At 42.5% G+C, this 288,358-nt stretch overlaps 1 protein-coding gene across 1 annotated transcript; it reads right to left on the bottom strand.

Annotated features, from left to right (window-relative positions):
* Positions 1-41,001: 41,001 nt before the first annotated feature.
* On the bottom strand, positions 41,002-215,094 carry LOC126092427 (uncharacterized). The gene is made up of 4 exons (XM_049908022.1): positions 214,973-215,094; positions 124,828-124,905; positions 55,608-55,798; positions 41,002-44,528 (listed from the first exon to the last, which is right to left on the bottom strand). The coding sequence occupies exons 2-4, from the start codon at positions 124,898-124,900 to the stop codon at positions 42,510-42,512; spliced, it is 2,283 nt and encodes a 760-aa protein (XP_049763979.1). The 5' UTR covers positions 124,901-124,905; positions 214,973-215,094; the 3' UTR covers positions 41,002-42,509.
* Positions 215,095-288,358: the final 73,264 nt, after the last annotated feature.

A 288,358-nucleotide genomic window follows, 5' to 3' on the forward strand; every position in this document is an offset into this window, starting at 1 on the left:
ATGCCTCGTGTAAGGAGGAGAAACGCGTACCATCACGTCTCCGACTTTGATAAAGGTCGGATTGTAGCCTATCGCGATTGCGGTTTATCGTATCGCGACATTGCTGCTCGCGTTGGTCGAGATCCAAAGACTGTTAGCAGAATATGGAATCGGTAGGTTCAGGAGGATAATATGGAACGCCGTGCTGGATCCCAACGGCCTCGTATCACTAGCAGTCGAGATGACAGGCATCTTATCCGCATGACTGTAACGGATCGTGCAGCCACGTCTCTTTCCCTGATTCAACAGATGGGGACGTTTGCAAGACAACAAACATCTGCACGCACAGTTCGACGACGTTTGCAGCAGCATGGACTATCAGTTCGGAGACTATGGCTGCGGTTACCCTTGATGCTGCATGACAGACAGGAGCGCCTGCGATGGTGTACTCAACGACGAACCTGGGTGCACGAATGGCAAAATGTCATTTTTTCGGATGCATCTAGGTTCTGTTTACAGCATCATGATGGTCGCATCCGTGTTTGGCGATATCGCGGTGAACGCACATTGGAAGCGTGTATTCGTCATCGTCATACTGGCGAATCACCTGGCGTGATACGAGGGCAGTTCAATAAGTAATGCAACACATTTTTTTTCTGAAACAGGGGTTGTTTTATTCAGCATTGAAATACACCAGGTTATTCCCCAATCTTTTAGCTACACAACACTATTTTTCAACGTAATCTCCATTCAATGCTACGGCCTTACGCCACCTTGAAATGAGGGCCTGTATGCCTGCACGGTACCATTCCACTGGTCGATGTCGGAGCCAACGTCGTACTGCATCAATAACTTCTTCATCATCCGCGTAGTGCCTCCCACGGATTGCGTCCTTCATTGGGCCAAACATATGGAAATCCGACGGTGCGAGATCGGGGCTGTAGGGTGCATGAGGAAGAACAGTCCAATGAAGTTTTGTGAGCTCTTCTCGGGTGCGAAGACTTGTGTGAGGTCTTGCGTTGTCATGAAGAAGGAGAAGTTCGTTCAGATTTTTGTGCCTACGAATACGCTGAAGTCGTTTCTTCAATTTCTGAAGAGTAGCACAATACACTTCAGAGTTGATCGTTTGACCATGGGGAAGGACATCGAACAGAATAACCCCTTCAGCGTCCCAGAAGACTGTAACCATGACTTTACCGGCTGAGGGTATGGCTTTAAACTTTTTCTTGGTAGGGGAGTGGGTGGGGCGCCACTCCATTGATTGCCGTTTTGTTTCAGGTTCGAAGTGATGAACCGATGTTTTATGGCCTGTAACAATCTTTGACAAGAAATTGTCACCCTCAGCCACATGACGAGCAAGAAATTCCGCACAGATGGTTCTCCTTTGCTCTTTATGGTGTTCGGTTAGACAACGAGGGACCCAGCGGGAACAAACCTTTGAATATCCCAACTGGCGAACAATTGTGACAGCACTACCAACAGAGATGTCAAGTTGAGCATTGAGTTGTTTGATGGTGATCCGTCGATCATCTCGAACGAGTGTGTTCGCACGCTCCGCCATTGCAGGAGTCACAGCTGTGCACGGCCGGCCCGCACGCGGAAGATCAGACAGTCTTGCTTGACATTGCGGCGATGATGACACACGCTTTGCCCAACGACTCACCGTGCTTTTGTCCACTGCCAGATCACCGTAGACATTCTGCAAGCGCCTATGAATATCTGAGATGCCCTGGTTTTCCGCCAAAAGAAACTCGATCACTGCCCGTTGTTTGCAACGCACATCCGTTACAGACGCCATTTTAACAGCTCCGTACAGCTCTGCCACATGTCGGAAGTCAATGAAACTATACGAGACGAAGCAGGAATGTTTGAAAATATTCCACAAGAAATTTCCGGTTTTTTCAACCAAAATTGGCCGAGAAAAAAAAAGGTGTTGCATTACTTATTGAACTGCCCTCGTAGTATGGGGTGCCATTGGTTACACGTCTCGGTCACCTCTTGTTCGCATTGACGGCACTTTGAGCAGTGGACGTTACATTTCAGATGTGTTACGACCCGTGGCTCTACCCTTCATTCGATACCTGCGAAACCCTACATTTCAGCAGGATAATGCAGGATCGCATATTGTAGGTCCTGTACGGGCCTTTCTGGATACAGGAAATGTTCGACTGCTGCCCTGGTCAGCACATTCTCCAGATCTCTCACCAACTGTAAACGTCTGGTCAATGGTGACCGAGCAACTGGCCAGTCACTACTCTTGTTGAACTGTGGTATCGTGTTGAAGCTGCGTGGGCAACTTTACCTGTACACGCCATCCAAGTTCTGTTTGATTCAATGCCCAGGCGTAACAAGGACGTTATTACGGCCAGAGGTGGTTTTTCTGAGTACTGATTTCTCAGGATCTATGCACCCTAATTGCGTGAAAATGTAATCACAAGTCAGTTCTAGCATAATATATTTGTCCAATGAATACCCTTTTGTCATCTACATTTCTTCTTGGTGTAGCAATTTTAATGGCCAGTAGTGTATAATCATTTCATGTACTCCATATGCATTGTTGCAACAATAAATCTTGAGTGAAATGGAAACCTCTAAAAGGGTGTACTAACTTTTTTCCGATAATGTAAGGAAGTGAGAGTGCTTTACTTCGATTCCTCTAATTACTATGGGAGTGACGTTTTGCAGTATACGTTTTAAATGTATTATATAGTTCAGAACACAGAATTTTGACTAAAACTCGACACAGGACCTGTTTTGTAATAACTTCATTGTCTGGGCAAGCTTTGCGTACCAGTCAACGATTCCTGTGTGGGAGAGAAATATTTTGTAACATTTACTGAGTATTGTCCGTCGTTCTCGAAGTATCCAAGAACATTTAGCCTCTGGTTATAAGATCGGTAAGATAGCTGCCTAATAGTATTTTGGTCTGTACAATTGATTTCAATGTTGTTTACATGCTGGTTAGCCATTTTACCATACGAATAGACGTTAAACATAACGTCACCATTTTTAAATTTCGCAAACTGCTTTCGGGTTTTTACGAGGATCGTTCAATAAGTAATGCCCACCTTTTTTTCTCAGAAATTATTTATTGTTAAGAATCAGAATTTGGTGACAATGTACATCAACATATCTTGTCCGCGTCCTATTTTTCTATGTAGTCTCGATCACATTCTGTGGCCGTACGCCAACATTGTGGAAGAGCATGTGTTCCCTGCTGATAAAAGTTCTTGTCCTGTGGGTGTAGCCATGTTTTCACTGCATAACTGACAGTCTCGTCATCTTCCATACAAATGGTTGGCACGAATAATGGTTTCTGCACGATTCAGCATGTCTAGAGCAGTGGCTGTGATGTCCGCAGCTCGTGGTCGTGCGGTAGCGTTCTCGCTTCCCACGCCCGGGTTCCCGGGTTCGATTCCCGGCGGGGTCAGGGATTTTCTCTGCCTCGTGATGACTGGGTGTTGTGTGCTGTCCTTAGGTTAGTTAGGTTTAAGTAGTTCTAAGTTCTAGGGGACTGATGACCATAGATGTTAAGTCCCATAGTGCTCAGAGCCATTTGAACCATTTGAAGTGGCTGTGACAGGACGTCCCGAGCGTGGCTGATTGTGGAGCTCTGTTTCTGCATTTCCTGAGGCTGTAACTTTCTTCACCCGTTATCCATCTGCACTCCTACCAACTGCAGCATCTCCATACACTGCACGCAAACGTTTATGGATGTTCAACACGGTTGCTTTTTCTGCACACAGTAAAGAGGATAATAAATATAAGTACGTACATGGAAGATCATCTGCAGCATAAAAAAAACCCTCCGCAGCGACATGATCGTGTGTTTGCGCGTTCCAAGGATGCTCAATACCACTGACGGGATATGCATGACAGTGACATACAACGTTACGCACGTCAACATTGATTACAGTGATTTCAAGGGAATCAGTGGCTGCATAACTTCAGACAGTGCTACAGAATTGAAATACGGAAGATTACGAAGTTTCAAACAAAGCGTCAACTTGACGATGCATATCAAACGGCGGAGTCGGCACGAAAATTTGTAGATGAGATAAAAAAACTCATCCCATCGTTCAATAATGAATATGTTTTCAACTCCAACCAATGGGAGTTTGAACGGGAAATGAATGTGAAAGGAACTCTGGAATTTAGAGGTACCAAGAGAATTTATCAAGACCAGCTAAAATCAGTAACGAAATGCGGTCGTATACGATTATGCCGACTGTTAATCTGAATGGTAAATTGGCTGGAAATTTTTGTTGTTGTGCTGCGAGAAGTTGGGGGTGCTCTGAATCCTACGATTCTTTCAATTGTGCGACATCTTGCAAGGTCATAGGGAGTGTTTACGTCACAGAAAGCTAGAGGGGGAAATGGGCGTAGGAAAGCTACAACTGTATTACGAGCACGAGCTAACAGGGAATGGCGAAGCAAACCAAGTTGTTCTCCAAGAGGTGGGGCACAGTTCATTAAAAGCTTTTTTAAGGGAACTGCCATGTGATACGCCAAGGAGGTTGCAGGCTGGAAACTCCAAAAGACCTTAACGCTGCCAACAAGTTAGCTATGAAATTTGAGGTGACAGGTGTGGTAACAGCAGTACGGGATAACAGAAGTGTCTTCTCTACTGGGGTAAGATGTTATAGATGTGGACGTTAAGGTGACATCCAAAGGCAGTGTCACCGTCATCACTGTGGGAAATATGGTGTGCTTGGGCACCAACAACAGGATTGCCGGTATGTAAAATGAAATGGGCAGAGGTGGATTAATCATGCGTTAAACATCAACTCCAAACCGGCCAGAGGGAGTTCCCATTAAGTTTCAGTGCTGCAAAAAGGTGTGCAGATGTGGAGTTTTTCGTAGTAGGTGTGTAAGATGTCAGGCAAATCCAACACCTTCCATGAAAACCCTGACATGAATAGCAAATCCGGCAGTATGTCACATAGCTCCGAATAAATCCTGACATTAAATTAACCAAAGTAATACGATCAACGAGTGAGCAAATGGAATACCACAGACTAACACAAGAACGCCTAAATGTATGTCATACCTTCCCACCGTGAAACAGACGCAGTTCCGAGGGGAGAAACGAGAACAGAAGCCGAGAGCAAAATCGTGTAGGCTAGGAGGCCCTACGATAAGGGACAGACACCCACGTCGCCAGCTGACCGCCAAACCCACCCCCCAGCCCATGTTGAAAGATAGAGCCCTCCAGAAGAACAGTGTAGATCTTACGATAACACTAAAAGGGCCACACCAGTTGCAAGTTTTAGCGTGAGACTTTTTCGCGTTTCTGTTACATTGCAAACGTTAAAAACATTGCCCCACCACGAAAAGTATAACGTTTCTCATTGGATAGACAGAATTTTTATAGGCGGAGCTTAAGGTTAACATTGAGACCCTGATTGATCAGTTGAAAACACAGCCGATAGCTTTTTTTTAAACCAACTTCGCTAAATTGTAGTAAGGAGAAATAAGAAGGAGAGTTGCTTCCAAGACGGCAAGGTGAGCGGAGCTGCGCCACCCGCCGCTCCCTGATGCTGCCTAACCAACGACAAGGTAATGAATGCACGCGATGCTGCATAAGAGCGCATAAGGCTTCACTCAGAACTGCAGAAATCTCATCTGTTACACCCCCTTTTTGCGTAATACTAGTGTCGATCGTCAATTAAAGCTCATGGTATTCACATTTGCTACGTAAGTTAAAATCTGAAACGCGATGATTTTTCTGTTATATAATTATTGAGAAGCCACATCAGCCAATGTAATTTATGACAAGTTAAATAAGTAATTAAAGATAATTGAGGGTCACTGTAGACCATTTTGATAGTTTTCTCTTTTATGAAACTTAACATAAATCTAGATTATAGATGTGATATGGCATAGGTCATCCTTCGATCCATTATAGAACTTGGAAACCCATTCAGGGAATATTCGTTCACATTTTTGTTGAACACGGTTGGTTTTTATCATCCTGTATTAAAACATTTCCTTTTATCAATAGTGCAATTTATAAACAATGTTTTGTGAGTAGAATAAAATTTCCAATGGTAAACTTAACTGCTTTTTCGACGTTATTTTACCAGCTAACTAAAAATAGGAAAGCCTTGAACACCTTCCACTAAATTTAGTTAGTATTAAGATTCTTTTACAGGGAGTGCAGTGGAGCTGACGCTGAAATCATTAAGCATTTGATTATATCATCGCTAGTCTCACTGAACTCTTCTGAACTCTACATGTCATGTGTGGTCTGGCGTCTCCTTACCAGCAACAGGTCCCAGGTTCAAACTAGTCAATTCCCTAAAAAAAAAAAAACGCTCAGAGCGTCGTTGCGCGAAAGTGGTAGGGAGACACGACTTAGAACAAACAGACACCACGCAGAATGTTCGAGGTGTTGTAATTAGTAAGAAGCGTAAGATTTCGTTGAACACGTTGGCACATGTGGCAGTGAGTCTGGACCTACTGGGTAAAAAGCAGTTGAACCCCCCCCCCCCCACATTATAGATTACATATGGTAGGAGTTAGATATGCGCTTCGCTACGTCCATCATTATTGAGTTTCCAGGTTGGGGCAGAACAGTTCGGGGAGAGTGTGGCAGTTATGTTCCATGTACGGGGAGAATACTGCACAATCCTATGGTTGGATTTTCTGTGTAATCATCATGCTAAAATTGACCTTCAGTGAGTCACAGTAGAATTCAGGGAAACATTGTTCCATTTGGGGGAAACTATCGCAAGGGCTAATTAAACTGCAGGCAAAATCACTAATGTTCGTCACAAGAAAAAGTGCCACAAGATACTGGCAAATTACATTGAATAAGCGTAGGGCAGAACAACCTGTTGACATGATGAGCGTAACAGAACCATTAGAGGGAAACTATTTCTTGGATGCATCCTTACGTTTCATCAGCAGACAGTGAGATAGTGGATCTAGTCAATGTGGATAATTTTGACGATGAAGTAAATTTTTATAAGGTGGTGTTAGTCGCCAATGTAGACATGCTAGGCAAAGATGATCAAGACAGGTCAAGTATGGACTGCAACCAGAATATAGCCACAAGTACAGCTGTATTATATGCAAAAGTGGAACATTTGAAGGGATCTGAGACAGTAGCTATAGACAAGTTGTTGTAGTTGGAATTCGATGAGGTGTTTAACCCTCTTGGTCCGTAGACCGCAAACGCAGAAGTGCCGCAACACAACGTGGCATGGACTCGACTAATGTCTGAAGTAATGCTGGAGGCAACTGACACCATGAGTCCCGCAGGGCTGTCCATAAATCCGTAAGAATACGATGGGGTGGAGATCTCTTCTGAACAGCACACTGCAAGGTATCCCAGATTAATCTGGAGAGTTTGGTGGCCAGCGGAAGTGTTTAAACCCAGAAAAGTGTTCCTGGAGCCACTTTGTAGCAATTCTGGACGTGTGGGGTGTCGCATTGTCCTGCTGGAATTTCCCAAGTCCGTCGGAATGCACAATGGACATGAATGGATGCAGGTGATCTGACAGGATGCTTACGCACGTGTCACCTGTCAGAGTTGTATCTAGACGTATCAGGGGCCCATATTACTCCAACTGCACACGTCCCTCACCATTACAGAGCCTCCACCAGTTTGAACAGTCCCCTGCTGACATGCAGGGTCCATGGATTCATGAGGTTGTCTCTATATCCGTACACGCCCATCCACTTGATAAAATTTGAAACGAAACATGTCCGACCAGGCAACATGTTTCCGGTCATCAACAGTCCAATGTCGGTCGTGGTGGTGGTAAGGTCCTATGGGACCAAACTGCTGAAGTCATAAGTCCCTAGGCTAACACACTACTTAATGTAGCTTAAACTAACTTATGCTAAGGACTACACACACACATGGCCGAGGGAGGACTCGAACCTTCGACGGGAGGAGCCGCGCGAAACGTGGTAAGGAGCCTCAGAACATTTGGCTACCCCGCGCGGCCCAATGTCGGTGTTGGCGGGCCCAGGTTAGGCGTAAACTTTCTGTCGTGCAGTCATCAAGGGTACACGAGTTGGCCTTCGGCTCCGAAAGCCGATATCGATGATGTATCGCATGCTGACACTTGTTGATGGCCCAGCATTGAAATCTGCAGCAATTTGCGGAAGGGTTGCACTTCTGTCACGTTGGACGATTCTCTTCAGTCGTCGTTGCTCCCGTTCTTGCAGGATATTTTTCCGGCTGCAGCGATGTCGGAGATTTGATGTTTTACCGATTCCTGATATTCATGGTACATTCGAGAAACAGTTGTACGGGAAATTCCCCAGTTCGTTGCTACCTCGGAGATGCTGTGTCCCATTGCTCATGCACCGACTACAAAACCACGTTCAAACTCACTTAAATCTTGATAAGCTGCCAATAACCGATCTAATGCCTGCGCCAGACACCTGTTGTCTTATATGGGCGTTGCTGACAGCAGCGCCGTATTCTGCATGCCTATAGCAGTTTCTTTGGCGCTTCAGTGCAGAACAGTGCAACTACTTTTCCACAACGGATTTAAAGCGCGATTCCCATCAATTATAAGTACTGCCAGCGGACCTAAATATGGTGTGCTTTGGCCAGTGGACATATCCCATATTTATGTCCGCTAGTAGGTGTCCAGATAATTTTCAACCTATAATGTATGCACAGTGTAGATCACATAGCGTGCACGCGCGGTGCTCAAGTCGAACGATGAATATGGTACTCCCAGCTGTAAACCAACATCAACGCATTAAAATAACGTGATGCAATTACTCTCTAGCACATTATTGCTCACAGATGTGGCGCTGTGTAATATTTAGAAGTATTTGGCCGGAGATACATTGTCTTTCTGATGTTGAATGCCATTTACTTCCTCAGAAACACAAGCAGGCTGCTTGTCACAATACCCTGCGTGATTATAAATTTTTGATCTGTTCCCTAGTGTTAGCATTATGGAACTTGAACAAAATGTTCAAATATGTGTGAATTCCTAAGGGACCAAACTGCTGAGGTCATCGGTCCCTAGACTTACACACTACTTAAACTAACTTAAACTAAGAACAACACACAAATCCATGCCCGAGGGAGGACTCAAGCCAGCGACATGAGAGGGGACTTAAACGAGGGGAAGCTTAACGCTCCCTCAGAGTTCCCTGTCTTTGGCACTTGTATGGGAGACACTATCAAGCGTGCATGAACTTTTCTAATTTCCTGCATATTTTGCTTCCTAATTATCATTATACCATGTCCCCATAGTAACTGCACAGTAAGTTTGTCACACCAGTTGTTTAAGTAACAGTATACAGTGTCGTCTGGGAAAGCTGTAGAGAGCTTCCAATCTTATAATATGCACTTTGTTTGTTCCTAAAAGCTGCAAAGCGCACTGGAGTCCAAATAAAGGAACGAACGGAAATTTTGCAAGTCTGCGTTTATTTTGCCACAGAACAGTATAAACAGGTGTTAGCAAAGTAGAAACAATATAAAGAACACAGAATAATCAGCTGCAACATGCATAACGGTAAACAAAAACGTTCTTCGTTTTTTTCCAACTTTACAGATTTGCACACACATTCTGACAATTTGTTAACGTGCTCAGTATGGGGTGTGACCACCTCTGGCATCAATACAGGCCTGACAACGACGGCACATGCTGTGAATGATTACATCAGTCTCATGTTGAGGCAATAACGCCCCGTCCTCCTGCAGAGCTGCTCACAATTCTTGAAGAGTGGTTGGTGGATGCTGACATTGTACAACCTGTCTTCCTAGTGCATCCCAGACGTGTTCTACGAGATTTAAATCGCGAGTACGAGCAGGCCACATTATGCGTGCAGTATCTTCAGTTTCCAAGAAAACACCAACCACTCATGCTCTATGAGGTCGAGCATTATCGTCCATCAATACGAAGTCAGGGCCCACAGCACTTCGCAACAACTTCATATGAGATCCAGAGACCTCGTCACGGTACCTGACAGCAGTTAAATCTTGCTGATTCATCCGTACAATTTCATAAAATGGTGTTCGAGTGGTCAACATAATCCCTGCCCACACCATTATGGATCTTCCTCGATATCAGTCTCTTTCCACAATGTTTGCGTCCCGAAATCGTGTTCCACGTGCCTTCCAGATGCAAATCCGTCCAGAATCATTCTACAGGCCAAATCGGGATTCATTTGTGAAAAGAACATTGGCCCACCGTTCGACCGTCCAGGTGGCATGTTGATGGCTCCACTCTAGACGTTCCCTTCCGTGAAGGCACGCCAGACGTAAAGAGACGGCATGACTCCAACAATAAAGACCACTCTGCTGAAGCTTTCTATACACAGGTTGCCTAGATACAACACGTCCAGTGGATGCTACGAAGTCAGATGCCAGTTGCAGTCTAGTAGTAAGGCTGTATGGTCGTGCCATTACCGCCAAATAACAGTCCTCTCTTTCTGGTATCTGAGATACAGTTTCGGTTTCTATAAATATCGTCTCATCCTAGAAACACATTCAGCCATCGGGCCACACCAGTTTGCGACTCTCCTGCTTCCACTCTTCCTACGGCTATGGTCCTACAGAGTGAGAATCTATAGGCGTCTTCTCTGTACCATACTGCACCGTCTGTGACTGTGTACACAGCAATTGTGGCTGTGGGACTACCTTGCAAACACCGCCCCGCTTCATAGACGCACTGACGTCGTTGCTGGCGTGGTTGTTCATTGATACGGAATGCCATCTTCCGTGCAGAGCTCGATGGTAATGACATCTGTTGACAGTTTGTTTGATTATATCGTGAATTAGACATATTATGGAGAAATAGCAGTTCGTGTCTTTAATTTTGGACACCAGTGTATACACTACTGTCCATTAAAATTGTCACACCACGAAGATGACGTGCTACAGACGCGAAACTTAACCGACAGGAAGAAGATGCTGTGATATGAAATGATTAGCTTTTCAGAGCATTCACACAAGGTTGGCGCCGGTGGCGACACCTACAACGTGATGACATGAGGAAAATCTCCAACCGGTTTCTCATACAAAAACAGCAGTTGACCGGCGTTGCTTGGTGAAACGTTGTTGTGATGCCTCGTGTAAGGAGGAGAAATGCGTACCATCACGTTTCCGACATTAATAAAGGTCGGTTTGTAGCCTATCGTGATTGCGGTTTTTCGTATCGCGAAATTGCTGATCGCGTTGGTCGAGATCCAATAACTGTTAGCAGAATATGGAATCGGTGGGTTCAGGAGGGTAATACGGTTCGCCATGCTGGATCCCAACGACCTCGTATCACTAGCAGTCGAGATGTTAGGCATCTTATCCGCATGGCTGTAACGGATCGTGCAGTCACGCCTCGATCCCTGAGTCAACTGATGGGAACGTTTGCAAGACAACAACCATCTGCACGGACAGTTCGACGACGTTTGCAGCAGCATGGACTATGAGCTCGGAGACCATGGCTGCGGTTACCCTTGATGCTGCATCACAGACAGGAGCGCCTGCAATGGTGTACTCAACGACGAATCTGGGTGCACGAATGGCAAAACGTCATTTTTTCGGATGAATCCAGGTTCTGTTTACAGCACCATGATGGTAGCACCCGTGTTTGGCTACATCGTGGTGAACGCACATTGGAAGCGTGTATTCGTCATCGCCATACTGGCGAATCACCCGGCGTTATGGTATGGGGTGCCATTGGTTACACGTCTCGGTCATCTCTTGTTCGCATTGACGGCACTTTGAACAGTGGACGTTACATTTCAGATGTGTTACGACCCGTGGCTCTACCCTTCATTCGATTTCTCCAGATCTCTCACCAATTGAAAACGTCTGGTCAATGGTGGCCGAGCAACTGGCTCGTCACCTAATGCTAGTCACTAATCTTGATTAACTGTGGTATCGTGTTGAAGCTGGATGGGCAGCTGTACTTGTACACGCCATCCAAGCTCTGTTTGACTCAATGCCCAGGCGTATCAAGGCCGTTATTACAGCCAGAGGTGGTTTTTCTGGGTACTGATTTCTCAGGATCTATGCACCCAAATTGCTTGAAAATGTAAACACATGTCAGTTCTAGTATAATATATTTGTCCAATGAATACCGATTTATCATCTGCATTTCTTCTTGGTGTAGCAATTTTAATGGCCAGTAGTGTATATTATACTAAATCTGGCGTGGCTTTGAAGTACACGTAAGTTGTATACGTAATTCTTTTACATATAGGTTTTTGAGGTGTAGCAGCTGCATAATGTATATGTTTCGTAATTATATCTATTACGCGTTATATATCATTCTCTAGGTATCGTTAGTTTAGCCAGAGCTTGATTTCCACGAAATGGTTCCCTCCTCAAGCTGATGACGACTCCAGAGTATAAAAGAATTTACGTTGAATCAACGAAGGAAATCCCGGTGCTTCGAACACTATACAGGCTGTTTCGGTAAGAGCGTTGAAAAATGTAACAGGACATACAGAAAGCTCCACTGAACCATTTGAGATAGGGAACCTGGGGTTGGAGAAGCCCCAGCTTCGCATTGTCCGACATTACTGGTTCCCAGATTATTTACAAGTAATATGCGTACATGTTTACGGGTAGTGTGCTCTTTATTTACATGTAGAATCTTTATTTCCTGCAAGGAAACAGGGAGGACGAGCCTGATTACCAGCATACCGATGCCTCTTCTTTTAGTCGTCTTCTTGTTTGTCCCGGCTTCTTGAGATCTCTTGATGAAGAGACACGATATAATAAGTTCTGCAGTGATACAATGAAGTTACGCATCAGTTGGTGATTTAACTTTTGAAACTGCCTGTTTATTGGCATTTATGGAAAGAAAAACACTCTCATACCCTCATGCGGTCACGTGCAACATTTTGTCTGTGTAATGGGACTTACTGCGTCGCAAATCGTTGTGATACATTAATTGAGCTGCATTAGAGTGTTGCTAGGCAAAGTAATCAACACGGTGATACGTGTCTCAATTAAAACCGAACCTCGATATTTTAAATAAACTTCGGGTTCATTTTTGTCAAAATCAGTACTTGGCCCAAAATTAACTTCCAACTTAGTGCATTAAGTTCTAGAGAATTGGCAAGTATTGTATGTAATTTACAGGACAGCTCGATTATGCACTGGCACGTAACGTATTTTAAATCGAGAGCGCAGGTTTCAGTTTTCCCTAATGGGGTAAACGACTCTTCTGTAATAACGTGATCTCACGTAAAGTCTAACTGGAACTGGATATGTGCCCATCCGAGTCAAAATCATAAAAAAATTCACCGCACAGGTCAACGAACTGTACTCCCACTTCTGCACTCTAAGTGATAACTCGTCTCAGAGTAAAAGCCGTACATAAATTCACACTTTTTTGTGCATGCAAAAATCAAAATACCTCTTATTAAACAGATAAATCATGGCATGCAATTACTAATTAAACATTGCCTACTCTGAATAAACTTAAAGAACTTGTATTTCATAATCAATAAAATTTATTGCCTGAGAGAAACTATTAGTCTGCTAAAACTGATACAGATTACAGTCTGCTCGTGTCTGGACGATGACGTCACGAATCGACACTTTCTTGGATTGAACGAAATACCTGTACTGAAAAATACTGTCTGTTGAGTGATTTACTGACTTTTATAACAAATTTGGGTACCCCTTGTATCGCTACACTGCACCCCAATCTGTAATGTTATGATAAGATCGAAAACGTTACAGGATTCACTGGAGCGTGCGTACTGTGCGTACTGGCGTACTGTGCCGTTATACCTTAGTTCAGGCATTCCGAGATTCATACCACAAGTTGTAACATACACTTTATATCAAATTTTACATGAGTAATTGTAAATGGGGCCTAACAGCAATTGCCCGTTTAAATGAGTCTCCAAAGGGCAATGAATTTGTTTGCATTTCACTTTCTGACATGATGCACTGCACACTCACTACACAACTCACACACAACACTTCACTATTTGGTGAGAAACCCTTTCAACTTGCTGCAAAAGGCAGGGATTGCAGCCAATTCCCATAGAAAATGGATAGAACTGCGACCTCCACCGATCCGTATACGCAGCTATAGTCGGCTCGGTCATCTTCTTCTTTCATGTTTTTCAGACGAGCCGCATAGTGTTGGGTTGAATGACATATCAGCTGGTAACATCATCTCTGCATCTCCACCGTGTGTCTTGCGATTCTCTCTGGAGCAAGTGTTGTGACTTCGCCTGATATGGTTTTGTCAGCAGAAAAACGAAGTGAATGCACAATTCTTCCAGTTCTTCGGCGAATGTGTTTCATAATTTGTTCAATAAAGATTATTTCCTTGAAATTTGGTTTACAGCATTTGTTTTCTGTTTCATGGCTTGGGAATGGCTTACTGCAGGTTGGCAATATTCTATTCGATGTGTGCATCTTGATGTACTTCTGTGCTTAAAAGGTTTCATTCGTCAACCGTCAAGTTCCGGTTTATTGTTACAAAAAACGTGCTACAGATTTGCTTGTGCGTTTTTCCCTCATTGTGCAGATGTGCGTCTTCATCATAAGTACTGTGAGTATGGTTCATCAGTATTTGTTTTGGTGCATTTTTTCTGTCGTATACATTGTCATCCAATATTGAAGTTTGTTCCGTCATATAATTGTCCTCAGTTTATATCAGACAATAGTCCTTCCATCTTCCTACTACCGTACCTTCATGAGATTTGTATTCATTTTCCTTACCATAATGGTTATAGGTTCATCGTAAAATTCAAATAATTATTTCAAATGGTTCAGATGGCTCTGAGCACTATGGGACTTAACATCTGTGGTCATCAGTCCCCTAGAACTTAGAACTACTTAAATCTAACTAACCTAAGGACATCACACACATTCATGCCCGAGGCAGGATTCGAACCTGCGACCGTAGCGGTCACGCGGTTCCAGACTGAAGCGCCTAGAACCGCACGGCCACAGCGGCCGGCAATAATTATTTCCGTATGTTTTTTATCATACTTTCATTGTCTTCAACACATGTTTTTTTAAATTATGTTTTCCAGATTATAACGTCAATTAGACAGATACATCAGCTCATTTTTCATTCCTTTCTCATATTTCCTCTAGCTCTGATCGTGCCCATTACACACACATGAAATATAGTTTCTACCATTAATACATATTAAATTCCTTCAACAATTCATAAACATAAAATACTTATGCCTGTAGAGTAGTATTCTTTTAAACTTAACCAATTGACTTGAAGTCATGTAATCTTGCTTTATCTTGTACTTCAATCTACTCGTTTTAACTGCTTTTTTCCAGAAATTATCTTTTCTGTGAATATTTCATTTTAATCTTCTTAAATTATATTATTGTGGTGTGTTAGTCATAACACATCCATTATACTTAATAATAAATGAATAAAATGATCCTCTTAACGATGTATAAAGTAATGAACAAAATAATACATCCTGTAGCGCATCCTGTAACTAAAGTGTAATATCGGTGTCCTGTTAGTAAATACTCTTCTCATTCTCTTTTCCTTCATTTTCTCTTCATAAATGGTACATATTTTCTCATTGATAATATTTCTTTATCTCTGTGTGGCGGAATAAACCTTTTATCACATCAGAATCACAGTCAGCAAGTATATAACTTTCTTCGTGGGGAATTTGTATTAATCTGTATGGCCCAGTATACAAATACTGCCATTTCGTATTTAACTTTTTCTTTATCGAGGCCGTTGGATGGTTTTTCAATAATATTTCTTCTCCAACAGCATAGGTTATTACCTTCTTCACATTTTTATCGAATTTTGCTTTCCGTAATTGAGCTTGATGTTGTGGATTTAAGTAAAGTTTCTTCAAGATGTCCTCCTTGGTATACTTTCGAGATTCAATAAGGTTTTTCGTTTGCCAGTACGAACTTCTCATATCAAGGGATGTTATTAAACAGGCACCATAGAATTTCTGAATTAACTCATCCGAATTCTCAGGTCTTGTCTGTACCATGATGATTAACTTGTTTATCTCTCTGGCATCGAGAAATAATCTGACGTCACCATTCGCTTTGAGGACCGCTAAAAGAGGGCTACAATATTCAGAATGAGAGGGCTCTATAATTCCCCTCTCTAACATTTTGTTAATTTCTTTCTTGACTTCCTCTCTCTTTGACCAAGGAACAGAGTAGGAAGTGTCACAAAAAGATTCGTGTGGATACGTCTTAATGTGGTACTCAAAAACTTTGATTACTCCTGGACATTTGCTAAATACGGGCAGATAATTACTTAACAAGCAACACAAATCTTCTCGTTGACTTGCAGATAGGTATTCGGATTCGGAGATTTTCTGCTTAAGTGTAACTTGACTTATTTGTCCTCCAATATATTCAGTATAGAAAATATTATCAACTAAATTACAGTCAATACCAATGTAGCTAACCATTAACTTGACGCAATGCTGATCCGGGACTACTTTGCCCTTTTTCATAGAGACTGTCAAAACGTCGCCTTCGGAGTCCAAGGTACATGTTCCTTCTTTTAAATTGACGACTGCTCCAGTATCACAAAAAAATCTAGACCCCAAACGCATGGTACCGTCCTTCTTGAAACAATTAAGAAGGCACTTTCTATTGAAGCCCCCCGCATCATAATGTTGACTCATGCCTGCTTTGAGACCTTTTGCGCTTTCGTACTAAATGCTCCAGATATAGTACATCCAGCCGGCCGCGGTGGCCGTGCGGTTCTAGGCGCTCCAGTCCGGAGCCGCACTGTTGCTACGGTCGCAGGTTCGAATCCTGCCTCGGGAGTGGGTGTCTGTGATGTCCTTAGGTTAGTTAGGTTTAAGTAGTTCCAAGTTCTAGGGGACTGATGACCACAGCAGTTGAGTCCCATAGTGCTCAGAGCCATTTGAACCATTTTTGAACAGTACATCCAGTAACAGGAAATTTAAGCACTTATGCTCCTCGACTAATCTCTATAAAACAATCTTGGGTCATTACGCTAAAGGTTGCTCCAGTATCAATCAAAATTTCAACATCAATACCATTTATTACTGCTTGAACTACTGCCTGCAAAATTCGTCCACACTTATTCGATATGTAAGGTGTTTCTTCAATCAGTTCCTCCCTTAGGTCCTAATCGTCATTATACCTCAGTACATTCACTTTAAAATTATGCCTGTCTTCCTCGTCCTCTCAAGTCATGCCAGGAAGGCTTTCGGTGACTGTTTCTAATTTAATCTTTCAGTAGATGTCACATTCGGTGGTTCATGTACTTCAACAATACGTACAGTATGCTCGGAATTTGGTGGTTGTTCCTTTCGCGACTTTATTGCTCCGTTACCGAGAGGTATAGGTACTTGCGGTTGTTGCGCTTGTTGAGTTACGGTTGCATCTACCCATCCAACTCCAGGTGTCGAAAGGTCTTTCCAAGGTTGTATACTATCAGGATTGTCTTCTGGGTATATATCGCGTCTGCGTGAATTACCATACTGATTATTCGAATCATTCTGTCCGCGTTTGCGATTTGGTTTTCCTGTACTAATCTGATTCACCTCATTATTGTTCTTTCCATACGCTTCTTTAGTATAATAGGTGTTACGTTTATACTGATTATTATTATTGGCTTTACTATAGCCATAAGATGTCGCTTGTCCTCCATGTAGTATAGTTTCAGGATTTCTATCTCGCTTGCCTTTATTGTTATTACTATTATTATTATTATTATTATTATTACGTTGTGAGGTAGACATTTGATTATTAATCCATACTCGGGCATCTTCGAGTATCATATCGATCGAATCGACTACAGACAGGAAATGTTCCACTTCATAGTCAGGGCCATTTATAAGTTTCTCAGGTATATGGATAGATGATCTTCCTTTAAAAATACGTATCACTTCCCCACGGGAAATAGGATCACTTCAGTACCTCGTTTTATTATTGTATTTCACGAAATACTGTCTTAATGAACCACGTTTACTATTATAAAATTCCGTTTGATACACCTCCTTTCGTAACCTCTCTTGTTTGCTACTCGCCCAGTATTTCGCTGGCAAAAGGTGTTCAAATTCCACTCACATATTACAGTTCACACTCGCTTCTGCTGCCCACAGCGCTGCTTCACCTGTGATCTTGGACACAATAAGGTGAAGTCTATTATGTTCAGACCAACTGCGAGGAAAATACAGTTAAAATTTTTGATGAAAACTTTTGGATGGACGTTATCTTTTTCGGTCGAAAAGGTAGGAAACTGTCTGCTTTTGAATACGCTTGTCTCAACCTTTAAAGACGACAAGTATCTTCTTAGGACAAAAGTGTCATTTTCATTTCCGTAACAGTCACAAAATTTATCAGGTGTATTCCCCCAACAGTTACATTTTACTTCACTACAAGATTTATTATTCCTAAGCCTGTCTTTAGTCAATACATTTCGTGAAGATTTTTGTTCTAATTCTGACAATTTACAATTTGTTTCACTTTGCCACTTAGGTAATTCTTCAGTTACTTTATCTTTGATAGCCTGACACTCACTAGTAAATAACCTGATAATTTCTTCATATTCAATTTGTTTTTCCTTAACTACCTCAGCTTGTTTCGACTTGAGAGTTGTGTTGACTTTCTCTTAGATTTCCTTATTTTTAACTCCTATCCACTCAGAAAGATCATTATCTAATTTTTTAGTATTTATCTATGCCGTTGGAAGTATTTATTTCAAATTCTGACATCTTTTTAGACAGATCCTCTATTTGTACATTTGTGTTCAAGTAACTACTTTCACATTTACAGATTTTATCTGACAAATCACTATGCCCCTTTGAAATAGTTTCACATTTATTCTCCATCTCATTAATTTTACCCATAAATTCAGTGGGTAGGTTAGTCATATCCATGGAAATTTTTATGTCTAATTCACTAAATTTAGTATTTAATCGTTCTTTCCACTCTACTTTTAAGATATCGAATTTCTGATTGAACTCTCTATTGCACAAGAATAGCAAAACTAAGAATTTTCCAGTAACAACTTTGGAATTACACTTCATAATGCCCATGAATGAAAAATAGATGATGATAAACTTTATAGTATATATATTTTGGAAAATATCACTCTGTATGTTCAAATATACATTGCACAAATACGGATGTAATGAGTACGTACATATTAGTTCGTATAAGGTACTACATTTTTGGAGAACAGAGTTCAAAATTTATGGTACATCAACAAATTAAGACCTTAAAGAAATTTTATTTATCTAAAAAATGAAAATAAAAAACATTATAAAAGTTAGGTATACATCAGTTAGCAAAATGTCACTACTTTGCAATTACATATTTCCAGAATTTATACATTGTGAAAATTGTAGAAACAATTTCTATCTGGTACAAAACACAAATAGGTGTCACATTTGGTACACATTACTTTTGTTATTTTTTGACATTTATTATATTTACATCTGGCAGATTTTTCACAGTAGTTAGGCCAGTGATCGATTCTGTCCTTCCTGATGTCAGCATTTGCTGTATTTGGCTGCCTTCTCTTTTTGGTGCCACTGCCTGGTGAGCTATCCAGCGATTGTCTCTTGGATGGTTTTGTTGACCAGCATAAGGATGCAGCAATATCAAGCTTGAAATCAAGCAAAGCCATCTGGGTTTTCTCTTCAATACTATTTTCATGACAGGTTCTCTTGTAAAGCAGCCAACCAACAACACAACTCATGTCCAGTAAATGGAAGAAGAGTCTCATGTAATATTTCTTTGACCTGATTTTCATTCTGTACAGAGCTAATAAGGAGTCAATAGTGTCAACACCTCCCATAAACTTGCAGTACTCCTTCACAATCTTTGGGCGTTGTATTTGGATATGTTGCTTTTTTTGTCATATCTTGTAACCTGGCTTTCTGGGTATGTACCTGAAAAGGTGCCCAGAAGGCTGACACACCTGTTGTCTTGCCATTTCACAAGAATCAGGTCACATCCAGAAACTGATGCAGTGGATTCAACAGATGTGCCTCTTCCTTGCTTTTTCATTTCAGCATCAGATGACATCTTATTATTTCTCACTCTATTCAACTGTACTGTTCCCAGACTGTGAATACCACATTTTACCAGCTCAGCTTGAAGCTCTGGACTGCAGAAGCAGTTATCATAGAACAGTTTATGATAAGAGTTATAAAACTCTTATCTAAACTGTTATCATTAGAGCAGTAAATGTTGCCACTGTAGCGGAAATCCAATCAACTTCTCATACTGATGTAACTGTTTATGTGATTTTTTTATGAAAATTGCTAGTGAATTTCTAACTCACCTGTAAGCCATTCAGGAATGTATGTTTTATCCAGATCACTGTCATCACTGTCAAAACAGTCCTAGTCACTGCTCTCTGGAGGAATATAGCTTCTCCCTTGTCTTTTTCCGTAAAATAAACGGGTATCCATGTTTCCTTCACGTATTGTCCACTGTTACCTTTACTGCACACTGTTCATTCAAATACACACGCTCAAAAGTTTTAATAAAAAGCAAAGAAACAATTATTTCGAAAGAAACAATACATTTATAGCTCTTGTAGATTCTTCCAATAGAAACACAGCGAAAGAAAAGCTCAAAAGACACGTCACTCATGAATAAATAAATTCCAACAATCGCACGCCCAGAGACCCACTGCCTTCTAGACATACCAACAGTTCTGCGAACTTTTACTCAACTGCTGTAAGCAGATACTGCCATCTGACGTGATACACGGAATAAACGGGCATCCATGTTTCCTTCACGTATTGTCCACTTTTACCTTTACTGCACAGTGTTCATTCAAATACACATGCTCAAAAGTTTTAATAAAAAGCAAAGAAACAATTATTTCGAAAGAAACAATACGTTTATAGCTCTTGTAGATTCTTCCAATAGAAACACAGCGAAAGAAAAGCTCAAAAGACACGTCACTCATGAATAAATAAATTCCAACAATCGCACGCCCAGAGACCCACTGCCTTCTAGACATACCAACAGTTCTGCGAACTTTTACTCAACTGCTGTAAGCAGATGCTGCCATCTGATGTGATACACGGAAAACACAGATGTATATCTGCGTATACACTGCACATTAGTGGCACAGTTACATTACATGAGCCAATACGGAGTTCTGAAAATATGTACATTTAAATATACACAGTGCAATAGAGGGTTAATTGTCTGTTATCATCTTTAAGTGACTCGAACTTCTTGTCAAATTTTTCATTGGGTACACCCATTTCGGTGTCGAATTTTTCAGTTTGGGATTCAAATTTAGCATTAATATTCTCATCTAAACGTCGCAAATTCCCAGTTAACTGACACTGCATACTCGCCATGAATTTAATGATCATATCATCTTCAAGCTCTGTAACATTTGATGCAAGATTCACACTTTCCTGTGTAACTTTGGTATTTATAGACTCGTGTACATTACTATTTCTACTTGTACTCGTTTCTGTTTCTCCACACCAATGATATTACTATCACTTAAAATATCTGATTTCTGTCCTACATTTATTACATTTGGGACTACATCATCAGGATTTTCCTCACTCACTAGGCACTTGGTACAGGGAGTGGCAACTGACCCTTAACATAGACAAATGTAATGTATTGTGAATACATAGAAGAAAGGATCCTTTATTTTATGATTACATGATAGCGGAACGAACACAGGTAGCAGTTACTTCTGTACAATATCTAGGAGTATGCGTGCGGAACGATTTGAAGTGGAATGATCATATAAAATTAATTGTTGGCAAGGCCGGTGCCAGGTTGAGATTCATTGGGAGAGTACTTAGAAAATGTAGTCCATCAACAAAGGAGGTGGCTTACAAAACACTCGTTCGACCTGTACTTGAGTATTGCTCATCAGTGTGGGATCCGTACCAGGTCAGGTTGACAGAGGAGATAGAGAAGATCCAAAGAAGAGCGGCGCGTTTCATCACAGGGTTATTTGGTAAACGTGATAGCGTTACGGGGATGTTTAGAAAACTCAAGTGGCAGACTCTGCAAGAGAGACGCTCTGCATCGCGGTGTAGCTTGCTGTCTAGGTTTCGAGGGGGTGCGTTTCTGGATGAGGTATCGCACATATTGCTTCCCCCTACTTATACCTCCCGAGGAGATCACGAATGTAAAATCAGAGACATTCGAGCACGCACGGAGGCTTTCCGGCAGTCGTTCTTCCCGCGAACCATAAGCGACTGGAACAGGAATGGGAGGTAATGACAGTGGGACGTAAGGTGCCCTCCGCCACACACCGTTGGGTGGCTTGCGGAGTATAAACGTAGATGTAGATGTAGACTCAAATCATGATTGCTCGTCCATAATTGGTTCCTTAGTTACCTCCTCATGAGGATTATATCCACTTTCACTCGCCTCACGTGTCACCTCCAAACTCTAGATTACATTATTTCGCGATCTCCTTGTTTGGGTGTACATTTTCCCTAATATTTTTATACACAGTTACAACACATCTATCCTACTCATACCTGCGAGTATCTCACTTTAGCTGTGAGTACTTATCCTTTCCAACGCGTCTAAGATCCTGCCTTGGGCCTAAAGTTATTAGTATATCCCTTTCAGGTCCCACGTTGCGGCACCAAATACATACCGATGCCTCTTCTTTTAGTCGTATTCATGTTTGTACCGGCTTCTTGAGATCTCTTAATGAAGAGACACGATATAGTAAGTTCTGTAGCGATGCAATGAAGTTACGCAACAGTTGGGGATTTACCTTTTGAAACTGCTTGTTTATTGGCATTTATGGAAAGAAAAACACTCTCAGACTCTCATGCGGTCGCGTGCAACATTTTGTCTGTGTAATGGGACTTACTGCGTCGCAAATCGTTGTGATACATTAATTGAGCTGCATTGGAGTGTTGCTAGGCAAAGTAATCAACACGGTGATACGTTTCTCAATTAAAACCGAACCTCGATATTTTAAATAAACTTGCGGTTCATTTTTGTCAAAATCAGTACTTGTCCCAAAATTAACTTCCAACTTAGTGCATTAAGTTCTAGAGGATTGGCAAATATTGTATGTAATTTACAAGACAGCTCGATTACGCACTGGCATGTAACGTATTTTAAATCGAGAGCGCAAGTTTCAGTTTTCCCTAATGTGGTAAACGACTCTTTTGTAATAACGTGATCTCACGTAAAGTCTAACTGGAACTGGATATGTGGCCATCCGAGTCAAAATCATAAAAAAAATTCACCGCACAGCTCAACGAACTGCACTCCCACTTTTGCACTCTAAGTGATAACTCGTCTCAGAGTAAAAGCCGCACATAAATTCACACTTTCTTATGCATACAAAAATCAAAACACCTTTTGTTAAACAGATAAATTATGGCATGCAATTACTAAATAAACATTGCCTACTCTGAATAAACTTAAAGAACTTGTATTTCATGATCAATAAAATTTATTGCCTGAGAGAAACTATTAGTCTGCTAAAACTGATTCAGATTACAGTCTGCTCGTGTCTGGGCGATGACGTCACGAATCGACACTTTGTAAGTAGGCTGTTTAGGTTTTCTTATTGGTAACGCCACGTAGCGCTCTATATGAAAATCACTGGCTGTGCTGTGTGCAGTCTGTGGCTAGTTTGCATTGTTGTCTGCCATTGTAGTGTTGGGCAGCTGGATGTGAACAGCGCGTAGCGTTGCGCACTTGGAGGTGAGCCGCCAGCAGGGGTGGATGTGAGGAGAGAGATGGCAGAATTTTGAAATTTGTAATACTGGATATCATGAACTGCTATATACATTATGACTTTTGAACACTATTGAGTAGTGGCGCTCGCTGTATTGCAGTAGTTCGAGTAACGAAGATTTTTGTGAGGTAAGTGATTTGTGAAAGGTATAGGTTAATGTTAGTCAGGGCCATTCTTTTGTAGGAATTATGGAAAGTCAGATTGCGTTGCGCTAAAAAATATTGTATGTCAGTTTAAGCTCAGTCATGTACAATTTTTCAAGGGGACGTTTCATAGGCTTATATACTCAGAACATATACTGCTAATGAGATTTTAATGCAACATTTTGGTTTACTTGAAAATACATTCTGGATTTAAAGTACTTTCTGTGAGATACCAGATGACACAGTGGTTAGTTTATGTGACAGCTACACGATTTTATCACGACACTACTAATGAGTGACAATTTACAATGTTGCTTTTGCGGTGTTTCTGTTTTATATCTGCACAGTTTTTCTGAATTATTCTGGAAAGTAAAACATGTTTTAGTAGTAACTTTTGTGATATAGCTACAATGAGACAGCCTCTTTCGTAGCACGACAATACGTTTCAGCACAGTACTTTCTTCATCCCAACAATAAGCGTAATAACTAAGATATCTATACGCAAAGCATTTCACTTTTGTTTATCATGAGGTAAGTACATTGACTTCTGCAGAACTTAGCTTTCAGAGGACAATAACTACGACACTTCCACAGAGATTATCTTACAGCAAGACGCACATTTAGCGCTACAGGACACGTATTTGAGTGATTAATTTTCATTTATTTTTAAAGATATTTGAAGTACAATGATACAAAGGTTTTCCGTAATACATTTCATTGCATTGTTGTAATCTGTAACACCTGAGGGTATAATTACAGTAATCCTCAGGGGGGTACACGCTTACTTTGTGTATCATGTGTTTGGCAAGCACAAGGAGCCCTAGCTAATATGGTATTTGCTTACACAACTTTACACATCGGTACCATATTTCTCTAACACATAAATTACACAGCTATCTGATCACTTAACAGAGAAACAAACATTTCTTTACTACGTCGATGACACGTGTTTACGCAATTACACACTTATGAAATTGTATTTTGTCTGTACTGTGTGAACTCTTCATATTTTTTCGGAACCATTGTGATACTATAGGAGCTTTGAATGATGTATTTGGTAAGGGAGCATGATTTTAAAGTACGTTTGAGGTAGATGACACTCTTGAAATGAGCAGAGAATTTTTTTTTAGGTTTTGAAATTATTAGAGGAAGCTACGACGATTTTGGGAGTTGACTGAGGTGTTATGATATTATTACGATGACTATGTGTATTATGCTGTTGCGGTATGTTTATGATCAATAAGCTGATGCTATATGAGTTATTTGAGTATGCTACGTATCTGTTATGCTGAAATATTAAAGAAATGTCGACGAATTAGGTAAGGAATAATGAGTAGTGGTTAGGGACTCTGGTTTGTGAAAAAGGTTGTTGGAAACCAAGAATCGTACTTTAAGAGTTATGAAATGTATGTAAATGTGTGAATGTATCACAATGTCGATGAAAATTTTTTGGACACTTTTATATCAATAGGATTTTGTTTCTACAGGTTTGTAACGCAAATTCTTGACCTGTGAAATATTTTTATATGAGTCTGTCACTGTAGCAGAAACTGCTGTCGTAAGTATTTCGGTAAGAAAGTTAAGTGACCACCTGCACGTAATGCGTCGTGGGCACCCAGCTGTGTCAGACGCCTGGAGAAAAAGCCATTAGTGTGTGCCTTTTCAGAGGCACAGGTAGAAAAAAAAGGGAGGCCATTATACTTGCTATTGACATTCCTTTGTAGAAAGCATCGCAAATATGACACACTCAAACTTGAAAACATATGATAACACTGTGGAGCTCTTAATTTATTATATTTACTGAAATGTCTAATGAAATGACGAGAAATATTTTATGTCTATACAACTGATTATGACTACTGTCTTTGTAGTTGAGAGATTTTTTTTTACTACAATATGAAATGCCATATGGCTAATGAATGATGTTTCATGCCTTCCTTTTTACATATTTGCTCATTTCATTTAATATCTAGTTTCTAGCTGCACTGCAGCATTGGTTAAAATAAAAATTAATAGATGTACTAATATAGTTATTTTATGCCTACAGATCCAGTCAATTATAAGTTTATGATCTATTCAAAAAAATGAAGGAGCATAAAAAGACATTTCCCTTCACAGGAAATTGCATACAGAATTTTCTTTTCAACTTCTTGGTAATTTTTTTGGTAGAATAACTTCTTTTGGTGCACCACTTTAATTACATAGACATTAAGATGTGAATATACATTTCCCTTGTTTGCATTATTGTCTTTAGTGTAATATTTTTTCTGCTTGAGCTATGACATGTTTAGATATAAGTTATTTCATTTGCTGCTGCTGTTTGCCAGGCATAGTGCTACTGAATTTGACTTTGTGTTACTGTGCTAAGCCAGTTTACTACTGATTTATTTTTCTTGTTTGCTGCTCATTGCCTTATATTAGTTGTAATATTGTTGCTTACTTTGCCAATTTGTATTTTTTTGTCCTTGCTGTTTGTGTTAATTTGTTATGTGCTACTGCATTGCCTCATTCCTTAGTTTAGCATCTGAGCTCAGTAGATTTAAGTTAGCTTAAGATGGGATAGGCTGTATAAGAGAACGAGTTGTGATGAATTGGAAGAAATGCATTGAGAAGCTATAAGAAAATGGTGTGGCCAAAAAAGTATTTTGAAAGAGGATATGAGCAAAAATGTAGGGTTTAGGGACAACAGGTTTAGGTAGGATTTTCTTGGAAATAAATGATGAGGTAAAATAATGGAAAATAAATAATGAGGTAAGAAATATGTGAACATATAAATACAGAAAGCATGCTTGGATAGGATTTTTTTGGTGGAAACAAATGTTGAAATAAGACGAAAGATCTATAGAATGAAGTTTTAGGTTGGACTGCAGTACCAAATGTTGCACTGAAAACAAACCCTGTCCTTTCCTTTTGTGTTATCCCACTATGCGTTTGTGTACCCTTGGGTATTTATGTTCTTCCTGTCTTTATATGTTTATCTGATAAGACTTATGTTGTAGCATTTTTCTAATACTCAGCTACATGAACTATGATGAGGAATACTGTTATCCTCAAATATAATTAGCATTAATAATATGTTATTTACTTTGTAAAGATGTTAGACATTATTAATTCTGTTCTGTTTTAATGCTCATGTGTGAAGTTGATGTTTCAATAATTATTCTGATCTTTTATGTATTTACTTATGTCATAATTCCTGTAACACTGATGTATGTGTCTATTTCTATTCTTTTGTAAAGCCTGTATTACTACAAATGTTATCTGTATTGTTATGTTTTAATGATATATTTTGTACCTTTTTAGTTGTATTCTTATGTTATAAAATTGTAATTGACACCAGTTCATCATATTATTAACATGTAAGTTCCATTTCACTGCACACGTTTCTGTTGGTCATAGTATATGGACAATATGTGAGAAGTAGGGACTGTTAGTGTTTGCACGTGTGTTAATAATTCAGCAAGGGACTGGATAACAGCATTGCTGGTTCTAAGGGGACGTTTCCACGAATTGTCACTTTCTTGGATTGAACGAAATACCTGTACTGAAAAATACTGTCTGTTGAGTGATTTACTGACTTTTATAACAAATTTGGGTAATTTTGTATCGCTACACCAGTAAGTGAAGATGCAGGTTCTGTTTGCTTTACTTGTCCATAGGATGGCTCTGTTGTGTCGTTTTTACATTGTCCCATGACAGAACGTGCTATGAATCAATGGCGGACCCATTCATTACTCAGTGCTATTCAGCGACTTACAGTGCAATACGGTGGAGCAGTACCGGTCCAGTATTTCCTGGTCACTGGATTGGAGGGGGAGGTCCTATACCATGGCCTGCGACGTCACCTGACCTGAGCCCTCTTGATCATTTCCTACTGAAATATCTGAAGTCACTTGTGTATGAGACCATACTGGATACGGAGATGGAATTAGTTGCCAGAATGGCAGCCTCCTGTGAAGTGATTCGGAGCAGGCATGGAGTAGTTGTCAGGATGCGTCAGAATCTTGTTCGCCGATGTGATACTGACACTGAGCTTGATGGCAGTCGGTTTCAGCACATTTTGTAAGATACAGTACAAATGGTGCGTTTATTGTGTCAATGATGGTATATTCAGTTAAGTAATATAATAAAAAAGCACACTGTAATGTGACTTTAGCCTTATTATCTCGTTAAGCTGGCTTTTCTGATGCCAGGTTCCCTGCCTCACATTATTCAGTGGGGCATCCTCTGTGTCCTGTTAAATTTTTGTACACTGTTAGTGAAACACCCTTTATAGTTCATCAGTGAGTGAAAGCCCAGCGCTTTTATCGGAGAACTTGGCGGTGGTATGTGGTCGTTGCAGCCTCTATGCAGTTAATAGGATAAAAAAAATTCACTGAAGTTGAGAGTAATTTCTTATTGCTGTTTACTAGAGCGGACAAGGCGTGGCTTTTGGGCCAGGACATTTGGCAGGGAACATGTGATGTGCTCAGTGCCCTGCTCAAGCAGTGCTATTGCGAAAGTGTCAATAGTTTATCGATAAACGTGATAACTGCATTTTTGGCGATGTAAGCTGACGTTTGAATTAAGGTGTGATTGTACTGTGAGTCTGCTATGAGTTTACTGATGCTCACCGCTGTTTGTCACGGTCTGTCTCTTAATGAGTTTTAGTTGTGTTTCGGAGACCAGGTGCTGAATGCAATACTGGTCAGTTCTTTGCAATGTCTCAGCGGTATCGTGCAAGGAACAGAAAGGCACCTTTGTAAAACACCAAAGTAAGAGACAGGACTTGCTCTAACAGTTTTCGAAGGAGTCTGGTGCTACTGACATGGTTATGGGTGCTTGCGTATTATTTGTTAAGGTGATGAAATGTTGTTGTTTCAAGTGTGTAACATACGCCTGTTTCAGGTTAATGAAGACAGTTTCTAAGTCCTAAGTCTATGAGGCCACAGTCCGTGCCAATGAACACCACGTAATGTGGCTTCATAATAGGAAAACACTCCATATAAAAGTTCTTTGCTGTTGAATTACTCGACACGATAGGAGCAGCGATTGAAGGGTGCTGCAACAGAAGGGAAGCATTATTTTGTAGTAGTTACAAATTTCTGTATGTCTGTAAATTACGCTGCAAAAGAAAAAACCCAATAGGTTATTGGGTTCTCACCTGGGTCGAAAAACCTGTGGGTTTCATGATTAGGGTTAGGGAATAAATCAAGACGATTATATTATGGCTTTATAAAAGTAATAATTATGGATTTGTTGCTTTTAAAAATTCTTCTCTTCATAACATCCTGCTGAGATTCTGTTAGCTGATAAGATTTTGCTGCAGCTTTATCCGGTTAGTCATTCTTACATTAACTTGCAGTCATTATAATGTACTAGTTATGCTGTTTATTTTTGAGGTTACTACTGTGTAATCTGCTCAATAAATTGTCCGTCTAGACCAGAAACAACAATAAACTAAATACAACCGCATTTTGCCTCAATATGTTGGCTGACAATTGTTATAGTGGCCATAGCAGTGGTAGTTTATTGATGTTATGGTATAATGATGGATGTAACAAGTGTGAAGAACTTGTGCAGGATCTGCATCCATGTAAATTCAAATACATGCCCATCAGTCTCAATGCTTGTGGCAAGGCCCATTCCCACATTATTTTGAGCACATATGTGCATCCCCACAGAAATGATCGCTGGCTTGTGATCCCCGTAATTATATGTGTACAGTGTCTATTCTATGGACATATTCGAAAGAACAGACACACTTTCATAGTGTGTGGAGTAAGTTGAGAATGCAAGACAATTGGGGGGGGGGGCGTGCATGGGACAAGTCTGCACACCTGCACTTATTCCTGTGTCCTTGTGACTTATGGGTTAGAATGCCTGCCTAGTGAGCAGGAGACCTGCTTTCGAATCCCAGTCAGGCACACATTTTCAACTCTCCCCATTGATTCTACCAATATCCTATACACAGCTGATGTTGTCTAATTCATTGAAATTTCATTCTTCATGGCTGTCACGATCCATCATAGTGTCTGTTCTTTCGGACATGTGGTGTTAAGTACCTAACAGAGTAGCTCGTTGATGCTCCTACTGGCAGGTACCCCTAGACATTGAATCTTTCATATTTACTTCCTCATATATTCTGAAAGAAGCTATCAGTTTTCTGTTTTACCAGTGAGATTGAATGTGCGGTCTGTAGTGTTCATATCAACTTTGGATACTGTATTAGGTCCAGAAATGTGTGAACAAGTTACTTTATTTGTTGATGACTTCTTAATTGCATCACAAACCTGGGAAGAACGTGTCACGATTTTTCATAGAGGTTTGGAGAAGCTCTATCAATCTGGCGTTACTGCCAATCTTAATAAGTCTAAGTTTGGCTTGCCACAAATAAAATTTTTATGTTACCTAATCTGTTTTGCCAGAATACTACATGATTATAAAAAATTAATGCAATTCAGAATGCACCTGTGCTGAAGAACCATAAACAACTTAAAGGATTCTTAGGACTTTCCTCATTTTATCATCATTTTCTCTCAGATCGAGTTAAGAACATGGAACCTCTGTTGAGTTTGCTCAGAAAGAATGTCACATGGCAGTGGACTACTGAGTGTCAATAGGCATCTGAGGGGTTCAGAACAGCTCTAATCGACTCACCATTATTGCACCATCTGGACATGAATATCGACTGTGGACTACTGACAGATGCTTCGTCCTATAGGTTATGTTCCTGTCTATTTCAAGTTCAAAACGTAAATGGCATGCCAACCTACTGGGCAATTGCCTTTCACGATCACATTTTAACTGATTGTCAACAGATTTATTCTGCTACTGACTTAGAGGCCCTAGCAGTTTTATGGTGGTTTAGAAAGTTCCATTACCATCTCACTGGTATTCCTACAATTGTCTATTATGATCACCAGGCATTAAACATTTTACAAACATGTAAATTAATCCATCTTCACCGAGCTAGATGGATGACAGTTCTTCAAGGATATGAAGTTGAAATTGTTTGTGTGAAAGGTCATGACAATGTAACTGCTGATGCACTTTCTCTTTTATCAGAAGGATTAAGTGAGAACAAACAGGTAAATGAGCACACAGCTGAGTTTTGAATTCTTCTAATGGAAGATTCAACCTACAGGAAGTACCACTTAGAAATGTGTGGCAATATGTCTGCACTACTGAAAGAAGATGCACATTGGATCTGAGTAATGGAACAGCTGGAATCAGAGCACAACCCCAGGATTAATTCCTTATACAAGATCTGTATTGGAGTTTTATTTGATACAAGACACAACAAACCTGAAAACTGGTGTGCATGTGTGTGTTTCTGCAATGTATGAAGACAAATCAGTTTTGTGCAGGGTACTTTTTTCCACTGTGTACAGACTCTAGGGATTGATAGGTGAGAGGATATGGAACAAAAGAGATGTAATGAATGTAAGTCCATAAATGCAAAGTTTCTGTGCTAGAGGCCATTTATTTAAACATACTTTGTTACAGTGACTGCAGGCTGATACACACTGTACCATGCAGCCATAATTACAGTATGCACAGTTTCCTCCTAGAGTGTGGTACTGTTCCTCATATGTCATGCCCTAGTGAACTCTCCTACCATAATAACTGGTAGTGTTGTGTCCAGTTCACTTCTCTTGCTGACTCATTTTGTAGTGGATGTGATACAGCATTGTACATGATGGTTTTGTGTTCGAATCGAGGGCTTGCCAACATGTTTACTTACAGAAAGACAAATGAAACGGGCAGCAGACAGCAAGGTTGTATCAGGAGACCTATCCCTACCAAACAAAAACCACAGCATTCAATGTTTGCAACAGTGTTTCGCCGTTTGAGAAGTGAAGAAGAATTACAGGATCAGTCGAATGGAATGACCGGTCTAGTGAGTGAAGAACGTGGCTGTATGTAACTAAAAAATGACGAACGTAATGAGCAGTAGCAGAAGTGAGAACAGCGAGAAACTAGAATTGGTGTTCAAGAAGTAGAAGAAGTTAAGGAATTATTTTACGTAGGCAGCAAAATAATTCATGACGGACGGAGCAAGGAGGTCATCAACAGCAGACTAACACTGGCAAAAAAGGCATTCCCGGCCAAGAGAAGTCTACTGGTATCAAACATATCCTTTAATTTTGGAAGAAGTTTCTAAGAACGTTCGTGTGGAGTACTGCACTGTATGGTACTGAAACAAGGGCTGCAGAAAAACGGAAACAGAAGAGAATCGAAGTGGTGCTACAGCCGAATGTTGAAAATTAGGGGGACTGATAAGGGATGATGAGGTTCTGTGCGTAATTGGAGAGGAAAGAGATACACGGAAAAGAAAGGAATATATGGAAAACACGACAAGACGAAGGGACAGGATGATGAGACATCTGTTAACACATCAGGGAATGGTACTTGAAGGAGCTATAACGTGCAAAAACTGTAGAGAAAGAAAGAGACTGGAATACGTTCAGCAGATAACTGAGGACGTAGGTTGCAAGTGCTACTCTAAGATGAAAAATTTGGCGTAGGAGGAGCATTCGTAGCCGGCCGCATCAAATCGGTCACAAGATTAATGACTCAAAAGAAAAATTTATAAAATGACGCTTACACTGATCAAAAATTACAAGAGATGTACTTGAGAAGGCATGTAAATGCAGGAAAATTCCACCTGGATTACATGATAGCTAGAGATTGCGATGAAAGATATTCCATTGTAACGTCTACAGAACAGCTTATACAGAATCAGATCTGTAATAACGATGACTTATAGGCTGAGAATCGTTCAGAAGAATCAGTGTAGATGGAAGTGGGATATTGAACTGTTGAGGAATGATGAGTTGTTTTTGAAGTTATCTCTAAAGCTGTAAATAGTACGATAATGAATGCCACAGTAAGTAGTTCAGCTGAAGAGGACAATGATAGAAGCAGGACAGATAAACCTAGGTGCAAGGAAGAAAACTGTGAACAAATCTTGTGAGACAAAGTAAATACTTCAGTTGACAAACGAGAGAAGAAAGTTCAGAAACGTCCAGGGAAAGACAAAAATAGAGGGATATAAGTCACTTACGACTGAAATAAATAGGAATTGGAGGGAAGCAAAGACGATATGGCTGTAGGAAAAATGTGAGGAAATCGAAAAATGAAATGCTCGTTGGAAGAACTGAAACAGAAAACAGAAAAGACAAAACAAATTTTAGTGAAATTAAAAGCGAAGCCGACGACATTAAGAGTGAAATGGAAATTCCACTGTCAAACGCGAAAGAGACAGCGTTTGGGTGGAAAGAATACATTCAAGGCCTCTAAGAGAGTCAACACCTGCTTCTTCATGTGGTAGAGGAAGAAATCTGAGTCAATTTGGAAGACATTAGGGATTATGTATTAGAGTCAGTGCTTAACAGAGCTTTGGAGTTTTAAAATCAAATAAGACAGAAGGAATAGGCAATCCTTCAGAATTTGTAAAATCATTGAGCAAGTGCCAGCCAAAAGATTATTTAAGTTTGAGTGTAGAATCTATGAGACTGGAGATATGCCATGAGACTTCCGCGAAATCATCATCCCACACCTCGAAGACGGCAGGGGCAGATAAGTGCGAGAATTATCGCCCAATCAGCTTGAGAGTTCATGTACATAAGTTGCTGACAAGAGTTATGCGCAGAAGAATGGAGACGAAAACTGACAATCTGTTAGAAGACTATCAGTTTGGTTTTCGGCAAGGCAAAGGCACAGGAGAGGCATTTTTGATATTGCACTTGATAATGGAAGCAGGACGTAAGAAATATCAAGACACATTCATAGAATTTGTCGACCTACAGAAATCTTTCGACGATGTAAAATAGTGCAGGATGTTAGAATTCCTCAGAAAACTTATTGTAAACGATAGGGAAAAACGAGTAATGTGCAATATATATAACAACCAAGAAGGAACAATGAGAACAGAAAACCAAGAATGAAGTTCTCAGATTAAATAGGGTGTACAATATGGATGCAATCTTTCTGGCATTTACACTTGTGATGAAAGGATGTCAGTGATAAGGTTCACCGATGACACTGCTACCCTCAGGGGGAACAATACATGTACTCGTATATAACGTTGTGATTCAAACAGCATCTCTAATTAATTTATCTTTAACATATCTACACAAACTACCCATTTCTTGAAAGATAATCACTCTACTGACCAATACCTTGTGAGAAAAAGAATTACTCCAATTGTTGCAATAGAATAAAATAATATATTCTTCTTCACGACCTCATATTTCCTAAGCACAGTTATTTTCTGGCGTTACAACAAATTAAATTTGCTCAATGCAGTTAAAAACTACAATCTTTGAAACTGATCCATGTAGTAATTTCTTTTGTTAAAGCATTGAGCGTCTTAATTCAATAAAACACTAAATTATTTCCTTGTTTAAATAATGTGATATTAATTGTTAATTGTAGAGACTTATTGTCAGTATTTCCATTAACATAATTAAGCTGGACACTGCCATTTCTTTAGTAAGATTAACTGTTCAGGCTTTCCCGGCGAGATCTTGACATGTGGAATAATCGGGTCTACTGCCGGATGGCCGGCCAGTGTGGCCGTGCGGTTAAAGGCGCTTCAGTCTGGAACTGCGTGACTGCTACGGTCGCAGGTTCGAATCCTGCCTCGGGCATGGATGTGTGTGATGTCCTTAGGTTAGTTAGGTTTAATTAGTTCTAAGTTCTAGGTGACTGATGACCTCAGAAGTTGAGTCGCATAGTGCTCAGAGCCATTTGAACTGCCGGATGTTTGTGTCGTTCTGGCACAATATTTCGGCCACGTAACTCGTTGCCTTCTTCAGGTGCTACCTGAGACTACCGTGTTGGAGGATCTTGTCCAGTATTTATGCCCAGAGGGCGCTGGGTGCTCTCTTTGCCGTCCGCGCCCCCCTGGCGCTGCTTGTAATGTGTTGTCTCTTCCCCGGTGTTCCCTCGGACGTCCGCGCCCGACTTGGGCGCCATCTGTGGCAGCTCTCTGGGGCCTGTCCTGTGTCAGGCGTTCTGTTCGCAGTCCGCGCCCACCAGGTGCCAGAGTGCCCGACACAGGACAGGCCCCAGAGAACTGCCACAGATGGCGCCCAAGTCGGGCGCGGACATCCGAGGGAACACCGGGAAGAAACAACACATTACAAGCAGCGCCAGGCGGGCGCGGACGGCAAAGAGAGCAACCAGCGCCCTCTGGGCATAAATACTCGACAAGATCCTCCAACACGGCATTCCGAGTTAGTCAGCGGTGGCGAGCGGGTCTGTGTCGTCGGGCGCTCCGCAACTGCCGCGTGAAGAGTAGGAGAGGGCGGTTCCGTGGTGAGTGCGCGCGTCTCGGCAATATTGTCGTGTTGCTCCAAAGCAAATTGTCGTGAAGAGACGCCGCACTCGCGGCGGGAAGCGCAAGTCACCCGCAAAGATGCTAACTCGCGCAGACTTTCTCCGGTCGGACGGCAGGGAGCGCAGTGTCTCTTCAGACCGACGCAGCTGCTCCGTCGCACCGTCTACCCACGCAGAAGAAGAGGTGGTAGCACCATCATCCCGTCGACCCTCCACCCAAGTTCTCCCTGTATGCATACACTACACGGGTCGAGACTGGGTGGAGACATACGACGAGGTGGCAATGAATTTGTGCTACCACCCAAAAGTGAAGATGATGGACAATGACGCCACGCTGTCCATCCAGCCACGTTCGCAGGAGGATCGAAAGATTCTCTGCGATAGGCTGAAAGCGTACCTCACAGAGCCACCCACTACTTACAGTGGACCAAAGAAGAAAAAACCGCCGCTTAAGGTCCTACTAAGGGGGCTACCTTGGGTCATGACGACCGACGCGGTGCGCAAAGCCCTGTTGCACCATAACTATGATGCCATAGTTAAGCTGCACAACAGGACGAACAAGAAGAGGCCGCCACTGTTCATCCTGGCTGTCGAGTCGCCTCAAGAAGGCAGCAATGACGTCGGAATCTGCGGGCTAACAACCCTGGCAGGTTTCGACGTGACGATCGAGCCGGTCTGCCTGACCTCAACACGAAACCTCAGTGTTTCAAGTGTCACAGGGAAGGTGACGTGGTAAAGCACTGCCGCTTCGAAGCAAAGTGTGCCAAATGCGGAGGCGGTCACGACACCCACGAGTGCACTTTGTGTAGAGATGAGAAACCAACATGTGCTCGCTGTGGCGGCGACCATGTTGCCAGCTGGTAAGGCTGCCGGGCATTTTCCGCCCACATAGAAGACTGCCGCAACGAGAAGCCGACGGCAACGAAGAAAAGGAGAAGGAGGAGGAGGCGCAAGCGCGCCAGCGCTGAAGCCCCAGAGCTGACGAACAAAGCAGCAGCGCCCCGCCACAACGCACGGCCGGCCCCTCCACCCACCAGTGGCAGTGGTGGTGGGGGGGGCCCTTTGCGCGAGCAGGAGGGACGCCACTCAGCACGTAGCAGCGGAGAGTGCAACATCGACGCGATGGTGGAGGAAGCTGAGTCACGTTTCCGGATGGCCGTCCACGCGGAGATGGAGGCTGCCTGCCTCCTGCTAAGGGAAGCATGGGCTCTCCACCTGCAACGTGATGTGCCGACGGCACTTAGCAGTGCGTCCGTGGCCACACAAACAGAAGATAACACCAAGAAGCCGACGGCACATAGCAGCGCGTCAGCTGCCACACAAACTGAAGATAACACCAAGAAGAAGAAGAGGATGGTGATCAACCGCGCCAGCCGGACCACAGATGGTGCACCAACCATCCCCACGGAAACCTGCGTGCGTGTCGAAGAGGGCACCCAGACGTCGTCCAAATGGTACAAGCGCCACTGTGGCTCCCAAACCGAAACGGCGGATACGGAGTCCATCAGCACGCAAACCGAAATGGCAGCCATGGGGCCCACTAGGTCTCCATGGAAGCTACAAAAGATCACAACAATGAGCAGCAAACCTCTCATTCCGAGATCTCCCTCGGAATAAGACGAATACTAGGCGACGCCCAAGAAAGTGGCCCCAGCACAACTCCGGCCGTGCCACAGAGACGACACCTGTACTCTAGGGAGTACGAATATATAAAACATTGGAAACCGAGATAGGTCCTGTCAAACCAAGTCAGAAGGTTGCAAACAACCAGCAGCTCAAGCCGGGTTTTGCAGGTTCTCCTTAGGCTGTAAGGTGAATACCGGAGCTGTCCCCAAAAGTTCCTGCAAATAAATTCCCAACTGGGAGATACAAACTCCCCCCCCCCCTAAACCGCAAACCAAAAATAAACAGAGCCAAAACAGCATTCCATTAAACTAAGGCCAAATAGGGCAAGAAGCTCTTCAGTGGCCCGCCCACTACCACTCAGGTGTGGGAATGAAAAGGTTAAAAAAAAAAACTCCAACACGGCAGTCTCCGATAGCACCTGAAGAAGGCAACAATTTACGTGGCCGAAATACTGTGCCAGAGCGACACAAACATCTAGCAGTAGATCTGATTATTCCACCTGTCAAGATCTTGCTGGGAAAGCCTGAAGAGTTACATCAGAAGACTCTACAGGGAGGAGATGTACCTTAATATCAAGAAGCTGGATAAGCTTCAACAGAGGAAGGGAAGGATGCTGAGTTCTCTCAGTTTCCTTCTGAGATGCCGAGAGGGGGATGTAGTTCCTGTCTTCGCCAGGTTCAAGCATCACGTTAACACCAGAATGGCGAACAGAATCAAACATCGAGCCAGCCTCGCGCTGGTAAGAGAAAGAGTGCGTGACATGCGCCACCGCCTAGATGTCACGTCCAGGGATTTGCTGTATCTCCACCTTTCCATAGCAGCCACCCTGACCTGTGAGGACTGGGACCAGGTTTATGGTGCCTCCTGGTCCTTGGCGGAATGCACCATGAGGAAATCAACAGCATGTCAACAGGCCAAGTTTGAGTGCCTTAACAAGAAGGTACAACAGGATGGGGACACAAGGACAGTGGTCAACCTGAGCGACAAGCAGCTCGATGAGGCCACCTCAAAAGCAATCAGCAAGGGCCTCAACTTTGCAGTGACTTCCAGAAGCGTACGTATTGCAGCCTTCATCAGTTCGGTTGAGCAAGTCGTCAACACGCTACCTTCCAACGTGTCTGAAGAGATCCGCAGGGAGACCTGCAGGGCACTCACCAGGACGAAGCCCCCCAAATCCAACATCTTGAGCCAGGAGAGGGTGGCACTCAGGCAGCTACGGGAGAATGACAGCATTGTAGTTCTGCCAGCTGATAAGGGTAATTCCACTGTCATCTTAAACAAGTTGGAGTATGATAGGAAGGTGCAACAACTTCTGGAAGACACTGCTTACAAACCACTAGATGGTGACCCCACTGACAAGGTGGACAAGAAGACCTGGAAGTTGCTGAAGGAGACAGGTCTACCTGAACAGGTCACCAAGAAGCTTTATCCCAAAGCACTTGTACCACCCAGACTCTATGGACTCCCCAAGGTCCATAAGGAGGGGGTCCCTCTTCGACCTATTGTCAGTAACATTGGCGCAGCGACATACCTCACTGCACAATACCTGAAGAAGATATTGGCACCATATGTGGGCAAATGTGCACACCACATTCGGAACTCAGAGGACTTACTACAACAGCTAAGGCAGATACACATCGTGGACTCTGACATCATGGTCAGTTTCGATGTGGTGTTGCTCTTCACACGAATGCCACTCACCGATTCTCTCAATATCATTGGAGAGAAGTTCGATGGTACCCTGCTCGACCTGTTCAAGTGTGTACTGACCTCAACATACAGTATTTTCTTTATGGGGGTCAATTTTATGAGTAAACGGAAGGAGTGGCAATGGGCAGCCTGTTATCACCAGTGGTAGCCAACCTTTTCATGGAAAGGTACGAAGAGGAGGCACTTGCATCAGCCACTTACCAACCCAAGTGCTTTCTTAGGTATGTTGATGACACTTTTGTCATTTGGCACCATGGTAGGGAGAAGCTAGATGACTTTTTGGAACATCTAAATTCACGCCCCCCCCCCCCCCAAGTATAAAATTTACTATGGAGCTAGAGAAGGATGGACAACTCCCATTCCTGGATATCCTGGTCAAGAGGAAGGCAGATGGCACTTTGGGGCACAGTGTGTATCGTAAGCCCACCCACACTGACTTATACCTTCAAGCCAGTAGCTGCCACCACCCGGCACAGAAGAATGGAGTCTTGAAAACATTAGTTCACAGGGCTCGAGCTCTGTCAGATACGGAAAGTCTGGCCATAGAACATCTACAGCTGGTGTTCAGCAGAAATGGATACTCCTCCACAGACATCCAAGGGCACTTTGTACTACCAGTCAACCACAGGGTACACAAGAGGAGGCGAAGAAGGTGGCATACCTGCCGAATGCTGGACCTATTTCTGCAAAAATCAGCAGAATTCTTTCAAAATACGATATAAAGAGTATCTTCTGTCCACCCTCCAAAATTGGGACCATGCTAGGGGGTGTGAAGGACGACCTGGGGCTACGTAAACCAGGCATTTACAACATCCCGTGCCAGTGTGGAAAGTCATACATTGGCCAGACAACCAGCACGGTGGACGTCAGGTGCAAAGAACACGAGGCACACAAGACTCGGACAGGCAAAAAAATCTGCCATAACGGAGCACTGTCTGGAGCTCACCCACTCAATGGACTATAACAACACCAAAATTGTGACACAGACGCCAAGATTTTGGAACAGTGTCATAAAGGAGGCCATCGAGATCAAGGTCACAGACAACCTAATAAACCGAGACAGCGGTTACCAGCTCAGCTCGGCATGGAGTCCGGCTCTGGAGCTTATCAGAGCTCAACGAAATGAACCAACAAACTCATCAAGAAGTAGTAACATTACAGGAGTAGCGCCAGGCGGGTGCGGACCGCGAACGCAACTCCCGACGCAGGACGGGCCTCTGGCAGCCGCCACGACCGCAGATGATGGACGAGCCGAGCACGGACGACCGTCGGAGCACCAGGGAAGTGCCAACACCGCAGGATCAGCGCCAGGCGGGCGCGGACCGCGAATGGAGCGCCCAACCAAGGACAGGCCTCAGAGAGCTGCCACAGATGGAGACCAAGTCGGGCGCGGACGTCCGAGGGAGCACAGGAGAAGAAACAACACCTTACAAGCAGCGCCAGGCGGGCGCGGACCGCGAACAGAGCCTCCGACGCGAGACGGGCCTCAGACAGCTGCCACAACTGCAGATGGTGGACTAGGCGGGCGCGGACGTCCGTCGGAGCACCAGGGAAGTGCCAACACCTCGGGAGCAGTGCCAAGCGGGCGCGGACCACGAACGGAACGCCTCATGCAGGTCCGGCCCCAGACAACTGCCACGACCACAGATGGTGGACGAGCCAGGCGCGGACGTCCGTGGGAGCACCAGGGAAGAGAGAATACATTACAAGCAGCGCCAGGTGGGCGCGGACGGCAAAGAGAGCACCCAGCGCCCTCTGGGCATAAATACTGGACAAGATCCTCCAACACGGCAGTCTCAGGTAGCACCTGAAGAAGGCAACGAGTTACGTGGCCGAAATATTGTGCCAGAGTGACAGAAACATCCGGCAGTAGACCCAATTATTCCACATGTCATCTGAAAGATTGATCTCAACTATGAGAGATTATAAATACTTGTTGTAGTTGTGTTGCTATACGTTGTGTGATTTACATTTTTGGCAATAATGTCAGGACCACAAAACTTTTTTTATTATGAGAACTAAGATAACATAGAATGTTGATTCATTATTAAATGAACTTGCAGTGCAATTTGTTTTCATGTAAGATTAAACTGAGGTTACAGATACAATAATAGAATCAATGTTATGTGAATTACTCAGAATAATCCTTATATAGTCGATGCACTACATGATCCATATTACTGCCACATGATTGAAAATACGAAATTTAGTATGTATCTGGAATCATCCTATATGTGAGACTTCAATATATACAGAGATATAGTTCTGTTTGTGTATCTACTTTGTGAGTTACCTATCTGCTACTGTTATATTCCTGTGATTGATAGAAGAAATCATCAATAATCAATCATTTATGAAAATTATGACACTAGCATTTTAGCTGGTTGCTGTTGTGTCTAAATTTTCACCCATAAATCGATGGTTATTTACAGCTCTAGACTTTGTACTATTACAGTATGTATAAAGACAGAATAAAACTTTGACCATATAAAAGCTATTAATTGAACTAAAATTCACGTTTTGTCATAAAGGAATATTAAAGAGTTGAAAGCAACATTGAAACATTTTTCGCACAGATGCAAAGTCAATTATAGCTGAAGATTTTATCTGTAACCACTAATTTATTGAAACATTTACAAAAACATTCACAAAATAATTTGCAATTCTCAATAATCACACAAAACGTCCTGTATTGCTGTGTTTTGTGTTGTACTCAATGATATATTCTTCTATTGTTTCTTCTGAAGAGGAGAACTTTGTTTCAAAAGATATCTGCGTTGTTTGAAGTATCAGGTACTTTAATCAATAAAAATGAAACAACTTGTAAATTTACTATTTCAATAAATATTAAAATCACGTTCATATTGCAACAAACTACATAAAACAGTTTTAAATAATTTAAATAAATAAAATTCATACTTAACATAACAAGCATAACAAAAATTTTAATGGGAGAGGTATGGCTAGATACACTCCAATGATAATGTGCTGTGACAAGCAGTGAATGTTCCTTGTGATTTGTTGAAGTATGGAATGATCACTAGATGAGACAAGACATGTATGAGACACCACATGTACTAATAATGTCTTTTGATGGTGTAAGTGTGAATGGGAGTTGAGGTAGCTCCAAAAGGATCCATGACAAAGTATTATTTTAAACTTCCTATCGAAAACAAAAACAAGATGAAGAAAATTGTGATATAGCATCGAAACTGCCACTAAACTGTCAATATTTATGTTATTTCATAATATTCTCTCCTGTAGTTCATATTTGTAATCTGATTCTTGTTTATTAGCAATAATAGTGCTGGTTACTAGCAAGCAGTGAACAAAACTGTAACTGCTGTATTCAATGTTGTTTCTGAAAATTGTGTGATATCTCACTCACCAAGCTTGGGATATTGTGAACATTTATGGACTAGTTAGATGCCGAAGATAAAATTCAATTTTTGCCTTGGAGACAAATAACAAACCAATAAATGGCAACTTCGTAAGTATTTTGTACCATAGGTCTTAAATGACCTGTTTTATTTATAACATCAGTTTTGTTCCCTTGCCTTACACAATTTCACACATACGCGAACTACTTGCCCAATAAAAGGTCCGAACATGACAACTAAAGGGGCGGGTGTAGCTTTTCAGAGTGTGTGTGTGTGTGTGTGTGTGTGTGTGTGTGTGTGAGGCGGCACTTCAGCACTGAAGGAGCAGAGAAATGGGGCTGCAATGACGTGACAGTGTACTCGTTGATTTGCATACAGTAACAGAAAAATGCGGTGGGAATGTAGTTTCGTATTTCTCGCTTAGTTTATTATTTAGTATAAAAAAATAAGGAAAAATGCATCAGAAACACTTCTTGAGTGTTGACGAATTCAGTCTCACATTTGTTTCGTCTTAAAAAGGCGAGTAACTCTCTGGTAAAAACACCGTTAAGCGAAACAAATAGGTCACAGTCTCAATGAATGTATTTTGATACCAGGCGTGTATTGTCCCGAGACGATACGTATGTATCCAGCATTGAGAGGCGTTAGGGAAGCGTGTTGGCCTGATATATTTTTAATGAAGATACATGTCTTCAAGTACGGCTTTCCACATCGAGAATTTTCGCTAGCGAAGAAGCAATGACAGCACCAGCTCCAGACCCTTGGCCTTGCTGGACTAAGAGACCCTGGAGCAGCTCTTCCGCTGTGTCTTCATCTAGTGGAATTAGCTCCCCTAGTTCCTCTAATACCTGCCTCCCCTTGGAAGACTCAACTTCTTTGTCGTCGTTGGTTACAGTTCTCGTAGGAGAAATAACAGTCTCTGGCGTCGTCCACTGTTCCTGTTGCATAGTCAGCTGACTGTCAGGACCAATGGACGCTGGTTCAATTTCAGTTGTAACTTCACTTTCTGGTTTGGCACTGTTATACCGAAGGAGCTGTTCATCGTGTCCGTCGGAATCGTCGTAAGTGGTAGCATTCTCTGTCGCAGCAGACGCATCATCAGTAGTGACACGAGGGTGTTCTTCAGAAACTTCTAGAAGCTGACGTTTATTTCTATGCGAATGGATTGTTTCTGTCTGGGGGTTCTCTTTCGATGATATGGTCCCAGAACGACGTAATGGAATTTCTATGAGGGATGTTGTTCCTGACTGTGTTGCATATCCAGGTAATGTACCGAACTGTCGTGACATCTCACGATTTTCTCGCAGTATGGCCTCAATTTCTTTGACAGTCGCCTCTGCCATCACATTTTCAGGAGCAGCGGCTGCTTTTATTCCAGATGAACGCCATTGGTAACCTGGTAAATTTTGGAGCTGCTTCGACATTTGACGATTTTGTTTCAAGATTGCTTCGATTTCGCGAGTGGTAGCCTCTACAGCGCTGTGCACGCGCCTAAATGTCTTCATGCCTTTCAGTCTCCGCTTCCGGTAGATATCAGCTCTAGGTGTTATGCTGGTGACTTTCTTGGGATTTGCTTTACCACTTCGCTGCAGAACTTTGGGCTGTGTTGCGACTCGAGGCACATCATCTTGGCCAGAGGTGGTTTCGGCTGGAGGCTTAAGTTCGTCGCTGATATCATCAGCAGCTCGCTTCTTGCGACGAGCTCTCGCTGGCTTAGATGGCCCAGTGTCATCGAAGACGTCGTTGACGTATTCCGTGGACGAACGCGGCGTTCTTCTGAGTGTATCATCCTGCCCTGTACCGATGGTGTTTGATTCGTAAGAAGATGCCACACTGTAGACCTCGTCATCGACTGCACGGCCAGATCTGTCAGTCTCCACGTCCTGCTCCTGCTGGATGTCGTTGGAGTTCTGGATTGGAATTCCGTGGTAGCTGTGCTGGTGCTTATTGGCGGCGCCGTACGTCTTCACTTTGGAATGGCCCTGGATTATGAGGTACATGGGCCCCCGGAGTGGTTCCGCCGGTTGCTTGTAATGGGAAAACAGAGGGTCAGTGGTCAACGAGGCCACGGTCGTAGCAATGGGGGTAGCACACGTGGTGACAGTCGTGGTGGGAGTGGCGGGTGGCGTCGTTACGGTGAAGGCGTCGGACTGGGGAGCGACGGCGGTGACCGGCGTCGCCTCGTCGCGCAGCAGGCTCTGCAGCAGCGAGGAGAGATCCACGGCGTCGTGGGCGGCGGGGGGCCGCGTGGGGGCGGCGGCGGTGGGCGGCGCCGCTGCGACCGTGGCCAGCTGCGTCTTGCCCTCCTTCCAGTCGAGCGCCTGCTGCAGCGGCTGAGTCGTCGACGCGTGGTACACGAGGTTGGCGTGCTGCAGCGACACCGACGTCTGGCCCTGCGTCGGCCGCGCCAGCGCCGAGGCCGTCGGGGGCGGCGGGGGCGGCGGCATCAGCATGGTGTACGGCGGCCGCATCGGCGGCGCCGACGGCTTGTGGTAGAAGGGCGACGGGTAGTACGAGGCCGGCAGCGAAGAGTAGTGGTGGTTCGAGCCGAACTTGGACGCGTCTACGATCTTGAGGAACTGGTCAAAGACGTCGCGCCGCGATTCCAGCTGAGCCTGTGACGACTGAGGGGCGGTCGGTGGAGCCGCATCGGCAGTGGTGGCGACGGGCGGAGGAAGCGGCGTGGGCTGGCGAGGTCGCAGCACCGGCACCTGCAGCAGGAAGTCATCGATATGTCAGTGGGGAGAGAAGAAGAATTACATGATCTGTTGAACGAACTGAACAGTGTAATAAATACTGAAAGTCGTTAGAGGATAAAACGCGGAACTAATTAAGAGTTGTACAAATCAGATTAGCGACAGACTAACATCAAAATTGGTAACAACGATGTAGGTTAAGTTAAGGAATTCTGCTACCTTGGATGCAAAATAACACATGGCGAAGGCAAGGAGGACATAAAAAGCAGACTAGCGCTGGCAAAGAGGACATTCCATTCCACAAGAATTATGACTGTGTCAAAATGGTTCACATGGCTCTGAGCACTATGGGACTTAACTGCTGAGGTCTTCAGTCCCCTAGAACATAGAACTACTTAAATCTAACTAACCTAAGGACATCACACACATCCATGCCCGAGGCAGGATTCGAACCTGCGACAGTAGCAGTCGCGCGGTTCCAGACTGTAGCGCCTAGAACCGCTCGGCCACCCCGGCTGCCTGACTGTGTCAAGCCCAGGTTTTTATTTAAGGAGGGTAGGACGTCAAACGGGCCGACTCGGAGCAGGAGAGTCACCACAGGACATTTTAATTTCTACTGTCTATACTTTTACAAATAAATTCATAAAACTTTGTCACCATGACCAGAAAGGATTGAGGATTGACACTCATCACAGTGGAAGTTCAAAAACGTAGCAAAATACCTTTTTTTACATGTGAAATTTCATCATTTTTTCACTTATTACTGGCTGCATTTGTTGCTATAGGTACACTTTTCTTCCTAAGTAAGAGAGATTGTTCGATGAATTTTTCATAGCATACAAACAGTAGTTACATGTGTATGAAATTCTAGAATTTTTCAAATCTATTAAAAAACTGAGGAAGAAATTGAGATAATTAACTATAAAACTTGATTTTTTTCTAAACATGATGTTTAAAATGTAACAGTTCATTCATTTTTTCATAAATTAAATAACTTATAGAGTTTCATACACCTGTAACTATGGTTTGTATGCTGTGCAAAAGTCATCGAAGAATCTCTCTTACTTAGGAAGAAAAGTGTATCTATAGCAACAAATGCAGTAAGCGAAAAAATCATGAAATTTCACATGTAAAAGAAATGTGTTTTGTTACGTTTTTGAGCTTCCACTGCTATGAATATGAATCGTGAATTCTTCCTGGTCATGCTGTTGAAGCTTTATGAATTTATTTGTAAAAGTATAGACAGTGGAAATTAAAATGTCCTGTGGTGCCTCTCCTGCTCCAAGTCGGCCCGTTTGACTCATGGACAGTGGGAAAACCGCAACAGAAGAGAATCGTATCATTTGAAAGATGAAGCATGCTGAAAATTAGGTGGGCTGATAATCAATGAGGTGGCTTTTCGATTAATCGGTGAAGACAGGAACATGCGGAAAGCTACGGTAAAATTGAAATGAGCGTTTGGTGTCAATGACTGGGAGGCCCCTTACGGGGAAGGTCCGGCCGCCTTGGAGCACGTCTTATTATATTAGACCCCACACTGGCGACCTGCGCGTAGGATGGGGATGAAATGATGAGGAAGACAGCACAACATCCAGTCCCTGAGCGGAGAAAATCCCCGACCCATCCGGGAATCGAACACGGGCCCATAGGACGGCAATCTGTCACGCTGACCACTTTTTTTTTATGATCGTTGTGTTTGGTCGTTGCCGGCGTCACATGACATCCGTTAAGGTTCGTTTGTTGATCGTTACACTCAGTTTTTTTTTATTACAGAGGCCAACCAGCTCTCTGACCGAACACTCAGCTATCGGGGCGGATGGATAGCAAAGGTAAGAAGAAGGGAGAGCATATATCTTAAGACATTAGGGAACAACTTCTGTGGTGTATGAGGGAGCAGCAGAGGGTAAAAACTGTCGGGGAAGACAAAGGCCGGAATCTATCCAACACATAACTGAGGCATCAAACCAGTCAGAAGGAAGATGACTCAAAATAGAGTCCCTACCTTGAGGCTTACACCTCGACGTAGAGTTATTTACGTAACTCATTTGTTTACTTAACCTGATATTTATTCCTTTCATCTGACAAAATTATGGTTATCAGTCCCTGTCTTGCATCTGTCCTGGTATTGCACATATTTTGCATTTTATTTATTACGATAAACGTGTAATAAGTTACACCTAAAAACACACAACGTTCTAAGTCTAAAACATGATTGCTTGACACTTCACTTCATACAATGACCGCTTTTTAGTTTCTTTTTACAGGTGCAGTAAGAGAAAACAGTAGAGTTCACATTCGTTCATGAAAAGTACAATAATAACGACAGGTTACAAGAACGTAGTTTTAGTGCTGTGACTGATTGTGAAATGATTGAATTGACATTAGGAGACGGGAGCATTAGTGCCTGACAGAAGGAAACTGTCAGTATACGTTGATTTTTGGGTGAAAGTTTGCAGGTGACAGAAGGGAGTGCTTTAGTTTCTTCTTAAAAGCAACAGGGCACAGCATTGTCCGGATAAGTGAAGGTTAATTTGTTCCAGAGGCGGATAGTGCCACATCGATGAAGTTTGTGAATTTGTTTGTTTTGTGGATGAGCCCAGTAGGATATTAGATAAGTGAGACTACGTGTTTCTGTTATGATGAGATGACTAGTATTTAACCTCTGTTGTGAGGTACTGGGGTGCATGGGTCCTGAGAAAACGATGAAGAAGTCGTAGCATATGGCAGCCACGTAATTTGTCTGGGCGCAAACAATTTTAACAGAGCCAATGAAGAACTGATATTGTAAAACAGACGAGTGTTGCAGATATAATGCATACACGCATTCTTGGTTACTTACGGCCTTCAAATATTTTCTCTATTAAGTGTTGTGTTGCGTTACATCGCAATAGTGGAGTTTCGATGCAATGTCTAACTTCACAAATTCACGTTTCGCATCTGTGGAAATACACTGAAGGACAAAAAATCGCATCACGAAAAAAATAAACAAAAATTCGGAGTAGGTATTAAAATCCATGGAGAAGAAATAAAAACTTTGAGGTTCGCCGATGACATTGTGATACTGTCAGAGACAGCAAAGGACCTGGAAGAGCAGCTGAACGGAATGGACAGTGTCTAGAAAGGAGGATATAAGATGAACATCAACAAAAGCAAAACGAGGATAATGGAAGGTAGTCCAATTAAGTCGGGTGATGCTGAGGGAATTAGATTAGGAAATCAGACACTTAAAGTAGTAAAGGAGTTTTGCTATTTGGGGAGCAAAATAACTGATGATGGTCGAAGTAGAGAGGATATAAAATGTAGACTGGCAATGGGAAGAAAAGCATTTCTGAAGAAGAGAAATTTGGTAACATCGAGTATAGATTTAAGTGTCAGGAAGTCGTTTCTGAAAGTATTTGTATGGAGTGTAGCCATGTATGGAAGTGAAACATGGACGATAAATAGTTTAGAGGATAAGAGAATAGAAGCTTTCGAAATGTGGTGCTACAGAAGAATGCTTAAGATTACATGGGTAGATCACATAACTAATGAGGAGGTATTGAATAGAATTGGTGAGAAGAGGAGTTTGTGGCACAACTTGACATGAAGAAGGGACCGGTTGGTAGGACATGTTCTGAGGCTTCGAGGGATCACAAATTTAGCATTGGAGGGCAGTGTGGAGGATAAAATCGTAGAGGGAAACCAAGAGATGAATACACTAAGCAGATTCAGAAGGATGTAGGTTGCAGTAAGTACTGGGAGATGAAGAAGCTTGCACAGGACAGGGTAGCATGGAGAGCTGCATCAAACCAGTCTCAGGCCTGAAGAGCACAACAAAAATTAAATTTAGAAAAAACATTTTTGTAGGTTACATATTTAAGTGATTAACATTGCAAGATTACAGTTTGATGTTAGCGCGAGATACCCATTGCAAATGTGATATGCAAGTACATTAATAACCGATGTAGCCACCAAAATGTTGAATGCAAGCATGCAAACGTGCTTCATTGTGTTACACAAGTGCGGGACATCTGTTTGTGGGATGGCTTTCTATGCCTGTTGCACTTGGGACATCGATACACGGGCGGTTAATGCTGTTTGTGGATGACGCTGGAGATGTCGTCCGATGATGTCCCATACGTGGTCGATTGGGGACAGATCTGGTGATCGAGTAAACCAACACTCTGTAGGCCTTGTTGGGTTACAACATCGGTATGTAGGCCAGGCTTTTGCTATCGGAAAACAATCCCTGGAATGCCGTTCATGGTCGAATCACCAGACTGATGTATAAGTTTGTAGTCAGATTGCGTGGGATAACCACCAGAGTGCTCCTGCTGTCATATGAAATTGCACTGCAGACTATAACTCCAGGTGTGGGTCCAGTGTGTCTAACACGCAGACAGGTTGGTTCCAGGCTCTTACCTGGCCTCCTAACTAACACACGTCACCGAAGCAGAGCCAGCTTTCATCAGAATACCCTGCCCTCCAATTAGTTCTAGCTTGACACTACTAAAGTCGCAAATGGCTGTGGTTTGGGGTGAGTGAAATTCACGCCACAGGTCATCTGGCTCGGAGCTGTCCTTGAAGTAACCGATTTACAACAGTTTGTTCTGTCACTATGGTGCCAACTGCTGCTTAAATTGCTGCTGCTTATGCAGTACAATGTGCCAAAGCAATACGCCAAACTCGATGGTCTTCATTCTCTACAGTGCTACGTGGCCGTCCCGAGCTCGGTCTTTTTGCCACTGTACATTCTCGTGACCATGGCTGCCAGCAGTCATCTACAGTGACTACATTCCTGTCAAATCTTCCTGCAATATCGTAGAAGGAACATCCAGCTTCTCGTAGCCCTATTATACAGCCCCGTGGAAATTCAGTGAGGTTTTGACAATGGCGTCTTTGTCGCCTTAAAAGCATTCTAGACTAAAATCAACTCACCACGTCCAATGTCGAAGGTGATCAACGACCACTGCCATTACAGCGTGTATTTAAAGCAAACCTGATTTACATCTTCGCAGTGGCGCTACTGGCGCCTCTCTTATGCAAATGTTGAGAACGTTGAGCCGGCCGAAGTGGCCGTGCGGTTAAAGGCGCTGCAGTCTGGAACCGCAAGACCGCTACGGTCGCAGGTTCGAATCCTGCCTCGGGCATGGATGTTTGTGATGTCCTTAGGTTAGTTAGGTTTAAATAGTTCTGAGTTCTAGGGGACTAATGACCTCAGCCGTTGAGTCCCATAGTGCTCAGAGCCATTTTGAGAACGTTGAATAGACATCATCTTTCAGATGTAGAAATGCGACTACCAACTTTCATTTATGTCGCTCAACTCGTTCTTTGTGTAGCGATTTTTTCCGTCACTGTATGCATAGAGTCAGGCGAAAGTCTTCCTGTTGTGGCGACAGTATTTTCTCCACAGTTGGGATACTCGGCCAAAGTTACATACAAGTTCTTTGCGGTTTTTTAATAATGTATTGGAATATCGTCGAGTGCAATAGGAGGCCATTGTCTGCGGGGTTCAGAACTTATTAATTTCTGATACTAAAATACTTGGGACATCTTTGCACTTTAAGTTCCAGGTCTAGCGCCCACCTTACCACTGGAGACAGAACGTCATTCCTCTGAACGATCGTACTATTGACGTCTTCAAGTCTATCACTAAACTAAAGCACGTAGAAGTTAACTGTGCAGGTGGACGGACCCGAGGAGATGCCACTGATATCACATTAATTTGTATTTCCCTTAATGATGACCGAGCGAGGTGGCGCAGTGGTTAGACACTGGACTCGCATTCGGGAGGACGACGGTTCAATCCCGGGTCCGGCCATCCTGATTTAGGTTTTCCGTGATTTTCCTAAATCACTCCAGGCAAATGCCGGGATGGTTCCTCTGAAAGGGCACGGCCGACTTCCTTCCCCATCCTTCCCTAATCCGATGAGACCGATGACCACGCTGTCTGGTCTCCTTCCCCAAACAACCAACCAACCAACCTTAATGATGCATTACACAAAATGTTTGTAGTGTTGTAATACTTCGTAAGGAGATGTTACATGACTTAGGTGTAATTACTTTTCTTTCGTGTAATGCTGCTACTCACGGCATTCTCATTTATTATTTACACCTTTTTTCGGTCTATATTAATCTTACATTGACTCTGAGAGGCTGCTATTTTTCTCGTTCCTCATAATTTTGTTCAAATGATTTGTAATTTTACTGTACAAATTTTTTTATGTCTAGAGTCAATACTTTATGTAACATGTTATAATAACTTTTAACCTGCCGGCCGCGGTGGTCTCGCGGTTCTTGGCGCTCAGTCCGGAACCGCGCGACTGCTACGGTCGCAGGTTCGAATCCTGCCTCGGGCATGGATGTGTGTGATGTCCTTAGGTTAGTTAGGTTTAAGTAGTTCTAAGTTCTACGGGACTGATGACCACAGATGTTAAGTCCCATAGTGCTCAGAGCCATTTGAACCATTTTTAACTTTTAACCTGAATGAATGAAGAAGTTTTAGCTATATCTTACAAGGAGTCTTTGAGCGCGAGGTCGCAAGTTCAATCTTTAGTAAGGCTCACTTGAAAGTTTTGTGTTAACAGTTATGGCAGGAAAAACATTAGCTGCTAATGGCTCACTCTGTGCATCAGGAGGACGATAGAAAATAAGTGTCCGGGAGTCGCAGAGATCATACTTCTGTGGGATGTATGTATTATACTTCATAGAATGAACATCGTCGATATTCATGAAAACATCCTACGTATCGAACCAGTCAGAACACTGTGGAAAAAAAGAAAAATGGCCATTTCTCACAGCGCCACATGCAGCTGCTCCAGTTCCGTGAGCCAAGCAACACATGAAGTGGACAACTGCTCTCTGGAGGCGTTTGGTGTGGTCCGACGAGTCTCCATTTTGCCTCTTTTGAAATAATGCACGCCGTCAGTGGATCGACGGTGCAACGAGGTGTTTTACCTGCAGTGTGTGGAAGGTGTAGTTGAGATCCGGCTGGTTCTGTGATATTTTGGAGCTAAATTTCGTACCATAACTTGAACCCACTCATTCACATTACTGTGAACTTTGAACCAGGATGTTAATGTTCACATTTATGGTAGCAAAGAGTTGCCCTTCCTCTGACACCTCCGTTAAGAGTATGCTATGGACACTCGCGTATTGCAGTAGCCCAACAGCTTCGTTCACAGGGATGCATGTATACGTTAACTGCTTGAGGAACATTCAAGCACCCTATCATACTTCGACTTGACGGCTAAATCATCCGATCTTAACGCTACAGAAAATATCTGGGAGTCTCTGCAACAGTTAGAGAAGCGTAGCACCCAACGTCCCAGCAAATTGGTACCTGTACTGGACGTAACTTCAATGAATGCCTTCATCTGGTAGTGGCGTACCTGAAGAAACGACTGTTCAAGGCTGTAGGCGGTGTTATATGGTATTGGCGTGAGGTCTCTTGGACGTGAGTAACTATTTGTCCGGATGGTTTTGTAGCATTACCACGCCGGGTAATCAGCTAGATAAGATTGGTTCCCAGCTTCGCAACGTGAGAATCCTGTTCCCTTCTTAGCAATAACTTGTAATTTTCGCACCCTCTCTTCTTGAAAGGATAGAACTCCTGTGTGTAAAACATCTTCAGACATCTGATTACTTTACAAATGAGTTAATGTGTTAAATATTTGGCATTAAGCATGTTAAAACTTCATGCCTGAAGACGGAAAATTAAAGTTATGTTGGTTGTATTAGTTTCGGATTACTCATGAATAGACCCATGAAAAAGTTAAAAACTCAATTAGAAATTTAGCAAGCGATGAACTCTGTTCGTTTCTCTTTTTTTGTGAGGCTGTAAGCAAGAAAATGATTATAAAATGTTGGAAGTTATGTTTTAACTTTGTTGTACAGGGGATAGTCAAAATAATGTGAACAGTTGTAGTAATGGTGTGGTTGTGTTTGATGGTCAACAACGCAAGGAAGACAGGTGTCGCGCTTGACTGTGCGTGTTCAGTACGGACTAGGCGTCAGTGCAGGTTGTTTACGACTAGTGCACACTGCGTATTTGCTTCAGAGGCCTAGGTCGACGTGCAATGAAAACCTAACAGAGTTCCAAAGAGGGCAGATTGTGGGGGCCCGATTAGTTGGAGCATCAGTAACCAAGACAGCCAACTTATTGAATGTTTCGAGAACAATTGTTTCAACAGTCAACAGCCTACACAAAAAACGTAAAGACGTCATCGTGTAAACGTAATAGTGGCGTAAATCAAAACTAAATGACAGAGATCATCGTACGCTAACACGAATTGCGTCAAAACAACACAAACCTACGGCGGCTACAGTGACTGGAGAGCTCAATAGCCATTTTCGAGACCATGTATCTATCGACACTGTCCGCCGAGACCTCCTTAAAGCGAATATTCATGGTGGAGCTGCTATACCGAAACGATTAGTGACGAAGACCAATGCAAAGAAGCGTAAAACGTGGTGTCAGGAGCATAAATCCTGGACTGCAAACACGTCATATGGTCCGAGTCAACGTTTTCGTTATTTTCAACATCGGGCCAGGTTTAAGGCTGGAGAACGCCAAAAGAAGTCTACAGTCCTGATTGCTTGATTCCAACGGTTATGCATGGAGGTGGAAGTGTGATGATCTGGGCAGCCATATCACGGTTTTCTGCTGATCCCATTATAACTCTCAAAGACCGTGTTACAGCCAACGATTACGTGAACATTTTAGGTGATCAGGTGCACCCCATGATTCAAATGTTGTTCCCCAACAATGAGGCCATATTTTAGGATGATAATGCACCCATTCACAAAGCCAGGACAGGAGGATGCAACTGAACTCCACAGTCTTTCCTGGCCAGCACAGTCCCCGGACTTGAACGTTATTGAATCCTTGGGGGCAGTATTGGAGCGCAGACTCCTGGGCAGATTTCCGTCTCCCTCGTCGCTTCAGAAGTTAGAAGAGGGCCTGATCAAAGAGTGGCATAACATACCACTGGAGACTATGCAATCATTATGTGCCAGTACTCCAAGAACAATCTCAGCTTTATTACTGGCAAATGGGGGTTGACCCCTCATTAATAAACCATTCCCAAGTAAGTACAGGTGTCCACATTATTTTGACTCTTCCCTGTAAGTCGCTAAGTGCTATCACTGCTGGATACCGGATGAGTATAGTTTGGATAATATGGGCACCGCTTTAACAAAAGCTAGTTTTCAAGCATGTCAATGTTTATGACGTAATATCTCCTGTACTATGTGTCGTACGATGATACAATGTTGCACGTACGTTCAGTGGTATCTACATCTACATCTACATTTACACTCCGCAAGCTACCCAACGGTGTATGGCGGAGGGCACTTTACGTGCCAGTGTCATTACCTCCCTTTCCTGTTCCAGTCGCGTATGGTTCGCGGGAAGAATGACTGCCGGAAAGCCTCCATGCGCGCTCGAATCTCTCTAATTTTACGTTCGTGTTCTCCTCGGGAGGTATACGTTGGAGGAAGCAATATATTCGATACCTCATCCAAAAACGCACCCTGTCGAAACCTGGACAGCAAGCTACACCGCGATGCAGAACGCCTCTCTAGCAGAGTCTGCCACTTGAGTTTGCTAAACATCTCCGCAACGCTATCACGCTTACCAAATAACCCTGTGACTAAATGCGTCGCTCTTCTTTGGATCTTCTCTATCCCCTCTTGTCAACTCGACCTGGTACGGATCCCACACTGACGAACAATACTCAAGTATAGGTCGAACGAGTGTTTTGTAAGCCACCTCCTTTGTTGCTGGACTACATTTTCTAAGGACTCTCCCAATGAATCTCAACCTAGCATCCGCCTTGCCAACAATTAATTTTATATGATCATACCACTTCAAATCGTTCCGTACTCATACTCCCAGATATTTTCAGAAGTAACTGCTACCGGTGTTTGTTCCGCTATCATATAATCATACAATAAAGGATCGTTCTTTCTGTGTATTCGCAATACATTACATTTGTCTATGTTAAGGGTCAGTTGCCACTCCCTGCACCAAGTGGCTATCCGCTGCAGATCTTCCTGCATTTCGCTGCAATTTTCTAATGCTGAAACTTCTCTGTATACTACAGCATCATCCGCGAAAAGCCGCACGGAACTTCCGACACTATCTACTAGGTCTTATATATATATATTGTATATATGTAGATGATATCTTTAAAATAGGTTTCGAATAAAGTTACTAGTAAAGGAATAATAAACTAAGACATTACGGCTAGTGCTGCATTTTTGCTGCACTAACAGTGAAGAATGTAGTAAGCAATAAAAAATTTTCGTTTCAGTATGTTGTGGGTGTTGTGAACGAGGAAAAGTTTCGGAAAGGTTTGAAAGTAAGTGTAAAGTTTGTTGGAAGAAAGAGCTCACATTCCCAAACACTGTGTTTATGTGGATGTATTTGCGCGCCATGAGTAATGCTGCCTAAAGATGGATACACAGTTCCTAATCTTGATACTTGACTTACTGTGGTAAGATTAAACCTCTTAATGAGCAGATTATGGCAGGGTTTTAAAGTTTTAATTTCTGTTGATAATTACGTGAAATATCGAAAATAAATTCTCTTTTACTCCTGGAAGCTGTTAGACGGGCAATCTTTAAATTGACCTCGCTGACCGTTCCAGCCGTTTAGTGATATGGATGCCAGACTGCAGGTGAAACAGTACCCGCCAAGTTAGCCGAGAGCGCTAATGCGCTGCTTCCTGGACTCGGGTAGGCGCGCCGGCCCAGGGGATTAACGACGTGGGACGGTGTGTCGGCCAGCCTGGATGTGGGTTTTAGGCGGTTTTCCACATCCCGCTAGGTGAATACCGGGCGTGTCCCCACATCCCGCCTCAGTTACACGACATGCAGACATTTATAACACTTCCGCACTATTTCATGGTTTACACTAGACGCAGTCACCTGGGGTACACTGACTCCGTCCTGGGGGGGTATGGGGTAGCGGCAGGAGGGGCATCCGGCCACCCCTTTCAATTAACCTTGCCAATTCCGTTGTAACCACGCCGACCCTGCGACCATTGCGGGACAAAGGCGCAAGTGAAAGAAGAAGACTGTAGCTGGAACAGTGGCCAGTGGCGCCCGTACCTCTGGCTGCGGCGTGGTGGCGAGCGGCGGGTCCGGCGTCCTGGAGGCGGGCTCCAGCCAGTAGTGCACCCTGTCCAGCACGGGCGGCACGTAGTCGTACGTCGGGTCGTTCTTGAGGGGGTCCCCGCGGCCTAGCGGCGTCCACTCGTCGTAGTCGACGCGCGGCGAGAACACCCCGCGCCCGTAGCTGCCTGCAACGACACACACACGAGCGTCAAGGTAGCACTCTACAGTTCCTCACTGGTTCACAAAGGACAACCGACACAAACTGTTATACAGAATGGTGCACATGAAAACGGCGCGGATGAGTGGATACGATTGGACGTGAATGCATGCGTACAACCACACCCCGGTGACGGCCACACCACGTGTACGCCCGCCACGTGACCCACATCTCAGAGCGTAGTGCCAGCTGTGTCAGTGTGAGTGGAGCAGTGCAAATGTTGAAAGGTATATGCTAAGGTGTGATCAGGGTAGCTCCAGAAAATAGTCGGTAGTTGCCGAGCAACTTGCAACTTATTGTATGGGGGCTGGGGGTTGGAGGGGGGGGGGAGTGTTGTTTGGGGAATGAGACCAGACAGCGAGGTCATCAGTCTCATTGGATTGGGGAAGGATGGGGAAGGAAGTCGGCCGTGCCCTTTCAAAGGAACCATCCCGGCATTTGCCTGGAGCGATTTAGGGAAATCACGGAAAACCTAAATCAGGATGGCCGGACGCGGGATTGAACCGTGTCCTCCCGATTGCGAGTCCAGTGTCTAACCACTGCGCCACCTCGCTCGGGCGGTAGTTGCCAACCGCAAGGTGGAACGAGTATAATATCTTCGAGTAGGAGGACCTTTGATGATGGCGCGCACAGTAAAAAAAACGGGGCGTCGCAGGTAGGTGCCTGGAGGAAGCAGATGTGTGCAGACAGCTTTAAGGGTGAAGTCGCAGCTAGGTGCGCGGAGGAAGCACACGTGTGGTGATAGCGTTAAGGTAGGTCGCTGCCCCTGACCAAGCTTTAGCACGTAAATGAGAGAAGATATATAATCATTTCAAATTGGTTTTTGTTAGATAATGTTCAGAGTTAGGATTTGTATGTCCAAGGTTTGACGCAGTAAACGTTTTGTAAGATTTTTTGTAAGAGTGATTCGTGCTACGAAAATGTTTGAAATGGTAGGTTTTGTGTATGACTTAAAATTTTAACAATATATATATTGAGATCAACATTGTGTTTAAATCAAACAGCCTGAATCATAATCCACATCCTTTGCTTGTAACGAATATGAAAATGAGTAGTAAACTAAAGTTACCCACCAATGAAAGAACCAAGTAAACATCAGGGCCAAAAGTTAATTTTCCAGTACCATCTTAATGCCACTGCACAAACGGCATTATTCTCTTAAACTTGATTGCTGAGTCAAATACATGTTGCATTTCTGGCAAAATGGAGGAGTGCAAGAAACAAGTTCACAGACGCTGTCATATGCAGGTTTGCTGAATAATGAATTTAGAACAATCTTATCATTGACACTTTAACAGGATAAAAGGATACAATTTTGGTAAGATACTTTCAATGTGACGAACGTGCTCACACATGAGCAGTTTTGGAAAGTTACGTGACAACAAAGACAAGGAAACGGTGAGGTCAGTTGTTTGCTCAGAAGTTTCAACGTGACTAAGTGCCAGCAAAGAGTGATGTGCAACGATTAGTCTGAAAATGGCATCAGGCATGACTAGTTTTGATCAAATCAAAAAACATTCCGAAACCTGACCGCACGCCAAAAAATGTAGCTGCGGTTCACTAGAAAATCAGCTGCAATTTGCACGAAACAGGTGTGAAACGAAGCAGTCATTTGGATGCACTTTAATAACTTTTCTCATATCTTGACCACACTTTTATTATTTCGAACAATATCTTACGCGTTTCGTCGTTCCTTCATCTTCAAAGGCAGTGTTATGTCAAAATATAAAATCGTTCATTAGATACATTGTATCACGTCAACATAGTCAATAACGAGACAGTTCACATTTGTCTCGTCCTACACAATGTTGACGTGATACAATGTACAAGGTGACAATTATTGAACTATATGAAAGAAAACATAAGTTAGTTACAAACCGCGGCTTGCACACACTTTATTCAACATGTAAACATCACTACAGATATTCGGATTTAGGTTATGACATGTTCGATATGCCTGCCATCATTGGCGATGATGTGGCGCAGACGAACAGCGAAATTCTGCACAACCCGCCGAAGTGTCGGAACATCGATGCTGTCGTTGACCTCCTGAATGGTTGTTTTCAGCTCAGCAATGGTTTTGGCGTTATTGCTGTACACCTTGTCTTAAATATTGCCCCACAAAAAGGACTCACATTTGTTCACATCCGGAGAATATGGCGGCCAATCGAGGCCCATGCCAGTAGCCTCTGAGTACCCCAGAGCCAAAGTGCGGCCCCTAAACTACTCCTCCAGCACATCAAATAGGCACCCGTTGAGGGTGAAGAGACTTACATATCGTGAAATGCGGATTCTCAGTCCCCAAAATGTGCCAATTTCGCTTATTGACGAACCCATCCAAATGAAAGTGAGCTTCGTCGCCAAACCAAACCCTGCTAAGTCTCATCATGTCCCGCGGCCAACCGAGCAGTTTGAGCGTCCTAACGCAAACCGTTCAGAAGTTATGACGATTTTATTTCACATAGCACAATAATTGTCACCCTTTATCTAATGAACAGTTGTATGTGGTTGACATAAAACTGCCTTTGAAAATGACGGAATGTCGAAAAGCGAAAAGTGTCATTGTAAATAATAAATGTGTGGACAAGAAACTATTGAAAGTTATTGAAGTGTCACCATAAAATGCTTCAGAGCCCTACCGAATCAACCAGACGTCTGTCTCAAGAGACCAGCACATCGCGTCGACCATGCGGACGTGTACTCCACCAGGTCCTGCACATGACCCCTACCGAGTCCAAGGTATAGTGCATAAGGAGTACTTGAACATTTGCAATACATACGACAAGAATCTGAAGACACCGAGTCCGAAACTAAACCACAATTCTGACTTTTTTATGGCATACAGAAAAGCAATCAAATTTTACAGCTGAGTGGCGAACAACACACACAAAAAATTGTATCAAATGGAAAAGAAACTGAATGCTCTGTAAAGGAAGCTACACAACCACACACTAAAGCAGATCATAACTGCAACTAAAAGTGCTTCTTTGAAATGAAATTAGGTAAGAAAATTTTAGATCTACGAATAGATTAAAGAACACAAAGAGCTTAAAATTCGCAAATAAAAAACTGGAAACCAATGAGTCTGTAGACATGAAGGCATACAAACGTATTACACAATATATGACGAAAGAAAGAGAGAATACCGACGAAACACGTGAATTGAAACGGAAAGCAGTGTGACAAAGATATGTATCAGAAGACACCACTTTTAAAGGCACACACAAAAATATACAATGAAGGAAATCGAATCAGAGTAGAAGCCAACTTTATAAACAGTAAAGCATACAAATAGTCCCAGAACCTAAGAAAAAGTAAAGAAAAGATACACATATGGTACAACACATTCTATAAAAACAGCATTGCTTTAGGAGAACTAAATGCCACAAAAAAATCCTCAAAATGCTTAGTTTGTATCATTGTCCACTATGAGTCTACTCATTCATACCTACACGAGAAGCTGTAGCAGTATTCCAGAAGAACTTATGACACAGAGATGGTAGAACTAATCGAGCTCCACCAGGTATTCGTCTTCATGTCACATTTAAACCAGATGACGTAACAGTGGATTTGTGTTTATCTGGTACCGTAGCTGACATATACATACTCAAAAACAGTTAGCGGGTAGCTCACGGCTATTGAATTTCTCAATATGATTGCATCTGATGACCGAAACCTGTTTCAATAAAAATGCAACCTTGGTTTAGGGGAAGCGTGTTTGGTTAACAATAAAACATCCTGCGTTCCGGGTTCGATCCTCGCTGTTGCTTAAACTTTGAATTAAAATCATCGGCCATGACGGCCGAAGACTTCCGGCATAAGAGGTCACCCTCGTTCTGTTAACGGCATTCTTAAAGAGGGCGAGGAGTGGACAGAGGTTCAGGGCTCTTTCTTGCCATTGGGTGGGAAACTGCCTCTAAAACTTGGAAGAACGAGCAATGATTATCGGCATGAAGATGCAATGGGAACCACTGTATTAAAGACACATACTGCGTATCCACAGGACATGTGGCAAAAAATTCCGGACTAGCCCCCATTCATATCTCCAGGAGGGGAACTGCCAAACGGGAGGTGAGCATGAGAAAAAGAATAAATAGCCAACGAAAGGATAACGTTCTACAAACTGGGACTGGAATGTCCGAAGTTTGCACGTGGCAGCGAAACTAGAAAATCTGAAAAGCGAAATGCTAAGGCCCAATCTAGATATAATGGGTTCACTGAAGCGAAATGGAAGGAAAACAAGGATTTCTGGTCAGACGAATCGAGAGGAATGTAAGCAGCAGCAGAAAATGGTAGAACGGGAGTCGGACTTGTTATGACTAGGAAGGTAGGGCACAGAGTTCATTGATGGGCTTGTTCTCATCAAAATCGACAGCAAACCACCACAGACAAGTTGAAATACACATGTTACCGTTGCAAGCAGAAGATGAAGAGATGGAGAAAGTATGTGAGGCTACTGAACGGATAATTCAGTATGTAAAGAGAGATGGAAATCTAAGAGTCATGGGAGATTGCGTTGCAGTTGTAGGGGAAGGAGTAGAAAGAGCTACGACAGAATATGGGCTTGGTAGCAGGAATGAGAGAGAACGCCGGGAGATACGGGAAGATTTCAAACAGATCTCATTATGGCCAGACAGAGATTTCGAAATAACATATTTGATTGTAAGGCGTACCCAGGAGCAGATATGGGCTCGAATCACAATTCAGTAGTAATGAAGAGTAGTCTGAGCTGAAGACTAATCCGGAAGAATTGATGTGCAAAGACGTGGGATACGGAAATACTGAAAGGTCTCTGTTGGATTCCTTTCATGTTTAATTTCTTAAATCTATTGTCATTTACGGCATAAATTCCTCTTCTAAATTTACTGTGGCGTTTCTGACTATCTGGGAGGAGACTGAGTAGTGGAACGTGTTACTTTTACACATAAACAAGAACGATCTGTCACACTACTACACTTTAAAACACAGTTTATATGTAATTCATGTCACACAGTCTCATACGGAACCTACATCCGCTTTCTTTTATACACTGTGTATGATAAGATACTGTCATCCCCCTTCCATTCTGTGTGAGAGGATGAATGAGCAAATGCATTTGTAGTTGCATGCTTGAGGGTAGCAGACAAGCCTGTCTGCTAGAGAACAGTAGGACCAACGTCGGAACAGGTAGCTACGCTTTCTAAAAGCAAAGAGGTTTCTATCCTTAGTATGGTCCTGTCCGTCCGTTGTCATGTTGGTATAGGAAGCTGCCCCTCTGGTCACTTCCGTTTGTATTGGGGAAGCACGCTCGGTAGGAGCGCAGGTCAGTCGGTCTGGGGCGAGCGTCTGAAGTGGTAAGATCTCCGGCTAAGCGCGTGTCTGCTAAGTCCGCAGGACAATGGATTTCTTAAGTTCAGCCTCACTGAAAATTTAATCACCTTTATTTCAGGTTTAGCTCTAAAATATCTAATGTTATCTTAAATTGCAGCGCAGTGTAATTCTCGTGTGAAGTTCAGATTATTTTCCAGTAGTTGCTTTGTCACTACTTTGTGAGTAAAGTGGAACCACGTGTTGATCAGTAACTCTAACTAAGATCAATCTTAAATGCGAATGCTTGTGTGATCATAATGTCTCGTCTTGACAATATTTTTCAATATAGCAACTTTTCTTTATGTTCAACCCACGTGGGATGTACTTTGCGAGACCAGTACCACGTGCTTATATAACTGTTTGACCCGTCAGGTTAACAGTAAGACGTTAGTAACCAGTCCGAGGTTTTTCTTTTGTAAATTGCTTTTCGATCTAATTTATTTTAATTATCAAAATTATTGTGGAGTTACACTCTTTGTGTAAACCAAGTTGACCACGTGAAGCATGTGGTGTAATCATCAAAGTAGCCCTCAGCTATTCTTTTCGCGAAGATTTCACAAAGAGTTAATATGAATTTAGTATCCAGTGTGTGGTAATTACATGACGGACAGGATTGTGCTACGAACGTAATTTCTTTGGGTGAAAATTTCAATCTGTTGGTAGTGGTCAACTTTCTCTTGCATACGTTTCAACGTTCTTTGTGTGTTGTTTTATGAATGCAGTGTTGTATGCAGTCTCCCAATCTTGCCTCCATAATTGATGTGTTCCGTAAGATTGCAATCTCACATTTTCACATTTTCACAATCCTAAATAAGGCACCAGTTTAGTTAGGAATCGATTTTAACATGCTGAAATTTCAATGATCAATCTTAAAATAAATTTCCAAATATAAACTGATTTATTTCTTTTTATTTGAATTCTCTCTTTTATATATATATATATCACCGGTTGTCGTATGACTATTAAAAGATTATAATTAATGTTTGTCTGGTTGGGAATTTGGTAAGCTAGACAGGATACCTGGTGAAACAATTGCTTAGTAATGCAAGGTTAACTTCCCCAGACAGCTCACAGCTTTGAACCCACTTTTATGGTCTTGAATAGCAGCACCGCTTTCGTAGAAAATTAAAGCAACAACGTTACAATACTAACGAATGAAGTGATACGCTTCATGTTTTCTGCGGCTATAGATACACAGGAAGTGCAGGGAAGCTAATGCGAAATGGATGCATGAAAAATGTAAAGACATCGAAAAGGTCATTATTGTCGGAAGGAATAACTCATCACAAAGAAAAATCGAAACAACCTTTGATGAAGTCCATAAAAGCCTTCTATGTATATGACCGCGTTGTTAATATGTAAAATTCTCCGAAGTTTCGGCCGCTGTTGCAGATGACCTTCTTCAGTGTGTCTTTGCTAACAGCAGTGTTACCACCCCTGACAATACGGCCGCAATTCAAGTGGTAGCGATTAAGACGATTCTGAAATTCTGTAACAAGAGGAATACACATTTGAAGGAAGTTTTCTGTAATGATTGATTGATTAATGAAATGATTAGAGTGAAAAATAGTTCTGAATAATTTTGCGTGACATATATACTCTTTAATGATGTGAAAAAAAAGTTCACAGACAGGATTTTAACCAATTCGATACACTTGCTTGTTCGGAACATGATGAACAACACGGGTATAGAAGATACACATGGAACATTTTCTCGCATGAAAAACTGCAACCAGGTACTTACGACAAGTCCCTCTACAACACACCTAAGATTCGTCAAAATCCGTGTTTAACAGGTCTGATGCTCCCTTGTGAGCTTTAATGACAGCATCGGTATCTCATTCCATACTGCTTCAACTCTATACCAGAGCATATCAACAGTAATGGCTTGGGAATGGCGGCGTGCTGGTCTCTCCGCAACCCAGGACTACAGAAATGGAGAACATTTTTACGAGGACAAAAGAGGAACATTCTCTGTATCAATGTAGGCTATGACAACACAGGCAAGATGCTATCTTATTTGAAAGATGACACAGAGACCTCGAAAATAGGGCACGGATTACACACAAACGAAATGCAACGGCTCCTGTCAAATTATTAGTTATGCGAACCAGAGGTAATCGTGTTGTGTACCTAAGGGACCCATTACATCACGCCTTGTGCTGGGCCCGTATGTCGGTGACAAATGCACTCTGGCAGCTTTCGTCCTCTTCGGAGCCTCCACAAATGGATACGTCTGTGGCGGTACCGTACACGGAACAATGACTTACATCTCAGTATTGTCGTTGGATGACACTCTTACGAGAACCGTTAAGATCCCGCGTTACGTTGAATACGGACCTACTGTATGCATCGATTCCATATTCGCCTGACAGTAGTAGAATCTAGACCTGCACGAACACTGATATCGCGGAAAGATAGACCGCAGTCTACAGAGATACTGTGGTCGCATTGCGACGTGTGCCGCTTCTCCTTTCTACACAGAGCTTAACACGATTTTCGCGCAAAAAATAACATATATATGTTTTCTGTAGGAAAAGCACCTTGCGTAATGTTTCCTTACATATAAGATTTAGACTGCAATAGTTCTATCTATTTCATGTGGTTGTGTCGAAATGCCATTCATTCGCGTGTAGTACGCTTCATGCCACCTTCATGTTGCAATTTAAGAGCCCAACAATGCATCTGAGGGTCACCTTTCGTTCATTCAAGTTATCAATATTAACAAAACTCATTCATGCTGAATAAAAACAGTGCTTTGTCGTATAAACATCAATCAAAATTTGAAAGGACACACTAAACATCATGCGAAATATTACACTTACGAAAGAAAGATTTGGAAATTATACTATGTCTCCTTCAAACATGTTCGGCATCTATATACCTTATTTTCGGTTTTATTGTTGTAAGATTTTCCGCATGCTACATATTTTTAAAAAAGTTTTTGAGTTTCAGAGCTCCTCTGAATTAATGTATTCGAGAACGGTCAATGTCACAAGTTTTGTGATTAAGCATTTGCCTTGTCGGTCAAATCTTTCGGCGCCATGTTCAGATCATCCACAGGCGAGCCAAATCAGAATCACCGCTTCCCAACACGAGATTAAATGCCGCCAGGTGGCTTTGCAGGCGAGTGGCACAGCAAGAAAAGTACATATGCGGAGCAAAGACGAGTGGGCAGTCGTTCTAAGGACGATACTGACCGCAAGTGGAGAAATCCACTGACAAGGGCCAGCTTGTTGCACTCGGAGCCTGGGGACGAAAGTCTCGGAACGGAAAAGTTCGTCGGCAGTGCGCGTTCTTCTGTCGTGATCATCTATGGAAAGTGGTTAAACTACGGTAAAAGCACAAGCGAGCGACAATCACACCGCACCACACAAGGTAGAGTTAGGAGGCTTTCCCACTCTGTAAATAAAGGTACCGATCTGTGGCAAATCTGACGACAGAGTCCGATGCTGGTGCAGACACAAGTGTTTCGGAGTACATCGCTTAAGGTACATTGTTGAGCATCAATCCCGGCAACAGACGACACATTACATGTCGACCAATAACATCGACAGTTACTATTACACTAGTCACGGGATCACCGAGATTGGTCCGTGGATCGATGGAAACCTGTCGCCTGTCTTGTTAGACCAGGTTGATGATAGTGTCTAGATGTACAGGGGAACGGTTGGTCAAACCATGCACTGCAGTTCGGTGGGGAGGGGGGGGGGGGAGAGGAGTATTATGCTAAAGGGAGGTTTCAATCTGCTTTCCATGTGACCTGGCTTCTCTACATAGTCGTGGATAGGAAAGAAATCAGCTGTAGCAGAGCATGCTCTTCAGTCAGGACACCACGAAGTGAAGTTTTCTGAAACAGAAATTTTAACTACAACGACAAAATATAATCCACGACTATGTAGAGAAGCAATTGAAATTTGTAAGCATCACGATAATTTTAATAGAAAAGAGGAGGCAATGAAACTGAGCGACATATGGACAGTAGCTCTGCAGAATCGCTAGACAATTTTGTCTTTGACAAGACGACAATCGATAGTTAAGTTCTATCTTTGACAAGAATTATCTCTACTCATCACGTGTTATTTCGACCACGCCCCCTTTCTACAATATATATGTCACTCTCGGACGTCCGACCAGTCACTCGGCAAGACTCAGCGGAAGAGTGCCTCTGAAGATATCCAGCGCACTTCTGGACGAAACATCAGGAACAGAAGAGTTTCTTGGACCACGACCTCACATCCCGAAAGGTTTACCAGCAGCTACGCCCCATGTTGTCTCCATTTCCAGTGAACACCTCAGCTCATGTGCATCGTACTGCATTTGTCAGCTAAATAGTGTCCATATCGTTCTTATTATCAAACGAAGATGTAAATTCGTCGATAAGGATGTACAGAGGCATTGGCGAATTAGACCCCCGCCAAGGGTGTGGGCAAAGAGGAGGCACCAAAAAAGACCGGAAGAAAGAAATAAAGAAAGAAAGAAAATTTAAAGAATTAACAGGGAGAGGAGTACGTGAGTTCTTATAAGTTCGTATTCCCGTATTCTGCTTACGAGCCGATGCCTTTCTCTCCGCTCACGATTCTAACCGTACACTGTTGCACATTGTCGTTCCTACATCATGTTGTCCACGCGGGACCATAAATAAACTCCTACTATTTGACCAGAGGTGCGCAACGCTCACACGGCTGCCGCCTACACAGCTCGCTCATGTTCAACAAAGGAAGGAACGGGGATTGGGTTTAATATCCCGTCGATATCCAAGTCATTAGAGACGGAGCACAAATGCGGATTGTGTCAAGGATGGGGAAGGAAATCGGCCGTGCCCTTTCAGAGGAACCATCCCGGCGTTTTCCTCCAGCGATTTAGGGAAATCGCGGACGCTGATTTGAACCACCGTACTCCAGAACGTGAGTCCAGTGTGCTAACCACTGCGTCACCTCGCTCGGTTTCAGCTAAGGAGATCTTGAGAGCTGGTACTAAAACAAACATACTGTTTGAGTGAAAGCTTCCGGTTTCTGCTGAATTATGCTGCATGAGGACCACCGCTAGAGGGTTTGTGGTAGTCTAATTCAAAGCATTTGATACGTGAAATGGAAAACGATTTAATTTGGTTTTCATATCCCGCCAGGAAACATCTTAAGTGAAAACTCTTATCTTGAAAAATATGCAGCTGATTTCCGAGTCAAATATGGCAGAGCTATTGATACACTAGAGCTAGTTAACGCAATGATCAGTTTCAAGTTTCAGGTGACTGAGCTGACGGAGACCATTTAATCGGCTTTTCGTACGGATATTTTGGAGGTTTCTTTTTTCGAAGGCTGGATTAGGAGACGCGTATCCAATAGCTTTTGGGATATTTATTAATATGCCCGTGGCAGCAGCATCTTGTGAACTCAGTTTGAGGAAATTAAATACGATAAGAAACCACTTAAGCTATCTAGTTGATACAATATGACACAGCCGGCCGATGTGGCCGAGCGGTTCTAGGTGCTTCAGTCTGGAACCGCGCGACCGCTACGGTCGCAGGTTCGAATCCTGCCTCAGACATGGATGTGTGTGATGTCGTTAGGTTTAAGTAGTTCTAAGTTCTAGGGGACTTATACCCTCAGATGTTGAGTCTCATAGTGCTCAGAGCCATTTGAACCAATATGACACAGTTGATAAAGTTTACTTCAATGATACAATCGGTGAGCATTTTTCGCTCAAAGCAAGGAAATGCAATATAAAATAGTAATAAAAGCACAATTCCTAGAAATAGATGTTTCCCCTATTCTCTAATTATAGTCCTCTTTCTTTTATTTCTGGTTGATAGTTCGTGCACTAATAATTTACAAAGAGCAAATAGAAACAAGTTCTTTTTTGTATATCATACCACAAGGATTTTACACAAAGCAAGGTGGCTTGGTTTTTAAATCTGCAAGGTAACGCCAGCAAGTGTCACAGTAATACTAGTGTCCTCCAAAATAATGATTGGGTTAAGTTATGACTACTAAATGAGATGCAAATTAAAATTACCCTGATTTATTCCCATGAATGAGTGAAAAAACAAATGACAAAGAGTGGGAAAGTTAATATAATAATGCCTCGACATATCTTACATAAGTGTAGTGGGAAAGATGCTAATAATCGCATAAGTGAATTAATTGTAATCGCAAAGTCCCCAGTGACTGTTGCGATGTTAGTTGAAAACAGTAGTACTGCAAAAGGGAATACATCACGCCTGTGACTGGAATTGAAAGAAGATTGTTCATTGGCGTTAAAATCCCAGTGTTCAGAGTGAAGCTTGAAATAACGGAATTACGAGTATAATGAAATGACTTTAATAGCCCTACACAGTACCTCGCGATTGCATTTCGATATCACCATAGTATTGCAGGTGGAGGCAGAAGTGGCTCTCCAGAGGCTAAGTGCAGATCAGCCGTAAGTTTTTTTGAGTCCTCAATACATCAGTTCAGACGGTATGGCAGGCCAGCTGAGACAGCGGCTCTCATCGTAGAAGTCTGGCGACGGACGCTCCCAAAGATCGCGTGGTTTCTGATCGAATGTTACCTACAGGGAAAACCTCACGTTGCTGTATTTTGTGTTCTTACTAAATTCATATTGGCTGGGCTCCGGCTCTTCCAAGTACGGACCGATAAAAAGGCTCCTTAGAAAAACACTAGCTCCCTTCCTCTAGCTGGTTAACCAATAACGTTCGTCCTACCATCTTCCACAGAAGAAAGGTCGCTTCACTCTCTCTCCATCTTCTCTCTGACTGATGAAGTGACCTTCGTCATCACAGTTCTGTTTCTCTCTCTAACCTGTAGTTTATTTGCGTTAGGCAATGCTGGCGTTTCTTACATTGTGTCAATATTTGTTGTTTGCAGAATCAATACGTTCTGTTGTGTCTCGCGTTTTCAAAGGCCCTAAACTGTGGGACCACAATCCATTTTCGAGATCTCTGTAATCGAGCGCTTTCTAAAGAAACAGTCAATGGTGTCTTTTGCTACAAACCGGGCCTTCTCTCTCCACTCAAAGGCTATGAACTGCTTTTGCCAGAAGTTTGCGCCACAGGAGATCCTATCTGCATTCTTTTAGAACAAAGCTGGACATCCCGGTGTGGCACTGGCGGATGGCCAGTGGGCTGTTGACCGTGGCCTCTCCATCGGCAGGCCTTCTACGAATTGGTTCTAAGGGCTGTGCCCCACTCCGCTGTCCCTGGCGATATGTGTGTTTTTCCCAACCGCTCGTAATGCTTTCAATGTTCTCTGACTTTTACAAGGCATGAATATTCGTTGTTGTTGTTGTTGTTGTGGTCTTCAGTCCAAAGACTGGTCTGATGCAGCTCTCCACGCTAGTCTATGCTGTGCAAGCTCCTTCATATCCTAGTACCTACTGCAACCTACATCCTTCTGATTCTGTTTAGTGTATTCATCTCTTGGTCTCCCTCTACGATTTTTATCCTCCACGCTACCCTCCAATACTAAATTGGTGATCCCTTGATGTTTCAGAATATGCCTTACCAACTGGTCCCTTCTTCTAGTCAAGTTGTGCCACAGATTTCTCTTCTCTCCAATTCTATTCAATACCTCCTCATTAGTTATGTAATCTACCCATCTAATCTTCAGCATTCTTCTGTAGCACCACATTTCGAAAGCTTCTACCCTCTTCTTGTCTAAACTATGTATAGTCCACGTTTCACTTCCATACATGGCTACACTCCATACATATACTTTCAGAAACGACTTCCTCACACTTAAATCTATACTCGATGTTAACAAATTTCTCTTCTTCAGAAATGCTTTCCTTGCCATTGCCAGTCTACATTTTATACCCTCTCTACTTCGACTACCATCAGTTATTTTGCTCCCCAAATAGCAAAACTCATTTACTACTTTAAGCGTCTCATTTCCTAATCTAATTCCCGCAGCATCACCCAATTTAATTCGATTACATTCCATTATCCTAGTTTTGCTTCTGTTGATGTTCATCTTATATCCTCCTTTCAAGACACTGTCCATTCCGTTCAACTGCTCTTCCAAGTCCTTTGCTGTCTCTGACAGAATTACAATGTCATCGGCGAACCTCAAAGTTGTTATTTCTTCTCCATGAATTTTAATACCTACTCCGAATTTTTCTTTTGTTTCCTTTACTGCTTACTCAATATACAGATTGAATAACATCGCGGAGAGGCTACAACCCTGTCTCACTCCCTTCCCAACCACTGCTTCCCTCTCATGTCCCCCGACTCTTATAACTGCCATCTGGTTTGTGTACAAATTGTAAATAGCCTTTCGCTCCCTGTATTTTATCCCTGCCACCTTCAGAATTTGAAAGAGAGTATTACTGTTAACATTGTCAAAAGCTTTCTCTAAGTCTACTACTGCTAGAAACGTAGGTTTGCCTTTTCTTAATCTTTCTTCTAAGATAAGTCGTAAGGTTAGTAATGCATCACGTGTTCCATCATTTCTACGGAATCCAAACTGATCTTCCCCGAGGTCGGCTTCTACCAGTTTTTCCATTCGTCTGTAAAGAGTTCGTGTTAGTATTTTGCAGCAGTGGCTTATTAAACTGAGAATTAGCTAATTTTCACATCTGTGAACACCTGCTTTCTTTGGGATTGGAATTATTCTTCTTGAAGTCTAATGGTACTTCGCCTGTCTCATACATCTTGCTCACCAGATGGTAGAGTTTTGTTATTCCTGGCTCTCCCAAGGCTGTCAGTTGTTCTAATGGAATGTTCTCTACGCCCGGGGCCTTGTTTCGACTTAGGTCTTTCCGTGCTTTCTCAAACTCTTCACGCAGTATTATATCTCCTATTTCATCTTCGTCTACATTCTCTTCCATTTCTATAATATTGTCCTCAAGAACATCGCCCTTGTATAGATCCTCTATATACTCCTTCCACCTTTCTGCTTTCCCTTCTTTGCTTAGAACTGGGTTTCCATCTGAGCTCTTGATATTGATGCAAGTGGTTCTCTTTTATCCAAAGGACTCTTTAATTTTTCTGTAGGCAGTATCGATCTTACCCCTAGTGATATGTGCTCCTAAAATTCGTATCAAGAGTAAAAAGACAAATGAGGTTAGATCCGACAATCATTAGTATTACTGTTTATCATATCCCTCAGCGTCAGTTAAACATTCTGATCAAATGGGTCTTTCAATATGAATTTGCATAAATTATGTCCACCTCCGCAGTGCAGCGGTAACGTTACCGCCTACCCGCAAGGGGGCCCGGGTTCTATTCCCGGCAGGGAATGGGTGTTGTGTGTCCATCATTTTCATCATCACTGACACGCAAGTCCCCGAAGTGGCGTCAAATTTAAAGACTTGCAATACAACGGCCGAACCCCGAAGGGCATATCCCGGCCAATAACTGCCATACGATCGTTTCATGCATACATTATGAGACTGTTTCTAGAAAAATTGGCCGCACGACGAGCTGCCATGTATGCTGTACATGCGCACTAAGCTGACACTTCGCGCGGTGGCCAGTGCCTTTATAGTTACTCCCAGTGGCCTCTGCGCCGAGTATCAACTTAGTTTGTTCATTCAGCGGTATGATATAGGTTCTATTTTACTTTTGACTTTTTCAGAAAGTTTATGAATATGTAGTTCATTTACTACAACGGTACATTTAATTTGTTCTGGACAAAGTTTTTCATCAGTGTAATTCATTTAAGTAATATTTCTCAGTAACGCTACATTTTCATTAAGCCTATGGTCCTAAGAAATTTACAGAATTTGCCAAATCACTGTGCAGTATGAGATCCTTACAGATAGGATTGACAGAGGACATCAGAAATGTTCAGTTATCATGAAATAGAGAAGAAAGTGTTACCGATACATTAAGGGAGTTGAGAGCGATAACCATTAAAACAAAATAAAATACATGACACACAAATACTGACTTTATTTATATATCTTTTATTCCGATCAGTTTTGGTCATAAACCATGTTCAGGACCCTGTATGAAATACAAAACAAAAATCATGTGAAAATGCACAAAGGAAATGACCAAAAGGTCACAAGATAATTTGTAATGTAACAGCAGAAAAATTACTTATATCGAAAAATTAATCTGTGGCCAACAGTATATAACAAAACTAAAAGTGCCGTTTCTTTCCAACATAATGTGAATGTATACTCTTTGTTAATTTGGTATGGTATTAGTATATCACTTCCGAAGGATAATGGTCCTGCTTATCTCATGGGATAGACCCCAACGGATCGTACCTGATCACTTCATATAATCGCGACTACGATATTTTCTAATTACCTTTGCTGAAGATGTTTCAGATACTGGCTTCAGTCCAGAACCGCGCTGCTGCTACGATCGCAGGTTCTAATCCTGCCTCGGGCATGGATGTGTGTGATGTCTTAGGTTAGTTAGGTTTAAGTAGTTCTAAGTCTAGCGGACTGATGACCTCAGATATTAAGTCACATAGTGCTTAGAGCGATTTGGACCATTTTTCAGATATTGATTTTAGTGGGTAGTGCCTACTGGACGGTACTTGTCTCCTAAAAAATCTGTAAATTGAGTTCATACCTATTAAGTATGTATGTTAGCATGAATTGGATATTTTAGTACGGCATTGACTCCATTCTGATATCGTTTTTGTGTGTTATTGTAAAGATGTCACTCTTTAGTCTTTATAACAACGAAGGCTTTTATTGTGATAGAGTAATTAAGTATGTATAATAAAAAAGTAAATAAATAAAGGAAACCATTTGTAATGTAATTTAAATGTTTATTGCTGTATCTTTTGAAAATGTTTGGTTGGAAATCCATTTTATTACGAGATGTATGATTAGTGTTATCTTCATGCAGGCTATGAATATAATATCTTCATAGCCCTTGATCTCTTAATTGTTTACTTTGAGTTCCAGTCTTATAATGCTAATGTATGTCTCGAATGAGACATACGTTGTTCGGATATGTATTGTTGGCTGCAGATTACTTTTTCGACGTAAGTAATTTTGCTCCTGTCACATTCGAAATAATCGTCTGACATTGGATGTCATTTCGTTTCTGAATTCTGAGATGATTTTTGTTTTGTATTTCATACAGGACCGAGAACATGGTTTATGAACGAAACCCGTCGAAATAAAAATAATGTAAATAAAGTCTGCATTTGTGCGTCATCCATTTTATAAAGTATTTACAAGCTGATAACTGCCTTCAGAAGATCAGTAAAACAAAGGCATATTTCGTTCCTGCTATATTTTTTCACGAATTTTCAATCATAAATGATCTCTTTTGCAGTGAACAGATAGTGCGTAGTGGGGCGATCACTCTGTTGTAGAAATAATTCAAAAGCCAAGATCTCTTAATACTGTTTACTTGATAACCGGTTTCAACACACTGAAGGTGCCATCATGGGATCTGAATGTAGAGTAACATTTATAAATGTTGTGTTGAAACCCGCTGTCAAGTAAACAGTATTTAAGCGGTCTTGGCTTTTGAACTATTTCTGTGAATGATCTCCAAAAGCCAAAATATTTTGTCGACTAACACCTGCAAAGAGATAATGACAACCGTTATAAAATAGGAGTTCGCGCAGAAAAAATTTGGTGTTCATTTTCGCCATGTGGTATCGGAGAGTGGAACAATCGAGAAACAGACTGAAAGTGAATACTAAACACTTGAATGTGAATTGCAGATTAGTCATGCAAATGGAGATGTAGGTCTGTGTACGTTGTCCTCGATGGTGAGTGTTCATCGGAGGTGAGGGTATTATCTGGAGTGCCCCAGCGAAGTGTGGTAGGTCTGCTGTTGTTTTCTATCTATAGAAATGATCTTTTGGATAGGGTGGATAGCAATGCACGGCTGTTTGCTGATGATGCTGTGGTGGACGGCAAGGTGTCGTCGTTGAGTGACTGTAGGAGGATACAAGATGACTTGGACAGGATTTGTGATTGGTGTAAAGAATGGCAGCTAACTCTAAATGTAGATAAATGTAAATTAATGCAGATAAATAGGAAAAAGTATCCTGTAATGTTTGAATACTCCCTTAGTAGTGTAGTACTTGACACAGTCACGTCCATTGAATATTTGGGCGTAACATTGCAGAGCGATATGAAGGGGGCAAGCATGTAATGGCAGTTGTGGGGAAGGTGGATAGTCGTCTTCGGTTCATTGGTAGAAATTTGGCAAGGTGTGGGTCATGTGTAAAGGAGACCGCTTATAAAACAGTAATACGACCTATTCTTGAGTACTGCTCGAGCGTTTGGGATCCCTATCAGGTCGGATTGAGGGAGGACAGAGAATCAATTCAGAGGCGGGCTGCTAGATTTTTTACTGGTAGGTTTGATCATCACGCGAGTGTTACGGAAATGCTTCAAGAACTCGGGTGGGAGTCTCTAGAGGAAAGGATGCGTTCTTTTCGTGAATCGCTACTGAGGAAATTTAGAGAACCAGCATTTGAGGCTGACTGCAGTATAATTTTACTGCCGCCAACTTAAATTTCGCGGAAAGACCACAAAGATAAGATAAGAGAGATTAGGGCTCGTTCGGTTTGGGAGTGGAACAGGGAGAGAAGATGCTAGTTGTGGTACGAGGTACCCTCCGCCACGCACCGTATGGTGGATTGCGGAGTATGTATGTAGATGTAGCTGTAGATGTGTAACCAAAAAATTACAGGAAGGTAGTGGCCGGGGAAGAGGGAGCGGGAGAGAGGAGGCGGTGGTTACTTCGAAACGGCTCTGGCGTCGATTGGTCCCTCATCGTAATCTGCACTGTATCGATACCGCCCGCGATTGGCAACCGGTGTCATCCACTCCGACTGCGCGCCTCGGTCGATACTATCTGCGCGACCTCTTGCTAGCTCCGGATGCGGTGGCCACCCCTTCTCCCGTATTCGCGATCTCACGCTTGTTCTTTTCGGCACACGCGGCCGGCTGATTGGGTGAGGAGACTCAGCGCAGGCCGCCGCCGGCCACCTGCCGCTTGATTAATGGCGCCCGTTTACGCCGTGGAGAATGCGCTGCACACACACCTGGCCAGGTGGCTCTGCCGCTCGCCTCTCCATCTTCATCACTGCGTAATGCGCCGCACAAAGGCGCCTGCGTCCGGCACCGCCAGATCTCATTACTCGTACATTAGCCGTTGTGCTTCGGCGCCAGGTGTCGGCTTCCGTAGCACTCGTCTGCCGCCCCTGTCCTCGTCTCTTTCACGATAATTACGCCGTAATCGACCTTCTTTCTTCAACTGTTAGGTATTTGTGTGTTACCTTCTCTTGTCCAGAGCCTTTATTGTCTGCGGTTAGTTTCTGTTTGATCTCTCGACCTCTTTCTTGGTCTCCCTTTTGATCTTCTCCCTCTTGGTCTTTCTTATGTTATTTTCATGTTTCTTTTGACATAGCTTCTCTATTTATTTCTATACTTCTTGATGACTTTCTCGATTTATTAGTGTTCCATACCTCAATTGGTAAAAACAGAACCTTTGCAGGATCGCTTCGTGTCCGTTTGTCTGTCTCTCTCTGTCAGTCCGACTGTTCCGTTTTACTTAGGAACGGATAGAAGTATCAAGTTGAAATTTATGTCACACATTAAGGTTGTAAGAGGTCCATGACTAAGGAATTTATTGCTACCTTACTCGAGCAGATGTAAGCTTTGTCAAAGATATTTGATGGTGTAATAGGGAAATTTGTCAAATGTCGTCCAGTATTTGATCAAATCTAGAGCCTCGCTGTAGATTTGATCAAAGAAGTCGCTTGTCTTCTGTTCACTGCAATGTGACATGTTACCACATGGAGCGCTAGAATCGCTGCAGCGTTCTGTCGTCTGTAGTGTTTTTATAAACATTGCCAGTAAATACAATTGGTGTATAATTATAAAATTAATAGAGATGTATGAAGCAGATGAGGCGCTTTACAATGCGAGGTACCCTGAATACAAAAATAGATCAAGAAGATTGGAGACCTGACCTGACCTAACCTAACCTGACCTAACCTAACCTAACCTAACCCTCTCCTGTAGCAAGGAATCGGAGGGTTACAGTGAGCCTGTCTTCTGCAGATGTAGCAGTTCTTAAGTGAATATTGTGTTTTGTGATATGAGGATGCACTTCACTGAGCACATACAGAAATGTATGCTCATCCATTCTTAAGTAATTGATTTACGACCTGACGTCCTCCACTATTAGCTCTCGTAACAAGTTTTGTTGAATTCTTTTATCGTGTCGTCTTAAAACCCACGGCTTCACCCAGGTATGTTTCCTTTTTTTCCCCCGCTTCTCTTCCGCATGTGCACACAGTGCAATTGTGGTACATGCAACTGCTACGGTTAATAACAAGTTATTGTTGTCAGAATGTCAGCCATCTTGAACTTTGACGAAAAATATGATGACAGTGTAATACCCCTTCTAGCGCTACGTCAAAGATCTTTGTCAAATATATTTGACAGAATATTTGATCACATCTTTGATCAAAACTTTGACAAAGAAATTTGATAGTGTAATACCGGCCTAACTTCGATGGATTGCTCACGCGCTGCCTGCGATATGTAAGCTACAATAGAATCGCAGACCAGAGAGCAGTGTCGACAGCAGTAGTAGTAGTAGTAGTAGCTCGCAATCGGGCGGTTGGGTCAGGTCGCTCGTAGAGAGCAGATGTTGAGTTGTATGCGCTTGTCTCCAGGAGTTCGGACAATGCAGTCCAGTATTGGTGTTTTGTAGCTTGAGAAGAGCAGTGGAGTTACGGAGTTACCAAGGCCGGTCATGGAGAACGATGGCGGTGCCTGAGTGATGTAGGATAAGGTAAAAGCCAAATATAATTGTTCCTTATTGCCGCGCGCATATGTTAATTGCTGCAACTGATTTTGGTACTATTGTTATATCAAAGTTCCATGTAAATGTTTTTAAATCTTTCAGTTATAATCTTTCTTCTAAAGATAGCTTTTGATAGTCATTCATCTGAATTTAAAGTTTTTACTAATTTATCCTATCCATAGTCATGCCGATTATCGGAAAGAAAATCAGTTGATTTTCATGCATAACAAAATCTAGTGGCCAGCATTGCACTGGGCTGTGCCAGAAAATTTTCTTACAGGAGCAGATATATATGCGTTATCCGGCGACATCATTGAGGTAAGAATTTTCAGTTTATTCAGAATGATTTTTCAGGGCGATGGCGCAGCGTTTCTGACGTCCAGATTTACCAGTTTAGATTCACAGTCAGTTAATTACTCAAAGGTTACATTACGAAATTTCGCTTTAAAGGTTATATATGAGTGTCATTATTATTGGGAGGTTAGTCACCTTTTTATTGCGAGATTACGGAATTAATCTGTTGGGAGATTACAAGGTCTACAACCCCTTGGCGATGAAGAAAATTGAAGATTCAGTGCCAGTGCAATCAAAAGATACGGCTATACATGTCATACACTTCGATACTCGCAAATTCAGTTATCAAAACATACAGGCTACTTCTTGTTGATCTAGTATCATGAAATTTGGTAAGAAGCAACGTTTCACACTAGAACAAAAAGGAAAAATCCTAAAATTTTTGATTTGTAATTACATCACACCAAAAAAGGTTTTGTCATCTGTTATGTGACTGTCTACCAGACTGTCTGTTGAACACCCTTCCTCTGAGGAATGCGTAGACCTATTATGTTGCAATTTATATCTGAGATCCTTTGGTGGAAGATAAACGTTCGCTTTTAAGTCAGTGCAGTCAAAAGGTACGGCCATTTATGTCACAGCTTTTGATACTCGCAAACTCACTCATTAAAAAAACCGTAGTGTATACATCCCCTTGATGTATAATCATGAAATTTGGCAAGAAGAAAAGTTTTACCGTACAAATATAGTCACCCCTCGTCTTGCCAACGTCCTTGTCAAAGATGGCGCAGCAGCGCACAGAGGATCAAGGCACTCTCTTGTCCAAGGGGTGGGAAACTGCCTCTAAAGACGAAAGAATCAGCAATGATCAACGGCATTAGTATGCAGAAAGTAATGGAAACCACTGCATTAAAGACACGTAACGTGTATCCACAGGGCATGTGGCCGGTAACTGAAGAAGTGTCATGATGATCTCTCCATTGGCAAAAGATGTGTTCTTGTATGCTTTTAAAGCCCTAGTACTTGTATGATTACCGTATTCTTTACCATTCCAGACTGTCTATAGCCAGGTGCTCGAACCTCCGCCGGGACCAGCCGCACAGTCCATGACTGCAGCGCCTTCAGACCGCTCGGCTAATCCCGCGCGGCTGACAATTTTTCCTTGGTTTGGTCCATACTACCTCGCCCCAAAATATGAAAAGCAAAGAGCGTACAGTATAAGAGATTTGTTTCGATCGAGGAAGAAGAGGTGCCCATACTCTTATAATATGCATTCTAGAGCCCATGTTTACTAGACATTTTTCCTTCGAATGATCGTTCCTGTCATATCCCTGCACGTTCACCATTCCTCCTGGGACAATAGTATATTTCCTGTTCTTATTAGTTTGGCCTACGACTAAATGGAATAATTTAGGTCTTATTTCTTTTCTGCTTTCTTTCCTTCAAGCGGTTTCCCTACGTCATTCTCTTTCTTCGTGTGTCTGGATTGCACGTGTCTATTCCTTTGCTTTGTCCTGGAAGCCAAAGAAACTTTTTACTCTTGTTTTGTCCTTTTTCCTATTTCTTCTTCTATCAGTTTCACTTCCCGCGCGTCTACTCTAACTTTGACGATCCATTGTCCTTAATTTTTTTGGGTTTGTGTCAAAAGAGTTAAAAACGCATTTTGTTGTTCTTTTCCCGTCTAACCTATTTATGCGTCCACAGATACAACTTTTCTAATATTCGTTCTAATCTTTCAAAAACTTCTTCATTGCTTCTTATTTCCATCTACCATTCTTATATTTTGGTCCCAAAATTTTCCTGACTACTTTTCTTTCCTTCTTTTCTATTTTGCTCTATTGTTTGGCTGCATTCAGAGAAAGGCATGCTAAAACATGTAGGCGTTCTGGTATAATGACAATGTCGTAGCGCCGAAGTTTCGCATTTATGGATGAAAATACGAATTCTGCGTATGGCGTTACTGGTCGGGAGTCCCCAATCGGGGAATTCGGCCGGCTGGTGCAGCAAGTCTTGTTATTTGACGCCACTTCGGCGACTTGCGCGTCGATGAAGATGAAATGCTGATGAGGGCAAAAGAAACACACACACACACACACACACACACACACACACACACAAACACACACACACACACAGAGCACCGATCGGAGAAAATCCGCGACCCGGCCGAAAATCGAACGAGAGTCAGCAATGCTACCCACAAGACCACGACCTGTGACTGCATTTACGGGTAAAGATTTCTTCTTGTACAAGCTTATTGTTAGCTGAAAAACCACTTTTATTTCCCCTGTCATTTTAATTTTGTAGCATCTTTCATTCTTCCGTAATCAGTTTCCGTGTATTTCGGTGTCTCCATCGCTGCTGTCATACACTCTGTTTTTTCAAAAGGTATACCCAGACCTATTTTTGAAGTTGTCTCTTGTGGCACACTTATCTGTACTGCTGTGTCTACAGATCAAGCTAAGATGGCAAGATCGTTTGCAAAAGCCTCATAACAAGTTCTCAAGTTATCTCCTTTTCTCCCAACTGTGATTTTTAAAATTCCTTCTTCTGCTATTCTTTTCCTTCATTACTTGATTACCTTATCTGGTACACATCTCTACAGCAATTGGGACAACACATCTTCTTGTCTTACAACAATTTTTACCTCAAAAGCTTTGCTCGTTTCACCTAAAAATTTAATTTTGCCTTTTGTATTTCTTAATATGTCTTTTATGACTGCAACTGATCTGTTGTCAGTTCCCAACTCTTTCAACGTTTTGAATAATATTTCTCTGTCAGTCGAATCATCTGCTTTTCTGAAGTCTACAAATGTTGTACAAACGCATTTGATTATAAATTTCAGATTTAAAATTCGATCCAGAAAGGATCGTCTTTTCCTAAATACTCCTTGGAATTCTCCTAATTTCTGATCCAGTTGGCATTTCAATCTGTTTTGTAATGGTTTTGGAAGAATTTTGTAAATCACTGGTAGGAGAGAAACTCCACTAAGGTTGTTGTGGTTAATTTTATTATATAATTTCCTTGATTAAGGTTATCACCCAAGTTATCCTGAATCAATGTGGTCATATTGATGTCTAACTGATCTCTAATTTTTTTCAATATCTCCTTTTCTCAAGAAGTTGAAGTTATTCACTTTATCTATTTTCTGGTGTTTTGTTACAGTTCTGCTTGAGACCGGCTATTGATGTTTAAGAGCTTTCGGGTCGAGATTGTTAAGTTATTTCTTTCACCAGTTATAGTTAAATGAGAGCAAGCATTTGCCTGCAGGGGTACAGCGATCGTCAGAAATTAACATCGTAAACCAGCCACAGGTCGCGTGGAACTTTTTTTTTTATTTTGACATCTTTCACTTGATCAGCGCGACCATCTTCAGAATTGTGGAATGCAATGTGTTTCACCACCATACAGTAAGATAAATTCATGACTGAACTTCCAACGTGATAACTTACATTACGTATATTACGTACATAACTAACATTATTCTCAGTCTTGTACGATGTATTGGATCTTTATCTATACCCAGGAATTGGAAGCATATATGCAAGTAGCGTGAGAAGATATGTTAAAAACTTGCTGCAAATGATGCCTTCACTGTAACTGCCGGTTTCTACTGGACGTTATAGCATCATCTGATTGCAAAAGTAGTTAAACGAGATCACAGTTTAAATTGTGTTATCATTCCCACACGTGATTACCCTGTTCGCCCCACGTATGTTCTTTGCGCTTGCAGTTCACTTGCCAATAGTAAATAAAGCGACTTTTTGTGTTCCATGTCATTTATGTTTACATGCTGACAGTATTTACGTTTCATAACCGTTGTTCCACGCTGAGCCATCATGGGAACTAACTGTTCCAGTATGTATAACCGCCATCACATTATAATCATAATGAATAACATCCGAAAATAACTGAAGAGAATGATTGTTGCGACTTTTCAGTGCCACCACGACAGTTTTTTTGCGCTTGCCACATTAACGCCGGTAAAACGGCAATTGAAGAGTTATTTTAATTTATTTTTTACTATGTCATATTAAAATAGTGGTTAATATTAGACATTTGTTCTCCTGTCTCTCGAAGTGGTTATTCATTACCACATTTGGTACGTTGTCGCTGCCAACAAGAATGGTCTCTTCGCCGTCTTGCTTAAATGCGAAAATGTCATGTACCTTCATTTGCAATTTCTTACGCTTTTTCATCTTAACGAGCTGTAATCTTTAGACGAATCATGTTGCCATGTTCGACTTGTGCAATCATTTACACTTCGTTGTAGACGGTAATTATTGAAATAGAATTTTACAGTTATGATACACAAAAGTCAAACTGTGGGAAAATAGTAATATTAATTTCATTTTTAGGTTAATTTAAAAGGTACAGGGTGTCCAGAAAAGGACTCCCTGATTTCAAAATTAAATATCTCGAAAACAAAGATCGATAGAGGAATGCAGTAAACAGTATGTTTATTGTGAAAGCTGTAAGAAGTTTATACAGCAGTTTGAAATAATAGTTACAAAAGCTGCTAACAGATGGCGCTGTAATCGCCATACGTAATGCCTAGTATAAATAGTGATCCGAAGCCGAGAGCGATCAGTTCCACTATTGAAACGTGAAAGAAGGTTAGCGTACCGAAGGAAGAGATTAAAACCATGTACTCTATTGAACAACGCGTTTTTCTGGTGCTAGAGTGCCATAGGTTAGAAGAGAGTCCTACGGCAACAAGGCGAAGTTTTCAAGCACGATTTAATGTTCCAAAAGGACCCGATGCGAAAACTATTCGTACGCTATTCGCAAAATTTCAACGACCAGTGGGGCATGTTGGCCGCAAGCAAACCGCAGTTACGCCTGAAAATATCGCCACAGTTTCTGGAATTTTTCAGTGAAATCCAATCTCATCCGTCTGTAGAATTGCATCTGAGACTGGTTTGAAGCGTTCCAGCACGCAGAAAATACTGAGAAAGAGCCTACACATGTTTCCATTCAAAATTCAAACGCACCAGGCCATACCCGTACGAGCTGTGCAACAAAGTGTTACCTTTGCTAAACAGATGCTCACAATGATTGATAGTGAAGGATTTGATGTTGGCTGCATCTGGTTTACAGATGAAGCACACTTCCACCTGAATGGATACGTGAATAAGCAGAACTGGCGATTTTGGGGTTCCGAAAAGCCATATTGGTGTGAAGCGAAACCCCTGTATTCTCCTAAAGTTACTGTGTGGGCTGCAGTATGCAGCAGAGGCATTATTGGCCCTTTTTTCATTCGAGAAACGGTCACTGGTGCACGTTACGTTGCAATTTTGGAACAATTTGTCGCCACACGGCAAGCGTTAGAGGATCGACCAGGTACTGAATGGTTTATGCAAGATGAAGCCCGACCACATCGGACCGAACAAGTGTTTTCGCTTTCTTGAGGAATACTTCGGGAATCGAGTCATTGCTTTGGAATATCCCAAATTTACTGGTGCAGGCATGGATTGGCCTCCATATTCGCCGGATTTGACTCCCTGTGACTTTTTTTTTGTGGCGCACAGTGAAACACATGGTCTACCCGAAGCATCCCGCCACGCTGGACGAGCTCGAATCGGCGATCTCTGTGGCATGTGAATCTATTTCGGTTGAGACACTACGAAATGTGATGGCGAATTTCATTGTTCGTTGCGCCACCTCTGTAGTGCCAATGGTGAACATTTTGAAAACATTGTGATGTGATTGTTTGCAAAGATTGTTTTCACACGATTATTTCACTTATGTATGCTGATATGAGCTGTACAGCGTACAGCGCCATCTGTTAGCAGCTATTGTAACTATTATTTCAAACTGTTGTATAAACTTCTTACAGCTTTCACAATAAACATACCGTTTACTGCATTCATCTATCGATCTTTGTTTTCGAGATATTTAATTTTGAAATCAGGGAGCCCTTTTCTGGACACCCTGTATTTATAATCAGTTGTGAATCTTACAAATTTGTTCATACCCGTAAAAGCGGCTACTCTTTACCATTTTTACGACGCCAGCAGTGCCAAAATGAATAGCCTTCCTAATAGCCCTTTGGTTTAAATACGAAAGTCTCACGCAATCTGAAATTTGTTACATTTATGTACCAAATATGTTTACTGTAAGTAAATATGTACATTGTAAATATTTTAATACCAATGAAGAGTAGGCTGAATTTTAAGAGACTAGTCAGGAAGAATCAATGCACAAAGAAGTGAGAAACGAAAATACTAAGGATTGAAGAGACACACTTGAAGTTCACAGAAGCTATTTGCATTCATCAATATCGCGGTAGGCAGGGAGAAACCGTGGGTAACGGAGGAAATACTTCAAATGACCGCCGAAAGAAGGAAGCAAAAAAATTTAATTTTATCCATATTTTGCTTCTACAAACGTGACTGTACTCAATACACTCTAGGTATGTTGGAAACGAAACATGTTATCAAATGATTCAAATGGCTCTAAGCACTGAGGTCATCAGTCCACTAGACTTAGAACTACTGAAACCTAACTAACCTCAGGACATCACACACATCCATGCCCGAGGCAGGATTCGAACCTGCGACCGTAGCAGCAGCACGGCTCCGGACTGAAGTGCCTAGAACCGCTCGGCCACAGCGGCTGGCAAACATGTTATCAACAGTCTAGAAAACAATTTGGTAGTATTACATAATGAAGCGAATGGTAAGACCCTAAATCTGTTAGAACAACTGGAGATATACCTCCACAAAAATCAAAAAACCAGAATCGATGTTAAATGAAAAAACAGATTTCGCAAGCCACAGCTACTTCAGTAATTTTAAAGATCTGTTCTAAAGTTATTTCCTGCGTATGTCAATTGGTTCCTGCATATGTCAATTGTTTAATAAGTATATCTTTAGCTCTATGAAAAATTCGTCTTTGACCACACCATGTACAAAATCATCTGTGAAGTGTCTACAAACATGTGTTAGCGAATGTGCCTCTTGAAGGAAGTGATATGTTTGAAAACGATGGAGAAAAACACGTATGCTGTTGCAAAAACGTTAAAAACGCTCTTCTTGGATTATTTGGTAAGTTTACACTATTTATCTTTTCCACAACTTCGACCTTATTTTCCGCGTTTGACTTGCGAAATTCGTATCCTAACATCAAACCTTTCCGTGACAGGAATATGCATTTCACCTCATTCGAGAGAAAGAAAGTAATGCATGTATTAAGTCGAATTACACCCGAAGATGGATCCACGGGGTTCGAAATGCATCGTGTACTGAATAAAACACGGAAAATTGTGACTGAAGCCATTTTTAAATTCATACCTCGGAAGTACAAAAATATTTAGCCAAATGCAGTAGAATAGAAATACAAGTCACTTAGGAATGAAATGAACAGGAAGCACAGGGAGGCTAAGGCGAAATGGTTACATGAGAAATGTGAAAAAATCGAGAAAGAAATGATCATTGGAAGGACTGACTCAGCAGGTACACTGACAGAAAAAGAAATCGCAGTTTCACGAATGCATTTGTCTAGGTAACACTGAGAGGTGACACGCCATTCTCTCAATTCAACAAAATTGTCACTCAGATTAACATTCATACTTTAGGACACAACCTGAGTGTTCCCCGGTACTACATTTGCTATGTGTGGTTGCTGACTTTCTCTGCATGAAGAAAATGTGGGTAGAATGTTCTTGTAACTGCATGTGTAACCTCTTAGAGAGCTTGCCCCCAAGGCGCCTTAGTGGAGGCAACTGAAAACAGGGAACAAGATGAATCGAGGATCATAAACGCTGAGCGCAGTGACCTGGCCATGTGAGTTATTCTGGACAACAGTGTTCAGTGGTTCTCAACTGCAGAGTGACTTCTGGCTGAAGCTCTCTCCTCCTCCGCCTTAGTTTTGGATAGAAGGGCGCTGGTTCACAAACGTTTCACATGGCTCAGGTACCAGTCCGTTGCAGAAGACAGCGGGCTGGCTGAAAGCGGATCGAGCAAGCCATTTAAGAGGAACTGATGTAGCCTGAGCTTTCGTGCAAATTGTGGGAAGGTCATAAAACTCCAAGCATTCTCATGTTAAAAGCTGGGGCGATACAGAAAGAACAGCTGGCGTACGTGCCTAGTGCAGGTAGAACTGTAGCCCCTCCCTGAAGCCAGGAAGTCGCCAGGTGCGTTTAGTCAGCGGAAAAAAAACACGTATTTCATGGGCACGATTGTCTGGGAAGCTTAACAGCCACCTTTCAGAAATTGGAAATGATCAGCCCAGAAATATTAGATCACTTCGTAATGAGGGACTTTGGTCCCAATTGGACAGATGTTTTTTACCAAAACTTGGGCGCATGCTTACCCTAGTCTAAAATCTACTTTCTTCAAACAAGAGAGATACGGAGTCGCTGATTGGTTCTTCTCAGGATAGGAAAAGTAGAGGTTTGCTCACTCAGCGTGGGAGCCTGTGTCTGGCATGGCTACCAGCCTTGCAACAGTCCTCACTTTAATCATAAATATATGTCTGAGTAAAGCTGCTCATGCACCACCACAATAAAATACAAACAGTGAATAGCAGAGGGCATATGAATGTAAACTCTAGCTTATTTAAGTTTACAAAATAATGACAAGTTTGATTCAAAATTTTGAAAGCATAGCTAGCTGTTAAATCTTACATAGGCAAAGTATACTTTGGGATGGAAGCAATACAAGATCCTACCCTGAATTAATCCCTTTTTCAATGCAATCTGACAGTGTTTACTTGAATCCACAGTGAGACCCAATTCTGTTCAAATAGAATCAACTACGGTTAACTATACCACAAACTATGGTTAACTTGAAAATAGAAAGCTGTAAATATCATTTAACAACTCTTTGCTGGTGCAGCAGCACATACCCATTTACCTGTGGGCGAGAGGCGGTCGCGGCAGCAGCTGCAATGTTCTGACACATCCATGAAAATATGCGACCTACGTAATGTGGCTTTCTGATTGTCAGAGCACGCGAAACTTCCCTATTACAGCCCTGAAATCCCAGCAGATTTCAACGTGAGGTGCACTCCTTCGCTGGTCTGGCCAAACCAATTTGACTCACAGGCACAACGGTGTCTTCTGGAATTGTCAAACATCAGATGGCCGACTAAGAATGAATAAGTTCACGATCATCATACATGATATGTCTGAGATGATATTCAGGTCCACTGTTGGTATAATTGGAAACTGCCACTGGCTCTTAGTCCACCGCAAGATACAGACCACAAGTCTCACCCACTAGGTTCAAATGGCTCTGAGCACTATGGGACATCTGATGTCATCAGTCCCCTAGAACTTAGAACTACTTAAACCTAACTAACCTAAGGACATCGCACACGTCCATGCCCGAGGCAGGATTCGAACCTTCGACCGTAGCAGCAGCGTTGTTCCGGACTGAAGCGCCTAGAACCGCTCGGCCACAACGGTCGGCTCACCCACTAGGGTAGGACCTGAATTTCTCTACCAGGGAAGGACCAGAAGACGAAGGCCTTGATGAATCACCAACACTTTCCGCCATACCTTGGTATGGGAGCTGAATTAGCAAAACGAAATTGCCCCACATTGCACAAACCAATCGAACTATCCTGTACTCATTGAATCTCCCCTCATCTGTTGGCTTGGTTGCAAATCTAGACTCAGCACCTGGGTTCCCGCATTATGGGAACAAGCGTCTACTTTGCATATCCTGAGAGAAGCCAATCAGCGACGCCAAATCTCTCTTGCATGAAGAAAGAAGATTTTAGACTAGGGAGGCATCTTTCTCATGGTAAGCATGCCCATGTTTTGACAAAAAACCTCTACCTAGATGGGACCATAGTCCCTCATTTATGATGTGATCTAAACTTTCTGGGCTGACCATTTCCAATTTCGGAAAGATGGCTGTTAAGCTTCCCATATGTCCGTGAAATTTACGCTTTTGCCACGCACTAAAAGAACCTGGAGACTTCCTGGTATCACGAGGAACTGAAGTCTTACCTCCACTAGACACGTACACCAGCCGCTCTGTCCATATCGTCGACTGCCGGTCCTCCTGTCCGTCACACACAATTTATGTATTACTTGATACAAGGCACAAAAAACCAGAAAACTGATGTGTGTGTGTGTGTGTGTGTGTGTGTGTGTGTGTGTGTGTGTGTATTTCTGCAATGTATGACGATAAATTAGTTTTATACAGGGTGATTTTTCCATCGAGGATAAGGAACAAAAATGATCTATCGCAATTATTTCCAGAAATGCATGGTTTCCATGCTAGAGACCATTTATTAAATCATACTTTGTTACAGAGACTGCGGTCTAATACGCCTGCCGGCTGCAGTGGCCGAGCGGTTCTAGGCGCTTCACTCTGGAACCGCGCTTCCGCTACGGTCGCAGGTTCGAATCCTGCCTCGGGCAAGGGTGAGTGTGATGTCCTGACGTTAGTTAGGTTCTAAGTTCTAGGGGACTGATGACCTCAGATGTCATAGTGCTCAGAGCCATTTCAACCATTTTCTAATACGCCCTGTACCATGCAGCCAGTTACAGTATGCATGGTTTCCTTCTAGACAGTGGACTGTTCCTCATACGTCATGCCCTAGCACCCTCTCCTGCAATAGTAATTGGTAATGTTGTGTCCGATTCACTTCTCTTGCTGACTCACTTTGTAATGGATATACCGTGTGGAACATTCTCCCTGACAATTCTTATTACCCTTTTCACTTACAGCATGTGCAGGGCCTATTAGCAGCATATTTTCTACATCGGAAGCAATTTTGTCACTGGTTTGTTCACCAGGCAACCATGATCCCGGGATTTGTGCCATCCGTCCTATTCACAGATGAGGGCACCATTACGCAGAGTGATATCTTCAACTTCATAACATAGTGTGCAGAACCCCCATAGTATGGTGACAGCGAATCATCAGCATCGATGCAGCGGGAATGTGTGTGCAAGTATAACTGGCGACCGTATTTTGGAACCAGCCTTCTTTCCACGTCGCCTAAAAGGCCGGAACTATCGGCGTTTCTTGCGAGTGACTTTGCCTCCCTTACTGGAAGAAGTGTCACTGATGATTCGAAGGATTATGTGACCGTTACATGATGGTACTCCAGCCCACTTTATCGTTAACTTCGGGACACATTTCAATCGTGTCTTCCCTGGCCGATGGATCGGACAAAGGGGGTCCAGTTGCATGGTCTGCTCGTTCACCAGATCTCAACCCGTCCAATTTCTGTTTTTGCGACATCTCAGAAGTATCGTGTATGCAGAGCCAATTCCAGACGTGGAGACAATGGAGCAGCGTATTCATGATGCCTTCGACACTATTCGGATGCAGCCTAGCCGATGTGAACGTGTGAGACAGAACATGCTATGGCGCGTACACACATGCGTCGAGGCATATGGAAACTGTTTTTAAACGATACTGTAACTGTGGCTGCATGGTTCAGCGCGTATTATACTCCAGTCTCTGTAACAATGTACGACTGAATAAATGGAAACCGTGCATTTCAGAAAATAAGTTCACTTGACCTTTTTTGTTCCTTATCCTCTCATTGAACAATCCATAGAGATTGTACACGGTGAAAAAAATCACACTGTACAGAGAATAAGAGTAATCGTATCACGCTTTCCTGAGGCAGACATGACGATTCCCTTATCTCTGATGAACATAAGCCGTCGACAACAACCCCAATCACATACTCACACACCTAGTTCCTTGAGGTACTAGGTATGTGAATATGTGATTTGTGATAATTCATCCAAATAATGTGAAACTTACAGGGCTATTACAAATGACTGAAGCGATTTCATAAATTTACTGTAGCTCCATTCACTGACATATGGTCACGACACACTACAGATACGTAGAAAAACTCATAAAGTTTTGTTCCGCTGAAGCCCCACTTCAGGTTTCTGCCGCCAGAGCGCTCGAGAGCGCAGTGAGACAAAATGGCGACAGGAGCCGAGAAAGCGTATGTCGTGCTTGAAATGCACTCACATCAGTCAGCCATAACAGTGCAACGACACTTCAGGACGAAGTTCAACAAAGATCCACCAACTGCTAACTCCATTCGGCGATGGTATGCGCAGTTTAAAGCTTCTGGATGCCTCTGTAAGAGGATATCAACGGGTCGGCCTGCAGTGAGCGAAGAAACGGTTGAACGCGTGCAAGCAAGTTTCACGTGTATCTGGACATGCTGGAAAATTGGCTCATGCCACAACTGGAGACCGACAGCGCCGACTTCATCTTTCAACAGGATGGTGCTCCACCGCACTTCCATCATGATGTTCGGCATTTCTTAAACAGGAGATTGGAAAACCGATGGATCAGTCGTGGTGGAGATCATGATCAGCAATTCATGTCATGGCCTCCACGCTCTCCCCACTTAACCCCATGCGATTTCTTTCTGTGGGGTTATGTGAAAGATTCAGTGTTTAAACCTCCTCTACCAAGAAACGTGCCAGAACTGCGAGCTCGCATCAACGTTGCTTTCGAACTCATTGATGGGGACATGCTGCGCCAATTGTGGGAGGAACTTGATTATCGGCTTGATGTCTGCCGAATCACTAAAGGGGCACATATCGAACATTTATGAATGCCTAAAAAAACTTTTTGAGTTTTTGTATGTGTGTGCAAAGCATTGTGAAAATATCTCAAATAATAAAGTTATTGTAGAGCTGTGAAATCGCTTCAATCATTTGTAATAACCCTGTACTCTTATACGTAAAGCGATTGACAATATTAGTACTCGGTGACAGTCCTAGTAAAATGTATGGAAATCGTGCTATACAATTATTAAAGAGTGTTATAAAAAAAGAGGTGAAAATTAATGTTGTTCGTTTTGGATTCTATTACTTAAGAAGTCTTGGAACCGTTAACATACCTGTGAACTTATTCCGTATGCTCATACCGTCATTAACAGTCCGCAGTGGGGCACTGTCTCAAATGATTTCCGGAAATATAGGAATATATAATCTGCCTGTTGCCAGGCCCGACGAGAGGGGGCGAGGGCGGTGCAAAATCCTCGAGGCCCAAGCGTCTCTCGGGTGCCCATGTGTCTCAAGGATTCGAAACCCCCAGGTAAACATCGGTAAATATCAGACTACTCTTGTATGGCATAATTACTATTTACTACTTTGCCAGTTCGTATAATTGTATTTCCTCGAATGTACGCTTCAATAAAATTTTCATTTATAGCTAGATGGAAAACAGTTTGACATCTTTGCAGTGTTCAATGATTATGTAGGAAACAGAAATAAGTCAACTGATGGTGAAGCTTCCGTTGAACTGAATGAGGACCGTGGTGAAGTCCAGTCATTAAAGACGGTACAATAAATCGTATATCGCCCTTTAATATCTAGAGACTACGATTTGGCCGGCCTATGATCAATATTTCTCGGTAAATGTCAGATACCGTCGACGTTGAACTACTGCCAGCGTATTCAAGTTAACAATGGGAGGCACTGTATTGTTACCAGTGTGTTGATCCATTGTACTCACCATCAGAGTGACAATGACTGAAGAGCTATAATGCGCTTTCGCGAAGCATTGTTACTTCCACACGTCATTTCTATAACAGCAGATTATCTGTATGACACGCGAAGTTACCTGTACTGTACGCCGTACTTCATCATGCAGCCCCCGTTGCTGCCAAACAGAATAACTGTAACTTTCTTGAGACGTAGTAAATTTTGCGTATGGAAGAATGGGGTAAGCGGCATTGCCGCCGTAAGGAGTGGAATGTAGTGGTGGGAGATTAGTGGAAATGCTGGTAACATTTTCAGTTCGTGCTACTGTTTGACCACTTGCTGTGATGGAAATGACTCCCGGAAGTAATAAAGTTTCGTGCATGCGCAAAAAAGTGACGTTCGTGTTTACATATTACACTTATTTGCAGCAATGAATATGAAATGAAATGAAATTAAGGCCACAGCTTAAGATCAAACAATAATCAGTTCAGTGTGTAAAGACTGTTGCAGTGCTACGCAATGTTAGATCGTATTGTTTGGCAGCAGTGGTGAAATTGCTACAGCTATTGCATGTAAACAAGAAAATGATCTGAACACAAATGCGAGGCAAAAAAATTTTGTGTCAGATCTCATACTTTGAGGCAGAACCGTACCGAGAAGATAGCGCGCCCCTGGCTGAACTCCCAAAACTGCCCTCCCCCTTCCCTCGTTCCCCCTAGAAAGTAGTTTCTTTTTTTTTTCTAATCGCATTTGAGAAGTTTTAATTTTGTGAGTAGGTTTAGTAAAAATGAAGCACAGGAACCGATTGTTCATTGAGATTTGATACAAGAATTACATGAGTTAAATGTTGAGCAAACTGATTAGCGGAGGATAGTTATCAGAAGCTTCAGCATGTGTCAGAGTTTGGTTCGCACTAGAATAAAACAAAATACCTCATACTACGTAGGGCCTACATACGGTGCCCTTACGACACCAGATGCTTGAGCAATTCAGCTTGAGCAACCACTGGAAACATATACATTTTTTTATACGAGGGTTCAACGTAGCGCAACGACTGACAACTCTCGTCATACTAAGTAATCAGTCACAACTTTTTTTTCTCCCTATCTCGGATGGTATTAACCGAAACATGGGAGTAGTAGAAATATTGGTTGGAAGCGAAAGTAAATTATATATATTATCCATTCCACCTCAGACGGCAGACATCACCAAAAGTAGGGAGCCTTTGGTCAAATAGCATATCGATAGTAGCAATGAGAACCTCGAAACTACATCAATCCGCGAAAACTCGTTATTCCAGTAACCAGTAACACCATAATCAAAGAGAGATTAGGAAGTTCATGGATTTCTCTAATCTCTCAATAACCATGCTACCATTATGCAGTTAGACATGTAGCAACTTGATATGCATTTTCAACTTTTCGCGACTTACTCTGAAGACGGCTGGGCGATATACGGCCGAAATATCAGTGGTAGAAATTTTATTGGTTTAGCTGCATGCCCGAATTTTAATGGACTATGTAGCAAATTTCTTTATCACTTTATAATTTAGGGGTAATGCAGGAGTAGGTTTAATAATGAATACAAAAATAGGAGTGAGGGTAAGCTATTACAAACAGCATAGTGAACGCATTATTGTGGCCAAGATAGACACAAAGCCCATGCCTACTACAGTAGTACAAGTTTATATGCCAACTAGCTCTGCAGATGATGAAGAAATTGATGAAATGTATGATGAGATAAAAGAAATTATTCAGGTAGTGAAGGGAGACGAAAATTTAACAGTCATGGGTGACTGGAATTCGAGAGTAGGAAAAGGGAGTGAAGGAAACATAGTAGGTGAATATGGATTGGGGGGAAGAAATGAAAGAGGAAGCCGTCTGGTAGAATTTTGCACAGAGCATAACTTAATCATAGCTAACACTTGGTTCAAGAATCATAAAAGAAGGTTGTATACATGGAAGAATCCTGGAGATACTAGAAGGTATCAGATAGATTATATAATGGTAAGAGATTTAGGAACCTGGTTTTAAATTCTAAGACATTTCCAGGGGCAGATGTGGACTATGACCACAATCTATTGGTTATGAACTGTAGATTAAAACTGAAGAAACTACAAAAGGTGCTAATTTAAGGAGATGGGACCTGGATAAACTGACTAACCCAGAGGTTGTACAGAGTTTCAGGGAGAGCATAAGGGAACAATTGACAGGAATGGGGGAAAGAAATACAGTAGAAGAAGAATGGGTAGATCTGAGGGATGAAGTAGTGAAGGCAGCAGAGGATCAAGTAGGTAAAAAGACGAGGGCTAATAGAAATCCTTGGGTAACAGAAAAAATATTGAATTTAATTGATGAAAGGAGAAAATATAAGAATGCAGTAAATGAAGCAGGCAAAAAGGAATACAAATGTCTCAAAAATGAGATAGACAGGAGGTGCAAAATGGCTAAGCAGGGATTGCTAGAGGACAAATGTAAGGATGTAGAGGCTTATCTCACTAGGGGTAAGGTAGATACTGTCTACAGGAAAATTAAAGTGACCTTTTTGAGAGAAGAGAACCACTTGTATGAATATCAAGAGATCAGATGGAAACCCAGTTCTAAGCAAAGAAGGGAAAGCAGAAAGGTGGAAGGAGTATATAGAGGTTTTATACAAGGGCGATGTACTTGAGGACAATATTATGGAAACGGAAGAGGATGTAGATGAAGACGAAATGGGAGATAAGCTACTGCGTGAAGAGTTTGACAGAGCACTGAAAGACCTGAGTCGAAACAAGGCCCCAGGAGTAGACAACAACTACTGACGGCCTTGGGAGAGCCAGTCATGACAAAACTCTACCATCTAGTGAGCAAGATGTATGAGGCAAGCGAAATACCCTCAGACTTCAAGTAGAACATAATAATTCCAATCCCAAAGAAAGCAGGTGTTGACAGATGTGAAAATTACCGAACTATCAGTTTAATAAGCCACAGCTGCAATATACTAACACGAATTCTTTACAGACGAATGGAAAAACTGGTAGAAGCAGACCTCGGGGAAGTTCAGTTTGGATTCCGTAGAAATGTTGGAACACGTGAGGCATTACTAACTTTACGACTTATCTTAGAAGAAAGATTAAGAAAAGGCAAACCTACGTTTCTAGCATTTGTAGACTTAGAGAAAGCTTTTGACAATGTTGACTGGAATACTCTCTTTCAAATTCTGAAGGTAGCAGGGGTAAAATAGAGGGAGCGAAAAGGCTATTTGTACTGAAACCAGATGACAGTTATAAGAGTCGAGGGGCATGAAAAGGAAGCAGTGGTTGGGAAGGGAGTGAGACAGGGTTGTAGCCTCTCCGCGATGTTATTTAATCTGTATATTGAGCGAACAGTAAAGGAAACAAAAGAAAAATTCGGAGTAGGTATTAAAATCCATGGAGAAGAAATAAAAACTTTGAGGTTTGCTAATGACATTGTAATTCTGTCAGACACAGCAAAGGACTTGGAAGAGCAGTTGAACGGAATGGACAGTGTCTTGAAAGGAGGATATAAGATGAATGTCAACAAAAGGAAAACGAGGATAATGGAATGTAGTCAAATTAAGTCGGGTGATGCTGAGGGAATTAGATTAGGAAATGAGACACATAAAGTAGTAAGTTAGTTTTGCTATTTGGGGAGCAAAATAACTGATAATGGTCGAAGTAGAGAGGATACAAAATGTAGACTGGCAATGGCAAGGAAAGCGTTTCTGAAGAAGAGGAATTTGTTAACATCGAGCATAGATTTAAGTGTCAGGAAGTCGTTTCTGAAAGTATTTGTATGGAGTGTAGTCATGTATGGAAGTGAAACATGGACGATAAATAGTTTGGACAAGAAGAGAATAGAAGCTTTCGAAATGTGGTGCTACAGAAGAATGCTGAAGATTAGATGGGTAGATCACATAACTAACGAGGAGGTATTGAATAGAATTGGGGAGAAGAGGAGTTTGTGGCACAACTTGACAAAAAGAAGGGACCGGTTGGTAGGACATGTTTTGAGGCATCAAGGGATCACAAATTTAGCATTTCAGGGCAGCGTGGAGGGTAAAAATCGTAGAGGGAGGCCAAGAGACGAATACACTAAGCAGATTCAGAAGGATGTAGGTTGCAGTATGTACTGGGAGAGGAAGAAGCTTGCACAGGATAGAGTAGCATGGAGAGCTGCATCAGATCAGTCTCAGGACTGAAGACCACAACAACAACAACAACAACAACAACAACAACAATTTTTTAACAAACCGTTTTTCCTTCACCTCGAAAGTATAACAAAATGGAGTTACTAGATTTTCACTGCCTAGTTTACTTCAGCACCCGCTAAACCTTATCTGAGGTCCGTCAATACTGAATTGAAGCAGTAGCAACTTCATTGTTGAGCGTGGGATAGCTGTGTAGGTGGAGTTGTGTGAACAGAGCGCACTGTTGCCAAATAAACCCGGACGTCTGCTGGGTAGTAGTTATTTCTTTATGGTGCTACTTGCACGAAATGACTGTAGAAATGAGACTGTGACTACAGCGTGCGTTTGCAGTCGTGGGACGGGGGAAGGGCGTATTCTCAGAAGCAGAGGATAACCACAAGAGATTTAGGAGAATTACGTGCGTATCTTGGTTAATTCTTAAATCATGTTTCTTTCTTGCAATTTTTGAGTCAGTGTTTGCGCTTTGTCTGCGCCTGCGCCCTTCGCAGGGGACTATCTCGCCACGCCTTCCGTACGGCCCCACTCAGAGCTAAAAGCTACTTCATGGGTAGGAATGAGCAGCTAGAAGTTTTTAAGTCAAACTATATTCCCCACTTCAAGTGGGTTCTGATCACGTCAGCTGATTCTGAAGTTCTGAATAATTCCTGTCACTTACCACATCCTCGTTAATATAATGCTTTTTTTGCATGCATATTCTAACGAAGTTTGTAACATTGTTTCCCTGGTTTTGCCAATATAAGCTACAATTTTTTTACTGATTGCTACCAATTATCTGCCAAGTTTTAAGAACGAAAATGTGGTCCAAGCAGGCGTAAACTAATTACTGTCTGTGCTATTGGTTAATTTCGGCCGTTGCTCATTTTCAAGAGCTTATCACAAGCCTCAAACTTCACGTCATAATTGGGATGTGTCTTTAAGGATTTTGATAAGTGCTTGAAAATGACCGACGGTCAGTATTAGCTAATAGCACAGACAGTAAGCAGATTACAGTGTTAAAATATATTGAGGCTGTGAACCCACCCAAAAAAACTTCGGTCTGGTGCGTATTGTCAGTGTTTGTAAACTACAATAGAGCTAATAGCCACACATTACAAATGCAGGAAGTTATCTAATTTCAAGAAAAATCATGGTTGTTTAAATTGGTAGAGTGTGGCTGCAGTGTCTCCATAGTACAAACATATGGCTAATGCTATTGATATGAAGTATATTAACGACCATAAGTATTCCAGGCTAGTGTCAGCAAATTAATTTCATATGGAAAGCTATTTGTACTTAGACTCCATAAATATGTGATGTAATATCAGTTAAAGTGGTCAGTACCACATCTCAGTTTGCTATTGAGAAGTACATTGTCACCTGCATGTCTTTCAAAATCTTGTCATTCCACTGGCACGCCTCTGAGAGCAAGTACGTCAATGGGAGTGTAAGTATAACTCTGAGGAAAACAGTTAGCAAATATTTCATTTCAGTGTGCACTTCACTTGCTGTACAGTTCGTCTTAAATATGCTGATTTACATATTCAAATATTTTGTGCAGATAGTGCTATGTTTACTCACCCCCAACAGTGGTTATGATTCTGTGTATGCAGTTTAATTTTACCAATACATGTGTAACAACGTAGCTTGCTTATTGATACCTATGCCACCTTCCTTCGAAAGTGAACCAAGTTAGTGCATGTATGTAATTTATAGCAGCGGGAATAGCATGTGACACACTATTGTCAGATCTTGTGATCCAGCCCTTGTATGGAAGAAGTAAAAATTATTCATTTTGAAAGTTGCTTTCCATGCCCCAGGATCTGTATGCACAACTAATTTCTACTGAAAAATTCCTTAATGGAATGAAATTACACTAGGATGTACTAAATTTTCACAAGGTTAAGAAACAGTCCTTTAAAAGACTCGCAGTTGTCTTCTTCAGCTAGAAGGCTGCACGACTGAACACAAAAAGCAAGGTTACTAAATGCTTTGGAGACACCAGAAGAAATTCCTGTGAACAGTAAAGGCTAATCATGACCATCCATTAGCCAGCACCCACTGGAACTAGGAAAATACCTGACCGAACGCATTCCCCTGATCATGACCGGTTGCGTTTGTTACTCGAACAAGCCGGCCATTGTGGCCGAGCGGTTCAGTCTAGAACCACGCTGCTTCCATGGTCGCAGGTTAGAATCCTACCTCGGGCATGGATGTGTGTGCTGTCCTTAGGTTAGTTAGGTTTAAGTAGTTCTTAATCTAGGGGACTGATGACCTCAGATGTTAAGTCCCATAGTGCTCAGAGCCATTTGAACCATTTGTTAGTCGAACAAACATAATTCACCTCAGACTAAGGCGAATTAAAAACATTACTGAAGGCCCTTACTGCTTTCATTTTAAGTTTATACTTAAGGATGAAACCCGAAGCAGAAAGCTCTGAGATATTTAGTGAGTCTTGGAACGTATATTGTAAAGACAAATTAGAGGCCATAGGAAGAGGAGTTTTCATTGCAGCTGACAAAAACATTGTCTCTAATGAGATAGAAGTTGAGTGTGACAGTGAAGTTGTCTAGTTGTGTATAACAGGTGTAGGTGAAATTAAGTTAATTCTTCGATGTTTTTACCGGCCACCCGATTTCACTGTGGCTGTCCTAAAGTCATTCGAAGAAAGTCTGTGGTCTATAGTGCGTAAATACTCAGATCATGCAATATTAGTTGGAGGCGACTTTAACCTGCTGAGTATAGACTGGGATGTCTATGGATTCATGCGGCGTGTGCAGACAGTCATGCCAAATACTTTTGGACACTTTTTCTGAAAATTGTCTTGAGCAGCTAGCTCAACAGCCCACACACATTCGAAATATCTTAGACATTTGTAGCTACTGTAGCAGCTCTACCGTTTAGGGTAGGAAAAGTCAGTTTTGGTGCAATATTTCTGAGCATGCTAGTTTCAGCCAGGTGCAGCCTGTTTACAGTGAGTTACGCTCACCAGCAGTTGCAAAGTAAAACAGAGGCCACAGGGGCATAGAACCACTGGTAAAAGTACACACAGCGGTTTGCATGGCGCAAGTCACAGGCAGAAGGGGCCCACTGGCCAACCTAAGTGTTATGAATACATGACACGGAGTGATGCGTTTAGCAAAACACAGGTGCACAGCTGCATATAAAAAGGTGACAGTGCACTAACAAAGCATTGAAGTGTGGCAGCTCTCCTGGTCGGCAAGGTGTGTCACACCACCCATCCAGAGCGAGAGCCACAGTTTCAGCTGCCGGATCTCTGGCACTTGTCGCCGTGACCTAAGCCACACCGGAGGGGATGCACAGCACTTGCCACCTTGCAGTTGTCATCAGGTGGTTCTGAGGCAGTGCAGGACAAAGGCTGCTGTGTCAGCTGCCGGCGCAGCCCTGACGTCGCCGTATCAACGTGGCCATACAAGATGGACACATTAACAGAGCGCTTGATGGGTCATTGAGGTGGCATCCTCAGCATTGAGGGACCCGGTGACACAGACTGAGGGGAATGCGGCACTGTAGTTGGAAACAATAAATCACTTGGAAAGCTCAGACAAGTCTTAATACGGTGCCTTCTACCTCTTCCTGCTACATTTGGTGTTGCTATTACATTACAGATAGGCTGGACCTTACCGACAATGTGAGTATATAGACGGGGACTGGCGATCATGATGGCATTACAGTAACTGTGATTACAAAAATTAATAAATCAGCCAAGACGGCTAGGAGAGAGTTTCTACTAGACAGAGCAGATAAACAGTTATTAACATCTTGCTTAGACAGTGAATTGGTTTCGCTTAGTACCAGTAAGATGATTGCAGAAGAATTATGGCCGAAGTTCAAGCGATTGTAAATCATGACCTGGAGAATTACGCGCCTAGTAATTGGATAAAAGATAGAAAAGACCCACCATGGTTTAATAACAAAATTCGTAAGATGCTGAGGAAGCAGAGGCTGCTGCACTCTAGATTCAAAAAGGGGCCGCACACGCAACGACAAGTGAAGGTTAATAGAGATTCATGCATTTCTGGAAATACCTGTGCGTGAGGCACACACCAACTGCCACGGTCACACCTCAGGAAAAGATATGGCAGAGAACCCGAGAAAATACTGGTCATATGTAAAATCGCTAAGCGAGTCTAAGGCTAAGCAAAACAAAAGCCGAAGTTTTAAATTTCACGTTGAAGAAATATTTCACCCAGGAGAACCGTACAAACATACAGACTACCATACGGACGACATAGAAATAAGCATACCTGGTGTACAGAAGCAACAAATAAACGAATAAATGACCATGTCTGAACGGAATCCCAGGTAAATTTTCGAAGGAGTACTCTACGGTATTGGCTCCTTACCTAGCTTGGATTTATCGCGTATCTCTCGCCCAGCACGAAGTCCCAAGCGACTGGAAAAAGCGCAGATGACTCCAGTATATAAGAAAGGTAAAAGAACGGACCCGCAAAATTACAGGCCAATATCCCTAACTTCTCTTTGCTGCGGAATCCTAGAACACATTCTCAGTTCGAATATAATAAACTTTCTTGAGACTAAGAAACTTATGTCCACGAATCACCACGGTTTTAGAAAGCATCGTTAGTGCAGAACTCAGCTTGCCATTTTCTCACATGATATACCGAGAACCATGGATGAAGGGCAACGGGCAGATTCCATATTTCTAGAGTTCCGTAAAGCTTTACTCCATTGCAGGCTGTTAACGAAGGTAGGAGCATTGGAATGAGTTCACAGATATGTGAGTGGCTCGAAGAAGTCTTGAATAATACAACTCAGTAAGTTGTCCTCAACGGCGAGTGTTCGTCAGAGACGAGCATATCGCCAGGAGTGCCCCAGGGAAGTGTGATAGAACCGCTGTTGCTCTCTACATACATAAATGATATGGCGGACAGGGTGGGCATCAGTCTGTCGTTGTTTGCTGTTGATGCCGTGGTGTACGGTAAGGTGTGGAAGTTGAGTGACGGTAGGAAGGTACAAGACGACTTAGACAAACTTTCCAGTTGGTGTGGTGAATTGCAGCTAGCCCTAAACTTGGAAGAATGTAAGTTAATGCGGATGAGTTGGAAGATCAAACCTGTAATGTTCGGATACAGTATTACTAGTGTCTAGCTTGACTCAGTCAAGTCATTTAAATATCTGGGCGTAACGTTGTAAAGCGATAGGAGATTGAACGACCATGTGAAAACTGTGGTACGGAAGGCAAATGGTCGACTTTGGTTTATTGGGACAATTTTAGGGAAGAGTGGTTCACCTTTAAAGAAGACCGCATTTAAGACGCTGTTTCTACCTATTCTTGAGTATTGCTCGAGTGTTTTGGATCTGTACCAGGTCGGACTGAAGGAAGACACAGAAGTAATTCAGAGGAGGGCTGCTAGATGTTTTACCGGTAGATTCACACAAAACGTGTCACGGAGATCCTTCAGCAACTTAAACGCGAATCCCTGGAGAGAAGGCGGCGTTCTTTACGGGAAACAACGTATTTTTGTGGCAGAACAAGAAATTATCTATGATTAGGAAGGTGAGTGTACCTCTAACCTCAAACAGTAAACAAACTTTTTCGCACCGCCTAATTAACTTATCGAACTTGGTTCTGTCTCCAAACGAACAAAAAGTGCTTGAGAAAGGTTTTAAATATGCTCCTCCCCATCCTCCATCAGAAAAACAACTGGATGTTATGAAAGTTGATATTGAATATGCCCTAACGAAAGACACCACTACAAAATATATAGTTGCCAATGCACTAAAGAACGAAACCTATTTCGTGTGTAACATCCCACTGTCTATTGACTTTCACACCCTGAAGTCCTTAAACCAGAAATTACAACACCAAAGTATCATTGCCACAAAATCTGATAAAGGCAATAGTATTGTACTTTTGAACAAATGTGATTATATGGATAAAGTTAATGATTTCCTGAATACCACAGGCTTACAAGTCCTTCCTAAAGACCCTACTAAATTGTTCAAAGAGGATGTTAAATATGCAATCAATTCATGCAAAAGCATAATCTCTGAATTTGAAGCAAAACTGTTAACTAATATGAACCCAGTGCCTCCTAGAATGTATGGGCTTCCTAAACTGCATAAACAAGATGTTCCTATTCGTCCAGTTGTATCATCATTCACTGCTCCATCTTACAAACTAGCCAGCAAACTGGATGTCCTAATTAAGAGCAAGACTAAATTCAAACCAAAGCATGGTATTTCAAACTCTGTGGACCTAGTAAACAAGTTAAAAGGTATATCTGTCTCACACAGTGATAAATTAGTATCCTTTGATGTCCCAGTTTGTTTTCTAACATACCAGTAGTAGGATGCGTTGATATTCTGACAGAGCTGATGCACAAGTCTAATGTCAGTCCTTTAGAATTGAATGACATGAGACTGGTCACACAGACATGTCTCGCACAGAACTATTTCCAGTTCCAAGGGACTCTTTATAAACAACTAGATGGCTTAGCTATGGGTTCCCCTCTTAGTCCACTATTGGCTGAAATATTTATGGACCATTTTGAACAAAATTTTCTAAAAACAGAACCTTTGGGTGCAAACATCAAATACTGGTTTATATATGCAGATGATGTCCTGTGTATGTGGACTGGTGCCACAAGACAGCTCAACACATTCTTGACAAACCTAAACAGTGAACATAAAAATATACATTTCACTATGGAGATTGGCAACAAATCCATAAACTTCTTAGATCTCACCATTGACAGCAGCACACACACACATTGTTTCAAAACTTACAGAAAAACAACAACTACAGGCACAGTAATACCTTCTTGCTCACAACACCCCATAGCTCACAAACATGCAGTTACCACTCAATGGAACACCATCTCATATCTATCCCCATGTCCAGAGAGGATTTTAAAGCAGAGTTAGATACAATAAAATTTATTGCCACAGCCAATGGCTACAATCCAGTTCTTATTGACCACATCTTGCACAGGAAACAAAAACGGAAAATTATACCCCTCCTCTATGTCCCACCTGCTTCCCCAACCACTGTCAGAAGGAAATGGTGTACACTACCATTTCTAGGTCAGGTATCACAGATTGTAGCCAAAGCACTGAAATACTGCAACTATAGGTTTTCCTACTATGTCAGGAACACGACAGCCCAATGTGTTTTTAATAGCAAAGACAAGATCTAGTTATTAGCCAACAGTGGGGAATACAAAATCACCTGTTCTGATTGTGACAAATTTTACATTGGTCAGTCAGGCAGAGACATATCAACTAGGCTGGCTGAACATGAACGCAGCTGGAGGTTGCAGAATTCAGACTCTGCATTTGCTGAGCATGTACTGAGTGAGAGTCACAACTACCAGCCAGTGTTCCACGTACTTCACTTAGCAAACAAAGGCCATAAACTCAACCTGCTGGAAGCCCTGGAAATTAAACATCTTGCTCACAGTCCAGATCTATCCTAAATGACCAGACACAGCTCAACACTTCCCCTCTTCTAAACTTCATATTATCATCTTTGTTGTTCATTACTTCCCACACTCTCTCTTCCTACATATTCCCGTTTTCCTGTATTCATTAAGTTGTTTTGTTTAGTTGAAGTTGTCTTTGTATTCCACATAGACTGTAGTTTCAATAGTTAACTGGTACTTGTATTACTGTCCATGTTTAACACCTCTTGTAGTTGTCTCATCAAATTCTGTTCATATTTTACTTTGCTCATTTATTTAATGAAAACTGTTACACAGCCACTGCTTTGATTATAATGTTAATGTTAAAATGCAGTACCACCACACTCTCAAACTGTAGGTTCCCTCAAACACCACCATTTTCGTGCATTTATTTATTTCTGTTTATCTTATTGATATTGCTTAAGTTCCTTATGTATTCTGTATTTACATTGATAACTGTCTCGTCTTTTAATTGGTTGTGAATCTCTCTCCATGTTTCATACCTCCTGATGCAGCCTTGTCTAGTACTAATTTTATTTTATTTTATTACTTTTGTTTATTAATAGAAACTTATGTAGGCATGCTATTCCTAATTTGTGCTAAAGGTTTTCCTGTCTCCTCCATTGTTATTTATGTACTGTTCAGTTTTTACTTTTTCATTGCAAAGATGTTATTTACTTTATGTTTCTACTTCAGTCTAGATGTGTTACTTCTCTTCCAATGTTGTTTGCTAACATTTAACTTCTTTGGTGATAATACTCAGTAAATGTCTGAAGATGGCCTTGTAAGCCGAAAACCGGTTACCAATAAAAATAATATTGTAGAACAAAAGCAAGCTGGTGCTTTTCATTTATTACTGTTGAGAAAATTTAGAGAAATGGCATTTGAAGCTGACTGCCGAACGATTCTACTCCCGCCAACATACATCGCGCGTAAAGACCACGAAGATATACGAGAAATTAGGGCTCATATGGAGGCGTATAGACAGTGGAACAGAAGGGAAATGACAAGTGATGGTACAGGATGCTCTCCGCCACGCATCTTACGGTAGCTTGCGGAGTATCTGTGTGGATGTAGATGTATTAATTTGTGAAGTAATTTTTAAAGGTTTATTATAAGATAATTTTTTGGTTTTATAATGTATTTTCTTATGATTTGGGTCATAAATTAAAGTCATTTCTAGTGTTGTATGTACATTTTTAAACTCTTTTACAACACAAACATCCAGGTTCTAGTTATACATATAATGATGATTAAAAGAGAACCATTGCTTGTTTCGTTTTGCAAGAACAGTCAACCAGTGCCTCAAACGGTTTCGGTGTTGGAACTTTAAACACTGTAAACTGTAAAACTAAAGAAATGGAAGAGGTAGTAAAAAATGGTTCACCAAAGTATACAAAACATTTTCTAGCATATGTTAATTCTTGTGCATTTCCTATGTCTCTACTTCAGTGTAAACTTCCGAACAATGAATGTATGCCCCAAGACCGGATACTTTGGAATTTAAGTCAACAAGCATATTTTTTTCCTTGTCGTCTTTTTTTAGTCAGGCTGAGACAGACCATTCATACTTCTCTTCAAATTCTGATTACTCCGTTACTCCCATCAATTAACGTGAAAAAAATTATATAACAGTCTCCCAGAACATCAATCTAGCAAATCTTCATAAATAATGTTATTTGTGATTGAACTTTGAGATTCAGTTAAAGGACTTCGGTACCATATTCCAAACAATCGAGAAACAGGTTCAAAACGAAGCATATGTTTGGGAACAGATACTAAGACGATTACTTGATGTAACACTATTTCTTGGTCAAAGACGCTTGGACTTCAGAGTTTCATCTCACAAAACTGTAGACCCAAGTAATGGAAATTTCCTCGGAATGTTAAAGCTCTTGAGTCACTATTATCCAGTTCTTGCACAGCTCATTAGCAAGATCAGATACAGAAAAGAAGCTGGAAAGTGTTTACAAGTGCATTATCTGTGTAGTAACGAATTTATTTCTAGTTGTGTCCATCATGTTAGGAGTGTCATCTTAGAACAGAGAGAAAATGTGAAGTATTATTCAGTTATTATTGATGCAACTCCTGACTCCTGTCGAACAGATAACATTCATCCTGCGTTATATTTACTTCATTAAGGAAACTGATATATTCGAAATGAATTAACGGTTTTTGGAATTCGTAGATTGTAATCAAGAACAGGATTTGCTATTGCACATTTAATTCTATCAACACTTCTAAAACACTCAACTTCTATCAGTGAATGCCGCTGACAAGTGTATGACTACGGAAGTATTATGAGTAAGAATTATAAAGGAGCTCAGACGCATTTTTTCAATGGAATTACCTGGCAAAGTTTTCTCCGTGTTTTTGCCACATCCTTAGCTTATGTGGAGTACATGCAGCTGAGAGTTGTCATGAAGCTGATACTTTTTTCTCCGAGTGATTCAACAACTTTACAGTCTGTTCAGTTGCAGTCCACAACGTTGGGAAATTCTGAAACAGTGACCTGGAAGTTCTTTATATGCCATGTCTGATACCCATTGGAGTGCTCGGGTTGATGCTGTAAGACCAATTGCAGTTCACTTGAATAAAATTGCAATTGATGCTGAAACACTCAGTGAGCTAAATTAATCTGAAACACGTTCTTTGGTACTGGGTGTATGGATTATGTGAGATCACTCAAGTGTTTAGTCTTTGCAGCAGTTTGGCTAAAGTTGTTGGTACCAATTGACTGGAGAAGCAAATTACTACAACCTCGAAATACCACCATTGATGTTGAGGCAGGAAACATTGAGAGCTTACTAAATGGCATCAAATATCTTCGCGAAAATTGGGTCACCGCTCTCCCTGAATCTAAAATTGTTGCCAGCGAAATTAATATCCGTCCTGAATTTCCGGAGGTGTGCACTAAGAAAAGGAAATCATTTCATGGTAAACCAGTAATGAAGTGACAGATGTGAATTCAGAAGATTTATTAAAGATAAATATTTTTATGTCATTATTGACAATCGAGCGCCTAGCTTGAAAATCCGATATGAAACAGCGAAGATTTTAGATGATTCATTTGGGTTTTTATGGAAATACACGAAGATGACCGACGATCAGGTCGCTGAGGCATGCATATCATTTATCAATGACGGGTTTGTTTATAAATAACTTTCTGTCACCAGTCACGATTTTCTTTTATTTATGTTTCACTCGAAGCGTTTCGGGAAATGATTCCCATTTTCAAGTGGGTTTGGTTGTTTGGGGGAGGAGACCAGACAGCGAGGTCATCGATTTCTTATGATTAGGGAAGGACGGGGCAGGAAGTGGGCCGTGAGCTTTCAAAGGAACCATCCCGACATTTGCCTAGAGCGATTTAGGAAAATCACGGAAAACCTAAATCAGGGTGGCCGGACTCGGGACTGAACCGTCGTCCTCCCGAATGAGAGTCCAGTGTGCTAACCACTGCGACACCTCGTTCGGTTTTTAAGTGTGTATTTTTTATATTATGTCATGTGAATGTATGACATTATGTGACATTCTGCTTTGTTTTGTTGACTTTACTTCAATATATAAGGACCGCGCAAATTTTAGTTAGTCATCGATTTTTAAACGTAGGTAATGGCGAAATTTGGAAGAACTTGTACTTACAGATTTCTTATGCTCCATTTTTTTGCAGAGTCTCACACATGTTAAACATCACTCACAACTTTAATAAGTGTGAGACTCAGCACAAATGGACCATGAGGAAACTGCAACAACAAGTTCTTAAAAATTTCGCCACCAACTACATATAACACTCGATAACTAAAAATTGCGCGTTTTTGATATATTGCAGTAAAGTCAACAAAACGAAGCAGAACGTCACGCACCTAAAATATTACGAAAAAGTGGGTAATATAAAGAAATATACACTTGAAAATGGGAATCATTTTCCAAACGCGTCTTGTAAAACATAAATAAAAGAAAATCGTGACTGATAGTAGAAACTTATTTATAAGCAAACCCATGGTTTTCACAGTCGCAGGCTTTCAAGAAAATCATTTACAATGGACAAAATCAGTTTTATCAATGAATACCACACTGCAGTCACAACAGATTCAGAAGAAGAAATGAAATATTAAGAAGAAATCAAATATTTGAAACCAATTCATACTTCAAACTTCGGAGACAGTTAGATTTCTTGAATAACATGCGCGAGGTTAAAATTTCTAGCTTATATCCGGATGTACGTGTAGCATTGTGCATCTTTTGTATTCTTTCAGTGACTAGCTGAAAGAGAACAGTTATTCTGCACTCTGGCTCTTGTTAAAAATGTCTCAGATCAGCTATGCATCAACAAGGTCTCACAGGTTTGGCGACTCTGGCAATTGAATCTAATTTGGCAAAGCAACGAGTCTTTAATAATTTGATTCAAACATTTGCTGAACGAAATGCTCGCAAAGCGCCAATGACACTGTTATAGACAGTTTATAACTTACTATCTATTATACGACTCATTCTGATTTACATTCAAGTGCGCTGATGTCTGTTTACTGAAATGCATATCCAGAAATGCACTATGTTGAACACATACTAGGATGAAGGAATCAGTATGTTGTAATAAAAGTGGTGGAAGGATCCATCGTAAAAAGAGCGTGATATTTAGAGCACGATCCTAACTGTAGTACATCACCCAAGTGTATTACAAACTGTATCCTTTCTACGAAAGTATTATGATTAAATATAATCAAAGTTGCAAATATATTTATAAATGTTAGTTAAATTTGTAGCTACCGCAATCTCTTCTACTTACGAATGAAACTGTGTATGGAAATAAAAAATGTGAGCCCGGAAAATATGCTCAGAGAAAATTTCTTACTGCAGCCATGAAATTTAACTCTCAGTTTCAGTTATAAATTAGGAAGCTTATCTTTCCGTATTTCCATAGAAAAACACTGTTGTGAATCCTAATAACCGAAACTAAGCGAAAAACTTTCTGAGAATATATTCTGTACCTTACCTGTTTTGAACAAGCTAACTTCAGTCGCTCGTAGTTTCCATGATACGAATAACAGCTGAAACAAAAGACTCTAAAATCTGAGTGATGAGCACTGGCTTTTGCCAGAAAAAGAAGGATTTGCAAGCACTGTTTTTCTTACGAGTAATCCTTACGTTAAAGATATTCCCTGGCAGATTAATCGTGCTGATTTGTAGACAGAATCTTTTCGTCTGAAGGAAGTTTATTATATTCGAAATGAGAATGTACTCAAGAACAATGCAGCAAATCCGTTCTTTTATCCTTCTTGGATACAGGAGTCACCTGTACTTTCTTTCAGTAGCTTGAGACTTTGCGCTGGGCAAGAATTTCACCATAAATGGAAGCTAATTAGAGTTCTCTCTGTAAAGCCGAATTGGGAATCCATCCGGAACTGACGTCTTATTTGTTTTCGACTCCTCCAGTTGCTTCTCGACCCCATGGGTGCTTATTACGATGTCGTCCACACGGGAGTACCAGTGACGGTCAAACGACGATATGTTTGTACGATCCTCCTGCGAGAATGATGTCCTAAACGTAAAATTAAAACTTCGGCTTTCCTTTTGCTGTCTTTTATTGCCACACGAGACTGGCCAACGACTGACTGCATCGAAGCCTTCTACTCGCTTATCGATTCTCGGTAGAAGTAGAATTTCCTCGGGTTCTCGGCAAAATCTGCCAAGGTAACCCTGTGGTTGCTGTACATTTCGCGCATCGATCTTTCTACAGACGCACGAATTTCTTCCACCTCTTACCTATAGTGCGTTCATTTCTGAACCGAGAATTAAACAGTCTCTGCTTCCTCAGCAGTTTTGTTAATAAACCACTCTTTCCAGGAAGAGTCGGACAACGTATTACTTCTCCCAACGTATGTCTCGCGTAATAGCCACGAGGAGAAAATTCGAGAAATTAGGTTTAATACAGAGGCTTACCGACAATCATTCTTCCCACGCGCTATTCGTGAGTGGAACAGGGTTGGAGAGCTCAGTTAGTGGTAGGAAAGGTACCCTCTGCCACACACCATTAGGTGGGTTTCGGAGTATGACGTAGCTGTAGAAAAAACAATAAACTGGTAGCCAAGATCACAGGAATTCTTTTTATTCCATGATTACCGGTTTCGGCGAAACTAAAGTCGCCATCATCGGATCTAGGGAGGGCAGAAAACACTATAAAAGTGGGCTTGGATTCCACTTACATAACATGTATACATACAAATTGAGTTACATACCGTAGCAGACAGTCCGCCGCTCGTGGTCTCGCGGTAGCGTTCTCGCTTCCCGAGCACGGGGTCCCGGGTTCGATTCCCGGCGGGGTCAGGGATTTTCACCTGCCTCGAGATGACTGGGTGTTTGTGTTGTCCCCATCATTTCATCATCATCCAGGAAAAGTGGCGAAATTGGACTGAGCAACGATTGGGTAATTGTACGGGCGCTGATAACCACGCTGTTGAGCGCCCCACAAACCAAACATCATCATCATCATCATCATCGTAGCAGACATACAGGTTACAACATCAAGGCAAACAATGGTGATATTAATAGTTGCCTGTAACACGTAGGCCTTACAAAATTGTCGTAAGTAGCACATAGGCGTCCAGGAGAGATGGCATTATAAGTGTTGAGTGTCTGCACCACACACAAGCGCAAGCTAGGTACTACCCCAAGTCCGGAGAGATGGCGCTAGCAGAAGAGGCGCCAATGATTGTCACAGCTCGCGTCATAACAGGCTCCGCGTGTGTGGTAACACTACGTCATTAGGGCTTGTGCATAATTCTAGCCGGCCAGAGTGGCCGTGCGGTTCTAGGCGCTACAGTCTGGAACCGAGCGACCACTACGGTCGCAGGTTCGAATCCTGCCTCGGGCATGGATGTGTGTGATGTCCTTAGGTTAGTTTGGTTTAATTAGTTCTAAGTTCTAGGCGACGGATGACCTTAGAAGTTAAGTCGCATAGTGCTCAGAGCCAACATAATTCTAGAGATTACTGTATCACGTAAATATATACAAAACTTATGAATACTGCCGACCTACACAACTGCACATTTGCCTGGTCACATATAAGACATATCGAAAAGCAAATGCAAATTTCATGAGGACTGCAGAATTACAAAAATGTACATCTGTCTGTTCCTATGCATTTGCTTTTCGATATGTCTTATATGTGACCAGGCAGATGTGCAATGGTGTAGGTCTGCAGCTTTCATAAGTTTTGTATATGTTTACGTGATACAGTAATCTCTAGAATTATGTACAAGCCCTAATGACGAAGTGTTACCACACTCGCAGAGCCTGTTATGACGCGAGCTGTGACATTCATTGGCGCCTCTTCTGCAAGCGCCATCTCGCGACCCGGCCTGTAGTGTATGAACAGAGCCGGAGTTGCGGTAGTACCTAGCTTGCGCTTGTATGTGATGGAGACACTTAACATTTATGTCATCTCTCTCGGACGCCTATGTGCTGCTTACGACAATTTTGTAAGGCCTGCGTGTTCCAGGCAACTATTAATATCACCATTGTTTGTCTTGATGTTGTAACCTGTATGTGTCCTAAGGTATGTAACTAAATTTACCGGGTGATCAAAAAGTCACTATAAATTTGAAAACTGAATAAATCACGGAATAATGTAGGCAGAGAGGTACAAATTGACACACATGCTTGGAATTACATGGGGTTTTATTAGAACCAAAATAATACAAATGTTCAAAAAATGTCCGACAGATGGCGCTTCATCTGATCAGAATAGCAATAATTAGCATAACAAAGTAAGACAAAGCAAAGATGATGTTCTTTACAGGAAATGCCCAATATGTCCACCATCATTCCTCAACAATAGCTGTAGTCGAGGAATAATATTGTGAACAGCACTGTAAAGCATGTCCGGAGTTACGGTGAGGCATTGGCGTCGGATGTTGTCTTTCAGCATCCCTAGACATGTCGGTCGATCACGATACACTTGCGACTTCAGGTAACCCCAAAGCCAATAATCGCACGGACTGAGGTCTGGGGACCTGGGAGGCCAAACATGACGAAAGTGGCGGCTGAGCACACGATCATCACCAAACGACATGCGCAAGAGATCTTTCACGCGTCTGCATAAACATCGTACGTTCCAGCAGGTGTTTATCAGCCAGGCTGGGGATGATGCGGTTCTGTAACATATCGGCGTACCTCTCACCCGTCACGGTAACAATTATCCAGCGCCATCTTTCGGACATTTTGTGAACTTAGTTTTTTTCTGTTCTAATAAAACCACATGTCATTCCAAGCATGTGTGTAAATTTTTACCTCTCTATCTACATTATTCCGTGGTTTATTTAGTTTTCAAATTTGTACTGACTTTTTGATCACCCGGTATATGTATACATGTTATACAGGTTGTTACAAAAAGGTACGGCCAAACTTTCAGGAAACATTCCTGACACACAAATAAAGAAAAGATGTTATGTGGACATGTGTCCGGAAACGCTTAATTTCCATGTTAGAGCTCATTTTAGTTTCGTCAGTATGTACTGTACTTCCTCGACTCTGATGATCAAATCGTAAATTTTCGCAATCAACATGTGTGGGCTGACGAGAATCCGCACGCAATTGTGCAATCACGCCATCAACACAGATTTTCTGTGAACAATTGGGCAGGCATTGTTGGTGATGTCTTGATTGGGCCCCATGTTCTTCCACCTGCGCTCAATGGAGCACGTTATCATGATTTAATACGGGATAATCTACCTGTGCTGCTAGAACATGTGCCTTTACAAGTACGACACAACATGTGGTTCATGCACGATGGAGCTCCTGCACATTCCAGTCGAAGTGTTCGTACGATTCTCAACAACAGATTCGGTGACCGATGGATTGGTAGAGGCGGACCAATTCCATGTCCTTCACGCTCTCCTGACCTCAATCCTCTTGACTTTCATTTATGGGGGCATTTGAAAGCTCTTGTCTACGCAACCCCGGTACCAAATGTAGAGACTCTTCGTGCTGGTATTGTGGACGGCTGTGATACAATACACCATTCTCCAGGGCTGCATCAGCGCATCAGGGATTCCATGTGACGGAGGGTGGATGCATGTATCCTCGCTAACGGAGGACCTTTTGAACATTTCCTGTAACAAAGTGTTTGAAGTCACGCTGGTACGTTCTGTTGCTGTGTGTTTCCATTACATGATTAATGTGATTTGAAGAGAAGTAATAAAATGAGCACTAACATGGAAAGTGAGCGTTTCCGGACACATGTGCACATAACATATTTTCTTTCTTTGTGTGTGAGGAATGTTTCCTGAAAGTTTGGCCGTACCTTTTCGTAACATCCTGTATAAGTGGAATCCAAGCTCACGTTTATAGTGTTTTTTGTTCAAATGGTTCAAATGGCTCTGAGCACTATGGGACTTAACTTCTGAGGTCAGCAGTCGCCTAGAACTTAGAACTACTGAAACCTAACTAACCTAAGGACATCACACACATCCATGCCCGAGGCAGGATTCGAACCTGCGACCGTTGCGGTCACGCGGTTCCAGACTGAAGCGCCTAGAACCGCACGGCTACAACGGCCGGCAGTGTTTTCTGTCCTCGCTAGATCCGATGATGGCGATTTTAGTTTCGCCGAAACCGGTAATCATGGAATAAAAAGAATACCTGCAATCTTGTCTACCAGTTTATTGTTTTACGAGCACCTAGATCGCTCCCACATGAGCACAATGGGCTCCCTACAAAGTAGCTGTAGATACTTGCAAATCTCCCCCCCCCCCCCCTCATCCTCTCCCCTGGGCAGTAAGGTACATCTCGCAGAGAGCAGGAGGTGGGCAGTGCGAGATGGGAGCAAAGAGCGCCTCCGGGTGGGCAGGGCAAGTGTGCCGTGGCCGGCCGGCGATGGCGCCGCTACAGGACGGACCTGCTCGCCCGTGCTTCTGGTACTGGTACTGGCTGTCATACGCCCGTCACTCAGCGCCGTCTGCGCCGTATACGGAGGGGCCTGCCCCTTATCGGCATCGCTCACACACGCACACACACATACACACACACACACACACACTTACATGCGCACGCACACGCACACACTTTGCGAACGTGCGCCGGAATACCAAGCGGACGGCACACTAACCCGCCCTTCTTGCTGCCGCTCACTTCAATTACCTCCCTCTGTACTCGGAATTGCTCCGGCGCTCCGAGGCATCCTACGGGCCCGTCGCCCATTTGTCCGCGCGGTGGTGACCGAGGCTGCCGTGTTCGCCGTGACAAACAACAAAAGAGTCCCGGACGTAAAGCCGCGTTCACCCGTGACACTAAAATGATACCACTGCTCGTGCCATACTAATATTCTATCATACAGGAGTTGGACAAAAACTTGTGAACACCATAAAAACACCACACTACACGGTGCAGGAAACACGTTGACATTCAAAACAGCTTCCACTCCTCTCCGAATGGATAAATTCAGGTCCTTTGTAAGTAGGCTGATACCATTATTTCTACAAGGACTGCAGTGGGTCTGCACCTCTGGTGGCTCACCAATACCATACTCTCTACCAAGACTATAGTGGGTCTGTTCTGTGAGGACGTACCTACCAATATTCTTCAACTTCGACTGACTCTGCGGTGGGTTCGCGCTCTGTTGTGGCTCATTACCTGTCTGCATGTCAAGAGTCAGCACTGTCTTTCCGTTGGAAGGACAACACTACTTCTTGAAGACTGCATGGAAATCCACTACTTCCGTGTGCATTTTCTTTTACTGCTCAGACTTTGAGAAAAACACTGCAATTATACTGTGATGAACGATCAGGACTGTCTGTATGGACTGTGAGAAAATTTTAGCTTTTGACCAACATTGTATCGATAAGTGTGTGGATTTGATTTCTTTGTTATTGTAATTATGAAAATTTTTTTCAAATCTGTATTGGCCACTGCCCAAAACAATTTGTAAAATTTTTTGTGGGGAGCATGGGGGCTATGTAAGTAGGCTGTTTAGGTTTTTTTATTGTTAAGGCCACGTAGCGCTCTATATGAAAATCACTGACTGTGCTGTGTGCAGTCTGTGGCTGGTTTGCATTGTTGGAATATTCGCCATTGTAGCGTTAGGCAGTTGGCTGTTAACAGTGCGTAGCGTTGCGCAGTTGGAGGTGAGCCGTCAGCAGTGGTGGATGTGGGGAGAGAGATGGCGGAATTTTGAGAGCGGACGATCTGAACGTGTGTCCATCAGAAAGAGTAAATTTGTAATATTGGATATCATGGACTGATATATATATATTATGACTTTTGAACACTATTAAGGTAAATACATTGTTTATTCTCTATCAAAATCTTTCATTTGCTAACTATGCCTATCAGTAGTTAGTGCCTTCAGTAGTTTGAATCTTTTATTTAGCTGGCAGTAGTGGCGCTCGCTGTATTGAGTAGTTCGAGTAACGAAGATTTTTGGGAGGTAAGTGATTTGTGAAACGTATAGGTTAATTTAGTCAGGGCCATTCTCCTGTAGGGATTATTGAAAGTCAGATTGCGTTGCGCTAAAAAATATTGTGTGTCACTTTAAGCACAGTCATTTATAATTTTTCTAAGGGGACGTTTCACCTTTACGGTTCTCAAGAGATTCTTACATCATTCTTACTGCAAAATAGTGGCAAATTCAGGCATCGCTGATGGGGGTGGACAGCGATAACGCACCCTTCTCTCCAAAGTAGACCACAAGCGCCCTACATATTGCGATCTGATGATTGTGGTGGCCAGAGGATGTACGAAAATTCATCCTCATGCTCACGAATCCAGTCCTGGACGATGTGAACTGGTGAAGTGGAGCCATGTCTTCTAGGAACATAGCATCACCGCTGGAGAGCATACGTTACACCACAGGGTGGACCTCATCAGCCAACGCGGTCATGTGATCTTTGGCAGTAATGGGACCTTGCCAAGTGACCATAGGAACAGTGGAATACCACGGTATGGCTGCCTAAGTCATCACCGAACCCCAAGCCATGTTTCACTCCTGGGTGGTTCAAATGGTTCAAATGGCTCTGAGCACCATGGGACTTAACATCCGAGGTCATCAGTCCCCTAGACTTAGAACTACTTAAACCTAACTAACCTAAGGACATCACACACGTCCATGCCCGAGGCAGGACTCGAACCTGCGACCATAGCAGCAGCGCTGTTCCGGTCTGAAGCGCCTAGTACCGCCCGGCCACAGCGGCTGGCTCCTGGGTGGTCGTGGCAAGTTCCTATGGGAAAAAACTGCTGAAGTCATCGGTCCCTAGGTTTACACACTACTTATTATATTGTTATTAATTCCTTCAACTCCTTACGTGGACCATAGGGCTGCAACAAATGATCGCCATCTTGTTCTGTCGCCGGCCAACGTGGCCGAGTGGTTCTAGGCGCTAAGGTCTGGAACCGCGCGACCGCTACGGTCGCAGGTTCGAATCCTGCCTCCGGCATGGATGTGTGTGATGTCCTTGGATTAGTTAGGTTTAAGTTGTTCTAAGTTCTAGGGGACTGATGACCTCAGAAGTTAAGTCCCATTGCCCTCAGAGCAATTTGAACCTTCTTCTGCCTTCTGCTAGTGTCTTCATTTATTCCCATCCTATTCCTTGCTGATGGCCTTCTGCTTCAACTGACCATGTCATTTTGGGCCTGCCTCGTCTCTGTCGTCCTTGCGGGACCCAGCCAAGTGCTTCTCTCGCAATATGTTCATTTGGTCTTCTAAGAGTATGTCCTAACCATCTCCACTTATTGCTTCTGATTTGCAGCTCAGTTGGCTTCTGGTTTGTTCTTCCCCAAAGAGTTTCGTTAGAGATGACATTTGGTCACCCTATCTCCACGATGTTCCTCAGGCATCTGTTGTTGAATGTCTGCGGCTTGTGGATTAACTGTTTTGTCACTTTCCATGTTTCACATCCATAAAGGAGCACATATTTCACATTACTTTCAAATATCCACAGTTTGGTCCTCAGTGATATTTCCTTCGATCTCCAGATGATAAATTTCATACCTAATTCTGCTCTTATGTATTTGTTTTTGATTTGACCCTCTCTACTACAATCTTTTACACATCTGTTCCTCGCAACTTGATCGTCTGCGTAAATAAGGCGTTCGGATATTATTGACTTCCTTATACTAATCGCAAAGGCCTCTCTCCACATCTTATCAAGTCACATATTCATGAACAGAAGTTGAATAGTGACAGAGACATACTGCATCTCTGCATTAAGACGCTGTATCTATTGGATCAAGTGTCTTGGACAACTTGTTGCCTACATTATCTTCCACAACATTTCCTGTTAAATTGGTTTCCCTGTCATGATTATCTATAAAGTCTATGTGTGTTTTTGTATGTTTTCTAATTACCTGTACCCTTGCGAAAATATTGAGAATGGAGGATATCCTTTTACAGAATGGTACACTGAAGAGCCAAAGAAACTGGTACTCCTCTCTAATATCGCATAGGGCCCCCGCGAGCACGTAGAAGTGTCGCAACACGACGTGGCATGATCTTGAATAACGTCTGAAGTAGGAAGAGGGAATTGACGCCATGAATCCTGCAAGGCTGTCCATAAATCGGTAAGAGTGCGAGGGGGTGGAGATCTCTTCTGACCAGCACGTTGCAAGGCGTCTCAGATATGCTCAATAATGTTAACGTCTGGTGAGTTTGAGGTTCAGCGGAAGCATTTAAACTCAGAAGAGTGTTCCTGGAGGCACTCTGTAGCAATTCTGGACGTGTGGGGTGTCGCATTGACCTACCGGAATTGCTCAAGTCCGTGGGAATGCACAATGGACATGAATGGATCCAGGTTATCCGACAGGATGCTTACGTATGTGTCACCTATCACAGTCGTATCTAGACGTATCAGGGGTCCCATATCATTCCAACTAGACACGTCCTACACCATTACAGTAGCTCCACCAGCTTGAATAGTCCTCTGCTGACTTTCAGGGGCCAGCGATTCATGAGGTTTTCTCTCTACCCGTACACGCCTATCCGCTCAAAACAATTTGAAACAAGACTCGTTCGACCAGGTTTCCAGTCATCAACAGTCCAACGTCGGTGTTGACGGGCCCAGGCGAGGCGTAAAGCTTTGTTTCGTGTAGTCATCAACGACACACGAGTGGGCCTTCGGCTCCGAAAGCCCATATCGATGATGTTTCGTTGAATGGTTCGCACGCTGACACTCGTTGATGGCCCAGCATTGAAATCTGCAGCAATTTTCGGAAGGGTTGCACTTCTGTCACGTTGAACGATTCTCTTCTGTCGACGTTGGTCCCGTTCTTGCAGGATCTTTTTCCGGCCGCAGCAATGTCGGAGATTTTACGTTTTACCACATTTCTTATATTCACGGTACACTCGTGAAATCGCTACCTCGGAGATGCTGTGTCTCATCGCTCGTGCGCCGAATATAACACCACGTTCGAGCTTGCTTAAATGTTGATAACCTGCCATTGTAGCAGCAGTAATCGGTCTAACAACTGCGCCAGACACTTGTTGCCTTATATAGGCGTTGCCGACCACAGCGCCGTATTCTGCCTGTTTGCATATTTCTGTATATAAATACGCATACCTATACTAGTTTCTTTTGCGCTTCAGTGTATATATGTCTACAATATTTCAAGACGTTTAGTATCCTAAAAAATAGTTTACACGACAGGGAAAGAAAGATAACATGTGGTATGCCTCAAAATTAAGAGGGAAGAACTGGAACGTCATTGAAGATAAAGGCGCTCGCATTAAAAAAAAATTATGTATGGCTGCCGTTAATGAAAATTATGAGATACCAAAACATGTATATGTATTTACTAAGAGGGTATCTGTTCTTTCGGACATGTCCGAAAGAACAGATACCATCGGTGACCATGCAGTTCGTTAGAATGAAATTACAATGAAACGAACACCCTTAGCTGCTTACAGGCGTTGATATACGTCAACGGGGACAGATGAAAATGTCTGCCCCGACCGGGACTCTAACCTGGGATCTCCTGCTTACATGACAGACGCTCTATCCATTTTTTTAAATCTAATTTTTGTTCACTTTTATTCGTTGTATCTGCTCAGGGCGGACGTCGTAAGACATCCGTTTAAGTTCGTTGTTGATCGATTAACTCAGTTTTTTTGTTACAGAGGGTAGCTAACCCTCTGACCGAACACGCTGAGCTACCATGCCGACGATCCATCTGAGCCACCGAGGACACAGAGGATAGCGCGACTGCAGGGATTTATCTCTGGCACGCCTCCCGCGAAACCCACATTCTCAACGTATTGTCCCGCACTACATTCGTTGTGCCCCCGCCCATTATACTCATTACTCGCGGCGCGTTGCCGATTCCCGTATGAGTTCGGGCACTGTTTGTGCATTCGCATAGAAGAAGAAGATGGTCAAGTGGCCGGTGAGCCTAACTATATATATACTAAGATGGTATCTGTTCTTTCGGACATGTCTGAAAGAACACATACTATCGGTGACCGTGCAGCTCCTTAGAATGAAATTACAATGAAATGTAAGGCGTTGACATACGTCAACGGTGGGGGGGGGGGGGGGACACATGAAAATGTGTGCCCCGACTGGGTTCAAATGGTTCAAATGGCTCTGAGCACTATGGGACTTAACATCTCAGGTCATCAGTCCCCTAGAACTTAGAACTACTTAAACCTAACTAACCTAAGGACATCACACACATCCATTCCCGAGGCAGGATTCGAACCTGCGACCGTAGCGGTCGCGCGGTTCCAGACTGTAGCGCCTAGAACTGCTCGGCCACACCGGCCGGCCCCCGACCGGGACTCGAGTAAGCAGCTAAGGGTGTTCATTTCATTGTCATTACATGTATATGTGGCAGATGCCGCAGCCGAAATAACTTATGTATTTGTCGCCAAGGAACCTCTCTTTAACCTGATGTGTTGTTAAATAGTGACTTGAAGATGGTCACTTGACTGTAACTGTCTATGAATAAAGTATACATTATAAATGTTTTTGGTGCTTCCAGGATGACATTTTTTGGATATACTTTTTTTCATTTATCTGGTGCTTATAGGCCTATCATTGTGAGGTATCACCAGTCAAACTTTAGTGGTAATTTTAACATTATCTAATTTTTCACTATATATATAAATGACCTAGTAGATAGTGTCGGAAGTTCCATGCGGCTTTTCGCGGATGATGCTGTAGTAAACAGAGAAGTTGCAGCATTAGAAAATTGTAGCGAAATGCAGGAAGATCTGCAGCGGATAGGCACTTGGTGCAGGGAGTGGCAACTGACCCTTAACATAGACAAATGTAATGTATTGAGAATACATAGAAAGAAGGATCCTTTGTTGTATGATTATGTGATAGCGGAACAAACACTGGTAGCAGTTACTTCTGTAAAATATCTGAGAGTATGCGTGCGGAACGATTTGAAGTGGAATGATCATATAAAATTAATTGTTGGTAAGGCGGGTACCAGGTTGAGATTCATTGGGAGAGTCCTTAGAAAATGTAGTCCATCAACAAAGGAGGTGGCTTACAAAACACTCGTTCGACCTATACTTGAGTATTGCTCATCAGTGTGGGATCCGTACCAGATCGGGTTGACGGAGGAGATAGAGAAGATCCAAAGAAGAGCGGCGCGTTTCGTCACAGGGTTATTTGGTAACCGTGATAGCGTCACGGAGATGTTTAACAAACTCAAGTGGCAGACTCTGCAAGAGAGGCGCTCTGCATCGCGGTGTAGCTTGCTCGCCAGGTTTCGAGAGGGTGCGTTTCTGGATGAGGTATCGAATATATTGCTTCCCCCTACTTATACCTCCGGAGGAGATCACGAATGTAAAATTAGAGAGATTAGAGCGCGCACAGAGGCTTTCAGACAGTCGTTCTTCCCGCGAACCATACGCGACTGGAACAGGAAAGGGAGGTAATGACAGTGGCACGTAAAGTGCCCTCCGCCACACACCGTTGGGTAGCTTGCGGAGTATAAATGTAGATGTAATTTATCTTGTTTTCTTACACCTTTGCCATTTAGCCTATCAAAATATCAACTCCATAATGATGAGTGTTTATTAAAAAAAAAGAGCGGTATTCCAGATGAAGTTAAACAACATATTCAGTTTCTCAGAATATGTACATTGTAAACAGCCGAAAGCGACGGTTATTCAACAAAACACTTACGCAACAGTGAAAAGTGTTACAGACGCAAAGAAATCAGAAGGAAAGGACATCTCAAATGGACCAAGCCATATATTCAAAAGAAGGTCACATTTTCGTGCAAACGCTTATAGAATTAGTATACGAGGGCTGTTCTTTTTTAAATGTCCGATAAGTCGCGGAATTAAAACTACAGCGAAAATTCGATGAAGCTTTGCGCATTTTCTCTAGTATGCTCATCTATAGCGTCACGTCCAGTTTTTCAGTTCTGAATGGACAGTGAGCACGTATAGCTGCCTAGAACAACAGTCTACTGCCAAGTGGGAAGGGCATGCTGTCACCCACTTTATTCATGCTGAGGGATTCTGACTGATCTCATGCAGCCCACATAACGTAGCTGTCATGCGTGTGAGCCAAATGCGGCAACGCTCCCAGGAAGTTTGAAGCAGGATGTACAGACGTTCATCATGCAAGCGGTCATGAAAGAAGTCGACTGTCTACTGATGATCTTGTTCAGCTAATGGATCAGACGATTCGAGAAAATTATCTACTAAGGGCAATTAGGAATAATCGAAGAAGAATGTTGCCTTCAGACACCGTCTCCTTGATGAAAACGCTTGGCTACACACTGCGGTTACAAAGAAGACACTCCTGCAGCGTTTTCGTCGGAAACTGTGTGATAACCGACCATACAGACAAGCCTTGGTTCCCTCTGATTTTTAGGTCTTTGCCAACGTGAACCACTGGTTGAGGAAAGAGTAGAGAATTAGCGGAAATCACAGGCGGCTGCATTTTACGAAGAGGGTACAGCGCTACGATAAATGTCTAAGTCGGAGTGGCGACTACGTAGACATTAGCTGGCAGGTGGAGCTAAATGTTACAAGGAAAACTTTTTGGTTTCCACTGTGGTTTCCATTTCGCCATCATCGGACCGTGATGAAATAGTAGCTCTTGTAGCAAATTTTGAATGAAACAAAACTATTCGAAACAGCCTTCGAGAGAATGTGAGGTGACACAATAATAACTGTTAAGAGAATCAATTGAAAAAACAAGAAAGTGAAGGAGGCGAAATAGAAAGTTACGTATGCGTGGTATTTCATATGCTAGGATGAGAGATAAGCTTGTATAAACACTCTAGATTTGTTTAAACATATGTATAGGTGATGCGATGGATGAAAATATTTCAGAAGCACTGTCAGAAGACGTGTATTATGCCATTGTGCGTATGAAGAGAGGAAAGGCGCTTGGAGATAATGGTGTTGCCATAACAAAATGACAAAATGGTAGATATCGAAATAGACGACGGAGGGATAGAGAAACAATTAAAATCGCTCAAAAGAGGAAAGGCCTCTGGACCTGATGGGATACCAGTTCAATTTTACACAGAGTACGCGAAGGAACTTGCCCCCCTTCTTGCAGCGGTATACCGTAGGTCTCCAGAAGAGCGTAGCGTTCCAAAGGATTGGAAAAGGGCACAGGTCATCCCCGTTTTCAAGAAGGGACGTCGAACAGATGTGCAAAACTATAGACCTATATCTCTAACGTCGATCAATTGTAGAATTTTGGAACACGTATTGTGTTCGAGTATAATGACTTTTCTGGAGACTAGAAATCTACTCTGTAGGAATCAGCATGGGTTTCGAAAAAGACGGTCATGTGAAACCCAGCTCGCGCTATTCGTCCACGAGACTCAGAGGGCCATAGACACGGGTTCCCAGGTAGATGCCGTGTTTCTTGACTTCCGCAAGGCGTTCGATACAGTTCCCCACAGTCGTTTAATGAACAAAGTAAGAGCATATGGACTATCAGACCAATTGTGTGATTGGATTGAGGAGTTCCTAGATAACAGGACGCAGCATGTCATTCTCAATGGAGAGAAGTCTTCCGAAGTAAGAGTGATTTCAGGTGTGCCGCAGGGGAGTGTCATAGGACCGTTGCTATTCACAATATACATAAATGACCTGGTGGATGACATCGGAAGTTCATTGAGGCTTTTCGCAGATGATGCTGTGGTGTATCGAGAGGTTGTAACAATGGAAAATTGTACTGAAATGCAGGAGGATCTGCAGCGAATTGACGCATGGTGCAGGGAATGGCAATTGAATCTCAATGTAGACAAGTGTAATGTGCTGCGAATACACAGAAAGATAGATCCTTTATCATTTAGCTACAAAATAGCAGGTCAGCAACTGGAAGCAGTTAATACCATAAATTATCTGGGAGTACGCATTAGGAGTGATTTAAAATGGAATGATCATATAATGTTGATCGTCGGTAAAGCACATGCCAGACTGAGATTCATTGGAAGAATCCTAAGGAAATGCAATCCGAAAACAAAGGAAGTAGGTTACAGTACGCTTGTTCGCCCACTGCTTGAATACTGCTCAGCAGTGTGGGATCCGTACCAGATAGGGTTGATAGAAGATATAGAGAAGATCCAACGGAGAGCAGCGCGCTTCGTTACAGGATCATTTAGTAATCGCGAAAGCGTTACGGAGATGATAGATAAACTCCAGTGGAAGACTCTGCAGGAGAGACGCTCAGTAGCTCGGTACAGGCTTTTGTCAAAGTTTCGAGAACATACCTTCACCGAAGAGTCAAGCAGTATATTGCTCCCTCCTACGTATATCTCGCGAAGAGACCATGAGGATAAAATCAGAGAGATTAGAGCCCACACAGAGGCATACCGACAATCCTTCTTTCCACGAACAATACGAGACTGGAATAGAAGGGAGAACCGATAGAGGTACTCAAGGTACCCTCCGCCACACACCGTCAGGTGGCTTGCGGAGTATGGATGTAGATGTAGACGTGATGGAGGCCATATAATTCAAAGAGAGCTGTCAAAATAATATATATAAGGAAGACGGCCCTCCAAAACTGGAATATTGTGATTCTTGTACATCGTAAAGTGCGATCGTTTTTTCTATCATATGGGACAGATTAATGTGTTTATGGAGGAGAAAACGCGCCATACAAAATCCAAGGGAGTCCAGAAGAAAGAAATTTTAAATTATACATCCTGACACTTTTTTCTCAACAAGCACTGTATTTATATTAGTTTGTTTCTGGAGCTATTTGTTGTGTACATAGTTCCACGTAGTCAGCGCGTACACAACTTTCCCACTAGAGCGCGCCCCGCTAAGCACAACAGCACAGGCGAAGCGCTCGTCCGTCTCCGCACTACGAGATGGCGCTGCCATAGAGATGGACCAAATTCTGCTTCCGCCGATCAGTGTATTAATATGTAATGCAGACAATGAGATTGCTGCTAATGTAGAACCTTTTCTCCTCGCAGATCACACTCGCGCAGTGATACATGAACGCGCGAGGTATTATAGCAAGTGTACAGACCTCCAATTAGTGAGTCTGCATTTGTCTGCACCAGTCTGTACCAGTCTACATTTGTCTGTACCAGTCTATAGTCAAGTTTCAGTCTGCGCCTAATAAGATTACCATAATTCTGTACATAGCCATGAAGATAAATGTATATACACTTTTGTCAAGTATCAGAGATATATGTGAGAATAAGATTAACGTACCACTACCAAAGGAACTTCAGATTGTCAATCGTAAATAGCATCCAGTAATTTTTATGCTTGTTATTATTTTAGTAAATGTGTGTGGAAATTAATCAAGTTCTGTTTAAAGTTCTTTTCAAAAGAACGCTCGCAGAATTTGACTCATATGTTTTAGGTATAAGGCGGAGTACCTAAGTCAGGAGGGCTGGACAAAGATCTGAACTTCGTTCCTCGCAAATGTAGGGATCAAGTGTAAGCTGAACATCAGTAAGCACATCTACTTTCGGTTTCAACTACCTGAGTTGAAATCAATATTGTAACCTCCATATACTACTACTCGCAAGTTAATGATACTAAACTTCTTTAGGAACTAAAATCAGCGCTAATGAAAACCTCTACATCTGCATATATAGTCCGCAAGCCACTATATTATGCGTGGTGGAGGGTACCTCTGGTACTTCTGTCGTTTTACTCCTTCTCTGTTCCATTCACGAGTGGTGAGTCGGAGGAACAAGAGTCGGAGGAGCACCTGTCTGTAGACTCTCTAAGTTCACAGATTTTCTGATCGGTGTCATTTCGCGTGGTAATGTGAGAAAAAATAAATACGTTGCCCTTCATACAAAGCACACCCCCGAAATTTCAACATATCCCTGTCCGTGATACACAACGCCTCTCCTGTAGCGTCTGCCACTGATCTTTGCTGAGCATCACCGTAACGCTCTCTCATCGAGTCCCGTGACGTGACTAAACGTGCCGCTCTACGTTGGATCTCTTCTGTGTACCCTACTTGGATACTTCGTGCCTTTGCCAGACTGTTACTCTAGAATCGGTCGAACAGGTGCTGTGCAAACTACATCTTTTCATTTGCTTAAGATTCTTCCAACGAGACTTACTCTGGCAACTGCTTTCCTAGAATCAACTTTGTAGTAACAGATCCGTCTATCCCTTTTTATAGTTGGTGTTTCCCAGATATTACTCTCCTCGCCGATTCTGCGGAAAACTTCCTCATGTGGTCATTCCACTTTAGGTCGCACCGGACGATTACCTTCAGATAGTTTACAGTTATTACTGTTTCCAGTAAGTGTTCACCAACAGCGTAATCTAACAGTAGCGGATCTCTTCGCCTATTTACGCACAATATCTTACATTTATTTACATTCATGTCAACTTCGAATCCCTGGACCAATCATCGGTTCATCGCAGGACTTCCTGGATTTCGTTACAATCTTCTGGAGCTACCATCTTCCTGCAGACAAGAGCATCTTCTGCAAAAAGTCTCGTGGAGCTTTCGATGTTATCTACGCGAACAGTAATGGCCTTTTAACACCTCCTACAGCTGTCGCTTTCGCTGCCACTACGTTGTCAGAACTGCTACACTGCGCAACAAAACTGAAAGATCACGTTTTTGAAACCTCGTAATTGTCTCCCGTTCCGATGAGTAAGTTTGAAATTTGGCTAAAAGATGCCTACAGCCTTCCTCTGTAATGGCGCAATAGCTTGGCGCCCTACGACGCTACCCTCGGCGACTATTCAGGCAGGAAGGTATCGACACACAAAAAGTTAACTTTAAAGTGAGTTCCTGACTTCATGTTGACACCAAATTTCACTACAATTCTATTAAACCCCACCTTGCACGTGTCAGACGTTGGGAAGGTAGTTACAACCCCTCTTACCTACATTTCGCCCTTTTTTTTGACGCCTCAGCGACAGGGTTAGAATCGCGACAACGAGCGTTGAAATTACGCGGTTTTCTTGTGTGGGGCCGAGGAATACATTTCAGTGTCTGAAAAGGCCTTACAGGGTCGCATAAAATGCGTCAATGGAGCCACCCTTTCCCATGCCCCGTCGATTCCCGCACATTTTGCGATCGAAACCGACAGTTCGCAGTGTGATAAGCAACAGGACGACGTTCTTGACAATGTTCGACACTGCTGCCACCTCTGGGCGTTTCAGCCCTACTCTAATGACATCGTGGGGCTTTAACCGCATTGAACAAGATCTGACCCCTTCGGAGAGTAGCGCGACATCAATTCTGCTCTGCTGTACAATTTGGATTCACTAGGGGCTTTTAAAAATCATTCGGCGTAATCTGAACGTGATCTGAAGCAGTGAATGGTTCATGTGCTTTTTAATACCTCCTTTTCCGCGTCCTCCTATGGTATGTTCATTGGGGCTGAATCACTAAGACGTGTCTGGGTAATAATAAAGGGTCACTTAAGCGCCCCCTTCGGTTCAACGACACCCTCGGTACCACCCATGCACGTTAATTGCACACGTAACACACGTACCTGTCAGAACCATCGACACACATACTACGTTGCGTCTGCTCTAGCGCCCGAAGGCAGGAAAACACCACTTGAGGGGAGTCGCAGGAGTTTGGCTAACCCTCAGGCGCTAGATCAGCCATGAGGCTGAATGCTGTGTCGAAGATTCTGTGAGGTACATACGTAACGTGCTCATCTAAGATCCCGGGTCCCAGGTTCGATTCCGGGCCGGGTTGGGGATTTTCTCTGCCCGGCAACTGAGTATTCGTATTGTCCTCATCGTTTCATCATCATTCGTGAAAGTGGCTAGACTGGGCTGTGTAAACATTGGGACTTTGTACGGACGCTAATGACCGCGCATTTGAGCGCCCCATAAACCAAACATCATCATCATCAACTAAGGTGCATGGTTGGCGCCAAGGATGTTCAGATGTATGTTTTTCGTGGTTTCTCTGAATAGCTGAAGGAAAATTTCGTGTTGTTTTCCTTGACGAACACATGACCGACTTTTCTTCATATCCTTTTCCCAGCCAGAGCTCGTCCCCTGCCTCTAATGACCGTGCCGTCGACGGGACGTGAAGCGCTGACTTTTCTTCCTTCTTCTTGTATGATGTGGTGTGACAACTATCGCTAATGTCAGCTGGACTCACCTTTAGTTTGAAGGAGGAAGAAAGCCAGCAGCGTCCACCGACAGCGGTACACGTGGCAGCGGCGTCTCGTCATGATTCCTGCAACACAGAGAGTCAGTACTGTTAGTTCCCCGGAAACATATCATACTAGGCGTGCTCCACAGACACCAACGACTAGAAATCTGCAGTATTCTGATATTACGCGGACTGATGGCTGTGTTAACGGAAAAAACAGCTAGTTTTTCAGTGTAGTGGCATGCTTACGACTAAAAAAATAATGTGTTCATTAATGTTAACACTAACCATGTCTCAAGTGTACGTATAAACGGACTCGTTCCACACACTTTCGTTAAAAGCTGCGTTCAAGTGATCTCCAGAACGTGTAACTAACTAACTAACATAAAAAAATGTTACTCACTGACGAAAAATACTGTATATGTAAAAATGAATTTTCCACATAATGGCAAGAGGTACAAATAAATAAGAACTCTGCTGAACAAACACTTTTATTTCCGGTAAGTGCCATGCCGCAGAAGATAATTCCATAAGATGACAGTTGAGTAAAAATGTACAAGATAAGCCAGCATTCATGTCTTTAGGCCAACACAATAACAGACACTTCTAATGTTGAAACATGCAGAATTGAGCATTTTGATTATTTTATGTGTGTGTTACCTTTATTTTAACTTATTATCCAGTTGGAATTCAAGCAATTTTAAGTGTCTGCCAGTCAATGTACGACTGTAAATGTCTATTTATGGTGACTGCATATCATTTTAGATCGTTAGAAATCGCGTAGTATGAGTCTGTGACACTAATGCTTAAACTGTTAGGTGTGAACCTCTTGAAGGCCTGGCCTGTTACCACCTGAGAAATGTCATGTAGGGTTGAGTTTAGGCAGTTAATTAGCATCGACGATCACAATGGTTTTTGTACCAACCCTCAGAGCCATAAGAAGGTCATTTAGTGTAGGTTAACAATAACAATGGACCAAATATCAATCCTTGTGGGGCACCATTTGTCATATTACCCCATTCTTATGTTACTTTCATGCCTGTGACGGTCTTTCCATAGACCTCTACTTTCTCGTATGAGGGCCAGACTCCATTCATGCAATATGGTTGCCATTAATGCCTCAACACTTTAGCTTGCCAAGAAGAATTTGGTGGTCCCCAGAACCAAAGGCTTTGGCAACAAGGTATTTTTTTTTGTTTTTTTGTTTTTTTGTTTTTTGTTTTTCTTTGTTTAGCTCTGCTAGCACTTCCCGTAAGCAAAACTGAGAAGCATTTAGCAAGCTCCGCTGAGTTAAATGAATCAGTAGTCTATCAAAGATAGCCTTGTCAAACAATCTTTTACAAAGACAGGAAGAAGTGAAACACATCTGTAGTTCGAGGTTGATTCTCTCCAGTTTTATCAAGGGATATTAATACAGCATAGGGAAGTCAGTTAGGAAATGCATTCTACGTCACTACTTGATTAAAATTATAGATTGATGGTAATCATATGAAGCCCACACAGGATTTTAATCTTTTTCTTAAGAACACCAGTACAACAGAACTGCTACTTTTTAATGACCTGACCAATTTTTAATATTCCTGGCAGCTGTATTATTGAAAAAAAATCTGACCTGGCGTTCATGCAATGTCTCCACACGTCAATCCAATCCATCATTATTTGGCTGTTTATTAATGGGCGCAATGTTTCCTGCCACTCCTTTTAATTCAGTTATGTGTTTGTTAGTAGAACCAACTGATGTGTATATGTTACTAATAATATCAAATAATAGGAGTATTGGAACAATTTGGATCTGTACAAATTCAGTGCAGTAATGCGATAATCGTAAATAAGTGCTCTAAAATAAATTTTCTATTTGATGCATGGCTATAAAACCCTGAAAATTATCATGTGTGTCTCATTGTTGGGTGTATTCCAGTCTGGTCTTCGCCTAAAGTTATTACTTTCCATAGCTCCCTCTAGTACCTAATGTAGTAACAAATCCTTCTATCCCTTCTTATGGTTGGTGTTTCCCACGTATTATCTCCTCGACGATTCTGTGGAGAATCTCCTCTTGTCTTACCTGTCCACATAATTTTCAACCTCCCTCTATAGGACCTCAGCTTAAGTGCTTCGATTCTATTCTAGTCAACGAGACACCTCTCTACAAAGCTATGCTCCAGACGAACATCCTCGGAAATTTATTCGTCAAGTGATGGCCGATGTTTGAGAGAGAATGGTTCTTTTTGGCTATGGTAGTCTGCTTCTGATATCTCCCTTGCTTAGCACATCAAACAGTATTTTCTCCGAAGTAACAGAATTCCTTCGTTTCGTGTATGTAGTCCCCAGTTTTAACGTTGAGTTTATGGCTAATATCATTTCTGCTACTCTTCATTACCATCGCCTTTCTTACGGTTTTCGAGTGTTCTCAGTCTATATTTAAACTCGTTAATCCATTCCACTCAACAAGTCCTGTAATCTTCCTCCCTTTCACTAAGAACAGCAATGTCACAAGCGAATCTTAGCATTAATATTCATTCACTCTAAATTTTACACTTACATCTATACTTCACAGGCCACCTTATGGTGCGTGGCGCAGGGCACTTTTTGAACCAATGACACTTCCCCCTTTTCCTATTCCAGGCGTGTACGATTCGCACGAAGGACGATTGGTGCTAAGCCTCCATGTGGGCTTGAACCTGTAATTTTAAACCCATACCTGAATCTTCCTTTTATGTTCGCGATTCCTTCTTTAAAGTACAGATTGAAAAATAGAGGAGAAAGGTTACACCTCTGCCTTAGACCTTTTTTAATCCGAGTACTCTGTTCTCGACCATTCATTATTATTGTTCCTACTTGTTCATTGCACATGTGGTATACGGACCGTCTTTTCCTACAGTTTATACCCATTTTCCTGACAATTTCTAACACGATGCACCATCTGACCTGAAATCGCTGTTTATCAGTCACTCCCTTTCTTAATCTACGAGGTTTTTGTCTATGTAGCATTCGATTATTTTTAGCACGTCCTAGGCTGTTTGCATTTCTCGATTTGGACTACTCTACAGTTTCTACTTTTCAGTTTTTAGAAATACCTGCAATCTACTCTTGTCTTCATTTGTGTCGTGACCAACCGCACGGAACTGATTTCCGTTCCGCTGGTCACACGGGTAACCATCCGTATGACCCGTAGCCGAGTAGGACAGAAAATTTTGGTTTCCTTAGACACAGCGTTCCAAATTTATATGGTCACAATTATACAGATGGTAGATGACTCTGAATACTCTCAGAATGCGAACCAATGGACTGAAAGGAACAGACAACTCACACCTTTTATCAACCACTTAAATTAACAGAAAGTGTTCAAAGTGACGACCGTCATTCACAATACGTTAAGTGCAACACCCTACAATATTTTCTGAGCACTTTCATATAACTCTGTTGGACAGCTAGGACTCGACTAAGCAGTTTCTCTTCAATTTCTACTTGGGTTGCATGCGTCGACAATTTCGCATGGGAACGAATTTGATTTTGTCTGTGTACTGTATTAATCCCTCCTGGTACAGGAAGTAATAGTCAGCAGTCATTAGAACAAAGGGTAATTACCTCCTGGGCGAATTAAATTGCCCGACTGACCTTCCCGTATACAGGTAAAACTCATGCCCCTCCTTCACCCCCCTCCCACGCCATCCCCTAGGCTCTCCCCCCCCCCCTCCCCCGCCGCGACACTACATCTCTCGTAGTTTACAAACATCAAAGAAGCTCTCCTGCATGCCTTGCTACACTAACGCTTCTGGAAGATAGGAAATTCCGGAGAACTGTCGTAGCCAAGTTTCGTTGATTGTTTCCAGAATGAATTTTCACTCTGCAACGCAGTGTGCATCGGCGGTCTAAGGCGCCTTGCCATGGTTGGTGCGTCTGCCCCCGTCGGAGGTTCGAGTCTCCCTCGGGCAAGGGTGTGTGTGTGTGTGTGTGTGTGTGTTGTCCTTAGCGTGTTAGATTAAGTAGTGTGTAAGCCTAGGGACCGATGACCTCAGCAGTTTGGTCCCATAGGAACTTACTACAGATTTCTAATGTCACATTGATACTGTGTGTCGTAGCACTGCGGAGTGAAAGACTGAAGATTTTCTTAAGACTATTCCAAGTAATTTCAGCTTTACTGTTAACTATGTTTTATCTGGCTGAATTGAATTGCGCTGTGTACATCCTAAGGACGTGTAACAAAAAAGTGCCTTTACAAGCCTGTTGACTGTCCAGGGCGAACATTAATAAAACCGACAAACTGCAGGGACTGGTTTCTGACTGAAAATGGAGGAAAAAATGTCTTATGAACATGTGTCGGGAAAAGCATCGTTACCACGGTAGACGGCGCTGACCAATAAAAGTTCCTCTGACTATTCATGTCAGGACCAAGCCGAGATGGTGGTTGCGTGCGGCCGAACAGATGAAAACGATCGAGAGGCAGCACGGTTACACCAAAACAAGTACCCTCACAGACACCAACCACATCACACATCATTTCTAGCCCTTTTTGGGCGTTTGTGTAATCATGGGCCCTTTCAGACAGACGAACGTGTAGGGAGGCAGCGGACTGTGCGTACACTAGATTTGGAGGACCAGGTTCTACATGATGCTGAGGCAAACCATAGTACAAGTAGCCAAAGCACGATTATACTGCACGACAACCGGTACTGTCCCTCACCTACAACGAGCACAAGGAATATCAGCAGCGCCACTGTGAGGATGCAAATCGGGTTTGCATTACGCAAACGCTGCAGTCGTCGTGAGCATTAGTTATCATTGAGACTGGACGTGGTGAGTTGATGTTAGTCAAGAATACCTTTAAAGCGACAAAGATGCCGTTATCAACTCATCACTGATTTTGAATAGGTCATGTAATAGCGCTACGAAAAGTTGGATGATCCTTCTGCGATACTTCAGAAAGAATTGGCAGGAACGTAGCCTCTGTACATGACTGCCGACAGCGGTGGCCACGAGAATGTACGGTCGCAATAACACCGGGTTACGGACGGTCTCCCAGTACACTGGGAGTACACAGCTTAGCATCAGTACTTTGCCTATGAACTAGTTACCACGGTAAACGGCTAGTTCATAGGCGAAGTACTCATGCTAAGCTGTGTTCATATCGACCCTCTGTCCATAATCATGTTGTATAAATGGAGATGATATTTTAACTACTGACGATGTCTTTGGCACAATTGTTTTATTAATTTCCATTGCAGGATGTACTTTTAGGTATTTTACTTCTGATGAAGGTATATTTAGATATACCGAAACCGTGGTCAAGAATTGTAATAAATCTTTATCCTGCAACTGTTTTGGCTGTTATCATTTACCGTGAAGAATTTATTTAATTGCAATCTTTCATTTATAAATGTCTATATTACGTTCAAAATGCGCAATTGCCGAGTGATAGGAACCTTCGACCATTCTACTCATGTGTATATTCGTACTGTATACTACAAACTCAGCAGTATTTGGCTTGTAATACAGCAACTACGTATCCCAGCCCCTAGACAACGAAACCAGCCAAAACTTTCAATATTTCAACTCTGAGTCAGAGGGTACGTAGATGAGGGCCACTCATCACATTTTCTATTTGAAAGCCCGCAGTATGCTACCTAGACAAATGCATTCCCGAAATTCCATTACTCTACATTAATTAGTTTGTAGTAGTCACATAAAACAGCCTCATGAAAATTTAGCTTACTCAAAGACATTTCAAGTTCAAAGAGTGTAACTGCCCTGCTCACTAAAATATGAAAATTTAGTTTACTCGCTGACATTTCAAGTTTAAAGATTGTTGCTGCCCTGATCACTAAAATATGCAATCCCTGACGAACGAAATGGAGCACTCAGAAGACGTGGTCGGTATCAAACAAACTTCCTGCACGTACACAACATCGGCAGATATGAAAATGATTAGGGTAACAATTCTCTGTGCCAGGTAGAACAGTCCCCACAGTCAGTGTTGTTCCTGTTTGACGTTGTTACCAGGTCTGATAGGGAATGTAAGGTGCGTGAACACCGTGACTACTATACGATCAAGAATTATGATGTTCTTGGAGAAGGAAAATCTCCTCTATAAAAATCAACATGAATTCTGAAAAGACAGATAATGCGAAACTTAGCTCACTCTGTACCTCCAGGAGAGCCACAGCGCCATAGACAATGGCGCTCAGGCTGACACCATGTTCCTTGACCTCAGATTGACGCCTTGTTCCTTGACTTCAGGATGGCATTTGACACGGTCCAGCACTGTCGTTTAGTGAAAAAAAAAATACGAGCTTGTCGAGTTTCTGAGCAGATTTGCAGGGAGAACTCAACATGTAGCTCCTAACGGAACAAAATCGACAGATGTAATGGTACTTTCTGAATTACTTCAAATAAGTCTGATAGAACCGCTACTGTTTACAATATACATAAACGATCTAGAAGAAAGAGTCGGATGCTCTCCGAGGCTCTTCGCAGATGATGCGATTGTCTGTAACAAAGTAGCAACACCAGAGGATTTTAACGATATGCAGAATGACCTCCAGAAAATTGATGAATGGTGCAGGCTCTGTTAGTTGACCCTGAATGTAAATAAATGTAACATATTGCGCATGCATAGGAAGAGAAATCCGTTACTGTATAGCTACACTATTGATGGAAACAGTATCTGCCGTAATATATCTAGGAGTAACTATCCAGAGCGATTTTAAGTGGAGTGACCACATAAAATAAATGGTGGGAGAAGTAGATGCCACACTCAGATTCACAGGAAGAATGTTAAGGGTATGTGACTCATTCACGAAGAAAGTGGCTTAAAAGTGGCCCTCAACTACGTACCCTTAGACTCAAGAGTTGAAATATTAAAAGTTTTGGCTGCTTTCGTTGTCTAGGGGCTGGGTTACGTAGTTGCCACATTACAAGCCAAATACTGCTGAGCCCACAGTACTACAGTATATAATATGAATATTCACATGAACCGAATGGTCGAAGGTTCCTGGGGTGCTGGGTGTTACTTGTATATTTTACAGTCAGATACGAAACTTTAAACTAATAAAGCTATTGAAAATCTGATTACACCATCAGAATCGTCGTGCAAATAATGGAAATGTACATGTTTGTTTTTAAGGTATCTTAAGATCTCTGGCTATTATTAATTTCTACATGAACTGTGAAATGTCTGCCATTATGGTTTCACAAAGTTCGCCATCTTTGGCATTTCCGACATACAAATTTCCTTCATCAACACAAAGCACAGTTCTTGACAGAGCATCAACATGGAATTCCCAGCCACGTGGTCGGCCTGGACCACGTGCTGCGGCTACCCCTCTTGCTCCGGCTAATGTTCAGCACCACACGGTTGCTGACGAGCCCCAGCATTACCTCCCAACTGATAGAAGAGATAGAGAAGATCCAACGAAGAGCGGCGTTACAAGAGAGGCGATGTGCATCACGGAGAGGTCTACTATTGAAATTTCGAGAGAGCACTTTCCGGGAAGAGTCGGACGACATGGTGCTTTCCCCCCCCACATACGTCTCGCGTAATGACCACGAGGAGAAAATTCGAGACATTAGAACCAATACAGAGGTTTACCGACAATCATTCTTCCCACACGCTACACGGGAGTGAGCAGGGTTGAGGGCTTAGTTATTTGTACAAAAAGTACCCTCCGCCCCACGTCATTAGATGGCTTGGGAGTATGATACAGATGTAGATGTACAAATACCATGAAGTTGCCGCGGACTCCTGTCTTTGAAATTGGCCTCGTTGTGTGTCTCAATTTGGCCTGCTGGTCGTATAATACAACGTCCCGAATTGTGAGGCATTCGGATGTGACAGTTGCCCGATGCTGAACTATATGGGAACGCGACGGCAGAAACTCATCGCAAGGTTTCGGTCGACGACGTCGTCAGGTCAGCGGAACGGAAGATCAGTGTTTTGTGCACCAAGCATATCGTAACCGCTAACAACTGAGCCTGCCAGCCGAGAATAACTAATGTTCTCCATGCAACATTCTTTGTCTTCCCGCACCACGGATCAGAGACTAGCAACAGCTGCCGTTTGCACCACATCACTAACGACTGAGTACAGAATGGCGTCGCATTGTGTTCAGCTGTAAATCGCAGCTCTACAGTACCCCAGATGGCCACCCCCGGGGGCGTGGCGCCTACCTGGGCAGAGGTCTTAGTCTTCTAATATTTTTTTTTTGGGGGGGGGGGGGGGCGCAACGGTCTTAGTTCTGGCGTCATTGTTTTTGCGGAGCAATCGAATATCACTTCTGGTCACGACTGGTAGTGATTGAGGTACCTTTGATGACACAAAGGTACGTCGGAGACATTCTGCGTCCTTATGTGTTACATCTCACGTGACAGTATCGCGGTGTAGTTTTCCAGCAGGACAATTCTCGTCCACATGTGGTATGTGTCTCTACGAATTGGCTAAGTGACGTAAAGGTAATCCCGTGAGCAGCAAAAGATCTAGATCCGTCCCCAGCAGAACATGCGAGAGACCCTGTCGGACTCCCGTCCCAGCCCCAGCATCCAAGATACAAGGGACTAGTTATAAAAGTCGACGACCAGCAGGTCTCAGCATTGGATTCAATGGCTTTACGGCACCTTTCCCAAACCGGATCAGTGCGTGTGTCCAGGTCGAACAGGGTGCAGCGTCATACTGATGAGAAGGCTCATACTGCCTAGTTCTTTGTAAACTTGACTCGATTTTGTAAGCACCGAAATAACATCGCATACCCTCCCAATCCTTGGCGTTTCATTTCGTTTCCTCCTCCTCTTCTGGGTGCTTCGCTTGATTGATCAGACAATGTGTGCACGATTTGGAATGGTGACCGTCCTGTTACCTTGCAACAGCTAGTAAAAACTTTGGACCTAAAACGGATTTTTCAACCGCATTTCTTCGGACCTACACTCTCAGAAATTTCTGTCTCAAATTAAGGACTGTAGTCGACACTGCCAGAGTTCTTTTGGCCAGTAATAGTCAGCTTTTTATGTCCTCTTCACCATCTATTATTTTACTTCGAAAATAGTAGAATGCCTTAACTTGGTTTAAATCACAGTCACCCATTTTTATGTTAAGCTTATCGATAAACTCATTACTGCTATTCCACACTACTTTCGTCTTTCTCCAATTCACTCTCCATCCATAGCGTTGATTCATTATAATGTTTTTTCCATTCAATATGTCTCGTGGTTGTCCTTCCCATTCACTCAGGATAGCAACGTCGTTGGTTAATATTACTACAGGAAAAAGTCTAATTATAACAAAAATGTAATATTATAAAACGTGAGGAAAAATGGAAATAAATATAGCAAAGAAATCAAATTACACCCAGATATGGCATTATTACAATAATTCGTAGAAGAGATGACAAATACCATGACCGTTTTTAAACGGTTGGAGTAATTTCAATGGCTATGGTACCCTACGTTGAGTTTCCTTGAGCGAGGAACCTCGTGGATCCGAAACGATGTCTATGATTAACGGAAGTATTTCCTGTTTCAAAACAATTGTAGTACATCAGGACGGAAGACTCAGAGTTATGGATAGCTTTGAAATGCTACATCAGTATAACCGCACCAAGTTTCGTCATGAATCCTCCGACTGGTTTACTACAACGCAGTATGATTCCTCTCCTGTGCCAAGCTATTCATCTCAGAGTAGCAGTTGCACTCAGTATCCTCGGTTATTTGTTACATGTATTCCAGCATCTGCCTTCCCCTACAGTTTATATCTCTACAGCTCATTCTAGTAGGATGGAAGGTATCCTCTGATGTCTTACCATATGTCATTCTATCATGTCCCTTCGTGACAGCGTTTTCTACATTTACTTTTCTTCGAAAATTCTAACGAGAACCTTTTCATTTTTTATCTTACCAGTGCACTTAATTTTCACCTCTAATACCATATTCGCAACAATTCGTTTCTTTTTTTTCTTCTCTGGTTATCCCTTAGCTTCCGTGTAACGCTGTGCTACAGAGGTACATCCACCAAAATCCCTCTGACTGAGTACTAATGGACTTTCCTTAGTGTGAAGTGCCACGTTAGTTGTCCTGCTCTGCTTCCGACAGCCCCCTTGTTGCGAAAGTCGTGCGTTACTTTGCTGTTGGGCGTATATTACTAAACGGCTAAGCAGGACCACGGACCTAGCCGCGGGTTGCCTATCTGACGGCTTGCATAGGCAATAAAAATTTGATTTTGAATATCTCGTACATTATTGACCGAATTTAAAACTTGAAAATACTGTCATGAATGTTTAACACAATAATTCAGGTATTACACATGAAAACAGGCAGCTTAACTTAAGGAGCGCCAATTACTCAGAACTTATTCATCCATTGTTTGCGAATGATAGCACTTAGCTGCTTTCAACAAATTTTGCACATAATTTCAAACATTTACAAAATATTTCCCTAAAAAATGATGAACGCAAAGACGTATACCCCTTACTACGTTTTCACTGTTCGCGCAGTAAAACTGCAACATCAGGCATGACGTTTTAATTTATTACTTCTTCACTACTGACTTCATTCGCAACATATTTTGCAGACAATATTCACATATACCACTGAATGTATATGGAACCAAATTTCGTTGGACAACACATACTTCAGGAGATATGACGCTTTATACGTGAGAGCTTGGTTCTTTAAAGAATCGGAGTGGGGCGTTTGTTAATACTTGAAAAGTGGTTCTTACTTTCGATTTTAATTTTATCATTGGTCTGATTTCTGCTACTCCTCATTATCTTCGCCACTATCTTGTTTTTTATCACTTCTTATCCTGTGCAGATCAGATCGCTCTATCCACTTAACGATTCCTGTAATCCTTTCTTTCAAAGAGGACACCATGATATTAGCGAATCTTTTGATTGTTATCCTTTCACTCTGAAACTTAATCACATTCGTTCCTTTTATTCCTGCCATTGCTTCTTTGAAATACTGAACGAACAGTACAGAAAAAGGCTGCATGCTTCCGTTACCTCCTTTCTAGTCTGAGCTGTTGTCTCCTGGACATCCACTTCATTGTTGCTGCTTGGTCACTGTAAACAGTGAACTCCACCGGCCAAATCTCGGAGCTTGATCAGCAATATTTTATGAGTATTTTGGAATAAGGGACATGTGGTATCCGACAGCACATTACAAACTAATTGCAATTCGTTGGATTCTTTTACCCCCTTTATTATTGTACGCTACTGACCATAAAATTGCTACACCAAGAAAAAATGCAGATGATAAACGGGTATTCATTGCACAAATATATTACATATGATTACATTTTCACGCAAAAAAAGGTTCAAATGGCTCTGAGCACTATGGGACTTAACTTCTAAGGTCATCAGTCCCCTAGAACTTAGAACTACTTAAACCTAACTAACCTAAGGACATCACACACATCCATGCCCGAGGCAGGATTCGAACCTACGACCGTAGCGATCACGCGGTTGCAGACTGTAGCGCCTAGATCCGCTCGGCCACCCCGGCCGGCATTTTTCACGCAATTTGGGTGCATAGATCCTGAGAAATCAGTACCCAGAACAACCACCTCTGGCAGTAATAACGGTGCGCCTCGGCAATGAGTCAGAGCTTGGATGTCGTGTACAGGTACAGCTGCCCATGCAGCTTTAACACGATACCTCAGTTCATCAAGAGTAGTGACTGGCGTATTGTGACGAAACAGTTGCTCGGCCACCATTGACCAGACGTTTTCAATTGGTGAGAGATGTGGAGAATGTGCTGGCCAGGGCAGCAGTCGAACATTTTCTGCATCTAGAAAGGCCCGTACAGGACCTGCAACATGCGGTTGTGTATTATCCTGCTGAAATGTAGGGTTTCACAGTGATCGAATTAAGGGTAGAGCCACGGGTAGTAACACATTTGAAATATAACGTCCACTGTTCAATGTGCCGTCAATGCGAACAAGAGGTAACCGAGACGTGTAACCAATAGCTCCCCATACCATCACGCAGGGTGATACGCCAGTATAGCGATGACGAATACACGCTTCCATTGTCCGTTCACCGCGATGTCGCCAAACACGGATGCGACCATCATGATGCTGTAAACAGAACCTGGATTCATCCGAAAAAATGACGTTTTGCCATTCGTGCACCCAGGTTCGTCGTTGAGTACACCATCGCAGGCGCTCCTGTCTGTGATGCAGCATCAAGGGTAACTGCAGCCATGGTCTCCGAACTGATAGTCCATGATGCTGCAAACGTCGTCGAACTGTTCGTGCTGATGGTTGTTGTCTTTCAAACGTCCCATCTGTTGACTCAGGGATCGAGACGTGGCTGCACGATCTGTTACAGCCATGCGGATAAGATGCCTGTCATCTCGACTGCTAGTGATACGAGGCTGTTGGGATCCAGCACGGCGTTCAGTATTACCCTCCTGAACCCACCGTATTCATATTCTGCTAACAGTCATTGGATATCGACCAACGCGAGCAGCAATGTTGCGATACGATAAACCACAATCGCGATAGGCTACAATCCGACCTTTATCCAAGTCGGAAACGTGATGGTACGTATTTCTCCTCCTTACACGAGGCATCACAACAACGTTTCACCGGGCAACGCCGGTCAACTGCTATTTGTGTATGAGAATTCGGTTGGAAACTTTCCTCATGTCAGCACGTTGCAGGTGTCGCCACCGGCGCCAGCGTTGTGTGAGTATGACATTGACCTTCATAATGAAAAGGCATATGAGTATAACACTGAGCTTCATAACCTCTACGTAGACTTCAAGCAGGCCTGTGATAGTCTCGATAGAGCGCAAATGCTAAATGATTTGCTGCTGCTTTGTATGTCATTGAAGTACGTCTCATGTATACAAGCAACATTGGCTGGTTCCAAGGCTGCAAAGCAAGTGGATGGAGAACTGAGCAATTGGTTTGTCATTAGTAAAGGAGTCAGACAAGGGGATACACTCCCTACAATGCTTTTCAATGACTCTTGAAGCAGCCATGCGGAAACTTCAGATACCTGTATACAAAGGCACGAAATCGACTCAGGTGTGCACTTATGCTTATGATGTAGCAATTATAAGAAGAAGAAAGGTATCACTAGAGAGGACAATATGCGAACTGTAAGAAGTCACAGAACCTAGAGGCCTTTCTATAAATGAAACAACGGGTGAGTACATGAATTTCACCAGGAATGAAAATAATACCTTGGTCAGACTATCAGCAGACCGTTTCAATTTTGAGCATGTCCAGAACTTTGACTATTTGGGCTCTAATATTAACAGCACAAATTCCATGTCAATTGAAGTAAAACTGCGCATCATAAGTGATAAATGCTTCCACGCGTTAGAGAAATTGCTGGCCTCTAGGTTATTAAATAGGCAGCTGAAGCTGCAACTATGTAAGGTCATGATCAGGCCAGTTGTAATCGGATGCGAAACATGGACGCCAACGAATGTTGATGATCAGCAGCTCAGGATATTTGAACGTAGAATTCTGCCCAAGCTCTATGGGCCACTTCAGGATAATAACGGTTTCTGGAGGACGAATACTCAGCTGAACCGCCCCATACACGGAGCTGACATCGTAGGAATTATAAAAAGTAGAAGAATAGTAGGAATTATAAAAAGTTGCAGAATAGCCTGGCTTGGACATGTCCTCAGGATGGATACTGGAAGAACAACAAAAAAGATTTTTGAATAGAGGTCAACCGGAAGAAGACAGAGAGGAAAGCCACGAGAACGGTGAATAGATGATGTGGAAAAAGATATAAAATCCTCAGAGTCCGAGAATGGCGGAGAACCGCGCTGGAGAGGGCAGAATGGAGGAAACTTGTTGATGAGGCTAAAACCCACACAAGGTTGTAATGCCGTGAGAAAAGGAGAAGAGTACTAGTTCACAGACACAAAAGATTCAACACACTGAGATAAAAGCGTACGCATTTCGTCTGAAGGTTGTTGTATTAGTCATTGACTTGTGTTGTAGGATGAAATATTACAAGTTCTACCATTAACATATCAAGCAAACTGCCTACACAGTGACGCCGGTTGTTGGGCAGAATGAATACTAGGTTGTATCTAGCTGCTGTGCTTGACCAGTTCAACAGAAAAAAAAACAATGGTTCAATTGGCTCTAAGCACCATGGGACTTAACATGTGAGGTCATCAGTCCCCTAGAACTTAGACTACTTAAACCTAACTAACCTAAGGACATCACACACATCCATGCCCGAGGCAGGATTCGAACCTGCGACCGTAGCGGTCGCGCGGTTCCAGACTGAAGCGGCTAGAACCGCTTGGCCACACCGGCCGGCAGTACAACAGACAGCTGATAATATTGTCGTGGAGGCTTCAAGTTTATTTTGTGCTTTGAATAAGTCAATATTTGTTTGTGGAGCAAGGCATCCGTACACTTACAGATATGTAAAGTCTATTTATAATTTATATTACAAATAACTATACTTATTCAGTGATAATGTGTAGTAAAAAGTGACTTTGAAAAGTATGAGGTCGTCCTATAAATTGGATTACCATTTTTCTTATACAGGGTGTTACAAAAAGGTACGGCCAAACTTTCAGGAAACATTCCTCAAACACAAAGAAAGAAAATATGTTATGTGGACATGTGTCCGGAAACGCTTACTTTCCATGTTAGAGCTCATTTTATTACTTCTCTTCAAATCACATTAATCATGGAATCGAAACACACAGCAACAGAACGTACCAGCGTGACTTCAAACACTTTGTTACAGGAAATGTTCAAAATGTCCTCCGTTAGCGAGGATACATGCATCCACCCTCTGTCGCATGAAATCCCTGATGCGCTGATGCAGCCCTGGAGAATGGCGTATTGTATCACAGCCGTTCACAATACGAGCACGAAGAGTCTCTACATTTGGTACCGGGGTTGAGTAGACAAGAGCTTTGAAATGCCCCCATAAATGAAAGTCAAGAGGGTTGAGGTCAGGAGAGCGTGGAGGCCATGGAATTGGTCCGCCTCTACCAATCCATCGGTCACCGAATCTGTTGTTGAGAAGCGTACGAATACTTCGACTGACATGTGCAGGAGCTCCATCGTGCATGAACCACATGTTGTGTCGTACTTGTAAAGGCACATGTTCTAGCAGCACAGGTAGATTATCCCGTATGAAATCATGATAACGTGCTCCATTGAGCGTAGGTGGACGACGAAACTAAAATGAGCTCTAACATGGAAATTAAGCGTTTCCGGACACATGTCCACATAACATCTTTTCTTTATTTGTGTGTGAGGAATGTTTCCTGAAAGTTTGGCCGTACCTTTTTGTAACACCCTGTATACTGTACCGCTACACTTTAAGACAATGTTTACCTTACGAGATGTAACAACCAAGTTTATATAATTATTAATCCAATAATTGTACTGCTGTATGTGTAATCATACTTTGCATGCCTCCAAACATCATTTATCGCAGGCTAAATAAACTAGACTTTGCTTTATTAGTCCGCTTGCAGCTTATTACAATCAAGCAATTTACAAATGGCTTCACATAAACCCTGGCAGCGGTGTTAGTCAGACAAGGATTACTCAGCGTATGGGAACACTGCGACGGTACAAAATTCATCCAGCCGATTCTCAAAAACTGGTACCTAGCCGTAGGAGCCACATATTTTTCGGGATTCTGACTTCAAGGTGACTAAACCAAATCGATGATCAGTAGCTAAAAATTAAGAAGAAGAAATAAATGAACAGACAAGTCAAGAATGCCAGGGAAATTAATACAAAATAATGGAAATTACGCACTCCTGGATCAGTTAACTCACATAAAGCAAACCTTTAGTAGGAAGAGTGTCAGCAGGCCTACAACACATCTACCCTAATCCCAACTTTGCAAAATAGAGTAAGAAGTGCAATATCATCTACTGTTTCGATCACCGATAGTCCTTTCAGGAGGCTCCTCCTTTCCAACGAACCTGAGAAAAATTAGAACTGACCTAAAAAAAGGTAAAACTGGCAAAACGAAAAGTTGCAATATGTCTACAAGTTAGTTCAGCAGGGTCTGCCATGTTGACCAAGAGGAAGGAATGATTACGTTCCTCAGATGCTTTGTACAGTTCCATACCTGGGGTGCAAAAGTGAGTGTGAACAAAAAAGTATTTTGATGTGACAGCTGCAAAACTGAGTAACTAATGGTGAAACTGTTCTGTGTAAGGCAAAAAGTTGCTTAATATTTTAGATACTAGATATATAGGGTGATTCAGTTGCCCCTACCGTTGGGTTTTATGCTACCTGCAAAGTATCACACACAAGATTTTCATATTCTCTGGACGACCGGGTATCACGAATACTTGGAGAACGTTACCTGACAACATGTGTAGTGCCCATAATGGTATTACGGTATGAAGGTGTGGTTAGAATGCGGCCCCCATCTTACACTTACGAAAACCCTAGATGCGGAAGAGTACGAACACATTTAACAACCCTGTGTACCGTACAGCGAGGAACAGGTCGGAGGCGATCAGCATGACAGTTCAACCTGTCGTAAAGGATAGTCTGTGATACAATTGCCGGTGGATAGTAACATTCCTGAAATAGAGTGGCTTGTCCAGAGTACCGACATATAACCCAAGGGAAAACCTTTTGAATGAGTTAGAGCGTCGAATGTGATCCAAATCCCTAGCGTCCGCCATCTCTGGTTTTGGGTCTTGAGGAAGAAAGGGCTGTCATTTCTCCACAGATAGTCAGAAGCCTCATTGAAAGTGTCCCCACCAGAGTACAGGCCTTCATAAAAGCGAAGATGTGTACCACTTATTAATGTTGAAACGTCCCCTTAGAAAAATTATACATGACTGTGCTTAAACTGACATACAATATTTTCAGCGCAACGCAATCTGGCTTTCAAAAATCCCTACAAAAGAATGGCCCTGACTAACATTAATCTATACGTTTCACAAATCACTTACCTCACAAAAATCTCCGTTACTCGAACTACTCAATACAGCGAGCGCCACTACTGCCAGCTAAATAAAAGATTCAAACTACGGAAGGCACTAACTACTGATAGGGATAGTTAGCAAATGAAAGATATTAATAGAGAACAAACAATGTATTTACCTTAATAGTCATAATATATATATAGCAGTTCATGACAAATTACAAAACTCCGCCATCTCTCTCCCCACATCCACCACTGCTGGCGGCTCACCTCCAACTGCGCAACGCTACGCGCTGTTCACATCCAGCTGCCCAACACTACAATGGCAGACAACAATACAAACTAGCCACAGACTGCACACAGCACAGCCAGTGATTTTCATACAGAGCGCTACGTAACGTTGCCAATAAGAAAACATAAACAGCCTACTTACAATGTCCATCAGTAGGCGTCCGGATACTTTGGACCTGATAACGTATTTGTAGAACCCTTTGTCTTTACTTAAGGATTTCTTAAGTACTTGAAGCGATCAGCTGTCTTGAAAGTGAATCCGTCTACAGACAAAGGTGCGTCACTTTGGATTTCCTTAAGGGGCTCCAGAAAGGTTCAAAATCATGAAAAGTTCAATTTTTACTTTTTTGCGTTTTCTGAATCTGCAGACTATTACCTTTTAATAGATATATAATTTATTCAATTCCGAAGACTACAACTATTTTTAAATTTTTTTTGAAATGTGTTCTACATGGGCGTGACCCACTGTGGCGCTGTTAAACTGCTGTCAAATGGTGTTATTATTAACGTCCGTGTTCATCAGGTACATTTTAGTGATGTGAGATAAAGTATGTGTTGTGGCTAACCTGTGATGGTTCAATATATATCGCTGGTGTGATTGTCGATTGTTTCATGTTTATTTAGTCTGTCGTTATCTCGAAAATATTCGTAATTAATTCTGTGTCTTGAGTCTCTGTTTTGTTGAAGTATAATAATGAGTAAAAGTAAAGTTGCTGTTGCGACTTTCAATGATGGCAACATTGTAAGGTGCAAGGTATTTAGAAATATGGGAATGAAGATAGGTTCTAACATGGTACGAGCGATGCTTGCTATATACAAGGAACGCCTTCGGGCTGCAGACAGGGCTGTAAAGAGTCTAGAAATACAAGCAAGAGTAAACAGGAGGAGGAACAAGAGGAAGCTGGAGGAGGAGTTTGCAGAGGATGAAGATAATCCATCCTATGGACCTGGAATGCACTAAAAAGTTAATCCAATCTTTGTCGCTCGATTCCCAAAACTTTTATTTTCTCATACTAATTACATGTTTTCTAAGGATCTTCCAAACATATTTGTTTCAAACTTTCAGTAAATGTTACACAGTACCTTCTGCATAATTTAACACAGCCTTTTTCCAAAAAACTGTATATTTTTGAATATATAAATAAAAAATTGCAAAAAAATGTTGTGAATGTTCATTACAATTGAAAAAAGTCATCTTTAATAACTGAACTAAAATTTTGTAAAATCCCTGTGTTAAGTTGTAGCCCATATTCCAATAAATAATCTGTAAAAAGTTCAACTTCCTACCTCAAATAATTTGTGAGGAAAGATGTAATTTATAAGCGTTATTTTAACATTGCAAGTATAGGGCGTTCCGGAGCCCCTTAATACGTGTTCTCTTCATTCCGATGTAATCCGGTTTCCTCAGACATTTGTCAGCGGAATTTGGGTTTACCCTCTGACCCACCCGCCTCGTTCTGGCCTACTACAGCGATTCATTAAAACGTGCCACCAGAAGTCGCCGTATGTGGAACGGACATCCTGGCGAGTTCTCGGGAAGAAGGGGTAACTGCGGCGGAGCAAGAGGAACCCGGGAGGGGTGACTGCTTGTGACGGGACAAGGCGGCCGCACTTGACAGATGCCGGTACCGGCTGCAATTGCGACCGCTTTTTGCCGCGAGTACTGTGCGCCGGTGTGTGTCGCCCGATCGGCCTTGATTCCGTCGCGTCGCTAAGGCAACCGGATCACGTGTACCTGCGCCCTCTGCGAGCCGGGCCGCCCTCCATACGCTGCGGAACGCCGCTCTGCACGGCTGACGGCTGCCTTGTTAAGACAGCCGTGCCACTCAGCTTCTAAAATGGTCAAGTTTTTCGGGTGCAATGGAGGAAAAAAAATTGTCAAGACTGTTACCTTAGTTGAAACAGGCCCGACATTTTCTAGAGTACAAGCTAACGACCGTGCGGAGTTGTCCAGCCTCGATAACGTTACCAGTTTCAGATGTAAGGCGTCGCGAAAGTGTTACAGTTTGCCCTCTTCACGATAAGAAGACTCGAGACAGTATGCCGAATCAGGACTCGAACCCGAACCTTCCATTTCACGTACAAAACTCCAATCCAGGCATGGGCAACCTTTGGTGACCCACGGGCCGGATGAAAGTTTTTCCTTCAGCTCGCGGGCGGGCGCGTCGCGTTTTGCGACAGGAATGCTCCTAGCGCATAAAGTGAAAAGTATAGTTCCCGTGCGGTTCATGTTTATGGGATAATGCGCCGATGTGAATGGCACCCCTAGCACCACCAGCTACGCCAACAAATGAAGCGTCAACACACAATTTTTTGGAAACACACTCATTTTGTGTTCACACCATCTTCAGATGTTTACATAAATTTTCGGGTCATGAACATTGTTTCTTTACTTTTAGACTTTACAGTAGCTGTCTTAAAAACTTAAATTACAAAATTCTGCTGCGTCGATGGTTATCGCTACTGATGAACCAGTACATAGTGACTGCCTGATTCATAGAGTGTTCGTCTCCCTTTCGAACGCAGTGCTGCAGCGATTCTGCGTAGCATGGTACTCGACAAGTCCCTGGTAGTTTTCCGGAAGTATCACCAAATATCTACGCACTAATGACGCAATTCCAGAAAATTATTCGCTGGTTGGTTAGGGGAGAAAACACAGCGCCCAATAGTTTGTCAGATGTGTTCTGTCGGGGCTCACATCAAATGGCCTTTTCAAACCAATGTAGTACGATTATGGTCTCGAGGGTAGCGTAATACTTCCTCCACCAGCCTGCCACGGTGTTGCTGTACACGTTTAGAGCAAAGTTCGTTTGAAGGACGGCGTATCCGGATACCTTAAAAAAGGAACGTGTAAAACGGAACTTGATTCGTTCGACAGGTCTCCATTGATCTGCCATAGATTGAAAGGTGGCTACACTGAGCCACAGTGCCAGAGATCGCGCCAGAGAGTTTTGTTCCGCCGCCTCCACGGGCAGTGATTATTGAGAAGTAGCGGCAGGCAGTTCTTGTCGAGAAGCGGTGCTAGGCGGTTCTTATTCAGATGTAGTGGAGAGTTCTTGCGGAGAAGTTGTAGTGGAGAGTGTGGTAGTAGTGAGTGTTTGTTCCATATTTTATGCAGTTGTTTGATGGGAGAGATAGCAGATGTTATTATAATGGAGATATTGTAATGATCAGAGTGCTTTTCGTCAATATATATGAAGGTAACAAATTCCCTGTTTTTTCTTTTTATGAATTCTGTATCTCAAATAATGCATCATTACAGGTTCAGTCAACAAAGCATCTGGCTTGTGTTCTTGTATTAGAGTGTAATTCTGATTTTCTTGCGCAATTATAGTATTTCTAATTTTTTTAATTACTTCAATATAAATGGTACTTGAAATTTCTTGTCTTATTGGAGAAGAACCGTGCCAGATGTGTACGTTGAGTCACACTTCCACACACAGAACAGTTACTCTTGTGCTTTGGTTTCGTAGGTTTTTTAGTTGCTGGGGACTTAATTAATTAATTGTGTTAACAGAAAATTTTCTTTCATTCTTTGTTGTTATTCTATACAGTCAGATTGCGTACAATTACTAGTCAGGGCCAGCCGTTTACGAGACTTGCGTAATCGGACTTACAGCTACTAAAAATATTTGCATTTTATTTAATTAAGCCCCCATGCAAGATACCATCCTCCCGTGCCTACTACAATAGTAATTTGCTTTGTAATTCGGTCAACATGTGGCGTTCGTCTCCAGTAGAGCTGCCTGTTCACCACTGTGCACTAAACGGTATACTCCGAAAGACTTGTGTCTGCACCAGCAATGTACTCTGTCGTCAAACATGCCACGCCTGTCCGGCTATCCTGATTTATTGTGCTTGTAAGTCTTCGAGCTCCACCTTCTGTGACGAGGAATGGACGTCCAATTCATTCTTACCTACTTGTGCTTTCACCGTCCTTCAACCACTTGCAGTAGATTAAAATCACATCACTTCATGACTACCGCAGTGGCTCTAGCGCAGAGCTTTGGAACAGAAAAAACGGTCTTGGTTGCACAAGAAAGGTTTATTTAATCTTCATAAGTGACGCGTTTCGTCTGTGCTAAGCATCATCTGATGATCTGGCTACCAGTTACGAACTGGTATAAATATAAATTGCTATAATAAAAGAATAAATTAAAAATAACAAGAGGAAGACATACACCGATTGAACTATGGAGCCTGAGGCTACATTTGTATTTCAGGGGGTACTAAGAGGTAAACTTCAACTCATTAAATATTGCACATTAACTGTTGTTGTTGTTATTGTTGTTTTGTTGTTGTGTTCTTCAGTCCTGAGACTGGTTTGATGCAGCTCTCCATGCTACTCTATCCTGTGCAAGCTTCTTCATCTCCCAGTACCTACTGCAGCCTACATCCTTCTGAATCTGCTTAGTGTATTCATCTCTTGGTCTCCCTCTATGATTTTTACCCTCCACCCTGCCCCCCCCCCCCCCCAGTACTAAATTGGTGATCCCTTGATGCCTCAGCACATGTCCTACCAACCGATCCCTTCTTCTAGTCAAGGTGTGCCACAAACTCCTCTTCTCCCCAATTCTATTCAATACCTCCTCATTAGTTATGTGATCTACCCATCTGACCCAATCCATTAACTGAGCCACCTTTATTACTTACTAGCCATTAGCTAAGTAAACATTAGTGCGCCACCTTGTGAGCCTTTTCTCACTATTGCTCCACAGAACGTTGACACTTCCCTGGCAGTATAGTTGCCGGCATGACAGCGCGTGCTCACGTTACTGTAAACAGACCATATTTGTGTTCACAGGACGGTTTCTTCATCAGTAAGTAACTATCGTTGTAGTTAGTTTTCCGGTTTAACGATGCTTCTGGCTTTTTTAAAAAAAAATTATTTTTTTATTTGGCCTTTGAGTGTGTACTCAATTTAGCCATCAGCAACACACAGTGACAATGTACACATAATTGAATAAACAAATACAGAAATGCTTATTTACAGGAACAAAAAGCTTAACTGTTATAGGTTTGTACATAATGTTTTAAAAATTGACTTGAATTGAATTGGAAAATAATTAAAAGTGCCTTGGCTTACAATTCACACCAATTCTGAAATATCTTCATCAGAAAGACATATTTATAATTTACGTACACCATTAAAATCTACAGATTTTGACCAGTGCTCTTGATGAAGTTAACTATCACTTTATATAGACGAACGTCTTTAGTACACAAAAGAGAAGAAGCTGATTGAGGAAGATGGTAGCCCATACTCAGCAATGTCTTCAGAAAGACCAACCGTTCACGGTCAAATTTGGGGCACATAAATAAGATGTGGTTGACATCAGCTTCCGACTCAGGATCACACTCACATGCTGGTGAACTGTAAACGTTGATCCGATGTAGATGTGGTGGGAAAGAGGCATGCTTCTGGCTTCTTTGTTTCACATCTTTACTAACAATTTAGCTGTTTCTTTATTGTCATTAGTGCCCAGTCAGGTGCCAAAGGAGTATTAGCCTAGCCATTATATGGGTGTATATTACTCTCGTGTTTTTTTTTTCTGCTCACTGAATACGCCTATTTGTTTTGTAGGCCTCAGTAGTTTTTTTCCCTACTGTCGTTACCATTCTTCGTGTTACTTCTAGGGGATGAAAAGAAGCATTGACAGTGGCTACCTGGCAAGACAATCGGTGAATGTCTTCTACATCTATATCTACATAGACACTTAGACACTCCGCGTGCCACTGTAAAGTGTTTGGCGGTGGGTGTCCTGTATCACTACTTGTCATTTCCCCTCCTGTTCCACTCGCAAGTAGAGCGTCGGAAAAACGACTGTCTGTACGCCTCCGGGTGAACCCAAATTTCTCGCAACTTACCTTCGTGGTCCTTAGGCACGATGTATATGGGCGGGAGCAAAATCGTTCCGCAGACAACTTCAAATGCCGGTTCTCTAAATGTTCTCAATAGTGTTTCCCGAAAAGAACGCCGCCTTCCCTCCAGGGATTGCATTTGAGTTCCCGAAGCACCTCCGTAACACTTAAGTTTTCTTCGAACCTATCGATAATAAATCTAGCAGCCCTCCTCTGAGCTGCTTCGATGTTTTCTTTCAGTCCGACCTCTTACGGATCCCAAACACTCAAGCAGTACTCAAGATTGGTCGCACCAGCGTCTTCTTTACAGGTGAACCACTCTTTCCTAAAATTCTCTCAATAGGCCGAAGTCGACCATTTGCCTTCCCTACCACAGTTTTCACACGCTCTTACCGCCTCATATCGCTTTGCAACGTTGCGCCAAGATGTTAAAACGACTTAACTTTGTCAAGCTGGACACTAGTAATACCGTATCCGAACATTACAGGTTTGTGCTTCTTACTCATTCGCGTTAGCTTACATTTTTCCACGGTTAGGGTTAGCTGTCATTCATCACACCACCTGGAAATTTTGTCAATGTATATAATTCGAAGAAGACACGAATGGAGAATCATTGTAGCGACGCCGATACGGGCCGCAAATAGGAGAATCCACATAAACGAGTTTAACTAATGGCAGTGTGTTACGTCCCGGCTGCTAGGAACGAGCTACTCGGAAACAGCATAACTTGCCGGCTGTTTGGTTACTCCCATCGTGAACATTTACTGATCTATTGCAAGTTTAAAACAGAAAAAACAGTCTTGGTTGCACAAGACAGGTTTATTTAATCTTCATATTTGACGCGTTTCGACTGTTCTAGGCATCATCAGACAATCTATGGAAATTACAAACTAATTTAAGTGTAAATTAGTATATATATATATATATATATATATATATATATATATATATATATATATATATATATATATATATATACAGTGTGAGTCACCTAATATTACCGCTGGATATATTTCGTAAACCACATCAAATACTAACGAACCGATTCCACAGACCGAACGTGAGGAGAGGGGCTAGTGTAATTGTTTAATACAAACCATACAAAAATGCACGGAAGTATGTTTTTTAACACAAACCTAGTTTTTTTAATGGAACCACGTTAGTTTTGTTAGCACATCTGAACATATAAACAAATACGTGATCAGTGTCGTTTGTTGCATTGTAAAATGTTAATTACATCCGGAGATATTGTAACCTAAAGTTGACGCTTGAGCCGGCCGCGGTGGTCTCGCGGTTCTAGGAGCTCAGTCCGGAACCGCGCGACTGCTACGGTCGCAGGTTCGAATCCTGCCTCGGGCATGGATGTGTGTGATTCCTTAGGTTAGTTAGGTTTAAGTAGTTCTAAGTTCTATGGGACTGATGACCACAGATGTTAAGTCCCATAGTGCTCAGAGCCATTTGAACCATTTGTTGACGCTTGAAACCTCCGACGTTCAGTTGCGTGTTGTAACAAACACGAGCCACGGTCGGCGAGCAGCATCTGCAGGGACATGTTTACGATGACGACCGTGTTTACGAGTGTGGCTGTAGTGCACTGTTGTTGTTTGGTCTAGCTGTCGCAGTGTCCGCATGTAGCGCTTGCTGCTATTGTTATTCTGCATTCGTCTCCGCACGCAGACCAACTGTAGTACACCGTGTTACCAGACGACTGTGATAGTGTTGTGTTGTAGGAACTATGACCATGGTGTATTCGAACTCTGAAAAGGCGGAGATGATACTCATCTATGGCGAGTGTCGACGAAATGCAGCTGAAGCCTGGAGTGTGTATACAGAACGGTACCCGGACAGAGAGCATCCAACGTGCGAGTCACGTGTCTGCAACACCACTAGGTGGTCATTATGTTTTAAGCCATCAGTGTATATAATGCTATGGAAACCAAAGAGAACTGCGACCGTTGTTAGAATGTACGACATATAATGTCTGACAAAAAAAGAGAAGCACCCAGAAGAAGAGGAAATGATAGGAAACTTCACAATTTGAGCGCGTAAGTGATGTTACCTGACAAGATGATAAAGCTAACTGAAATGTGTGTGATGGAATCAAAGTGTAGAGTGAAAGTACAGGGGGAGTTATCAGAAACGTTTGAGGTAAAAACAGGAGTGAGACGGGGAGATATTATATCGCCGACCCTGCCCAACTTGGCACTCAACAACACCCAGAGGGGAGTATCGTAGGAATGTACAGGAGTCACCACAGGAAAAAAAGATAAATGTTGTAGCTTTCGCGGTGGATATTGTGGTGATAGGGAAAAGCATGGAAGACCTGGAGAAAACGAAAACTGTACAGATGGAAGAGGCTAAGAAAGTAATAATTTTTTCATAGTGGGAGGCCACAGTCATAATATATTTCTTTAAAGTCAGTACCGCCATTAGACTGTAGTTTATTTACTGTGTTACATTTACACTTACACAATCATGATTTCGGCTTCAAAGTGCCATTATCAAGTGTTTTAAGTGTCATAAATTGCCTAAGATGGCATATTGTTGTATTAAAATACACTATGAGACACATTGTCTAAGAGTCGATATTTCTGGCATAGCCTACTGCTTTGTTTCATTACTGAGTACACCATCTTGACTCAAGAGTCAAGGCTAAGGGTGGGCAAACACCATATTGAATTCCAGCATTACCGATTGAGGGCGCCACGACTTGTAAGTCATTTTCAGCCAGCTGTCCGGATACTTTTGATCACGTAGTGTATATTCCCCGTCCGTCTCTGCTCAGCTTACACGCTTTCCTTGTCGTGTACGTATGTGCCCGCAACGCCACCAGGGCTGACAACGCAAGTAGTATAAGGCCAGGGCGGAAAAGCCCTGGAGGTGACTTGTCGACATAAAATTTAATTAGAAAGTGCATTGATTCAGCACAATTTCTGTGATTTTCGTGCTTATACAACGAATAAAGAAAAGGTTCGTGAATGGGACTAAATTCAGGGTGAGAAGATATCAATGATTAGATTCGCTGATGACGTTGTTGTTTTCAATGAAACTGAAGAAGAATTGCAGAGCCTTTTGAATGGAATGAACGTTCTGATGAGTATACCTGAGAGTAAACTGAAGAGAGAAGGTAGTAATGAGAAGTAGCAGAAATGAGACTAGCGATGAGCTTCACATAAAAACTGGGAAGGGAGAGTTGACGAAGAGAATTAATCCTGATGTATTGGAAGCGAAATACCATATGAAGGACAAAGCAAGGACGACATATAAAGCAGACTAGCACATGGAAAAAGGTCATTCCTACTCAAATAAGCTACATCAACCATCGACCTTAATTTGAAGAAGAAATGTGTGAAAAATGTACATTTGGTACACAGCTTTGTGTGAAAGTGAAACATTCGCAGTGGGAAAAGCAGGAAAGATAAGAACCAAAGCGTTTGAGATGTGACACTATGGAAGGGCGTTGAAAATTAGGTGAAGCAATGAGAATATACTCAGCGGAATCGGAAAGGGAAGAAATATGTGGAAAACATTGACAAGAAGGAACAGAATGATAGGACATCTGATAAGACGTCCGGGATGGACCCTTTGTGCCGAAAGAAGCCGGAGAGGGCAAGAACTTTTGGGAAACTTGGAGATTGGATACGTCTAGCAAATGGATGAAAATGATACTCTGAGACGAAGAGGCTGGCTATGAAGAGTTCGTTCCAGGCCGCATCAAACCAGTCAGAAGATTCATTACACAAAACAAATCGCAAATACCTCTTGTGCTTCCATTTGATGATGTGCGTCTTTTGACCAAAAGCAATACCGCTGGCAAAAGAGAAGAATAAAAGAGAAGAATGAAAACAGAGAAAGGAGGATAAATCTGAAGAAGAGAGGGGGAGTTGAGAGAGGACGAAGAAGAAGTAGTGGAATAGGAGCGGGAGAATTATTTAAATGAGGGAAGGGAAAGGAGGAAGTAGAAGGAGTGGAATGAGTGAAGAGAATGAGAAGGATAGAAGGAAAAGTGGGAGGAAAGAAAGGAGACACTCAATTTGGAGGAAAATCGAGAAACGAGGGCAACGAGAGAGAAGCAGTGGGCGGTGTAAAGACCTGCAGGCATCTCCGCAGCGGTGATCAGTATGCAGTGTTCTACTCACGCACCAGCGATCCGCTGGCAAGTCAATGGGCATACGGCACGCAGCAGTACCGTGGTGCGTAGCAAATAGGTAGATACGGCATATTAACGACGAAATACGACGAGCATTCGCAAGAGTTAGTCCCTATTGACAATAACAGATCACAAGAGCAACAGATCCGAAAACACTTTGGGAAACTGTAGCGTCACGTCACAAGCAACCTGCATAATTTTATGTGATAATTTTCCTTTGTAAAGATAACATTAGATGGATTTTTCCGAAATATTATTTGGAAGATCACGTTAAAGTAACTGTATATGCTATGCTTCTTTATGTTCTGTGGAAGTATGGCATTTATATGGAAATTACATCGCTGGGAGCATGCTAGGGGCAGTATTCTGTAAATGTTAGGAGCAGTATAACTTCAAACTGTTGCTTTAGAGACAACAAGCGAAGTCTGCTCTGAAGAGGACGTCTGTCTTGGCACCTGTCGAGTGTAGTCAATGGAATACTGGCCTTTGCAAGTACATGTAATTCGGCGTATTAGATATGCGATGTGATACTTATCTTGTATCAATCTGTGGTAGTAGTTGGTATGATCATCAGTCAAAATAAATCCCACTCATAATTACGGTGCCGTTGTGACGAATCAGAGCGGCCTAATTAAGGAGAATTTGGTGGAATATTGTTTTGAGATACTCATGTGTTTACAGAGAATGATACAGGCTAAAATCAATTCCTAGTCACTTCAAAGATCGAAACATGAGGAAAATCGAGGAACCAAACAAATGCATAGAAAACCAAAAGTCAAAACTTGAAATATTCAGTTCATCTTCAAGAAAGAAAGCATGAGAAACTTATATCAACAAAGAATCACAAAGGAGTTGCAAATGGGTGAAACTAAAGACAATATGGAGGAAAAATGGGAAAGATTAAAAATAGCAGTGCTGGAAATAGCTAATGAGGTACTAGGGAAACGTAAAGTACCGAACTGGAAAAGGGCAATGAACATAGGGAATACACAAAAATAACTAACAATATCAAAGGAAAACAAAATACTTATAACTTCTATTTACAAATAGGAACAAATGAATCCTAGGAAATATATAAACAGAAAGGAAATAAAACAAAGAATTTAATAAAATGTCATCATTGTGAATCCTAGTAAAGATTCGTAGCTAATATTGAACATGACGTCCACAGAAGACAGAATATAAGGTTTAAAAGTATGAAGCATATGAATAAAATAGAGAAAAATATTGAAAACATTAATAAGGTAACAAAAGAGCCATTACAGAAATTAATGGTATAATGAAGATAGTGAAGAAAGTTATTCTATAAAAATTGATAATGACCCTGCAGATCAAATAGATATAAAAGGATTACAAGCAGTATTAAATTTAGCAAGAAATAGAAAAGCTGCTGGCCTACATGGCATCAGTGCTGTGTTTATCAAATATGGAGGAACCATTTTAGAATTTGGCTTACTCCATTTATATGAGTTGAAAAAATTTGCTTCCTCCATTTTTTAAATATGTGTTGGAATAACTTTTCTGTATCTGAAGGATGAAACGCAGCTAACGTTATTTCTACATTTAAAAAAGCCAGTAGGAAAGACATAAAAAATTATAGAGTTTTACTAAATAGAGTTTTACTAAATAGAGTTTTACTAAATAGAGTTTACTAAATGCAGGATGTAAAATTTACAGGAAAAATTTTAATCAAAGGCTACAAACTATCTGTGATGCAATAATCTCAGAAGGAGAACCAAGCTTCAGAAAGCGACATCCATTAATTATAATATATTTATGATAAAACAAATTATTGAAAAATGTCTAGTATTTGGCTTACAAATGCTTTTAGCATTTATTGATTCTGAGAGAGCTTTTGATGTGGAAATAGAAGGTTTTCCAAAACATCTTATTAATACCATAAATAGTTATAAGTTCAGATTCGATAATACCAGATGTAATTTTAATGAATCAGGTGGTTCGACAAGGGTGCAGTCTATCACCCACTTAATTTGAATATTGATGGCCTAGTTATGAAGTGGAAATATGAAATACATTTAGAGATTAAAACAAGACCTAGGGTACCATTAAATATTTTTCTATAAGCTGATGACCAGGTATTTATACAGGGCCTAGAAGATAATATACAAAGAGCAGTATATAGATTGAGCCAAAATGCAATATATTACAACTTAACTATATCTTCAAATAAGACAGAGATAATAACTACTGAGAAGAAGGTTAATAAATATCAGGCTATCTGCAGAACAACTGGAAGAACTTTGGAACGAAAAACAAGAAAAGAAATACAAATGAAATTCTACAAAGTAATGACTGTACCTACTCTTGTATATGGTTAAGAATCATGGACAGTAACAAAAAAAGAAAACCTACGCACACAAGCATCAGAGATTAAATTTATGAGATATGTAAGACGCTGTAATAAAATGGATAAAATAAGGACTGAAACAATGTCAGATTAAAAAATGTTTTCACTTAATGTCAATATAAAAGAGAATAGAAGGAAATGGAAGGATCATGTTGATAGAATGACAAAAAATAAATTGCCAAAGAAGATAATGAATTATCTGCCGACTCGTAATAGGAAATTGGATAGAACTCGTAAGAGATGGACGGATGGATGATAGGGTCCGGAACAGGTGATTACAGCACCTAACCCTTGGAAGAAGACGATGATAATTGTTCTCTCTTATCACACGACGAGATCTCTACTACTTCGTCATTGTCGCCATCATCGTCTGCCTTAAGAATAACGACTGAGGCAAGAATTAGAGTTTATGGATGCCCTACAGATATTCTTTTTCCTAATTTCAGAACGTGGTTTTCTCTAACTATAGTTTAGTTGTAAACCGTTATGTGTCCTTGTATTTAAAACAAGACGCGTCAGATTAAGTAACTACAAAAAAATCGCCTGTATCGAACAATGTGTTCGAAACATGCCATCCCCTTAAGACAACAGAAGATGCTTTAAAAATCCTGAACTTAAAAAAAGGACGAAAGCACGACTTACTAGAAGAATTAGAATTGCTATTCAAGAAAAATGGTTCAAATGGCTCTGAGCACTATGCGACTCAACATCGGAGGTCATCAGTCACCTAGAACTTAGAACTAATTAAACCTAACTAACCTAAGGACATCACACACATCCATGCCCGAGGCAGGATTCGAACCTGCGACCGTAGCGGTCACGCGGTTCCAGACTGAAGCGCCTTTAACCGCACGGCCACACCGGCCGGCTGCTATTCAAGAGAATAAACATGGCAGTATTCTTAATGCGCAAGTGAAAGACAACTGAAAGATTATTCTTAATCCTTTTTAGAATTATTTTAAAACAGACTCCTAACACTTCTTTGACGAAATAGCTGTTAACCGTCATAGACGATAGCACTTTCTAGTGTTTTTATTTCAAAAACTGGATTGGACAGACTGATGATAAGAACATTTTCTCTCGATACGCGTTGTTGATTGGTGTGTAGGACATGAAACGGTTGAATGCTAGCAGTTATTACTGACAACATATAACGACCGTTGCCTTGCAGTCTGAAAATGGTTAATATTAAAATGCGGACAGCGGTTAGTGGCCGGGTATTGTCGTGGATCAGTCCAATTTATCAGATCTCCACTGGAGTTCCGAATGGCAGTAACAAGCGTCTGAAAAATCTTGTCAGACATTACTGAACCTTCTGGCTTCGTAAAATCACACACAGTAGCCGTGATTTTCGGTGTAGATTTCGTGAATATGTTGGTCTGAAATTATTCACAGGACATTCAGACTCCACAGTGATATAAGAATCCTAAGCTTGCTTACAAAGTTTTAAGGAATGATTATTAAGTGAAGAATATATAGCTCCAATAGTTTAAAGTATCAAACTCCCGTGTATAAAACAGCTTCAAATTTCAAATTATTTTACAGACGAGTTAATGTGTTAAATTCTCATATTTGCGTTTAGCATGAAATCGGTAAAATGTTTAGCAAATGTTTGAAATTATGCTTCAAGTTTGTTGTGAGTCGGGCTCTCATTATGAGACACTGGCTGAATATACGTTGGGTAAATCTTCATGTTTTCGAGTCGTAACGACTGTTCCATAAAATTTCGGGCGCGCAGCCGCATAAATTCAACTTCTTCTTCTTCTAATATTTCGGTTGAATACCGTCCAGCCATCTTCAGAGTGAGCTGAGGTGACTTAACGCTCCAGCTCTTGCTCTGTCCTTTTAAGCCCCAGGACCGAACCACTGCGTATGCGGCCAAAGTTACACAAGCCGCCAGAGACGTTGATAGGCGGCAAAGAGGTGTAACATATGCATGCAAATTGAATCTATTTTTGCGCAGTCGATCCACACGGTGATATCGATGCCACGGAGAGCTGCACCATCGAGACGTCTTTGTGATTTAACTACAGAAATTACCGGATTCCATGATTTGTCCAAGCTGAAGCCGCTATCTGTATTAATTAAATTGGTCACCAAACGAATTTCAAGTGCTTCTTTCACTACTGAGTCACAGCTAATAAATGTGCGATGGCGGGGCACTGTATTGACACTGGGCACTCTATGGTGTATGATAATGTTGAAATTATAGCCTCGACTTCATCCTTTTGGGTCTCAGTAGTGAAAGAAGCAACTGAAATTCGGTTGGCGAGGAATTTAATTAATAGAGATAGCGGCTTCAGCTTGGACAAATCACGGAATCCGGCAGTTTGTGTGATTAAATCACAAAGACGTCGCGACGGCGCAGCTCTCCGTGACACATCGATATCACCGTGTGGATCGACTGCGAAGCCATAGATTTAATTTCCACAGGCGTCTCTGGCGCCTTGTGTACCTTTGGCCGCATACGCAGTGGTTCGGTCTTCGGGTGTAAGAGGACGGAGCAAGTGCTGGAGCGATAACTCACCTTGGCTTACTCTGAAGATAGCTGGACGGTATTTAGACGAATTATTAGAAGTAGAAAAATTGAATTTATGTGGCTGCACGCCCGAAATCTTAGGGATAAGTTGGGTAATTTGCGCTCCATTATAAGCAAAATCTGATCTTTTACGCATTGAAACATCCCATTATGAAAATTTATATTTTACTATGCTGGAAAACCTCTACGTTATTTGATGTTCAAAAAGCTGAGCAAAACTGAACGTACTCAGACATTTCTCTCTTTACTTATTCTGATCATCACTAAACTGACACACTGGCCGTGACTAACAATAACCTATACCTTTCATGAATCACTTACCTCACAAAAATCATCGTTATTCGAACTACTGCAATACAGCGAGCGCCAATACTGCCAGCTAAATAAAGGATTCTAACTACTGAAGGCACTAACTACTGATAGGCATAGTTAGCGAATAATGAAAGATTATGATAGAGAACAAACAATGTATTTACCTTAATAGTGTTATATATATATATATATATATATATATATATATATATATATATATATATATATATATCAGTTCATGGCATCCATTCTTACAAATTTACTGTCTCCCCATATCCACCACTGCTGGCGGCTCACCTCCAACTGCACAATGCTACGTGCTGTTCATATCCAAATGCCCAACGCAACAATAGCAAATATTCCAACAATGCAAACCAGCCACAGACTGCACACAGCACAGTCAGTGATTTTCATACTCAGTGCTATGTGGCGTTACCAACATAAAAACCTAAACAGCCTACTCACAGTATCTTTCTATTTATGACGTCGTAACTCCTGGACTGTTTCGTAGGATCAAATATTTTTGCAAGTTCATTCAAAAGTGTATGTGAGTACTTTCTACAAAATGTATTATGAATGAAGTTAGTAGTAAAGAAGCAATAAATTAAAACCTCATGCCTGATGCTGGAGAGAGACTGTAGGAGCAGCGAAAATATAGTGGGTGATAAAAGTGTTCCCTTTCATCATTTTTTTAGGGTGGGGGGGGGGCTGTTAGCAAGAGGAAGTTACGTAAGAGTTTTAAATTATATGTAAATTTCTCTGGAAGTCGCTAAGTGCTCTGACTCTGAAATACTGGATGGATGAAGTACTTGTATAAGCGCGCAGTAAGTTACGCTTCCTCCAGAGAAACACACAGTATCTGACTCCAATTGTTGCCTTACAGTGTTAAAATTATCTCTCTTAATGACTAAATTATGGTAGCATCTTAAATTTTTAAATTCTGTCAGTGATTACATGGAATACTGAAAATCGAATTTTGTTCCCCCGTGCTGCTAACTGGTGCTGGGTTCTGAGTTTCGGGATAGCGTTTTACATTGTCCAGTCACATTAATGTGGCCACCTGCCAAAAGGCTGAAACTCTTGTAAAAAAAACTCTTGCAGAGCGCATCGCTGCGAGACGTGCAGGAAGAGTGTCCGTGAAGGTACCGACCGCGATGTGGAGACTTGCCGACTCCAGTGCTGTGCCCAGCTGCGCTAGGTTTCTCGGCTGAGGTGCCCAATCCAGATGGTCCCACAGATCCTCGCCATGAATTTTATCCGGAGAGTTTGGTGGCCAAGGGAGTACGGTAAACTCACCCTGGTGCTCTTCGAACTATGCACGTACATTGCGACCTGGGTGACACATTGCATTGTCCTGCTGGAAGATGACATCGTGCCGAAGACAAACAAATTGCATGTAGGGGCAGACATGGTCTCCAAGGATAGATCCATAACTGTGTCCATAATGACCAAACCACCCAGAGAATACCACAGAAACATTCCCCAGATAAATTTAGGATAATAGTACAAACTCCTGTGTATCGGTGCCGTAGGTATGGTGTAGGCATGCTTAGACTAATTCCAGCGCACACACAGCCATGTCAACAATTCAATCCGTGCTCCACATTCCACTGGAAAAGGAAGAAACCTTGACGTGAGATGCAATGAGAATGGTACTTCCTGACATGCACTTCACACTGATTTGCGTAGATCTACACCATCTGATGAAAAGTATCCCTACACCTTGTAACGGAACATATTAAAGGCTTTACTGTACCGAAGTATGCGATACCCTCCAAATTCAACCAGTTTAACGAGTATTTATGATTATAGAAAAGTTATTGTGTATGTTAACAATGATTGCGTAACATGTCTCCATAAACAGTCAACCCATTAAATTATACTGAATAACTAACCCACACAAAAGTTAATAGCACTTGATCACTGATACAGCAAATGTCATCATGTAAAAACACTGAGTTCATCTTAAATAATTAATATGAAGTACGAAAAATAGTGTACAACTTAGGTATGTTGGATCTCCTTAAATAAAAATCACCCAGTGAAACCTATTTGTTCACTAGGAGCGGTTTCACTTAGTATTCACGAAATCAATCCTGTTTTAGACGAAAACCAATGTACTTCTTAATAATTCATGTTAATTACTTATTTATGCAAATTAGAGAAGTCAATTGACAAACTTCGAGAAAACGGACTTTTTGTAACAAAGAATTATTCTGTCAAGTCAACAAATCTGTCTGTCATTTTAATAACATGTTAAATTATGTCACTCGATGCAAATTAATAACTTTTCTGCACAAATTATGATAACAGATGTACATGTGACTTGTAAACTATATCTATTTTTAGTAGTTCTTTGACAATGTTATAAATACGAGCAGCAAGAAGGGGCGAGAGGCAGTCGGAATGTCACTTTGGTACAGTGTGTTAGTGTGTTATTGTTTGAGGTGGATAAACAATGCAAAGAACATGTAAAGGAAGTTGTGTTGTGTCATAGTCTTTGGTGGACAGTGGAATTAAGATGGCCACCAGAGAAATAAATATTTGAAGTTTACATATTTGTTGGTTTCGTTCATCCTTTATCATCAAAAGCACATAAAACAAAACACGGGACCTCATGTTTTTAACCCTAGACAACCAGATTTAGAGCCAGCATCAACATCGAGACACAGCAGCGATCCAGCAAGCAGCAGTGATTACTACAATGCATTGTAATGGCGCCAACCTAACATCAAGTGCTAACAAGCTCCGTAAATGGGAGTGGAATAGTGCGATTATAGCAATTAGCAATATCTACGACCAGGCGACCATTACAAAAGTGGGGGCTCGTCCGGGATCTTTAGGTGCATCGATGATAATAATGCAGCGATAAATTTCGTAAGTGCTTAGCATTCCAAAAAAAAAGTTTATTTGTGCAGTGTGGCAACAGTGAAAATATGTCAAAAATAAATAAATAAATAAAGTGTGTTTGTGCGACTACCAAAAACCATCATCACACCGCTCGGAAGATTAACGTCTGGATTATGTCAACAGAAGTCATCAATCAAGACCTCAGCTTCAATAAAACCGAATAGAAGTGAAGAAACCAACAGGAACACCGATCACAACATCATAGCATAAAGCCAGGTATTTTGTTGTTGTTGTCATTCAAAATAATTAATAGTTACCATGTCTCTACCTGAGAGTGATGAGATCGTAGGAAATGTAAAAATTGAACCAGGCGATGGTGAACAATTAAACTTAACAGAGTGGCTAGCAGGGTTTGCAACTCAAATAAGCTCGCAACTTAAACAATCCAGTGAAGAAATAAGTGTGAAACTGAAAGAAAACACAGATAGACTGGATAAGTTAAGTTTCAATTTTGATGTATTAAGTACTCATCTCAATGAGAAGTGTGAGGAAATTAAAACTACCCTCAGTAAGGACACTAGAGAACAGTTGATGCACTTCAGAAAAGAATTTCAAGTTAAAGTTGAAAGTTTAAATGAAAACATACAAGCTAACACAGACAGCATTGCTGTCATCTACAACAGAGTAGATACTGAAGTTGAAAGATTAGATCAGAGAATAGACAAAACTTCAGAAAACCTTAAACAAGAATACAACCTGTATACCACTAATGTAGATACAAAAGTAGAAAATATGCACACTAAATGTACACAATTGGAGGACGCATTGATGTCCAAACAAACGATTTACAATCAAAATACAATGTATGGGCACATCCAAGTGAAATGCTTTCCTGGTGAAAATCTGCACCCTATTGACTTTATTCACCAATGTAAGGATATGTTTGTGGTAGGAATGTCAGATAACATAAAAATCAAGTTAGTAAAACGGTTTCTAGAAGGGGAGGCCCTATCCTGGGCAAATGAGAATAATGATTCTTGGAATACTTTTGAAGAGTTTGAAGCTAAATTTATTTGCAAATTTTGGTCACAATCCATACAAGCCAGATTAAAGTCAGAATTTCTAAATGGACCAGTGTATAGAGGGAAAGTAGGGGGAATGCAAAAATTTTGCAGAGATCAATTGAAAAAGCTGGCTCACTTGAATAACTCTTTTGATATTATGACACAAATTGATGTTTTAAAAAGAAGGTTACCAGAGAGACTGCAGTGGGAATTGGTCCATGAACCAGACGATTCAATGGAAGAGTTCCTGAAATTTGTAGATAGATTAGATAGGGCCTTGGAAAGAGAAAATAACCAAAGTTTTGGCTCTGGCAACAACCAGTATGGGGGGTGGAACAGGAATGTAAATAGAGATTACTATGGGAGGAGAGACTTTGAAAATTCTGGAAATAATGCTCCAAATAGGGGAGATAGGAGATATGAAAATGATTTCAGAAACAATACACAGGAGGGAGGATGGAGGAGAGATAACAGGAATGATAGAAGTAGGTATTGAGGAAGAGAACAAGATAGAAGGGGGTTTGCTGAAACTAGTGAACAAAACGACAACTACAAATGGACAGACCGAGGGAACCAGCCGGGAAACGGTGGACAGTCCCACTAGATGTCCGTAGTTTTGGGGCTAGACAATATTATGATAGGACAACACATAACCGATACTGGAAAAGGAGAGGATACAATGTAAAGAGTAAGTACCATGAAAACTCTGATGTTGTTAGAATGAATAAATTAGAATTTAATAAAAGGTTTTGGGATACTATGAGTAAAAGTGATACAGTTAATAAAAACAGTGTTCAAGCACAGGTAGTTAGTGAAAGTGCAGAAGTTGAAGGTATTGCAGAGTTCCATAGTTGGGCTGAAAAAGATACTGGTGTTAATATCAAGTCAGACACACCACAAATAGAATCTATTTTGGGGGGTTTATTTGATAAGAAGGGGGATGTCGAAGTGTTTAATCGAGCCAAAGACTCAATTGCTGAGATTCAGATACATAGGGGGGAAACTGAAGATGGGGTTGTTGCGGAGGAGGAGGAAGAAGTAATAGAGGGACATTTAAATAATGATCCTAAATCAAGTGATGTTGTTGATGAGAGTGTGGAGGAAGAAATAAAAGTATTTGTAGAATTGAAAAGTGATGATGAGGTAAAGGTAAGTGGTGTGACAAACATGGGTCATAATGAGGTTAATTTAAGTGAAATGCAGACTAGGGAATGTGTATGTGAGGACAAGCTATTGCCTATTGGGAACTATGAAACACTAATCTATGAGAATGGTAATAATAATAATATTAAAGAAAATATAAAGGGATGGAATGTAAATGTGTGTTTTCAAGAGAAAGGGGAAAAGTTTTTAGAAGTTTTGTGGAACAACTATGGAAACTGTATAAACAAAGATGCCTTTTGGAAAGAATTAGCAAAGGTAAGTGCAACCTTGTATCCTACATGGTGGACAAGAATCCGTAGTGGACTTTATAAAAAAGGGGGTGAAAACAGTAGTTTGTTAAGTGACAACACAGTGTTAAAAGGAACAGATGAAAACAAAGGTTTATGTTTAAATGTCAATGCTTTGCAAACAGAGAGGGATGTGTCTAAGTGTAGGAAAGAGACATTAGACTTAGGAACTAAAGAAATTGAAAATGATCTAGTGTTTGAAAATACTGAAATAGACAAAGATGTTGAGCTAGGTTGTCCATATGTTAAAGTAAACATTGACATTGGTCCATTTGAAATAAAAGAAAGCCCACATCCTAATGCGTATAGACTTATCTTTCCCAGCTCAAGAAGGTTATTTGGATTAAGAAACATCACTGAATTGAAACCATATAAACATGGTTAAGCACATTTCCCTGTTTGAATACAGTTACTTACCCATTTTCCATAAAGCATGTTATCAGCAAAGTTTTTACTGGGTGTGTCTAATAGCAACTACCACTCATCCTACAGACCCTGGAAAAGTTCCAGATCTCTGAAAGAATGTTTTTATATTTATATTGTCACTATTTAATATTAAATTTTGAGACATCTTCTTTACTTGCAACGGGCAAGAAGGTGACAAACATTTATTACTTTCCTTTTGTATTGTTGAATATGGGACATACTTGCACCAAATAAAAGACAATGAAAAAATTGTTGTGCAAGACCCATCATTTTGTGACTATTGTGTTCTTAGGCATAAGATTTGTGTACAATTTTCTACAGTTAATCAGATGTTCACCAAGTTTGATGTTTGTGTTATGTTGTGACCAATTTAAGTGTCCAATTTTAGTATTAATATGTTCTTGTACTGTCTTGACTATGCGTATCAATGGGAGACAAGTTTTTTAAATATTTCCTTTTTTTGCAAGTGCATATTATATTCATACATGTGTCTTCTCTAGTGTTTGTGTTTATATATCATGTCCATCCTTATATTTATGTTCTTTGTTTTCATTTCTTTTATGTGGCTCAAAAAGAGCAGACAGTTGCAATATTTTCCTATGAACATATGACCTGTCCATCTATGTAATATATTTATGTTCCTTCTATTATCCTGATTAATCTGTGACTCAATGAGAACTGACTTTGAAATAATTTACATATATTTTTGATATATCTTAAAATCGCATGTGATATATTTGTGTCTGTTTTTAATCATTTTCCATGTGGCTCACTGGGAGCAAAGATTAACATTTTTTTTTACTTTCATATATTACTAATTATTTTTATTATGCTGTCATACTGAATGACATAACACAAAGTGCATTTGAAACAACACAACTAAAATATTTGCAGGAAAAAGTCATTTTGAAACGGTGTAACAGTCATTGCATACATACACATTATGCATAGTAAAACAAAAAAAACAAAAAAATTATTAAAGTAGTATTTTTCCAAATTTTAACAATTTGACACATTTGTCCTAGTCGGCTAACATCATTAACATTCTGTAAATGATATTACCCGAGGGGGGTATTGTAACGGAACATATTAAAGGCTTTACTGTACCGAAGTATGCGATACCCTCCAAATTCAACCAGTTTAACGAGTATTTATGATTATAGAAAAGTTATTGTGTATGTTAACAATGATTGCGTAACATGTCTCCATAAACAGTCAACCCATTAAATTATACTGAATAACTAACCCACACAAAAGTTAATAGCACTTGATCACTGATACAGCAAATGTCATCATGTAAAAACACTGAGTTCATCTTAAATAATTAATATGAAGTACGAAAAATAGTGTACAACTTAGGTATGTTGGATCTCCTTAAATAAAAATCACCCAGTGAAACCTATTTGTTCACTAGGAGCGGTTTCACTTAGTATTCACGAAATCAATCCTGTTTTAGACGAAAACCAATGTATTTCTTAATAATTCATGTTAATTACTTATTTATGCAAATTAGAGAAGTCAATTGACAAACTTCTAGAAAACGGACTTTTTGTAACAAAGAATTATTCTGTCAAGTCAACAAATCTGTCTGTCATTTTAATAACATGTTAAATTATGTCACTCGATGCAAATTAATAACTTTTCTGCACAAATTATGATAACAGATGTACATGTGACTTGTAAACTATATCTCTTTTTAGTAGTTCTTTGACAATGTTATAAATACGAGCAGCAAGAAGGGGCGAGAGGCAGTCGGAATGTCACTTTGGTACAGTGTGTTAGTGTGTTATTGTTTGAGGTGGATAAACAATGCAAAGAACATGTAAAGGAAGTTGTGTTGTGTCATAGTCTTTGGTGGACAGTGGAATTAAGATGGCCACCAGAGAAATAAATATTTGAAGTTTACATATTTGTTAGTTTCGTTCATCCTTTATCATCAAAAGCACATAAAACAAAACACGGGACCTCATGTTTTTAACCCTAGACAACCAGATTTAGAGCCAGCATCAACATCGAGACACAGCAGCGATCCAGCAAGCAGCAGTGATTACTACAATGCATTGTAATGGCGCCAACCTAACATCAAGTGCTAACAAGCTCCGTAAATGGGAGTGGAATAGTGCGATTATAGCAATTAGCAATATCTACGACCAGGCGACCATTACAACCTATTAATGGACATTAACATACGATGTAGCCACTCTTCCCCTTTATGACAGCTTCAGCTCAGTTGGAACACTTTCAGTGAAGTGTCTGACTGTTTGTGGAGGAGTGGTAGCTCACTGGAGATGGTAGCGAAGATGTACGCTGGAGTCTGGAACAAAGTTGATGGTCTAACTCCTATCAGAAATGTTCCATTGGGTTCAGAACGGGGTCCGGCACACCTCAGAAATGTTATTGTCCGCAAACCGTTGCCTCACAGAAACTGCTTTAGCCATGCTGATAGGATGGTTGTCTTCAAACTGTTTCCCTACTGCACACAGTACACAATGTTTTCTTAAGTGTAATAATGGGATCACGAAACACAGTTTACCTTAAGACCACCTCACCCGTACTTCGCTCTTTCGCTACACATGATTAAAGATAACAATCTCCATGCATTCACCACGTCCAAAATCTTCCTTTGGGTCATTACAAGATATAGCGTGGTTCATCAGTCGCTTCCCGTCATCCACTCTGCAGTGGCGTTGATTTTTACACCATCCCACACTGACTACAGAAATTAGTGGGTTATGGGAAACTCCTCAGCCAATGTAACCCACTCTTTTTAACTCCCTACGCACATTCATCGCCTTTGACAACAAGCATCTTAATACTGCCACAAACGCCACCTAGACCTAGTGGCGAAGACCGTTTAACTTATGACACGTTGCACTGTATGAGCCAGAGAGAAGATACCTTGTATCGATGCCAGAGATATGTTAATCAGCTTCACGGCTCCACTGTAGTATATTTATCCATTTCGTCTCACGCTATAGTGTTACGCTATATATCTGATGATGGTGTAACCCGAAACACGTCATGAGAAGTTAAAAACAAAGAAAAACCGTTTTGACCACCAAGTTAAGTCTACAACTGAACAAATTGCTCAGGCGATAGTCAACAGCAAGTACAAATTTTTAAAAAAAATTCATAACACCGCGCTGTCTGTAATAATGTTATTTTATTTTGCTAATGGGTTCAGTTCTGAACCATTATGAATGGCAATGGGCAATGTGACAATGCCACACGAAAGACTTACGAAAGTTATCACAGATATATCATATGTCACACATTCTTTAGCGTAAGTGACTACAGGAAAACATAATTCCCAAGATACTACAAAATAAAAAATTGTAACAAGAGAAAAATATGATGGCACACTGACACAAGGACAACAACTGATGTACAACAATACAAGTTAAAGAACAAGTTACCATTAAATAATTACGTGATAATCGGATTAAAAAACTGAAGTAAAAATGTAGAACAGTTAATACTTTAATTTTCTGATCTGATTATCACATAATTATTTAATGGAATCCTCTTTGTATTCGGTCAAGACTGTTATATTTGGTTCTTAATTTCTTTGACTTGTATTACTGTACATCCCTTCATGTCCTTGTGTCAATGTACCGTCTTATTTTTATCTCTTTATACTTTTTGATTTTATTATTATCTTGGTAATAATGGTTTCCTGCGGTAACTTACGTTAAGGCATGTTTGAGGTGTGATACGTCTCTGATAATTTTCGTGAGTACTTTGATCGGTAATTTTCACATCTGTCAACACCTGCTTTCTTTGGGATTGGATAGGTTGATAGGACATGTTCTGGGGCATCAAGAGGTCACAAGTTTAGCATTGGAGGGCAGCGTGGAGGGTAAAAATCGTAGAGGCAGACCAAGAGATGAATGCACTAAGCAGATTCAGAAGGATGTAGGTTGCAGTAAGTACTGGGAGATGAAGCAGCTTGCACAGGATAGGGCAGCATGGAGAGCTGCATCAAACCAGTCTCAGGACTGAAGACCACAACAACAACAAACTTTGATCGATTTAAGGTTGTTTCGTTTTTCTTATTTCATTTGGCGTTGACACGTTGTCCACTTTTGTATGTTCTACAGCTGCCGTTGATGATGGTTCAGAACAAACCGGCAGCATAATAAAATAGCGGTATTACAGACAGCACAGTGTTCTACATTTTTTTAAAAAAAGTCTGCAATCGTTAGTAGCAGTATTGTCGCAGATCCCTTCAAAGACTATTCCTCTAAAGCGATGAGAAATATAGGCACTGTCACTGGTTATTTCTTGGTTCAAATGGCTCTGAGCACTATGGGACTTAACATCTGAGGTCATCAGTCCCCTAGAACTTAGAACTACTTAAACCTAAGGACATCACACACATCCATGCCCTAGGCGGGATTCGAACCTGCGACCGTACCAGTCATGTGATTCCGGACTGAAGCGGCTAGAACCGCTCGGCCACTGCGGCCGGCAGTTATTTATTGTTCCTTCTTACATCACTCCTGTGATGTGTTGCCTCCTGGAGTGACTTTAGGAAATATTTATCCACTGGAAGTTGGAGATCCGCCAGTACAGGGGAAATGCTGGCCATTAAATTCATCCACTCAGGAACATTAGGGAAAGACGCCTTCTCCCTGCAGCCGGAAAACGCCTGAGGTAACTACAAAAATGAACAGGGCCAGTACCCTTGGACGGCTAGGAAATGGTACGTTACACAGTTGATACGACACTCTGACGAAGGCCACAGTGACCAGAACGTTGTGCTAGAAAAGAACGCGATGATGCAGTCCCGCACCCGGAAAAGTTTTCTTTAAAAAGACGGCCTGTCGGTCTAAAGCGCGTCTCTCTCCCCCAGCGACAGGTAAGGACAGCGGTTCGCTGCGCTGCTGCGTCCGATATTTTGGCGAGGCGTCCGCGGCAGCCGGTAACCTGGCGCGGGGTATCGGCGCCAGCCGTTCTCTCCGCCTCCTCCCCCCGCCCCCGCCTCCTCCTACGCAGCAGCAGCCGAGACGGAACTGGGCCGGCGCCGTTTCCCACGGCTCGTGTGAACCCCGGCCTCCGGTATCGGCTGCCGATGACGGCACAGAAGGCCCGCACACGGCACGCCGCACGCCGCACACCCGCTCTCTCTCGCGCTCTCCCGGAGCCGCCGCTCGCCATTGTGCGCGCGCCGCCATTGTTCTGCAATTTGCCTACAAACGGTGCCCAGTCCGTCGTGACCGCCGCCCCCGCCTCCGCCCCCACGCCACACCCTGCCGCCGCCCCCGCGGGCGCCTCCCGCACCCTCCTCGCGTCACCGCCACTTCCTCCTCACCTCTTTGCCGGCCTCCGGTGTCCGGCTAAGCATCCTGCAGGTGTTTCCAGTCGGCGGCTGCCCCTCTGTGGGATCCGCTTCGACTGACCGAGCAGAGGTTGCCTCAGGTCTAGCCCGCTGCTCACTGACTGCTTATTTATAACCCACTCGGAATCACGCAGCGTTACACGTCATGTACTGCGTATCCCTAACCTTCGTGTTTTTGTTCTGGTCTTCAGTGCAAATATGCAGTTCTCGGTGCTAGTCTAAACCTCTTCACCTCCGCAAATGGAGGTTGCAACCGAGTGTCGCTAAGAACGAAGTCCAACGTTTCAACTAACTGGAAGTTGTTCCGCAAAGAATTCCCAGTCTACTTTGAAGCAAGGCTATTCAGACGAAACAGGAACTCGAAGTATCTAATGGGTCGCGTTTGTCAAAACGCTCAGGTGTTGTGGTCTTCAGTCCAAAGACTGATCTGATGTAGCTCTCCACGCTATTCCATCATGAGCAAGCCTCTTCATTTCTAACAACTGCAACCTACATCCTGTCTGCCTCTATGATTTTTAGCCGCTACGCTTCGCTCCAGTAATAAATTGGTGGTCCCTTGATGCCTCAGAATGCGTCCGACCAACCGGTCTCTCTTCCAGTCAGGTTATACGACGAATTTCTCTTCTCCCCATTTCTATTCAGTACCTCCAAATAAGTTACGTGATTACCCATCTGATCTTCAGCATTCTTCTGTAGCACCACATTCTAAAAGCTTCTACTGTCTTCTTGCATAAATTGTCGTCCATGTTTCACTTTCATACGTGGCTACAGTCAATACAAATACTTTCTATGCTCGATGTTAACAAATTGCTCGTCTTCAGAAACGCTTTTTTTGCCAATACCAATCTATATTTTATATCCTCCCTACTTCGAACATCATCAGTTATTCTGTTGCCCAAATATCAAAACTCGTCTACTACTTTAAGTGTCTAATTTCCTAATCTAATTTCCTCAGCATCACTACATTCCATTATCCTCGTTTTGTTTTTTGGCGATGTTCATATCAAAATTACCGAACTATCAGTTTAATAAGTCACGGCTGCAAAATACTAACACCAATTCTTTACAAACGAATGGAAAACTAGTAGAAGCAGTTTGGATTGCGTGGAAATGTTGGAACTCATGAAGCAATATTGACCCTACAACTTATCTTAGAAAATATATTAAGGAAAGGCAAACCTACGTTTCTAGCATTTGTAGTCTTAGAGAAAGCTTTTGACAATGTTGACTGGAATACTCTCTTTCAAATTCTGAAGGTGGCAGGGGTAAAATAGAGGGAGCGAAAAGGCTATTTACAATTTGTACTGAAACCAGATGACAGTTATAAGAGTCGAGGGGCATGAAAAGGAAGCAGTGGTTGGGAAGGGAGTGAGACAGGGTTGTAGCCTCTCCCCGATGTTATTCAATCTGTATATTGAGCAAGCGGTAAAGGAAACAAAAGAAAAATTCGGAGTAGGTATTAAAATCCATGGAGAAGAAATAAAAACGTTGAGGTTCGCTGATGACATTGTAATTCTGTCAGAGACAGCAACGGACTTGGAAGAGCAGTTGAACGGAATCGACAGTTCTTGAAAGGAGGGTATAAGATGAACATCAACAAAAGCAAAACTAGGATAAAGGAATGTAGTCGAATTAAGACTTGTGATGCTGAGGGAATTAGATTAGGAAATGAGACACTTAAAGTAGTAAAGGAATTTTTGCTATTTGAGGAGCAAAATAACTAATGATGGGCGAAATAGAGCGGATATTAAACGTAGACTGGCAATGGAAAGGAAAGCGTTTCTGAAGAAGAGAAATTTGTTAACATCGAGTATAGATTTTAATGTCAGGGAGTCGTTTCTGAAAGTATTTGTATGGAGTGTAGCCCTGTATGGAAGTGAAACATGGACGATAAATAGTTTAGACAAGAAGAGAATATAAGCTTTCGAAATGTGGTGCTATAGAAGAATGCTGAAGATTAGTTGGGTAGATCACGTAACTAATGAGGAGGTATTGAATAGAATTGGGGAGAAGAGGAGTTTGTGGCACAACTTGACTAGAAGAAGGGATCGGTTGGTAGGACATGTCCTGAGGCATCAAGGGATCACCAATTTAGTACTGGAGGGCAGCGTGGAGGGTAAAAATCGTAGAGGGAGACCAAGAGATGAATACACTAAGAAGATTCAGAAGGATGTAGGTTGCAGTAGGTACTGGGAGATGAAGAAGGTTGTACAGGATAGAGTAGCATGGAGAGCTCCATCAAACCAGTCTCAGGACTGAAGACCACAACAACAACAACAACAACAACAACAACATCTCATACCCTCCTTTCAAGACACTGTCCATTCCGTTCAACTGCACTTCTAAGTCTTTTGCTGTCTTTTATCGAATTACAATGTCACCGGCAAAGTTTTTATTTCTTCTTCCTGGACTTTAATTCCTACTCCTAATTTTTCTTTTTTTTCTTTTTTCTGCTTGCTCAATATACAGAGAGAATGACATGGGGGATAGGCTACAACCCTGTCTCACTCCCTTCTCAACCACTGCTTCCTTTTTGTGCCCCTCGACTCTTGTAACTGCCATCTGGTTTCTGTACAAATTGTAAATAGTCTTTCGCTCCCTCTATTTTACCCGTGCCTTCTTTAGAATTTGAAAGACAATATTCCAGACAACATTGTCAAAAGCTTCGTCTACAGCCAACATTGTCGCATGCTTTCTCTAAGTCTACAAACGCTATAAACGTAGGTTTGCCTTTCCTTCACCTATTTTCTATGAGAAGTCGTAGGGCCAGTATTGCTTGTCGTGTTCGTACATTTCTCTGGAATCCAAACTGATCTTCCCCGAGGTCGGCTTCTACCAGTTTGTACCATTCTTCTGTAAAGATTCGTGTTAGTATTTTGTACGCTCAGGTATAAAAATCTTTTAAGAACAGCGGCCGAAACCAAAACTTGAAGCTACGTTTCCCAGAAACCCTGTGACACATCATGGGTATCCTCTGCATCGACAGTTCGTACGTCGGCTCTGGGACTGATTTACCCTGTTGTGAAATATTGTTCCCCAGTTTTTGACGAATTCTACTCAGACAAGACATGTTGATACACAGCTCACACATAGCATGCGTCTTATAATTGGTACAATAAGGCATGTACCCGTATTTACCCATGTATCGTGTCCATCCTTGCGGTGCGTAAGTACACTTGTGCGGGACTACAAAGTAACTCATGGCTCTGTTCACGCAGACATTCCAACAATCAGTAAAGGAACGCTCCGCTCTGCTCGCCCACACCTAGAAGCTGCAAGGATGATAGTTGGCAACGGCTTTAATACTAAAAACTCGTGTATACACTCGTGTCAGATTAATTCGACGACGGAACAATTTAAGATGCCATGCCTGTTGACCAAGCTGCCTGGCTGTGAACTGCCAGGCAAGATCTGGTCGGTTCTCAAACCAGGTTCTTAACCAAAATGGTAGCAAATTCGATTTTTATTGCATTTTTTGAAAGGTACATGTGTCTAGAATGTTGGACCGAAAACGTTTTTGATCGGTGCGTTCCAAAAGTTTCTACAGCCGATTGTTCGAAGCAGGGTCAGTTTTACTGACCTTCAAAGTAGTCACCAGCATTGTGTATAACCCATTGCTAGCGATGTGGAAGTCGTAGGATACTCTTTGCAGTGCCAGACGTGTTGACAGTTCGAGTGGCGCGGTCTATTGCCCGACGAATTTGTGGCAGTTCTGAAGCGAATGCTTCAGTTTAGAAATCGAGTTGAGCTCACGAGGACTTAAGTCAGTGGAGTGCAGCAGGTGGTATAGCACTAGCAGTCCCATGAGTCAGACAAATCAGTAACAGCTTGCATTGTATGTGCTTGAGCATTGTCCTGCAAAATGATGGTGAGGTATTTCAGAAACTATCATAACTTCTGTCTCTATGCTGTCCATTTTTGGTACACAACCTACGACCAGCTTAGAGACAGAAGTTATGACACTTTCTGCAGGGCCGCTCGGGGCAGCCGCGCGGTCTGGAGCGTCTGGTCGAGGTCCGGGCGGCTGCCCCGTCGGAGGTTCGAGCCCTCCCTCGGGCTCGTGTGTGTGTGTTGTCCTTAGTTTAAGTTATATTAAGTAGTGCGTAAGCTTAGGGACCGATGACCTTAGCAGTTTGGTCCCAGAAGACCTTACCACAAATTTCCACTTCATTTTCTTCAAGACCTGACCATCATTTTGCAGCACAATGCTCAAGCACGTAGAGTGAAAGCTTTTACTGATTTGCTTGAGTGATGGGGCTGCTAAGTGCTATACCACCTACTGCACTCCCCTGACTTAAGCACTCGTGAGTTCAGCTCGATTTCTAATCTGAAGGTAACACTTCACGGCATTCGCTTCAGAACTGCTACAAATTCGTCGGGCAATAGACCGCGCCGCTCCAACCGTCAACGCAACTGGCACTGCTAAGAGTATCCTACGACTTCCACATCGCTGGCAACGGGTTATACACAATGCTAGTGACTACGCTGAAGGTCAGTAAAGCTTTGAATCACGTATCTTTTTTGTACGAGCTGTAAATAAATTGTTGCCACTATTAAAGTTCCAACCCTAACTTTATTTCGCATAACTCTTTATTAGTTCTACTATAAAAACAATTCAACAAATTGTCACTAATTGTCCCCACAATTTTAATTTTTGAGAGAAAACTGAATGGTCCATCCTTTCCATATTAGTTTCAGTCTGAATTTTTTTCTGCTAGGATAAGAACTATCTTATGCAAATTAAGGCCGATTATAATTAAAGTTCGAGTTTCGAAACACTGTGAAAAAAGAACCACTGTTCAGGATGACGTCACATTTGAATGGAACACTATCGAAGAAGGGAAAACGTTACACAAACAAGAAAATTTACGAAAATTTTACCAGTAGGTGACGCTGTGTCAATATACGCAAAACTGCCTACATGGCTGTTCCTCAGGGTTGCGTCTGAGACACTCCTCAGGACCGTCTCAATGCAGGATCGCGCACTGCTGGTAACGCTGTTTTCCAAGAACGCTGACTGTGTGCCAGTAACCCTGCAGTAGTTCCGGGCGCTTATGGGTACGAAAAACTGCTTTGGTCCGATGTTTGCCAAGGGTCTGGAGAAAATGATTACGAAATTTGAGAAGACGGGATCTTTTGAAGTGCAATATGGCAGCTGAGTAAAACAGTTCACCCGACATCAGTAGAAGTTGTAGCCAGAGCATTGCATAAGGGGTCGAGCGGTGTGTGCAAACATACAGTGCACGGGGAATTACCCAAACTTTGGATGCACTTGTTAGCACAGTGTGTAAACTTCTAGGAAACATCCTACATTGCTATCTGTGCCAGATTATCTACATTTAGCAGTTGCTCTATGCTCACCTACAATAAGACAAACGTTTGCTCTGGAATTTCTTGCTCTCACGGAAGTGGGAAATGAATGGCCATGGAACATTTTGTGGTCAGATGAAGCCCAATTCCATCTCCAAGGACATGTAAGTACAAAGAATTGCAAAATGTGGCAACGTAAAATACCCTCGTATATCAACCAACACCGCTTCCTACCGAAAAAGTAACTGTGTGGAGCGGGTTTATCGTGCGGCCATATTTTTTTGGGGTGACGAATCCTACGGCTTCTTTTACCTGTTTCGTATTGGTAAACGCTACAAGAGCCTTTTGCGCAGTGACGTCATTCCAGCTCTTCAACAGCGTGAATGTGTAGATAGGATCATTTTCATGCGCGAAGGCATTCTTCCGGACGATGGACAGGCCGTGAAGCAGCTGCTGCACAGGAAATTTTGGAAATGCTAGAATTATCAGCGGTCGTTTCCCTACTGCTTAGCCGTCCTGATCACCTGATTTTAATCCGTGCGAGTTCTGGCTGTGGGGTTATCTGAAAGATGCTGTGTTCACTGCTCCAATTACAAACGTAGCTGAACTGAAGGCACACATTGCGCAACCCATTCTGAACGTGACCTCTAAGATACTCGGAACTGTTGTAGAATATGTTTTCTCTCAATTTCAACTGAAGGGTCTCTCTGTGAGCCTCTCCATGGCGTTTTATTTAAAACTTCCTCATCTCGATATCTCTGTTACCTCAACTTACGGTGCAGTCAGTAACTTCACCCTTGTATAGAAAAGAGGGTGCAGCTGAATGTGTTCATATCAGCCATTATTTACATGTTTTTCATATTTGTTTTTCATATTTTGGTGTAAACGTCTGTGCTATTAGTCCGAGTCAGAGGCTCTTGTGCGGTATCCATTAAGTTTTGATAGTTCTTTCAGTCGCACGCTCATGTCTACAAAGTTTCAGTGCCACATTCCATTACACATATCCCTTCCTTTCTCTCCTGGAATAGTAAAACGAATGAATGTGTGCGTGCAGTTACAAATTCTGTATGCATAACCTTGGGAATCGGATCGTCTGCTAGCGTGACAGTGTGGTAGGGAATACTGTCTGTTAGCGTGACAGCATGGTCAACTTTAGTAGATCGGTTGCTCGCAAGAGCTTCTCCTCGTCAGTCTAGTTTGAATAGTGTAAGTTTTCAGTGGAAAGGAAGCCCTAAAGCTTTTCTTCCATAGCTTCGTAGACTATTACTTCGTGTGGCGAATTTTACTTTAATGTCGCGCGTGTTGAATAGTCTGAAATTTAGGTGATTTCGTAGGCTTTTGTTTGATTCAACTCGTCACTTAAGCACGTGGAGGTGTGTCAAATGGGTAACGATTCACTTTAGTCAGCTTCTAATTTTTCTGACCGCGAGTGTGTGTGCATTATATGATACCACTGTGATTTTGCGACTGATTTTTCAATCCTTTTTATTCCCGTCCTTCCATTGGTCGGTACTTGCTTCGTCCGTTACCATACGTGTTAGTGTTCATGTTTAAAAGCCTTCAGCTTTCACATCTCGTTGCTTTTGCGATAAATTCAGCGCAATTCCAATCCTTTTTCCTGAAATTCCTACTTGCTCGGTACTTTCTTCTGTTACCACCAAGTGCTCGTATTCTGATTTAAGAGCCTTTTGTTTTGCAGCTTCCGTAACCTTCTTCTTACACTATGCATTGAAATTAAATTTGTTTCTTAGCTCATGTTTAATCTTTGTTCGGTTATTGCAACGGCAATCTTACACATTAGTTCCGTGTGTTGAAGTCAAGTGAGAAGCAGCTCTTTGCTAGCAACGTGTGGTCATGGTGCAGAGTCTTTGTCTTTTTTTTGTTCTTCTTTTATCCTCTGGGTAATCATCATCAACTACATGTAGGCGTTAAGTGCGTTTATGGCTAACCTATCCTCTGATTATTCCCGCTCCGTAAACTACGAATTTAGTAGCAACCAAGGTTTAATATTTATCAAGTACGGAACTTAATGTACATCAGGCATCAGCAACCGCCACTTTTTATTGTGTTCACAAGTGTTTTTAGTTAAGCTATGAAAGTCAATAAATGCTCATTTTTATCCGTAATTATATTCAGGCTTTCCATAAAGAAATTCACCCCAAGCTCCATCCACCCCTTCTCCAGGTCACATCCCACAGCACTATGTATTATATAAATTAGCCTAAGGTTAGATAAGCTGGATCTTACATTCATAAGTACACGGCCTTAGCTACAAAACCAGAACCAAGACTATTCAGGCAGCAGTCGCAATTTTTAAGTGGACAGATTCTCGCGAAGTAGCGAGCTTTTATAGTTTGTGGCAGGAAACAGTAGACTGCACATTGAACACATCTTGCGCCAGTCTCACGGCAGTTCAAAACCTATTTCACTGTTTTTTCTATGCGGTGTTTGGCCTCAGGACAACTGGAAACCGATCTTTCCCATACGATGTGGAACGATCTTGCCGTGGTGGATAGACTTGCCTACCAGTGCCAAACTTGTGCCGTCATGCAGATTGCACAGTACGGTTGGTTTAATGTGCAACGATCACCTTAGCCGTTGCATTGCAGTTAATCTATGATTTGTAGCCAAACCCATTTACGTTATGACAGATACAACGCCATCTAGTGGGAAAAGTTTCATTAAGTTTTTGTTTCCAAAACATATCTTCCTTTTTCCACTATAGTCCATTGAAACTTGACGTCATTCTAAGCAGTAGTCCTTCTTTTTACATCGTTTTAGAACCGGGACATTAACTACAATCACTCTATACATCGACACCTTCTTCTCCTGCTGTTAAATGACTGACAATTCAAATGAAGTCCGTTGTTTACCTCGAAGCAGCATATAAATTTCCCAGTTACCACCTGGTTTTGGTGCAGAGAACGCGAGAATTGTTAACTGTCGACCGCTCTTGAAGAGTACAAAGTGAAGAGCAGCAGCAGCAGATGTAGGACATAGCTCTCTGGTCGGCCGCTGTGGCTGAGCGGTTCTAGGCGCTTCAGTCCAGAACCGTGCTGCTGCTACGGTCGCAGGTTCGAATCCTGCCTCGGGCATGGATGTGTGTGATATCCTTAGGTTAGTTAGATTTAAGTAGTTCTAAGTCTAGGGGACTGATGACCTCAGATGTGTGTGATGTCCTTAGGTTAGTTAGGCTTAAGTAGTTCTAAGTCTAGGGGACTGATGACCTCAGATATTAAGTCCCATAGTGCTCAGAGCCATTTGAACCATTTAAACATATTTCTCTGCAGGCGTCCGCTGGGGAACGCACGAGGGGGCAATTGTCCCCTCCTGGAACTTCGGAAAACAGAAGGCATGACAATAACTCAGAATATCTATTAACATGACATGTTCTGTAAGAAAACTAAGTGTTGGTAGATGGCATCAATGTTGAATACCCGTTTTTGAAGTTTATATACGGTTTCTCTACTTTAAGAGTGTCATTTCTGCTACTTTTTGTTTAATAAGCAAAACCTTTTTTTTAACTTATCTGGCTTTTTTTATATTTCTGATTTTTAATTTTCAGAGTCAAAGTAACATTACTGGTATGTGAATAAAAATGTCTGTCGTGAATGTTTATAGCTTTATTTTCTAACTGGTTGAATGCGCTGGATTTAACAATATGGGAGATGTAACTTCACATTGTTAATTTTGAAAGGCGGAATCAGTAAACATATTGATAATACAGAAAGTTGTACTTTGGATATATTAATGAAGTATGCTGACCTATCAAAGTAATCTACCTCCAAAAAATATCGAGTTGAAACTATCAATAGACTGACGCAAACAAGTATAGAATATCTTCTGCCAAAGTTCTGAAACTAAATCGGTTATAACAAAAATAGCAATTTCGGGAAGCTGCCATCTTTTGGAAATATTTCTGCGTACCCCCGACCCCCATGCAACTCTCTCTTGTTATCTCAGGACAGACTTGAACGCTGGCGTCCCGTCACCTGCAGCTTGTTTACCACAGTCGTCCACAGGGGAGAGCTTTATTTGCTCCGCCGCTGAGTGTCATAAACCTGTTTACGTGTCGTCCTGTCGCTGGATATCATTGTGAGCTTCCTTCTCATAAGCTTCTCCATCCTGCCTCGGTCTGCTTGCTTCTCACTCACTTCGTTGATTACTTGGCATCCACTGTCACACTGCATCTGCAGACGTGATGGTGAGTGTTGTTTCACCCAATGCCTACTCGATAACAGCCATATAAAGGAAGGAGAAAAACGATGTGACATGGCTCAAGCAGGATAGATAACGCTGAATCGAGAAAAATTACCTGTGTAACCGTAGGTCGGACATACAACGTTGCGGAGCTTCGGCCAGAAAACGACAGTCAATCAGAGACCAGCGGGCAACGAAGTATTCTCTGAAAACAGCTGCACACATATAGAAAACCGCAAATTATTGCAAATATTGGCAATGCCTTAAATGGTCAGGAAGGTAATACTGTTGATTTCACAAAACGCGAGAAACTCATACAAGTACCCTGTTGTAGTATCATGTGAAGATATTAAATAGAATGGCATCACAGGCTCAATCGTGTGTAAAGTAGACGGCAGACGTCCTTTCATTGGTAGGGCACCGCGAAAATGCAGTTCAAAAATGGTTCAAATGGCTCTGAGCACTATGGGACGTAACTTCTGAGGTCATCAGTCCCCTAGAACTTAGAACTACGTAAACCTAACTAACCTAAGGACATCACGCACATCCATGCCCGAGGCATGATTCGACCCTGCGACCGTAGCGGTCGCGTGGTTCCAGACTGTAGCGCCTAGAACCGCTCGGCCACTCCGGCCGGCGCGAAAATGCAGTAAATCTAAAAAATATATAATGTTTACAAAACACTCTTGCAGCCGATCCTAGGATATGATTACTTGAGCAGATAGTTCGCATTAAGTGTGCAGCCGGTATTCATTGTTAAAAGACAGTGTGCACGGTTATTCCGTTATGATTCTGCGATGATGTAACAAAATTTCAGGGATGAATCTGTGCCTTGGTTGGTACGCCACTTGAGATTGGCACTACTTCCTCCTGCGATTCATGGTACGCCGCTAGCGAGAAAGATGTTTATCTAGCGAGCGCGAAGCGGGATTGGATGGTGACAGTTACGGACCGGAGTCGGCGGACATGTTGTGGCTATGGTGTCAGTGTGGGATTCGCGCCCAATCCGACTCGTGGTTTTGGAGCCCGGGCTGGCTCGATTATGCTAAGACGACCACGATATCAACAGGTTTCCTGTTGGATATACTGTGGAAGTGGCTGTACTCCGGTGGTGCTCTGTAGTAAAACTATTTTACAGGTTGTGGAATAAGCGTAAAGTAGAAGTTTTTGCGAATATTGTGCTCTAGAACGCTTTAAAGCTGTGTTTCCCCAAAGTGTCAAAGTCCAGTAAATCTGATGCACTGAGCTCGCCATAATGTGCTGAATTTTAGTCTGTTTCAGCTCAAGTATTTTACTATGGTTATGCCTTGTGGGAACCGATGTAACGTAATGTGGTGACATTTAGCTAAACACACCAATCTATCAGCGGCGCCATTCGAGAAGAGAGTTACTAAAGGTATTGTCTACATAAACATCAGTGAAACCTTCTCGCCGGCCGGAGTGGCAGAGCGGTTAAAGGCGCTACAGTCTGGAACCGCACTGCTGCTACGGTCGCAGGTTCGAATCCTGCCTCGGGCATGGATGTGGGTGATGTCCTTAGGTTAGTTAGGTTTAAGTAGTTCTAAGTTCTAGGGGACCGATGACCATCGCAGTTAAGTCCCATAGTGCTCAGAGCCATTTGAACCATTTGAAACCTTCTCGAACTTCTGCGTTACTAAAGTTGTTGTCTATTTTAACGGTGTTCGCGTTAATATATATTTGGACATCAATCATCTTTAAGAGCTAAAGCTATTGAGCTATTACAAACTTGACTCTTGTGTAAGATCTAATTACTTTAATTGATTACTAAGCTATCCTTTGCTTTCTGCTTTCCACCTCAGAAGGTAAATTTAAGGGATTGTACTAAAGTAAATCTCAGCTGGGGAATAGAAAAAAATGTTTTGGTTCATTTAAGGGATCATTTTCATTAAGTCAGTGAATAGAGGGTGACTGTCAGTTGTGTGCTTGAGTAACTAGCGTTTTCATGAATGTGGCTTGTAACCATCCTGAACACTGTGTACTCATGTAAACCTGTCTGTTGCAGAAATTTGCTTAGGCGATGTGACGTCATAAAACGTGGGGGATTATAGAGAATTGTAACTGCCATCTTTTACGGCTTTCAAACTGTGAGCGTTCACTATATTCTCAGAGTGCATATCCAGTTATGATGTTTTTATTGGTTAAATCCGACAATTTCATATTTATCTGTTTACAATAAACATGTTGTGTTTGAACTGGCATCGAAGCTCCACCCTTTGCTAAGTTCCAGCATCCTACTACAGTCAGAACGGCAAGAGTATCAGTTTGAGGTAAGGGACGCTAGTTTGAAAACTAGCGAGTCGAAAGGTATAAGCGAAAATCTACTTAAGTTCCGTGACAACAGTGTTTCTTCCCACATACTAACGAACATTCAGCCCCTTTCATCAAATAATAAACCAGTCTTTTTGTCGTACCCAATAATTCCCCATATCATGACAGTTCGAGAATCGTTGTTCCCTGTGACTTTTCACGAGGTCGTTAGCTTCGATCTGACTGCCATAAACAGAAGCGAGACTTATCACTGAGCAGCACATAATGACAATCAGTGCTAAACTGACTCTTGACACCGTACTGCAGACAGCAGAGATTTGCATGCTCAAAGGTAAAACAACGTTCAACAACTCCAGATCTCATCCCAATTTCCAGTACTGCTCCCGACAATTCGTGGTGACACTGCAGCCTCTACACATATTTCAGTTGTTGCCATCCGTCTGTTCGTCAGAGCCAATAGACAATCCTACGACTTCTCGTGGTGTAGTCCTTGAGGATGGACCCGTATCTACTATTTTTGCCACGTTGTTGTGCTGTCCATCGCGTGACCACTCTTTCTGTAGTCATTCCATTCCAACCAACTTTCAGCGCGCTCTGTTATAGCCCCTCGTTCCAGAAATAGAACATTTATCAAAGCCATAAATATCGTGATAAACTGCAAGTGCACCTTCGATGGGTGTGCCGTGTTGCGATCTTCACATGAAAACGTAGGAATGGCTTGTGTTGTGCTGAAAATATGATCGTTAGAATGAACTTTTATTGTACCGGGTGGTTATAATTAAATTTCTCCTATGTAACAAGTTATGATAGGAAACTGATTACCACACGAGTACCAAATTTGGCAGCCTTAATGTCCCGAGCATGAGGTGCGTGATTTCCATGCGTCAGAGCGCCACCGTCCAGTTCCAATTATAGCCATCAGATGCCGTGATCAGTCATCGTGATTCAAAGTCTCACACACCTGACCAGTCACAGTGCACTTTTTGACGTGTCAACATGAGCCTGGACAAAAGGAGCAGGGCGTTATTGGTGCAGTTCTATTATAAAAACAACAGTAATGGTGCAGCTGCACTTCGAGAATATCGCCGGCTGAAAGGATTGCGGAAGGGTCCTCTTTCTCCATATGCTGTACGGAGCATGATGAAGAATTACCAATCAACTGGAGAACTGGGCGCCGCTCCGGCAAGAGGCCGACGACTCTTTGCAGCACAAGTGGTTGATTAAATCGCTGTTGCTATGGCAGACAACGCTGCGCGCAATTCCCTATCGTCAGGCATGGCGCGTGCTGTGTCACGACAGTTGAACATCCCGTGTTCCACTGTACGGAAAGGTGCTTCGAACCATTCTCAAATGGTATCCGTATAAGATCCATATCGCACAGCAGCTTGCACTGAAGGACGCACAACGATGTGTTGGCTTCGCTCTCCAATTTCTCGCAAGGATTGAAGTTGACGAGGGGTGGCCCTGGACAGTCCTATGGACAGACGAAGCTCATTTTTCTCTGACGGGTGAAGTGAACACAAAGAATTGCCAAGTGTGGGGATCTTCGTGACTCCAGTCACTGTGCATGAAGGTCCTCTGTATGGTGAACGTGTCTCGGTATTGTGTGGCTTCACGGCTACGTTCATCATTGGCTCATTTTTTTTTGAACTGGTTGGTGCGCAAGGGCTAAAGGCATGCAATGTGACTGGCCCGCGTCACTGTGATACGCTTCGCCAGCAGGTCATATCTGCCCCACAGGAGAGAGACGCATTGAACTGAAGAGTTTTCACGCATTTTGTGGCCCGACTACACATTGCTCCTGAAGTTCACCTGCTTCTCCGGAACACATTTGGAAACGACCAGATTATCAGCCGATCGTTTCCAAATGCTTGGCCGGCACGATCTCCTGATGTCACTCCCTGTGATTTCTCGTTGTGGGGCTACTTAAAGGACAAGGTTTACTAGTAGAACATTCACACATGTGCTGATCTGAAGCGCAGTATATCAAGAGAAGTAGACGGTATACCTATGGACTTACTCCGTTCTGCAGCATAATTTCTCTTCCCCATGTCATTGACATTAAATGCTACCAAGTTTGGTCCTCGTACGGTAATTAGTTTTCTGTGTTATAACGTGTCAAATAGGGAACGTTTAAATATAACCAACCGGTACATGTCCCACAGACGCAGAAATACTGGAGTATCAGTTCTGCAGTGTTATGTCAAGGTGGTCGTGGTGTGACACGTGACACTATCCTATCAAAATATTTTTGTACGGATGATTCTCTACCATAGCAGCAGTTTTGTGGTGATAATTTTTCAAAACTTTGGAGACTTACTATATTTCATCGACTTGTTTAAAGTGGATAACTGCGAGATAATATCTCCATCCACAGACGCTGGCAGACCCAAAGGCAGCCACCGACAACCGTGTCATCCTCTGCCAATGGTGTCACACTAGATGCGGTACGAAGGAGAGCGTGGTCAGCCCACCGCTCTCCCGTCCGCTGTCAGTTTCAGTGACCAGGAGCCGCTACTGCTGGGTCAAATATGTCCTCTGTTGGCCTCATGAGGTTGAGTACACCCTGTTCCAGTACCCCCACCAAGATAAATCCCTGCCAGTATCAGGAATCGAACCTGGACGTTTCACACGGCAGCCATCTACGCTGGCCACTCAGCTACGTAGGCGAACCAAAATAACATCTGTAGTAATGGTAATGAAGCTGATACTACCCGATTACAATTTTTTTTAAATACCTTAGGGTAATACTACCAATACTAAGAAGCGAAAGCAAGTGGGACAAATATGTGATACCGGTAGTAGGAAAGGCAGAACAGAATACTTCGGAGGTTCCTGAGAAGTTGGGAGCAACTGTACAGGAATCTGCCTACAAAACGTTGCTGATTCGAGCAGCAGGAGGGAGAAGTTTTTTTTCGGTCTTCAGTCTTCTGACGCGTTTGATGTGACTCACCAAGAATTCCTCTCCTGTACCAACCTCTTCATTTCAAAGTATCACTTGCAACCCACATCCCCAGTTATTTGCTAGATGTATTGCGATCTCTGTCTTCCTCTACAGTTTCTTCCCTCTACAGCTCCCTCTAGTGCCATGGAAGTTACTCCCCGTCGTCTCAAAAAATTTCCTGTCGTCCTGTCCCTTCTTCTCGTCAGTATTTTCCGTATGTTCCGTTCCTCGGCGAGCCTGCGGAGATTCTCCTCATTAATTGTGCTATCAGTCCATCTAATTTCAACATTCTTCTGTAGTAACACGTCTCAAATGCTTGTATTCTCTTCTTTTCTGATTTTTCTACAGTCTATGTTTCAATGCCATACAAAGCTCTGCTCCAAAAGTAGATTCTCCGAAATTTTTTCCTCAAATTAAGGCCTACGTCTGATTCAAGTAGACTTCTCTTTACTAGGAACGCCTTTTTTGCCAGTGTTAGTCTCGTTTTTATGTCCCCTTCCTCCGTCCGTCATGGTTCATTTTGCTGCATAGGTAGCAGAATTCCTTAACTTCATCTACTTCGTGATCACCAGTCCTGGTTTTAAGTTTTTCGCTGTTCTCACTTCTGCTACTTCTCATTATCTTCGATTTACTCACAATCCATATTCTGTACCCATTACACTGTTAAATCCATTTAGCAGATCTTGTAATTCTTCTTCATTTTCACTGAGGATAGCAATGTCATCAGCGAATACTAACATTGACAACCTTCCATCTTGAATTTTAATCCCGTTATTGAACCTTTCTTTTATTTCCATCACTGCTTGATCGATGTATAGATTGATCAGTAGGGTTGAAAGGCTACATCCCTGTCTTACATCTTTTTTTAATCCGAGCACTTCTTTCTTGTCTTCCACTGTTATTGTTCCCTCTTGGCTGTTGTACATATTGTATATAGCTTACCCCCAATTTTTCAAAGAATTTCGGATCTCTTGCACCGTTTGACATTGTCGAACGCTTAGTCCAAGTCAACAAATCCTATGAAAGTGTCTTGACTTTTCTTCAGTCTTGCTTCCAATATCAGCTGAAACGTCAGAACTGCCTCTCTGGCGCCAAACTGATCGTCGTCTTACACATCCTCAATTTTCTTTTCCATTCTTCCGTGTATTATTCTTGTCAACAGGTTGGATGCATGAGCTGTTAAGCTGATTGTGTCATAATTCTCTCACTTGTCGGCTCTTGCAATATTCAGGAGAGCGGCGGACACCGGCTGCAACTTTCAAAATATTTTGACTTTAGTAATTATATAGGGACGACAAGATCAGAACAGGAAAAAATCGACAGATTCAACGCGTCAAATGACTAACGTCGCAAAAGAAGAAGAAGAAAAAAAACTGTGGCTAAGCGATGTCTCTGCAGTATCCTTTCTTCCACGAGTACTAGTCCTGCAAGTTACGTAGGAGAAATTCCTCGAAGTTTGGAAGTAAGGCTGTGAGGACGGGTCATGAGTTGTTCTTGCGTAGCTCAGTCACCAGAGCACTCATCTGCAACAGGCAAACGTCCCAGTTTAGAGTCCTGCTCCGGCACACACTTTTAATATGCAAGGGAGTTTCATATTAGTGCACCTTCCGATGCGGAGTGAAAGAAGAGAAGCGCAGTTTGCCACGTTCGGTAAACACGGTCGTGCAAGGTACTGACATAAAAACACCCTGCATCCATCCGTTGCGGGACAGGTGGGCCAAGGAAAGGGTGCTACATCGCGCTTCACATTATTACTGCATCCACCGGTGAAGGAGACGATCTGTACACAATCTGACCAGAAGCATATCACCGTACCTGTATAATGCTGAACTGGTCACTAGATGCTGCAAGAGATTGACCTGCCGGTATAAAAGAAAGCGCACAGTGTTGTGTTGTCAGTAGAGACGCAGTAGCAAGAGAATGGATCGAGCTCAGTGAACGTGAACTAGTCATTCCGTGGCACCTGAGTAAAAAATCCCCTTATAAAGCTGCCCGGGTTGACTATTGGTGCTGTGATTGTGAAGCGGAAACGCGAAGGAGCAACCGCAACTGAACCAAGACCAGGCAGAGCTTATGTACTGACGGACACGAGCTGCAAGCATTACGTAGGATATTCGTAAAAATAGGCCAAAGGCTGGAACTTGTTTAACTTTAATTTTTGACTTGGGCATATCGGCTCTAAACTTTGACCATTAACTTCTCGCAATGTAAATTTACGGTTTCTTAAAATTTCATTCTGATGATGAATTTTTAGAGGTGTCGAAACCTAGATCAGTATACCAGTTATTTGTAACCGGTTGGCTGTATGATTCCTATATTGAAACTTACATACGTTTTCTGAGAGACAGTCATGTTTAAAACTATTTTATTTACTTATTCAATTTTACTTCTTAGTGTCTTTCGCTAAATGCAGCTCAAGGCAGATACATTTGTATGGTGCAGCTTTTTGTAGATGAGTGGGTTTCTTTAATATACTCTGTCTTAGAACCGCCTTTCGGCCAAGGTTGTTCTTGACAGATAACGTTCTTCCATCTTTGCTGTCACTGTGATATTTCATCCGAGAGCAATAAAGTTGGCCATTCTATTATTTTTGTATTTTTTCAACACAGGCATATGACTACTTCACAGTGCTGTCTGCCATTGGTCATCTTCAGATTAATGCCACATGCCACATGCTGCCACGCTGACAGATATATCTACTATTGCCGTCAGTCCAACGGAAAGCGCTTGCAGAATGTGCCTTTAGACCACTGGCACGTCGAAACTGGTATCAGGATTGTGAAATGCTCTCGTGATTGTGTCGAAAAAGTATAACAATCAAATAAAAGTAAGTTATTCACTTCCTTTCAATACAGTGTGTCATTCGAGAGAAGAGCCGGAATGTATTTCGCACCCGACCTGCTAGTAACAAAGTGACAAATGTTAAGTCACGCCTGCTAGGTGGCGTGCTTCAGCACTAGAGTGCTGATGTGTACGATTGGTTTTCTTTCAGCATCGTTATTGCAAAGGTATTATATTTTGTCACAACCTAAAAGTTGCGTTTGTAGTGATACATTCAAATATTAATTGACAGTATTGCTGACGAGGTTAACTGAATATACAGTTCGTAATCTTCTTCTCTTCACATACAGACGATGCGATGAGAGTATGAAAACGAAAAACACCTTACGGAATGCAGCTAAATTGGCGGACGACGGAAGATGCCTTCTTACTCTCTGGTAAGTGCCTATTTAGCAACTAGTAGCTTCATTGGTCGATTGGAGGACAGATTCAGCATACAGGCAAGTCAAAGAACATCCGAAAATTTTGAAAGCAAAAACATTAATATGAAGAACAGATAAGAAAGGAGGCATTAGATAGGTAGAAAGAGGACAATAAGAGTGAGTATGCTAGAAAGGAATAATCCGTTAACGTGACAGAACAAGAGATAGGTTCGATTTGAAAAACATAGAGAATCCAGAATTGGAAAAAATGGAAAAATAATGGTTCTGATGGATGGTATAATGATAAAAAAATCAAGACATTTTCATACTATTTGACAGCCCAGAACGGCGTTCGATTGACACGTACAAGATGTTTGAAGTCCTCAAACGAATTGGTATACCACACAGGAAAAGACGGATAATGTTCAGTATGTATAAGAATCAAGAGGGAACAATATGACTGGCACACCAAAAAAGAAGCGCTCCGATTGAAAAGCGTGTAAGACAGAGATGCAATATTTCTCACCTTTTCTGCAACCTGTACTTCGAAGAAACGGTTTGTGACGTAAAGAATGCTTCAGGAACGATATTATTGCTATCCTCTGTGAAAATGAGTAAGGTTTACACGACTTGTTGAATGATATGACATTAAATCGAGGAAAGGCGAAGATAGTAGGGGTAACAGAAACGAGATTAGTGACAAATTTGACATAAATGTTGGAAATGTGTAGAGGACAAAGTGAATGAGTTCTGCTACCTTGGAAATAACATAATGTATGCAGGGAGAACAACAGAAGCAGACCAGCACTAACAAAGACGGCATTACTCACAAAAAATGTCTACTAGCAATAAACATGAATGTCAGTTTGAAGGAGAAATTTCTGAGAATGTGGATTTGGAACACCACTTTGTACGCAAGGAAATCACGGACTCTGGGAAATCCGGGAAACCTTACAGTCCACGTTTGGAACGAGGTGTTTCAAATAGTGTTGACTGATAAGAGAGACTAATTTCTGAGGAATTAGAGGCAATTTTCAATGGTAAAATTTGTAGCCGAAGATAGAGATCCGAATACAGCCAAAAAATAATTGAGGACGTGCTACTCTGAGGTTAAGCATTTGGCCAAAAGATATTACCGTGGAATAGGAGAATCAATTTAGTCACGATTCTGATGCCAAAATACAAAAATAAAATATACACACATACAAAATTCATACACACGGAACGCAAAACTTCTGAAAAAAATTGCGATTGAGAGATTATAACCATTTTTGCAAAGCTATTTTCCTGCAAAAGCTAGATATGTGTAGAAATGGACGTGAAAGCGGAACTGCTACTCCTGATTTCCACAATAAGAGGTTTCTAAATCCTCTCTGACATGGTACTTAAAAAATACATGACAAACGTGTCACTATCCTTAATTGGCGATATTTAACATCGACCGTGGAAAAAGATAGACCTCAACTCTTCCATCATTGAAAGCCAGTGAGATGTAGTTCGCCTGCAAAAGCTCTGGTATGCAACCTGCCTCGCATTTGGCCTACGCCCCATACGGCTTATACCGCTTCTTGCCCTCTCTCTCCGGGATGCAGCAGCAAATATACCGTGACAGTGATATAGAGTATTTTCAGGTATTCCGTTGTCATTTCACTAATTCCGAAAGAAGTTTTGAATGGTTTTCATATGCGTAGCCTTTCGATGCAATTTTCTAGCGCTGCAACTTGCCTACACAGTATTGTCATCTCTGAACTCTCTCGGAAATTTCACGTCATCTGCAATATCAGTTGTAAATATCGTGTCAGTAACGGCCCTACAAATTTCACTTGGGGTTTTTAAAAGGCTCCAACATGTACAGTGTTACAGATAAAAGATCTCGATGGGTGATCGTTTTTATATGGTATTATCAATGTAAGCTGAATCACTTCCCTTGTTAGAATCTGGACGATGGAGCACAATATCTGAAACCTCGAAGACAATTGGAATGAAGAACAGAGGCAGATAAAGCACAATATCTTCGAAAACCAAATTAATACTGAGAAAAGTATAAGGCAGGTTTGTACATGGAAGAAATAACGAACGAACTAATGGGAAACACAACAAGAATAACATGCGTAGGGACGCGGATACCACTGCAAAAGTTCTGAGGAGGCTTGATATTTCTGGACAGAAGCCGCGCGGAAGGGCCGCGTGGTTCGAGGCAACATGTCACGAACTGCGCGGCCCATCCCGCCGGAGTTCGAGTCCTCACTCGGGCATCGGCGTGTGTGTTATTCTTAGAGTAAGATAGTTTAAGTAGTGTGTAAGTGTAGGGTCCGATGACCTCAGCAGTTTGGTCCCATAGGAATTCACACACATTTCAACATTTTCTGTACAGAAGGACGGAAGACCCAGAAGCCCTATCGGAAGGCATTAAACACAATAATTCGACGTCGAAGTTCCTGCAAGAGACATATGATTTATAATGCGGTGAACAGTAATCTGTGGACGCTTCGTTTTTTATTGACACACAGTCTCGCAGTTGATCAAAAAGCGTTCAAAAATGGTTCAAATGGCTCTGAGCACTATGGGACTTAACATCTATGGTCATCAGTCCCCTAGAACTTAGAACTACTTAAACCTAACTAACCTAAGGACAGCACACAACACCCAGCCATCACGAGGCAGAGAAAATCCCTGACCCCGCCGGGAATCGAACCCGGGAACCCGGGCGTGGGAAGCGAGAACGCTACCGCACGAAAAAGCGTTCCATCTTCCTTTTTTCAATTCACGTATGTAATGTTGCAAGAGGTCTTAACATCTGTTAGGACGATTTTGATCTATGTTATATTCATTAAAAATAATTGCAGTCTGAAGGAGGGTGTTAAATTCAAGTCAGTTGGAAGGTAGCTAGTGAAGCAAACCATGGAATCATAATGCGAAGCAAACCTTGGAATTGGAATGAAAAGTAGGTGGGACTAGCAAACGTTGTTGGATTAATACTGCTAGTGTCATTAACTTCTGTAATTGCTGCTTGCATTCTAAACGACGACACTGCCCTCATAAAGACGGTTGCGCTCTAGCTAGCATGAGGACTGGCTATATATTTGGTAACTCCTTTCACACATCGTGTTTGATTAAGCCCAAAATGAGGAAAGCCTTTAGGCAAGTGGCACAAAACCGTTTATATGTTAAATGCAACTACATGGTTTCAGAGATCTTTTCAAGTCTCAAGCATCTATGATGGATCTATGCATGGTGATGCGACGAATGAAAATTTGTACCAAGGTTGGTTACTAACCGCTACGCCACCTTGACACAGTGGCTTTGCACAAATGCATGGACTATACTAGCAGGCCTCTCTCCTCAATCTAAACTCCCATTCACGACTCAGCCTACTTTGTATTCCCCCTAAAGTCGAACAGCGTCGCAGAGGCTCCCCAACAGTACTGGAATAGAAATTCAGAATCGAACGAAGCGGTTGGAGAGCCTCTGCAATGCTGCTCGACTTTAAGGGGAATACTAAGTGGACTGAGGCGTGGATAGAAATCTGGATGGGGAGGGAGGCGTGCTAGAGTAGTCTATACGGTTGTGCAAAGCCATTGTGCCAGGACGGCATAGTGGCTAGTGCGTCTGCCTACTGGGTAGGAGATCTGGTTTCGAATCCCCCCCCCCCCCCCCTTGGTAAAGATTTTCATACATCGCTTTAGTTAACATACACTCCTGGAAATGGAAAAAAGAACACATTGACACCGGTGTGTCAGACCCACCATACTTGCTCCGGACACTGCGAGAGGGCTGTACAAGCAATGATCACACGCACGGCACAGCGGACACACCAGGAACCGCGGTGTTGGCCGTCGAATGGCGCTAGCTGCGCAGCATTTGTGCACCGCCGCCGTCAGTGTCAGCCAGTTTGCCGTGGCATACGGAGCTCCATCGGAGTCTTTAACACTGGTAGCATGCCGCGACAGCGTGGACGTGAACCGTATGTGCAGTTGACGGACTTTGAGCGAGGGCGTATAGTGGGCATGCGGGAGGCCGGGTGGACGTACCGCCGAATTGCTCAACACGTGGGGCGTGAGGTCTCCACAGTATATCGATGTTGTCGCCAGTGGTCGGCGGAAGGTGCACGTGCCCGTCGACCTGGGACCGGACCGCAGCGACGCACGGATGCACGCCAAGACCATAGGATCCTACGCAGTGCCGTAGGGGACCGCACCGCCACTTCCCAGCAAATTAGGGACACTGTTGCTCCTGGGGTATCGGCGAGGACCATTCGCAACCGTCTCCATGAAGCTGGGCTACGGTCCCGCACACCGTTAGGCCGTCTTCCGTTCACGCCCCAACACCGTGCAGCCCGCCTCCAGTGGTGTCGCGAGAGGCGTGAATGGAGGGACGAATGGAGACGTGTCGTCTTCAGCGATGAGAGTCGCTTCTGCCTTGGTGCCAATGATGGTCGTATGCGTGTTTGGCGCCGTGCAGGTGAGCGCCACAATCACGACTGCATACGACAGAGGCACACAGGGCCAACACCCGGCATCATGGTGTGGGGAGCGATCTCCTACACTGGCCGTACACCACTGATGATCGTCGAGGGGACACTGAATAGTGCACGGTACATCCAAACCGTCATCGAACCCATCGTTCTACCATTCCTAGACCGGCAAGGGAACTTGCTGTTCCAACAGGACAATGCACGTCCGCGTGTATCCCGTACCACCCAACGTGCTCTAGAAGGTGTAAGTCAACTACCCTGGCCAGCAAGATCTCCGGATCTGTCCCCCATTGAGCATGTTTGGGACTGGATGAAGCGTCGTCTCACGCCGTCTGCACGTCCAGCACGAACGCTGGTCCAACTGAGGCGCCAGGTGGAAATGGCATGGCAAGCCGTTCCACAGGACTACATCCAGCATCTCTACGATCGTCTCCATGGGAGAATAGCAGCCTGCATTGCTGCGAAAGGTGGATATACACTGTACTAGTGCCGACATTGTGCATGATCTGTTGCCTGTGTCTATGTGGCTGTGGTTCTGTCAGTGTGGTCATGTGATGTATCTGACCCCAGGAATGTGTCAATAAAGTTTCCCCTTCCTGGGACAATGAATTCACGGTGTTCTTATTTCAATTTCCAGGAGTGTACATTACAGGTGCTATACATGTCAACATGCTGGACTCTACTTTCAAATGTTCCTTTAAGAAGGAAAATCAAGAATTACTGTCCTGGATTAGCTTTCACGCCACTGAGCCGATGGGTGATACAGATATTAGTAACAGTGATGTTGAGAAGCGGTTGAAGTCGCTAAATTGTGCAGTTCTCCACTGCCCCATGAAACCCCATCAGATTCTAGACAGTTTACTGCTGAGTTAGCCTCTGTTTTAACTACGATAAAAACTTTGAGCAAGAAACTGGGCCCACTAGTACCCAGAAAAATTGTAGAAGTGATTAACAAAACTATCGGCCAAATCAATTATGTGCTGGCTGTATCCCTATCTTTCCCCTCCTCTACATTTTTTACCCTCTACAGCACCCTCGAGTACCATGGGAGCTGTTGTCTTAGCAGATGTCCAATCATCCTGTCTCTTCTTCTTGCAAGTGTTTTCCATATGTTCCTTTCCTTGTCGATTCTATTGAGAACTTCCTCATTACGTACCTTATCAACATTTTGCAGCATCACATCTCAAATGATTCTGTTCTCTTGTGTTCCGATATTCCTACAGTCTATGTCTCACTAACATACAATGCTGTGCTCCAAGCATACATTCCCATAAATTTCTGCCACAAATTAAGACCTATGTTTGATACTACTAGACTTCTCTGGGTCAAGAACGCCCTTTTACTAGTGCTAGTCTGCTTTTTATGTCCTCCTTGCTCTGTCTGGCGTGGATTATTTTGCTGCCTGCGTACCAAAATTCCTTACCTTTATCTACTTCGTGAACCCCAATCTTTATGTTAAGTTTCTTGCTATTCTCATTTCTGTTACTGCTCATTACTTTCGTCTTTCTTCGATTTATTCTCAGTCCATACTCTGTACTCATTAAACTGTTCATTCCATTCAGCAGATCTCGTAATTCTTCTTCACTTTCACTAAGGATAGCAATGTCATCAGCGAATCTTAACATTGATACCCTCTTACCTTGAATTCTAATCCACTGTTTAATCTTTCTTTCACTTCCGTCATTGCTTCTTCGACTTGTGTACTGAACAGTAATGGAGAAAAACTACATCCCTTTCTTACAGCCTTTTTTATCCTAGCTCTTCATTCGTGGTCTTCCATTATTATTGTTCCGACTTTGTTCTTATATATTTTGTATATTACACGTCATTCCCCGTACTTTACACCTATTTTTCTAAGGATTTCGGACATCTTGCAGTATTTGACTTTGTCGAACACTTTTTCAGATCGACCTTGGTCGAACTCTTTCCCACGACGACAATTCCTATGAACGGGTCTTCATTTTTCTTCAAACTGGCTTCCGTTATCAACCGCATCCTCAGAACTTCTTGTCAGGTGCTTCCACCTTTCCTAAAGCTAAACTGGTCATCGCCTAACAAACCCTCAATTTTCTTTTCCATTCTTCTGTACGCTACTCTTGTCAGCAACTTGGATGCAAGAGCAATTAAGATGATTGTGCAATATTTCTCGCACTTATCGAATCTTGCAATCTTGGGAATTGTCTGGATGATGTTTTTCCGATGGTGAATCGCCAGTCTCGTGCATTCTACATACCAACGTGAATAATCGTCTTTTTTCTGCCACTGTCCCCAATGACTTTAGAAATTCCGATGGAATGTTATCTACCCTTTCTGCCTTATTTAAATCTTACAAAGTTCTTCTAAATCTTGATTCTAAAACTGGAGCCCCTACCTCTTCCCTCTCGACTCCTGTTTCTTCTCTATCACTTCAGACAAGCCCCCTCTCATGGAGGCTCTAAATGCATTCTTTCCACCTATCTGCTCTCTCCTCTGCATTTAACAATGGAATTACCATTGCACTCTTGTTGTTAACTGTTGTAAAATTATGGAATTCCTATAAAACTTTTTAATATTTTCAAAATTTTTGTGTATATTGTCTGAGTCGCATTTAACATTAAAAACTATTTTTTACAAAATGATTACCAGTTTCGGTAGCTTAACTACCAGCTTCAGATCTGAGAACAGACAAACCAAAAGAAATACTGCCTTAAGTAACAAAGTTACGTAAAAATTGCTATTGGCCTAATTTTTAATAAAATTACAGTGAATTAACATACCACATGTACTATTATAAAATCACTCGCAGTGCACAAGACCGCAACAGTGTCCATTTTAAATCTCGAGGTAAAATGTACTCCCTTGCTTTTAATTTCACAGAAGGTTCTTTTAACTATTTATATGCTGCATGAGTACTTCAGTCCGCCCCCGGTATCTGAGTGGTTAGCGCTACAGAATGTCAATCCTAAGGGCCTGGGTTCGATTCCCAGCTGGGTCGGAGATTTTCTCCGCTCAGGAACTGGGTGTTATGTTGTCCTAATCATCATCATTTCATCCCCATCGACGCGCAAGTCGCCGAAATGGCGCCAAATCGAAAGACTTACATCCGGCAAACGGTCTACCCGATGGGGGCCATAGTCACACGACATTTACACTTTTTTAGTACTTCAGACGATCATTTCCTTTCGATATATTCGCATTTTTCATGCAGCGATTTTGCGTAAGCTTCCCTACGTTTCCTAGTTATTTCATTCCTCAGTGACGTATTTATCTATTTCTTAATTTCCCAGAACGTTTTGCAGTACCTTCTTCTGCCGATCAGCTGAAATATTTTTTTCTGTTACTCAGGGTTTCTTCGCAGGAACTTTTCTTGTTTTTCTCTCCAACTTATGTGATTGCCCTTTTTAGAGATTTTCATTCCTCTGTGACTGAACTGCCTACTGAAACATTCCTTATCGCAGTATCTATAGCCTCACATAACTTCAAGCGTATCTCTTCATTCCTTAATACTTCCGTATTCCCTTTTTTGCCCATTAATTCTCCCTGACTAGTATATAAAACTTCACTCTACTGTTCGTCATTACTAAATTATGGTCTGAGTCTATATCTACCCATGGACCCGACTTACAAGCCAATATTTGACTTCGGAATCTCTGCCTGACCATGAAGAAATCTAACTGAAATCTTCTCGAGTCTCTTAGTTTTTTCAAAGTATACTTCCTCCTCTTATGATTCTTGAACAGAGTATTCGTTGTTTCAAACTGAAATTTACTGCAGAACTCAACCAGTGTTTCTGCTCCCTCATTTCTACTAGAAGGCCATATTGTCCCGTAACCCTATCTTTTACTCCTTCCCCTCCAACCGCATTCCAGTCCCTCATTACTATTAGATTTTCTTCTCCCATTACGTACTGAATTACCCGTTCAATATCCTCATGTACTTTCTCTGTCTCTTCATCTTTTGCTTGCGACTTCGTCATGTGTACATGAACTATCGCTGTCGGTGCTGGTTTGCTGTCGATTCCGACAAGAACATTCCCACCATTGAATTGTTCACAGTAACTCACTCTCTGCCCTACTTTCCTATTTGCCTTTTTTCTATTTCATTTTACTGACTCCCGCTATATCTAGATTGAGCGTTTGTATTTCCATTTTCAGAAATTCTAGCTTCCCTACTACGTTCAAACTTCTGACATTCCACGCCCCGACTCGTAGAACGTTATCCTTTCGATTGTTATTCAATCTTTTTCTCATATCACATGCCCCTTGGCAGTCCCTTCCTGGAGATCCGGGGGACTATTCCGGAATATTTTGCCAATGGAGAGATGATCATGAAACTCTTCAATTGCAGGCCACATGTCATGTGGATACACGTTATGTGTCTTTAATGCAGTGGGTTCCATTGCTTTCTGTATCCTCAGGAAGTTTGTCATTGCTGGTTCTTCCGCCTTTTAGGAGCATTTTCCCACCCCAAGGGCACGAGAGCGCCCTGAACCTCTGTCCACTCCTTCGCCATCTGTGACAAGGCCTTTGGTCGAATGACTTCTTATCCCGTTATCTTCGTTCGCCATTGCTTATGATTTTTATTCGAACTTTAAGCAGTGCTAGGATACAACTCGGAACCGAGGACGTTTTTGTTTCCAAGCAAACACGCTAGCCCTAGACCACGTAGCGAATGAAATTTTCGACTAGACTGAGGGAGGGCGCAGCATGTTATTTTGGGCCGAGAGTCTTAAGCAGATGTAGACGTTAAATTTAGGCGTGCAACGGTGAAGTGTGTTGGAACTCTTGCTATTCATGTTGCATATTACTGAAATGGCAGAAAACATTAATAGCAAACTCATACATCTCAAAATTCACGCAGTTACCAATAAAGAAGTGTTATCTGGAAACAGCTGTACTAAATTTCATCCAGATACTGAGATGATTTCATTGGAATTGGAAACTTGTTCGAAAGTTTCAGAATATGAGATTCTACGCTTCACAAAACGCAAAGACGCAGTGTCGTATGCCTATAGTTTCAGTGAGCCGTAACTGGAGACTGTCAAATCATAAAAATACGTAAGTGTAACAGTCTGAAGGAATATGAAACTGAACTATCACATAGGCTGTCACAGGTATTGCAGGTGGCAGACTTTGGGTCATTGGTAGGGCACTGGGGAAATGCAGCCAATCGACAAAGGGGAAACTGCTTATTACTCTTGCGACCCATTCTAGAATATTGCTCAGGTGTGTTGGGCTCTTACCACATATGACTAGCAGAGGATGTTAAAGTTATCAAACAACGGCAGCACACATAGTCATAGCGTAGTTTGACTAACAGGAGATCCTGTAAACGTAAACTGGCGGATAGATGCCAACTACCCTCGAAAGGGTACCTACAAAGTTTCAAGGACCAATAGCGAGTGAGGAGTCTACGAACGCACTACAACCAGTTCCAGCGAGGACAGAAGCGTTTCTGTACAACCTTCAACGCTCCTTTCAGAGATGGAATGGGAAGAAACGATAATACGTGGTAAAATTAGAAGTGCCTTCATCCAAGCAAATCACATTCGTTTGCAGACCATAGCCCAGCAACCAATTACATCTTATACTGAACTGATAACATTGTTATAAATAGGCACTACTTTTAAATTGTTCTTTGTCTTATGTATTTGTATAAAGAAAGTATTTAGGATGTTAGCCTCTGTAACTCAGTGATCATTGTGTCTGACGGCTAGGGTGAAGACTAGTTTCCATTCCCGGTACTGCCAGTGATTTTTCACTGGGGGGGAGGGGAGGTGGGGGGAGGTGGTGGTGGTGGGGGGGGGGGGAGAACTGGAAAGGTGTGCGCTCAGACGCGTGATGTCAACTGAGTAGCTACTAGAGTGACAAATATTGGCTCTGACATTTAGCAAGAACCCGCCAGCGGACAAGAGAGTAGTGTGCTGACCTGTCCAGGATAGCAGTGTCTTGACCCCACGCCCCTCGATACCTCATCCAAATATGGCCATTGACTGAGGATGACATGGCGGTCGGACGGTCTCGATTCGCCCACCTTGGTCAGAACGCGGAGCTTTGTAGGTACTTAGAATAAAGCTATCGCACTTCCTCCTACGCTGCTCATATGCTGTTTCTCCTAGAACTCCACGTAAAGAATCTGCTCATTTCAGTGAGCGAAGTTAAAACCTAAAGTTAAAATCTTCTGGAACGTTAGGCCGCATCATCTTTCCCTGTAAAATAACCGACGCTTCGACCCTTCTGCTGGGATCTTCTTCAGGATTTTCCGGTGGCCACTACTGCTAGAACACTGTTTAACGTCTCAATATTAACATTTTAGCACACTGACTGAGATTGGAATAATTAAAGCATGCCTTCAATTTGTTACCACTGCTGCACAGTTTCGGCTTTGAAGCCGTTCTCGAACGTTTTTAGAAGTACAGCTCAACAAAATGGCCATACGCGGGTGAGACTCATATATCAAGTGTGGCCATTGTGGTCGGTTTTAATTGAAACAAAACAAAACCACTATTGCCACCAAGAATAACTCATAAAGTATGATAGGAGCTGAAACGTTTGTGGGACAAACGTTGCATGGGACCACTGGGGCCATAATGTGACGTTGGTTTTTTGTTGCTAGGTGGAGTCACTTCAGAGATATGACGATCAACTTTGTATTTTTTAAATGGGATGCTATAGTTTGGTACTGTTGTTTCCATTCTCATCGATGTAACTCTTCATGCAATGTCAAAAATGTGTGTGTGTGTGTGTATTTCGTAATTCAGCTACAGTGTATTGTTATACAAGTGCGACTCAGTAACAAGAGCAGTTTGTTTCGCGCCAGTGCATTGTGTCGATCGCCATAACAGAAAGCCCCACCTTTTTGACGCTTACGGTGGCTATAAATATGGCTCTGAAAAGCTTGCGAACTAACAATGACTAATTCTCACTCCCGAAAGAGAAGTACGGCTATATAGGTGAGTCACTAACTATTGCCACCTAGAATAACCCCGAAAGTATGATAGGAGCTGAAAAGTTTGTGGGACAAACGTTGCACGGGACAACAGGGGCCATAATACGACGTAGGTTTTTTGTTGCTAGATCGGGTCGCTTCAGAGATACGAAGGTCAACTTTGTTTTTTAAATGGGATGCTATACTTCGGTACTTATTTTCTGATAGCGGCTATCGAGACGAATACAATGATGTGTAACAGTAAGGTCTTTGAAGGTCAACGAAGGTCACAAAGGTGGCATGAGAGTCCATTTACAGGAGGTGTTCGAAGTGATGACCATTGGTATCAGTGCGGTGCTGCAATTTTCTTATCATGGATTGATTGGTATTCCTTATTATATCAGCACTTATCGAAGCACATGCTCTGACAATTCTCTCTCGCATATCTTCATGTGTAGTTGGAACGTATTTATAAACAATGTCTTTTACGAATCCTCACAAGAAAAACGTCCAGAAGCGTCAAGTCTGGCGAACGAGCCGGCCACGACACATTTACTCCGCGTCCAATCCAACGATTTGGGAATTGTCTCTGCAACTCATTTCTAGCCATCAGCGAAAAATGTGCGAGACACCCATCGTGTTGATACCACATTCTGTTTCTTGTTCCTACAGGAATTTCTTCCAGTAACAGGCCTAATGTTTCTTGCAAGAATGCGGTGTACTTCCTACCATTAAGATTTCCTTCGATGTAATAGGGGCCTATAATTCTGTCCTCCAGAATCCCTCACCATACATTCACCGAACACGGTTTCAGGTGTGCAACTTGCCGCAGCCAACATGGATTTTCAATTGCCCAATAATGCATGTTATGCAAATTAACATTTCTATGGTTCGTGAATGTAGCCTCTTCAGTAAATAAAATAAAATTAATAAATGTGTCATCCCTCTGAATCTGAAGCTGAGCTCATCGCCAGAATTAAATGCGACTCACACAATCCATACCATTTAATTGTTGGTGGAGACTGATAAGGTAAGGATGATATTCATGGCGATGCAGAACACGAACAACACTACTCTGGCTCATGTCAGATTCCCTTGCGATTTGACGCAAACTAACACGAGGTTCTCGAACCGCAGTGGCAAGAGTACCAATTTCCGTTTCCTCTTTAGTAACTTTCCTTTGCCGGATATATTTCTGATGCGTTAAAGATTCAGTTGTTCTCAGTTTATCATACACATACTTAAATGTACGACGTGTAGGGTGAGTACGTTGAGGATATCTTTGAGCGTATAAGTCTCTAGCTTTCACTTAATTTCGTTAGCATTCTCCGTAAATGAGAAGCATGTCGACTTGTTCTTCGAAGGAATACATTATTCACATTCGCTTGATTCGACGATGCTAGTCTCACTGCTCCTAACAGCGTTGTATTGCGAAACCGTCGAATGGTGTTTACATGTCAATGGCACGTTAGATGGATGCGTCGTATTGTGCGAATATTTACTATTTTCACGATATACGAGAGAGAATGATCAGAACATGTACTTCGATAAGTGCCGAAGTGATAAGGAATACCACTCAATCCATGATAAGAAGATTGCAGCACTGCACTGATACCAATGGTCATCACTTTGAACATCTTCTGTAAATGGACGTTCATGCCACCTTTTAGACCTTCGTTGACCTTCAAAGGCCTTACTATCACACATCATTGTACTCGTCTCGATAGCCGCTATCAGAAAATAAGTACCAAACTATAGCATCCATTTAAAAAAAAGTTGACCTTCATGTCTCCGACACGATCCCACCTAGCAACAAAAAACCAACGTCATATTATGGCTCCTGTTGTCCCATGCAACATTCGTCCCACAAACTTTTCAGCTACTATCATACTTTCGGAGTCATTCTAGGTGGCAACAGTCAGTGACTCAACCTGTATATTTACGAGGTCACTACAGAGGCAGAACGTGCTATGTTGGGTAATTACAGGTCATGTACCTTTTAAATGAACTATTCAAGTTTTCGAATTAAACAGTTTAGAAAAGAAACTGTTAAGGCAAATCGCAACATACTACTAGACGTTTGAAGTCTTTCGTCCGTGAATGGAAAGCCAACGATTCATTGAATCTGAGTATTTTTGTTTCTATGTTTTATGAACACTCGCGTCTGCCAAAGTCAGCTTATAAATGAATTATACAGCTTGAGTAATATTTACTGTTCATATTTTGTGGTTATTTTCAGCTGTATGAACGGCGATAAATCAGCCAAGAAGGCTAGGAGAGTGTTTCTGCTAGGGAAAGCAGACAAGCAGTTGTAAGCATCTCACTTAGACAATGAACTACAGTAGTTTGGTTCCTAGGAATGGGAGAACGCACACGATTTCAAAACTGTAAGTTACACATAAAAAACGTGATACAGACTCATTTCCGTTCGTAAATGCATAAAAAACAGAATAAATTACGTTTTGCTGTTTGTAGATGATAAGTTCTATATTGTGTAGCAGAATAGCTACCAAAATAAATGGACAACGGCATCATGTAAGGTATGTTAACTAGTGCATACATCTCCTTTTCGCCAATTAAGCTATAAATGGAACTTTGACATAATGTTACAAACAACAAATATGATAATATGTAACAACAATTTATAGTTAAAAATAAAAATTAAACCCGCTGGAGATACCAAAAAAGTGCTGAAACATGTATAGGTGAAACAAAACAGAAAAAAAGGTGCCTTGCATAAGGCAGAATTTCTCATCCCATTTTCGTAGCAAGCACAGACATAACAAGAAGAACTGCACCACAAAATGATTAATTTGGTTCCTGTACGGTGGATATAGAGGAACTGTGCGTAAAGGTTGTATTGTAAATTGTGCTCTGGACAAGTATGTGCCTACTAAGTGGATTAAGTACGGAAGACGACCCATCGTGGTTTAGCAACTAAATTCGGGAAACGCTGAGGAAGTAAAGGCTGTTACACTCTCACTTCAAAAGAAAATGTGCAAATGACGACAGGTAAAAGTTAGTTGAGATTTGCGCGCTAGTGAAAAAAATCTATGTGCGAATCACACAAAAACTACCACCGTCATACCTCAGCTAAAGGTCTGGCAGAGAACACAAGAAAATTCTGGTCCTGGAGAATCGTACAAAAATACCGTCGTCTGACAATCGGACAGAGTCCCGTATGGATGACATAGTAATAAGCATCCCCGGGGTAGAGAAACAACTGAAAGAGTTGGAAAAAAGGTCCCCAGGTCCCATCCGGTTTTACAAAGAATACTCTGTGGAATTTGCCCCTTACTTAGCTTGCATTTATCACCTATCTCTAGCGCTTCGCGAAGTGTCAAGCTACCGAAAAAAAGCGCAAGTGACTCCTGTATATACGAAGGGTGACAGAACTGACCCGAAAAATTGCAGGCCAGTATCCTTGCTGCCAACTACAGGAACACAGTTATGTATAATAGCATGGACCAGTACATTTGTGTCAGCGTTTTTCTCAATAATAATTCAAGTGCTTTAAACCTGTGTTTGAACCCTGACATTATCCCAGTCATGAACCGATGCAGGGTCCTATCCCAAGTGTGCAGAAATCCGAGCATCCTGTTTCTAACTAAATGATAATTTGGTTTTGCTTTAAATGTCCAAAAGATCAGTGCCAGTGTGTGTAAGTGTTAATGTAAAAATACCTGCTTCACAGATGATGAAAAAGGCACTTTGAGCTAACACGAAACGTAATTTTGCATTGATTATTACCATGAACTACTTTCTACAGTTACTTAAGCTTATTGTTTGAGTAAATTATAATTTGTTTATAAAATAATCACAGAGTTTGCCTGTAGAAAAAGTAACAGTTTATGGGTCCCCACAGTAATCTTTTCTCAAATTAAAAGATAATTGGGAATTTCATTGCTATTTAAGGAAATCTGTGACATTCTAATAATAAGAGTATAAAAAGTGTCTACGTATGGTTATTTAATTTCATTTGTGGTATGTATATGTTAGCTAAATCAGGACTCTTTTCATACCCAACTTTAGTCCAGTGTGTACTGTGGTAACATCTCAGGGCAGAGTGGATTAATGATTGCTATAGCAACTATTATTAATATTATGAGTAAAGTACCTTTCTCTTCCTGTGATTACTAATTTTTGCAAATGATAACTACTGCTATCCACTACTTAGTTCGCCCTGTAGTCGTGAGTATCCAGTGCACTATTCAAAGAGAGAATTAATGAAAATCACTTTTGCAAAATCATATTTAAATTCTTTGAATATAATATTTCAAATTATTATGCCCAATTAGGCTGGCGACCGTTTGTTGTTTCATTCACATGAACTTCATTACTTGTATCCTCTCCAAAGTAAAGCCTGTTAAGTCTTTCTATTAACTGCCACTAATACGAAATTAATGTTCGGTACCCTCTGTCCATTAGGTAATCACACGGTCAAATACAAAAATCCTCCCAGAGGGTAACACTAGTCTGTGAGTATGGCGTTGTACTTGGCGCAAACTCGCGGGCAAGTGTTATAAGGTGAGTTCACAATAATTTCGTTCACAGTGTCTTGGTGCCTTTGATTATTACCACAGATTCTATGGAAGTCCAGCTGAACGTCCCCCGTAGCATAATGCTGCCCCCTCCGGCCTGCGATAGTGACGCGGTGCATGTTTCGAACAGCCGTTCGTCTAGATGCCGGCGTAGGCTATACAGATCGCTAGAAGAGATATGTTTTAAAAAAAATGGTTCAAATGGCTCTGAGCATTATGGGACTTAACATCTGTGGCCCTCAGTCCCCTAGAACTTAGAATTACTTAAACCTAACTAACCTAAGGACATCACACACATCCATGCACGAGGCAGGATTCGAACCTGCGACCGTAACGGTCACGCGTTTCCAGACTGAAGCGCCTAGAACCGCACGGCCACACCAGCCGGTGGATATGTTTCACATGAACGAAGATGGACGAGTGCTTATAGCTCTTAAGGTAAACCTTTTAGAACCCATATTTACTGGACTTTTTTTGTTGCGTTGGGCCATACTACCAGCTATGAAAGTTGTCCAACGTACGATATTAGCAACTAAAGGAACGGTACTGTCTGAAGCCTCGGAACGATTTTCGCTTGTGACCTTCGACTCGATCGTTTATGGACCAGGGTCCCTTACCTCAAATTGACACATTTACCCTGCTCTATCATCGCTGAAAATCTGTAACATAATCACGGAATCACGCTGTTTACTGTAGTTTCCTTCAAAAAGAAAAAAGTTCAAATGTGTGTGAAATCTTATGGGACTTAACTGCTAAGGTCATCAGCCCCTAAGCTTACACACAACTTAACCTAAATTATCCTAAGGACAAACACACACTCCCACGGCCGAGGGAGGACTCGAACCTCCGCCGTGACCAGCCGCACAGTGTAGTTTTCTTACTGGGTCATGAGCCCACAACGACGTCAGGCGTAATTCAAACACACAGCGTACTGTGGTCATTATATTTTGGGTCAACAGTGTATATCTGCCTTTAAAGCGTTTTGAAGCCGTGTGTAATGTTCATGTAACCCAGGGTCGAACTTAAGGGAGTAATTTAATCCTACTCACTGGAAAAATGTTTCGCTCGGTACACAGGTGCAAAAGCGGACAAACTGAATAAAATGCGTTACTTCCTTAAAAAGGTCCGATAAATTTCTTCTTGCCATTGTAGCTAGTGTGTCCAGATAGAGTGATTGCACAAAGCAGCCGCAGCGCTGGAGAAAGTAAAAACACTGTCGTGCGGTTCTTTAGTGGAAAGCCATGTTGCTCCTCAGCCAACGTTATCTCAGTGGGCCACTACGTACGTTGGACGGCCGTGTTCTGCTGCAACGCGCCACACAGCCTTGGCGAAGTCGCTTATGGATCTCGGAAGCAAATACGAGATGCTAAGGTATGACACTCTTCAAAGAGATGTAATTTCTAGAAAATGGATAATTATCACTAAGTCAAAGAAAGCAGCATATGTACACTCCTGGAAATTGAAATAAGAACACCGTGAATTCATTGTCCCAGGAAGGGGAAACTTTATTGACACATTCCTGGGGTCAGATACATCACATGATCACACTGACAGAACCACAGGCACATAGACACAGGCAACAGAGCATGCACAATGTCGGCACTAGTACAGTGTATATCCACCTTTCGCAGCAATGCAGGCTGCTATTCTCCCATGGAGACGATCGTAGAGATGCTGGATGTAGTCCTGTGGAACGGCTTGCCATGCCATTTCCACCTGGCGCCTCAGTTGGACCAGCGTTCGTGCTGGACGTGCAGACCGCGTGAGACGACGCTTCATCCAGTCCCAAACATGCTCAATGGGGGACAGATCCGGAGATCTTGCTGGCCAGGGTAGTTGACTTACACCTTCTAGAGCACGTTGGGTGGCACGGGATACATGCGGACGTGCATTGTCCTGTTGGAACAGCAAGTTCCCTTGCCGGTCTAGGAATGGTAGAACGATGGGTTCGATGACGGTTTGGATGTACCGTGCACTATTCAGTGTCCCCTCGACGATCACCAGTGGTGTACGGCCAGTGTAGGAGATCGCTCCCCACACCATGATGCCGGGTGTTGGCCCTGTGTGCCTCGGTCGTATGCAGTCCTGATTGTGGCGCTCACCTGCACGGCGCCAAACACGCATACGACCATCATTGGCACCAAGGCAGAAGCGACTCTCATCGCTGAAGACGACACGTCTCCATTCGTCCCTCCATTCACGCCTGTCGCGACACCACTGGAGGCGGGCTGCACGATGTTGGGGCGTGAGCGGAAGACGGCCTAACGGTGTGCGGGACCGTAGCCCAGCTTCATGGAGACGGTTGCGAATGGTCCTCGCCGGTACCCCAGGAGCAACAGTGTCCCTAATTTGCTGGGAAGTGGCGGTGCGGTCCCCTACGGCACTGCGGAGGATCCTACGGTCTTGGCGTGCATCCGTGCGTCGCTGCGGTCCGGTCCCAGGTCGACGGGCACGTGCACCTTCCGCCGGCCACTGGCGACAACATCGATGTACTGTGGAGACCTCACGCCCCACGTGTTGAGCAATTCGGCGGTACGTCCACCCGGCCTCCCGTATGCCCACTATACGCCCTCGCTCAAAGTCCGTCAACTGCACATACGGTTCACGTCCACGCTGTCGCGGCATGCAACCAGTGTTAAAGACTGCGATGGAGCTCCGTATGCCACGGCAAACTGGCTGACACTGACGGCGGCGGTGCACAAATGCTGCGCAGCTAGCGCCATTCGACGGCCAACACCGCGGTTCCTGGTGTGTCCGCTGTGCCGTACGTGTGATCATTGCTTGTACAGCCCTCTCGCAGTGTCCGGAGCAAGTATGGTGGGTCTGACACACCGGTGTCAATGTGTTCTTTTTTCCATTTCCAGGAGTGTATATGAGAAGTGCTACACAATCAGTGTGAATTTGTGCAGTGACATCATACGCATATCAATAGAAAGAAAAACAGTAAAACTGCATGATGATGGTTCGTCCATCAGCAGAAAATGTGCCTAAGGAGAACTGCTGAAATTTGGCTGAATTATCAAAGAAGGAATTACGATAGGTCAGAAATTACCTAAAAAATTAAGAACTTGTTAAATCGTTCGATATTGTGACGTGGAATGAATGAGTGTTAATCGGACATATTTAAGAAATGTAGCTAAACTTATTATTACCTTGTATTTTGAAGAAGTAACGATGAAAGTAAGCGAAAGTAGACGCAGCATTCATAATTTATAAATGATACTGCGCTTCCTTTGTAAAGTAAAGAATACTTACAACGATTGTATGAAATTTGCTGGCCACAGCACATAAATTACTTTAAGGGTAAAAAGGACAAGACAGTAGTGGCAAGTAGCGGAGAACAGGTTAAGGACCTGTTAACAGGGAAGGATACAGCAGATTTAATGAAAGACATATCTCGTGTAAGTCACAAAGTCACACAAGTTGCAGCAAGGTGCCTGTATTCTGCAGGCGGCAGAAGCGGAAAGGAAATAACTTTCTTTAGCAGACAAATTCAAGAGATAGAATTTTCTTGAAATTGAAAAGATTCTGAAACTTGGCATGTGTATCAAAGGGTAAAGAGACCTGGATGGCGATGAAACTGAAATGTATTAAATAATATTTTTACAAAGTGGTGCTTCACAGTTGATAAATTGTTTAGACAGTCAGTTACTAGGTAAATGGTTTTTATTCTACAGACAGTTTGTTTTTCAGACCACCTTCAGGACTCGAGACGTGAAAACTACTGCTGGTCCTACTAAAACATTCATATTTCTTTACGTTCTACACGAATATGTGATAAAGAATAGGGGTTCCTATTTTTAAAAAACGCAGTTGATAACCGTTTGACTTATGGCAGCGCCATCTAGCGGGCCAGCCATAGCGCCATCTGGTTTCCCCTTTCAAGCTAGGCGAGTTTCGTTCTTTGTAGTTTTTTCGTTTAACGCTTATTTCGTGAGATATTTGGCTCGGTCACAATCAATGGACCTCCCTGTATATAAATATATATACCACTTACAGACGATTGTTACTTCAGGAAAACACAGTAGCACAATTTCACATCCTTTTACATAAGCTGGACATATTCTAAACATTGAAAACCCACCTTAAACGGCATATAATGTGCAACTGCTTTATGTTTTTTAAGTATTTTAGTTATGACAAACCTTTTATAACGTGCTGTTTGCTATCTACCTCACTACTTGATGTGAGGTACACTTAAAATGAACACCTTTCATAACAAAGTTTTTTTAAGACTGGAAGATGACAACAAAGTTTGTCGAAACAGATTATTTCCAATAAAGAAATATTCATGCGACCTTTTGGCTTCTGAAAGTTTTTAACACATGAAACTCCGCTCTCAGCTCCTGAAATTTAATAAATATTTAGATGTCAGCCAATCACTGTTGTAGCACGAGAATGACAGCCTTGTCTGTAGATGTACTGTATTTTAATTTTGTAGCCCCTCTACATCCAATAACAGCTCTCCACTTAGTGCTGTTGTGGTCAATAAAACAACTTTTGTAACCATATATGATAAATTTATAAATTTATGGCAGCGAAAGGACACGTAATGTCATGGACAATTTTCTGAATACTCAATGCTGTGAAAGCATTGCTTTGTCTCACAGATCTACAGAGGACCGCCTATTGGTACAGAGACCTGGAGTTGTCCCGTGGAAAATAAAGGTACTGTATAACACATAAATGGGGGGAGGAGCTTAACTACGGTTCGATTACATTATATATGATAAATGTCAGGAAACAGCGACAGTCAAAAAATACCTAGGTGTATTCGATGCGACAAAGAGTGGATTGACGGCATAAGAAAAAAAATGTAGGAAAAGCAGATGCCAGAATGGAATCCACTGAAATAATGAAAGAAATGGTTTGTGACTGATTCGCTCGACCGATTATTGAGTATGGATCCTCACCCGGTTTCAGTAATAAAAGCTATAGAGGTGGTCCAGTGAAGAATGGTGGATTCGTCACGGGTTCGTTTAGTAAGAGCTATGGATGCTAACCTGACTCCCGTGGCAGACTTTACAGTATAGACATTGTGTATCAAGAAGATGTCTACTGCTAAAATTCCGAAAGCGTAATTTCCATAAAGAGCCGGCAATTTATTACTTCCTCCCGCACAAGTTTCGCGAAATGACCACGACGAGATAGTCAGAGAAATTACTAACACTCGTTCTTCCCCCACGCCATTCGTAAACAGGGAAGCCGAGAAATGAGTGCGGTATCAAAAACACCTGCCACGCACAGCATGCTGGGTTGCTGAGTATGTAGAGGGCTGTTCCAGAGCAGAGCGGAGAGCCTTCCGAAAATCGCTGTGCGGCTAGCGCCCCTCTCATCTACGAAGGTATGTAGACCGATTAAAAGGGAAATGCGCCCTCTTAATAGAATAATTATTCTGCTGGGAGCTGAGTCCTACCACCGTGCGAAAGATTTGTTATAACTTAATTGTACATGTCGTCTGTGATGTAAACTTAATAAGCATGCTTTTATAAATGCTGGAGTTTATTATCTTTTGTGTCAAATATTATCAGCAGAATATTTTAGGAAATTATCAATTCATTTCGTTGCCACGAAACGGTAAAATAAGAAAATAATGTATTGGCTGTCACGGTTGTTCTAATTATCTTTATAGCCATTGTTATTTATTCTGTTGATGACCCTCACATATTTACTAACGATAGAAAAGGAATCAGTATGTCCCAAGACAGATTTTGTGGAACTGTGTTATCAATTCTTTACTGGATGCAGCTGAGCGACAGGAATATGAACATTGTAAGTGAGGCAACGTCTTGATTCTAACGACTTAGCTGTCCTCTAAACGGCAAAATAGGAGTAACTCATTTCGTAGTTATTGCTATTTTGATTTTCTTTATCTACTGACGGAATATATTTTCCGAATCAGCCACGTACGAGAAGGAAAGTTTAGAAGATGGCTATCGTGCATGGATAAAATTAGTGTACCTGACTGACAGCGAAGGAACTGGTTATGTCACAGAAATAAAATTAGCTGACCCCATAATAGGTCCTTGTGCAACTGTGGTATCAATACTTTCCTAGCTAATGCTGAGCGAAAGGAATACGGTCTTAAACATTACAGGTGAGCTAACGTTCCTGTTATAATACCTTCGTTGTCCCTGAAATGGTAAAATAAAAGTAATTCAGTTTATTTCCTAATTATTGCTATTTTGATTTTCTTTATCGGACACTGGAGTATATTTTCTGAATAACCCACGTATGTCGGTAAAGGACTGTTGACATTGTTATGATGCAGCAATAAAATTGTCTGAACAAAAGAAGAGAAATCGATTATGTCACAAAGCTAAAATCAACTGGCCCCAGAATAGATCCGTGTGGAACTATGTTATCAATACGTTCCTAGGTGCAACTGAGCGACAGGAATACGGCCTTCAACATTACAAATGAGTTAACGTTTCTATTCTATCGACTTTCCTGTCCATGAAACGCTGGAACAATAATAACTGACCTAACTTCATAGTTATTGTTTTTTTGGGGGGAGATACTTATGATACAAAGATAAAAGTAATTTGTCTGATTGATAGAGAAGGGAATTGTTACCTCACAGAAATAAAATCAGTTGGTCCCAAAATAGATCCTTGTGGAACTGTGGCATCAGTACTTTCCTAGCTACTGCTGAGTGAAAGGAATATGGTCTTTAGCATCAAAAGTGAGCTAACGTTTCTATTCTAATGACTTTGCCGTCCATAAAATGGTAAAACAAGAATAACTCATCTGACATCATAGTTATATATATTCTGATTTTATTTTCAGAATGACTCATGTCTATCTATGGAGTGTTTGAGAGATAGTTATGATACAGAGAGGAAATTAATTTGTCTGAGTGATAGAGGAGGAATAGGTTCTATCACAGCGATAAAATCAATTGGTCCCAAAATAGATTCTTGTGGAACTGTCGTATCAGTAATTTCCTAGCTTCAGCTGAGCGGCTGAGATATGAACTCCTGCTGCAGAACCGAGCTAACCCCAATAACGTCGTCGCTCGTGGCAGGGTAAAATCAGAAAGAAAATATTTTAATAGAATGTGCAGTGAGCGCGGCGGCGATCGGAACTGGCCGGCCCGCCTTGTCGCAGCGCCTGCACTATGTCTGCGCGGTGAGTCAGCGCAGTGCCGCGGCGCGCAGCGCACGTTGACCTCGGGGTTAGGCTAGCAGCGCCCAAACCAGAACCAGACGCACCACTTAGCGGCGCCGCTGCGGCCAGCGCGGGTAACGCGCCGCCTGCCGAACCCAACGGGGCCTGCTCTGCTGTCTGGTGTCTGCCCTGCTCCAAACAGCGCACCGTGTCCCACCTGCATGCGATCGCTGTGCCCACGTTCCATAAGCTAGCAGCACCACCACCGACTTCAGGTCACGTCTACAGAGATGGACCCAAACTAAAGAACGTGGATAACCTGCGATGCGGTGGATTTCTGCACACAGTTATTCCGACTGCCAGAGAACGCGCAGATTTACTTTACTTGTTCTACTGTTGTCTGAGGGCCCATCAAATACTGCCAAAACCTGACTTGAAATACCTCATTCACGCTTTCACCAAGATAATCGCCTTTTACGAAGGGCTGATAGCTGTGGCCTCACGCCTGGGAACGACCATCTCGGAAATGGCGAAGCCGGTCAACTGTTGGCGTGTTTCTGTCGTATCATTGGAAAGTGGCTTATGGAAAGTGAACGGAGTAGTAAGAGCCAACGTCTTGGGCGTCGGTGCCTCATCACACAAAATGTGCTCACCCACTCTGTAAAGAGCAGTATTTCTGTGGCAGATATGATGACAATGCTGGTGCTGGGGTAGATGTTCCAGAGCGCACCGTTGAACATGGAACTCCACAGCAAACGACTCTTTGGTGTTTCCAAGTTGCACCACCGACATCAGTAACGTCATCAGCGAATTCGGGATAATCGCGATCTGATAGTGGACCAATGGAAATTTGTCATCTTCTTGGATGAAGCACCAGATCGATGGTCGTACCTGGATACGCCGTCATCCACCCGACAGGCTGCTCGAAACATGGACCACACCACGGTCGCAGGTAGTTTGGGACAGCATTATGCTATGAGGAAATTCACCTGGGTTCCATGGGACCTGTGGTAGTGATGAAAGCCACCTCAACAACGATGGACTACGTGAATACTGACATCCATTCATGCTTGATGTCATCCTCGACGGCTATGGTATCTTTCAACTAAGTAATTGTCCAAGTTGCAATGCCATAACTGAGGTACAGTGTTGTACAGTGCTTGAGGAGAATGTTGGTGAGCTCAGCTAGACACCTTGCCCACCACAGTGGCCTGAACTGAACCCAGATGAACACAGCCCGGACGCTATGGGGCGCCAGCTCCACGCCCACAAACCACTGGCACGAAATTTACGGAAACTGCCTGGCCTGTGCATAGACATCTGATGCCATATATCTGTAGAAACCTGCCAAGTATTTTTCTAATCCACACAACGCAGATTCGTTCCCCTTATGCACTCCAAAGGGCAAACAGTACCCATCGATGCATATCCTGTAAATGTACGTCAACATCATCTAGTGCAATGGTTCACAACCTGGGGGAATTACCCACTAAGGGGTAAAATGAAATTTTCTGAGGGGTAAAATCTAAACGATTCGATTCTGTCTCACTAACGAAACTAAATTATTTTCAAAAGATCGTTATTATTATCACAACTTTGTAAGAGCTCTAATATTGATTAGACACTGAAGCGCAAAAGAAACTGGTATAGGCATGCGTATTTAAATACAGAGATATGTAAACAGGCAGAATACGGCGCTGAGGTCGGCAGCGCCTATATAAGACAACAAGTGTCTGGCGCAATTGTTAAATTGGTTACTGCTGGTACAACGGCAGGTTATCTAGGTGTCATTGAGTTTGAACGTGGTATTATAGTCGGCGCACGAGAGATGGGACACAGCATCTCCGAGGTAGCGATGAAGTGTGGATTTTCTGTACGACCATTTCACAAGTGTACCATGAATATAAGGATTCCGGTAAAAAATCAAATCTTCGAAATCGCTACGGTCGGAAAAAGATCCTGCAAGAACGAGACCAACGACTACTGAAGAGAATTGATCAACGTGACAGAAGTGCAACCCTTCCGCAACTTGCTGCAGATTTCAGTGCTGGGCCATCAACAAGTGTCAGCGTGCGAATTCAACGAACCATCCTCGATATGGGCTTCCGGAGCCGAACGACCACTTGTGTACCCTCGCTGACTGCACGACACAAACCTTTACGTCTCGCCTGGGCCCGTCAACACCGACAATGGTCTGTTGATGACTGGAAACATATACTTGTTCGGACGAGTGTCATGTCAAATTGTATCGAATGGATGGACGTATATGGCTATGGAGACAACCTCATGAATCCATGTACCCTGCATGTCAACAGGGGACTGTTCAAGCTGGTGGAGGCTCTGTAATGGCGTGAGGGGTGTGAAGTTGGAGTGATACGGTACCCTTGATATGTCTAGATACGACTCTGACTGGTGACACGTACATAAACATCCTGTCTGATCACCTGCATTCATTCATGTCCATTGTGCATTCCGACAGACTGGGGCAATTCCAGCAGGACAATGCGACACCCCACAAGTCCAGAATTGCTATAGAGTGGCTCCAGCAGCACTATCCTGAGTTTAACCACTTCCGATAGCCACTAAACTCACCACACATGAACATTATTGAGCATAACTCGGATGCCTTGCAATTTGCTGTAGAGAAGAGATCTCCCCACTCGTACTCTTACGGATTTATGGAGAGCCCTGCAGGATTCATGATGTCAGTTCTCTCCAACACTACCTCAGACATTAGTCGAGTCCTTGACACGTCGTTTTGCGGGACTTCTGCGTGCTCGCGGACCCCTACAAGACATTAGGCAGGTGATCCAGTTTCTTTGTCTCTTCAGTGTATAAGTTATCAATAATTACTTTCTCTCAAGTAGTAGCATTAATGCAGTGGAGGTTACAGTTTCCTCACATAGCCCCCCCCCCAATACATACATATGTAGTGCTTTCTCCAGTACATCGCTGATGATAGAAGTGAGACAATATACATACCATATACTAAATATTTCAAAAGTCTTTTCCAGGTTGTAGATGATATCTGCAGTAGTTCAGAAATTGCTTCGTTACTCGCTTAGAAACAGATAAATGAATTAATTGACATCACGACAGAGTAGCAACTAAGTAAGGGCTACTACATTATTGTAGACACTGTTGTTACAATTATTATTGCTATTACTTTTAGTGGCTGTGGTCAGACACAAAGCATTAACAGCCTGAAGTCTCCCAATTTCACCAGTTCAGAAGTCAGCAGTGCAGAAATCAAGTGAGTTACGAACAGTAAGTATGGTGCATGGATTTTAATTCGGTTGATTTTAAATGGGGTTGCAGCGTGCAAGACAAATAAGTGGCCCAAAGGAGATGAGTAATGCATGTGAAATAAGTTGTACGAGTGTCTACCCTCACTTTGGATATTGAGCTTTCTTATCTGAGAAGGAATTGTGGGTAACACTTGCGATCCACCACGAATTTCTTCCTCATTCAAACACACACCCACAAACACACACACCTACACATACAAACCAAATATCATTCATCTTTCATCGTTTTCATTCTACAGTTTAGTTAGAAGCTAAACATGGCGATAAAGTGGGGGCCAAATTGTACTCAGGGATAATAGTCTAAGGAAGGTTGGAACCACTGATCTAGTGCAACCTATAAGACTCTCATGTTTGTCTAAAACGCCAGATTCATTCAACAGCCAAAGAAACATTTTTACTTCAAAATCGACTGCAATTAAATTACAACAACAAACACAGCTCAATGGAAGAAAAGTAGTAAGTGAGTAAATCGTCTTTATCGTCCGTACAAATTATTCAAAGCTGACGTCCTCAGTTTCCAGCTCTATGAAGGCAACAACATTACCGTAATTTCGGGGGTTATGATTCTGATACATGGAATGCTGCCGTTAGCTTTTGTACGTTTTAAGGTATCTAGCACAGAATATGATAAAAAATTAAAGTTTACGATAATTTCTAGCGAAGTAAAGCTTGCAATCGGCAGCAACAGATGATCATTTCTGCAAACTGATGAGGAAACAAGCGAATCTCCACTGTCTCCATCCATCTACCCCTCATTGTCCCCCGTCTCCCTTCACCCCAACTAAATACAATTTCACGAAAAAAGTTAATATTTTTACTTTGGGGTTTGTCAGTTTCATAGTTCATTACATAGCATTCTCCGTGATTCAGAAAACAAATTTGCATGGCAACAGTCTGAAAATGGCAAGGAATTTTAGAAAATTGCAGGCTGTATCAGAGGACACTTTTCAGGTGCTCGCTTTAGGGCTAGCCCATATGAATAAGCTTGCTGACTGATCGGCTGTACAAAGACGAGCAAAAAAAAAAAAAATAATGCTCAGTTCACAGGCAGGTCATCTTGAGTCCACGGGCAGAGCCGACAAACCACAGGAAGTTGAGTAAGGCAAGACAGAAAGGGAAAGGCCCTTCACTAGGGAAACAAAACAACGGAAACAGCCTCTCATTCGCTTACACGTTCGCATAGCCGTAGTCTGGGGAACTGTGTTCAAAGGCGTAATGCTAAGTGAAATACTGATAATTCCGAGAGCACACTCTCATTCTATATCATGTAAATCACATTTATGGTGCATAATAATAAAGTGATGTATTAAGCATTATTGTAAATAATTTATTAATAATTTTGAAAAAATCATAAAATTCTCTGAACGCAAATACGAGAGATATTCGGAAAGTAAGTTCTGAAGCTCTAAAGCTGGTTGCTAGTGGGTGTCTGTGACGTACACAAAGGACAAATAAGCGAAGTGAAAGCAGCATACGTATCAGAACATGATAAAAAAGAGGCAGTGGTCACGGCAGATTCGCTGAATCCGAGAGAAGGATATGTGAGCAGCGCAGAATATGGGAAGAAACAGCGCGCCACTAGTACAGAAGACATCCAACATCTTGTCATATGATGAAAAATAGGCGGTGGGTGTAAATTCATTCTATTCATTGGGCAGATAAATCTCTACTTCTTCCAAAACACTGAATAGAGCTACCTTAGGTGCAGTGTTCATACTGTAATCTGCGTTAGTTACAATATGGTTGTGCGCAGTGAAGTGCTGTCCAAATGCAGCTATCTTTGGTGGATGTGTGTGTTCTTTGAACCTAACGTTAAAATCCTGCCCGTTTGTCTTAGAGAAAACTTCTCTCTTGTATTCTATAGACGCCTGAAATTTATGGCTATATGTTTTATTTGCTTACTCTGTTAACTTCATAAAGACAGGTGTATTTGCTAAGCGTCCAGACATTGTTTATTAAGCTACTGCTTGTAATAGCTCATAGCCTACTATTACCTACTTTTTTTTATAAATATGTGCATTTTCTGCTTTTAGACCACTCCGAAGATGATCATGACGATAGAAACCGGTAACTGAATAAAGAAGTACTTGCGAGCATGGCTATTTCAGATTTACCAAATTTCATAACACCCCTCATCAAGTCATTAATATTGTACTTCCGGGTGTTCTGCAGAATTGTTGTTTCCATTTTGTGCACAATCTTTCGACGACCGACCCATGCGTCTTCTTAACTCGGCAGCGGCAGTGAGCTGAAGTAGGGAGTTAGGAGGCAGCCACACATGTGTAGCGCAGGTAAGGGTAGATGCCATTACCGCGAGCGCGGTACTCACCGGAAGGTGTGCGAGGCGGCGTCAGCTGCGGCGGCCCGAGGCGCGACTGGAGACACGTGCTGCTGGGGCCGTGGGTGGCGGCAGCGGCAGCCGTGTAGGAGGTGTGGCCGCGCGGGCGGCGGGGGCGGCGGCGGTCTCTGCTCGCGGCGGGCACGGCCCGTGGCCGCCGGCCAGCCCTGCGCACAACAACAACACACACACTTTCAGCTGCTGCTAGCTGACGCCGCCACATCTGCGAATGGTTGTCATAACGTTACGTCAGCTCGGCACACTACAGTTATGTATATAACGTTTTCTTGGTTTGCAGATACATTTTGCAGTACTGTTAGACATTGGACTATTCCCAAGCCAGCCTCTGCAGCATGCCGCTACAGAGGTAAAACAAAATGGAGCAATCGATTAATAAAGTGGAGTATTGTATGATAATCCGTTTTCTACATTTGAAGAGAAATGATGACAAAGCAACCCGTGCTGATTTGGTGGAAGTGTGCAAAAAAGTATCATGAAAGGACACAGTGAGTAGGCAGAGAACATCCTTCTGTTGTGGACAAACAAAACCGTATGACTAAAATCAAGTGGCAGACCATTCCTCTGTGAAAAACCGGGAATCCCATGAGAAGTGTAGGCTTTGGTGCTCCAAGACTGGTCTAATACAGTCGACAATGTGGAAAGCGAAAGTAAGTCGAGGCTCACTTTTAAACGAAATGCACTATATTTTGACTTCACAGATGTCGTAGACATTTGTTGGGACAACTGCCAACATACATTCAAAAAGCCCACCGAACCGAGGGAGTTAGTGGAAATGGTACGGCTATGTCGGGCAAGTCCATATGACTCAGCCCTTATGGACGTGAGACCCAGAGTGGAGCAAAGCAGACATTGGAGACATGTGGATTCGCCACCGCCAAAAAAGACGGTGATCCGCCCAACCGTCAATGTAATGTCGAGTGTAGTATGCGACTGTTATGTTGTGGTGCTAACATAGACAGGCGTTCAGAAAGTAATGCAATACGTTTTTTTCTGAAAGCAGGTTGGCTTTATTCGGGAGTATGAAACATCATATTGTTCCCCGCTCTTTTGCCTACAAAATCCGCCGCTCGTGGTCTCGCAGTAGCGTTCTCGCTTCCTGAGCACGGGGTCCCGGGTTCGATTCCCAGTGGGGTCAGGGATTTTTCACCTGCCTCGAGATGACTGTGTGCTGTTAGTCGTCTTCATCACCATCATTCATCTCCACTACGGCCGGAGGAAGGCAACGGCAAACCAACTCCATTAGCACCTTGCCTGGAGTACGGAGGTACGGGTCTCCCGCATCGTTCCGCTATGCTCTGTCAAGAAGCATGGGACTTCATTTCCATTTTTTCCATTTGGCTACAAAACCCCATTTTCCATATTAATCTCCATTCAATGCGAGAGCTATATGCCACCTTACTGAGGGGCCGGGAGTGTGGGCGGAGTTGTATGTTCGCATGGTACCACTCTGCTGGTCGATGCCGGAGCCAACGTTTTGCTGCATCAATAACCTCCCCATCATGCACATACTGCTTCCTGTGGAGTGTATCCTTCATTGGGCAAAACTCGTTGCTCTCTATGGTCTTCTACTAGGCAGCGAAGAACCCAGCGGGCAAACAGCTTTGGGTACCGCAGCTGGTGGACGAGTGTGTCGGCACTGCCAACAGAGACGTCTAGTTGGGTAGCAAGGTGTTACATTGTGATCCTTTCATAACTTCGTATGAGAATGCCCGCATGTTCCATTATTGCAGGAGTCACAGCTCTGTGCGGCCAGCTGTCACGTGGAAGATCGGATGAATTTGCCTGACCTTTTTGCCAAGATGTCAGAAACCTCGCCCAACGACTCACCGTGCTTTTGTTCATTGCCAGGTCTCCGTAGACATTCCGCAAGCGCCTGTGAATATCTGTCATACTCTGGTTTTCCGCCAAAAGAAAGTCAATGATAGCTCTCTGTTTGGAACGTACCAACGTTACAGATGCCATTTTGAAGGCTACGTATAGTGCCCTAGCGACTGAGACGGGAATTTACTACGATATCCCACAGCAGATTCCACATTTTTCAACCGAAGCTGGCTGAGAGAAAAAAATTGTTGCGTTACTTATTTAATGCTCCTCGTACGCTCCTGTAAATGGAAAAAAGAACACATTGACACCGGTGTGTCAGACCCACCATACTTGCTCCGGACACTGCGAGAGGGCTGTACAAGTAATGATCACACGCACGGCACAGCGGACACACCAGGAACCGCGGTGTTGGCCGTCGAATGGCGCTAGCTGCGCAGCATTTGTGCACCGCCGCCGTCAGTGTCAGCCAGTTTGCCGTGGCATACGGAGCTCCATCGCAGTCTTTAACACTGGTAGCATGCCGCGACAGCGTGGACGTGAACCGTATGTGCAGTTGACGGACTTTGAGCGAGGGCGTATAGTGGGCATGCGGGAGGCCGGGTGGACGTACCGCCGAATTGCTCAACACGTGGGGCGTGAGGTCTCCACAGTACATCGATGTTGTCGCCAGTGGTCGGCGGAAGGTGCACGTGCCCGTCGACCTGGGACCGGACCGCAGCGACGCACGGATGCACGCCAAGACCGTAGGATCCTACGCAGTGCCGTAGGGGACCGCACCGCCACTTCCCAGCAAATTAGGGACACTGTTGCTCCTGGGGTATCGGCGAGGACCATTCGCAACCGTCTCCATGAAGCTGGGCTACGGTCCCGCACACCGTTAGGCCGTCTTCCGCTCACGCCACAACATCGTGCAGCCCGCCTCCAGTGGTGTCGCGACAGGCGTGAATGGAGGGACGAATGGAGACGTGTCGTCTTCAGCGATGAGAGTCGCTTCTGCCTTGGTGCCAATGATGGTCGTATGCGTGTTTGGCGCCGTGCAGGTGAGCGCCACAATCAGGACTGCATACGACCGAGGCACACAGGGCCAACACCCGGCATCATGGTGTGGGGAGCGATCTCCTACACTGGCCGTACACCACTGGTGATCGTCGAGGGGACACTGAATAGTGCACGGTACATCCAAACCGTCATCGAACCCATCGTTCTACCATTCCTAGACCGGCAAGGGAACTTGCTGTTCCAACAGGACAATGCACGTCCGCATGTATCCCGTGCCACCCAACGTGCTCTAGAAGGTGTAAGTCAACTACCCTGGCCAGCAAGATCTCCGGATCTGTCCCCCATTGAGCATGTTTGGGACTGGATGAAGCGTCGTCTCACGCGGTCTGCACGTCCAGCACGAACGCTGGTCCAACTGAGGCGCCAGGTGGAAATGGCATGGCAAGCCGTTCCACAGGACTACATCCAGCATCTCTACGATCGTCTCCATGGGAGAATAGCAGCCTGCATTGCTGCGAAAGGTGGCTATACACTGTACTAGTGCCGACATTGTGCATGCTCTGTTGCCTGTGTCTATGTGCCTGTGGTTCTGTCAGTGTGATCATGTGATGTATCTGACCCCAGGAATGTGTCAATAAAGTTTCCCCTTCCTGGGACAATGAATTCACGGTGTTCTTATTTCAATTTCCAGGAGTGTATTATGGTTCAAATGGCTCTGACCACTATGGGACTTAATTTCTGAGGTCATCCGTCCCCTAGAACTTAAAACTACTTAAACCTAACTAAGGACATCACACTCATCCAAGCCCAAGGCAGGATTCGAACCTGCGACCGTAGCGGTCGCGCGGTTCCAGACTGTAGCTCCTAGAACCGCTCGGCCACACCTGCCGGCCTCGTATTATGCTCGTAAGGGGTAAACCGTCAGAGGACAATACTACTGAACTCTCTTGACAAGTTTTCGGCAGGCTGTGAAGACGAAGCGTCCGGGGAAGCAGTCCAAATGGGGTAGTTTTGCTCCTCTACAACGCCCTAGCTCATTGTGGAAGAACACGCACGCGTACTCCTTCTTTGGGCTACCAAATATTGTTTCCCCACCCCCTCCCCCCTTCCCACGCTGAAATTTCTTCCTCCATCCTCCTATGAAGAAACCATTCCACGTCAGACGTTTTCTGAATGAACACGAGGTGCTGTGTTAGGTGTAACATTTCTCAAACTACAAGATTCCCGCTATCGAGGTCTCCGCCAAGATATCCATCACTGGAAATATGTAATGCGTTCAAGGGTAAATAAACAGAGAAGGCATAATACTATCAGCGATCGTTGGGAAAATGTAATCCGTTGAGGGCGAAGATAAGAGAAGAACTAATACTACACTAAGTTTCGTGGACGCATAAATGTGATAATTAAAACTTTATGACTACGTCTACATCCACAATCTGCAAACGTTTTCAAAGTGAATGGGAGAGGGTCAGTTGGCACTTCCTACTGTATCATATATTACGTTTTATCCGCGTTCCATCCGCCTATTGGGGTCTTGGAGATTAATGGCTTAAGTGCATCTGCGCACTCTGTATTTGACCGCCTATTGTTTTCGCAATCCCTGCGTGGGCGATGTCTAGGGGGCTGTTGAAATTCCTAGGTTCCTAGGTTCATGAAAAGTTGTTAAGTGCGCTTTCATGATGTGTCTGAATGGGCTTTCACGAAGTCGTTGAAATTTACCTTCAGCCATCTGCCAACTGAGATTCGTATGAATCACACACACCTGTAACTAATCATGCTGCGATTATTTGACACGTTCAGTATTTCCTACTAGTTCCCCCCCCCACCACCACCACCACCACTACCACCCCTGAAATGGACGCGTTCCCCTTTACCGATGAGCAATATTTTAGTTTTTTAATCACCCCTCTGACTGCTTTGATGCGACCGCCCCGAATTCCTCCCTCCCTCTCCCCCTCCCCCCCCCTCCACTACACACACAGCGCAAAGCTCATCATCTCAAATGCATTCCAATCACGCCTTTCCTTACAGTTTTGGCCTTATACAGCTCCCTCTAGTAACACGGAACATATTCCCAGATGTCTTAACGGATGTGCTATCATCATGCCTCTTCCTGTTTTCAGTATTTCTCACATACTCCCTTCATCGCCCACTCTCCAGAGAACCTCCTCGTTACTTACCTTAACAGTCCACTTAATTTTCAACGTTCTTCTATAACAACACATCTCAATTTCTTCGAATGTCTTACTTCCGTTTTTCCTGCAGTCCATGTTTCACTACCATACAATGCTCTGCTCCAAACGAACATTTTCATTTTCAGAAATGTATTCTTCAGGTTAAAGCTAATGTCTGATACCAGTAGACTTCTTTTGGCCAGGAACGTCCTTTTTGCCAGTGCTAGTCTGCTTTTTATGTCCCCTTTCTCCGACAGCCACGGTTTATTTTGCTGTCTAGGTAGCAGACTTCCTTAACTTCATATACTTCATGATCACCAATCCTGAGTTAAGTTTATCGTTGTTCTCACCTCTGCTACTTCTCACTACTTTCACCTTTCTTCGATTTACCTTCAAACCATATTTTGTGTTAATTAGACTGTTCGTCCCATTCAGAAGATCCTGTAATAAATCTACTTCACTTTCACCAAGGATAGCAATGTCATCAGCGAATCATATCATTGATATCCTTTCACCTTGACTTTTAATTCCACGTTTGAACCATTCTTTGATTTCCGTCATTACTTCTTCGATAAACAGATTGAACAATACGGGATGAAGACTACATCCCTGTTTTACAAACTTTTTAATTCGAGCTTCTTCTTGATCTTCCAATCTTATTGTTCCCTCTTGATTCTTGTACACGTTGTACATTACCTGTCCCTCCTTGTAGATTACTCCTATTTCTCGCAGAATTTCGAACGTTTTGTACCATGTTACATTTAACATTTAACATTTTTAGGATACGTCACCCAAATGTTTTATAAGTAGTCTTTTCTACTGACTAACGACATTCTGGTTCCTACCAGTGAATCGAGGCCTGCCACTTGCTTTACCAACGATTGAGAGTATGTGGTCACATCGTTTCATGTCCATACAAACTGTTGCTACCGGTTATTTGTACGAATTCGCTTACGCCATTTGTGACTTACTGATATTGTAGTCATAGGATACGACTTTTCTAGGCTTCGCTAACTGTACACTCCTGAAAATTTAAAGGATGTTGCGGATATTTGCACCGCTTTAAAATCAGAAACCTGTAGTTGTTTCTACATCTATCGATGCCTATCTAACCAAGGCAGCAAGCTCGTCTTTACTCCCAAGAGACCCTGAGTCCAGTCACAAATTTCGTTTTATAAATAATTGTGCTTCCATTAATAAGAATTGGTATAGTATCGAGTCAAATACTTTTGCCCGCATCTCGTGGTCGTGCGGTAGCGTTCTCGCTTCCCACGCCCGGGTTCCCGGGTTCGATTCCCGGCGGGGTCAGGGATTTTCTCTGCCTCGTGATGAGTGGGTGTTGTGTGATGTCCTTAGGTTAGTTAGGTTTAAGTAGTTCTAAGTTCTAGGGGACTGATGACCATAGATGTTAAGTCCCATAGTGCTCAGAGCCATTTGAACCCAATACTTTTCGGAAGTCAATAAATACTGCATCTCTCTGTCTGCCTTGTACGATATACCTATTCGCAGTAGTTTAGTTACAGCCTGAAGCTATGTCATAACGCTTAACTCTGTCATCTAACGTGAGCACCATCCATAACAGAGGTAACTAGCTCGTCGTCTGTATTCGATGATAACGGGTTCGAGTGAAAATAGTGGAGAACAATTCCTGTTTACCAGGCGTTGCCTAAATTAACTTTGGGGCTGGCCTGGTAGGCATGACAGGTTACGTTTTGGGAGCGATGTTTTGGCGAATTGTGATATGCACAGTAATTTTAATTTTGTAATGCCAACGTATCGCTCATTTCATGTTTTATGTACCTGGAAACTCAATGGAAAGGTTTTGTGTATAGCTGGCGCAAGATGTTTCTAATAACGCTTATGACGATATGAAGATGGTAACTTAGCTTTACCAAAACTGCTTATCTACAATAAAATTTGCTATAGAGATCTAGGTTAGGAAGTTCTTCTTCTTCTAAGTAATCACTACGACCACCCCTTTGAGCTCAACACGAATAAACTAAACCACACTATAGCTCCACACACACACTCATCACAATCCCTTACACTTCCTGTGCACTTAATACACAAGTCTCACTCCTCGCAGAGGAAAGGTTCCGTTGCGCAAAAAGAAAAGTACCTTTATAATTAAGTGACTGAGCTTATCGTGTTCGGTTTCGCGATCAACAGTGACATACGACATTTATCAATGCCCATGTTGGGCTGATCGCAAATCGTTTAAAAGGTGAAGAATATTTGAGAACTGGGACTGTTAGGAGAGATAGTTCTTCCTCCTCACAGTAAATTAAGTTAGTACCCGTTCCTGGTAACGTCTCTGAACATATCTCAGAGCAAAGCGATTAATTGATACACAAAATTCATACAGAAACAATAACTTGTCTGAAGTCTGTGATCAGTGTTTCTTAAATTTTAGATTCCTCCAACAGTTCTATCAAACAGTAAAGGACTTGAAAGATCATAGCCTCTTGAAGAGAGATTGTAAGATGAATATAAAAAGTAAAACAGTGGTAATGGAATGTAGCCGTATGAAACCAGGTGAAGCTAAGGGAATTAGATTACGAAATGAGTCACTAAAAGTAGTAGAAGTATTTTGCATTATGAGTAAAACTAAAGTAGAGAGGATTTAAAATAGTAAGAAAAATGTTATTGAAAGTGAGAAATATTTGAACGTATAAACTAAACTCAATCTGAACAGGCCATGGAAGGACCAAAGGTATCGACCGACCGCCGTGTCATCCTCAACCAACAGGCGTCACTGCGCATCGCGAATCATTTGGTCATAACAATAGCCTTATCTCATAAACGATTCAAGATAACGGAATGAGTTTCTTTGGAAATTATAGCAGGCAATAAGGCACATACGTTGTAAAATAAATATTTGAAACTTTGTTATACTCCGAGATATACAGGGTGAAAAGTATTTAAACCGACAAACTCTGGGAGGTTGTAGGGAACATCAAAACAAATATTTTTCCCTAATGTCACTTTTTCCTATGAGGATTATTTAAAGCGATGGAGGCCGTATTACGCTCTTCAGTTGTAGGCAACTGCTGTACACCAATGTAGTAGTGCATTGTCTGTGTTTACTAATGAAGCGATACACCTGGAGTGAGTACACTGACATGGTTGGTGCGTACTACGTAGCGCACCACAACGGACGAGCTGCACAGCGGGTTTATCAACAACAATATCCTAATCGCCGTATCCCGCGCCATACGACCTTTGCTGCTGTGTACCAACGTCGGCGTGAGACTGGGTCATTTAGCAGATTACCTGGACATGGACACCGTCGCACGGTAAGAACGCTGCAATTTGAGGAAGCTGTCTTGCAGCAAGTGGCGCGGGATCCTTCAATCAGCACTCGTGTAAATGCACGTAACATGGGGAAGAATCAAACGAATGTAAGAACAGTCTTTCGAGAGCAATTGTTACGTCCATTTCACTTACAGCGTGTCCACAACCTGGAACCAGTTGATTATTCACCCAGAGCACAGTTTTCGCAGTGGTACCTGGAACAGTGTTAAATGCATCCTACATTTCCATTCTGTGTGTTGTTTACCGATGAAGTAACGTTCGGGCGTGATGGAGTCTTCAACATGCACAATTCGCAAGTTTGGAGTGAGGATAACCCACATGCCACAGTTATTAGCGCTCATCAAGTGCGGTTCTTCGTTAATGTGTGGGTCGGTGTTGTTGGGGAACGTTTAGTGGATTCGTATCTGCTACCTAGGCCATTAAATGGCAGGCACTATTACAATTTTGCCGGCCGGGATGGCCGATCGGTTCTAGGGGCTACAGTCTGGAACCACGCGAGCGTTACTGTCGCAGGTTCGAATCCTGCCTCGGGCATAGATGTGTGTGATGTCCTTAGTTAGGTTTAAGTAGTTCTAAGTTCTAGGGGACTGATGACCTGAGATGTTAAGTCCCATAGCGCTCAGAGCCATTTGAATCATATTTCAATTTTCTCGCCAGAGCATTGCCAGAATTGCTGGAAGACGCCCAGCTCGCTACAAGACAACGCATGTGGTTCCAACATGACGGGGCGCCGGCACATTTCAGTCGTCGTGTGCGTCAATTCCTAGACCGACGGTTCCCAGAAACGTGGACTGGCAGAGGTGGTCCTGTACCATGACCCGCTCGATCCCCAGATATGTCCCCCCTGGACTTTTTTGTGCGGGGAGAGATGAGCAACCTTGTTTGCGCAACCCCTCTTGCATCAAAAGAGGATCTGGTTTCCCGGATAGTAGCAGCAGCAGGAACAATTCAGGATACTGCTGGGGTTTTTGCCCGTGTAAGACAGAACACGATCCGACAGTGTGACCTTTGTTTATGTGTCAATGGAGGCCTTTTTGACAATCTACTGTAATTGAAAACTGGGTTGTATTAATGTGTTGTCTCTTGGTCATAAAAAAAATGGAAAAGTGTTTGTTGGTTTAATTAATTTGCCGCCAAAGAAATCTTCCTCCACCGGTTTAAGTACTCCTCATAGGAAAAAATGACATTAGGGAAAAATATTTGTTTTGATGTCCCCTACAACCTCCCAGAGTTTGTCGGTTTAAATACTTTTCACCCTGTAGAAGTAACTCGTCCGCAGCAGTGAGAAGTCAGTGGCCCAGGACAGATTCACGAAAAATCCGAGCGGTGTGCTTACACGTGGCTACACACAACACCTGGGAAACGGCGTAGCAGGACGTGTATACACGCCTTCAGAAGCGAAGAGGCTACTTTCCGTACTTGCTGCCAGTAAAGATGTTTCGGTAGGCGCTATCAGCAGTTGTGCGAGGCCTACAGACGCCTGTTGCCGCAGAAATCTCAACTGTAACACTGGCTTGTACACAACTAATGTGTTGCCACGACCGTGTTGTTACGCAACGGCAGAGATGAGCAGGTGTTACTATGGGCGAGCCGGAGGCTTGGCGCGTTGCGTCCTGCCGAGCCACCTGACGGCTTGCGGGCAGCTACTACTGTACAACCAGCTAGCCGTTGGCTGGGCAGGGCCCGCTGAATGGACGCGCCGGGATTTAGGCCAGGCGGGCGGCGCCCACAGCCCCGGGCTGCAGACTATAGGCTAGCCACTAGCCAGCCTGCTCGACGCCCGCCGGCGCCGCACGTGGATGGCTAACCACGCGCGCGCTCCATGACCCCTTTGTGCTCTTTCTGATCACTCACCGCGCTGGAGGCGTGGCCGGTTGGTGTTGTTGTTGTTGTTGTGGTCTTCGGTCCTGAGACTGGTTTGATGCAGCTCTCCATGCTACTCTATCCTGTGCAAGCTTCTTCATCTCCCAGTACCTACTGCAACCTACATCCTTCTGAATCTGCTTAGTGTATTCATCTCTTGGTCTCCCCCTACGATTTTTACCCTCCACGCTGCCCTCCAATACTAAATTGGTGATCCCTTGATGCCTCAGAACATGTCCTACCAACCGATCCCTTCTTCTGGTCAAGTTGTGCCACAAACTTCTCTTCTCCCCAATCCTATTCAATACTTCCTCATTAATTATGTGATCTACCCATCTAATCTTCAGCATTCTTCTGTAGCACAACATTTCGAAAGCTTCTATTCTCTTCTTGTCCAAACTATTTACCGTCCATGTTTCACTTCCATACATGGCTACACTCCATACAAATACCTTCAGAAATGACTTCCTGACACTTAAATCTATACTCGATGTTAACAAATTTCTCTTCTTCAGAAACGCTTTCCTTGCCATTGCCAGTCTACATTTTATATCCTCTCTACTTCGACCATCATCAGTTATTTTGCTCCCCAAATAGCAAAACTCCTTTACTACTTGAAGTGTCTCATTTCCTAATCTAATACCCTCAACATCACCCGACTTAATTCAACTACATTTCATTATCCTCGTTTTGTTTTTGTTGATGTTCATCTTATATCCTCCCTTCAAGGCACCATCCATTCCGTTCAACTGCTCTTCCAAGTCCTTTGCTGTCTCTGACAGAATTACAATGTCATCAGCGAACCTCAAAGTTTTTATTTCTTCTCAATGCATTTTAATACCTACTCCGAATTTTTCTTTTGTTTCCTTTACTGCTTGCTCAATATACAGATTGAACAACACCGGGGAGAGGCTACAACCCTGTCTTACTCCCTTCCCAACCACTGCTTCCCTTTCATGTCCCTCGACTCTTATAACTGCCATCTGGTTTCTGTACAAATTGTAAATAGCCTTTCGTTCCCTGTATTTTACCCCTGCCACCTTTAGAATTTGAAAGAGAGTATTCCAGTCAACACTGTCAAAAGCTTTCTCTAAGTCTACAAATGCTAGAAACGTAGGTTTGCCTTTCCTTAATCTTTCTTCTAAGATAAGTCGTAAGGTCAGTATTGCCTCACGTGTTCCAGTATTTCTACGGAATCCAAACTGATCTTCCCCGAGGTCAGCTTCTACTAGTTTTTCCATTCGTCTGTAAAGAATTCGTGTTAGTATTTTGCAGCTGTGGCTTATTAAACTTGGTGTATACCAGTGTAATGGTAACACGACAGAAACGTTAGACTGGTTGGTCGGTTGGTCGATTTGGGGGGAGGGAACCAAACAGCGAGGTCATCGGTCCCATCGGGTTGGGAAGGGATGGGTAGGGAAATCGGCCACGCTCTTCCAAAGGAACCAACCCGGCATTTGCCTGAAGCGATTTTCGAAAATCACGGAGAACCTAAATCAGGATGGCCGGACGTAGGTTTCAACAGTCGCCTTCCCGAATGCTAGTCCATTTTACTAACTGAGCCGTGGCGAAAAAAGTGGTCCAACTAAAACGTTCATATTTCTTTACGTATTGCAAGAATATGTAATAAAAGATGGGGGTTCCTATTTAAAAATAGGCAGTTGATATCCGTTTGACCTATGGCAGCGCTATCTAGCGGGCCAACCATAGCGCCATCTGGTTTCCCCCTTCAAGCTAGACAAGTTTCGTTCTTTGTAGTTTTTTCGTTTGACGCTTATTTCGTGATATATTTGGCGCGGTCACGATCAACGGACCACCCTGTTTAGCTGTTACGACTGTAACTTGAGACTCTCAGTCTTCATTCTGCCAATGTAAGAACATTAGCTAGTATAGTAATTGAAATATATACATTGTTTTGTAAATCAAACTGCCTTTTTCTGCTGCCAGTTACTTTATTTATCCCATACGCGTTTCTCCTTCTCCTCTTCTAAGGCATCGTCAGTGGGATCTATAACTACACAGTTTTGTTAGTTATAGATTATCAAACAGTTCACTTCAAGAAGTGGGATCTATAGCGATACAGTTTTGTTAGTTATAGATTATCAAACAGTTCACTTCACGGAGTGAACTGTTTGATAATCTATAAATAACAAAACCGTATCGTTATAGATCCCACTGACGACGCCTTAGAACAGGAGAAGGCGAAACGCGTATGGGATAAATAAAGTAACTGGCAGCAGAAAAAGGCCGTTTTATTTAGAAAAGAAGTATTTATATGCTTGCTGCGGAGGACGGCCAAACAAACAAACTTGTTCAAATGGTTCAAATGGCTCTGAGCACTATGGGACTTAACATCTATGGTCATAAGTCCCCTAGAACTTAGAACTACTTAAACCTAACTAATCTAAGGACAGCACACAACACCCACCCATCACGAGGCAGAGAAAATCCCTGACCCCGCCGGGAATCGAACTCGGGAACCCGGGCGTGGGAAGCGAGAACGCTACCGCACGACCACGAGATGCGGGCAAACAAACTTGTTATATGTTGCTTGACTTGCTGATATACTACTTCCCTCATGTTCATGAAGTAGCGTTCTACGGTATGACACGGTATAATACCCATTTGATCAAAATACAGTGAAATGTACTGCAGAAGGTATGTTGTAATCCATGGTATAATACAAGTATATGTAAAATTGTATTACCCCCCTTTACATCTTATCCCAGTGTGGTTGAATATGTTATCTATGCTTTACAGATCTGATGTTGGCAACGTGATTTGCTGAAACCGATCATCACAATAAATGCTGAACAACAGCGATGCTGGCTATTTGAAGCTGTACTTCTGTTTATACTGCGTGGGATAACCCCAGAAATCAATGTGGGACATACGACGAACATATCCGTTTGGACAGTGCGGCTAAATTTGGCGTTAATGCACCATGGGACCAGACGACCGATGCGACTGCCTTTTCTAACAGCACGACATCACCTGCAGCGCCTCTCCTGGGAATGTGACCTTAACCGTTGGGCCCTAGACGACCGGGTAACCGTGGCTTGGTCAGTTGGGTCCCGATTTCAGTTGGTAAAAGCTGATGGTAGGATTCGAGTGTGGCGCATACCTTACAAAACCATGGACGCAAGTTGTCTACAAGGGACTGTACAATGGTGTGGAGTGTGTTTAATGGAATGGAGTGGGTCACTGACTGGACCAGGAGACAATTTTCAGCCATTCATGGACTTCGTGTGCCCAAACAACGATTGAATTTTTATTGACGACAAGAAGCCATGTCACCTGGCCACTAAAGTTCGTTATTCGTTTGAAGAACATTCTAGACAATTCGAGCGGATGAATTGGCCATCCATATCGTCCGACATTAATTCCATCGAACATTTATGGGCCATAATCGAGAGATCAGTTCCTACACAAAATCCAGCATCGGCAATATCTCCGCAATTATGGAAGGCTACAGAGGCAGCATGGCCCACTATTTCTGCAGAGGACTTCCAACGATGTGCTGAGTTTATAGCACGCCGAGTTGCGGCAGCACATTGGGAAAAAGGAGGTCCGATATGATATTAGGAAGTATTCCATGATTTTTGTCACCTCTGTGATTCGTTGGCTCTATATGCTTTATCTAATTTTGTGTGCTGTAAGATGGTGACTGCGCTCCTGTGGGTGCAAAATTTGTTGTTGACGTTTGTCGGACTGGGACTGCTTAGTCTGTTTCAGTCATGTCACCCATGTCAGTGACAACATGTTGGGAACTATTCTCATTGTAAAATATCGTTGGTACGCTGACCACTGTTTGTTTCCAAATTAGTGTGTCACTTTAAGAATTAATTAACACGTACTAATACCTGTGTGGAAAGAGACGAGCTACTGCCCATCGTCAACTAATATACATTTATTATCGCAGGTAGCGCCGTCTCAGAACAAAAGCGTTAGTGCCCAGTAGCTTAAGTAAAACGTAATATTAACGATTACCGGTACTTAGTACTACGTTACGAATGATCTAATGCCCGCTATAGAATATGCAAAAGTTGTCGCATAGCATAGCAAATGGATGTGGTGGTGGGATTATGTCACTACTAACTTTCTATGTCTGGAGACAAGGTAGAGTAATTGTGTGTGATCTAACCAACAATGTCATTGATGGTTTTGACTTTAGTTACTTGCTTTGATTATGTCTTTGTGCTGCCTTCTGTTGCTGTGTTTGTGTGAGGAGCGGTGTGTAGCGATTGGCAGCTTTTTGAGGGATTGTAAATTCGTTATTTTCTTTTCACGACTTTAAGGACGCCGTCCACTACAGAGTTTAATTACTTGTTGGACAGTCGTTCTTATGTGTTTAAGGGAAATATGTATGTTTTAAAGTTTATTGTAATATTTTAATTAATTGTTTAAGTCGTTGCATTCATGTACCCCTTCTGGTTTTATGATGCCATTGACAGTTTAAAATATTTTAACTAGTGAAAGCTGCATTTTTGCCGTAAGGAGAGTGTCAGAAAAGACCATATTACTTATACAGCTCTGCTTCAGAACTAACTGTTTGTTGTGTCTGGTTGCATTTCAACCTCAGCCATTCTGCAGCGACGAAGAAGTAGACGTCCCGCACACATGGACTTATTTTTTTAATTAAAGATTTAACTAAATGGAACAGTCAGCTCAACCGAATATTAGTCAATAAAACCCAGCTCTCCATTCCCCATCTCAGTCCGGCGAGGAAGAGAATCCACAGCTTTCTTGAGGTATGATGTACGAGCCAAAAACAGTGCCGACCGCGATATAAAACGCCACCTAGTGGCTTTAAGGACACTTGAAGCGGAACAATACAGAAGCGCAGTAGGGACGAAAACGAAATCATTCTAGAAACAACGGATCATCGAGATTTACCATGGATAAATGGGAACGTGTTGCCTGGTCGAATGACGTTCGTTTCTTGTTACAGCAAACTGATGATCATGTCGGGATAGGCCGTCATCCAGGGCAACGGCTACTTGAAACATGCACCGCACCATGGATGCATGTATTAAAAATAAGTTGACAAACTAAACAAGACATGTCACGAAACTTCTGAGAGTAACGCAACCAAAATAAAAAATAAAAGCTTACCATGGTTTAGCAAATGTGCGTAATATCGGTGAGATAGAAAGATTCCAAGTTTGCAGGATAATCTTGGCAACACATCTTAGTACCTTTCTTACGGGACAGTCCTTTGAATTTATATTTACATTAATACTTTGCAAAGCACTTTGAAGTGCATGGATGAGAGAACTTAACGTAGTATCACATTTTAGGGCCTCTGCCCGTTCCAGCTGCGTGTGGAGTGCGGCAAGAAAGACTGCTTAAATGTTTCTGAGCTTGCTGTAATTAGTCTAATTTTGTTTTCACCCTCCTTACGGGACCGATACGTAGATGGCTGAAGAAAATCTCTTGACTTTTCTCTTAATATTGATTCTGGAAGTTTGGTAAGTAGACGTCACTGGATGATTTGGGTCTGTTTCAAGAGCCGCCAAATGAGCTTTTTTAATATCTTCGTGACGGTCTCCCGTGAGTCAAAGAAACAATGGCCTTTCGTGCTGCCCTTCTTTGTATACGTCCAGTGTCCCTAGTTCATCCTATTTGATATATGTGCCACACACTTGAGCAATTATCTAACGCATGAATAATTTGTAATGTAATCCCCTTTGTAGACCGACTGCATTTTCCCAGTGCTCCACCAACGAATCGAAGTCCGCCACCTGACCACGTGATCGTTCCATTTCATGCCCCCACAAAATGTAACATCTAGATATTTGGATGAGTTGACTGTTTCTAACTGTAAATCGTTGGCATTGTAGTCATAAGATAGTAATCTATCTTTTTTTTGTTTAGTATACATTTTACATTTAAGTTGCCAATCATTATACCACTTTGAAATTTTTTCAAATTTTTCTGCATTTTTTTGGTGACAATACTTCACTGTATACATCTTTATTATCTGCAAAAATTCGTTTTTTAATATTGTCTGCCATGTCATTAATATAAGACATGAACAGCAAGGCTCCCAACACACTTCCATGGGGCACGTCTGAAGTTACTTCTGTCGATGATTCTCCATCCAAGATCAAGAAAACTTTAATAAAATCACAAATTTTGACTGACACCTCATTTAATGGTACTTTCGTTCTGTCTGTTATCTCACATAACAGTACTTCCGATTAATAATCGTAGATCGCGAATCTCTCCCCCACTGCCGGGTCCCAAGCGACTGGAAAAAATCGCAGATGACTCTTGTATACAAGAATAGCAAAAGAATGGACTCGCAAAATGACACATCAATGTCATTGACATTGGTTTGTTGCAGAATTCTTGACAATATTCTGAGTTCGAGTATAGCGAATTTCCTTGAAGCAGAAAATCTTCTGTTCACAAATCAGCAAGCGTTTAGAAAGCATCGCTCGTGTGAAACTCAATTTTCCCTTTTCTCACTTGATATCTTCGAACCATGGATAAAGAGCGACAGACAGTTCCATATTCCTAGATCCCCAAAAACGTTTGACGCAGCGAAGTGTGATACGTCCGCTCTTGTTCTCTGTATACATAAATGATATGTTTGCTGATGACGCGGTGGAGTACAGGATGCCCTCATTATTGAATGATTGTAGAAGGATACGAGATGACTTATACAGAATTTCTAGTTGATTTGATGAATGGCAGCTTGCTCTAAATGTAGAAATGTTAATGCAGATGAGTAGAGAAAACAATCCTGTAATGTTCGAATACACTATTAGCAGTGGGCTGTTTGAAACAGACACATGGATTAAACATCTAGACGTAACGTTCCGTAGCGACATGAAATTGAAGGAGCACGTAAGGACAGTAGTGGCGAAACTGAGTTCTCGATTTCGGTGTTTTGGAAGAATTTTAGGAAGGTGTAGCTCATCTGTAAAGGAGACCGTGTATATATCACTAGTGTGACCCATACTTGAGTACTGTTCGAGTGTTTGGGATCCACAACAGATCGGACTGAACGAAGACATCGAATTAATTTAGAGGAATGCTACTAGATTCGTTACAAGTATGCTCGATCAACATGCAAGCAGTTACGGGATTCTTCGTGAGCAGAAATGGGAATCTTCTCGCGAAACACTACTGAGAAACTTTAGACAAAATGCTTCTGAAACTGGCTACAGAACGATTCTACTGCCGCCAACAAACACTACTGGCCATTAAAATTGCTACACCAAGAAGAAATGCAGATGACTAACGGGTATTCATTGGACAAATATATTATACTAGAACTGACATGTGAATCCATTTTCACGCAATTTGGTTGCATATACCCTGAGAAATCAGTAACCAGAACAACCACCTCTGGCCGTAATAACAGCCTTGATACGCCTCGGCATTGAGTCAAACAGAGCTTGGATGGCGTGTACAGGTACAGATGCCCATGCAGCTTCAATACGATACCACAGTTGATCAAGAGTAGTGACAGTTGCTCGGCCACCATTGACCAGACGTTTTCAGTTGGTGAGAGATCTGGAGAATCTCCCGGTCAGGGCAGCAGTCCAACATTTTCTGTATACACAAAGGACAGTACAGGACCTGCAACATGCGGTCATGCGGTTGTGCATTATCCTGCTGAAATGTCGGTTCAAAAATGGTTCAAATGGCTCTGAGCACTATGGGACTTAACATCTATGGTCATCAGTCCCCTAGAACTACTTAAACCTAAATAACCTAAGGACAGCACACAACACCCAGCCATCACGAGGCAGAGAAAATCCCTGACCCCGCCGGGAATCGAACCCGGGAACCCGGGCGTGGGAAGCGAGAACGCTACCGCACGACCACGAGATGCGGGCTGAAATGTCGGGTTTCGAGGGATCGAATGAAGGGTAGAGCCACCGGTCGTAACACATCTGAAATGTAACGTCCACTGTTCAAAGTGCCGTCAATGCGAACAAGAGGTGACCGAGACTCGTAACCAATGGACCCCTATACCATCACGCCGAGTGATACGCCAGTTTGGCGATGACGAATACACGCTTCCAATGTGCCTTCACCGCGATGTCGCCAAACACGGATGCGACCATCGTGATGCTATAAACAGAACCTGGATTCATCCGAAAAAATGACGTTTTGCCATTCGTGAACCCAGGTTCGTCGTTGAGTACACCATCGCAGGCGCTCCTGTCTTTGATGCAGCGTCATGGGTAACCGCAGCCATGGCCTCCGAGCTGATAGTCCATGCTGCTGCAAACGTCGTCGAACTGTTCGTGCAGATGGTTGTTGTCTTACAAACGTTCCCATCTGTTGACTCAGGGATCGAGGCGTGGCTGCACGATCCGTTACACCCATGCGAATAAGATGCCTGTCATCCCGACTGCTAGTGATACGAGGCCGTTGGGATCCAGCACGGCGTTCCGTATTATCCTCCTGAACCCACCGATTCCATATTCCGCTAACAGTCATTGGATCTCGACCAACGCGAGCAGCAATGTCGCGATACGATAAACCGCAATCGCGATAGGCTACCTCTATCAAAGTCGGAAACGTGATGGTACGCATTTCTCCTCGTTACACGAGGCATCACAACAACGTTTCACCTGGCAACGCCGGTCAACTGCTGTTTGTGTATGAGAAATCGGTTGGAAACTTTCCTCATGTCAGCACGTTGTAGGTCTCGCCACCGGCGCCAACCTTGTGTGAATGCTGTAAAAAGCTAATCATTTGCATATCACAGCATCTTCTTCCTATCGGTTAAATTTCGCGTCTGTGGCACGTCATCGTCGTGGTGTAGCAATTTTAATGGTCAGTGGCGTATATTACGTGCAAAGACCACGAGGAGCAGATAAGAGAAATTAGGGCTCGTACAGAGGCATATAGCCCGCATCTCGTGGTCGTGCGGTAGCGTTCTCGCTTCCCACGCCCGGGTTCCCGGGTTCGATTCCCGGCGGGGTCAGGGATTTTCTCTGCCTCGTGATGGCTGGGTGTTGTGTGATGTCCTTAGGTTAGTTAGGTTTAAGTAGTTCTAAGTTCTAGGGGACTGATGACCTAAGATGTTAAGTCCCATAGTGCTCAGAGCCATTTTGAACAGAGGCATATAGACAATCGTATTTCCCTGTCTCTGTTTGCGAGTGGAACAGGAAAAGAAATGACTAGTAGTGCTTCAGGGTACCCTTCTCTGTACACCTTACGTTGCTTACGGATTGTGTATGTAGATGTAGATGTATGGATACTGATGCGTAATTTCAGAAGAGATCCCTCTCTGAGTTAAGTCAGGTCTCTGCAGATGTTACTCAAGAAATGGCATTACAAAAACTGTATAACACCTATGACATTAACGTAAGAGAGAACGCGATTCTCCAGCTCGCTTTAGGGTAAGGATGGTCTCTGTTAGAAATATGGACATGTTTTGGAATTTTTTCGAGATCATCGCTCATCTGAATGTTTTGATGCGGCCTGCTACTGGCCACACCTGTGGCTACACGTCATGTGTCTTTAATGAAGTGGTTCCCTGTGCCTTCCGCAACCTCATGCCGTTTTTCGTTGCTGATTCCCCATTTAAGCGGCAGTCTCCCCTACCCCAAGGGTAAGAGGATGCCCACAGCATCTTTCTGCTCCTCTGTCCTCTTCACGTTTTGGATACAAACCGAAAACTGCACTCAATAAGTGATAGAAAGTGCCTTAAAATGCTGAACATTTTGGAACTCGCGGTGCTCTCTTCATCTATACTCGTAGTCTGCAAGCCAACATATACAGGGCTATTACAAATGATTGAAGCGATTTCATAAATTCACTGTAGCTCCATTCATTGACATATGGTCACGACACACTACAGATACGTAGAAAAACTCATAAAGTTTTGTTCGGCTGAAGCCGCACTTCAGGTTTCTGCCGCCAGAGCGCTCGAGAGCGCAGTGAGACAAAATGGCGACAGGAGCCGAGAAAGCGTATGTCGTGCTTGAAATACACTCACATCAGTCAGTCATAACAGTGCAACGACACTTCAGGACCAAGTTCAACAAAGATCCACCAACTGCTAACTCCATTCGGCGATGGTATGCGCAGTTTAAAGCTTCTGGATGCCTCTGTAAGGGGAAATCAACGGGTCGGCCTGCAGTGAGCGAAGAAACGGTTGAACGCGTTTCACGCGTAGCCCGCGGAAGTCGACGAATGAAGCAAGCAGGGAGCTAAACGTACCACAGCCGACGGTTTGAAAAATCTTACGGAAAAGGCTAAAGCAAAAGCCTTACCGTTTACAGTTGCTACAAGCCCTGACACCCGATGACAAAGTCAAACGCTTTGAATTTTCGGCGCGGTTGCAACAGCTCATGGAAGAGGATGCGTTCAGTGCGAAACTTGTTTTCAGTGACGAAGCAACATTTTTTCTTAATGGTAAAGTGAACAGACACAATGTGCGAATCTGGGCGGTAGAGAATCCTCACGCATTCGTGCAGCAAATTCGCAATTCACCAAAAGTTAACGTGTTTTGTGCAATCTCACGGTTTAAAGTTTATGGCCCCTTTTTCTTCTGCGAAAAAAAAAACGTTACAGGAGACGTGTATCTGGACGTGCTGGAAAATTGGCTCATGCCACAACTGGAGACCGACAGCGCCGACTTCATCTTTCAACAGGGTGGTTCTCCACCACACTTCCATCATGATGTTCGGCATTTCTTAAACAGGAGACTGGAAAACCGATGGATGGGTCGTGGTGGAGATCATGATCAGCAATTCATGTCATGGCCTCCACGCTCTCCCGACTTAACCCCATGCGATTTCTTTCTGTGGGGTTATGTGAAAGATTCAGTGTTTAAACCTCCTCTACCAAGAAACGTGCCAGAACTGCGAGCTCGCATCAACGATGCTTTCGAACTCATTGATGGGGACATGCTGCGCCGAGTGTGGGAGGAACTTGATTATCGGCTTGATGTCTGCCGAATCACTAAAGGGGGACATTTGTGAATGCCTAAAAAAACTTTGAGTTCTTGTATGTGTGTGCAAAGCATTGTGAAAATATTTCAAATAATAAAGTTATCGTAGAGCTGTGAAATCGCTTCAATCATTTGTAATAACCCTGTAATATGTGGCAGATAGTACGAGCGTCATTCTGGAACTTAATAACGTTTTTATCCGACGAGCCACACAAATCTCCCCATCCACCCTCGCTCCCCCCATTCCACCCTAACACACCCCCGCTGCCGTCTCATAGATCGTCCTGATCGTTTGCGACAGTTTGACGCTAACAGCGAGCAGAAAAGCGTCGTTTCTGTTTATTTGTGCGATTTCAAAATGTGTGACAAAATTAACTTACCGCTAAGTGTGAAGTTCGTAATGTAGTACTGTTTCTGACTCCAGAGAAAGTCCGCCCTGTCAAAAGTTACAGGAAGTTTCAATTCGAAATGGGAACATCATATTTAACGGCAGACAAATGTATATTTATAATGAAGAACGGTAAGGCTTACCTTGAAAAGTGGGTGACGAACTCAAACCAAGGACCGAGTAAAAAACTCTGTAGGTCAGCTGTCACACTATTAACACTTGTGCTTTACTGTAATTTCTCACCAGATTCTTCAAAATTTTAGTCGTGATTTGGGCTATAGAAAAACGTGAGCCGAGTGTGTTCCTCGACATATGACAGGTCAGCGGAAAAAACGACTAGCGGGAGCTGCGCTGACTTTTCTTATTCGACACGACAGCGAACCAAAACAGTATTGCTGTGCTACTACTGCGAACGGCTGAAAGCATGGGGAAACTACGGCCGTAATTTTTCCCGCGGGCATGCAGCTTTAATGATTAAATGATGATGGCGTCCTCTTGGGTAAAATATTCCGGAGGTAAAATAGTCCCCCATTCGGATCTCCGGGGGGGGGGGGGGGGGGGGGGACTACTCAAGAGGACGTCGTTATCAGGAGAAAGAAAACTGGCGTTCTACGGATCGGAGCGTGGAATGTCAGATCCCTTAATCCGGCAGGTAGGTTAGAAATTTTAAAAAGGTAAATGGATAGGTTAAAGTCAGATATAGTGGGAATTAGTGAAGTTCGGTGGCAGGAGGAACACGAATTTTGGTCAGGTGAATACAGGGTTATAAATACAAAATCAAATAGGGGTAATGCAGGAGTAGGTTTAATAATGAATAAAAAAATAGGAGTGCAGGTAAGCTACTACAAACAGCATAGTGCACGCATTATTGTGGCCAAGATAGACACGAAGCCCACGCCTACTTCAGTAGTACAAGTTTATATGCCAACTAGCTCTGCAGATGACGAAGAAATTGAAGAAATGTATGATGAAATAAAAGAAATTATTCAGATAGTGAAGGGAGAGGAAAATTTAATAGTCATGGGTGACTGGAATTCGGTAGTAGGAAAATGGAGAGAAGGAAATGTAGTAGGTGAATATGGATTGGGGCTAAGAAATGAAAGAGGAAGCCGCCTGATATAATTTTGCACAGAGCACAACTTAATCATAGCTAACACTTGGATCAAGAATCATAAAAGAAGGTTGTATACATGGAAGAAGCCTGGAGATACTGACAGGCTTCAGATAGATTACATAATGGTAAGACAGAGATTTAGGAACCAGGTTTTAAATTGTAAAACATTTCCAGGGGCAGATGTGGACTCTGATCACAATCTATTGGTTATGAACTGTAGATTAAACCTGAAGAAACTGCAAAAAGGTGGGAATTTAAGGAGATGGGACCTGGATAAACTGAAAGAACCAGAGGTTTTACAGAGTTTCAGGGAGAGCATAAGGGAACAATTGACAGGAATGGGGGAAAGAAATACAGTAGAAGAAGAATGGGTAGCTTTGAGAGATGAAGTAGTGAAGGCAGCAGAGGACCTAGTAGGTAAACAGACGAGGGCTAGTAGAAATCCTTGGGTAACAGAAGAAATACTGAATTTAATTGATGAAATGAGAAAATACAAAAATGCAGTAAGTGAAGCAGGCAAAAAGGAATACAAACGTCTCAAAAACGAGATCGACAGGAAGTGCAAAATGGCTAAGCAGGGATGGGTAGAGGACAAATGTAAGGATGTAGAGGGTTATCTCACTAGGGGTAAGATATATACTGCCTATAGGTAAATTAGAGAGACCTTTGGAGAAAAGAGAACCACTTGCATGAATATCAAGAGCTCAGATGAAACCCAGTTCTAAGCAAAGAAGGGAAAGCAGAAAGGTGGAGGGAGTATATAGAGGGCCTATACAAGGGCAGTGTACTTGAGGACAATATTATGGAAATGGAAGAGGATGTAGATGAAGATGAAATGGGAGGTACGATACTGCGTGAAGAGTTTGACAGAGCACTGAAAGACCTGAGTCGTAACGAGGCCCCGGGAGTAGACAACATTCCATTAGAACTACTGACGGCCTTGGGAGAGCCAGTCCAGCAAAACTCTACCATCTGGTGAGCAAGATGTATGAGAAAGTCGAAATATCCTCAGACTTCAAGAAGAATATGATAATTCCGATCCCAAAGAAAGCAGGTGCTGACAGATGTGAAAACTATCAGTTTAATAAGTCACGGATGCAAAATACTAACGCGTATTCTCTACAGACGAATGGAAAAACTGGTAGAAGCTGACCTCAGGGAAGATCAGTTTGGATTCCGTAGAAATATTGGAACACGTGAGGCAATACTGACCCTGCGACTTATCTTAGAAGCTAGATTAAAGAAAGGCAAACCTACGTTTCTATCATTTGTAGACTTAGAGAAAGCTTTTGACAATGTCGACTGGAATACTCTCTTTCAAATTATGAAGGTGGCAGGGGTAAAATGCAGGGAGCGAAAGGCTATTTACAATTTGTACAGAAACCAGATGGCAGTTATAAGAGTCGAGGGGCACGAAAGGGAAGCAGTTGTTTGAAAGGGAGTGAGACAGGGTTGTAGCCTATCCCCGATGTTATTCAATCTGTATATTGAGCAAGCAGTGAAGGAAACAAAAGAAAACTTCGGAGTAGGTATTAAAATCCATGGAGAAGAAATAAAAACTTTGAGGTTCGCCGATGACATTGTAATTCTGTCAGAGACAGCAAAGGACTTGGAAGAGGAGTTGAACGGAATGGACAGTGTCATGAAAGGAGGGTGTAAGAGAACATCAACAAAAGCAAAACGAGGATAATGGAATGTAGTCGAATTAAGTCGGGTGATGCTGAGGGAATTAGATTAGGAAGGTGTGGGTTCCTGTAGTCATGTCCTAGTTCATGAACCACGGGCAACGTATGAGTGGCCAAGTAAGTGGTCCCGACAGTCGGGATACCAGTTTCTTTGGAATAAGGCTGGGCATCTCGGACATATTCTGAGTCGTGGTCACCTTTGTGCTTATACGGCAAAGACTTTCAAATCCACCGGTTAGTCCCTCAGCCGTTAGGGGTAAAACCCAATGGGACTCGGGGCAAGTAAGGCTAGCAACCTGCTTCCCTGGTACTTTAAATATGATGCTGGCAACAATCAGAGCAAAATGCCTCAGAACTTTGGAGGTGACGGAGTCCCACCTCTAACTGACAAACCAGGGACTCCTAAGATACGACTTGGCAAACAAATGGTAATGAGATGGGGAGCTATTAATATCAATGGGGGCTACTCTGGGAAGAAGGTAGAGCTGGCACAGGCTGCAAGTAAGATGGGGCTGGACGTTTTAGCTGTTAGTGACATTCGGGTAAGGGGTGAGAAAGAAGAGGAAGTGGGAGAATACAAGGTCTACCTGTCAGGAGTCAAAGCAGGAATAGCACAATGGGGTGTAGGGCTTTACATCAGGAAAGAAATGGAACCCAGCGTAGTTGCAATAAGGTATGTAAACGAACGACTGATGTGGATAGACTTGACAGTGTCTAGCAAGAAAATTAGGATTGTGTCAGTATATTCGCATTGTGAAGGGACAGATCAAGAAAAGATGGATAGTTTTTATGACGCACTCAGTGATGTAGTTGTTAAAGGACAAGGGCAGTGTTCTGCTCATGGGTGATTTTAACGCCAGGATTGGAAATCGAACAGAAGGGTATGAAAAGGTTATGGGTAAATTTGGAGACGATATGGAGGCTAACAGGAACGGGAAACAACTCTTGGATTTCTGTGCCAGTATGGGCTTAGTAATCACAAACTCCTTTTTTAAACATAAGAACATTCACCGGTATACTTGGGAAGGCAGGGGAACCAGATCTGTCATTGACTTTATAATAACAGATCAGGAATTCAGGAAGGCTGTGAGTGACACGCGTGTATTCAGGGGATTCTTTGATGACACTGATCATTATTTAATCTGCAGTGAAACTGGGATTGTGAGGCCGAAAGTGCAGGAGGTCAGGTCCATATGTAGGAGGATAAGAATGGAGAAACTTCAGGATAAGGAAATCAGGCACAAGTACATAACAGCGATCTCAGAAAGGTACCAGTTAGTTGAATGTAGTCAATTACAGTCATTGGAAAAGGAATGAACAAGGTACAGGGACACAGTACTAGAAGTGGCTAAAGAATGTCTTGGAGCCGGCCGGTGTGGCCAAGCGGTTAAAGGCGCTACAGTCTGCAACCGCGTGACCGCTACGGTCGCAGGTTCGAATCCTGCCTCGGCCATGGATGTCTGTGATGTCCTTAGGTTAGTTAGGTTTAAGTAGTTCTAAGTTCTAGGGAACTGATGACCTTAGAAGTTAAGTCCCATAGTGCTCAGAGCCATTTGAACCAGCCAATGTCTTGGAACAGTAGTGTGTAAAAGTAGGATGAAGCAAACAGCTTGGTGGAATGATACAGTCAAGGCAGCCTGTAAAAGGAAAAAGGAAGGCGTATCAAAAATGGCTACATACCAGAACCCAGGTAGACAGAGAAAGTTATGTTGAAGAAAGAAACAAAGCCAAACAGATAATTGCAGCATCCAAGAAGAAATCGTGGGAAGACTTTGGAAACAGGTTGGAGACTATGGGTCAAGCTGCTGGAAAACCATTCTGGAGTGTAATTAGCAGTCTGCGAAAGGGAGGTAAGAAGGAAATGACAATCATTTTGGACGGGTCAGGAAAACTGCTGGTGAATCCGGTGGATGCCTTGGGCAGATGGAGGAAATATTTTGAAGAGTTGCTCAATGTAGGTGAAAATACGATCATTAATGTTTCAGATTTCGAGGTAGAATGGGATAGGAATGATGATGGAAATAGGATCACATTTGAGGAAGTGGAAAAAATGGTCAATAGATTGCAGTGCAATAAAGCGGCTGGGGTGGATGAAATTAAGTCGGAACTCATCAAATATAGTGGAATGTCAGGTCTTAAATGGCTACACAGGATAATTGAAATGGCCTGGGAGTCGGGACAGGTTCCATCAGACTGGACAAAAGCAGTAATCACACCAATCTTTAAACATGGAAACAGAAAAGATTGTAACAACTACAGAGGTATCTCTTTAATCAGCGTTGTGGGTAAAATCTTCTCAGGTATTGTTGAAATGAAAGTGCGAGTATTAGTTGAGGACCAATTGGATGAAAATCAGTGTGGGTTTAGGCCTCTTAGAGGTTGTCAGGACCAGATCTTTAGCTTACGGCAAATAATGGAGAAGTGTTATGAGTGGAACAGGGAATTGTATCTATGCTTTATAGATCTGGAAAAGGCATATGACCGGTTTCCTAGGAGGAAGTTATTGTCTGTTCTACAAGATTATGGAATAGGAGGCAAACTTTTGCAAGCAATTAAAGGTCTTTACATGGATAGTCAGGCAGCAGTTAGAGTTGACGGTAAATTGAGTTCATGGTTCAGAGTAGTTTCAGGGGTAAGACAAGGCTGCAACCTGTCTCCACTGTTGTTCATATTATTTATGGATCATATGTTGAAAACAATAGACTGGCTGGGTGACATTCAGATATGTGAACACAAAATAAGCAGTCTTGCATATGCGGATGACTTAGTTGTGATGGCAGATTCGATTGAAAGTTTGCAAGTAATATTTCAGAGCTAGATCAGAAATGTAAGGACTATGGTATGAATATTAGCATCTCCAAAACGAAAGTAATGTCAGTGGGAAAGAAATATAAACGGATTGAGTGCCAAATAGGAGGAACAAAGTTAGAACAGGTGGATGGTTTCAAGTACTTAGGATGCATATTCTCACAGGATGGCAACATAGTGAAAGAACTGGAAGCGACGTGTAGCAAAGCTAATGCAGTGAGCGCTCAGCTACGATCTACTCTCTTCTGCAAGAAGGAAGTCAGTACCAAGACTAAGTTATCTGTGCACCGTTCAATCTTTCGAGCAACTTTGTTGTATGGGAGCGAAAGCTGGGTGGATTCAGGTTACCTTATCAACAAGGTTGAGGTTACGGATATGAAAGTAGCTAGGATGATTGCAGGTACTAGTAGATGGGAACAATGGCAGGAGGGTGTCCACAATGAACAAATCAAAGAAAAACTGGGAATGAACTCTATAGATGTAGCAGTCAGGGCGAACAGGCTTAGATGGTGGGGTCATGTTACACGCATGGGTGAAGCAAGGTTACCCAAGAGACTCATGGATTCAGCAGTAGAGGGTAGGAGGAGTCGGGGCAGACCGAGGAGAAGGTACCCGGATTCAGTTAAGAATGATTTTGAAGTAATAGGTTTAACATCAGAAGAGGCACCAATGTTAGCACTGAATAGGGGATCATGGAGGAACTGTATAAGGGGGGCTATGCTCCAGACTGGACGCTGAAAGGCATAATCAGTCTTAGATGATGATGATGATGAATGAGACACTTAAAGAAGTAAAGGAGTTTTGCTATTTGCGGAGCAAAATACCTGAGGATGGTCGGAGTAGAGGAGATATAAAATGTAGACTGGCAATGGCAAGGAAAGCGTTTCTGAAGAAGAGAAATTTGTTAACATCGAGTATAGATTTAAGTGTCAGCAAGTCGTTTCTGAAAGTATTTGTATGGAGCGTAGCCATGTATGGAAGTGAAACATGGACGATAACCATTTGGACAAGAAGAGAATAGAAGCTTTCGAAATGTGGTGCTACCGAAGAAAGCTGAAGATTAGATGGGTAGATCATATAACTAATGAGGAGGTATTGAATAGGATTGGGGAGAAGAGAAGTTTGTGGCACAACTTAACTAGAAGAAGGGATCGGTTGGTAGGACATGTTCTGAGGCATCAAGGGATCACCAATTTAGTATTGGAGGGCAGCGTGGAGGGTAAAAATCGTAGAGGGAGACCAAGAGATGAATACACTAAACAGATTCAGAAGGATGTAGGTTGCAGTAGGTACTGGGAGATGAAGAAGCTCGCACAGGATAGAGTAGCGTGGAGAGCTGCATCAAACCAGACTCAGGACTGAATACCACAACAACAACAACAACAGTGGGATGACATATTTCACGATCATCAGCAAAACCAAATAGCCGAAGAACTGCAGACTATTGTGTCGCAAACCCATGCATGTGGACAAGAAACTTTAAAATGTTCTTTGTTAAATGTTCCACAATTCCTTGCTGTTTTCAAAACCTCTTTTTCACGCTTCCTTATTCCACGAAAATTATCTGAGAAATCCGAGACCTTGTGTATCTAAAAGTATAAACGCTTTTACTAATTCTTTTGGTCGAACTGGAGGGGGGGGGGGGAGAGGAAGAGGAGGAGGCGGTCATAGCTATAATGGAACTTTCTCTGGACCCGCACCTGTTACGAGCCTTGTCTTCCTGGTGCTAACAATACCTTGGGAACAATGCCAGAGAGAAATACATGACCTAGCAACTAAGAAATAGCGTCATATGTCGAGAGCGCTCTTGTGTCGTTTTGCTCCTTGACCCAGTTCACTAGAACGTGCCAACGAGTCATGTGGGAAACAAGCTCCACTTGCTTGTTGACGAAACAATAGCCGCCTCCAGAATGCGCCACAATGAACTCAGAGAGCAAACGAAGTACTTGTTCATCGTGCATGACGGGTGTATATTGTTTATGTGTGCTTCAGTGTTGTTGGCCATACTCGGAAGCACTGCAGGGAAGAAAAGCGCAGGGCAAGATGAGCGACAGGTATTAAGCTCTGCCCTCGCAGCGGCTGAAGATGATTTCGAAATCCCTACCTGCTAATGTCCGTAATTAGGAGTAACTTAATGAGGCAGCAAACAAATGGCTGACCCCGAAAACAGGACCCATCGACTATATATTACGCAGAATCTACCACGCGTACTTCGCAGCACAAGTTTTTTTCCCTCCATCACTTCCACGTTCCGCTTCTTATTTACTGTACTGCTTGCTAATCAAGAACGCAAAATTAATTGCGTATTTCCTAACGCATTTCCGCTTACGGTATATGTTTTGGTAGCGTTTATCTCGAGCCACTATCAGAAAACAAAGCGAAGTATGTGAAATTTCTTCTGCATTGTTTGTACGGCATGATGGACTCACCAACGCAGCTTCTATGCAGTAAACATTTTATAGACTGTCCATCTTCAATGCAGCGGCAGTAGCTGCTTCCGAAAACGCTTTTTCCTTTGTAGCCGGCCGCGGTGGCCGAGCGGTTCTTGGCGCTTCAGTCCGGAACCGCGCGACTACTACGGTCGCAGGTTTGAATCCTGCCTCGGGCATGGCTGTGTGTGATGTCCTTAGGTTAGTTAAGTTTAAGTAGTTCTAAGTTCTAGGGGACTGATGACCTCAGATGTTAAGTCCCATAGTGCTCAGAGCCATATGAACTATTTTTGTTCCTTTGTAAAGCCTTGTAAGCTTTACAGTGGAGTTTTGGTTTTACTTGTGCTGCTGTTTGTTTCAGTTTTCCAAAAATTAAAAGCAACCACAAAATTTTCTGAATGAGAATTAAGACTTCTACAGCGACTATATTTTAGCAACAGCTGAAGTACTGTTGTCAAATTCTATTTTTTTTAAAAAAGAAACGTATTAACACCAGCTGCAAGAAACCACATAAAAATACACATACACAGACTCTGTGAGTACGTCAGAATACGAATTTAGGCTTTTAACAGTCGTCACCACTAAGTACGCTGAGGACAACTCAGAGATATTATTTGTGCATGACATGCCAGCTCTCTAGTATTGTGAGCATGGCTGTAGGCATCCATGTGCTACACATCGTAGAGAATTTTATCTTATGACTAGAAGAGAACAATTATATCTCATTAAGAAGAATTAAATTAGGCATTTAAGAATAATACAATTATTAATGCTAGGTTTGTACGAAACTAGTATTTCCACATTAATTTTGAAGGTAGCTATAAGGGGAAGTCAAATAAAAACGAGAAAGATGGGAACAATACTGTTTATTATTTCAAAAAGTAATCACACTAACAACATATTTATTCCACTGAGAGATAAGACGGTCAATGCCTCAGAGAAAAATATTCGTGCTCGTCTATGGTCTCTGAGTAGATGCTTTGATAACTATCTTTGAATAGTGGTGGGGAAACTAGAGAATCTGAAAACGGAATTGTTAAGGCTCAGTTTAGATATATAGTGGGCATCAGTGAAGTGAAATGGAAAGAGGACTAGCATTTCTGGTCAGATAGCGTAGGGTCATATCAAAAGCAGCAGAAAATGGGATAATGAGAATAGGATTCGTTAGGAACAGGAAGGTAGCGCAGAGAGTGTGTTACTGTGAACAGTTCAGTGATAGGTTTGTTCTCCTCAGAATCGATAGCAAACCAACATCAGCTACAATCGTTTAGGAAAATATGCCGACGTCGCAAACCGAAGACGAATATACAGAGAAAGTATATGAATATACTTAACTGGTAAATACAGTACGTAAATGGAGATGAAAATCTAGTAGTCATGGGGGTTGGACAAGGTTCTAGGGGAATGGGTTACGGGAGAATATGGGCTTGGTACTAGGAATGAGAGAGGAGAAAGCCTAACTCAGTTATGCAATAAATTTCAGCTAGTAATAACGAATACTCTTTTCAGGAATTACAAGAGGAGAAGGTATGCTCGGAAAAGGCCGGGAGATTCAGGAAGGTTTCTGTTAGATTATATCATGGTCAGGCAGGGATTCCGAAATCAGATACTAGGAGCAGATACAGACTCAGGAAAAATCAGTGCGCAAAGAAGAGCGATACGGAAGTGCTAAGGAATGATGAGGTACGCTTGAACTTCTCTGAGGCTATAAGAAATTGCCCAGTAAGGAATTCAGTTGAAGAAGACTGGACATTTCTAAAAAAGGGCAACCACAGAAGCTGGAAAGAAAACCGTCAAAGAACATCTACATCTACATCTACATCCATACTCCGCAAGCCACCTGACGGTGTGTGGCGGAGGGTACCTTCAGTACCTCTATCGGTTCTCCCTTCTATTCCAGTCTCGTATTGTTCGTGGAAAGAAGGATTGTCGGTATGCCTCTGTGTGGGCTCTAATCTCTCTGATTTTATCCTCATGGTCTCTTCGCGAGATATACGTAGGAGGGAGCAATATACTGCTTGACTCTTCGGTGAAGGTATGTTCTCGAAACTTTGACAAAAGCCCGTACCGAGCTACTGAGCGTCTCTCCTGCAGTCTTCCACTGGAGTTTATCTATCATCTCCGTAACGCTTTCGCGATTACTAAATGATCCTGTAATGAAGCGCGCTGCTCTCCGTTGGATCCTCTCTATGTCTTGTATCAACCCTATCTGGTACGGATCCCACACTGCTGAGCAGTATTCAAGCAGTGGGCGAACAAGCGTACTGTAACCTACTTCCTTTGTTTTCGGATTGCATTTCCTTAGGATTCTTCCAATGAATCTCAGTCTGGCATCTGCTTTACCGACAATCAACATTATATGATCATTCCATTTTAAATCACTCCTAATGCGTACTCCCAGATAATTTATGGTATTAACTGCTTCCAGTTGCTGACCTGCTATTTTGTAGCTAAATGATAAAGGATCTATCTTTCTGTGTATTCGCAGCACATTGAGATTCAGTTGCCATTCCCTGCACCACGCGTCAATTCGCTGCAGATCCTCCTGCATTTCAGTACAATTTTCCATTGTTACAACCTCTCGATACACCACAGCATCATCTGCAAAAAGCCTCAGTGAACTTCCGATGTCATCCACCAGGTCATTTATGTATATTGTGAATAGCAACGGTCCTATGACACTCCCCTGCGGCACACCTGAAATTACTCTTACTTCGGAAGACTTCTCTCCATTGAGAATAACATGCTGCGTCCTGTTATCTAGGAACTCCTCAATCCAATCACACAATTGGTCTGATAGTCCATATGCTCTTACTTTGTTCAATAAACGACTGTGGGGAACTGTATCGAACGCCTTGCGGAAGTCAAGAAACACGGCATCTACCTGTGAACCCGTGTCTATGGCCCTCTGAGTCTCGTGGACGAATAGCGCGAGCTGGGTTTCACATGACCGTCTTTTTCGAAACCCATGCTGATTCCTACAGAGTAGATTTCTAGTCTCCAGAAAAGTCATTATACTCGAACACAATACGTGTTCCAAAATTCTACAACTGATCGACGTTAGAGATATAGGTCTATAGTTCTGCACATCTGTTCGACGTCCCTTCTTGAAAACGGGGATGACCTGTGCCCTTTTCCAATCTTTTGGAACGCTACGCTCTTCTAGAGACCTACGGTACACCGCTGCAAGAAGGGGGGCAAGTTCCTTCGCGTACTCTGTGTAAAATTGAACTGGTATCCCATCAGGTCCAGAGGCCTTTCCTCTTTTGAGCGATTTTAATTGTTTCTCTATCCCTCTGTCGTCTATTTCGATATCTACCATTTTGTCATCTGTGCGACAATCTAGAGAAGGAACTACAGTGCAATCTTCCTCTGTGAAACAACTTTGGAAAAAGACATTTAGTATTTCGGCCTTTAGTCTGTCATCCTCTGTTTCAGTACCATTTTGGTCACAGAGTGTCTGGACATTTTGTTTTGATCCACCTACCGCTTTGACATAAGACCAAAATTTCTTAGGATTTTCTGCCAAGTCAGTACATAGAACTTTACTTTCGAATTCATTGAACGCCTCTCGCATAGCTCTCTTCACACTACATTTCGCTTCGCGTAATTTTTGTTTGTCTGCAAGGCTTTGGCTACGTTTATGTTTGCTGTGAAGTTCCCTTTGCTTCCGCAGCAGTTTTCTAACTCGGTTGTTGAACCACGGTGGCTCTTTTCCATCTCTTACGATCTTGCTCGGCACATACACATCTAACGCATATTGTACGATGGTTTTGAACTTTGTCCACTGATCCTCAACACTATCAGTACTTGAGACAAAACTTTTGTGTTGAGCCAACAGGTACTCTGAAATCTGCTTTTTGTCACTTTTTCTAAACAGAAAAATCTTCCTACCCTTTTTAATATTCCTATTTACGGCTGAAATCATCGATGCCGTAACCGCTTTATGATCACTGATTCCCTGTTCTGCGTTAACTTTTTCAAATAGTTCGGGTCTGTTTGTCACCAGAAGGTCTAATATGTTATCGCCACGAGTCGGTTCTCTGTTTAATTGCTCAAGGTAGTTTTCAGATAAAGCACTTAAAAAGATTTCACTGGATTCTTTGTCCCTGCCACCTGTTATGAACGTCTGAGTCTCCCAGTCTATATCCGGCAAATTAAAATCTCCACCCAGAACTATAACATGGTGGGGAAATCTACTCGAAATATTTTCCAAATTATCCTTCAGGTGCTCAGCCACAACAGCTGCTGAGCCAGGGGGCCTATAGAGACATCCAATTACCATGTCTGAGCCTGCTTTAACCGCGACCTTCACCCAAATCATTTCACATTTCGGATCTCCGTCAATTTCCTTCGATACTATTGCACTTCTTACCGCTATAAACACGCCTCCCCCTTCACTGTTCAGCCTGTCTCTGCGGTATACATTCCAATCTGAGTTTAGGATTTCGTTACTGTTTACGTCTGGTTTCAGCCAACTTTCTGTCCCTAGTACTATATGGGCTTTGTGATCGTTTATTAATGAGAGCAGTTCTGGGACCTTTCTATAGACGCTCCTACAGTTTACTATTAGCACATTAATATTGTTATTCCCTGTTGCGTTTTGCCTACTCCTATCTTGCCGCGTCTCAGGAGGCGTCTTGGCGGGCCTAGGGAGGGGATTCTCTAACCTAAAAAACCCCGATGTGCACTCCACACGTACTCCGCTACCCTTGTAGCCGCTTCCGGCGTGTAGTGCACGCCTGACCTATTCAGTGGGACCCTACATTTCTCCACCCGATAGCGGAGGTCGAGAAATTTGCACCCCAGATCTCCGCAGAATCGTCTGAGCCTCTGGTTTAAGCCTTCCACTCGGCTCCAAACCAGAGGACCGCGATCGGTTCTGGGAACGATACTACAAATAGTTAGCTCTGATTCCACCCCGCGAGCGAGGCTTTCCGCCTTCACCAATTCCGCCAACCGCCTGTACGAACTGAAGATGACCTCTGAACCCAGACGGCAGGAGTCATTGGTGCCGACATGAGCAACAATTTGCAGTCGGGTGCACCCAGTGCTCTCTATCGCCGCCGGTAGGGCCTCCTCCACATCTCGGATGAGACCCCCCGGCAAGCAGACAGAGTGAACACTGGCTTTCTTCCCCGACCTTCTCGCTATTTCCCTAAGGGGTTCCATCACCCGCCTAACGTAGGAGCTCCCAATAACTAATAAACCCCTCCCCCCGTGTGCCTGCTCGGACCTTGCTGAAGGAGCAGCCACATGTCCCCTCACAGGCAGAAATTCTTCAGTTGATCAATGAAAGAAGGTAGTAGAAAAATTATGAGGGAAATTCAGAAGTACACTTAGGAACGAAATAAATAGGAAATGCAGGGAAACGAAACGGAAATGGCAGCAGTAAAAATATGAAGAAATCGAAAAAGAAGTGATTGTCGAAGAACTGACCCAGCATACAGATAAAAGCAAAAATTGTAATCTATTGTATTGTATGTTAACCGGGAGCCTAGAAACGACGGAGAAGCTCCGTCCTAGCCGCAGCCGTAGTGGTCCACAACCCCGCGACAACTACCGCAGTCCACTTCATCCCTCCGCCGCCTCACACCGAACCACTCTTTCAGGGTTATTGTGCGGTTCGGCCCCCGGTGGATCACCCAGGGAACGTCTCACACCAGACGAGTGTAACCCCTATATTTGCGTGGTGGAGTGGTGTACGCGTACGTGGAGATCTTGTTTGCTCAGCAATCCCCGACATAGTGTAGCTGAGGCGGAATAAGGGGAACCAGCCCGCATTCACCGAGGCAAATGGAAAACCACCTAAAAACCATCCATACACTGGCCGGCTCACCGGACCTCGACACAAGTCCACCGGGCGGATTAGTGCCGGGGACCACGCACTCCTTCCCAATCCGGAAAGCCGTCCGTTAGACCGCGCGGCTAACCGGGCGGGCAAAAGTAAAGATGTTTACATTAAGAGTTCAATGGGAATTTCAGTGTTAAATCCAGAGGAGAGACAGGATAAGAGGAATGAGTACATTGAAGACCTCTCAGGAGAAAGACTTGTCTGATGACGTCGCTATGGAAGAGACAGGGGATCGAGTATTGGAACCAAAATTTAAAAGTGTTTCGAAAGGCCTACGATTGAAATGAACATTTTTGACATGATTTTAACATTTTTGACTTAACAGAAACACAAACCACTAATACAAACGCACCAAACACTGTAGCGATGTACTTCGCCTCAGAGATCATTCATATCTAGGTTACATTGTGGATCGGATATACATATAACAATTATAAAATTATTTCTTTCATTACATCATCTTATTAAAACTATTACATTGCAAAATATATGACAATAACTTAAAATAAAATGGATAAGCTATAAATAACTTGCAGACTTAGTATGTATGTACTGTTTCTCCATAGTGCTATGGGACTTTTTAAAAATATTTATTAATAAGTGACTCAGAAAGTAGAAGGTAGAAGGAGTTACAATGAATCATCTAGTATACCTGCACAGCTCTTAAAGAAACTCATTGCCATCATCTAGACATTTTCGTTTAGTATTTTCTGTGCATGTTTTCTGGTGTGAGTACAAATTTTCAGCAATTTATAAAGTTTGAGTGTGTGGCTTTTGTGTTAGCAAAAGGGAATGTCCTGTGTCCTGAAAGAGTAGCTATGACATATTTATTGGGTGTGTTGCATCTAAATACATTATTGTGTTCTTTGAATCTAGTCTGAAAGCTTCATCCAGTCTGACCTACATATTGTACAGAACATTAACTACATTTTGTCTTGTATACACCTGTGTTGGAGAATTCGTCTTTATTGGTTTTTCTATTGTGTTACAGTCTATTGCCTAATTTATTGTCTGTAGAGAAAGCAACTCTTACACTGTATGGTCTCAATACATCAGCAACTTTTTGTGGAACAGTACCAAAGTAGGGAAGGCATACTGTCCTGGTGTCTGTCTTTGTTGTTCTTATTTATGTTTCTGTCTATTCCTTTCTTAACTTTCTTAAATATTTTCTCTATGAGTGTAGGTTGAAAACCATTTGCGGCTGCAATCTGTTGGATGACTTAAATTTCATTTTGGGCGTTTCCTTACTTAATGGCATTTTGTGTGCTCTGTGTAACATGAGTCTATAGGCTTCTAATTTGTGTGTGTGTGGATGGCATGAGGAAGCCTGAATATTTACATCTGTAGTTGTGGGTTTTCTATAAATATTAAATATATGGTCATTGTTTTTTCTGGTGATGGTTAGGTCCAAAAATTTTATTGAGTTCTGACATTCATATTCGCAAGTGAACTGAATGTTCTTGTGCATGCTGTTGAATGCCTGAGTTATTGCTTCAACATTTTGTTTGCTTCTCTCTGTTATCATTAATGTGTCATCAAGACATCTTTTGTGAAACTTAATGTATCGTATACATGAGCTGTTCTTATTGAATAATTTTTGCTGATGGTTAAAGAACATGTCAGCCATGGTCTCTAGAGCTCATTGCTGAGCCATTCTGTTGTTTGTATTCTTTATTACTGAAAATGAAATAGTTGTAATTAAATACCAGTTCAAGTAAATCAATGAATTCAACTATTTCAGCCACTGATAGTCTTTTGTGTGTTATGAGATGTTCAATCACTCCTACTGCTTGATCTACAGGAATGTTCGTGTATAAAATGGTACATCTAGTGATATCATTTGGCATATGGCAGGAACAGGAATGTTTAGTAGATCATGTGCTGGTTTATAGCTGTTTTCGACAGAGTAGTATGTTTCACCTGTGTATTTGTTCCTCAGAATCTCATTTAGATTATGTGTCAACTTGTAGCCTGGGCTGTTTCTGGAGTTAACACTTGGTCATGTAGGACAGTTCTCACTGTGAATCTTTAACTGAGGCGACAGTTGTGCTTTTGGGTTCATGGATACAGATCTGTATTTCTCTTTCTCAGTAAGTAAGAAGTCAGTTTTCTTCAAGAGTGTCTTCATCTCAGTTTGAAATTTGTCTGTTGAGTCTTTTTTATCTCATCAGTAATGTTTTTGTTGCAGAATTCTAATGTTTTCTCAATATAAGTCTGTTCATGTACAATCAACAATGTATTGTCCTTGTATGTTTTTGTTGCTATTGCTACATGTTTTTTAGTTTCTTGTTTATGGTTTTAAGAGTTTTACTTTTTTGGATTTTGTGCCATTGAGTTCTCGTTTTATTATACCGTTTACGTTATGCGCCATTGCAATTGTATTTCCGGACTAAGTTTACCGCAGAAAGGTCTGCAATGAAACTTAGAAAAACCACTTAGCAACACACACCTCAAGGACATAATAGTAGAAGAAAAGAATGCAGCAGATTCTACCAAGGTTGGCCATAACACAAAAATAAGTAAGGAAACGCTCCAAAATGAAATTGATGTCACCAGACAGATAGCAGCTACGAATGGTTTTCAAAATACACTCATAACGAAAATATCTAAAAAAGTTAAGAAACGAACAGGAAGAAACATAAATAAGAACAAGAAACCGACAGACACCAGGACAGTATGCCTACCCCTCTTTGGTACTATTTCACAAAATGCTGCTAATGTATTAAGACCATACAATGTAAGAGTTGCTTTCTCCACAGACAGCAAATTACACAATAGACTGCCACACAATACAAAAACCAATGAAGATAAATTCTCTGACTCTGGTATACACAAGATAAAATGCAATCAATGTTCTGTACAATATGCAGGTCACACTGGGCAAAGCTTTCGAACTAGATCCAAAGAACACATTAATGCACTTTGATATAACACACCCAGTAAATCTGCCATAGCTACACACATTCAGGACACAGGATATTCCCTTGATAACACATAGAACAATCTAATAACGCTTCAAAAAATGAACAAAGGCCAAAAACTCAACCTTTAAAAAAAACCTGGAAATTTTCATTCACAACAGCAAATATGGACAGAACATACTAAAAGAAAAAGCTGAGACAATGGCAATAAGCTTCTTTAATAACTTTGCAGCTACACTAGATGATGCATCATAACTCTTTTTATAGCGCTATAGAGAAATAGTGTGTCCATACTACGTCTACAAGTATATATATATATATATATATATATATATATATATATATATACAGGGTGGTCCATTGATCGTGACCGGGCCAAATATCTCACGAAATAATCGTCAAACGAAAAAACTACAAAGAACGAAACTTGCCTAGCTTGAAGGGGGAAACCAGATGGCGCTATGGTTGGCCCGCTAGATGGAGCTGCCATAGGTAAAAAGGATATCAACTGTGTTTTTTTTTTTTAAATACGAACCCCCATTTTTCAGGACTGGTTTTGAAAGCACGGGAAAGAATTGTCGCGTCACCCCCGGTCACCATAGTCACCAGATCTCAATGGTGTTGAGCCTTTGTGAATACTTTGAAGAGAACGGTATGTGATCGCTATCCTTCACCATAATTATCTGAACTTGCCACTATTCTGTATGGAGAATGGGTTAAGAACCCCTTGAAAAACTGTATTTATCCGTTCCGAGAAGCTTTAATTCATTTCACGCTATTTATTACGTATTTGTGGAGTCACCGAACGAAACATATTAGAAATATGCATCCTGATTTCTGGATTGCTTTCGGCAAAGGAGGTATTTACACAAGGTCTTTCAGAAAACACCTCTAAGCTTTAATTCGTTTCACGCTATTTATTACGTATTTGTGGAGTCACCGAACGAAACATATTAGAAATATGCATCCTGATTAATGGATTGCTTTCGGCAAAGGAGGTATCTACACAAGGTCTTTCACAAAACACCATGAAAAGGAAATCCACGAGAATCAGGCGTGAACGTGTAGGTGGACAAGTTTAAAACTTAGTGCCACGTCCAGTACGACTCATTCTAAGATTGTCTGTGGTGTTTTCAGCTCCCTACTGGCTTCGTACGTCGATTTTTTTGGCCTACTTCAAACGGAAGTGAATTATTTCAACTTTTTGCGCAGATACACGTGGCTGGCCGGTATTTTCTCCTTTGTACACACATCCTGTTTCTACAAAATGCAGAGCCACCTGCGGATGTTGTTGGCCTCCGAAGGTCCTTGATTGTATCTCTCAAATTTGATGACTAGACAACTGTTAAATTCTAACGTACGAAACACTTTAAGTATGGGATCCGCCATTTTCACACTGAACTTTTCACTTGCAAGTCATTGTGAAAGACCGGCTTCTGATTCACTGAAGTTGAGCAACGATCGAATTTTTGAACTTTATTTTACATTCTCTGTAATTCTCATCCATGAGTTTTTAAGCATTAAATAATTATAGCAGTCTGCAATCGTTTGATTATTCATTATAAAGTGCCCTATATATAGTTCCGCCAAGCTGCTTTAATGACACATGGGATTGTCATTTTGTGTTTAATGATGAACATTTAGTACGTAAATTTCAATTTTTGAAATAAAATCATTCCTCAGGATCGTACTTTAGGCGTATGTGCCCGTATTTGTAACAGCCAAAGTTAGGAAATAAGGACAATCAACATACTGGGTTACGTAAATAGTTGCAAGTAAATCTGAATGTCGTAGTATGTAGATTTAACGTATGGCAGTAACATCTGTAGTTCTCATGCTTTGTAAAACCCTTGAGATCCGGGAAAAGTATTCTACCTGTTTCTGACAAGATGCAACGAATTTCTATCTAAGAGCAGGATAATGTAAGCTACTTAAAAAAAAAAAAAAATAGGATGAGCGCAATTCGGTATTCAGACGATAGAGTATGAACCGGTTTGAAATCGAGTTGGGACACCCGGCGGATAGTGTGCGAGTAGTGTTGATGTTCCGTCCAGTGCATCTTGAACGACCTGATTTAATCTAATTCTGTTTCGTCCATCCAGCATTTCTGGATCTTTGTCGTGTGGCGAATAACGGAATAATTTGTCTGTGGTCAGGATAAATCATTCTGTGAGAGTTTTGTCATATCAAGAAAGAAATAGTTGACCTTTACTAAACCTACGAACTGGAAAAAAATGGTTCAAATGGCTCTAAGCACTATGGGTCTTAAGATCCGAGGTCATCAGTCCCCTAGACTTAGAACTACGTAAACCTAACCAACCTAAGGACATCACACACATCCATGCCCGAGGCAGGATTCGAACCTGCGACCGTAGCAGCCGCGTGGTTCCGGAACGAAGCGCCTAGAACCGCTCGGCCACAGCGGCTGGCCCTTACGGACTGGAACAGGGGAGAGTATTGAAAGCAATAGACTCGTATTGTGGGGCTATAATCCTGTAACAGTAAAGAGCATGTGCCTTATTCTGATTAAAGTGAACAAGGAACTATTGTAGTGAAGAAAGACAATAACGCACTATCGCATTCAGTTGTGCAATCAGGATCAATGACCAACTCCAAGAGCAAGGGAGAAACAATTCTTAACAAGGAAAGTACTCGTACCAGGAGTACGACGTCCGTCTTCGTAGCTTTGGTTGTTGTTACTGCTCCGATGCTACAAGTTTATAATAGAGGTAAGGCCTATTAATGACAGGAGTGATCGTTGTGGCATGCGTAATTACAGTTGTTATTTTGTAAGGCCACCAACAATAGTAGGTAACAAAGAATAATATATTGAAAAATCCTTGGTTGTTTTTCTGGTATGTGGAAAGGACATCCGGATAAAGGGAAAAAAGACGTAACTTTTAAATTCACTCGACTTTTACTTTCGTAATTATTTCACGTTGCTTTGCGGCAGCAAATGTAAGCTATATTGTTTTTCTGTACATATACCATACCTGTGTAAATTTAAATTTTCTTATTTTCTCTGTTTCCTCCACCAGTCCTATCTGGTACTGGTCCCAGACTGAAGAGCAATACTCACGTATCGGTTGAACGAGGGTTTTGCCCGCTATCTGCTTCGTGGGTAGACTACGCGTCTGAAAGTTCTTCCAACTTCATTCTTATTATGTAAAGTACAATTCCGGAAAAAAATGCAGAATCATCAAGAGCAAGGTCATTTTATTGATAAGTGAGAAGGCTGGTAGTTCAATGTTTAGCCGCGCAGGATTAGCCGAGCGGTGTAACGCGCTGCAGTCATGGACTGTGCGGCTGGTCCCGGCGGAGGTTCGAGTCCTCCTTCGGGCATGGGTGTGTGTGTTTGTCCTTAGGATAATTTACGTTAAGTAGTGTGTAAGCTTAGGGACTGATGACCTTAGCAGTTAAGTCCCATGTGATTTCACACGCAGTTTTAGTTCAATGTTTATACTAGTATATAATAACACATTCTGACCAAATGAAAGACAGACATGTCACAGTAAAGGGCGCCCCAACAGTCGTACCAATACAAAGTGTACCCCTATCTGGCGGCAACGCAGGGGTGTATCCTCGCACGCAACGACATAAAAGTGCCGGAAGTCATCCTGCTGTACATCTTCCCAAGCACCTTTTGTTGCCTTTTGTTGCAAATCGGTAACCGTTCTCGTAGGCCCTGCAGAACGCGTATGTTCCCACTTCACGTGCTCAGTTGGCGAGAGATATGGTGATCTTGCTGGCCAGAGACTGTACGCCATGAACAGCACGTTGCATCGCAACAGCGGTATGTGGACGTGCTTTGTCCTGTTTAGAAAGCACATCACCTTCCTGTCGAAGAAATGGCAGTAGCACGACGATAACAGCCTTTGCAATATAGCGGCAGAGCTGCACAGGCACCAAACGTGACCGCTAGTTATTACTGATGGCCCTCCACACCGTGAAGCCTGCGATGGAAACAGTGGGCCGCGGGCGAATGCAAGACCCAACATGTGGCCCCGTTCGAATGGCTGAAGCTGTTCAACAGAAGCACTTTGTATCATAGAGTGAATGTTGCAAAACCTGTTCACCTCTAAACTCATCACACTGCCTGCAGAGTCAAAACGGAGGATGCAGATATAGGCCTCCCGAGCGCCATGTCATTGCCGGTGACCGTGATAAATGAATCACAAACACTACAAATCCTCAGTGTGCCCATAGTTTACCGCGTTACCACTCAACACAGTCCTCGAGGGCGTTGCCTTTCTTTCCGGTACTTCATCGTATCATGCATTCACAGTGTCAGTCTCAGATTCCACTTGAAAATGGCACCAATATAAAAGCCGAAACAGGTCGTGGATTAGAATAAAGACCTTTTTAGCGTCTGGAGAGGTTGTTCTTTCATTAATTAAAGATTCACATTCCAATAGTACTTCAGAAAATCTTTCACATTTCAGACGTTGTGACATCTGGCTGACGAGTAGAACACAGTAAGTGCCTTAACCTGATTTCGCAGAAACTTCGCTCGGTGGAAGAGAGGTCAAAATAAACGAACATGTTTCACAGCTTATCCGTAGATACACTACCGTTTCTGAGAAAGCGACCTTCAAAGTTTTCGAGGTACTTTGTTCGTGGTCATGCGGTAGCGTTCACGCTTCTGGCGTACGGGGTCCCGGGTTAGATTCCCGGCAGGGTTAGGGATTTTCCCTGCCGCGAGATGACTGGGTGTTGTTGTGTCGTCTTCAACATCATCATTCATCCCCATTACGGTCGAAGGAAGGCAAAGGCAAACCACCTCCGCTAGGACCTTGCCCAGTCGGCGATGCGGGTCTCCCGCATCGTCCCCTACGCTCCTCGGAGTATAGGACTTCATCATCATCATCATGTGCTTTCTAGCAAGTAAAGCGTTAAACCGAAGCGGTGGCATAATAGCTAGCGTCGTGACTCCACACTTTCGTGGCCCGTGTTCGAAACCCGATTATTATTTTTATTTTAGTTTTCATATCTACTCATGTCCTTAGAAGATTACTCAGCGTATACTGAAATAAAACTGCAGTTATTCGTTTAGTAGTTGTATGTTTGGGGGATAAATTTTAAAAAAGTAAGTGAATGAGAAAATTATTTCAAATTACTGTCGGTGAAATTTTTGTAATGTATCTTGATTCATAATAAATTGCAGGAGACAGTTTTCGGAAAAGCCATCCGTTATGGGTGACACGCCGAAAAATTATTGCCAACGAGTGAAATCTTCAGCAGTGTTAATGACGTTTCTTTCCCGAGTGAAGAATGAACACAATAATAAAATAAAGGAATGAGTGTGTAAATTGATATAAGAATGAAATATAAGAATATGAGAATTCAAGTAGATTTCAATCCCTGAAAATACCACATCCAGATATATTACTTAATACATGCATGACACTTATTGTGAAACCCTGTTGCAATTTTACAAGTGATATAATGCCTTTATATCACCTAACTTGATAAAAAACATTGATGTAGTAATCTTCTACGGACTTGGGCAAATAAATGAAAAAAATAATAAATAAATAAAAACAATAATCGGGTTATGTACACACAGGGCGGAACTGACAGTCCGCAACGTAGCCACTGTCCTACCGTTTCAGCTGAAATTTTCGTGCGCTGAAAGGCATCTACGTTACGTCGAAAACTTTGACCGTCGTTTTCTCTGAAACCGTCGAGTATCTATGGATACCCGACACACATGTTCGGCTATGTTCACTCCTCCTCCACAGAGCAAAATTTCAGGGATATCGGGTTATAACACTCCTCGTGAGCTGGTACGTACGGACCTCGCCCCGGGTTGCACACAGCCTCAACTTGTCACGTACGGTCCTTACTGCGTACCCAAAGTAAAAGACGTGTCGCCTCACACGAGACGTTGTTTACTATCAGGGTGGGCCCTGTCCCGTACAGATGGCCGGACGCACACGCAGCGAGCCAGTGGACGAGACACACGACCACACGGTCTCACAGTAACGTATCGCCGTGTCTGGTGCTCAGGTGTCCGTTTGAATCCGCCTTGTGGCTCATTATTCGGCGCAGCACACTGACGATCCCGAGTCGCCTCGCCGGAAGGTCGGCGTGTTTGTTTTCCAAACAGTTGTGTAAACGCGACCCACTCCGGTCCTAGCGACGTAGAGGCGACCCGTTCGCCGCTCGCCTGCCGCCCAGTGACACGACCACGACACGACCCGGCGCGCCTGTTCGTTCCGGCGTGTGTCAGACCACACCTGCGGCTGCTGCTACCCACACCTACCGGTTTCCGACCCCCGCGCGATTCATTCAGACTCTGAGCGCACGTTTCTCTCCAGCTGCAGCTCTGTTACGGTTAGAACTGAATATCTCATTAAATTCAAATAAATCAGAAAGAGATAACGTGCTAATACATCTGATAACACATAAAGAATAGACTGAACATTATGAATCGGATTTAATCTCGAGACACATACACAGCGTAACAGAATTAATGGGTAACTTTTCCGAAACCTCTTAATAGTGTCTCATTCCGACGCATAAGTTTCAAATTTGGCTCAAATATTTGTACAACCTTCCTCTGTAACGCTGCAAACGTGTGCATCAAACAGCAAAGGTGTAGACAACTGCGAAAAACAGACCAGACCCAGAAGTTTGCCGGCCGGTGTGGCCGTGCGGTTCTAGGCGCTTCAGTCTGGAAACGCGTGACCGCTACGGTCGTAGGTTCGAATCCTGCCTCGGGCATGGATGTGTGTGATGTCCTTAGGTTAGTTAGGTTTAAGTAGTTCTTAAGTTCTAGGGGACTGATGACCACAGATGTTAAGTCCCATAGTGCTCAGAGCCATTTGAACCAACCGAGAAGTTCTTATTTTTTTATTTTATTTTATTTTTTTTGGTCATCAGTCTACTGACTGGTTTGATGCGGCCCTCCACGAATTCCTTTCCTGTGCTAACCTCTTCATCTCAGAGAAGCACTTGCAACCTACGTCCTCAATTATTTGCTTGACGTATTCCAATCCCTGTCTTCCTCTACAGTTGTTGCCCTCTACAGCTCCCTCTAGTACCATGGAAGTCATTCCCTCATGTCTTAGCAGATGTCCTATCATCCTGTCCCTTCTCCTTATCTGTGTTTTCCACATAATCCTTTCCTCTCCGATTCTGCGTAGAACCTTCTCATTCCTTACCTTATCAGTCCATCTAATGTTCAACATTCGTCTATAGCACCACATCTCAAATGCTTCGATTCTCTTCTGTTCCGGTTTTCCCACAGTCCATGTTTCACTACCATACAATGCTGTACTCCAGACGTACATCCTCAGAAATTTCTTCCTCAAATTAAGGCCGGTATTTGATATTAGTAGACTTCTCTTGGCCAGAAATGGCTTTTTTGCCATAACGAGTCTGCTTTTGATGTCCTCCTTGCTCCGTCCGTCATTGGCTATTTTACTGCCTAGGTAGCAGAATTCCTTAACTTCATTGACTTCGTGACCATCAATCCTGATGTTAAGTTTCTCGCTATTCTCATTTCTACTACTTCTCATTACCTTCGTCTTTCTCCGATTTACTCTTAAACCATACTGTGTACTCATTACACTGCTCATTCCGTTCAGCAGATCATTTAATTCTTCTTCACTTTCACTCAGGATAGCAATGTCATCAGCGAATCGTATCATTGATATCCTTTCACGTTGTATTTAAATTGCACTCCTGAACCTTTCTTTTATTTCCATCATTGCTTCCTCGATGTACAGATTGAAGAGTAGGGGCGAAAGGCTACAGCCTTGTCTTAAACCCTTCTTAATACGAGCACTTCGTTCTTGATCGTCCACTCTTATTATTCCCTCTTGGTTGTTGTACATATTGTATATGACCCGTCTCTCCCTATAGCTTACCCCTACTTTTTTCAGAATCTCGAACAGCTTGCACCATTTTATATTGCCGAACGCTTTTTCCAGGTCGACAAATCCTATGAAAGTGTCTTGATTTTTCTTTAGCCTTGCTTCCATTATTAGCCGTAACGTCAGAATTGCCTCTCTCGTCCCTTTACTTTTCCTAAAGCCAAACTGATCGTCACCTAGCGCATTCTCAATTTTCTTTTCCATTCTTCTGTATATTATTCTTGTAAGCAGCTTCGATGCATGAGCTGTTAAGCTGATTGTGCGATAATTCTCGCACTTGTCAGCTCTTGCCGTCTTCGGAATTGTGTGGATGATGCTTTTCCGAAAGTCAGATGGTATATCGCCAGACTCATATATTCTACACACCAACGTGAATAGTCGTTTTGTTGCCACTTCCCCCAATGATTTTAGAAATTCTGATGGAATGTTATCTATCCCTTCTGCCTTATTTGACCGTAAGTCCTCCGAAGCTCTTTTAATTTCCGATTCTAATACTGTATCCCCTATATCTTCTAAAACGACTCCTGTTTCTTCTTCTATCACATCAGACAAATCTTCACCCTCATAGAGGCTTTCAACGTATTCTTTCCACCTATCTGCTCTCTCCTCTGCATTTAACAGTGGAATTCCCGTTGCACTCTTAATGTTACCACCGTTGCTTTTAATGTCACCAAAGGCTGTTTTGACTTTCCTGTATGCTGAGTCTGTACTTCCGACAATCATATCTTTTTATATGTCTTCACATTTTTCCTGCAGCCATTTCGTCTTAGCTTCCCTGCACTTCCCATTTATTTCATTCCTCAGCGACTTGTATTTCTGTATTCCTGATTTTCCCGGAACATGTTTGTACTTCCTCCTTTCATCAATCAACTGAAGTATTTCTTCTGTTACCCATGGTTTCTTCGCAGCTACCTTCTTTGTACCTCTGTTTTCCTTCCCAACTTCTGTGATGGCCCTTTTTAGAGATGTCCATTCCTCTTCAGCTGTACTGCCTATTGCGCTATTCCTTATTGCTGTAGAACTTCAAACGTATCTCGTCATTCCTTAGTACTTCCGTATCCCACTTCTTTGCGTATTGATTCTTCCTGACTAATGTCTTGAACTTCAGCCTACTCTTCATCACTACTATATTGTGATCTGGGTACGCCTTACAATCCAGTATCTTATTTCGGAATCTCTGTCTGACCATGATGTAATATAACTGAAATCTTCCCGTATCTCCCGGCCTTTTCCAAGTGTACCTCCTCCTCTTGTGATTCTTGAACAGGGTATTCGCTATTACTAGCTGAAACTTGTTAGAGAACTCAATTAGTCTTTCTCGTCTTTCATTCCTTGTCCCAAGCCCATATTCTCCTGTAACCTTTTCTTCTACTCCTTCCCCAGTCGCCCATGACTATTAGATTTTCGTCCCCCTTTACATACTGCATTACCCTTTCAGTATCCTCATACACTTTCTCTATCTGTTCATCTCCAGCTTGCGACGTCGGCATGTATACCTGAACTATCGTTGTCGGTGTTGGTCTGCTGTCGATTCTGATTAGAACAACCCGGTCACTGAACTGTTCACAATAACACACCCTCTGCCCTACCTTCCTATTCATAACGAATCCTACACCTGTTATACCATTTTCTGCTGCTGTTGATATTACCCGATACTCATCTGACCAGAAATCCTTGTCTTCCTTCCACTTCACTTCACTGACCCCTACTATATCTAGATTGAGCCTTTGCATTTCCCTTTTCAGGTTTTCTAGTTTCCCTACCACGTTCAAACTTCTGACATTCCACGCCACGACTCGTAGAACGTTATCCTTTCGTAGATTATTCAATCTTTTTCTCATGGTAACCTTCCCCTTGGCAGTCCCCTCCCGGAGATCCGAATGGAGGACTATTCCGGAATCTTTTGCCAATGGAGAGATCATCATGACACTTCTTCAATTACAGGCCACATGTCCTGTGGATACACGTTACGTGTCTTTAATGCAGTGGTTTCCATTGCCTTCTGCATCCTCATGTCGTTGATCATTGCTGATTCTTCCGCCTTTAGGGGCAATTTCCCACCCCTAGGACAAGAGAGTGCCCTGAGCCTCTATCCGCTCCTCCGCCCTATCTGTCAAGGCCGTTGGCAGAATGAGGCTGACTTCTTATGCCGGAAGTCTTCGGCCGCCAATGCTGATTATTTATCAAAATTTAGGCTGTGGCGGGGATCGAACCCGGGACCGAAGATGCTACCCCTAGACCACGGGTAAAGGACCCCCAGAAGTTTATGTGGGTGTAAACAGCGTTAATGATGTCACACTGACACCAATTTTCCCCACAGTTCTCTCCAACGCCGCCGTGGACGTCTCACACGACGGGGAGGTCGCCGCAGTCCCTGTTACCCACATTTCATTTCACCTCTTATTTTGACGCCTCTGCAATAGAGATCGGAACCGCGACGCCAGACGTTGGAAAAAAGAAGTTCAAATGTGTGTCCGCTATCCAAACCACTTAACGTTCGATTCATTGCGGTGCAGTGATGGAAGATCTTGTTTATGCCATTGTACGGTTGGAAAGTCGCCATTATTTTATGTCAATTTCCTACGGTAAATTTACTTGGCAGTATGTTTAGTTATAGATTTGCGTTGCTAATATGCTCGGTGCCGTCCGTGTTCTCAAATATTCTTCACCTTGTAAACGATTCGCCATCAGCCTAACATGGCCATTGATAAATGTCGTATGGCATTGTTGATCGTTAAACCGAACAGATTAAGCTCAGTCACTTAATTACAAAGGTATTTTTCTTTTTGTAGAACGGAACCTTTGCTGAGCGATGTGTGAGGTTTGTGTATTAAGCACACAGTAAGTGTAAGGGATTGTGTGTGTCTGGAACTACAGTGTCGTTTAGTTTATTCAAGTTGAGCTCGAAGGGGCAATCGTAGTGATTACTTAGAAGAAGAAGAACTTCCTAACCGAGATCTCCATAAAAAACTTTATTGTGTGTGTGTGTGTGTGTGTGTGTGTGTGTGTGTGTGTGTGTGCGTGTGAAATTTTATGGGACTTAACTGCTAAGGCCATCAGTCCCTAAGCTTACACACTACTTAACCTAAATTATCCTAAGGACAAACACACACACCCACGCACGAGGGAGGACTCGAACCTCCACCGGGACCAGCCGCACAGCCCATGACTGCAGCGCATTAGGGCGATCGGCTAACCCCGCGCGTCTCAAACGTTGAAATCACGCTGTTTTCTGAGTGGTCGAGGAAAACATTTCACAGACACCGTCACTCAGGCCACAGGGGGTGGCACAGAGGGCATCGATGAGATCACGCCTTTTTGTTGTCCGCCCCTGGTAGCTGAGTGGTCAGCGCGACGGATTGGCCTGGGTTCGATTCCCGGCTGGGTCGGAGACTTTCTCCGCTCAGGAACTGGGTGTTGTGTTGTCCTTATCACCATCATTTTCATTCCCATCGACAAGCAAGTCGACGAAGTGGCGTCAACTCGAAAGACTTTCACCAGGCGAACGGTCTACCCGACGGAAGGCCCTAGCCACACGGCATTTCCATTTTATCCCTTTTCTTGGGACGTTGATTCCCACCCATTTCGTTGTCGAAAACGACAGTTGGCAATGTGATGACCAACAGGAAGACGTTCTTGACACTACTGACACCCTCGGACATTTCAACCCTTCGCTATGGACATTGTGAGGCTAGATCCCGCCACGCGGTGTGGTCGCGCGTCTTAGGGCACCATGTCACTGATTGCGCGGCCCTCCTCGCCGGAGGTTCGAGTCCTCCCTCGGGCATGGATGTGTGTGTTGTTCTTAGTATGAGTTAGCTTAAGTAGTGTGTAAGTCTAGGGACGGACGACCACAGCAGTTTGGTCCCTTAGGAATTCACACACATTTGAACATTTGAGATACATCCCCATTGAATATGATCGCATCAGTTTGGAGTGCAGAGCGACCGCAATTTTTGTTCTCGTGTACAGGATGGAATCACTAGGGACCATTCGGAGCCAGATACAGTGATCCGAAGTCGGAAAGGGCTTTTTTTTTGCTTTTTCTGTTCATCTGTTTCACGCCCTCCTGCGACATGATCACGGAAGAGTGCGACAGTGACACATGCGAGAAGAAAACGAACAGCAGAGGGTTCCTTAAAGACACACCCCAGCCACCCATCGCCTCCGCAGTTCGTGAAAACCATTCGTGGCAGGTACCCACAGTTATTGAGAATTTTAAAAATGTACCTTCACACAGAGAATCTGCGTAGTTGCCCCCGACGCCTGCAGGTAGGCAACCAATGTAATTTACATGTGACATGAACTCTGGTTTTTTTTCGGCAAGTGTCTGTACCTTGCTGTTTGAAGCGTCGCAGAGGAAGTTCGTAGACACCATTGAGCCAAATTTCAAACTTATGCGTTGGAATGAGAAACAATTATTGGGTTTCGAAAAAGTGATCCTTTACTTCTCTTGCGCAATGTAATTCTACTAACTTTGAAGATATGACTGGAGAGTTAAGAGAGTGTGCTGAAAAGTACTGTCTACGAATATTTATGTGAAAACTCTTAAACCATTTTAAATGAAACAAACGTTATTAACATTGTACATCTTTATTGTTCGTGTTCACATATTTCTTTCTCAACTAGTCACCCTGGCGACTACTAAACTTTCTCAACGAGAGACCAGTCCAGTTTGTTGATACCGTTACTGTGAAATGTTTGACTTTATTGACAGAGCCACAACCACAGCTCTGCTAGCAGCGCGTCATCACTATCAAACTGAAGTGTTCAAAATGTGTCATTTAAGTTTTGGAAACAGATGAAAATCGGATGGGGCCAAGTCTGTAGAGTTTGGAGCATGATTGACAACAGTGAACCCAAGGCATCGGATTGTTACATACATCACAGCGCTTGCGTTTGTTATGGCATTGTCTTGTTCAAGAAGAGGTTGCTCCATATGTGAACGAACTCTACGAACCCGAAACTCGATTACAGCACGCTGTGTTACAGGCAATGACGTAGTTACCTTACACACCGTCATGATACACGCTACTTTGCGGAGCCGTCTGGCGGCAGACGGCTGTAAATATGTAGACTGAAAGAATAAAGTTTTATTCAAATATCTTTAGGAGTTTTCGCTTAAAAACTCGGAGGCATTACTTTTCAGCATGCCCTCGTAGCAAAAAATAATGACTTACTTCTGGAGAGTGAGAAGTGGTAATAAGAAAACAGAAGAATAAAAAATCAATAGGAGCATAGGGCATAAATATAGAACTCGTAAATAATGGAGAATTCTGTACTCATATTCAGTCTTCTTCAGCTATTAAATATCTGATTGTTTACAGTGTTGATCCCCGATATGTGGTTAATGGCGAATGTTTCTTCCGTGTTTAAGAATAGAGAGAGAAATAAACCCATAAAATACCAAGGTTTAAGTATATTAAATTCAATGAATAAACTGTATGCAGCTATATTAAATAACCGGTTAAAGCCAGTAACAGCATCAGTCTTTCACGAAGACAGAACGGTTTTCGTAAAGCTAGTGGTGGTATTGACAATGTATATATTGTGAAACAACTAACAGAGGAAGAAGGGAATACAACTTGACCATCTATATGGTGTCTGTGGGTCTACAGAAGGTCATCGATAAGGCAGACAGGCCTGATCTTTGGAATATAATGGTTAAACGGTACTATCCTCAACACATAATAATGTGTATAAAAAGTCTGTATAATGGCCACCGCTTCAGGCGCAATGTATCTAATTTCAAACAGGGAAATATAGTTAATAATAATGGAGTAAGACTTGAGTGTGTATTATCACCCATGGGAAATACCTTATACAGATGGAAGGATCAGGCACTACTTGAAATTAAGTTAGGTGGGACCACTTTAAATGTGCTAGCATATACTGATGATTTATTGATTATGCAAAACACTGAAGCTAATGTTTCTCACGAAACAACTGCAAAAAATGTAAGTAAAAAATTCCCGGAGCCAACACCCAGTAATCGAGCAAAGATGATTTTGGATGAAAGACTTTTAAAACAGATTTAACACTTGTGTATCTCGTAGGATTACAATAGATACATAAACAATATACACCAATAAATATGCGGAACTATTCATCACACAGCGAAAACAATGCGAATCGAATCATATCTGAGACTTTACAAGATGATGACATTGCCGGTTGTTCCGTATGACAGTGAAATCTGAAGGTAGCGGGGCCACAGTCGTATGCAAGCCACAGAAATGAAATTTCTTAGGGTACCGCTGGAACACACAGAACTCTATAAAATAAGAAAATAGGATATACCGAAGCAGTTACAAATATCTGCAGTATTGGGAAAAATGTACGGAATATAGAAGCAAGTAAGAAGAGCACATAGAATGGAGAGAACAAGGATTCCTATTAGCCGAAGAGACCAAGGAAGACCGAGGCAGACCGAGGCAGAGATGAATTGATGGCGGAACATCCCTGAGAGGATGATGATGATGTTTACTTGTGCATTGAACCCCGCGCTCTGTATATTTATGTCTGTGGAGTTAATGTCACAGAAAATCCAAACCTTCTAGGTGAAGTCAGTAAACAGATCATTCCCAGAGATCGTAACGGCATCGAAACGAAGGATGATAGAGAGAAGGCCGAAATATCAAATTCCTTTTCTTGGAAATGTGATTTACTGAGGAAGATTATACTGCCAATCTGGCTTTCAGTCGTCGCACAAACGTCAAAATGAGAGATATCGAAATAAAATAATGGAAAGACCAGAATGGAATAATAACAATATGAAATGGCACAACGAAAAAGAAAAATGTATACCACAGTTATTACAGGGGATGGTCAAAAAGACGGAAACACCAAAATCACAACACATTGCCATGTCTAAAACGGTGCAGGAAACCAGCTGGCATTCAAAACAGTTTCCAGTCGTCTCTGGATGGATAAACACGGGTCCTGTGCGGTTTTCAAGGGAATCTTATACCATTCTTCCTGCAAAATAGTGACTAGTTCAGGAAAGGAAGACTGAGATCGACAGCAATGAAGCACCCTTCTCTCGAAAGTAGACAACAGAGGATCGATAATACTGAGATCTGGTGAAAACGGTGGCCAGTGGAGAAGCGACCATTCATCCCGGTGCTCACATACCATTCCTCGATAATGCGACCTTTGTGAACAAGGGCCTCATGATCTTGGACCACACCATCACCATTGGGGAACAAACATTGTGCCATGAAATGCATATGATCGGCCAAAACCTTCAAATAATTCTTGGCAGTAATATGACGTTGAAGAGTAAGCATCGGGACCTTGGAACACGACGATATAACTGTCCAAACCATCAGTGTACCCATGCGGTGTTTCAGTCGTACCTGAACTCGGCCAGATTTTGGACACAGTATGAAACAAAGTTCGTTTGACAAAATGACTTTCTATTGCTCCACAATCCACTTTTTCCTGTTACGGGCATGTGCATCACTGAGGAGCGGCTTTGGACCTCTAGCTCGCCATGCAAGTGTCTGCTCAGGGAGCTCTCTTCATACTGTATTGGTGATGACAGGGTTCACGGTTGCGGCATTCAAATCCGCGGTGACTCATGTAGCGGTTCGTACTCTTATTTTTCGTCACAATCCTCTTCAACGATCATCTTTCACGATCACACAACACATAATATCTTTCTCGTTGCGACTTACTGGATGATGTTTTTCCGATTTCCCAATATGAGGTGTAAATCTTTGATACAATGTCTCCTGAAACAGCAAACACTTACACTTTCTTGACTGCGGAATAACCCAGCATAGGAGCAACACAATTTGCCCGCGTTCTAATTCACTTAGTTCTGACATAATTCACTCACAACCACACAGAACACTGCTCTGCCCGCGAATGACACTTGAAACATATTGAGGACGCCGTGCAGATACCTTTCGTGGTCAAATAAAACAGTGCAGCTTGCAGGTCTGGCTAGCATCTGCTTTTATGTTCAAGCATGCATTTCTCGCGGTGTTTCCATATTTTTGTCTAACCCCTGTAACCTCCCCGGCAAAGCCCTTCCTTTGAAGTAGAACTCTCACACTTTCTCGCAACAACAAAGCACACTCACATAGCTATTGTCTCCGGGTGCTAAGGCTAGTATTCATTTTTCGTTGTGCGACTCAGTGCCTCCTCTAAAGGCGGCCCCATTCATAACTGCGTGGTTGAGAAACACGCCCGTGCAAGCGTGCTTGAGAATATGTAGGATAAATGTGAGCAAGCATCAGGACTGTACAAGCAGCCTGAAGCCTGATCGAATTTCGTTTATGCATGCTTGTCAAGCGTTCAAGTGTGTGTATATTTGAGCGTGTGTAGCAAGAATAGAGATGCTTGTGCAAGCATATGTCAGTGATCTGGCTTCATTAAATTTTCATTTGGTTCTTTTAAACCACATTCTTAAACAAAAGTTGTACTGTACTGTCGGTTAAGTCGAAGGACACAATATTACATAGAGAAAGAGAGACGAAAATCAACAGTACGAGTACTGTGAGGTAGTTTCAATAGTCTGTCTACATCGAATAGTTTACATTGAAATATTTTTTCTTTCTTTTCTTTAAGCACGCTTTACTTCACGTATCACATTTTATCTTTAGCTTTTTTTCGTAACACAAGCAAAAAGGTTGCCAAGGCCAGCGCATCGTTGTCTGAGCTCGATATTTTCTGGCAAACAAACTAATGATTGTACAAGCATGCTTGAACAGTGTACAGATACCAGGAATTTGTGCATGTTTGCTCAAGCATGCTTGTTTAAGTGCGCTTGTCAAGCGTTTGTGGCCGCCTTAAGTCGTGTGTAGCAATCTATCCTTATAGCAATCTATCCTTCCCATACTGTTGTGCTTGTAGAGATCGAAATAGGTGGTAGAAAAGCATATAAAGTCACTCACATGAAGAAAGGCGACCACATGACGGAATACCTATAGGATTCTACGCAGAGCATGCGAAAAAACTTGCTATGCGCAAGTCATGTCTGTTGCCAACAACAATTTTAGAACAGATGCACACCATTGCCTATAGATATATATCAAGGACTTCAGTCTGTTGTTGAGTTTTAGAACACATTTAATGCTCGCGTATTATGACATTTCTGAAGACCGGGTATCTTCTCTGTAGGAATCAATATGAGTTCCGCAAACAACGATCAGCTCGCTCTGTCCGTCCACGGATTCCAGAAGACAGTAACAGCCGACAACCAGCTTCATGCTGTGTTCCTCGACTTCCGGATGACGTTGAATACAGTTACAAACTGTCGCATACTGAACAAAATACGAGCGTCCGGAATATTAGGCGACCTTACTAATTAGATTGAAGAGTTCCTAGCAAATGGAACACAGCATGTCATTCTTAACGCACAGAAATCTTCAGATATAAAGGTAACTTCGGGTGTACTCCTAAGGAGTGTTAGAGAACCTTAATTGTTCACTATAATATACACTGTGTTATTCAATTGTACCTTCATGGTTGCAGAAGACGAATGCATGAATACTACGAGACATATTCAAAAAAGATACTTATCGGTGCATAGAATATCTCTCCAAGTTTCAATTCGTAACAGCACCATGGCATTGTTGCAAAGCGCTCCATTAGGATCAGGCATGTCACAACAGGCACACAAATCATCCGCTTCCTGATGCCGCATCGAATTTGATCACGCCTGCAGATAGGCAATACAATGAACAGATTTGCAAAGCGGGCTGCTGTCGCTGCCCCTTTCCGGGCGACAGCAGCAACGGCTACAATAAATTGCCGGCACGTATTTACGTGTGCCGCTTCGAACACGGTGCCCAAACTCAGCACATGTAATGTGACTTAAACATTTGGACAGACGGTATATTCACTGGCATGTGTGCGTTTTCTGTATGTCTTGTAACTTTCACCCATTCGCCTTATGAAACCCTGGAGGTACTTACGAACAATCCTGTCTAAATAATCAAAATATTCACGGGTGTGCTGCCGGTCTATAGTGTCCAACGGGCACAATATTTCGGCGATCATACAAGTCGCCATCATCAGGTAAACTGACGGACTGAGCTCCTGTGAACGTGCCGGCACGGAGATCCGTACGCTATGGCTGCTCAGAGGGAACTGGGTTGGGTCGCGGCGGCGGCCGATTTAAATACCCTCCGCCCGCGGCGCGCTCCCTCCGCCGTCCGCGCCCCGCGCCACGGTCGCGTGGTGGAACAGATTGCGACGGCGTCTGAGATGACGTCTGTGTGATGGCTCTGTCCGCCGTGGTCGTCACAACTATACGTTTGCTCGATTTACTCTTGATTAACCCAATCGCTGGTTCCCAAGCCTTGCTAAGATTATAGCCACAGTCACGGTTTATGAGGTCGTCATTGGTGCGAATTTCGATGGCCTCTCTAACAACGCTGTCCCAGTATCTCGACGTCTGTACCAGAATCCTCGTGCGGTCATACTCCATGGCGTGATTTTCCGACAAACAATGTTCAGCGACCGCCGACTTGCTCGGATACATCAGTCGAGTGTGCCTCTGGTGTTCACGGCATCGATCCTCGACGGTACGCATCGTCTGACCAATATACGACTTGCCACATTGACACGGAATCTGGTACACGCCGGCCTTCCTCAAACCGAGGTCATCTTTGGCGCTACCCACCAGTGCACGAGTTTTATTTGGAGGACAAAACACAGTTCCGACCTGGTGTACTCCGTTAATCCTACCCACACCGCGCAGCGGTATTCCATAAGAGGACGGACAAGCGTAGCTTTTGTAGATCTGAGACATCTTATAAGTGTTCTGCTAGTAAAACGTAGTCTTCGGTTCGCCTCCCCACAACCTTTTCTACGTGTTATTTTCAATTTAAGTTGTTCGTAATTCCGAGGCGTTCAGTTGAATTTACGGCCTACTGATTTGACTGATTTATCGTGTAACCGAAATTTACCGGATCTATTTTAGCACTCATGTGGATGACTTCACACTTTTCACTATTCAGGATCAATTGCCCCTTCTCGCACCATACACATTTCTTGTATAAATCATTTGCAGCTACTTTTGATCATCTAATGAGTTTACAAGACGTAAGCGTCGGCACTATTTACAAACAAACCAAGAGGGCTGCTTAGATTGTCTCGTAAATCGTTTATAAAGCTAAAGAACAGCAGACGGCATATAACACTACCTTGGGGAACGCCAGAAATCACTTCTGTTTTGCTCGATGACTTTCCGCTAGTTACTACAGACTGTGACCTCTCTGACAGGAAATTACGAATCCAGTCACATAACTGAGGCGATGTTCCATAAGCACACAATTTTATTTCAAACCGCTTGTGAGGTACGGTGTCAAAAGCCTTGTGGAAATCTAGAAATACGGAATCAATTTTAAATCCTTTGCCGTTAGCACTAATCACTTTGTATGAATGATGAGCTAGTTGTGTTTGACAAGAACAATATTTTCTAATTCCGTGTTGACTGTGTGTCAAAACCCCGTTCTCTTTTATGTAACTCGTGATGTTCGAAGACAATGTTCGTTCCAAAATCCTGGTGCATATATCGACGTTAATGATGTGGGACTGCAGTTTAATGGATTGCTCCTATTGCCTTTCTTGAATATCGATGTGATCTGTGCAACTTTGCAGTCTTTGTGTTCGGACCTTTCCGTCGAGCGAGCGGTTGTCTATAGTTGTTAAGTACGGAGCTACTGCATTAGTATAATCTGAATAGAATCTAACCTAGTGCTGTATACTGCACAACAGAATTAGAGGATTACTTTTTCGAAATCCCATAATTGCCTCCCGTTGCGACGCGTAAGCTTGAAATTTCGCTCGAAGGTGCCTACAACGTTCTTCTGTAATGGTGCAAAAGCGTGGTGCCCTCTGACTTCACCCTCTGGCTGGATGACGCTTCAATCAGTAAAGTGTCGACAAGTGCGAGAAAAAGGCCACACCTCGGAAGTTTATGTGAGCCGTAAGGTGTTTTAATTACGCCACCTGGGCACCAGATTTCACCACAATTCCAGCCAACGCCACGGTGTCTGTCTCACACGATGAGAAGATAATCACAGTCCCTCTTACCCACATTTCAGCCCTTCTTTTGACGTCTCTGCGATGGATGTCACTGCAGAGCCAGCCAGCGGTTTTCTTATGGGTGGCCGAGGGAAACATCTGAGGCACACTGCCGCTCAGAATCCAAACGAAAACACCTCATGGGATGGCATAAATGGCGTCAATGAAACTACCACTTTCCCTGGAACGTTGATTCCCTTACATTTCGCTTTCGAAAACGACGGTCCGCAGTGTGATGAACAACAGGGAGATGTCCTTGACATTCTTTGACACTGTGGAGAATCTCAGTTACAGCCCTTCCCTTAGGACATTGTGGGCTGCATCCCCAGTGAACGTAATCACATCCCTTTTGGGTGCAGCTCAGCCGCAGTTTTTGCTCTCGTATATAGATTCGAGCCTCTAGGGACCGTTCAAAACCGTTCGACGAAATTTGAACGTGATCCGAAGCAGTAAAATATATTTATGCTTTTTCCACCCTCCTGTTACCCGCCCTCCTGTGCCGGCATCACACGGGAACGCTACAGTAGCATGTGCGTGACTAAAACAGCAAAGTGTTCTTCTAAGATCCCCTCAGTGGGGCAACATCGGCGACACTCACGCAACTTCGTGCGATACGTTACAAAAGTACGTGTTAAAAACTTCGACACCAAATCAGCCTGGCGGCTGCAATGGCGCCTGAGGGTTAGGCAACTTGTTCGACGCCATAGGGACGGGCTTGGCTACCTTTGAAACCATCAGGTAACGCCACACCACCGCCGTTTAACTGGTTTAAGGAAAGATCAGACACTTCGCTCCAGGTGAAAGAACAGTCCCGAAATTGCTTCTGTCGCTCACAATAGCGGTCAATACTCGCGAAGGTCGCATTCCGAAAATGATGTGTTACAGTATTGAAAGATGTATGTGTTGCTTTTTGACGGAATTTTTCTTTTTTTGGATGTCTGCAATCGCGCTCGTAGAGTTTGAATTGCTTAGACACGTGCGCGGAGCCTCGAAGGAGACGCTGCGCCGCTCAGAGATGAGTCAAAGTTGATCTTTGCTCTGAGAAGATGCGCGCCAGATTTATCGATTGATCGCGAGGAGTGAAGAGGATACAGTCAGTCGAACTTTGGTGTTGGGTGCGATAGCAACAAGCGAAAAACCATGGAGATTTTTGGAATTATGTTATGAAACAGTAAAAGACTTATTCTGACAGAAAGAGAATAGAGTTTTGCACTGGTGCAATAATATTTGTGAAGAATGGACTACAGGTAATGATTAAGTTTGTTTTATTTGCGGTAGTGGTTTGATAATCCAGCATTGTTGATTGATCAGACATCCAGATCAGGTATGTTTTTTCCTTTTAATTTTTTTGTTTGGATTTATCGATCATTGCGAGCGAAATGGATTTAAGAATTACACTTAGGGAATTTTGTTTAAGGTGGGATTATATCTGTGATGTTCAATTATTATAAGTTCAATTTTTGTGATTCTTGTATTATTCTTACGTGATCTCAGAGAGGGCTTAAGAATTTTTGAAGTTTCGTTAAATGTTTTTAAGTCTAAGAAAATGAAATTGGATTGAGATCATTTAAACCAAAATCATTGCCCACATCTCAAGAGTCAATTATTTAAAAACCGTTATCATAAAAGTATGAACCAAGAATGACAGCAATGTTTTTAGAGTACACACTGCACCTCTTCATGTCTTCGTAGTTACAATCTGCAGCTCTTATCGAGACGCTCTGTAGCTACGAGTAGTAGTTTGCAGCCAGGTAAGAAACAGTGTGGAGAACAGATTCTTTCCTTAATTAAAATTTACAGGGACCATCTTCACTTTCAGAGTAATCAGTTTTCTTTTATCAAAATTTATAGTCAGATACTGTGATTACAAAAAGTTTCACACAGGGCACGATTTTCTTAAAATTCTCGTAGCTACATTTATCTATGCTTCCTCGCAGTTGAATTTTGTCACGAAGAGTTGGCGCTAATCTATCTAAAATTCACATTCATTTTTACCTTCACTCATGAAAACTATTCGAAACAGATAGGTTTCAGTAGTGTTCCACAAATTTATTCGGGATCGCTTATTAGACAGCTCTGATTAATCATCTATACTCCTACACCATCACACCATTCCAAATATAGGTCGCCAATCTCGCATTAACCTGTGAGACAGGGTGGAGCTTCTCACTACTCGCAAGGACAATAATTAAATAACTTTGGCTACCTACTTTCGGGAAGATTCGAAATACGAGCACCGAACTAGAATAATTACACCTCATACGTTGATTCCAATTGGTTAATAACATCCTCCGCTGATAAAGTCACCACTGCGATACAAGAATTTAACTAAAAGTAAGGAGGTAAAAAGATACACAAAAAAACCACACTCAAATTTCCGAGAGAACAAACGTAATTTGTTGGTTTTAGTTACACCTCACAAAGCCTGCTTCGCTCACTGAACATCAACTTCAGTTAGGTACCGATCCGCGATCGTATAAAGGACCTGTTCCTATCGAGCACAAGCTCGCACACTAAATCGGAACACCCGCCAAGAAAAGCGGAAAAGGACTAAATATAGTTCTGTACCCTTGAATGGTAAAGTTATTAGGCTTTTAATGCTTTCTGAACTGACCGGAACAGCTTTATTGATCACTGTGGACCCTGAATCCCGACTTCCAGTGTTTGGATTCTTTGTCAAGTAGGCATGGCAATTGGCAGCGAACAAATTCAAAGATGCACTGCTAGTTTTCTAACAGGTCGGCATAGCTCATATGAAAATGTAACAGAAATTTTCGGAGATCTTGGAAGAATGACGACACAGATCTCGAGAAACTCTGTTGTCTAATTTAGAGAACCTATGTTCGAAGATGTATGTGCGAGCAGTTGATTGCTATCAGCGCACGTCATGGGCGCGAGATAAGAGTGATTAAAGCATATACAGGGGCATACACACACCAGTTGGCCCTCGCGCAGTACCCGAATGGAGTAGGAAAGAAATCTGATAATATTCGTACGCTGTACATTCCACCATTGCCTGTACAGTGGTTTACGGGTATTTATGTTGATGTGTAGGTGTAGATGCAGACTTCCGAAATGATAATACACAGGGCTCTCAACTTGGCTATTAGACTCCATAAGGGCTGTGAGTTGACCCCCTCAGCTAACTGCTCCACTAAAGTATCTAACATTTAGGCCTTTTAATCTATATACCTCAACAATTGAATTCAGGCATTTTCATGCTCCAGCTAAAAGCACTTTGTATAATGTGCTCATTCGTGCCAGGACTTTCAGATGTTTCTTTCCAACAAGTGTTGGAAAACGTCGACCATCATGGGAAATTACAAACTCTTACTCGTGCCTAGTCAGTTCCGACCAAATACGTCTAGAGTGTAGGTCTCAGAATAACAAAAAAGACCCACCCACATCTCCAGAACGAACAAAAGTCCGTGTTCCCCCCCCCTCCCCCCACCAGATACCGGATTGTTGCCTTGGCGTTCATAAACACTGACAATTTTGTGCCTCTGCTGGCTGTGCGGTCAGCGCCGTGGATTGCTAACTGAAGGGTCCCGCGTTCGGTTGTCCTTTTCCCCCCCCGCCCACCGGGGCGTTGATTTTTTCGGTTCCGGAACTGGGTTTATGTTATCCTTAGGTTCGTATCGTCGTAACTGACATTGCACTATTGAGATAGCTGTAGGCGCACCTCCCGAAAGCCATTTTTTTAGCTGACAAGTATAAAAAATGGTTCAAATGGCTCTGAGCACTATGGGACTTAATATCTATGGTCATCAGTCCCCTAGAACTTAGAACTACTTCAACCTAACTAACCTAAGGACATCACACAACACCCAGTCATCACGAGGCAGAGAAAGCTGACAAGTATACAATGCTACGTTGTAGGCTAACCTGGTGAGCTGTAGGCGATATCTGGTAAGTGGTTTGCTCTATTTGCGACGTCGTACGATAGCAGGGCATTTTGCGTTTCCTTGTTGAGGATGTACCATGAATTCGTCGATTCGGGGCAAACCGCCGCCGCCGCCAAATTACAGTTACCAGCAACGTATTGATCACAGGAATTTTCTTCGAATATCGCGGATTTAGCAGTTAAATGGACATCAGTGCAACGATACACTAACCCATTCTATGCTGATCATCAATAGGCCATGAATAGCCGTAACATCCAAATCATTTCCTCCCTATGGGGTACAGTAGGTGCCGTCACAGACGGTTTCCTCTGCTTACTACAAATCATTACCTGCAGATATTACAATGGTTGCAGGTACACATTCCATAGACATTCGAAGGAGCTGGCCGGAGTGGCCGAGCGGTTCTAGGCGCTTCAGTCTGGAACCGCGCGACCGTTACGGTCGCAGGATCCAATCCTGCCTCGGGCATGGATGTGTGTGATGTCCTTAGGTTAGTTAGGTTTAAGTTGTTCTAGGGGACTGATGACCTCTGAAGTTAAGTCCCATAGTGCTCAGAGCCATTTGAACCATTCGAAGGACGGGGTTAGGCGATCTGTAATGGTGAGCCATGTGGCACTTTAGCAACCGCAGGGTGCCTATTATATCTACGTCGTAAAAATCACTGTGCGTGATAGAGGATAATGCTTATTGTACCACGTTTTATGGTCTGTATCCGTTCTATTCGCCTATGTAGTACTGAAAGGAAGCCTTCTGCTGCCAGTGGGAGCGGTATGTAGGAGGTTGTAGTATATTCACAGAGTCTTAACACTGGTTAAAATATTGCAAGTATGGTTGGTGGGATACTTATCCTCTGTCTTCAAGCGTCGCCATTCAGATTTCAGCATTTCTACGACACTCTCCTGGGATTTACACCTACATCTATATTCCATAAGTTATAGCGTGTGGTAGAAAGTATCTCTGGTACTACTATCGTCTTCCTCTTACGTGTTCTATACACAAATAGGGCGTGGGAAGAACGGTTATCCATAATGAATATTTCGTCCATAAGGACGGCATTATGAGGACTGCGACTATTGATAAATACAAATAAAACAGTTTCTGCGTAAGACACTTGTTTATTTTGCCACACATGTCTTTTCATACTTTTAGACTAAGGGCAGTGTAGGTTATTTTGCGTTCTTTGAGGAACGGTAGACTTGCAAAAGTCTGCATACTGTTGCCTGATGTATGTCCCCTTCATTACAGATTAGAGGACAGCATGTAAATGTAATGTGCAGTGAAGGGGACATATATCAGGCAACGGTATGCAGACGTTTTGCAACTCTACCGTCCCTCGTAAGATGCAAAAAACGTATTCTGTCTTTGGTCTGCAATCGTGGAAAGACGTCTGTACTCTTCACAAATACCAGCCATGTAAATAAAAATTATCCACCTGAAGATGATGGAATGAGACAACGAAACGCGTAGTAGCAAAACAAACAAGTAACGAACGCAGAAACTGTTTTATGTGTGGCTATCCATAGCTTTTAGTACGAGTTCTGATTACTCTAATTTTCTAATTGTGATCATTTGCCGAGATATATGTGGGACGAAGTAATGTGTTTCTTGGGTCTTCATCGAACGTATTCTCCCGGAATTTCAACAGTAGCCCTTTCCGTGATATCAAATGCCCCTCCTGCAGCGACTGCCATTAGAGTTTGTCAAGTATCTGAACGAGCACATCTGTGACCGTTTGTACTCTCCTTTCCTGACGCGCTCTTTATCCTCTCTTAGTCCTGTCTGATGTCGGTCCCATACACTTGAGCAGTGTTGTGGAATGCATCGCATGAATGTTTTGCAAGTAGTCTCCTCTGCGCTCTGCATTTTTTTCTGTATCCTACCATTCGACCGAAGTCTGCCACTTGCTTTATTTAACGACTGAGCCTATGTGAGTGTTCCATTTCACATACCTGCCCAGATATTTGCACAGCTGTCTGCACTGCTATTTTGGTTATTGCATACTATGTTTCTGCATTTAGCGAAGAGCTTAGTTTTACATTTCTGAACATTAAAGCAAGTTGTCAACCTTGGACTACATTACAGTCTTATAAAGGTCTGACAGCAGCTTTTTTAGATAGTTTCATTACTGATATCCGCCTCTGTCAAGACCCTGGATTTACTATAACTACTGTCTCCCAGGACATTAATACACAACATTAACAGAAAGGGTCACCATACGTCCCCGAGTGCTCCTGAAGTTACTTCTATGTTTGTCAAGATAGCATCCTGCGTCTTCTCTACCATGAAATCTTCAATGTAGTCACAAATTCCATGTGATTCTAATACGATAGTATTTTCATTTATAAGCATTGTTGTGATACCGAGTCAAATGCTTTTACGAAGAAAATAAGTGCTACGCGTACCTGACTGCCTTGACCCACGGCTTTCGGGATGTTCCGTGACAGAAACGCGGGCTGGGATTCGCATGGACGATGTTTTCGGAATCCATGCTGGTGGGCATGGAGAAGGTCATTCTGTTCGAAAAATTTATAAGCAGCGATTTATTTCAAACGCAGCAACTGAGCTATTACAAGTAATAAAATTAAATGTAGTACTTACTAGAGGCGAGACAGTATAAAAATATGTCGCAGACGGCGATGTCGACACTGCAGTGTGAAATTTACCTGGAACAAAAAGAAAGTCAAGTTACGGGTTGTTAAGAGTTTTCATTTTTAGTATTTCTTGCCGTTCCTTAGTATTTTAAGGTGTTTATTTTTCTTTGTTGCGCGCTCCCTGCTGTTCATTGGTTGAAATGATGAAAATACGTTTATGATGTAAATTTTTCAATTATTGTGTAAAATGTAACCCCTTTCAGATAATGAGCTACATAGCTACAGCAATAAATAAATAAACCTTGCAACCAATCTCAAGGCATGATGCTTGTCTGTAACAAAGATGTCTTGCACGTCTGTTCCTCGGTATTGTCTAGAGTTTGGCAATTTATAGACAGGTGACGTCGGTGATAGATTTGCGTGAGATAGGTAAGGATGTACTAAATCAATCCTTAATCAATTGTAGTAGAAGATAGAGAGAGAATTAAGTCGCGTCTGGTGGCATACAATGTGTAAAGTTAGGTTGCAAGGCTACATCTGATGCGCATGTGGCACACAAGGACTACGAAAACGGATGTGTAAAGACAAGACAGTGTGATACAATCCTCGTGAATCCACCGGATTCTGTATGCAAGTGCATGATCGATAACAGATTGATTGCATCTGGCTAAATGCAGTCGTTCTAACTTACTTTTTCGCGTATGCAATGTAGGTTCTCATGTAACGTAAGACACTTTCGACTAGAGCTTAAAATTTATTATTTACTTTCTCACTAACCATTTTATTTAATCAGACCTCAACATACGATTGAAATTTTACCATTTAATTTCGTTTGCGCATATTTGCCTCAAGTTGCTACCATGCGTTGACAATTAGAACCACGTTTCTTAAAGTTGGTATTTTCTTGGTTAGGCGACTTGCGTAACAAACAATTTATTTCGTTCCCAGAATGAGATTTTCACTCTGCAGCGGAGTGTGCGCTGATATGAAACTTCCTGGGAGATTAAAACTGTGTGCCCGACCGAGACTCGAACTCGGGACCTTTGCCTTTCGCGGGCAAGAACTCTACCATCTGAGCTACCGAAGCACGACTCACGCCCGGTCCTCACAGCTTTACTTCTGCCAGTAACTCGTCACCTACCTTCCAAACTTTACAGAAGCTCTCCAGCGAACCTTGCAGAACTAGCACTCCCGAAAGAAAGGATACGGCGGAGACATGGCTTAGCCACAGCCTGGGGATGTTCCCAGAATGAGATTTTCACTCTGCAGCGGAGTGTGCGCTGATATGAAACTTCCTGGCAGATTGAAACTGTGTGCCCGACCGAGACTCGAACTCAATTTATTTCGTTATTAGCAACCAGGTAACTTTGCTCCCAGGGACCTAACATGCTTCATCACACCTGCAATTGTTGTAGTAGCAGTGCGTTATGACCCAGGTTGGAGATTGGAGAAAAAACTATATGCGGTTCCATCCATAATAGGAATTCAGCAGAAACCTAGTAGGTACAGGCAAAATTATAAATGTTTCATTCGCAGAGAGATAGTAGGTTTTGTGGGGAACAAGTTCCATGAGCTAATTCCACCAAACCTGATACGAAAAAACTACACTTTGTGGTTTTAGACATTTTATAGAAAAAACTTTTTGAACTAACTCAGCTTGCTCAGTCGAGTCCTATCAATCAGATATTTTAAGTAGTATCAATTAATATAATTGCGTAGGCTTCCGCGGCCAGATTCAGTCGACATAAAAGTTTCTGGGTATGGTACCGCGTCATGTTGTATAGAACTACCATTGGAGAAAACGAACGTTCCGGCCACGGTTGCAGCGACCTTCTTCCGGGTCTACTGGCGCGTTCTAGCTATGCAGTGTTCCTTATATTTTGTTATTACTTTTCACTGCGCATGCCATTACATCATAATTTTAAAATTATGCCATTACATCATAATTTTAAAATCATGACGTAATGGCATGCGCGGTGAACAGTAACAACAAAATATAACTGCGTAGTTAGAACGCACGAGTAGACCCATAAGAAGCCCGCTGCAACCGTGGCCGAAACGTTGGTTTTTCTCCAGAAGTAGTTTTATACAATATGACGCTGTACCATACCCAGAAAACTTTTATGTCGACTAATATCAGTTAGTTAAATATGGACCTGACTGAAAGGATACAAGGACATAACCTAGAAAAAATACGATTCTAGATTCATATTCCGCAGGATTGACACCGGGAAGCTTATGTCGACGAATTAGCACGATTTTAGAAAACATCGCTCGTACGAAACTCAGCTTGCCGTTTTCTCATGTGATATATTGTGACTATGAATGAAGAGCAACAGGCAGATTCCACATTTCTAGACTTCCGACAAGCTTTTGACACGATCTCCCACTGCCGATTGTTAACGAAGGTATGAGCGTATTGAATAGTCTCCTAGATTCGTGAGAGTTTAGAAGAGTTCTTAAGAAATAGAACTCACTATGTTGCCCTCGACGGCGAATGTTCGTCAGAGACAGGGGTATAGTCATGAGTGGCCCACGGAAGTGTGACAGGACCGCTAGTATTCTCTGAACACGCAAATGACCTGACGGGCAGGATGGGCGGCATCTGCAGTTGCTTGATGACGATGATGCTGTGGTGTACAGGATGTTGAGTGACTATAGTAAGATAAAAGACAAAGACAAAATTTCCAGCTGGTGTGATGGATGGCAGCCAGCTCTAAATGAGTGCAACTACCTGACTGGCTAACTCCAACGCTAATTAAATCGGAAACGGCGCAAAGTATCGAACTTTTTTCTTAACAATTATTTCTCAGCACAAACTACCCTGAAGCACCCGTACAAGCTTTTCAGGCTGTTTCTGACTACCCTGCATATGATAAGCACGAGATAGTAAGAGATAATGGACAATATCAATCTATCGACATTCTGATGGCATAAGGTGATTAGGAAGAGTCAGTCTAACTTTCATGTCAAGTACAATGTAAAGGAATGATGCTGTTATTAAATGAGCTTTAATTAACATAATCGTCCGCCTTGACTGCTTTTTATTTTTCGTAGACCACACAATTTAAAGAACACGTCCCTTGTTCTTATGTAGAAATCTCAGGAGATACTTTGCAGCGAAACTGTTTTAAAAATGATACTGATAAGTGAAAATGTGTTGTGTGGTCTAGGAAAACAAAAGACAGCCTGAAAAGCTTGTACGGGTGCTTCAGCGTAGTTTGTGCTGAGAAATAATTGTTAAGAAAAAATAGACGACAGAGGAATAGAGAAACAATTAAAATCGCTCAAAAGAGGAAAGGCCTCTGGACCTGATGGGATACCAGTTCAATTTTACACAGAGTACGCGAAGGAACTTGCCCCCCTTCTTGCAGCGGTGTACCGTAGGTCTCTAGAAGAGCGTAGCGTTCCAAAGGATTGGAAAAGGGCACTGGTCATCCCCGTTTTCAAGAAGGGACGTCGAACAGATGTGCAGAACTATAGACCTATATCTCTAACGTCGATCAGTTGTAGAATTTTGGAACACGTATTGTGTTCGAGTATAATGACTTTTCTGGAGACTAGAAATCTACTCTGTAGGATTCAGCATGGGTTTCGAAAAAGACGGTCATGTGAAACCCAGCCCGCGCTATTCGTCCACGAGACTCAGAGGGCCACAGACACGGGTTCACAGGTAGATGCCGTGTTTCTTGACTTCCGCAAGGCGTTCGATACAGTTCCCCACAGTCGTTTAATGAACAAAGTAAGAGCATATGGACTATCAGACCAATGGTGTGATTGGATTGAGGAGTTCCTAGATAACAGGACGCAGCATGTTATTCTCAATGGAGAGAAGTCTTCCGAAGTAAGAGTGATTTCAGGTGTGCCGCAGGGGAGTGTCATAGAACCGTTGCTATTCACAATATACATAAATGACCTGGTGGTTGACATCGGAAGTTCACTGAGGCTTTTTGCAGATGATGCTGTGGTGTACCGAGAGGTTGCAACAATGGAAAATTGTACTGAAATGCAGGAGGATCTGCAGCGAATTGACTCATGGTGCAGGGAATGGCAACTGAATCTCAATGTAGACAAGTGTAATGTGCTGCGAATATACAGAAAGATAGATCCTTTATCATTTAGCTACAAAATAGCTGGTCAGCAACTGGAAGCAGTTAATACCATAAATTATCTGGGAGTACGCATTAGGAGTGATTTAAAATGGAATGATCATATAATGTTGATCGTCGGTAAAGCAGATGCCAGACTGAGATTCATTGGAAGAATCCTAAGGAAATGCAATCCGAAAACAAAGGAAGTAGGTTACAGTACGCTTGTTCGCCCACTGCTTGAATACTGCTCAGCAGTGTGGGATCCGTACCAGATAGGATTGATAGAAGAGATAGAGAAGATCCAACGGAGAGCAGCGCGCTTCGTTACAGGATCATTTAGTAATCGCGAAAGCGTTACGGAGATGATAGATAAACTCCAGTGGAAGACTCTGCAGGAGAGACGCTCAGTAGCTCGGTACAGGCTTTTATTGAAGTTCCGAGAACATACCTTCACCGAAGAGTCAAGCAGTATATAGCTCCCTCCTACGTATATCTCGCGAAGAGACCATGAGGATAAAATCAGAGAGATTAGAGCACACACAGAGGCATACCGACAATCCTTCTTTCCACGAACAATACGAGACTGGAATAGAAGGGAGAACCGATAGAGGTACTGAAGGTACCCTCCGCCACACACCGTCAGGTGGCTTGCGGAGTATGGATGTAGATGTAGATGTAGATATTTTAACGGTTGTTTCATGATCATGGAGTAATATTACGGTTTCAGATGATTTATTTATTAAATTAATATTTGTAGCGTTTTCATGAAAACCTTACTCGGAGTCTCTACCGACTGTTACTGTCAGCTTCTCGTTATCACTGCTATAAATCAGCACTGCATCGACTCATTCTGTTGAAAGTCGGGGTTTTGTGTGTGTGATAAAACCTCAGCACTAACGTCGGTTTAAAATCTTCCTCGCGTGTCCCGCCCACGGCAGAACTCGGCGCAGTCACGGAACAGAGACGTGTACATTCCACACGTTCCGGAGTCACGGCAGCCGCACAGTTATTCCGACTGCATGGACTGCAACAGGAGGCGCTGCTAGACCATGACGTCAACGTCGACAAATGCCTGGCGTGTGTTTGTACACGACCTGCCTTCCAATGTGCAGCACGCAATGGCTACTGAAGCGGACGAGGCATACACACAGTCACCTTAGGAGGACAGCCAAACGGTCGACAGTCTATTGCTCCAGGAAAACAGTACTTCAATAGCGGTGCACAGGTAGTCATACACTAAGCTGTTTGTTACTGAATAGTTCACTGCAGCCACCATTAACAGCTGCGCAAGACTCACGACGGTATTCTAACAAATTTTTACAATATTCTCATTGATGTGAAGATGATAAAAAAATCAAAAGCAAGAAAGTTTATATTGGGGAAGTCATATAAGAAAATGGATTAGATACGACAGCAGTTGAAAAAAGGATAAAAGAAATGGAATTACTGTATAGATTCACTTAGGAAACGTTTAGCAACAAATGCATGTGTATAAATACAAAGTTACTCCACTAAAAAGGATAGAAAATAATGTTTTTGAGTGTGTGAATGCTCAACAATAAATTGTAAACTGGATATGTTAGAGGCAATAGAAAAAATGTACAAGTAAACACTTCAAGACAGATAAAATATGACTGGCAGGTAGCGATAATGTTCACTAAATTATACAGGAAACATTGAAAATATTGTAAAAAAAAAAAAACAAAAAAAGCTCTTATCTCTTTTGGACTCTCTTAAGGAAAGAGACGTAACAAATTATCAAATATAAGAAAACTATTTAAAGAAACATTATGTTGAAAAATTAATCATGAACAATTTCAACTGAAAAAGAGAAATATAGAAATATGTATTCGAAAAGTAGGAATCAACAAAAATAGGAGCTGAAAATGATAGCGGCATTTCTTGTTCATGGGGAACTGGAAGCAAAGGCAACTGAAAAATGAAATATATATTCCAAAAGTAGGAATCAACAAAAATAGGAGCTGAAAAGGATACCGGCATTTCTTGTTCATTGGGAACTGGAAGCAAAGGCACAAAGACTGAAACAAAAAGAACGGAAGTGGATTGCTAAGGGAGTGTCGGTTGTTGTGTAAAGCGTTTTATCTCATTGTTTGGTATAGAATATAGTGTGAAATTAGTATTGTCTTCAGAATTCAGACGGAATAGTCTTTTAAAATGTTTAACCAGCTCTAATAGTCTGTCAAGTTTTTAATCAGGACACCATACAGTTTACTGCAAAGAGCATTATTTCCTCTAGGACCGTGTTTAATTTCCTGTCAAGTTTTCCATTTATTGAATACGTATATTACATTCTGTAATTTGGATAAAATAAAGAACGAGAAAGCGGAAAAAGTAATAATCAAATGCTTAGTAAACCGGTACGCAAGTGACAGCATGCCTTACGTAACATGTTCCAAAACGCCGCGCCTATAAACGGAATTCTTTCGGAATCTGCCTCGGGCTCTGTTGATGACAGAGCGGTAAGAGCAAGTGTTTTGGACAGCTCTTGCGCTAGGGACAATTTGTATACCCAACTCAAGGATCATCTTAGTGCCACTACTCTACAGTACAGGGTCAAAGTATGACAATGACACACGTACTCCTGCTTAGGCAAAGGGAGAAAACCGTTTGATTTTTTTTTCCGGTTTGGTGTGGTCTACGGTGGGTCTTAAGGGTCTGATGGACGTACAATTAGTTGTTTGGCAGTTTCTTAGAAGACCATGAAAAATGGTTCTTTCCCCATTTTTTCGTACCAAAACTTAACCGCGGAGTCCAAGACGGCTATGAACAGAAAAAGCCTGTAATTTTTGAAATATATTCCTAAAATTATTATGTACAACAACCTTGAAAATGTTATTGATATCTTTATGCATTACCGAGAAACCGAGGTTCAAAAGTTACTCTACTTCTGCGTGTAAAACATATGCGTAAATTCTGTTATGAGGCGAACCTAAATAATAAACAACTGCAGACAATTTCTCAAATTTTGCCGGTATACTCTCTAGGCATTTATCTAGAAGTACCATGTTGCCGTTTTCAAAACTCTTTATCCGTTATCGAGAACTACGCCAAAAACATGGATTTTGGGTACCAAATCCGAGCCGCACATTCCAAGACGGCTATACACAGCAAATGAGTGTAATTTTTACAAAATATTGTTAATATATCGATCTGGAACCGCCTTTAAAATTTTCTTGATATCTTTATCCGCTTCCGAGATACAGAGGTTCAAACTTACCCTACTAGTACACCTAAGATTCGCATGTAAAATCCGGAGCGAAGGGGGAAACGCAGTTTATAAAGTAACATAGCACAAATATATATTCTGTAGTGTGTCTCTGTTATTATCAGAAAGATTGTGGGAACCCTGTGTTGTAGTACTGAAGCACAAGTAAAACTTTTGGGCTCCGTCTGACGCGTAAAATTAGTTTTGCTTTATTTCTATTCCACATAAACTATAGAAATTTACTAACCCATAAGGTTCTTTTCATATGAATGACATGTCCTGCTGAGCAGGGAGAAGTAGGGAACCAGCGGAAAAACGCGAATATGCTCTTGTTTAAAAAAGTGACTGAAAAGTGGGGTAGAAGCTGCCTCACTCTACCTTCAACACTTTTAAAAACTTTTCAAAAATTTCGGGCATGAGAACATATTCGCGTTTTTTTATGCTGAGAAAGAAGCAGTGGGAGTGGCAGTGGGAAAAAGACTGAAAAGTAATCAGTACTGGAAGACAGTAGACAGTGGTTGTTGAATACATACAACGAAGGAGACAGTGTGACAGAAAAAAGGGAAACAATGCCAGTATGGGAGAGAAAGGGACACAATGGCAGTGGAAGATAGTTGTCAGAATCATGCTAGGAAAAGAGTGAAGGGGATAGTGGAGTGGAAAAGTAATAAAGAGGAAGACAATGTGGAGATATGTGAGAGCCTGTGATAATGAGGGAATGCATAACAATGACAATGAGGAAGAGAGAAATAGTGACAGTGAGAAAGGACAGCAACCGAGGGATGGAATGAATGAGATATTAGCAGTAAGAGAGAGCAAGAGGGAGACAGGGACAACAGTAGCCGGACTTAATGGAGGGGACTCTGGCTGTGAAACAGGGGACAGTGGAGTTAGAGAGGCACAAAGAGATAATGGCAGTGAGTTGGGCTGAATAAGTGAGTGAGAATGGGCAAGCAGAAGTGGATGAGTATGAGCGACTTACAGCGATGGACTGATGGGTCTAGCGAGCTACAGTTAGGGGACGTTGTGGGGTCGAGAGCTGAGTGGCGTGTTAAAAAGAGCACGAAGACGTTCGCATGCCAATGATTTTGGAAACATTTTTAAAGGTGCTGAGGGAGGCAGAACGAGGCAGCTGGTACCCCACATTTCAATCAGAGTCATTTAAACAGGAGCATATTCGCTTTTTGTGCTCCTGTAGCAGCATTTTTCCGCTTGTTAGGCAACATGACTAAGATTTTTGAAGGTTTTCTAGGTGATTAATACTATTTTTAATGCTGTGACTGACTAGTTACAGTGCTCAAACATTACTCGAACCAGGAA

Source organism: Schistocerca cancellata, chromosome 7 (genome assembly GCF_023864275.1).
Source record: "Schistocerca cancellata isolate TAMUIC-IGC-003103 chromosome 7, iqSchCanc2.1, whole genome shotgun sequence".
NCBI lineage: Eukaryota > Metazoa > Arthropoda > Insecta > Orthoptera > Acrididae > Schistocerca > Schistocerca cancellata.

What these genes read in the sequence shown, in the direction of transcription:
- LOC126092427 (XM_049908022.1), bottom strand. Translation starts at nt 124,900, where the DNA reads ATGACGAGACGCCGCTGCCACGTGTACCGCTGTCGGTGGACGCTGCTG. An exon ending in CTTCCTCCTTCAAACTAAAG is followed by an intron (nt 55,799 to 124,827) that starts GTGAGTCCAGCT and finishes GTGTCGTTGCAG; the next exon opens with GCAGCTACGGGCGCGGGGTG. An exon ending in CCACCACGCCGCAGCCAGAG is followed by an intron (nt 44,529 to 55,607) that starts GTACGGGCGCCA and finishes TTCCTGCTGCAG; the next exon opens with GTGCCGGTGCTGCGACCTCG.